This window comes from Megascapheus bottae, chromosome 2, assembly GCF_031878675.1.
Source record: "Megascapheus bottae isolate mThoBot1 chromosome 2, mThoBot2.hap1, whole genome shotgun sequence".
NCBI classification, from domain to species: domain Eukaryota; kingdom Metazoa; phylum Chordata; class Mammalia; order Rodentia; family Geomyidae; genus Megascapheus; species Megascapheus bottae.
Genome location: NC_143510.1, coordinates 71690719 through 71979076, shown reverse-complemented (window position 1 = coordinate 71979076; position 288358 = coordinate 71690719). Strand labels below are relative to the sequence as shown.

General features: G+C 34.3%; 1 protein-coding gene across 7 annotated transcripts; it reads left to right on the top strand.

Annotated features, from left to right (window-relative positions):
- The first annotated feature begins 90918 nt into the window (after window positions 1-90918).
- On the top strand, window positions 90919-277995 carry Mgat4c (MGAT4 family member C). Of its 7 annotated transcripts, XM_090357496.1 has the most exons (7): window positions 178764-178833; window positions 186771-186839; window positions 237460-237509; window positions 260878-260949; window positions 264954-265106; window positions 272318-272465; window positions 276224-277995. In XM_090357496.1, exons 2-7 carry the CDS (start codon window positions 186797-186799, stop codon window positions 277363-277365), a joined length of 1608 nt encoding a protein of 535 aa, XP_090213622.1. In that variant the 5' UTR covers window positions 178764-178833; window positions 186771-186796; the 3' UTR covers window positions 277366-277995. The 7 variants fall into 7 exon arrangements, with proteins under 7 accessions (XP_090213663.1, XP_090213673.1, XP_090213622.1 ...); XM_090357547.1 differs by lacking the exons at window positions 178764-178833; window positions 186771-186839 and adding an exon at window positions 90963-90983; XM_090357512.1 differs by lacking the exon at window positions 260878-260949.
- The last annotated feature ends 10363 nt before the right edge of the window (window positions 277996-288358 follow it).

The following is a 288358-nucleotide window of genomic DNA, read 5'->3' as shown; positions in this document are numbered from 1 at the left end:
AAAAACTGAACAAAAAGAATGAGGAGTTGAGAGCATTGATCAGATTGATCAGGAGGAGGCAGATAGATCTCACAACCATGCTTAAGCTTTTCCTTGAACATAATCTTCCTGTTTCATTTTGCACATACTTGGGATAGCAAGTACACATCAATATAGGTGGTGTTTTATAGTTAAAATGGAGTCTCGTGATGGTGCCTGGTCCAGCCACAGACTACAATCCTATTGATCTCTAGCTTTTGATAGAATTTACAGATATGTGTCCCTGTATGGATAATGGCAGTTTCATTTGAGTAATTTACATTACCAAACACAATAATTGTGCTTGTTTGATCTTATCAGCTAAGAACATATACACTTGCATTTCACCCAAAAATCTGTAGTAGAACTTCCTCTCTAATAACAGTCACGCACTTATAAAAAGTGCTTTCATATGATCATGTGCTTTTAGACTCTGTCCACATTCTTCTCGCACCCTTACAAGAGGTACAAGTATTCTGGGTTCTCTCCTTAGTACTAAATGGCTGCTTCTAAATATTACAGTTCCCTTGGTGGTTTCTCATATGTTGATATTTCTTTTTATTCTGGTGTTATTCTTCAGAGAATATCTATTTCACACTCTTCAACTACCTTTCATATCATTCAAAAGTCTTGTAAAGAGCTATTGAAAACTCAAGAATAGCTTACTCAAGCTACCCAATTTCAGAGATTTCCAGGAACAAACACATTTTGAATACTCTACATCTCAAAATGATAAAGAAGAAAATGCTTAAGTGGTTCAATATCAGTATTATATAATACTTTATGTCTTATTGAAAAATATTTTTATAACTTATTATTCATAATATTATTGTTTTTCATACTAAGTAGTTCCATGGGGATAGATAGTATGGTTGCCAGTGAGTCAGAAGAATTAAGATCAACTTTATATCTCTGCAGACCTAATATCGATCTTGCTGGCCTTAGTTCCACCCAGGAAATTCTAAGCTTCTCACTATAACTCGTTTTATTTTCCATGTGAATAAAACTTAAGATGTATAGAGTTGGACTGACGATACATGAAAGATTGTTAAGTCATTAAATTTATTTTAAATATCTTATTAGGCACAGATTCAAATTTGTGGGGGAGAGGCTAAATAACATCATTGCTATTTATGCGTAGATGTGACTTTTATTTCCATATATATATCTCATATTAAATTTCTATGCAGTTGTAATCCATAGTTTTTACAACACAATCTATTATTCATAGACAAATTATATTATTTAGAAATGTTCAAACAACCTTAACCCTTAAACACATTTGCATGTATTTATCCCCAATTAGACTATATGATACAGTAAAAGGCTAAATATTAGAACAAAGACATAAATTTAACCTCATGAAGCTTAATGTTCCTTAAATGCAGTACTCAAGAAGATATATTTTCTTAGCATTTTTAATATTAAAGAATGACATAGAAATATTCCTTACAGTAACATTCTGACATGACAGTCATGTTTTTGTAAATTACAAACCAAGAATGCTATCACAAACCATCTCAAATTGTGTAACATATCATGAAAGTCAGACGTCTGCATGTGCATGGTGGCTCTGGTAAGTTCATCTATAATAGTATCTTGGTTCTGACACTCACTTGAGTTCAGGTGGCATTGTTAGTTTTAATCTGGAGCTAAGTGAGTGTGGATGAGGACTGCAGCTTGCAACTCAGGATCAAACTGTACAATCCCTCTTTAGAGTTTTTATACATTGTAAATATGCTCTCCAAGAACCATTGAAGTCACAATAATAGGTTGGAAAGTCATTGTCTCAGCAAGGAAAAGTTTTCTTCTGCAGAAGGCTGTGTCATCAGCCAAAAATCTGACAAGCAAGCACTGGGAGGAGGCAGTCTGCTCTCCTTTTTATCCCTAACACAGCCAAGGCCCCACCTCTCTGCTCTGACTGCCTGAGCTCAGGTTTATAATCTGCTCTTGATTTGGTAGTTTGAAGATACAGAAAGTTAATGTTAATTCTTTTGACTCTCTGGCCACTATGCCATGTGTTACCCTCATGAAGGTATGAATAACAATATTATCAATAATAAGTTATTAAAATATAAAATAATATAAATAAAATAAAATAATAAATTATTAAAATATTTATTTTTCAAAAAGACAAAAGATTCAAGTTATTAGCACAACAATGTTTATTGTAGCACTATTACCACAGCTAAGATATGGAACCAACCTAGATGCCCCACAGAAGATGATTGGATCAACAAGATGTGATATTTATACACAATGGAATTCTATGCTGCTGTCAGAACGACATCACCCTATTTTTAAGGAAATGGAAAGACTTAGAAAAAATCATATTAAGTGAAGTAGGCCAGAACCAAAGGAACATAGGCTCTATAACTTCCTTCATTTGAAATAATTAGTACACATCTAGGATTCTTCTAGCAGAAGATTACAGTGGCTCAGAAGCTATGTGTACATATGGCCATACAGAATGAGACTAAATGAAATGAACTTTAGGATATGGAAACAAGAGATTTATCTTTGTGATTGTTGTCCTTAATGTACTATATGAAATTATTTCTCCACTTGTAATTGCATGTGGTTACTGTGTCTGACTTTGGTACCTGGTATATTGTATGTAAGTTTGTTTGTTTATTTGAAATAGGGAAAGGAAGGGGGAAAACAAGATGATTGGGAGGTAGGGAAAGGAAAAAGGTACAAAATCATGACGAGTATCAAAGTTGGAGAAGTAATGTACCCATTATCTGACAAATGTAACTGTAACCCCTCTATATATTATCCTGACAATAAAATATAATAAAAATTATATAAACCAAGTACTGGTTTCTTACACCTATAATTTTAGCTCCTCAGGTGGTTGAGATCTGAGGATCGAGGTTCAAAACCAATGTTGGCACTGACGTCTGTGAGACATTTATCTCCAATTAACCACCAGAAAACAAGAAGTGACTCTTTGGTTCAAGTTGTAGAGCTATAGCATTGAGCTGAAGAGCTCAGGGACAGTTCAAGCCCAGGACTAAAGTTCAAGTCCCAGAACCCACCCAAGCCCCCCCCCAAAAAAAGATTATATAATACAGATCTATTGACCCACTTATACATTTTTTTTCTTTCCCATTTTGTGATGCATGTAGAGTATTCAAGATGTGTTTCTTCTTGGAAATCTCTGAAATTACTTAGCTTACTCAAGCTATTCTTGAGTTTTCAATAGCTCTTTAAAAACTCTTGAATGATATGAAAGGTAGTTGAAGAGTATGAAATAGATATTCTCTAAAGAAACATACAAGAAAAAAAGAATAGAATAAAATGTATTTGCATAAGGTGAAGTAAGATCAACAGTCACTATAATTTCAATATATCTGCCCTCTGCTATTTCTTGACCAATCTGAGGTATGTCTTAATTCTGTTCTCAAAAGGTAACAGTTTAAGACAAAACCTTACATTTGAAAAATGCTTCCTGCCATAGCAGTTCTTTTCCTTAACAAGAGCCAAGTCATCAGGCCAAAGCAAGAACTTTTATTCAACACACCAAGAACAAAAGGCAATTTTTGTCTCTTATACTCCCAGGAGCTATTCTATGTTCTAGGTAAATCATGTTGCCACAAATAAAGATATCATGATAAGATATTCTGTACCCCAAGACAGACAAGATATGAAGTGAGAAGTGAACATTTGCTAGCAACAATTTAGTTCAGCACATAGAGTATTTATTTGTAAATAATAACTTTGGCACTCATATGTGTGGGAAAATCTTGTATTGCTAAGCATAACTGCTGAGTGCAAGGATATTATGCCTGGCAGTCTCAGTGAGATTTACCTTGTGATACACACACATACACTCATGTATATATATATATATGCATATATTTGTATGCATGCAACAAAAATATGAACTTATGGCTAGGTATAAAACAATCTGTTGTTAAGTAAGTTGTACTTATGGGATCATTATAAATAACTCTTAGTAAAGGCAATTTTTATTTTCTTTCAGTAGGCTAAATGATTTGATATGAAAGTATGAAAGGACTATTTAAAAGTTGTACCATTGCTTCAAATTACCAGTTATTGCCACCAATACATATGGAAAGAAAAAACTAACTACTAACTTTTTCCAACAGTATTTATTTTATTGACAAAAGTATATGAAAGGAAGTAATTGTTACCTATTATATATTTCAAGAGAATTTCCTTTTCTATACAGATGATAAAATAAAAAATATACAGTAGATATTGGCTTCTGTATCCATTTATATTTTCTCTCCAACATATATATTTTAAATTCAACTCAATAGAAACCCCTAAATAACCTGGTGAAAGGCTTCTGATTTTTTTCACTTCTTCTTGATAGAATAAGAACTCAAATATATTAATAATATGTTGTTATTATAGACTTCCAGCTGCATTTATAAAACTGCTTTTCAGGATCATTTAAGGTAGATAGATGACTTAAACATTTATATTACTGAAGGAGGAAGCAATTTCAGCAGCTGTGTCTGAATTAGAAACATCCATTCTGTCTTGCACATAAGTGCCTTAGCATTCACATTTTGAAACTACACTCTTACTGGATCTCATCATTCTAGCTCAAGTTTCTGCTTTGTAAACAATAGGGCACTTTTCCATGGAGTCTGTAGGATATATGCATTCATCAAATTATGATTAGCTAAGGTCAAGCTTGCAGCTACAAATAATATACACAGTATTTGACAAATAGTACAACAAAGTATCATTAACTGCTCAGTGTAATGAATGATCTATTTTCCTTCTCGTGTTGCTCAGCTAAAGGCTGCTAAAGTCACAGAACACTGCTTGTAGTAATGGGCTTCTTACTGAATCCATTAACTTGGTAGTTGCCATTTTATTGCATAGTCTAGATAAGCTAACCAATTGGAAACACTTATAAATAATGTCATTAAACATCAATTAAGTAGATTTTCATTGTGCTTTTTCAGTTTTCATTCATGTGTTAGGTATTTACTTATACATGAAGATATGAATAAGCTAAGTATGACTATTTCTCAAAAAACAAAGGAATGTTTCTTTAAATATTTTATTTATAGATTAATAATAATAGCATTGATATTATACATACAATGGATGAGGAGACATGTAGCTATATACGTGCATATATAGTTTAATGGGAAGGACAATAACTTGAACATTTATGTTTGTGAATCCAGACATCATTATCTAGTAAGAAGGAAGGCAGTAAATTTTAATTGCTGTAAGCAAAAGATCAGTTGCAAATTCATCAAGAGGCAACAACTATTTATATTTATTATCTGGAATGATTCTTAGAGGACAGAAACAGTGCTTGAAATATTGAGCTGATACATTGAATATTCATAAAAAGATGCCAATATTTAATTATATTTGTATTGAATGAGAAACAAATAAGGCAAATTATGTCCGTGCAACTTGCATTACAATTTTTTATATAAACACATATAAATTTTATATAAAATTTTTATATAAACCCTCCCCAATTGCTGATAAGAATGTAATTTAATATAGCCCATGCTGTATGCACAATAGAAAACCTGAGGAATATCTGTTCACTTTTCATCAATGGATGAATGTAAGGAAGAGGTTTCAAATGAACTAACTAAAGTGAAGTAAATGCTATGGAGAGCATACATATTATAATTCTTTAAAAAGACTAAGTCAAAATCCAACAGAGTACCAGAAAACAGAAAACAAGTACTTGCTAGAGGGCAGGATGGGATAGGAGGGGGTGGGGGAGAAAAACGGAGTAGGTAGAAATAATATTTTTATTAGATGAGTAACCTTAATTAAATTCATCAAATTTGATTTGTATTGATTGAGTTAGGTCAATCTCTTATTTCATTTTATTTTTTTGCCTTTAATCACAATACAAGCAAAGCATAATTTTTTTGCAGGGATCTTGATGAGCTGGAATTGACCAGATCAAGATGTCCCTATTGTCATCTAGGACAGTTCTTTCATCACTATGAACTTACTGTCTATTATATGGCAGTGATTAGTAGAATAGGATTTAAAGACAGGCCCTATTGCTTTAGGAGTTCAACATGTAGTAGAAACATAGGAAGCAAAAGACATCTATTCCCCATCAGAATCCCTAAAAATATTTAATAGGGGAGGGAAATGGGTACCAAGACATGTGAAAGGGTATCAATGTATGTGAATTAATGCACCTTCTATCTGGCAAATATCATGTAACCCTTTTACTAATTACAATAAAAAAATTAAAAAAAAAGATATCACAAAAAATATTTAATAGGGGTTTCATTATTGTCTTTTCTACATACATGCTCCATTTTCTCAGGTGGTTACTAACCCCAGACAATCCCTATCATTCACTATTTCACATCTAGATTACTCATGTGAGTAACGTATTGTCCTTTTCTATCTGGTTTATTGGAGTAACGTGATGATTTCCAGCTATTCTATTTTTTGTGAACAATGCAGGTTTGATTTTCTGTATAGCAGAATAATACTGAATATGTCTAGTCCATAATAGATATTCATATACAGGATCTGTGGGCATTTCATTGTTTGACTATTTTGAATATTGTTGCTGTAATTAATTCAAATAGATCAAATATTCAAATAAAACTTTGAAACTGTTAGAAGAAAATATAGGGGGAAATTTTTGAACATATACTATAGGCATAAGTAATGAGTTTCTGAATGGAACTCTTATTGCTCAGGACATAGAAAAAGAGTCTGCAAACAGGACTTAATCAAATTAAATAGCTTCTTCAGAGCAAAAAAAAAAAGTAATTACCACAATGAACAGAACCTAGAAACTAGGACCTTATTCTTTGCCAGCTATTCATCAAATAGAAGGTTAATAAAGTGCTCAAAAAACTGTACACCAAAAGAAGAGATGATCTAATTAACAAATTGTCTAAAGAGCTGAGAATTTTAAAAGAAGTAAAATGGCCAGGAAATACATGAAGACATGCTAAACAACATTAATCATAAAGAAATGTAAATCAACTAACCCTGAGGTTTCTTCTTACACCAAAAGAATGAACATCATCAAGAAAACAAATAATAAATGGAGTGAAGCTGCAAAGGGAAAGAAAACTCTCCCCAATTGCTGATAAGAATGTAATTTAATATAGCCCATGCTGTATGCACAATAGAAAACCTGAGGAATATCTGTTCATTTGTCATCAATGGATGAATGAATACAAAAATGTGGTATTTGTACTTCATTCTTTATAATGTTCAATAATGTACATGAATAAAAGAAAAAGACAGGTAAAATTTTCTGAATTATTATTAGAAATCTACATGAGTAGAATATGAGGTAGGTGGCACTTGCCTACGGTGGCGTTAGTGCAATGAGACACTGGAAAGAGACCATATGAAGAGTAGAAGCTATAAATTCCCGAAGAAGTTAGAATTTACAAATGGGGCCAGAAATGGACCAAGAACCTGATCTACATCTATCTGATTAATGTAGTTAACAACTTGATTACGCTGATACAAAGAAAGGAAAGGAGAACCTGCATGTATTTTGTTGAAATTCAACAGGAATTGCTACAAATGCATTTTTAAAAATCAGTGTTAAATTAGATTAAAACTTAAGTAAATTCTATCCTCTCAATTGAGAATATTTTCAGAATTTCAATTTCTCTTCTGGTTCTGAAACACTGTTTTATATACTTTTGTTGTTGTTGTAGTTGTTATGGGGAAAAAAATCTTAACAAAGGAAAAAGTCACTGGAAATTTTTGAGGTTTCGGTCCAAAGTGACCTGGCTCCATGACTTGGGGCCTGTTGTGGAGCATGCAGAGAAAGGAGCTGTTCACAACATGACAGCACATCATAAAGTACAAAGAGAAAGATGTAGACAGGGAACCAGCTATAATTCTAAAGGGATACTACCTCTGGTTTATTCTTCTTAGCTAAGTCCTTCTTCCCATGGTTTCCACCATGTCAAAATAGCACCACTAGTTGGAGATAGTGTTCATCATGACCCTGTTCAAAGTAACTGTGATAGCACCTACCTTAGTGTATCTCATGAGATTAAATAAAATCACATGAAAGATGTCTACTCTATATTACATATTTAGACTTAAAATAGTACTTATTTTATCCTTCAGTGTTTTAGAAAATGAAGAAATAGCTCTGGCAAAGCAAGAAAAATAAAATGATTAAAAGTGAGCAATAAAATCCCCATATCCTCCTAAATTTTAACTTCTAAAATGACCATATTTGTTAGTTTAATTTTAGGATTCATAATTTTGATCTCTGACATTTTTGTGGTATCCTCATATATGGAATGATTTTAGAGAATATACTAAATGCTAAGAGAATTATTAAGAGAGTAACTTTGAAACAAAGGGAAAATAAAACAAAGGGAGAGAGAAACTGATATAAAAGCATCTGATGAATATCTTGAACATCATTTCCTTGTTGGTTCCAAAATCAGTAAAACCTCCCATAGTAGATCTAATTATTAGAACTTTCTTTTTGCAAGAATGAGCGTTATTATGTAAATCAAGAATTATTACATGGAACATATTTAAACATTCTATTATTACAGTACACTAGTCAATATAAAGCACAAAATGTATTAGTCCTATCCATTTTAAGTCATACCATCTAGGAACCTAACACATTTAAGAGTCACTAATAAAAGGTCACAATAATACTAAGCTATACTCTTACCAGCTGTGCTTTTGAATCCCTATAAGCTTTTCTGTTATGATTTGTTAATTTGATTATACATTTTCCTTGGGAAATTACAAAAGAGCTTTTCTGGTAACTCAGAAAAACAAATGAAGTTTGCATTGGGTAAATACAGCATGGGGAAAAAGGTATATTATCAGGGATAAGATTATTGATACTTGTGATAGGAAGGGGTATGTTTCATGTCTTAATGGTTGAAAGCATAATTTAATTATTTTTCTACCTCTTTGGAACTAAAATTTTTGTTTTATATAGGAGGGCTTTACATGCTAAATTCATACATGTGCTTTCATCTACTCAGAAAATATGTGTGTATCATTAGTATGTGCCATGTAACATTTAGATAGTGGGTAGATAATCACATGTGAGTTTCACATCCTCCCTGTTCTCACCAGACCTATGTCACAATAATGCTGCAAAATGTTATGACACCGATGTTCACTATAATTAAGATAAACATTGTCAAAAAAGATAAATGTTTTCAAGGTTATTAATATGGTAAGGCAGAATTTAGGAAAAATATTTTTATGGTTTAAATGTGTAATTCCTATCTTTTTGCCATGAGTTCTACATGCTAAGAGGAAAAGAAGGCAACTGAAATCATATTTTGCTCAAGTAATACAATTCTGAAAGAAGGTTAGTATTATTACTTCATATAACTCTAAAGTTCCTTGTAACTTTATCTGCCAATCTGACTTCAGATTTCAAAAATATTAATTTATGCAGTGTTCTCAACTACAAGGTTATAGGCACATTTATTTAACTGTCAAGCAATCTATGGACTGAGTATCAGTACTATTTTCATTTTTAAAATAAAGATATAGGGGAGTATGATGTGAACCTATGTGCCTTAGACTATATATTTATAAAAATCAGAAATATTAAAAATAGGCAGGAAGATTCTAGAATCCCATTATAAATTTAAGTGTACATTTCTGTGAGGGGAAAAAAAAAAGGCGGAGTAAAAAGAACCTCTTCTAGCTTCGGGTTAACTGAATTCCATTCAGTTTCCATCTCCTCAGGGTAATTTAGAAAGAAAGGAGACTGATTTGAGTCAGCATTGTGGAAGCCTTGACCGCAGGAGCATTCCTCTGCTTTGTGGTCAGAGCTTCTTGCTGTACCACAAAGTAGTGGAGGCCTGCACAGGCAGAAACTGAGAAGCTGTGATGATTCAGTTCTCTCCTCTCATAAAGTCATTAGATCCATCACTGCAGGGAATGAGAGAGTGTAGAGGAGGCTAAGAACTCTGCTGCACTCATGGGCTCACATCTAAATATCTCTAATCTGAATTTGAGTATAAAGTTTCCAGTGTATTAAATATTCCAGGTTATCATCAAACCCTGGCACTAAATTTTGCAGGCTTCCCTAACTTAGTCTTTAGATAACTCCAGTTACTTAATTTGAGGACTAGTGACTTTTGTTGCCTAAAGTTAACTGGAATTTTATCAGTCAACATGAGTTTAGATTTCAAGTAATTTCAGGTTATTCTTACACTGTATATGTGTGTGTATGTGTCTTCATGTGTGCATATGTGCATGTTGGAGCTTGAACTGAGGGCCTAGACACTGTTCCTGAGCCTTAGGCTCAAGGCCACTGCTTTACCACTTAAAACACAGGTCCACTTCAAGCATTTTTGTGGTGAGTCTCTTAGACTTTTTTCTGGGCTGGCTTCAAACCAATATTCTCAGATCATATCCTCCTCAGTATGACAGTGTGTCTGCTATCAGAGCCCAGCTTATCCTTATATTTGTAACATAAGAGTTAAATTGTTTACCTTTTTAATCTTTTCCTTCCCGTTGTTTTCCAGAGGGGAAAAATAAAAACTCAAATTATATATAGTTAAATCTCAATCTGTGAAATTTTCCTAAGGTTGTTATTTCTGTATTTCTTTCACTAACATTAAATAGTATGGTTTATCATCATTATGCTTTGTTTCAAATATCACAACTTATACAATGATGTAGGAGTTATTCTAATTTCATTTGCATGACTCAGCTTGACTTTTAGAAATTTAAAATAAAAACATAAACAAGTATGTCCAGTTTTATAAAAATTCAACCTTAATGTCATATCTAAGAAGGGATATCCTAGTTTGTCAGAAATCTGTCACATAGCTTTCTATATTCTCACATACAAAATTCCTTTCTGCCTGAATTTTTTTGTAAATTCCACTATTATTTCGAACTACAGGCAGCTAAACTTCAAGAAGCACTGTACAACTATCACTGTTTACATTTCGATAGCTGACAATCTAAAAAAAAAAAAAGCTTCTCCATGGATCATTCATGGCACAAACAGCATTTTGAGTAGAATCTCCATGTCACCTCTTTCTTTCTCTTCTATTTTGCTTGGCAGTGAATATAAATTTTGGAGTGCACTCTTCCTTTACAGTTCTTCCTTCTGAGTCTGCCTGCAAAGCTGCTTGAAAAGAAAGCTAAAAAACAATGATTCTTTCTTTTTTCTTAAATAAGCCAACATTCACTTTCCCACTTTATTCATGAGAAATCAATCTAGAATGACAAAGGGTAACATTTAAAAGAATGTATGTAACTGTAAGAGGAAATATCCTGGCAGCATAGAGTGTTAAGCACAGAAGGGTTGCCCATGGAAGTGGCTTATCACTCTCAGCAATGAAAGCTGCATTTGTTTTCCTTAAGGATGCTGGAAATTATTTTTTCCAAACACCCAATAGACCTTCTGAAAGGCTAAGTGGTACTCTCCTAACATGGCAGACCTAAGAACCAACTAAGTTAGTATTGTTTTTAATAAATATAGTAATTGATAATTCTCATAATTGCTCTAAATCTTCAGCCAATCCACCACTGAAGAAAAAGTTCTTCAAACCTGAATCTTCTCTTTTTGATGTCTCCGTTTATGGTATCTGATGAATATTTAACAAAGTAATTTGAGTGTTATCAATATTTAATATAACCCAGATGAGGTGGCTCATCCCTGTAATCCTAGCTACTCAGGAGGCTGAGATCTGAGGATCAAGGTTCAAAGTCAGTATGGGCAATAAAAAGCCAGTTAACCTCTAGAAAAAGGAAGTAGGCCTGTGGCTCAAGGGTAGGGTGGTAACCTTGAGCTGAAGAGCTCAGGGACAGTCCCCAGGGCAGAGTTCAAGCCCATGACTCAAAAAATTAAAAAAAGAAAAGACACTGTTACATTAGCCTCAAACTACTGATACTGACACTGCACTACAGCCAAACACGTAGTTCATTTTTTACATATGAGCTTTTCCCTTTCCAGCTCTACCACAGAAAAGTTATTAGATAAGGAAAATAAGCTTTAGCTTCCTGCATCTCTTTAACTTGAAGTAAGTCCTAAAGGTATGATCCTTGACTTCTTATTTTGATATCACAGTTGATCTAACACAATGTTTACAGTCTAGTGAGCATTCACACTTGTTTGATGACTGCAATAATGGAAGTTATCACCACAATGTTCAATATAAAGACATGAATAATTAATATCAGAGTGTTAAAAGCAGGAGGGTGATGGGCAGAAGTACAAGTCTTTTATCTATTTCCCTAATTACTGTGAATTTCCCAGCTATTGAAACCTGCTCTCCAATAGTGCATTAATTTAGTAATGACAGAGATGGATCCTACATCAAACATTTTTTAATGGCTGTTTTTGTTTCACATTTAACAACCAAAATTTAGTCTGCAAGAACACACACAACTGATCTCTAAATGGTTAAAGATGGATCACTTTCATTAAACTTTAAAAGGATTCAGTATTTTTACTTGGAAATATTACAGTGACAATAAGGTTTTCTATTTTCTGTGTGGGTGTATGGTGGGGGGGTTGATCATGGGGCTTGGTGTCTGTGCCTGGGCACTGTCCCTAAACTCTTCAGCTCAAGGTTATCGCCTTACCCCTAGAGTCCCAGTGTCTTTTCCAGTTTTCTAGTGGTAAATTGGAGATAAGAGTCTCATGGTCTTTAGTGCCTGGGCTGGCTTTGAACCACGATCCTCAGATCCCAGCCTCCTGAGTAGCTAGGATTACAGGTCTGAGCCACTAGGCCTGGCAACAATAAGGTTTTCAAACACATATATTGTAAGTGCAAGAACAAAGTACTTAATATTTCTTAGCCTCTGATTTACCATTTGTGTGAGTATAATGAGCTTTGACTCTTATGGTTTCTAGAAAGCTAAATGAGCTAATGGGTAAAACTACTATTAACATGAGATGTTATAGAAATAATTGTTGCTTTGTCCTCTTATTTCTGTTATCATCTTATTTGATAATTAGTTATTCATATTTATGTAATATATGTATACATGTAATTAACTTATAATTCAGTATCATCAAGTATCAATTGCTAATACAATTGCTGTTTATTTGAACTATATTTTGTTTGAGAAACTGCAATGTCACAACTGAAATGTTTGGCAAGACACTGACAAAAGAAAAACTCAACATCAAACAGAGGGTAGAGCTATACAAAGAAATTAGCACTGAGGCAAGCTATTATGAAATCTATGGTCAGTTACTTTCTGAGTTATACTTAAAAAACACAAATTCCATTCTGTATTCATCCAGTATTGTGTATCTACCATATGAAATATTACCAGATTTAAATATACATTACTTGATACAGACATAAGATATATACAGAAGATTTATTCTTTAACAGATGGACTGTATAATTCATCATTCTACAGAAATGTTCTAGCACAAACTGCCATCATTTTCTCTTTGTGTCGTGCATGAAATATGTAAGAGTAAAATGATGTGATTTTAAAGTCTTGTTCTAGATTAATTGCTCTTTCTTCCTTTTAATAAGAAATAAGAGACATGTTATAGGATTAAGATACTCCAGGGTGTGTTTTATTGATCCACTAATACATGATTTGGGCAGTTAAAGCACTTAGCCTTTAGGTTTGCAGCTCATAATGTACCCTCGGCATGAATAAATGGAATAATAAAGTAGACCCTGGAGTGTCTTGATGTCATATTAAAAATAATAAAGCATATGAACTGATATATTCTGAATTCAAATAAAGAAAATGTTAGCTATGCAAACATTCAATACTCTTATTTGAATTAAATTGACACATTGTAAAAGCCTAGTAATATGGTTACCACATAAAATTTTATTCTACTCAGTATATTTTGTTAAATTTGTTTTTTAAACACCTTCCATTGGACTTGTGAAACCATCATGATTAGCTTTGAAGGGCCCGATGGAAATCTTGAATATTTAAGTAGAGAGGTACTACAGAAAGATTCTTAGCATTTCTCATTTCTGTAGAATATATTTTTGGTGATTTGTTTCATTATTTTGCTCCTAAATCTGTTTCTCGACTGGGTTGCATCATTATTTACTTTAAAATGTAATGCACTCTTTCAACATAATACAAACTAAGCCATGAACTGTGCTAAGCAACGAAACAAAAGTTAAATAAGTTACCGATTCCATCTTTCACAGTCTACAAGTGAAACCCGGTAGCTTTCCATAAAGAGAAATCTGCTGGAACTCAACATCTGCTTCTACTTACGGAGGGAGAAGGGAGAAAACATTTTTTAACAATTTAATTGAAGTATTAGAGGGTTTGGGAAAAGCCATGAGAGAACAGATGTGGCAGGTCACTGTCATCTGAGGAGGGGTGGTCCTTGCATGAAGAGGAGGGTTTGGGAATTCTCCCTGAAGGCAAAGGAAGATTGCTAAGTGCTTTGTTGTTTTATTTTCTTCAGCTAGAGAATCATAAGGGAAGAATTTATCTTTTAGAAAGATCCCTCTAGCAACACCACATAAGATTGATTGTCCTGGGGTGGTAAGGTAATTATAAAAGTTTACGTGAGAGATAGTAAGGGAATAAAGAGAGAAGGAAAGAAATAAGAGTTAAGGTTTGAGATAGGCCTAGAATTTGGTTGAGAGAAATGTCTCAGGTAAGGCATTTCCTTCCTTTTGTAAACACAAAACTAGATAGCAAGTCTAGGTGAGCAATTAGAAATGAGATGTTGGGGGTGATGTTATGGAAGGAAAGGTAGGGGATTTTGAGAATATTTAGGTCTCTTTAGGTAAGAGTAATAACTAATACTAATCCCCACAGGAGAAAAAAATGCTTTTTGCATTTTTTTTGGTCTTACAAGACTCAGTATAAATGGTATTTCTTGCAGGAAATATTTTCCCACCCAGTTGGACTGAGATTCCAGCCTCCAAGTTTTCATATATTTGGTACTTTGTCCATGGTTTGGGGTAATTATTTTGATATGTTGTTGAATATATTACTAACATCTGCCATACCAGGCAAGACAGTAAAGTTTTAGAAGGCAGGGACTTGTCTGTTTATCTTAATATTTCCGGGGCTCTGCATAGTATTTCATAAGATAGAGTCAATATTATTGAAAACATTTTATTCAGGGAATTATTCATGCATATTGATTCAGAGAACATTCAAGGATTAACTAGACAAGAAAAAAAAGACAAGCAGATAAACAATGTACTTGGCAAAAGAGCTACTATATTTCAGCAGGAGAATCATTCATCAATATTTTCTATCAGAACTGTGTTTTACACTCAGCTGCATCTTTTTCCTAGGGAACTAAATATTACAAATTTAGAATTTATTGATTCCAATTTTTTTTTTGGCAGTGATGGTAATTGAACTCTGACCCTGGGCACTGTGCTGAGGATACTTTTTGTTCAAAGCTAGTGCGCTACCATTTCAGCCACAGGATACTACGGGCTTTTTCTGTAATTAATTGGAGATAAGAGTCTGATGGACTTTCCTCTTTTGGGCAGCTTCAAACTTCACTCCTTACATTAGCATCCTAAGTAGCTAGGATTATAGGCATAAGCCACCAGTGTCAGGCCATTGATCACTTCTGAATGGATAAAAACTTTTTAATGTGTAAGGATAAAGTAGTTAGGTAGTCTCATATAAAGAATAATGGATGAAAATTTGAGCTTATACTTGAAAGAAAAGGAAAGGACTTATCAAATAGGATTTATAATGATGCCTTTTCTTAATATTTCCTCAGATGAGGTTGGGGAGACAATAGTAAAATCATTCTAGTGGATCTTTATATACAATTGAATTAAATAGAATAAAAGAATTAAATAGTGCATTGGTGATTAAAGAGAAATGATTCTGGATAGCAACATAGCTAGTGATATTTTGCTCGCCTAAAAAGGCACTGAGTTCAAACCCTCAGAACCACCAAAAAATTAGTTCCATATATCTGGTCAAAGATACTTGCATTCATCTTTCAATCAGCAAGAAATAAAGCAATGATTTATGTAAGATAGATAAGAGAATACAGAAAAAAATTCCAAATAGGATATTACATTTCTGATTATTATATATATATTTTGAAACATTGTGTTATTACTTGCCAGAACCTGGAATCTGTCTAAATGATAGACCTGTAGGATTTCAATTCTCTTAAACTTAAATCCATCATATTATCTAATATAGAGAGATACATCTTGAGCTATCAATCCATCTTTATATAATTAAGGATTGAGGGTACTGGGTACTGTTGTAGGTTCATTGCTAACATTATTCAGCTGTTATAAATTCTTGCTTGTTTTCAATATCCATTTTCTATTGATTAATATTCATAGCAATGTTAAAGGTATTACCCCTCTGGTAGCTCGTCTGTTTTGGACACTTTACCACATCACTGAGAAAAAATAGCCACGTGGTCCCAGTAAAACAAGGACTCCTGCTTTAAATTCCCTGATCCAGGCTCAACTTTATCAGATAACCTATGCCATCCTTGGGAAATATTTCACCATGCCAATTCTTAGTGAATGCTGGTTGATCCCGAATACCCTGCCTATCAAGTTTTGGGTTCTTCCTTTATTGGTACTTGAGAAAGCTGCTCATTGTAATAGAAGGCTTGTGACTAGTGTTTATATAAGGTTTATTATAGACTGGTTTATGACACTAGTGGAATTAGAAGCTATGTTATTACTGGTACAAATATAACACTTAATTTGCATGCCACACCCATGCCTCAACACTCCCACCTAAATTTTCCTAACTTCTTCGCTCTCTTTTTGAGCCAACTGGAAGCATTCTCCTAAGCTGCCCAAGGGTAATGCAATATTAGAACCACTCAAGGACTTTTGGTAAATAGTCTTTGTCCACTTTTGATGTTTACCATAGTTAAAATGCTCTGAGCTGGTAATAAAGAGAACAAACAGCAAAGCAGCAGATAAAGGACTGCCACCTTCAGCGCAGTAAAAACAGGAAAGCAACAGCGGTGGCAGTAGTGGTAAGGAGTTGGCTAAAGAATTCCAGTTGAGAAGTAATTCTCCCACTACCTGGCGAATGTAACTATAACCTTGATAATAAAAAACAATGTAACGTTACCTCGATAATAAAAAATAAAATAAAAAGAGAAAGTTCCAGAAAAAAATTCAGGCAGTAATAATAGGAACTTTTGAACACATTTGTGTAATCTCTAGGCAGTGTTAGAGTCAAAAAAATCTTGTTTCATATTTCTGATACACTAAAAAGAAAGTGTAGAATAAAAACAGAATTCAATTTAATTACATTGTCCAACAATATTTGGCCAAAAATGTTAAAAGTACTGTTTTACAGAAGTCAGAAGTCAGTTAATTTTCTTTCTTGCCCTCGGTGCTCTTTTATCCTTTAGATTAACAGGAATGTCATAAAGAACCAAACCTTTAGGCCCTGATATAATCAATTTTAAACAAAATATATTTTGATGGAATAGTCCCTGAAAGATTGTTGAAAGTAAGCAAAAAATACTCTTAATACTTTAGATACAGTATCTTCTTTCAATTGCATTAGAATCATTCAAACATTTCTTAAACCCTTATTTTTGACAAAGAAATACTCTTTAAATTAACATAGCAAGCCAACTACATTTTAGGTATTGGTAAATTTTCAAATCCCCAACCCTTTCTTCATTGTGGAAAGGAATTCCTTTTTTTTTTTTCTTTTTTGAACAGAGAGTAAGTTTCTCAAAATTTGTTAACAATATTTACAGAAACTGTAGCTAACACCCCATGAAACAATAAGAAGTACTTCCCAATCTTGTTCTTAGAGAAGACAATTCTTTATTCGGCTTAAAAGTAGTCATGGAAATATCAGCAAAGAGGACAGAGGAAGAAATGGCAGAAGGTCATCCCTGTGTGAATTCATTGTTGAGTGTGAAAAGAATAGCCAAATAACAGCCACTCTCCCAGACATATGTACAGAAACATAAAAACACATTCAAAAGCTAAGGAGAGAAAGAAAGAAAAAAAAAAAAAAAACAGGGCCTCCCTGATGTTTTTGGCTTCAATAGTTCTTAACATCAAAAACGGACTGAGTGAAGCTTCAGAGGCACAGCTGGAGAGCCTGGTTTGGGGAGACAGATAATATGCCAATGTATCACAGACAATTGATAAAGATGCTTTCTATAAGCATAGAGTCTAAAGCACTATTGTTTCTTTGTATGTGTGGAAACCACAAATTAAGGATTGTTTTATGCTTAATCACAAGGCATTGCCTAATTCTTCATATTTCAAACCGTAAATCCTATTGAAATAAGGATTGCCTCATTTAGTATTTTGGGATAGTAGGTTTACAAAAGAATGTTGTGGGACCAGGAGTTTGGCCTAATGGTAGAGAGCTTGCCCAGCATGCACGAAGATCCGGGTTCTATTCCTTGGCACCACATACATAGAAAAAAGCTGAAAGTGGTGCTTCTTGTTAGGGTTTCTTCATGCTAGGCAAACCCTTTATCACTAAGTAATATTCCCAGTCCGAGAGCTGTTTTTATTAAATCTATTTATCATGTATATATGTTTGCCCTAATATATTACTATTTTTAGATTTTTTAGAAACTAAAATTTCCCTGGAACTGAAAAAGGTAAATATCCTAACACTAAAGGTAGAAGCCATCAGCTAGAAACAGCAAGCCACAAATGGAACTGGTTTCTAGATGAGCATTTATCTCTTGACTCATTTTATTTATTATTGCATTGTACTTTCATGTTAGTTACCTTTGATTTCATCTCAAAAACAGTTATAAGGGAAACACAATAATTGATATATTCCATCCATGTTAACAGGTCTTTAACCATTATCTTTCATTGGCTCTTTTGTATGTATGTGAAATGATCTGTGTGAATATATAGTATACTGCCAAACTACAGATCATTTATTCATGAATATCAATTATTCCCTTGGAAACAGGACTGGAAATAATGTTATCAATAATAAAAACATCCATATAATAAGCCATAATAATCAGAACACTTTTCAGATCAGAGAGCTTCTATGCAACTTAATCCTGATTATTTGTAAATTGAATCTGTCTCTTTCAACATTCACATACTGTGAAGGTATTAAAAGATATAGCATGAGTAGGCAATTAGGATACAGGGCTCTTTCTTAAATAGGATAAAGGACCTTATAAAAGACATTTCATGCAACACATAGTTTTGTTCTCTTTAGATCTTCTGCCATGTAAAGACAGAGACAATTTATTCCCTTCAACCCCCATAGAAGCAGAGAACAATTCCTAAAGGACCATGAAACCTTCATTCTTTGAACTTGAACTTCTCAGCATCTATAATTACAAGAAAAAAATCCACTTGTCTGCTAAAACAACAAAGACCAGAACACTCACTAAAGTAAAAGGCTTTGACTAGGGAGTGTCTATGGCACACTCTTCTATTATTTTCTTACAAAACTTTTGAAGAATCTGTATCATTGGTATTATTTTTTTTAGCTTAGATTTGGTATTATTTTTTATTTTAAATGCTTTGTAGAGTACATATGAGACAGCAATGATACAGGTGGGAGTTCTTAAAGAAGTCAGTACCATTAATAAACAATTAAATGCTTCTTTAAAAATTACAACTAGCCTCCTAGACCTTATTACAAAATCAAATGGAAAGATCTAAGAGAGATCTTACAATTTGAGATTTGGGAGAAGGAAAATAGGAAAAAGAAATTGGGGAAAGACTATTTGGTGTTGAATTTACTCTGTATGTTCATAGTGCAGTATAGAATGTAATCCCAGTGGCCTATACATAGTAGCAATTTCGGATTTTGTTGTGGTGCTGGTGGTTTTCAGACACTGAGCTTGAACTCTTCAAGGCTGGCACTCTATTACTTGGAGCCACATTTCCACATCCAGATTTGTACTGATTAATTATAGATAAGAGTTGCATGGGCTTTCCTGATCTGGCTGGCTTTGAACTTTGATCTTCACATCTAAGCCTCCTGAATAGCTAGGATTACATAATCCAAGAGGACAAAGAAAATTTTATAGTGTCAACTTCTTTAAATCTATAAACAATACAGTTTAAAAATAAACTCTGTTCAACCCTGAGCCTGGATCCTTCTTAAACACCATATCCTCTTCACTAATTCTGTCCAACTGGATTTTATGCCTGTATCAATTTATGAAAGAATGTATATATCATACAAATACATGCATCATAAGTTTACTAATCTAACACTTATCTAGAGATAATATATTCATTCTTTTTATTTATTATCAGTGCATTTAGAAAATTAGTAATTTTGGTTTTATTGGGGGAATCAAGGAAAAATATGTATTATATGATTTAAATTAATGTAAATTATCTTTAGTGCTCAAGGAGGGCAATATTTTATTCATTTTTTAATCCTTTTGAAGCTACTTTGATTTTTATTCTTTTTGTACTTTTCATGTTTTAGAAATATTTTCTTTTGCTATTGCCTGTAAGTTCTTTGAGTCAACTTTTCTTCCTTTTTCCTCATTTCTTCCTTCTTTCATTCCTATCTTTTATTCTGTTTTCTTTTCAACTATCTTCTTAGGTATTAATAGCCTCTGTAAGTTTGACATATTCTACAAAATATTTTACTTTTTAACTTTTAAAACCATTTTGCATAAGAATAAAGTACATAAAGTCTAGAGCCAGGGAACCCTGTTTGAATTCATATTCTCTCATTTCTTTCATTGAACAAATTGTTAAGTTTCGGATGCTCAAATTTTCTCATCTGTGGAATAACCATAAATACTTTATAGAGTAGTTTCCCAGACTAAATGAGATAATACAAGTTAACAGAAGTGGTAACTGACAGATGTGACTGGGTAAATATTGGTCATTGTTGCTTTGAGTTGTGCAGATTAAATAAAACTCCCTTATAAAACAAAGTGACTTTCAGTTTCCTGTAACAAAATTTATCATATTTAGAGAAAGATTGCATTCTTAATAATTATACCCAGACAACAGTGAAAAGCTAGATACAGGTTTACCCAGATATTAGGCTACTCATTATAAATTTATCACTTCTTTCTATATTAACTTTAAATAGCATATCAGAATTTTAATGTCTACTATTTGTTCTCAGACCTTTATCATATAGTGGCCTAGTTACCTACACTCTCAACTTTTCAAAACATTCTTCTGTTTTGCAATTCTATTTCAAATATAGGCTTAATAATGTGTCTCCACTTCTAAAATAATTTTTTTGGCATTGATCAAAATGCATTGTATTCATAAACTTTTGTTACATGGAAACTACTTTGTACAACTACTTCAAGATAATAATTAAAAGAACAAAAATTAAAAGTGTTATATTTTTATGGCTTTAAATCAGGATACCCTGTTTGTTTGTTTTTCTTGCTAATACCTTCTATCCAGTATCCTTAAATTCAATGGGGCAATCTAGTCTATGTTAATCCTCTGATCTCTTCTGGTCATTTCCATGGGTATGACAGAGAATAGCTTTTCTCCACAGTTGTGGTTAGTGTAATTAGACCTGACCTGATGATTCTCCCAGCTTCTCCAGAATTAAAAGGACCCTACTTCATACTGTTTGGTTATGGCTGACTAAAGAGCAAAGAATGTAGAGTCAGTAAAGATAAAGTTAGTACTAATGGAATTTGATTAGTCAACACCATAAAGCTTTCCATTTTAGTTGTCTCTTATATTGCTATTGTTTTCCATCTTTTCATTACTTCTTTTCCTTCTCCTTCCTTTGTTGGTACTGGGGTTTGAACTCAGGGCCTTACATTTGCCAGGTTCTACCACTTCAGCTATACCTGCAGCTTTTTTTTTTTTGCTGTTGTTGATGGTGTTGGGTATTTTTTAATGAATTTATTGATGTTGATTTTTACATTATATTTTAAATGACAAGTTTAACAAACAAGTGTTCAAGGAGGGAATCTCTATTTACAATCACTGATACTTAGTATTTGGAACTAAATCAAATTAGGCTAAGGGTTTGTATGTCATAGAAACATATTAATTTAAGAAATAAAACATTATGTCTATAGAGTCATAGGTTTTTATGTCTATATAGTTATGTTTATATTTCCATTACCATGTTCATAGATTTGGGTATGCAATTATTGAGTCCTTGCTCTTATACTCTTTGGATTTAATAGCCACATATTAAGGATACCATGCATCTTTTGTTCCTTAGGTCTTGACTTGTCTCACTCAACATGGTTTGCTCTAGATTCATCCATTTCCCTGAGAATGCCATTATTTTATCTTGTCTGTTGGCTATGTAGAATTCCATTGTGTATATATACCATATTTTCTGTATCCATTCATCTGCAGTATGTCATCTGGCTTGTTTCCATCACCTGGCTATTGTGAATAGTGCAGAGATAAACATAGCTGAGCTGGTGTCCTTATATTATCTTGGGTCATGGTGTTTAGGATAGATGCCCAGAAGTGTCTATTTTCAGTTCTTTAAGGAACCTCCACACTGCTTTCCAGAGTCTACATTCCCACCAACAGTGTAGTAGGTTTCCTTTTTCTCCACAACCCTGCCAGCAACTGTCATTGTCTGAGTTCAAAATCTTGGCCATTCTTGTTGGGGTAAGGTGGTATCTTAGGGTTGTTTTTATTTGCATTTCCTTTATGACCATAGATGATGAACATTTTCTCATATGCTTTTCTGCCATTCTAATCTCTTCTTCTGAAAAGCTCTCTTTAGTTCCCTTGCCCATTAGGTGAATGGTTTATTGGGTTTGGGGGGGGATTAGTTTCTTGAGTTCCCTGTAGATACTGGATATTATGCATTTGTCAGATGTATTGTTGGTGACTATCTTTTCCCAGTTGGTTGGCTGTCTCTCTACTTTGGCGACTATGTTTTATCTGTACAGAATTTTTTTTTTAGGTAGTCCCATTTATCGAGACTCTCTCCATCTATTGTGACCCTGGGATTCTGTTCAGGAATCTTTTGCCTATGCCTGTGAGTTCCAGTGTCTCTCCTACTTTATCATGTAGCAGTTTCATGGTTTCTGGTCTGACGTTGAGGTCTTTGATCCACTTTGAGTTAATGCTTGTGCATGGCCAAAGGCTAGGGTCAATTTTTAGTTTTCTGCATGTGGTTGCCCAGTTTTGCCAGCACCAATAATTGAATAGGCTATGTTTGTTCCACTGTATATCTTTGGCTCCTTTGTCAAATACAAGTTAACTATAGGTATGTGATTCTATTTCTGGGTCTTCAATTCTGTTCCACTGATCTTCTGGTCTGTTTTTGTGCCAATACCAAGCAGTTTTGTTATTATGGTTCTATAGTAGAGTTTGAAATCTGGTATTGTAATACCATCATCAGCATTACTCTTTTTGCCTAGAATTGTTTTGGCTATTCTAGGTCTTTTCTTCTTCCATATGAATCTTTGGATTATATCTTCTATTTCTGTAAAGAATGTCTTTGGGATTTTGATTGCGATTGCATTGAATTTGTATATCAATTTTGGCAGTATAGCCATTTTCACTATGTTGGTTCTCCCTAGCCATGAGCAAGGGATGTCTTTCCATTTCCTAGTGTCCTCTTTCATTTCTTTCGTTAGGCTTTTATAGTTTTCATTGAATAATTCCTTTACATCTTTGGTTAAGTATATTCCTCAGTATTTTATTCTCTTGGGGGCTATTGCAAATGGGATCTTTTTCTTGATTTGGCCCTCTGTTTGTGTATTGTTGGTGTACAAAAAGGCTACTGACTTCTGAAGGTTAATTTTGTATCCTGACACTTTGCTAAAGTAGTTTATTAATTCTAGAAGTTTGGGAGTGGAGTTTGTTGGGTAACTCAAGTAGAGGATCATGTCATCTACGAATAGGGATAGTTTAATTTTTTCTTTCCCTATGTGGATCCTTTTGATGAACTTTTCTTGCCTTATTGCTCTGGCTAAGGGTTCCAGCAATATATTGAAGAGAAGTGGAGAGAGTGGACATCCCTGTCTAGTTCCTGATTTTAAGGTGAATTGTTCCAGTCTTTCACCATTTAATATAATACTGGCTGTAGGTTTTTCATATATGGCTTTCATTATTTTGAGAAATGTACCTCTTATTCCTATTTTTTTCTAGTGCTTTCAACATGAATGGATGTTGTATTTTGTCAAATGCCTTCTCCGCATCCAGAGAAATTATCATATGATTCTTATCCTTATTTGTATTGATATGATATATTACATTGATTGATTTGCGAATGTTAAACCAGCCTTGCATCTGTGGGATGAAGCCGCCTTGATCATAGTGTATGATTTTTAAAATTTGTTTCTGGATTCTGTTGACTAATATTTTTATTGAGGAGTTTTGCGTCTGTGTTCATTAGAGAGATAGGTCTGTAGTTTTCTTTTTTGTTGGGTCTTTCCCTGGTTTGGGGATGGAAGTAATATTAGCTTCATAAAATGAGTTTGGTGTTGCTCCTTCTGTTTCTATTTTTCAGAAGTTTCAAGAGTATAAGTGTTATTTCATCTGTAAATGTCTTGTAGAATTTTGCAGTGAATCTATCTGGACCTGGGCTCTTTTTGGTTGGCATTTCCCTGATTGCTTCCACAATTTCATTGTAAGAGATTGGTTTGTTCAATTTGTTTACCTCATCGTTGTTCAGTGTGGGTAGCCTATATTTATTTAAGAAATCATCCATTTCTACTAGATTTTCTTGTTTCTTTGAATATAGGTCCTGGTAGTACCTATTCATTATGGACTGAATATCTTGGGAATCAGTTGTAATTGTTCCCGTGGGATCTCTAATCTTGTTTATTTGAGTCTCTCCTTTCCTTTTTTTGATTAATCCTGGCAGGGGTCTGTCTATTTTGTTGACTCTTTCATGGAACCAACTTTTTGATTTATCAATTTTTTGTATAGTAGATCTTATTTCAATCTTTGATAGTTCTGATTTTATTTTTGTTATTTCTGTCCTTCTAGCTGTTTTAGAATTAACTTTTTCTTGCTCCTCTAGGTGTTTCAGGGTTTTTTTTAGGTTATTTACATGCTCTTCTTCTGTCTTTTTAATATGTGCTCCTAGTGCGATAAATTTGCCTCTTAGAACTGCCTTTGCTGTGTCCAGTAAGTTCCTTTGTGATGTTTCTTGATTGTCATTACATTCAAGGAAGTTTTTAATTTAATTTCTAATCTGATCTGTTACCCAGGAGTTATTCAGAAGTGTGTTGTTCAGTTTCCAAGTGATTGAATGTTTTTTGACTTTGATGCATTGTTTAGAATTAGTCTGACTCCTGTGTGGTCTGATAGTATGGATGGGATTATATCAGTCCTCTTGTATCTGCTTAATTTTTTGTATGGACTATTATATGATCTATTTTGGAGTGTGTTCCATATGCTGCTGAGAAAAATGTAAAAAGTTTTGCCGCTGGGTGGAAGACTCTGTGTATATCTGTTAAGTCCAGCTGGGCTATGGTGTCGTTTAACTCAATGGTATCTTTGCTGAACTTTTGTTGAGTTGTCCTGTCATTTGTTGAGAGTGGTGTATTGAGGTCTCCCACTATGATTGTGTTTGAGTCTATCTTGTTCTATAATTCTAAGAGAGTTTGTTTGATGAATTTGGGTGCTCCCGTGTTGGGGGAATAAATGTTTGTAACTGTAATATTATGGGCATGGATTGTACCCTTTACTAATATGTAATGGCCATCTCTATCTTTATGTACTGATTTTACTGAGAAGTTAATTTTGTCAGAGATTAAGATTGCTACTCCTGCTTTTTTGCACGGTGCACTGGAGTGGAAAATTCGTTTCCATCCTTTCACTTGGAATTTGTTTCTGTCTTTGGCAGTGAGGTGGGTCTCTTGGAGGCAACATATGGATGGGTGGTGTTTCTTAATCCAGTCTGCTGTTCTGTGTCTTTTGATTGGATTTTTCAGCCCGTTCACATTTAGGGAAATTATAGAGAAGTGATCAGTGTCCATTGTCATTAATTATTTTTACTTCTAAGTTTCTTTCTTTCTCTCTTTTTTCCCCTTGTGTGTTTAGTGAATTATAGATATTCGCTTCTTGATGGGGTTTCTTGATGTTCTACAATTTGTTCTTGATTAATTAATATTTTTTGTAACGCTGGTTTAGTGTGCACGTATTCATAAAGCATCTCTTTGGAGTGAAATATTGTTGTTTCTCAGTCAAATGTAAATGCTAGTTTTGCTGGATATATCAGTCTGGGTTGGCAGTTGTTGGTCTTCAGGACACCAATGATGTTTTTCCAAGCTTTTCTTGCATTTAGAGTTTGCGTGGAAAGATCTGCTGTGATTCAAATTTTTTTCCCATTGTAGTATAGCTCTTTCTTTGTTTTTGCAGCATTTAAGATCAATTCCTTGGTATTTGGGTCTAGTGTCTTTACTATGATATGTCTAGATGAGTTCCTTCTAGGATCTTGCTTGTTTGGAGTCCTGAAACCTTCAATAATGTGAGTATTTTCCCTTTTCAGGTTGGGGAAGTTCTCTGCTATGATTTTGGTGAATAGGGGTTGCATTCCTTTGTTCTGAAATTCTGTGCCCTCCTCAATCCCTATTATATGAAGATTAGACTTCTTTGCTGCATCTGCCAATTCCTGGAGTTCCCTCTGGTGGATTCTGACTGATTTTTCCAAGGTGGCGATTCTCTGTTCCAGCTCTTGTATTTTATCTTCCATTCCTGATGTTCTGTTTTCCATCTCAGTCAATCTGCTGCTTAATGCCTCTATTTTTGCTTGAAGTGTGGACACTGAGCTGATCATGTCTGCTGAGAGGGTACTGAACTTTTCTTCCACTTCTCTTTTGAATTTGAAGAGTTCCTTGGAAATTTCTTGCTTTTGTTTTTGGAATTCAGCCTTCATTTCCAAAATCAGTTCCTTGAATTAAGTCATATTTCATGTCTCTTCAGGTGTCATTTCTTGGGATGGTGACATCTCTCACATTCCTTCGTTCTTGTTTCCCTTTGGCCTTTGTGTGGGACTTTGATTATTTATGTATGTCGTAATTTGTCTTTGTGCTTTTCTAGGCATGTAGTTTGCTCTGTGGTCGGTAGGTGGCGGTCTTTACTTGGATTGAGACCAGTGGTTCTCAGCCAAATTGATTCCACTGCTGACTAGGTCAGTTTGCAGTTTTTGCAGGTGTTTGGCCGGTTCCCAGAGGCTGTGTGCTGCTGTACGACTAGCTCTCAGCCCAACCAGTGGCCTCACAGTGGGCCGTGGGATGGATCTGCACGATTCAGTCTCAGCGGGCTGGGCAGATGGTTGGTTTTCCTGTGCTGTTTCCAGGGGTGGGCCCCTGGCCAAGGGTGTGGAGTTTGGGAGTTTCCAGGAGCTCTCGGCTAGACAAGCTGGTGTCTGCTCTGTTCCCAGGGGCAGGGCCCAGAGGAGGACGTAGGCTCCAAGGGCTGAGCCACGCCTTTCTGGTTCTCAGAAGGCTACTGGTCTGCCCTTTAGTTCCCTGCTCTGTTTCCACCCCTTTGGCTAAGAGTCTGTGACTGTGGGGGGTCCCTTGGTGCTGTCTTACTGGGGATTCCCAGCTGGAAAGTGCCCAGCTCAAGATTTGAGTGGGACAGATGCTGGTTCCCAGACTCCCACAGACTCCACCCGCTGTTGGAAGGCAGGGTCTCAGCGCCCCCCACTCTCCGAGGTCTGGGGGAGGAGGCTGTTGGGAGAGTGGGGGCTGGGACACCTCCGTCTCTCTTGGTGGGGTGCTGAGTCTTAGCGCTTGCCCACCAGTCAGTCTCCAGTCAATAGCCTGAGGGAGGGGCTGTTGAGGGGAGGGACAGGATTCTAAATTCCTTGCCCCCCTGTTCCTGCCAGTCTTTCTCGGGCGCGGTGGAGGGGTCTGAGTTAAGTTCTATTGCTTGGCACCCACTCTGCTTTCCCGATGGGTTTGGGGACCCTCTGTGCTATTCACGCCTCTGCGTTCCATCTGTGGGTGTTCCACGGTGGTGGGGAGTTTTTCACTCCCCTCGTGTCTCCTCCGCCGCCTGTGCTCCCCGTCTGGGTTCCACTGCTTGCTGTTCTGGTCTGCGCTGGTTCCTGCATCTGGCTTCTGCCACTGGCTGCCGTGGCGGTTGGGGCTGCCCAGCCTGGTGCCCTCTGCTGACGCTGCTTTTCCCGGCTTGGAGCCAGCAGCAATGGGTGGGGGAGGGGTCTCGCGTTCTGAATTCTTTGAGAAAGTTAGATGTGAGCTTTATCTGGATTTCTTTTCCAGTTTGAGTCCTTCTCTGTTGCTTTTTGAGTTTGTTGTTGTGGATTTCTTAAGGTAGTTGGCTCGTGGGACTCCCTGGTTCTCTCTTTTTGTGGGAGAGAGCTAGGCAGCGTCCCTATTGTCTCAGCGCCATCTTCCCTCTCCCTTCTAAAATACTTTTAACAACTTCTCTCTTTTGCACATAAGTTGCCAAGACCCAAAGAATCTGAATGTAGTCTGTACTTCATCGTTAGAAACACAAGAAGTTGTGTTTTTTCGTTGTTTTTTTTTTGTTTTTTTTTTTTTTGCTTCTGATTGCCATCATTATCAGCATCACTGTGGCTCCTTTTCTTTGGGAAAAAAATTCAGAGAAACAGATTTATAAGAGGTTAAGTCTCATCTGGAAGTCTGGAAGTCAGTGTCAAGGCCTCTGAGAGCAGAGACCCCATCTAGGAAGAAGATGAAGAGAAAGACAAAGACGGAGGAGGTGGAGGGGAGGAGGAGGTGGAGGAAGAGGAGGAGGAGGAGGAGGTGGAGGAAGAGGAGGAGGAGGAGGAGGAGGAGGAGGAGGAGGAGGAGGAGGAGTTCTTCCAAGAAGATTTTCCCTATCTTCCTCCTATTAAACTTCAGCCTCATTCCCTCCACATCATGAAATACCACTATTTGAATCTGCCTTTCCTTCACACTGTAATCCTCATCTTTCCTTGAAGTCATCTACAATACAGGAACTTCTTCCTCCAGCATACTCCTCGTTGTAAGTTTGCCTTCATAATGTAGGGATGATACCTTTTATCTGGTCTTCAGTTATACTTATTCGATTATGCTTTCTCATCATTGGTTCTGCTTGAATGCAATGTCTCTTTTTTGTTCCTTGAGTAAAGGTATTGCCTATACTATATCTTAAATAGTGATTGTTTCAGTCTCTCCCTAGAGTAAAGGTACAATGAAGACAAGAATAGTACCTTTCTCATACAACACAAATGACCTTTACCTGGTAATAGAAAATAGCAATATGAAAATGTGAAAAAAAATCTATTTGGAGTTAAACAAACAGAATTGGGGAAAAGGGGGGACATATCATTAAGATTATTTAGAAGGATAGTTAATGAGTTTAACTAGTAAGGATTTCTAAGATCCCAAGTAAATTAGAGGAAATAATGAGAGGAAGTTGGTAGGGAAATTGGTCAATGTGACCAGCCCTAGCTACTTGCTAACACAATTTAACCTAGTAGTCTTATTGAAACTGAGATATGAAGATTATCTTTGTTGATTATATATATATATATATTTTTGCCAGTCCTGGGCTTGGGCTCAAGGCCAGAGCACTGTTCTTGGACTTTCTCAAGGCTAGAGCTCTACCACTTGAGCTTCAGTACCACTTCCGGCTTTTTTGTATGTATGTGGCACCAAGGAATCGAACCCGGGTCTTCATGCATGCTAGGCAAGCACTTTAACCTCTAGGCCAAACTCCTGGCCTGTTGATTATATTTTCATATATCTTAGAGACATATAAAATGTCATAGAGACATTTCTGGTCTCTATCTCTGCAAAGTGAAAGGAAATTTACACCTCAAAAGACAAGATAAACGATGTACTGTCATTCCTGTATTATACAGTGTTCTAACCCAAAAGGAGGTTAGGAGAAACCTGTCTAAGTTTATAAAGAGGAAGGGAATCTTACAGTCATTTGATCCAAATCTTATTGTTGAATATCTCCACAGATAAACAGATCATTTGGGTATTTCATCATGTATTGTCACAATCTTATGGTGCAATAATCAAGGAGCTACAAGTCCACTTTGTGTACATAATTTAAATAAGCCATTGACCAATATACCTAGTATATGTAGCTTTCTAAATATCCAAGATAATTGCCTTGATTATATTTTTTGCATTTTCTTAATTATATCTCATTACTTTTTGCATTTTTCATAAAGACAAAAATATCTGTTCTTATACTTACAAACTGATTTGTTGAATGTTGACCCCTTTATGCAATTACTTATATATAATAAAAATATAATTTTAAAAATAGAAATTTTATAGCATGGCACTTTGCAAGTTGTTTTACATGTGTGTGTGTGTGTGTGTGTGTGTTCTGGTCCTCAGGCTTGACCTCAATCCTGGGAGGTGGAGAATGTTCCTATGATATGTTTTACTCAAACTAGCACTCGGCCTTTTGAGCCATTGCTCCACTTCTGGCGTTTTAGTAGTTAATGGAGTTAAGAGTCTGACAGATTTTCCTGGGCAGAGCTGGCTTTGAAATTCCCTTCTCATATCCCCACCTCCTGAGTAGCTAAGACTGTAAGCATGAGCTACTAGCACCTGGCTCAGTTTAACATTTTAATCAAGTATCTTAGTTCTGTATTTACTTATTTTAAGAAATTATTAATGGCTTTGAAGCACATTGTAAATAACTCAATGTAAGTAGTTAGAACAGAAATACTAATTTTATGCCTGTTAACTGAAGTTCCTGCATATTTTAGATGGTGCTTAATGTTGCTTAAATGATTGTGACTACAAAGGAAATCTATCTGATCTAATTAAACTCATGTATAATTTCAGAGAAGGTAAAATTACTATCTATATTTATATTCCCCACAGTGCCATTAGACATGTATTGTTAATGTGTTCAGGGTATTTCTACTTAAGTTCTTTACATATTTAGGGTTGTATGAATCATCTCCAGTATAGGAGAATAATTAATTGAGCTAAATCTATCATAATCTGAATTTCTTTATTTATATATCTTATTCTATTTTTCTTCCCAGTGTTAGTCTCATATCCCATTGCAGGTGTCTTTCTAACTTTCATATTTGTAAAGCTTAATACTAGATCTGAACTGACCATAACATTACTTGAAATTCTACAATCATGAGTTCACTGATAAAGTTTTTGTGAAGATGTGGTCAGGAGTGGGAAGGGATAGGCACAGGTTTATCAATCAGTATTCTTTTATGTAATTTTTCCCTTTATCTATTTGGAAGTTTATTATGTACTCTTAATGGCAGTGAAAGAACTAAGCTTTTTATCTTTAATTCAATACAGACTCTCCCAGAAACATAAGCCCGATTTTGCATAACAAGGGCTACCTCCTCAGAACTTACAGAAGGTGAGTACAGATGATTTGTTATATAACTGATGTCTTGATGTGATATGGGATTTAATGAGCTATATAGATAGATAAGACTGATTAAGTAGAACTTTAGATTACTCAGAATTCATAAAGTAGGAATCTATGTCTGTTTTCTAACCATTTCTAGCTGATTCTACAGTGCATGCTTACTTCTAGAAGGACAAGGCATCAGATGATATTCAGTTATACTATGTTAACACACATAGAATCATATTGCTTTGATATTCTACTTTGTGGTTGATAAGGGATAAGGTAAGTAAATAAAGTCTGTGTTTATTTGTTTTTCTATTTCTTTCCCCATGTTTTATCTCATCTGAGATCAATCTGTGGCTCCTGAATTGTCTTGTGGGTTTGTACAGATGGAATAACTGGGCTGTTAAAGATGAAAGCTTGTTCTACCTTTCTCACTTGTGCTGTCATGGATCTGTCGCTCACTACTAACTAATGGTTTGGCATCTCCTTTCCATTTGGCCTGTGTTAAGGCGTCTTAGATAACATGTTGTTTCATTCTTGAACCTTGCCTTGGCTACAACTGAGGGATATCGGAACTGTCAAAAATAAAAGGGAAAAACCCAGAATCCCAGAACCCATAAAAGTTAGAGAAGACATGAGAACTGGTAATCGGCTGATGGATGCTCAACTGGCAGATAGCTTTCAGTTTATCTCATTTGCTGTCAAGGTACCTGAAATAATAAGAGGATATTTTTCCCTCAATAATGGATGATGAGGGCTGTTTGCTTTGTGCGAATCTGCCAAGGCAATGTGCCACATGGCTTTATCTTTGAAAGTGAGTGAAACAAGCTTGCCTGGCTACAGATAAGAGACTTAGAAAGAATCCTATTCAGATGTACCTGTCACTAATTTATCTGAAGGTTTTGTGATTCATACACACTGTTCAGTGTGTGATGGAGCATTAAATTAGTTTCCTTTAGGAGCAGGTCACATTCAGGGGTCGTCAAACCCATCCTATTGGACAGTGCATGCTTGATTCATACAACCACTGGCTCCTGAATTTTTACCTGTGAGAAGGCAGGTCACCTGAACGTTTATTAGACAATCTCTTAAATCATTAAAATGGTAAACAGACTAACAGAAAGTTAGAGATCCATTAATGTGAAAATATTTGCTACAAAAACAAAAACTCATCAGTATTTTTTCCCGTTAACTCAATCACTTTGGTAATTGAGAAGCTATGGATGAAAGTCCTTCAGGTTATAGATCTTGACAGATCTATATATGTGCCTCTGCTTTATTTAAGCCAAGGGGTATTTACCTAGTTTTGTTACTTTATACTGAGAAAAATAATGTTGCCTTGAAAGAAGTTTCACTGAAGCAAAAGGTTTAGGAAAGATTTACTCTTTTCCTGTTTTTACCATATTGTTTGCTAATGTGAAAATGTCACTGAATATTTTGAAAGCCAATAGCATACATTGTAAAATGAGATTGATACAGGCTTGCATATGAAAGAAACATAAAAGGAAGAGATGCTTCTTTTTGTGTGCTGAGGTTGTTCTGAGTGACTTTAGTAAAGCTTTAATTTTCTCAGGGTTGGAGGATGCTTAACAATACAACACCAAAAGAGCTATCTTCATTTTATTATTTCCAGAATGGAGATATGTAAAACTAAATCCTAACATCTTCCTATGGATTCCAAGCTCTCTTCATTTTGTGCAAAATTAAGCCAATAAATGGCAAAGTGGTTGTTAAGTGAAAGCAATCAGTGAAATCTTTCTCAAGTATTTTTAGCATGCTATGACAACAGTCTTTAATGTGGGTAAATGAGCAACATAAACTGATATGTTCCCTCTATTTTTTAATTTAAATTGGCTCATTATATTCTGTACTGCAATGTCTAACAAATATGATCATTCCATTATGTGGGAAAAAGGAAGACTTTTCCATCGGATAAAAATGATGACTTTATTCTGCATTTACATGGTGAAAATTCCTCTAATTCTGTCTTAATTGTAAAAAATGTGGAACGTTCAGCAGAAACCAGAAATTTCCTATTAATGAATTAAAGCATAATTAGGGCATTACTGTAGGGAACAGATTAGATCTTTCATGCATAATTCACCATATTTAAATGAGATATTTTTCACAGTCCTCTATCCTTAAATTAGACTGTGACCTAAAAACCTTGTACAGCCTCCTAAGAAACAGTGGTGTGAAATCAATATATTTAATAATATTATGGTCTGACTTAAAAGTGTTCTGGTAAGCATTTCTCTGAAGAAAAAAATCATAAAGAAGACCAGCTCATAAAATTAGAAAGAAGAAAACATTATACCATCTGCAGACCACAGATAATTAGGTATATTTCTTCCCAGTGCTTTCCATCCTAAAACTTTATTTTCTGCACAGAATGGAAAAATGTCTATTTTTTTTACCATTTCTGATATTTATAAAAATATCTTTTATGGGGCTGGGAGTTTGGCCTAGTGCTTGCGTGCTTGCCTACCATGCACGAAGACCTGGGTTCGATTCCTCGGTACCGCATACATAGAAAAAGTCCAGAAGTGGTGATGAGGCTCAAGTGGTAGAGCTCTAGCCTTGAGAAAGTCCAAGGACAGTGCTCAGGCCCTGAGCTCAAGCCCAGGGCTGGCAAAAATATATATATATATATATCTTTTATACCTCACAGCTACCATCTTAAGCCATCTTTCTTCTCTTCTTCTCTCTTTCCTTCCCTTCTTTCTTTCCTTTTCCTTTTTTCCTTTGTTCCTTCATTCCTTCTTTCCTTCCTCTTCCCTCCTTCCTTCTTTTTTCTTGTTCCTAACCTCCTTGCCTTCCTTCCTTGAAAACCATATTTCATTTTATTTATTTTTTTTTTAATTTTTTTTTTTATTTTTTTTTTTGGCCAGTCCTGGGCTTGAGCCTAGGGCCTGAGCACTGTCCTTGGACTTTCTCAAGGCTAGAGCTCTACCACTTGAACCTCAGCACCAGTTCCAGCTTTTTTTCTATGTATGTGGTACTGAGGAATCGAACCCAGGCCTTAATGCATGCTAGGCAAGCACTCTACCACTAGGCCAAACTCCCAACCCCCATATTTCATTTTATTATTTGCAAAAAAGTAAATTCCCATCACATGTAATGCATAATTAATATTGTTTAGAATAAATTCAAAAGGTGCTTGTTCAATAGTTTTAAGAAAAATGAAGTATCTATAATTTATTTAAAATATTTATTAATTTACAGGCATACAATAAAGTTATTTCAGGTTTGAGTTCAAATTACTATAAGATAAAATAGACAATTAGTCTAAATTTAGCCTATATGTAATAGTACATATATGCACATGAATATAATTTATTTATTGGTCATGGAGCTTGAATTCAGGACCTTGATGCTGTTCTTAAGGTCTTTTGCTCAAGGCTAGCACACTAACACTTTGAGCAGCAGCATCATTTCAGTTTTCTGGTGATTAACTGGAGATAAGAATCTTAAGGGACTCTCCTTTCACACTGGCTTTGAACTATGATCCTCATATCTCAGCCTTTCAAGTAGCTATGAATACATACATGAGACCAGAGTTCAGTAATATTTAATATATTATATTCTTCATAGTCTATATAGCCTAGTAACATATATTATTTTTCTTAAGTAAAGCAATATGAACTTTATTGAATTCATTGTCGTGCTCCTATAAAAGAACTCTTTTTTTATTTTTTTTTTATTGTTGGGGAAATGTGTAGAGGAGTTACAATTACATTTGCCAGGTAAGACTTCTATGTAGCGTGAAATGTTTTTCCATATCATGTTACTTACCGAAGCTCTTTCAGATACTTGTGCTGTTTTATCAGACTTATGCAGTATTTTAGAAACTTTAATTTCAGTAATGTTAATACCATCTATTCTCCCCCAATAGATTACATCTCAAGAAACCACTGTCATTGCTTGTCAATGAGAATTATCTGTTTATTTAATAACAAAAGTTATAATATTGAAGCAATTCTTTCACATCTAGAGACTCTACCTCTAATTCAACCTCTCTGGCTCTTGGTTCATCTTTAACGAGTTCATCCACTGAACTTGGCAAGTGCTTGAAAAAGGATGGGATCAATGTCATTTTTACTCTTGATTTTGCTGATATTCTGACCTGTTCCCATTAGTCACAAGTTTTCTCATGAGTTCTTAGGAATGATTAAATCTTTACCAAGGTTTTAATTTGCTCTGTCAGATGTCTTAAAGAAACCACTATCAATGGCACCCAAATCTCAATATACCCTATGGAATTTACTTAGGAAATAATAAACCTTGAAAGCTTAAGGTATTTATTGATTCATGGGCTTCATGTGATTAGTACATTAGCAATTTTATATGGCTTCATCATTCCCTTGGATGATAAGGTGTATTGTCATTGGGCCATCATATTGAAAATAACTTTTAAAATGCTTTCTAAGTATTAGGTCTCAGTGGTGTACTTAATAAAAATGTTTTTCATTTGTAGAAATGTATTCATTACCTTACTTATGCAATTATAATCCCATTGTACACCACCTTGACAATAAAATCAAATTTTTTAAAATTAAAAAATGTTTTTCATTTGTATAGCACAGGTAGCTAAAATTTTAATACAAACCCTAAGGGTCCTAGGATTTGAACTCAACTTTACATTATCAACTACATTAGCCCTTAGTATGATAATCAACAAAGATTTTTGACTAATGATTCCACCCATCTTATCTTCTTTTGGCCAAGCAGATTGTCTGTCAAATCTACTTCTTCCAGATGAGCTATTCTAATCCTCTGCTAGGAGAGTCCTAGGTGTGTACTAAGTATTACAAATGAGGGAAACCATTGAGCCTATATTCCTTTGGGTCTGGCTTACTTCACTTAATGATTTTTTCCAAGTCTTTCCATATGCTGTGATTTTCGAGAAATCTAACCATTTTGCCTGGTCCAATTTGTTGGAATATAATTGCTGGTGGTGATTTCCATTAATCTTCCTTTAAAAGTTTTCTGTGGCTTCAGTTTAATGTTTCTTTTTTCTTCTTATGTACTTGTATCTTTTCTTTCACTGTCTCCCTTTTCTTTCTTTTCATTTTTTATTTTATTGGTCGTGGGGCTTAAAATCTGGGCCTGGACATTTTCCCTGAGCTCTTCAACTCAAGGTTAGCGCTGTACCCCTGAAGCCCCAGCTCCACTTCTGGTTTTCTAGTGGTAAATTGGAAATAAGAGTCTCAGTTCTTTAGCGTCTGGGCTGCCTTTGAAAAACCGCGATCCTCAGATCTCAGGCTTCTGTGTAGGAAGGATTACACACGTGACTTTAATATTTGTTCATGATGTACTGTCTGATTAAAACATATTTGCGATTTTTTCCTTGTTTCTATTTTCTTCTGTATTGCCTTCTAGTTTCATTTTGTTTGTCGTTTAAACACCAACACTACCACCACCAACAAAAACAAAAGGATATAGCCTATAATCCTAGCTACTCAGAAGGCTGAGATTGGAGTATCGCAGTTCAACGCCCAGGCCGAATTCAAGGCCAAGAATGACCCTCCTCGCCTTTCCTCCCCCCCCCAAAAAAAAGATACTTAAAATGATTTCAGTCTTCTTGAGTAGATGTGTTCTGTGGCTTCATATGCAAACTATCACAGAAAAATTTCTATGTGCATTTGAGATGCAATTGTGTTTTACAGGAATGTTCTTTTTTTGTTGTTACCAGTCCTGGGCTTGGGCTCAGGGCATGAGCCCTGTCCTTCTGCCTTCTCAAGGCTGGAGCTCTACCACTTGAGCCACGGTGCCACTTCGAGCATTTTCTGTGAATGTGGTATGTTGGAATCAAACCGGGGTCTTTGTGCATGCTAGGCAAACACTTTACTACTAGGCCAAACTCCTGGCCTGGAATGTTCTATTTTATAAGATACAAATTTAACATAACTAATTTTTATTGTTTTTTTTTTTTTGCTAGTCCTGGGGCTTGAACTCAGGACCTGAGCATGGACCTTGGGCTTCCTCAAGACTAGGGCTCTACCACTTAAGCCACAGCACCACTTCTAGCTTTTTCTGTATATGTGGTAGCAAGGAATCGAACCCAGAACTTTGTATAAGCTAAGCAAGCACTCTACCACTAGGCCAAACTCCTGGCACACACACATAATTTTTAGAAGAAACTTTTAAGATGTCGGTAAATAACTGAAGCCAATGTATTAAAAACTGACAGATAATAAGCACACTAGTGGTCCAAATCCTATTTTATGCATGAACAAATTAATTATATAAAATACTGAAAACTTAATCCCAGACCACAAGGATATTTAAAGTCTAGACAACTGATATTTTTTAGAACTTTATACATTATTGCTATCCATGAAGAAGGCCTCTATGTTCATAAAACTACCCCAAATTTAATGATGAGTAAAAAAATGAAATTGTCAATGTCATAAAATCCTTAACCAAGTATCTTTTCAGATATAAAATGATCATAGTTTGTAATAGGAGACAAAATTATCCGTGCAGGTTTCCTAGCAGCTAGCTTGAGTACCATTTATGTTAAAATGAACACAGGGAGTCAGGAGTTTGGCCTAGTGTAGAATGCTCACCTAACACGCACAAAGACCTCGGTTTGATTTTCCTTGGGACTAACTCAGGAAGTATGCTGTGGCTCATGTGATAGAAGTCTAGTCTTGAGAAAGCCCAAGGACAGTAGGCCCTGAGTTCAAGCCCCAACACTGGCAAAAAAAGAGCAATAAACAAAAAACACTAAAGCATTCCTTTGAGAGTTCATTTATTTGAAAGTCTTTCTTTTCCAAGGGAGAAGAAAAGCAATGATTTGCCCATGCCTTTATTCTTGTACTCCAAATATAGTAAAACTTATGGTGACCATATTTCAATTTAAAGCCTATACAAATCAATACGTTTAAAATTACACATCAAAATCTCTATAATATAAATTCTTTTGATGGAACCTTTGCCTATGAATACAAAGGCAAATAAATGATGGTGACAACTGTTTTGGGGGGAAGCAATTAGTTTGACATTCTATTTTTAGTAGTTCAAAAGGAAGGTTTCACTGAGATACAGTTAAGTTCTTTATAAACATAAGTCTTATTCATTTTTAGTCTATCAGTAAGTAACTAAAACAAATCCCTTCTCACCTGGCCTTATCAATAATTTTACTACCAAGATGTTTTAGATTTTAAGCTCTGAAATATAATTATTCATTCTATTCACTGGATTCACAATGGACTGGTGCTTTGTGAATGTCTAAGTCGATATTCTGATCAATCAGTAGAGTTGTGAATTTTAAACTCTTTACATGCATCTGAACATACACATGTGTATATATTGCTCCATATGAACATTTTAGCTCCATTAAACTCTGTTCATTTAACCCTTTGAAACAGTGTGCTTTTCAATGCTAACCTTAAATCCCATTAGTTTGACATAAAAGATTTGATGTCTGATGTTAAGTAATTTATTTAAAGATATTTAAAATGTATATATTGTTCCCATTTACTTTCTTTAGTTTTTTTCATGATTTTAAACTTACTTTAAATTTAAAGCAATGAGAGAGGCTTACTGAAATTAAAAGATCATATCAGTTTATTAGAAAGCTTTGTCAAGACTGTAATCGTGATTTGAAATCAAGAATGGATTCATATTCCAAGATTGCACATAAAACAATAATACATTTTAAGATTAAATCATGAAAACATGAACCAAAGACTTCTTTGTCATTAGTATGTCAGGTTTTGTGGAAAAGTTGCATAATTTGAAGTTTCTTGCATCTACAGACATGATTCTCTTCCTAAGTAAGTTCAGACAATGGCATATTGTTTGGAAGGTTACATAGTAAACTCATATATTTAAATCAAATAAATTTATATTGCTATTGTCTAAATGTATTGGTCTTATTATGTAAAGATATTTTTAACTTAATAAAGTGAAAGAAGATGACATATCTTTTTCAGGATCTGTTGAGATAATTCCTATCCTTCATTCTCTCTCTCTCTTTTTTTTTTTTTGCCAGTCCTGGTGCTTGAACTCAGGCTTTTTCCTCAAGGCTAGTGCTCTACCACTAGAGCCACAGCACCACTTCCAGCTTTTTTCTATGTATGTGGTACCGGGGAATTGAACCGGGGTCTTCGTGCATCCTAGGCAAGCACTCTACCGCTAGGCCAAACTCCTCGCCCCTCCTTCATTCTCTCTGCATGTCTCTGTCTCTGTTTTTGTCTCCATGTCTGTCTGTCTGTCTGTCTGTCTCATTTTTATTGAGGATTTGAACTCAGCACCGACTTGCTTGCTAATCAGATGTTACAGCACTTGAGACAACCATCAACTCTCTATTCTTACCATATTTCAGAATTCTGTATAGAGTGAATTTATGTTGAAGTTATATAAATGAAACATTTTGTTTTTGTATCATTCTTACAGTTTCTAACATTTTAGATTTTCTTCATTCTAGCAGAATATATCTGACCATAACCATGCATTCCTCTTTTTGTATCCATATTTTTCTCCAAAATATTATATAAAATTTCTACTTATATGTTTAATTTCCATGAAAGTATAATTGTTCAATCCAGAACATAGTGAACAGTATGTAATAGATGGCAGTAATCATATCTTTAAAAATGTATTCTCTACATCTTGATCCTCATGGCTACAACTTTGATTTATCTTATTGCATTTTCATGTCAACAGAATTATGGGATCTTAGAAATCCATAATAGTTTCTTTCTTTCGTTTTTGTTGGTTATGGGGCTTGATCTCAAAGCTCATGCCCTTGTCCCTGAGTTCTTTTGCTCAAGGCTAGTCCTCTATCACTTTGAGATACAGCTCCAAAGGAAAAGGCATGGAAATAAACACTGTATATTTCTCAGGGAATAAAACAGACCTTTACAGTCCTCATCATTAGAGTTTACTATAAACCAAAATCACACTAAGAGATAATCAAATCATCTAGAATAGTAACAAAATAAATATGTGTTGGAATGTCTACTTGCAAGAAAACACACACAAAAATTGATCTCCAAATTAGTGTTCCTCTTGTGTGAAGAATTAGTACAAAGGCAGTATTTATATTAAAACATTTTACTGCTTCTAACCAGCTACTATATGTCACAAAATTTGACATTTATTTTTTAACAAGTATTCAAAGAATTGGAATAATGTTTTAGAACAATCACCCAGAACTGAACATGTCGTATTAATACTGCAGGGCTGAATATTAACCATTGGGAAGTGGTTCTTGGGAAAAACAAACAATCATCTGTAGATTTTTAAGACTGCCATCCAAGTGATTCTAATAAGCTACTCCTCCTGAGAATGATACAGACTAAGCAAATACCCAGACATAAATCTGGGGCAGAGAGCAAATGTTTCTGGAAAACAAATATTGATTGTTTTCCTAATTTTCTTTGCACAGGGAGAAAAAAATAAAACCTTGCTTCTCTGAGGACTAGTTGTCAAAGTATTTATTCTCTTGCCATTTTCACTGCTAATACAAAGTTAGGATATTTGAAATTGTACAATTACTGTGATTCATAGCGTATCCCTTTAGAATTCACACTGAAAAAAGTGGCAGATTTGAAATATGCTTTAATTATTTCTGCGTTCAGATTACACACTTACCAATAAAATCTCTAGCTTAAAGCAATTAAACCAAAAGAAATAAAGAAATGTTTCACAATTAGACAAGACAAAATGAATGCGAAAGTATATTTCAATCAATAATTAAGGAAATGCACAAAAGATTGAGAGAGTTCTAAGAGTTGATGACATATCATGATGAGGCCACATTTGTGGCTGCTAATAAGTTAGCAGTACCAGATTTCCATGCAGATGTGTTAGTAATGCAGCGCTACCAAACATTACAGTGTATTGCAAGCTTTGGTAGCCTGTATACATTTGTGAGACAGATAATTAAAACAGCAGGCAAATATATAATCATAGAAAAATTATCTCTATTTTGGTTTTAACTATGTAGATTTACATTGCTGGTTAAGAAAGATCAATGAGTTTGTGAAAATATCCTTCATTTACATTGTTACATTCACTTAAAAGGAAACATTTTATTTCTGAGTTTAACTCAAATAATAAAATTAAGGTTCAATTATATTTTTCCAGTCCAAGGGCTTGAACTCAGGGCCTGAGCACTGTCCTTGGACTTTCTTTAGCCAGAGCTCTACTACTAGAGCCACAGCACGACTTCCACCTTTTTCTATGTATTTCGTATCACGAAACTGAGCCCAGGGTTTCCTATATGCTAGGCATGCACTGTACCACTTGGCCAAACTCCTGGACTAATGTTCAGTTTTTACCTGCAGATTTCTATTTACTGACAAAAAATTACAGAAGGAAGTTAATGAGGTTTAAAATATGTATAATATTTTTACTTCTATTGATATTATTATTATTATTATTATTATTTTGCTAGTCCTGGGGACTTTACTCAGAGCCTGAACACTGTCCTTGAGCTTTTCCTCAGGGCTAGTGCTCTACCATTTGAGCCACACCACCACTTCCAGCTTTCCTACGCTTGTGGTACCAAGGAATTAAACCCGGGTCTCGGTACATGCTAGGCAAGCACTCTAACTACTAGGCCAAACCCCAGCCCTTCTATTAATTTTAATATCTTGAAAACCTCAAAGCCACATGACCTCTTTAGGTGAATTAAGATGTATATATTGTCCACAATATTTGATGGTTAAGTCAAGGTGCTCTAACAGGGTCTGTGGAATGCATCATCATTTTTATGAAGCTAGAAAAATATAATTTGTAAATATATGAAAGAGGATGCTTTGACTTTACGTTTGTACATGTTAACTACACCCCCACACACATTTACTATTGAAATACTCTTTTCATTGCTGTAAAACTGTTGAGTACTAACATAAAACACCAATAATAGAAATAAAGTAAGTATTATCCTTTTTCTCAAATTATAATGATATGTTAGTTTTCTTTTTTATTAATAATGAAAACTTGCAATTAATATATGATCCTAAATAACTCTTGGTTTGTTCAATTTTAACACTACATGAGCATTATTTAAGAAAATATAAATGTCTAAAACTCTTTCCAAATAAATCATTGATTAATGAAATGTAAATAGAATATTAAAATGGAGAAGATTGTGATAATTTATCCCAATTTCTGGTGTCTTTATTTACAGAGATATTATTTTAGATACAATAGATATATATGTCTTATGATTAAGTTAAAAACTTATTGTAGGACAGATACAATTTTGTGTAATCGAAATGTATTAAAACTGAGAGTATTAGTGCAATCATTGTTCTATTTATTTACCAGTATATAACTATTTGAGAAAACCTCACAAAAAACATTTTGTCAGGCTTCTATAGTTTTGAAGCTTAAAGGGCAATGACATAGAAGAGTTAATTTCACACTAGCTTAAGTACATTTTCTAAATATTTATTTTAATTTCTTAAGGATAACTTACACATTACATGTACTCACTTTAGGGTTATATTGTGATGTGGTAATAGTTTATGTTTGTGTTAATGTTTTTTGCCACAGGTGTACATGGCTAAATGACACTGTGTAGTTAACACTAAAACAATTTCCATGAAAATAATTCTGTGGCTTTCATTAGGTTTTTCAAATCCTTCTAAAATTATCCTACCCATGGTCTTGTATATTGCTGAATTTATAATAGCATTTTAAGCTCTGATGCAAAGCCAATAAAAATGAGCAATGCTTGTGATGAGTTTGTAATCTTCTTACTAATTCCTTGAACAATGAATAAACTCTGGAATTAAAGATCATCATTCCCTAGCAACAAACTGGAAAAAAAAAACAAAAATAAAAACAATATACACAGAAACTAAAGAAAGTATTGCTATAAGTTTCTTACTGTTCTTTTCAAAATCTCAGGACTTTAAGGCATATTGTTATAATTTTGTAACTCAAAAATGTATATTCCATGACTCATAGTCACAAAAGAGGCAAGTTATGATATTTAGAAAAATAAAATCAAACTGACTAAACCAAGTTAAATTAATTCAATAAGCTATTTTTTTCAGATACTCACTCCCACTAAATTTAAATAAAACTACCAGTAACAGATCTACTGAGAGTAGTTTTAAGTTTTAATCAAATAAAAACAATGTAAAAAACCCCATAAATTCCTTTTCCCAAAGCATAGTATTGATGTAAAGGTAAGTAGAAGACTATTAATAAGATTATGATATTAGGCTACATAGGCATGGTCACACATGTCTATAATACCAATTACAAAGGGAAAAAATAGTGGCAACATAGTATTATGTTTGCCCTGAAAAAAGAAAAGCAAAAAGAAAAAGGAAAAGGAAAAACAAGAGACTCTATCCAATGCAATAGCTAACATAAAATGGATGAAGCCAATGGCTCCAGTGGTAGAAAGCATGCTAGCAAAATTCAAGTGCAAAATGCATTAAATTCCAGTGCTGATAATTTTTTCAAATTAAAAAGTTTATTAATCTAAAAACTTAATTACATCCATAGTAGTTCAATATATAACAAAAAGCAGTGGCTTAGAATATGCAAACATGTGATCTAAGACCATACAAATTTTAATACATCTTTATTGTAAAGATGATGAACAAGAGAGTTACAGTCATAAATAAGTAAGGTAATAAGTACATTTCTTTTCAAACAGCTAACCCCTCCCTCATTTTCTCCCACTTTCCCCTTCCTATTCCCCCCGACACACTGTAAGTTGTATAGACGGGCATTTTTTTTTTGCCAGTCCTGGGCTTGAGTTCAGGGCTTGAGCACTATCCTTGGACTTTCTCAAGGCTAGAGCTCTACCACTTGAGCCTGAGAACTATTTCTGGCTTTTTTCTATGTATGTGATATCGAGGAATCGACCCTGGGTCTTCGTGCATGCTGGGCAAACATTCTACCACTAGGGCAAACTCTCAGCCTTAGAAGGACATTTTTAAAAAACAACAGAGTGCTACTAGAGTAATTTCTCTTTATTTAATTTTTGGTATTTTTTATTGAAAAGATGGTGAGCAGGTCATTTCCAGTTTCATAAAGGATCAGGAAAACGAATAATAACAGATGCTGGAAGGGATATGGCCAGGAGGGATCACTACTACACTGTTGGTGGGAGTGCAAACGCGTTCAACCACTATGGAAAGCAGTGTGGCAGTGCCTCAAAAGGCTAAACATAGAACTCCCCTATGACCCAGCAATTCCACTACTTGGCATTTACCCAACCATCCAGGAACAAGGGCATAATAAATCCACTAGCACAACAATGTTCATTGCAGCATTATTCACCATAGCAAAGATATGGAACCAACCTAGATGTCCCTCAGTTGATGAGTGGATCAACAAGTTGTGGTATTTGTACACAATGGAATTCTATGCTGCTGTCAGAAAGAATGACGTTGCCCCATTTGTTAGGAAATGGAAAGACTTAGAAAAAATCATATTAAGTGAAGTAAGCCAGACTCAAAGGAACTTAGGCTCAATGGTTTCCCTCATTCGTCATAATCAGTAGAAACCTTGGGCTCTACTAGTAGAGATCTGCAATAGAGCAAAATCTTGATACATAAGGCCATATAGTATGAAGCTAATTGAAAGGACCTCCAGGATATTGAAACAAAAGCCATATAATGAATGATTGTTATCCTTAATGTACTATGTTGTCTCTCATCTCCTTTGCTGTCCCTTGGTTATCTCATATTGGTATAGTATCTCACTTTGTTATCTGATATATTGAATTTATTTGTATTTGGTTATTTGAAATTTGATAGGGAAGGGGGGAAAACCAAGACAGGTGGGGGGTGTGGGGGGTGGGTAATGGGTACCAAGACATGTGAAAAGGTATCAATGTATGTGAATTAATGCACCTTCTATCTGGCAAATATCATGTAACCCTTTTACTAATTACAATTTAAAAAAAGAAAAAATTTAAAAAAAGAGATAATGAATACAGTAATTTTCAGACATTGTTACTCCTCCCTCTTTTTTCTTACATTTGCCCCTCCTCCAGCTGTTCACATCCAACTCAGTGTCAAATGAGTTCCAATGTTGCACTAGTTTCATCTTGCCCTTTGTCCTGCTCTTTCTGTGATACCCTTTTCCTTCCATACATGGAATAGTCTTATATACAAGACACAAGTGAAAACTAAGTGAAAAAAAAGTAATATCAACTAAATACAGAACATAATTATATGGTCCTGTACACTAAACAATTGGATTAATGAGATCCCCTGTTAAAAATTTCATACACATATTCTAGTTCTTAGAAATGAGGGAAACCATGCAATTTACTTTTTTGGGGATTTGATTTACGTCACTTAAAGACTGGGGAAAAAAAACTTTAAAATGACATCTCATCATGTTTTTAACATTTCTTTCAATCAAAGGATAAATAACCAAATTGAAAACTATAACAACATATAACATCATCTATCTATAACTTGCCTATAATTTAAAAATGAAATCCCATCCATGTGTTCAATGTATGCATTCTAAGCTCCCAAAATAAAACATTAAAAAGATTAGTGACCTACTTCATATTACAGTATATCTAAATTAAGAAGGAGCTACAAATAGTGGCATGTGAATGCATTAGTTTAAATGTAAGAAAGTATTATTTGCCAACAGTAATATTTAAGCATTCTCCCTGAAATTTTGGAGTTGAAATATCTGTAGTAAAATGGGATGAAATTTAAAAGGTGTGGAACACAGGATTTGTTACAAGATAAGTTCTCTAACGACTGAGAATGACTTTCTTTTTCCTTACCAGTACTGGGGTTTCAACACCAAGCCTAGTGTTTGCTCAGCTTGCTTACTCATTGCGAGCATTCTGCCACTGAGTACATCTCCAGCTAAACTATTTTTGCTGATTATTTTGCAGATGAGTCTTGGTCACTTTTCTAACCACACAGACATAAACTCCCAATCCTCTAGATCTCTAAATTCTTGGTAGCTAAGATTACAAGTATGGACAACAAGAACCCATCAAAAGGATATTATATATTTTACTCTCCTACTTTTTTCATCATCACCATCATTATCATTATCATTTTTATTAGTGGTCTTATCATTGGTTCCAGGAAAGCCTTTGAAATAAGACAATTAATAAGGAAAAAAAGGTGTCCGCTTGACAATCTGTATCATCTTTTTTTCAAGCCATTCTTTAAATGGTATAACCTGACCTGAAAAAGAAATACCATTTGCCTAATGGAAATTCTGAACAAAACTATAAATTATTTGCTCATTCCTTTGGGCTAGTGGCAGTGATCTAAAAACACGGATCTTTGAAAAAGATGAATGAAGTCATTATCAGACATCAGTACTCTTGGCCAGAGAAGACTATCTGATTAGTTTGTTTCACCAAGCTGGGATTGAGGGAAGGATCCAAAAGATTAAGTGATTTTAGAGGAGAGGCTGTAAATTCTTTCTTGGTGATTTTTTCTGAGTTTCATGTATGTTTCACATAGGTTTGTATGTGGGTTCGCAAAAAAGAATAGCAAGTAACAGCTGAAAGAAACAGTTCAATACCATCTTGCAAGAAGTGGATTAAGTGATGGTTCTATCTTGGGGAAATAAAATAGCACTTGGATGATAGAAGCTGAAATCCTAGGCAGACTGGGAAGTAAAGAGAAACCCATAGGCAGGGAAATCACAGGCTTATCGCTAATATTTTATGGCTGCAGTGCAAGACCACAGAGGTAAAGACCAGAGATAAAACTGGCAGACTTGCCTCTTGGGAGTGATAGAAAGCATTTTGACAAAAGCCATTAATAACAGGAGACTTAAATGATTCTAAATACTTCAACAGTGAAAGCATGCATCACTCATGACAAAGGGCCATCAGAAAGTGTGGGTAAATTTGAACAGGAAATATATTTTTTTCTTCATGTAAAATAACATACAATAAAATTGAATTCGTTGAATTAAATAGGGTATAAAATATTCATAAGTATCTTATTGCTGTCTTGACTTAGATCTGGAAGCTAGCTATATGGTGAACACATTGCACAAAAATACTCTAATAGTTGCTAGGAAAACTTATCTAATTCATATAGGCTGAGCTCCATAGGAAATGTGCCCAATAGTTAACATTGCCTAACTATAATGGAGTTTGCCTGTGGCTTGTAGCCAGAGAACTGCTTACTTTTAGATGGTCAGACAACATGGGGTAGTGAGGCATTATCCAGCTGTGTCTAGGTGCTTGCTCAGGCATAGATCTAATTACTTAGTACACTTGTTCCAATTCTCTAAGGAGAGCTGGAGAGTTGAGGCTAACCAGGAAATGTTAGCATTATCTTATTCTCGAAGGTATGGATTCAAGCTGAGTATAAATAAAATCCTCAAAAAATACATTATGTATTTTGTCTTACCCAAGCAATGATAAACCAAATAAATCTAATCTCATAATACAAATTTTTCCTTTATGACTCGTGTATACACTTCCAACTTCTTTTCATAGGAGGTTTTCAGCCAAATTACCTTCAAAGGAAATTTAATGTAGACCTTATTTTGCCTCGAGTTAAATTTAATTTGTTGCTTTACTTTGAGAAGCTGAAGTCACTTTTACATCAGAAGAACATGGAGGGGGATGAATTTGAAACTTCTCATTGCAAGGAGGCAGTTAAGATACTGCATATTAAAAATATATTTGGTTTGTTGACATAGTGGCAGTTCTTTGAAAATCTTCCTGCTAGTGACATACGCAACCATGGAATCTCTGATTTTGGTTGTCTTTAATATATATAAACCACCCCTTGGTTAACAAAAGTTAATATGTGTGTTTCTCAAAAACATGTTTGAAATTTCATTTGGAATATTAAAAAGTTCCTTAAATATCAATAGCTGGTACATTTTTTTCTTCTAACTCAAGCTACTCAGAAGAAAGAAAAAGAGATTAGGAGGATCAGTTCTGAGGACAGACAAGAAAAAACATTAGAGAGTACCTTAGATAATCCAGGTGTAGTTTTAGGTATCTGTAATCTCAGCTATCAGTTATGCAGGAGATATAAACAGAGGATTGTTATCTGAGTATGGCTCAAGTCAAAAGTGAGATATTACTAGAACAACAACTAAAATCCTAAGGGGCTGGGATGTGGCCCATATAGGCCACATCCTTTGAAGAGCAAGACTTTGATTTCAAATGATGTTCTGTCTCTTCTCCCAATCAACATTTGATGATATTTGATCTGTCACACTTTGTCTTTTAAGAACTTGAGAAGACAATTGCTATGATTTCTTTAAAAAAAAATTTATTGTGAGCCAGGAGTTTGGCCTAGTGGTAAAGTGCTTGCCTAGCATGCATGAAGACTCAGGTTCGATTCCTCGGTACCACATACATAGAAAAAAGCCAGGAGTGGTGCTGAGGCTCAAGTGGTAGAGCTCTAGCCTTGAGAAAGCCCAAGGACAGTGCCAGGGATTGGCAAATATATATATATATATGTATATATGGTAGTTATAATGTACAAAGGGGTTGCAGTTACATAAGTAAGATAATAGGCACATTTCTTTTTGAATAGTATTACCTCCTCCCTCATTTTCTCCCACTTTTTCACACCAACTCCCCTCCACAGTAGTTGTGAAATTCATTTCCAACTTAGTGTATAGTGAGTATTACTGTGGAAGTGGTTCACTCTTTATCCCACAGTTTCTGTGCTTCCCCTTCCCTTCCTCAATTAGATAAACTTACCAACAAAGGGAACAGAAATCCAAGACCATAGGAAATAAAGTAACAGAAGAGAAAGAGAGAGAGAGAGAGAGAGAGAGAGAGAGAGAGAGAGAGAGAGAGAGAGAGAGAGACAGAGAGACAGAGAGAGACAGAGAGACAGAGACAGAGACAGAGACAGAGAGACAGAGAGACAGAGAGAGAGAGGGAGAGGAGGGAGGGAGGGAGGGAGAAAAAATAAGATAGTAAGCAAACAAGCAAGAATTGTCTTCATTACTATAAGTAAAACCTCTTTCATCCAATTCTTGGAGTACATTTTGATAAGCATCATTTTATATGGTTGTATCCACATTTCTACTGAGCCAATGTGATCTTTGCTAAGTACATCCTAGACATAGTCTAATTTTTACCAATGAGGTATGTTTCTTTGGGTCTGGCTTATTTGGCTTCATATAATTTTTTCTGTCTTTCCATTTCTTTAGGAATGTGGATTTACCATTCTTTCTGACAGAAGCATCCAATTCCATTATGTACATATACTATATGTTCTCTTGTGAGGGGAATCTGGATTGATTTAGCTATGGTAAATAATACTGCTCTGAACATGGTTGTGCTGATGGCATTCGTGCAGGGTGGTTTACTCAAATGACAATTACTATATTTAGAAGCTTTTCTATGGAAGTAAATCTCACAACCACCCACTATTTACTTTATAATTCTCACAGATACCACATAAGGGCTGCATACACATAGCCATATTTCTGGAGGGAAAAAAGAGAAAAAAATCTCTGTTAGCTATTCCTTAATCTGTAGAATTCAGAAGGAAGGGAAATAACTGTGCTTCCATTAAATTCTGAATTCTAACGTATTTTATAATACCTTTTTGAGTTCAAACACAATACATGGTTCTTTCTTAATAGGAATCAGAGCTATTTCTTCCTGTCTCTTGTTCTTTTCTTTCTGTCTCCCATTTTTCTCAAATCCATTCTACATGCTGTTAGAACATCCTATACAGACTTTCCTTTATTGTGTTAAGTTCAGAATGAGACCAAAAGATGTGAAAAAGATGAGGAGTTCACTGCTGTCATCAAATTTAATAAGTATAGAAAACATGGGCCCATTCAACTAGATCTGGGGAGAAAAGTACTTAGCTTTAATTTGGCTCAGTTTGATACAGTGATTTCTTTAGTTGTCTCAATGGCAATTCACTTCAATTTCTACTTAATATACTACTATTTCAACAATAACTAACTTCTTTTTCTTTTTTTCTTTTTTTGTGAATTTTATTTCACCATCAAAACTCTTCTTCCATAGACAATGTAGACCATCCAAAAGAAGATTTTTAAATTATTTTTTTTTGGTTGTGGTACTGAGGAATCGAACCCAGGTCTTTGTGAATGCTAGGCAAGCACTCTTACCAGTAGGCCTAAAGGGGACCATGACATGAGAAAGGGTATCAGCATTTGTGAAGTAATGTACCTTCTATCTGGTGAATATAATGTAACCCTTCTATTAATTACAATAAAAATATAAGAAAAAAATATTTTTACCTACTACCTGGTGAATGTAATTGTAATCCTTCTCTATATTACCCTTACAATAAAAAATAAAATAAAATAATAAAAAAGAAGGCTTTATAAGCCTTAACTATTTATTTCTAGTATTGGTGAGCAAGCAAGCAATTATTTCTAATATTATGGCCAATTCAAACCACTTTATCTTTATTATCACAGCTCCTTCCCCAAGGTGTAAATATAGTTCATTTAGTCACAGCAAAATATTGAGTAAACTATAGTAAAATTATTCTTCCCAATCTTCCATGTAAGTCTGGTTCTAAGTGCATGGTTTGGTTTTAAAAGCTCTTGAGAGGAATAAAAAAGTTTTTGCTTTTTTTTTTCTCATTTGCAAGAGTGGGCTTGATTCTGTTATTAATGGATGACCTAAGCAATCTTGTTAGTTGCTAGTTAGCTACGGTTTGATCTTAAGTGAACATTCAACCTTGATACTGCTCTGCCATCTGCCTTCCATCTCCTCTCCACAGCGATAGTCAAAGGCCTCCTCTCCATCCACGGGCATCCACCTAATCAGCACCGTCTAATGACTTTTGATCTTTCCCACTAAAAGTTTACTTTCTTCCAAAAGTACTTAACTTTGTACTCATTGAAATACTAAAATAAAATCCATTATTTATATCATATGTGCATATGTTTTTCATAAGAACATTCCTATACTGTGTACCAGGCATGATGCTGAATGTCTCCATGTGACATCATTTTGTCTGAAGGACACGGCTGTGGCTTCATTACCATCAACTTAGAAAAGAGTGAGAGGAGGGGCCGGGAGTTTGGCCTAGGGCCTAGCATGCATGAAGACCCAGGTTCAATTCCTCGGTACCACATACTGAGAAAAAGCCAAAAGTGGTGCCGGTGCTCAAGAGGTACATCACTAGCCTTGAGAAAGCCCAAGGACAGTCCTCAGGCTGTGTGTTCAAGCCCCGGGAATGGCAAAAAAAAAAAAGTTTTTAAGAAAGAAAAGAGTGAGAGTAGCTGAGAGGTTAACTTGTACTAAGTCACCAACGCTCAGTCAGTCGCAGAATTGGAGGAAGGTTTCTCTGAATATATAGCACTCTATGTGTGAGAAAAGGTAAGTTAGTTCACAGGTGAACTACCAAAATGGTGTGAATTGTGACAGAGGTATTTGCTTTTCATACTTTATGGTTTAGGGTTCCGAGTAATATGTATGTGTAAATAAAATTGCATGCATTTTGCTTCCTTAAACTCTTTAAAACTCTCCTCCAGGTTTGTTTGGTTTGATACTCCATATTCTAGATGCAGACAAAGAGGTTTGTGTGGCACAAAGAGAATAGACAATAAAAAATATGGGTCATGTTCAGTGCCTAGAAAAGACGATATTCTGGAATTACTGTTACAAAGGCAGAAAGTCATCTTTTCCTTTGTGCTTTCTCTTGAACTCAGTGATTTTATTTTTGCTTTGACATACTGACTCTTTAGATATGAGGATACTTCAAGAGATGATGGGGTACCTCACAGGTTCCTGGGGGAAAGGAATCTGGCATTTGTTCCTCCCTGTGCCACCACTTCTCTCCACACCACCTGTGAGCACCTGTGCCCATTTCTGGATGGAGTGGAGAGCAACGAGCAACATGGCACATTCCTAGACAAGATCCTATTATGAGAAATGAGAAAATAGTAGGTGGCAGGAATGCCTGGATATGGACCCTAAATATGTCATGATCCAACTTCCATCAAATTGGAAAGTGCATAATACCCAACCACAAAATGCTTAGTAATTTCAAGGCTGCAGCCACAGAGCCTTCATTATACCCTAAACACAGGTCCCTTTTTGGGTTCAGAACTCCTTGTAACTATGCAATCCCATTGGCCGAAGGCTGACCTGGTGTAACTTAGTCTGTGAAATAGGCAATACTTGGCCTTGTCACTTTGTTTCACTTGCCTGGGCCTCACGGGTAGACAGCAATTGTCAACCAGAATTGTACCCTGCGGCTTTCATTGAAAATCTGATTAGACTATAGCAAAATACTAAAATCTGTGAGGTTTTTTGAAAAATCGATTTCTGATGAAAGCAGAAAACACATGAGTTACTTCTTGTAGTCTAGAAATCAAGCTCTGTGAGTTAGTTACACAGATAGGACCTATGTCAGATAAAGGGCAGAGCACATAAAGCTGCTGGGCCACACAAACAAGAAGAATACTATTTTGTTCTCTGCCCCTGATTCTTTTCCCACCCCTGTCCTGGGGCTTGAACTCAGGACCTGGGCACTGGCTTAAGGCTATCACTCTACCACTTGAGCCACAATACCATTTCCAGCTTTTAAGAGTCTCATGGGCTTTCCTGTCCCATCTGTCTTCGAACTGCAATCCTCAGACCTCAGTACCCTGAGTAGCTAGAATTACAGGTATGGGCCATGGGCACTTAGCTTGCCCCTGAGTTTTAATACTGTCTATGGACTCTGGAAAGGGTAGCCCCTAAACCCCACCCAATATTCACTGAATCAGTGGGAGGTTCTGAGAATATTTGGTTTAAAACACTTTTGAATCAGCCAGCAGAATTTAATTTCTTATGAAATCTGTATTTAAGCTTCTTTTTGAAACCCAAAATACAGTCACCATTCCCTGTTCTCCAAAGACATACAATGATATTTCTTATATCCTTGCATTTTAATTTTAAAAGAAATATTTACTTTGTTGAATGGCAAACTGCTTTGTACACTACACTCCTTAAAGATAAGTTAAAATATATGACATAAAATAAAAGCAACAAAATACTTAATTGTTTTTCTAGCTCTATAAACTATGGGGAAGTCTTATGGGGAAAATAAGCCAGATTTTTCTTGCAGTTAACCCCCAAAATAAGAAAGAAAATTTGTTTGTGAAACTCAGGTGTCCACTGAAATCAGAACTTATGCCACATTTTATTGTTCATTCATTTCTTTATGTCATACATACCTTGTCTTCTCCCTACCATTGTATTTATTTATGTATTTCTTCTTCTTCTTTTCCCCTGTCTTCCCATTTTTCTAGCACTTCCTCTTCTTTAATGATTGCTTCTGTATTTTACTTAAAAAATTCCCCACTGTTCAGGACAAATGCATGGAAGAAAATATTAATTTTTAAGTCTTTTCTGGGATAAAATCTATTGAAATCTGAGGAATTCACTGGAAAATAGTGAAATTCTTGAAGAAGACATAGGAAAGACCCAGTCATGTTTTACTAGGTTGCAACTATGCTTTATTGATTCACAAAAGTAAAATTCAAATCTGTTGCCATTGACTCGGGAAACTAATTCATCCTGTCTCTACCTCTGTCTCTCTGACTTTCTCTCATTCTCTCTTTCCCTCTCTCTGACACACACCCATACACAAACTCACAATATGCTCTCTTTCTCTCCACCCACACACAAGGATTGAGTTGTGTGGTTTGAGCTGAGTAGATTTGATTGAATCCAGATTGCTGCTTGATTGTGCATTTATTGAAGATCCACACAATTGAGAACCCTAAACATAAAGGTCAGAATACTGACTTGATTTTGATTTGAATCTCCAGGAAGATTAGAGATGACAGGATTGAGAAAATATTTAAGCAACTAACTTTTTGTTAGAGTTGTTTTTCATGGCTTTATGGAAGAATGGGTAATAGTATAAAGAACAGGCTCCATCTTTTTACTGACACTAAATAAAATTTTTGAGAAAATATTTCCTTCTGTTTAGAGAATCAGTCCAAAACTATACTCTATCAGTATAATTTTCACATAAACACCTACTTCCCATCAAGCATTATTTTTTAAATTTTGTATTAAATAAGAATAACAATCTAACCTCATAGTTGTGAAATCCAATTGAGATAATAACTTTAAAACATTTATCAAAATATCTCAGTAGTATTAGGTTTATACTAAACTTACTACAAGGAAAAGAATCTCTCATTATCCCCCTTGAGGACTCTTGTATTTGATTGAGACAGAGAAAAATGAGAGTTTCTCAGTGTTTACTACTCAGTTTTCTGTAGTTTTCTATTCTTTTTCTAATGGTCTATTTATCAGAATCACTGCCATTATGGTTGGGCTGTTATGTTACGAAGCAAGAAGCTAGCTTTTCTTAAAAAAAAAAAAAAACACCAAACAAACAAATAAAGGTCTCTTTATTTGACTTTTTTCTTTACCAAAGAAAATGTTTACTCTCTGAGACCTAGTCTAAGTAAAAGAAAATTGGGATTTCTGTTGGTCTCATAAGCATTTAGTTTTCTGTAAATACAAAGCTTTCAGAATCTAATCTTAAAGAGAAATTAGATTTGAAATCTCAGAATCACCTAACGCTATATTTGGCATTTTGTTTATGTTTTTTCTCTATCATACATGCCTGATATAAATTAGGGATTTGGTGATGTTTTCATGAGTAAAATAAAGGTTTAATTTGTAAATACGGAAGAATTTTGTCCAATAAGAAAAGTGTCAAAAGTTATCTATATTAATTCTCTATGTCTATATATGTGTTATACCTAAACATAAATGTGTTCAAATGCTTTATTCTCACACATCTTTTCACAATAGATAATACTCACAAAAGAAACTTAAAATATTTCCTTTAAAACATCTCAGAACAATGTGAACAAAGTGTCAACTTTTACACACTCACCAAAAAAATAAAAACAGATACTACCTTCATTTATCATGAAGTTATTATTGAAAGGCAGATGTTCAACCAGATAAATCTTTTCTTTGCCTCCTCTTCCTCTGGCTGGTAACTTTCACTCTTATTCATGGCTACTAAGCAAAGGCTTTGAACATCACATTGAATACAGTACATTGAATACAGTCATTAAGAATCTACTGTGTAAAAAATTGCATGTTCAATAAAGTTATAATATGATTACAAACAATGGAAAAATATAGGACTATGGCATGCAATTCATTTTAGATTTTCCTGTTAGTAACTTCAGCAACTTTGCACTGGTTTCTCATACCCAGTATGATAGACCTCTCATTATAAGTTGTTTTTCCTTTGGACTATTGAGAAAATACAATCTAGAAAGTATTTGCATATGCCTCCCCACACACCATTTTTTTATGTAAAGTATCAGGCATGATAAAAACAGAAAATACTTTACCATCCTTATATACATAGATTAACATATACCAGTAATGTTTCACTACCTTTCACTATATTTGTTTTATCATTTATTCCTCCATTATGTAGAGTTCAATTATACTAGTAGTTTCAAAACTTATTTGCAAATAGTAAAAGTCTTCCTTGTAGATTAAGTATACGAACTTAATTTGTATATAGTAATTAAACTTCATTGCTTATAATTGATTTTGTAAATAAATTCATATAATATAGAACTCTTTGGTATGTCATTTCAAGAATTTGGGCAATCGTGCACATTTCAATTCAACTTCTTTTGAAAGTGTAGCACATAACCATAACACAGAAAATCATTAAATGTTTATTTCCAACACCACATGGTATTCTCTTCACTTGTGTCTCAATCTCTTCTCTGTGTATCACAGTATTTTCATTTTCATTTTATTTGCTCTGCTAAGAACTTATGGTATCTCCTTTTCTGCAGTCCTATCATAATATACTCATTTCATCTATTCATATGAGCAATATGTAGGTCAGAGTTTTTCTGAAAGATTTAAAATGGCTTATAAAAAGTTAAATAATTGTATAATATTCTAAGAATTTTTTCTTAATAAAGACAATAGAAAATAAATAACAATAATTCAGAATATTCCATCATAATGTTTATGTATTCCTAAATAAATGATACCTTCTCTTGTTTTTATTTTTATTAGAGCAATATAGTTTCACCAAAGGAGTTTAATATGCTAAGTTACGAAAAAAGGTAAAAAAGCCAAATGCCAGTGGCTTAGCTTGTAATTCTAACTGTTCAGGAGGCTGAGATCTGAGAGTCACTGTTCAAAGCCATCACAGGCAGGAAAGTCTTTATGAGACACTTATCTCCAATTATCCTTCAAAAACTTTCAGCTGTGGCTGAAAGTTGGCATGGACTAAGCCTTGAGCAAAAGAGACCAAGGATAGTTCAAAGGCCTGTGAGTTCAAGCTCTAAAACCAAAAATAGAAAAAAAGAAAAAAAGATGATTAAGAACAATGGGAATGTATTTAAATATCTTATAGGGATGGGAAATATCTTAATACATTTAAAAATGGATGAGAAAATGGGAATACATTTCAATATCTTAAAGGAACCCCATTGTAAAACTAGTTAAAGATAATGTGTATATATTTTTTTTAAATAAAGGATTGAAGATCTGCTCCATGAGTTGGTTAGACAAATCTGGAGCCTTTATTTAGAGCAAGATTTTAGCCCTGAATTCCTCTTTCAGACTAAACACTTGCCATTGTTTCTGGCAGACTTGGTATTCCTCTTTTTTTTTTCTTCACACTATATTTGTTTCTAAACACAAACAGAGCTAGTATGTCTGCTATAGAAATCACTACTTGCCATGCCACTCCAGATTCTATAATATTTCTGAGGTAGAAGAGTAAATACTAACAACAAACAAACAAGACATTTCAGCTGCCAGCGCTATTCCCCCAAATTTCCTTCATATATCTTTATTTTTGAAAGTGCTAAAAACAGAGGGCTTGGGCCAGCAGTTTGGCCTAGTGGTAGAGTGCTTGCTTAATATGCACGAAGACCTGGGTTCGATTCCTCGGTACCACATCCATAGAAAAACGCCAGAAGTGGTGCTAAGGCTCAAGTGGCAGAGCTCTGGCCTTGAAAAAGTCCAAGGACAGTGCTCAGGCCCTGAGCCCAGGACTGGCAAAAAAAAAAAAAAAAACCCTGGGGCTTATAGTTATACAAGTCAGGCAGATGCCTTTTTGTTTTTTGTTTTTGTTGTTTTCTTACAATAAAGCAATCGGTAGTCTTAATGTTTATACTATGATTGGCATTTTTGTTTTGCTTTAAACTACTCACTCATTATTTGTGTTAAAAATTCTATTCATTTGAAGTATTTTAGAAACCCTGGACATATAAATTCAGTTTTTCTTTGACCAGAAAATTTAAATCCATATATAACCATATATTGAAGCAAAACACTTATTCAGAAGAGAATAGTTTTTGATAACTGAGTTTTAATACTGTTTGGGGATTGATATTGAGGCAGATTATATTTCAAGACAGATTCATTCCAGTATTTCAGCTATGAATATACTATATTAATAAAAAGTTATGGTAATTCAAGCGTAGTAATTTTCTTTTTTTGAGTTTCACTGAGTTGATTTTGATGTTTCATCTGTAAATATTTCTATGCATATGCCATTTTGTCTATTCTAACCTGCAATTAATCATAAAGTACATCACAAACCTTGATCACAATGTGTGAGAAAAGTGTATCAGAGCAGACTGAAATTTAAGAGAAATCTCATTTTTTCAGTCATTAAACTGAGAAAAAGTATTTTGAGAAAGAAACTTGCAGTATGTCATTTTAGAACATGTCTTATTGTCATCATGTATTAAGATAGAATCTTCGAGAGCAGGACACTACTACCATCCTGAGTTGTAATACTTTTCTCCAACTACTTAGCAAGACCAGATAAAGAGAGGGAATATTTTGCCTGGGGGAAAAAGAATAACTATTGATGTAAATACTGTGTCATGCATTTGTGCGCTATCCCACAAGTAAAATCAGAAAAGTAACTGTATTATGGCAAAACCAATCATAATATTTTTACATATGCATAAATGGAACCAGGTAAAGAGATGGATGAGGTTGAGAGATGGATAAGAGCATAATTAAAGAGTGAATAATGGAAGTAATGATATTGATCAAGATTAAGTGTGACCATAAACTGACATAATATATATAATCAATAATATATATAATCAACATATATAATCAATAATATTCTAATATACAATATATTATATAACACTAAATATATAAAAGAATGTTCCATGTCTTAGAGTAGTAATAATTTGTGCCTCATGATAATCACGATACTTTGTATCAAAATTTATTTTCTTCTTGAATAAAAACACGATTTTCCATGAGAAAAATTTTAATGTAAGGAAGAAAATAACTTATCTTACCAAGACGTGAGGGTAGGCAAACTTTTTATGGCTTAGAAATAGGACAACTAAAAGTAAATGACTTTGAGATACTGATTATCTATAATAGTACTGACAAGACTGTGTTAGATACCAAATCCTTTTCACGTTATCTATGTTGTTCAGCATTACTTTGAGGTGGTCTGTATATCAGACTAATCTCAGTTAACATCTGAATGTTATGAGTTAATAAGGGCCCCAACACATAAAATGATGTGAAGAACTGGATATTAGAATTCCATCATTTCTTTTTTTTTTTTTTTTTGCCAGTCCTGGGCTTGAGCTCAGGGCCTGAGCAATGTCCTTGGACTTTCTCAAGGCTAGAGCTCTACCACTTGAGCCTCAGCACCACTTCTGGCTTTTTTCTATGTATGTGGTACCGAGGAATCGAACCCGGGTCTTCATGCATGCTAGGCAAGCACTTTAACCACTAGGCCAAACTCCCGGCCCCTAATTCCATCATTTCTATACCCGATTAATTTAGACTCCATTCTGTTGGTCCCTACAACATACAGCAAACGGGTCATTTAGAATAAGGTGCTACCTGGTTTCAAGTGATTTGATTGTTCTTAAATGATTTTGAGATTTTGACCTTCTCTAATCTTGAACTATATGTAACATAACTCTGAATCTATTAGTATACAATGGCTACTAGAATAGTACAAATGCTTAGAAATGTTGACATAATTTGCAGTAATTTGACTTTGGGTCATGTAGGAAAACTGCATACTTCAGATAATACTCAGGTGGATTTTGGCAGGCAGAAAGGATACTTCCGTTGTGAATAGTGTTCATACTAGCTTAGTTCAGGATCCCATTAAATCGAAATTATGAAAGCAGTTAACATGGTTTGAGTAATGTTATTTCAATATCAACTTTTTAAATTTAGTTGGAAAAAATCACAGTAGTTATACATCACAAAATATATATTTTAAAGTACCACAAAAATTATTTAATACACTGATACTTTTCTCACCTAGAAAGAAAATGTTCTATTCTGTTCTAGACTTGAGAGAAAGAAGGTCTCCAACACCCTGCATTATACATGTCCATGTCTAAAATTTTTAACTTGGCTTAGGCAAATATAATTTATTTTAGAGTTTTTCTGTCATCCCAGTATTATGGAGGAAGATAATAAAATTTTTATTTGACCTGATTTGATAATTTTCAGCAATGTCACATGACTTTATAGCCAGTCCATGACATGCAAGTAAAACCTGTTCATGGAGAATCCAAGGACCAGGATGAGGTATGGAAATTGAAGTTTCATAGTGGTTGTTCTTATTTCTTACATACAGTTCAAATCAGTTTATATTTTTCCTCCTCTACTCTTCTATTACCAAAAATAACAAAACAGGTTTAGGTTAATTTTTGGTTTAACTGATGTTCTATTGTGTTATTTCATTTGAAATGTTGATAAGAGTTTCTTTTTGATAGCTTTGTTTGTTTATTTTTAATTCATTACCATGTCTTGCCAGTCAGGAACAGACACCCAGTTTCTTCTATAATTTATTTTCTACAAAAGAAAATATATTTTTCTTCCAGGATAGGTATTACTGAAGACTTATTCCTCAGTGTGAAGCTCCTGTCAATTCTTGACTAACAACAAAAGAAAAAGAATAGCGCAAACTGAGTTCATTGAAAGTAAAATGCCATTTCACACTGCGTGTTTGTATATAAGAGGCAACTCACAGAACGCCCATAGCCATCAGTTGAGATGGATCTGAGCCAAAGACAAGAAAACATCTCCAAATGGAGAAAGTTTGTTCAGCAAATTGAAATTCTACTCTAAAACTGAAGTTTGCATAAAAGTCTACCAAGAGCAAAAAAAGAACAAAGAAAGAAAAAAATGGAGGAATATGAGTTAAATTAAAAATCATGTAAATTCAACTTTAAATTCAAGTAGAAAATTTATTCTTCAGCTAGTATTATTCACCTGTAAAGTAAGAACCAGAGTCACCTTCTGAGACTTAACAAGAAGTAAAAGTTTCATAATTCTAAGGCATATAGAAAGTAAAATTTAAAAAAAATTATAAAGAATACACTTGGGGCTATATTATCATCATAGTAAAATCAGAATGCACTCCTACAGTAACTTTTACAATCAAAGATATCTATAGAATTTTTCTGTTACTGGAAGAAAGGTATGGGTAAATTTAGATTTGGTTTTCGCCCTATACTAGGCCAGATTCTTAGATTTGTTTTTTGCCTTATAATCAGCTAGATTCTCAACTACTCTTTTTTTTTTTTTTTTTTTTTTTTTTTTGGTTGGGCTTGGGGTTTGGACTCTGGGCCTGGGTGTTGTCCCTGAGCTCTTCAGCTCAAGGTTACCACCCAACCACTAGAGGCACTGCTCCAGTTCCGGTTTTCTAGTGGTTAACTGGAGATAAGAATCTCACAGACTTTAGTGCCTAGGCTGGCTTTGATCCTTGATCCTCAGATTTCAGCCTCCTGAGTAGCTGGAATTATAGGCATCAGCCATCATGCCCAGCTCAACTACTCTTAAAGCTTACAGAAATTGAAGGAGAAAACAAAAAATAATGGTATATCATTGTTAACATTGCACACTGAACTGCAACTATAACAATGCAATGTGGTTCAAATATCAAACATAAGATTTTGAGATATAAATGAATAAATATGTTTTATCAAAGAAACTGTTATATATGCATGTGCATACACATATGGATAAATATTTGTTTTTCTTAGTAAGTAAATATACATTTATAAGTATATAAATTCACATGTACTTATCATATACATGTCCTTATTGAGTAAGAAATTTACGAGAATTCAATGTTCAAATACCTTTGTGATAATAGTGAAGGAAAATGCCAAGTAAAAATCTTTGTATGCTTATTGTTAAAAGGAATGCTATACACTATGGATGCTGCCATCAGAAAGAATGGCATCGCCCAATTTGTAAGGAAATGGAAAGACTTGGAAAAAATCATATTAAGTGAAGTAAGCCAGACCCGAAGGAACAGACTCCATGGTTTCCCTCATTTGTACTAATGAGTATGTGTCTAGGATGGGCCTCGCAGAGAGTTACAAGAGCTCAGCAGCTATTTACATATGGCCCTATAAGATGATACTAATTGAAATGAACTCCAAGATATGTAAACAAGACGGCTTTCTTTGTGGTGGTTGTTCTTAATGTACTATGTGAAGTTATTTTTTTTCTTTCATTATTGTTTTGTTCCCCTCTCCATGGTTTATCCCCTGTTGTCACTATATTTGATTTTGATACTCTGTGTATTGTATATATGTTTATCTGAATTAGGGAAGGGAAGGGGAACAACAAAATGATGAGACACAGGACAAAGGGAGTGAAACAGTGATACAAGACAATATGTTGGAAATGAACTGTACAACTTGTGGTGAGGACAGGGGGAGAGAAAGTAGGTGAAAAAGGAGGTGCAGTATCTATATTTGACAAGGACTTTACTCATTACCTTACATATGTAATTGTAACATCTCTTACGTCACCTTGACAATAAAATTCAATGAAAAAAAAAACCAAAATGAAACCAAAATGAATTTTGTCTTCCTAGTGTTTAAGAAAAAAAAACATTGTGGAAAAAGAAATGGTGATTAAAGGAAAGATAGCTTTTTCTTTTTCTATTTAATAATTGTATTTTACTGTCAGGGTAATATATAGAGGGGTTACAGTTACATTTGTCAGATAGTGGATGCATTACTTCTTGAACATTGATATGCCTTCACATACTTTTCTCCCAATTTCTCTCTCCCCATTCCCTTGTTTTTCTACTTCTCACCACTTAAATAAATAAACATATATTATATACAATATATTATATGTACATATTACACATATGTATATATATGGATATATAATTTACCAAAGACAAACATAGTAACACAAGATAAACCATAAGGGGAAAAGAAAAAAAGGAGAAAAGATATATAAGATATATAAGATGAGCTATATTGCTTCAGAGCTGGACTAATATTTAGAATAGTTTTGAATGTTCTCTTCTGTATCTCAATATTTCTCTAACCTGTATTGAATTAGTTTTTCAGTTTTTTTTACATTAAACTAGATACCAACTAGCTCTCATTAATTGTGTAGGAACTTAATATAACTGCTTTAACCCCTTATGTAAATTGCAATGTAACAGTCCCAAGTTTCAGGCTAAAATAAGAAAGAACAGTCATCTTTCTTATTTTCTGTGTTCATGAATAAGAGATAACTCACAGCATTTATTTTGTTTGCTTTCTGTCATGGAGACTGCTCCTGTATGATTAAAGAGGCACTCCAAGCTCTAACAGTTATCAATTACTCCAATTAAGGTCAAATACAAAGAACCACAGTCTTTTAGGAAAGCAACTTCGTTCACTATAAACTGTTATTAACTTAAAGGCCTCATATTACCCATGACAACTTGTCCAGATGTCATCATTAATTACTTCTAGTCACTAATAACCATATCTCTAAAATCCACATGTAGTTCCCCTCCTTGAATTGTGAGTAAAAAATGGCTCATTGAAAAATCTGTCAGTCCAAGGGGATAACTTCAAAATCTCGACACTGAATTATAGATAAATTTTGTTACTCTTTAAATGATAAACTATCAATGCATATAGATGATAATGTATTTGTAAAAATTGTCAAATCTCAGCTTCTTTATAAAAGAATAATCACTATGTCTGTATATATGATCAATTTTCTTAAAAATTTCATCACATTTATTGTGTTTTATTATAATTTGCCTCTATTAGTTGGTTATTGAAACAACAAATTATTCAGTTTATCTGAATATATTTATATTCAGATAAACTGAAAATTCTATTCAGATATCTGAATGTCTGAAATATAAGTGAAGAGTATTATCCAGAAGATTTATTAATATATATTAGTTGTGTGATCTCAGAGTAGATCCAGTGGAGATGAAATGGGAGTGGAGAATCTGCTCCAGCAGTGAGTTCAGAAGGAAGAGTATATAGTTTCATAGGTACATAACAAGGTCTGTATTACAGTCTACTATCACGGATTATCCAATATTCTTTTTTTCTCACTCTCCTGTTTTCTGCACCCCAAATGAGACATTCTCAAATCTTACCCTACGTATGCATTTGATTTACGTTGTGGAAATGTTGGCTGTCACCAGTTGTCATCAAGAGACACACCTGCGGAAATATATTTATGCTTTTGAATTCTGCAGATTAAAGACACACATGTTCTCTTTCCTGATCATCCCTATATATATCCTAAGGGAGACAAAATAATTAATTGATAGCTTTCATTTGGAAAACAGGAGAAGAGAAGACACAAGAAAGGCACTGAGAGACTGCAGCTAGATGGATATCATGTTGTTTCACTTCCCCAGAAGAAATTAAAACCCTCTATTAGACTCAATTACATTTCCTGGGAGTAAATCCTCTGTGAGGAAAATCAATTAAAGTGAATGTTGTTTTCTTTTATCCTTCATGGTCATATCTAAAGGGTGCATTAAAATATGTATTTCTTGTCTATCCAGCTTACAGAACCTATCTCATATTTATGTTTTTGTCCAAGTATTCTGAGGAATTTCTGAGCCTTAAAAAATCAGGATGTTTGGTTCTTTAACAATATTATTCCTTAATGTCAAGGCAAACTATTTACCCTTAGAAATTCTCATGTTAGTAGCCAGAATCACTGGACATTGTTTCAAATATATTGCAACTCTGTGACAAATACATTGCTTTTATTTCTGATATTTTGCTTCTTTATCTCATTTTAAAGTCAGGTTAACAGGAGTCTGTCAGGTTTGAGTGGTCATGGCTTCATGTAACCTTTAGCACAAACGTGAACTACGTTTGGCTTGAAACATCTGTCTGAGTTTTGACTTTGTTCACAGCAAATAAATAAACAACTCCAGAGAAAAATGTCTTTACAAATTTTGTTCTATCATAATTATAATTTAGAAAACCTCCAGTCTACTTAGAAAACATTCCCTAACTTATGAATAGTCAATTGTAAAAGTTTTATGCTTACAAGGTTATTTGTTTTAATGCCAAATTATAAAATGGAAATACTAGTTAGAGTGAAGAATATTGGCCCCTTTATTGCATTTATTTTCCACATTCCATTTCCTATTGCTCAAACAAATACAATAACTATATCTTCCAATTTGTAACTGCATTTTCAGGGGAAGCTGCATGTGGAAATAGTGCATGGTCACTTGCTGTTAAAGATTTGAGTTTAATTAGGGTAGCACTAATGTTCCTTTTATTGCTGACATTTAATTATATATGACATCTTCAACTTTAAGCAAAAGTCATGCCAGACTATCACTTTAATGTGTACAAATCTTCATAACATCTCTCTAAATATAATATTAGTTTGTGGTGGTAGTTTAATGAACACAATTTGATGCAGGAATTAAAAATGAAAAGTCTCCCTGAATTATTTTTGTCCTAAATGTAAACAGTATGCACCCAGAAAAAAAGAGAAATAAATATGAAAACAAGCATCTCCAAAGATCTTATCACTTTAAAATAATATCTAATATGTTTGCTTTGTTTACATGTGGCCATAATTCATGAAAAAAGTGATTTTATAAATGCACAGCTCCTTTTACTGCTTTCAGTATTCTCATACTTTTAAGTTTATGAATGCTTGAAATTCCATATAATATTATATCGTATAGATACTAAATTTGTATATTTGCTGTATCCTCTATTAAATCCATAATTTGGAACTTTTAGACATAAATATAACTGCAGAAAGTATTAACATATGGATATTTACAATTATTTCAGAAGAATTGATGATATATTAACTATGTTACAACTTTTGGAAAATAGCCTAAAATAATGTCCTTGAGAATCATTGTTTCAATTTTTATTGCACATGATGTACAGATGTTTTATTATTGCTGTTTAGAGTGTTATTACTTTCTAAATATTTCCTCTTTGGATTATTTTTCTTAAATTTTGATGGCTGGATAATTATTGAAATGCTTACTTAACTTCCTTAAACTTCTTTATTTTTGCATGCAACCGGAACTGTATGTATTTTGGAGTAAAACCTTGATGCCATAGTTTCTCAGTATCTATTGTCTTATTATCCACAGTGCTACACAGTGGACATAAAGTAACATTCAGCAAAGGAGAATCTTATTACTAAAGATTTCCATATCAGCAACATAAATATTCAAGGATTATGCTGTTTTTATTGTGTTTGTTTTTGGTAAGTCGTGGGGCTTGAACAATGGGCCTGGGTGCTGTACCTGAGCTCTTCAGTTCATGGCTATTCCTCTACCCCTTGAGCCACAGTAAGTCTTCTGGTTTTCTGGTGGTTAATTGGAGGTCAGAGTTTCATGGACTTTCCTGCCCAGGCTGGCTTTGAACCATACTCCTCGGATCTCAGCCTCCTGAGCAGCTAAGATTATACGCATGAGACACCAGGTCACAGCCCAGAAGCTGTTTTAGCAGATCTCTATGTAATTGTGTCTAACTTAATATCCTTTCATTTAGATTGAACATGAAGCTCAGTTATAGATAGCACTTTTATCAAGAGGAATATTTAGTTAATCAAACAAATGGCGTGTTCAAAAAATATTCCTTTTCATAGAAAACGTAAGTGGATAATACCTACAGGAATGTAAACAATTATAGTGGAATAATGTCCACAATATAACATCTGTGCTCGTCTCACTGAAATCTCAACTAAGTTTATTCAATACTTGCTTTTCTAAATCATTCTTGATATGGTAATTTTGAATCTGCATATTTACATATTAAGAAAAGCTTGCTATGAAATACACAGCTTTTTTTGGATGAAGTTTTAGTGTAGTGTTCGGTTACTAAAATTATTATCTCATTAGGTGAGGATCAGAGAAAAAAAGGCAATGAATACTTAGGTGGACTTTGTTACTTAAGTTTTCTTTGCACTCAAAGTGAAAAGAACCTAATGTCCTATATCTAATGTCACATACATAGTGATAGTTACTCCTGGAAAAAGGCTTAGTTTTAAAATCCCAGAGTATAGTAAACAGAGTATAGTAAAAACCTTCCATGACTTGATTTGTGTCCAGATAAATTTTGCATGTCTTGAAAATCATATGGACATTTGATTTTTCATGGTTTACTGTTTATTTTCATTTTTTAAGTTATCCAAGTGCTTGATAGTATGAAGTCTTGGAATATATACAAATGCTGAAAAGCACATGAGATAAAAGGAAATTACAAAAATATTTCTGGTAGAAATATGACATACTTTTATATGTAATTTTTAGCAAGTTTTCCTATATCAACTTGAGCTTCAGTCTGAATTAGCAAAACTATCCCAGAGATATTAAAAATTGGTAAAGTCATTATTACTAGAAGTGGTACCTCTAGAGATGACTTTCAAGGATTGTGTTATTACTTATTACATTCTCAAAGTAATAAAAAGAATACATAGTTGATCCTTGAACTGTGCAGATTCATTCATATATAACTTGCTTTTGGAAACTAGCAACCATTTTAATAAGTCTGTGTACAAATCACAAAGTGTTGAAAAATTAAGAAAGAAAATGTGTCATGATGCTAGATAACGTACATAAGGGATTTTTCTCTGTAAAAACTCATGCATTGTCATAAACAGTGAGCTATTAGGATTCTTCATTTTTTCCATATATAATACAGATAACATAATAGTTCTTTAGTATTCTTCCTTTATTCCATACATAATACAGATAATATAAATAATATTCAATAGAAACATGGGTCTATATTTTTGAAGACATCTGGGCATTATTAATCAGTGTAAATGTAAAGACTTCTGGAAAATCAGTAGTGCCCTTGTTTGAATTTAGAAAGTCTCCCAAAGTTCTATGTGTTAAACATTTGGTCTTTGGTTTGGTGTTATAGAATAGTGGCAGAACCTTTGCTGTTCTTAATGTACTATGATATGTCTCTTTTTTTTTTGCCCATATAGTTAATCTCACATTGTTATTGCTTGTGACTTTATTACCTGATACATTATATATATATATATATTTACTTGTTTATTTGAAATAGGAAAGGGAAGGGGGGGGAAGCAAGATTATTGGGAGGAGTATGAGGCTGTTAGCTTGATAAATTTTATTCCAACTGCTCACTTTCAAAAAATGTTTGTTTTTTGGGCAAGATGTGTTTCTTGAAGACAGTAGAATGATGGATCTTGCATTTTGATCCAACTAAACAGTCTATGTCATCCGTTTAATTGAAGAGTTAAGTCCATTGATATTGAGAGTTATGATCGAAAACTATTTACTAGTACCTGCCATTTCTAAAAGCTTTTGTTAAGGCCTGTGGCTTGACAGTTCTTGCGGTATTTAGCGGATATGATTTTTAGGTGCCATTTCTTTGAAAGTTTGTGTTGGTTTTCAATATGTACAGTAACCCTGAGAATTTTCTGTAATGCTGGTTTGGCTTCTGTGTATTGTTGCAACCTTTCCTTGTAATGCAAGGTTTTAATTTTTCCCTCACTTATGAATGAGAGCTTAGCTGGGTACAGTAATCTTGGTTGGTAGTTATTTGTCTTAAGGGTATGACCTATATCCTTCCAATCTCTTCTTGCTTGCACGGTCTCTGTTGAAAAATCTGTGGTTATTCTGATTGGTTTTACTTTGTAAGTGATTGTTCTCTTCTCCCTGGCTGCTTTAGGATTCTTTCTTTGGTCTCTATTGATCTTGTATGGATTATAATGTGTGGTGGGATGTCCTTTTCTTGTCAGGTCTGTTTGAGGTTCTAAAAGCTTCTTGTCTTTCTTCCATTCTATTTTTTGGCTTCCTTGTCAAAGATTAGGTGGCCATAGGTCTGTGGTTTAATATCTGGGTCCTCAGTTCTATTCCATTGGTCTTCAGGCCTGTTCCTGTTCCAGTACCAAGCTGTTTTGAGAATTATAGCTCTGTAATAGAGTCTAAAGTTTGGAATTGAAATTCCTCCAGCGCTGTTTTTCTGCTAAGAAGTGTTTTTGCTATATGGGGTCTTTTATTATACCATATGAATTTTTGGATTGCCTCTTCTATTTCTTTAAAGAATGACATTGGGATGTTGATGGGTATTGCATTGAATTTGTAGATAGCTTTTGGCAAGATTGTCATTTTCACGATGTTGATTCTTCCAATCCAGGATCATGGTAGGTTTTTCCATTTCTTTAGTTCTGCTGTAATTTCCCTTTTTAGGGTTTTAAAGTTTTCGTCAAAAAGGTCCTTTACATTCTTAGTTAAGCTAATTCCTAGGTACTTTATTTTCTTTGAGGCTATTACAAAAGGAGTTGCTTTCCTGATTATTGCCTCGTTCCTCTCACTGTTGGCGTAAAGGAAGGCAGTTGATTTTTGAGGGTTGATTTTATAGCCTGCTACTCTTCCAAAGCTTTGAATCAGCTCAAGGAGCTTGGGAGTAGAGTCTATAGGACTCTTTAAATACAGAATCATGTCATTTGCAAAGAGGGATAGTTTTATTTCCTCTTTCCCTAATGGATCCCCTTTATGCTTGCTTCTTGCCTTATTGCACTGGCTAGGAATTCTAGTACTATGTTAAAGAGGAGTGGAGAGAGTGGGCATCCTTGTCTCGTTCCTGATTTTAGAGGGAATGGCTTTAGATTTTCACCATTAAGTGTAATACTAGCAGTAGGTTTCTCATACACAGCCTTTATTACATTGAGGAATGTTCCATGGATTCCTAGTTTCTTGTCAAATGCCTTTTCCGCGTCTATTGAGACAATCATGTGATTTTTGTCCTTGCTCCTGTTGATGTGTTGAATTATATTAATTGATTTGCATATGTTGAACCAGCTTTGCCTCCCTGTGATGAATCCAGTTTGATCATAGTGTATAATTTTTCAGCCTCTTCAACAAGTTGTGCTGGCAGAACTGGTTAAGCACCTGCAGAAAACTAAAGCTGGATCCTTCTTTGTCACCTTGCACTAGAATTAACTCCAAATGGATCAAAGACCTGGAGGTAAAAGCTGACATACTGAAAACTTTACAGGAAGGAATAGGAGATACACTAGGCCTCCTTGGCACAGGTCGAAACTTTCTTAATAAGGACCAAGAATCACAACAAATCAGAGAAAGGATGGATAAGTGGGACTGCATTAAACTGCAGAGCTTTTGTATGGCAAAGGACAAAGCTAGTAAATTAATTAGGAAGCCTACAGAGTGGAAGAAGATCTTCACCAACCAAACAACGGACAAAGGCCTCATATCTAAAATATATCAACAACTCAAAAAATTGAATCACTCCAAAACTAACCTCCAAAGTAACAACCATCCCATTAAAAAATGGGCCAAAGACTTAAAGAGAGTCTTCTCTGAAGAAGAAACAAAAATGGCCTATAGACACATGAAGAAATGCTCAACATCTCTGGTCATAAAAGAAATGCAAATCAAAACAACTCCAAGATTCCACCTCACTCCAGTTAGAATGGTCAGGATCAGGAAAACGAATGACAACAGATACTGGAGGGGATGTGGCCAGGAGGGATCACTACTACACTGTTGGTGGGAGTGCAAACTCGTTCAACCACTATGGAGAGCAGTGTGGCAGTGCCTCAAAAGGCTAAACATAGAACTCCCCTATGACCCAGCAATTCCACTACTTGGCATTTACCCAACCATCCAGAAACAAGGACATACTAAACCCACTAGCACAACAATGTTCATTGCAGCACTATTCACCATAGCAAAGATATGGAACCAACCTAGATGTCCCTCAGTTGATGAGTGGATCAACAAGTTGTGGTATTTGTACACAATGGAATTCTATGCTGCTGTCAGAAAGAATGACATCGCCCCATTTGTTAGGAAATGGAAAGACTTAGAAAAAATCATATTAAGTGAAGTAAGCCAGACTCAAAGGAACTTAGGCTCAATGGTTTCCCTCATTCATCATAATCAGTAGAAACCTTGGGCTCTACTAGCAGAGATCTGCAATAGAGCAAAATCTTGATACATAAGGCCATATAATGTGAAGCTAATTGAAAGGACCTCCAGGATATCGAAAAAAAAAGCCATATAATGAATGATTGTTGTCCTTAACGAACTATGATGTCTCTCATCTCCTTTGCTGTCCCTTGGTTATCTCATATTGGTATAGTATCTCACTTTGTTATCTGATATATTGAATTTATTTGTATTTGGATATTTGAAATTTGATAGGGAAGGGGGGAAAACCAAGACGGGTCGGGGGTGTGGGGGGGAGGGAAATGGGTACCAAGACATGTGAAAGGCTATCAATGTATGTGAACTAATGCACCTTCTATCTGGCAAATATCAAGTAATTACAATAAAAAAAAGTTAAAAAAAAAAGCTTCTTGTATCTGGATGGGCCTGCCCTCCTGGATATTTGGCAAGTTCTCTGAGATGATCCCAATACCATTGACCTCTTTCTCCAGGTCTTCTTCAATACCAATTAGACTTAAATTAGGTTTCTTAAGTGTATCTTGGACCTCCTGAAGCAGTCTGTCATATTTCCTATATTTGGTTCCTATATTTCTGTTCTTTCTCTATAACAACTAGGTTATCTTCAACCCTGGAGATTCTTTCTTCTTCATTATCTAACCTGCTATCAAAGCTTTCTACTTTATTCTTCATCTCCCTTGCTTCTAATTGCTCATTTTTGATGCCTTGCATCTCTTGTTTTAGATCATGTATGGATTTCTTTAACTCCTTGATTTTCATTTGAGTGGTTAGCTCAGAAGCTTTATTTACTTTGGACATTTGATGGAGTTCGGTCACCTTTTTGTTTGTGGATTCTAATCATAACATTAAAAAAAAGTTGGATGCAAAATGGCAAAAACAAAAACACAAAAATGCAAATGAAAAAAGGTAGAAAAAAGGGGGGTATTCTTCAGTTTGCTTTTTTTTGGGGGGGTAGTGGAGTATGAAACTTGTGTCTCCAATAAATTCGGGATCCAAACCCTTCAAAAAGTCTTTTTCTCTTGTGATTTGGCTTTGTGGTTTTTCTGATCAGTCTGCTTGATAGGGCAGAAAAAAATAAAAGCTGGTGAAGCTGCAAGTGGCTTTGTTTACCAGAAGTGCAGCCTGCACTAGGGGAGGAACTTCTGCTAGAGCCAGGGGTGGACATCTGGGTAAGCTGGCTCTGGGAAAACCTTTGCCCTTTTGAATGATGGAGCTGGCAGTATCACTTCTCAGGCTCCAGTTGGTTTAGCAGTCAAGATGGCGCTTCTGTCAGCTGGTGGGGGAGGGGATTCCTTCTAAATTCTGTTCCGTGCAGAAGTGGAAATATCCACAGAGGTACTCACAAAATGCTGGATTCTCTGGTTCCCGAAGCTGGCAGGTCTGTGCACGGCCAGGTGAAGGCTTTGGGCTGTGTGGTTCTGGGTGGAGCCGGCAGGTCTGTGCCTTCGCTGAGAAGCGCTATCTGCTCAGACACCAGAGGGAGGCTTTTCGCATGAAACAAATTTTACACACTTTGACCCAAATAAACTAACAAAAACTATTTTTCTTGTTATTATTTTTCTTTACCTAAAACTGCTTTAGCGACTATTACTTCCCTTTATACTCTATTTTCTTAAAATAAGACAAACTGTTGTGAAATCATATATATATATATATACATACACACATATGTATATATATACATATATATATTTATATGCTACCTTCTGTATTTGTTATTGTGTTTAGAACTTTTATTTTGTTCCACAAACCTTTGTGTTATCTTTATTACTCTGTAGCACAGATGGCACACATACCTTTATGGTTATGTCCACAAATCCTTTATCAAACATTAAGCCTGCCTTTTGTTCAGTTACATGGTGTTGAATGTACAGTGTAATGTTGGTTGCAGAAGAATCCCTTGATACAATAAGAGATGCATTGTACACATTTTGAACTGGCAGTGTCTGAGCACAAAGAATTGGAAATGCTCTGAATTCCATGTGTTGATATACTGTATCTCTCCAGAAGTGTCAGAGTGAAGAAAAAGAGTGTTTCACAGTTATAAGCATATCACATACAGACATTTATTCAGACAAATAGAGACATAGCTGGGTGTCATTTTTGAAGCTCAACTATTTATGCACTTGGCAGATAGTTGAAAACAGAATGCATTTGTGTAACTCAGAATTTTAAAAATGGAAACCCAACCAATAACAACAAAAAATACAATGTTGGGGCTGGGAGTTTGGCCTAGTGGTTAAAGTGCTTGCCTATCATGCACAAAGACCTGGGTTCGATTCCTTGGTACCACATACATACAAAAAAAAGCCAGAAGTGGTGCTGAGGCTCAAGTGGTAGAGCTCTAGCCTTGAGAAAGTCCAAGGACAGTGCTCAGGCCCTGAGCTCAAGCCCAGGACTGGCAAAAAAATATACAATGTCCATGATAAAGTGTATACAGGATAAATACTAGGTGTTCTTATTTTATTTTTAAATTAGTTGTGCAATTTTATTAATAAAATAAAATCATGACAGTGATAAAATATCCAAGCATTTTCCATTAATACAACATGCTACTTACATAAAGAAGAATGGTAAGCCAGACCTCTGATGCTTTGTAGACTAATGAAGGTAGACTAAGGCTTGTTCCAGGACAGCCTGTTTGAAAAACAGTCAGGCATAGTGGTGTATATCTATAATCCCAAATACTTGAGATGCAGATATTGGTTGGACTGAGGTTTGATGCCAGACTCAAAAAATTAGTGTGAAACCCATCTTACTATGTTATCTGCCTAGGATCCCAGTTCCTGGAAGAAGACATAGTACATAACTAAGATGCCTTAGAAATTGTTGTGTTGATGTATTAGTTTCCCATTGCTGCTACAACTATTACTTTCTTAATAGCTTAGAATTGGACAAATATTATATTTTGTGCACATTTATGTATAGATTAGAATTAAATGATAATATGTGTTTACTAAGTTCAGAATCACAGCATTGAGGATTGGATAGTGAATATTTCCCACTGGTCCATGTGACAAAGGCTAACCCTCACAACAACACTATCGGGAGGTGGTTTTTATGTTGCATCCCCAATAACTTCATGGAAATTTTGGGATCTAGTGTTTACCTGTTCTTTGTTTCCTTCTAGGCCATGGGCCAATGCAATTGCCTTTATAAATTGTTATGACAAGAAACTTTAGGTATTCACTTATAGCATTGTGATGCAGAATAACAGAAATCTACAAAGGCTCAGCAAAGTTATCTCCTGTAGAGATTTTAGGATTGGAACTTTTCCATTTTTCATCAACTAGATGTGGTGGGCAGACTTTTATTCTCTGGCAGCCATTTGGCATTTACAACATCATTCCCAGACAGATCATCAAGAATTAGTAATAGAGGCAAATGAGCCCCTATGTAAAGTAGTTGTGAATTATAGTTGTATCTCTCATCATGATCCAAATGATCTTATTGCCTCTCCCTACCCTTGCTCTAGAGATTGATAGAATTACTCAGCTAATGGTCCTGTGTCACTCCTAATTTGGCTCAAGTATTCAAACTTCCATCCTGACTTTCTTTCATGCTTCTTGTCACCTTGTCATTGTGGTGTGTCAACTTGAATATTCAGAAAAATACCTTCCTCCAGAGAGCATTGAGCAATGACATAACCACAGATTCCTAGCATAGTTGAGGGCTGGTACCAAACTAGTGCAGGTAGCCATTGCTTTGTATTCAGTCTTTTTTTTATTACTGTATAAAACTTTATAAGATAGGCACCATGCCACGGAGGAAACAAGTTCAGAGGGAAAAGGACCAGCATTTGGTAGTGGTGATATAGTGACTGGGTTGAGAAACTGGGAGTCTGAACTTAGTCTGAATGACTCCAAAAACTTACACTTAACTATTCTGCTTTGCATATGATTTATTTTAAGCATGAATCACCATGGTGACCTTTGAATTTTCAAGTGGCTGTTGACTACTTCTGATAAATGTTATTCCCAGTGTCATAGATAAACTAGAGAGATTGTTAAGTATAAATTACTTTCATTTTATTTCATAGAAAAACTTACCAATTTTAAAACTACAAACACCATCTCTCCACAAGCCCCAAATAATTACCAAACATAATACCAAAACATTTGTATTCCCTTAAACTATGCCAGAGTAACCTTTTCCCAATTGTCCTATATGAGGTCATGAAACATTGCTGTAGTAGGAGCCTTTGTTATTCTGTAAATGTTCATTTTTTTCTCACATTCTTCTTTTCTTTCTAGAAGGCTGTTAATTCTTAGACAAGAATTGATTTTCAAGCCACCTTAAATTTTCTGCCTTGGCAAGTTGAAAGGAAAACAATGACCTCAGTATTGTTTTTCATTTCAATGTTATTAGAGGACTCTGGTAAGTCTGGGTTTATAATATAGACCAAGAGTGGTAGAGTCTTCTATGTAAATACAGATCTTTCTCTCAAGTCAGTCCCTGAAAACCTGTTGTTGGTTTATTCCATCTGTAAATATTTCATGAAGTTCTTATTTTTGGTCTACTAGACAATTATTTTAACACCAATATATAAGGTAAAAATCTATCCACAGTTCAATATACTTTAAGGTATTTGGAGATTTCCTCTTACATTATTTTGATTTGTATTTCTGAATATCGTAGCATATGTGGGAATGTCATTGGAGGAATATAATTATTGACATTTTTGAGTCATAGAGATTTATGCATTATTTTGTTAGTTTAAATTATTTGTCAAGGGAGAAAAGGAATGAGAATGTGGTAGACATCTTAACTGCACTGCGTGTTTATACGGAAATATACCAATATCAAATACTGAATGTATATCCTAGTTCAAATACTGACTAAAAACAATTTGTGATTATACAGTATGAAATTCTGTTGTCTTCTATCACACTAGATAATGCCATAAATCATCTTGTTACAAATCTAAGAATTAATATGATTATATTCTAAGTATATCAATTTAACAAACATGTGTGTGGCTCTTTCAATGTAGTAGAAGCCATCCTAATTAACACTCACAGAGGAGCAAGACTGTAAATACTACCATTATTTTTGTTTTCTGAAAAAAAAGATTAATATACAGAAGGTTTAAGTAATTTGCTTATGGTCATAAAGTTTGTAAACAATCAAGTAAGGGTTTGAATCCAAGCCAGAAATCTACTTGAAAACTCTGTTCCTTTAAGTGCCATCTAAACTATAACCAGAAAACTAATCTTTCCAACTTAATTTTCACGAATATTATTTCATCCTAATTTTACTCACATATCATCTATTTCATTGTGTCCTGTTTGGATGACTAGATAAAGCATTGTAACTTACCCCTTCTTTCCCTTGTCAGAGAAACAGGAAATGACTAATTGATTCTCAGTAAGGATTTATGAAGAGCCTTTTTGCTGAGAATTATTATCCAGCTAACCTGAGAAGAGGTCTTATGGATGCCATCTGTGCCATGAATCTGGAGTTTCATATTAGATACTATTTATGAATAGGTTTTTTATTTTAAGGGTCATATAAATTCAAAGTCTAAGTGATTCTTTTTTGATATCTCTTTTTATTGTTGGGGTAATATACAGAGGGGTTACAGTTAAATTTATCAGGACGTGAACACATTACTTCTTTTTTTTTTATTTTTGCCATTCCTGAGGCTTGAACTCAGGGCCTGATCACTGTCCTTGGGCTTTCTCAAGGCTAGTGCTCAATTACTTGAGCCACAGCACCACTTCCAACTTTTGTATGTATATGATACTGAGGAATCAAACCTGGTCTTCATACATGATAGGCCAGTAATCTAACCACTGGGCAAAATCCCCGACATGAGTACATTACTTCTTGAATATTGACACCCCTTCCATGTTTTTCTCCCACTTCCCCCTGTCAACCTCCTATAAACCATGTTGTTTTCCCCCTTCCCTTCCCTATTTCAAGTAAACAGAATAATTTATATACAATATACCAGGTACCAAAGTCAAATACAGTGACAACATGAGATAAATGGTAAGGGAAAAAAAGGAGAAAAAAATAACTTCACACAATGCATTAAGAACTATGGTCCCAAAGATAAACCTCTGAATAGTATGCTGCTTCCTTAAAAGCAATTTGAATGTAGTTATGATTTAATGTAGATTTTGCTTTTGGAAATGTATCCAAAGAAATGAACTATAGACTGAAAAAGATATCAATGTTCATAACAACACTCACAACAATCAAAAGATAATGAATGGGCAAAGAATCTAAATGAAGACTTCTCAGAAGTAGTAACATAGGTAATAAACATAGAAAGAAATGGTTGACATCCAAATACATGAAGAAATAGTTGACCTGGTGCCTGCCTTGGCTTGGGCACTGTCTCTGTGCTTCTTTGACTCAAAGCTAGAACTCTACCACTCGAGTTTCACAGCTCCACTTTCTGTTTTCTTGCTGTTTATTTGGAGATAAGAGTCACATGGACTCCCATCGACATCGCCCCATTTGTAAGGAAATGGAAAGACTTAGGAAAAAAATCATATTAAGTGAACTAAGCCAGACTCAAAGGAACATAGTCCCAATAGTCTCCCTCATTTGTCATAACCAGTAGAAACCTTGGGTTCTCCTAGCAGAGATTTACAACAGAACAAAATCTAGAGACATTAGGCAAAATAGTACGACACTAAATGTAAGGAACTCCAGGCTAAGGAAACAAAAGCCATATAACGAGTGACTGTTGTCCTTACGGTACTATGTTATCTCTCATCTCTTTTGCCATCCCCTGGATATCTCATATTGTTACAATTTTCCACCTTGTTATCTGATATATTTTATATGTGCTTAATTGGTTATTTGAAATTGGATACGGAAGGGGGGAAATCAAGATAAGTTGGGGGGGGGGGAAATGCGGTCCATGTCATGAGAAAGGGTATCAATGTTTGTGAACTTATGCACCTTCTTTCTGGTGAATATAATGTAACCCTTTTATTAATCACAATAAAAAATTAAAAATTAAAAAAAGAGTCACATGGAGTTTTGTTTGTGGCTGGCTTCAAACCTTGATCCTCAGATCTCAGACTACTGAATATTTAGGATTACAGGGGTAAGCCGCTTGCACTGGCAGCTAAGCATTTTTTTTTTACCAGTCCTGGGCTTTAGCTCAGGTCCTGACCACTGTCCTTGGACTTTCTCAAGGCTAGAGCTCTACCACTTGAGCCTCAGCACCACTTCTGGCTTTTTTCTATATATGTGGTACCGAGGATTTGAACTTGGGTGATTGTGCATGCTGGGCAAGTACTCTATGTCTAGGCCAAACTCCCAGCCCTCTAAGCATTTTTTAAATACATATTTTCAAATTTAAATCAGTAGCAATCTATCAGGAAATTGTTTTTGAAATAGGCCTTTGATTATGAGATGAGATGTTACATAGAAACAGGAATTTAAGAGAAAGAGCCAGGAAGTATAACTTCCAAACAAGATTGTTATAAGTTGTAAGATATGGAGCAGTATGAGTAAAAGTCTAGAATTTTATTTTTCGTGTTTAAAAATGCATTGAGAGAGATAATGAGGTCAATTATTTCTGAAGTCCACCAGCAATCATAGGGCTTCATAAGATTTAAGAGTAATTTAAGTATTGTTCAGTACTGATTGACTTTGCTCTTTCAGTGTATCTTCTCTAATGGGATCCCTCAAACTCAACCTCCCAGAATAGCCTGGAGATGTGACTATGTCTAAAACCACCAAAGTTAAAAAAACCTTATAAGCCTAAGTGTGATTATTTTACTCATATTTTACTGAGAAATTTTACATCAGAGCTACTAAGGAATTCACTGTTATTTGCAATAGATATGTCTGTGTATACCAATTAATTCTATATCATGAGAAAAGCCTCTCAGCTGCTGCAATGCTTACATAATAATTTCTCTTCAAAAATTAATATCCCAATTTTCTCAAAATCTATAAATCTCTGCTTTGTATTTAAATAAAATTTTCTAGGATAGGCCTATGTATTAACTTAGGTTTTATTTAGAAAATGTGACTCTCAATTTTATTTTATAAATCAAGTGTTCAAGCTTCATTGAGTTATTACAATGCAATAAATATACAAAATATTTTGATACTTTTTTGTAGTACCGGGCTTTGAATTTGGGGCTTTCTAGTTGTTTTTTAAGACTGCCACCTGAGACAGCTCTACCACCCTCAGCTCCCATGGCTTTTATGTTATTTTTCCCATATAGTAAACACTACACTTCATCTTCCCCATATCTTCTGTTACTTTTCCCCACTGTCCTCAAGGTGTAATCCTCCAGTCTGATCTCCATCCCTGGTGTAGAGATAGGGTTGTAAGTCTAAACCAAAGCCACTGCTCTTGGCACAAAATAAAAGTATGAAGAAAATAGCTTTATATTACCAAGATTACTCTCAACTATTCATACTTAATAAATGGAAGCATTAATTTAAAATTTAGGGTAACATGATTCATCTTTCCCCAAAACACATAGTCTTCTACTACTGCTCTTCAATTTGGCATAATACTTTACATTGTTACTTATTAACCCCAGATTATTTCTGAAAAGAAAATTTACCGGTACATACAGAAAGTAAAAGTCATTGTTTTTATAGAAAATATATAAAACAAAATGTTGTAAATAATGTCACTTCAACAAGCAACAGAACGTTCTTAGAAAAAAAATAGGATGTGTATTCCCCATAAAAATCTAATGGGTCCAAAAGCTGAATGTTTCATTAAGTAAAACATTTTCAGCAAAATTTATTCCAATTTATTAAAACATTTATGTCAATACAATTACATACAATATGTAATTTAGAAAAGTAAACATCAAAAGCATAGAGAATGAATAAGTAATGAAAATAACAAAGGAATGAGACCTAGCAGAAAATCACAGGTCCTTATCTACTCTATTTAAAATAAGTAAAGCATTTTAGCCAATCTTATAAAATATACTACTTTTTTCTCTAATTTGAACATCAGGTAGAAATTACTTTCTAAAATGGTAAAATTAAGAAAATTGAAGGGAGAGGTCTGGTTGGGAGGGATGAGGGAGAAAAATGAAAAGGATGGCATTGATCAAGATGCAGTCTTTAAAAACTACTTTATTGAATAAACAGTTTTGTATAACCACTTAAGAAAAATAAAAGAATTTTAAAAATTAAAGATACTTCTAAATATTTCGAGCTTATATACATGTTTTATAAAGTATGCTGATCTATGTAGCCAAACATATTCATCTGTAAAATACATTGTGTCTCTAAACCCAGTGAGCCAAAGTAATCAGAATGCTTGCTGTCAAGCATATTTTGTTCAATGGGATAGTCATAGAAATATATCCAATTCAATGGTAAGTGTAAGTGAACAGTTGTGAGATTTGATTTGATAATAGGGATTCGATTTAACTGATGAGGCTAAAATGACTTACTTTAAAAAATATGGCTGAGCAAGGATGAAGATAAATAACTTGATGAAGACATGGAGCTTGTTGAAGAGTACTTTAATAGAATAAAAAACATGCAAAGGCCCTGTGGGTTAAAGATTTTAAGTGCATAATAGATCCAAGTGTTACAAACTATGAGTATATGAAATAGTATGAAAAGAACTAGTTAAGAACAATCAGATAGAAAAAGCTGTCTGGATATATTATTAAGCCTTATCACATAGGGAATTATGGCATTAAAATCTGTCATCTATGGTACAAAAAGAATAAGTGAGGTAAGAATGTTAATGTGAAGCAGTACTAGGGAACGTAGGATCATACTATAGCAGATTTCTTTGTTGTCTTCAGAGAATTCCCATCCCTCCTTTCAGAACAAGAATCCCTAATGATTTTAAATGTGGCATGGAATATGTTAAGGACTTGCCTCATTTATATTACAGGTCCTTTCCACTTACATTCTAACTCGATTCTAGCACAGAAATAAAACCCTAAAAGTGCAGCACACTTCTGGAATGCTCTCAATTAATCATGAACTCTATTACATCTAATCAATCCGAGATGATTCAGAAGGTACTTGAGTGTCTTGATATGCCTCTTGGTCCTAGTTGTGCCTATTGAAAATCAATAGAGTACTATGGAAACACAGGTTACAAAATATTGGTTGGAATCAGTCATGGCATAATTATATATCTTAAAAGTTGCTTTTCTCAGGAAATTGCTTCTAATGGCTTGCCAATTTTTTTCCTTTTTGTTAATTCATTCAGGGAACAGAGATAAAGGTCTTTTAGCACATAGATAGATAAACATGTTTATCTTAACTGACCCATAATAAAATGGTCAGATACATTTTATTTAGTATTATAAGCAAATCTTTGATTGAGAGTTTCTTGAAATCATAGTATGACTCATGTCCAAGCTTGTGGCGAAAAAATAAATGCACTATATGTCATGTACACTTATATGTCCAAATATTTGTGTATATATTATATATGTCTATATAAGCTCATCAGGATTTGTTGATTGAAGGAAGATAAAATCAATTGATTTTTAAATGTGTTTAGCTACAGATTCCCACCAACTCATAAAATGTCAAATACATTTAATGCATATTTAGAAAGCCAGTTCTCTGCATAGGAAAGCATTAGGCATTTATAATCCTCTACAGCTAGTTTTAGAAGTTACTTCTGACAAACAGTTGTATTTTATCCTTTATTTCATTGTCACTCCTAGTTGTGATACCTAAGGATAAGTGACTATCACCATTATTCAATAAAAATGCTCTCTAATTGAATAAAAAATGAATATTACTTTTTCTATTTCCAAGATCATAGTAGTATGAAGTTTTGATGAAACATCTATTTTTTCCTTCTAGTACCAATGTTTGAATGGAAGACCTCATGCTTACGAGCATTCGCATGATCATGGCACTCTACCATTTGAGCCACAGCTCTAGCACTGTTTTTGCTGGTTATTGTAGAAAGGAAGTCCTGAGAACTTTTCTGTTCTGGCTTTGTTCTGCTGGCCTCCTCAGTAGTAGCTAGGATTATAAATACGAGTCATCAGAGTTGGGTTCCATCCTTTCTTAAAGTACCTAGAAAATGTTAATGATCTAAATATTTTAAATAATTCATTGCTCTTTTTAAATCTTGTTAAGAACCCACTGAGTTAGATTTCAATTATGACTCATTCTTAGAGAAAGTTAGGCAATACTATTCATCCCAGGTAAACAACTTACTCTTCATGATGGAGTAAAAATCAGGGCTGAGAAGCTAATTGAACCCAAGGATCTCTGCTTTACACTGAATGCTGTCATCTGTTCTATTGGATATAATAGATTATGTTTGAAAGATTAATAAAGCAAACTTCTGGGTATGTCTTTAAAGACATTCCCAGAGAGAATTGATTAAAGAGGAATATTTGTGCTGAATGTCCATAACATCACCCAGACTAGGGGCCTAGAAAAATGAAAGAGGAAGCAGAAGAAACTTGTAGCACTGAATTTCTCCCTCTGGTCTCTGGATGCCCTCTCTCCACCCTGTTCACCCTGCCACAATAGGCAGAAAACTCTGAGACTGTGAATCAGGATACCTTCCTTAAAAGATGTTTTCTCAAATATTGGTCCCAACTGTGGAAATCAATGACAAATATAGATAGGTAGAAAGAAAAATAAATGATGATAGTAATTAAGTTTGCTTTATGAGGTCCAAGAAAATATTCTTTACTATAAAAATTCTTTGAACTGGAAGCCTCTGTCTATGAGTAGATTATTCAATATTTACTTTGATACAGTCCACAAAACAAAAGAAAGAAAAGAGGAGGAAGAAAACAAATAGTAGGCATCTAGCTATAATGGAATGCCAGCATTAGCATTAAATTTCAGCTAAAGAAACTACTCAAGAAGATGATCTGGGCTGTGCTCTGTATCAATTTAAAACAAAGTCCCTGAATTTCTACCATGCACGTGTATTTTGAAATAGAGTCCTGCACTTAACATTTTCTTAGTACTGTCCTGTTCTTCTGTCTCCGGAAAAAAAATCTAAAAAGGGAAAAAAATGAAGCACTCGTCATTCACTCTTCTTTGTACAAAGCTCTCTGAAGCTGTATGTGGTAGTATGTGCCAGTAATCCAAGCAGATAGGAAAAACACAGTTGACTTTGCCCCAGACAAAAAGGAGTCTTTATCTGAAAAAATAAATAAAATAGCAAAAGGACTGAGGTTTGCTTCAAAGAGTAGAGCATTTTTCTAGTAAGCCCAGGCCCTTGAGTTTTTGAAATAAGGATATTGCCATTTTGGCAACATTGTAGACAATAGGTAATTGGATTTAACTGGCACCATGCTGTGTTCTGTGTGGATGAAGTTGAAGTCTTATTCATGTCCAGGTGATGGGCTGCCTGAATTCCTGGAGGCAAGGTCAGTCACTTAGACCAGAGATTACTGGACCAGCTAGTCCTCTTCTATGAACTCCTGAGACTCTAGAGTTCCCTTGGACTGGACCCTACCCATCTGTTCAGGTCCTGATCAGTTCAGGTGCCATTGCATGCCATACCTCCTGTCTCCTGAGTTGCGTCAAGTAACCATGGAGTCTTTCTTTAGATCTCTATGAAAATTGATCTGATGTGTTGAGATTGTTTTTCTGCTCTTCCTTTTACTTCTACCCTCCTGGATCAGTTTGCTAACAGTGTTAAGTATATTTGCTGCTTCACGTTTTAGAAGAACATGTGTCTGCCTGCAGCCTCTGGCTTTCTAATAAAAACTCCAGATTCAACCTCTCCAAATGTGGCTTCTCTGTATCTATTGAATTTCCATATAACATTTTGAATTCCATTAGTATGAATAAAAAGGGAAGAATGAAAGAAAATTCTCTGGATTTTAAGTGAGTAGATTAGGCAAAATGTCTGAAAAGGACTTTATTCAGTGTGTCTATTGAATGACTTATCTCTATCATCTTGGCCTGAACTTCTTATATAACTCTGAAGATGGAATAGGGAGTCTTGAATTCCACCTTATTATCCCTGGTACATACAGACATAAGGCAAAACTCCAGGTATGCCCAGACCAGTCATGCGGACAGTGAAATCTGATCTCAGCTTCTCAGACAACATTCCACCATGGCTTAACTGAAAGTCCTTGCCTCCCTTAAACGCCCAACTCCAGCCCCACCTCCTTCCACAACCTCCACCTCAGAAGGAAGATTGCTATGTCTCAAAAAACAGACTTCTCCATCAAGATAGAGACTCTGATCCGTTCCCTTCTTTCTTCTCCATTTTCCTAACCAACATACATTATAAAACCACAGTCTGACGGTAGGCAAGTATATGTGAGCTACTCTGCAGTGGTATCAAGCATTTAGATAGTAACTAAGATAGTTATTATATTGAGCTTTTTTGTAGTTGTAGCACATCTGCATTAGCCGAAATGTATTGTTGCTTTTGAACTTTCATATAGTTGTCTTTCCAAGATGATTATCTTGACATTATTTTCTGATATAGTTCCACATAACACACTTTCTGTTTTGTAAGAAGCTTCAACATCAATTACATCTAGGAATGCTTTTCATTAGACTAGGCACTTTACTCAAATTGTAGACTTGTGTCCTTCTAACTACAGAACACATATAAGTAATATGAATGAATAAAAGCCAAATCTTGATAGTAGGAGACAGATTCCCGATCTAACTGTACAATTACAGTTTAGTTAGAACTTGCTTTAAAGAACAACAACTTTATTTTGAAAGATATGTTCAATCTTTGTGCAAATACCAATATGATTATGCTGTGTTGTAAACCAAGTATGTGCCCATATATGAATTGGTAGAGCCAATTTTTGCCTCAAGGAAAACTTAAACTAAATTTACAAGGTCCTAGCTACCCATAACCCTATAAGTATTTGTAAATAGCACACTACATTTTTACTGATAGGATCAATCCAAGAATACCTGCTGAGAGACCAAAGAGTTCATAACTTTTTTCAAGGAAAGCTTATTGTTCTTGCTTATATTTGGGAAGAAGAATGAACTTTTAACACATAGCTGCATGAGCAACTCTGACTTGCAAAAGCTTAGAGAAAGATGGAAGATAAGGTACTTGAGAGTGGAGGAAGGGGAAGGCTCAGAAGATAAATTTAAAAAACCTTAAATATTAAACAAGGGAAACCAGAAAATCAAAATCTCCTCCCAAGGCACACATTATTATTCAAGGCAGTAGCCTTCTCAGGGGTTCTATCCTCAGGCCTGCATCCTAAAGAGACCCACAAACAGTGCCACCCAACTGTAGCAACAGGAATATTCTGGGCAATCCAGTCTTAAGGAGCAATGGAAAGCTCTCCAAGACAAGGCTGAGCAGGATCTTGGAGCCTCAAGGTACTGCAACTTAGAAATGTGACAAGAAGGCCTTTCATCACAAGGATTCAGACCAGACACACAAATAAAGGCAAGAAAGATGATTCCTTCTGCCACCATCATTGCTTCCTTCTCATCTTCCATGAGTCACTTTGCTGTCACAGACAGCTGATATTGCTGCCTCTTTATCTACCTTTACCTTACCTGTCCTTTACCTCAGCTCCAGGTCCCAATGACACAGGCCTCATAAGAGACTGGTAGATGCTTCTCCTGAGCTACTATTTTGATGCTAACCTACAACCACAGGAACTGGGTTTGAGCCTGGTAACCACCCCTTTATCCCCCTTACTCAGGACAACTCCCTACCTGCAGGTAAGAGGCAAAATTCTATCTGCTATTACCTTCTACAACCAGTTTTCACTGCTCCCTGGCCTGCCATACCCTGTTTTGCCTTACCTTGGAAGGATCTGCTCAGCAATTGACTTGCAGTGTTATACCCAACCTCTCTAGTAAGCAAGACTATAGAAACCTCTGGTCTTATTTTCAGTCATGTACTCTAGGGACACATCTCTACCACTTTCTCTGTTGATGTATCCATCACCCTAACTTCACCTCATTCCACAGGTACTTGAGTTGACTGATTCAGAGCTTACACATTTTATTTTAAACTTGTCAAAAAAACCACTGTGAAATGAGGTACTCATTTAGAAATCACACTTCCTGAAAAGGGTTCACAGACACTGTAGATAGGCTGTGATCACATCCTCTGTAGGTTGAAATTCAGATTATGACCAATTTGAAAAGGAACAGGGATGCTTCAAAAGAGCAGAAGCTTCCCACAGGTCTGTGATGGTATTGGTCCATGGTTAACACCTACTAACAAAATTGACAGCAAGAGTTTAAGCATCTTTTCTGTTGAAACAATCCTTACAGCTTCAGGCTTTTGCTAATGGAGTTTTATACTCTGTACAAAGTATAGAGAAAATGAAAAATGAGAGGGGGGAAGGAGAGAGGGAGGGAGGGAGGGAAGGAGGTAAGAGAGAGAGAGAGAGAGAGAGAGAGAGAGAGAGAGAGAGAGAGAGAGACAGACAGACAGACAGACAGACAGACAGACAGACAGACAGACAGAGACAGAGACAGAGAGGGAGGGAGGGATTTCCTATTAAGCACTAGCTGTTGGGGCTGGCAAGTTGGAGACTAGATTAGATTTATTTTAGTCTCTGAGGTGACAGGTAAATTTTAACTTCAGTGGTAAACCTAGGAACTTGGAGCTGAGCAATAAAATCTGGGTGAACAACCACTATAAAGACTGAAAATCAAAAAAAAATGAAAATCGTCTCAAAATTTGATATCATTTTTTCATTTTAACCTGTCTGCAAACATATTTGTGAGATTACTAATTAAATTTTGTTTTGCTACAGTTTATCTTTCGATTAAGATTTAACTGTTATGTGCCTAGTGCAACGACCCTTTCTCCTTTCTTTCCATGTTATGTAGTGAAGCAATGTCAGTAACTGAGAAGTCTACACTGTGGTTGGTTAACTTTCTCTCACTACCTCTCACAGAATTTGTTCACTAATAGAGAGAGCAAAATAAACAAAAAAAGAACGAATTTCTGTTATGGATAAATAGGGTTTAAGATGGTTTATATAGAGAACTGCATTTGTGGGGCTATTGGGGTTATTAATCCTAAGGCTAGTTTGGGAAACCATGGAATATGTTTTGTTAAATACATGCTCTGCTACCTTAAATTTTCTCATTGATGGCTAAGTCAGATTAAAATTAAGTATGTGTTTTACAACAGCCTCGATACTAGAGGAAAACCGGTTCTTTGAAATGATAGATGCATTGCCATGAGTTACATAGTTGATGGATTTGAAAATAGATCCAAGTATGATATAAATCACAACTAACAACTACTGATCATTACTCAGTGTTAGATACTTTAAATGTGGCATACCATAGTAATGCCCTAATTCTATAAGGATAAGTATCTGTTCTCTTACAGCATAAACCTTTCTTACAAATTGAAGAGTCCTCAGGATTTCTTTGTAGTATCTATTAAATGTATAAAACATATGCAACCATCATTTGGTTCCTTAGTCTTAAAGCCTGAATATAATCATTTGGTCTTTGGGCTTTCTTTTTTTCATATATTTTTTATTGTAATTAATAGAAGGGTTACATGATATTTGCCAGGTAGATGGTGCATTAATTCCCATACATTGGTACCCTTTCACGTCTTGGTCCCCATTTCCCTCCCTCACACCCCACCCCTCATCTTGTTTTCCCCCCCTTCCCTATCCAATTTCAAATAACCAAATACAAATATATCCGATATATCAGGTAAAAAAAGTGAGATACTGTAACAATATGAGATAACCAAGGACAGCAAAAGAGATGAGAGATAACATAGTACCTTAAGAACAACAATCATTCATTATATGGCTTATGTTTCTATATCCTAGAGATCCTTTCATTTAGCATCCTACTATATGGCCTTTTGTATCAAGGTTTTGCTCTATTGCAAATCTCTGCTAGGAGAGCCCAAGGTTTCTACTGATTATGACAAATGAGGGAATCCTTCTTACATAGTTATTCTAATTCTGGGTTCCATACAATCCATATACCCCCTAATGCATCAATGAATCAATGAATGATGGAAGAAAGAAAAAGAAAGGGGGGAACAAAGACAGGAAGGAGAAAGCTAGAATGCAAAACAAGAATGCAAGTGACCAAAAAGAAAGAAAAAAGAAATATATATAAAGAGAAGAAAAGGAAAAAGAGATAAAAATGCCAATACACAGAGGCTTTAGTTACATTACTTGTTATTTGTCTTGACAAAGCTTAAACATTTTATGACCTTTAAGGAAATTGATTACTTTTGATGAATTCATGGATGAAGTTGACTCATGGGTTCTTGACAACAGTCAACCAAGATCTTGTCTCAGGTCATTTATTTGTATTAGTTTCTCCAATGTCCAAATAAAGTGTGTTAAACTTAAAACGACTTTAAATAAATGGCTAGAGGGACATCCAGTCATTTCTTAAGAGAGGGAGATTGAAATACATGATTTTACTCTGCTACTGTGTTAAATCAGGTATTTCTATCTGAATTGCGCACAGGTTTAAATGTAAGAGGAAATAAATTATATAATATTAGCTAATATAAACTGAATCAAGTACTGAGGTACATGAATTCAAAGGCAAAACAGTAACATTAACAAGAACAAATCTTTGAAAATTTGTTCTAGTTAGGATTGTTAACGAAAAGAAAGTTCTAAGAAGTACCAAATTTCAAATAGAGATTGGAAGTGTGGCTCAGTTGCTAGAATCCTAGTGTCAGGTACCATGTTTTGAGTTCTGGTTTTGGACAAAGAAAAACCTCAAGTAATACAAGATTAAAATATATAATTGAAAAAAGCTGGTATTCAAAGATAATCATGACCCAAAAAGAATATAATTTCCATATTTAATACACAATGACATTATATATAATGTATTTCATATATAATGTATATAGGTATGTACAATCGATATAATTTATGGGTATATATAGTTCCCTTTACCTCAAGTGAAAGGAGAAATAACTTGGTTATGCTAAAAGTATAGAACTCAATATGAAATATTACAGAACTAAAATAAAATATTTTAGAATATCAAGATGTTGCTCAATACTAATTACAAAATATTTAAAATATTTTTATTTAATAGATAGGATAGATAAGATAGGTATATACATAGCTATGTACAATTCACTATCAAAATCTTAATATCAAAATTAATTATCAAAACCTTTTTATCTGCAGAAATGCATTAAAATTGACTTTATTACAATGATGCTTAAAGATGAATTCTGAGACTATTAGTGCTGGTATATATTTGAGCATGTGCAATTGAGATAGAAAGTTCATAGAGATCTCAGAAATAAATGTGTGTCATGAATAAAATTTAATGAATTATAGAGTTCTATACAATAAATGGGCAGTTATTTCTATCATAGAATTTTTACAGTGTATTTTCCTCCCCCAAATACTTATTCCTTTTCATTCTGAAATCTATAGATCTCATTCTCTGAGTTACTGATGTTAAATACATTCCACATCTTGGAAAAGCATATACTCACATAGGGCATTTAGAGGGGAAGTCAGTAATGTTACAGGTCAAAACATGGAGTAACTCATGCCAGATAATTAACAGAAAGAGTCCCTATTTTCAATGCAGAGTAGATGTTTTCTTGGCTTTCTGGAGACATGGAACCCTGGCAGCTGGATCTTCCTGTCAGTGAATTCCAGGCCTGTGCTACTACTTGTAGCTCACTCCTTGAGAAGCTCTGTTGTCTTCCTCAGTTCCTACTGACATTCTACAAGACAATGCTTTACTTCATGTTCCTCTTTAAGCTAACCAGGCAGGTGGCAGTTGTCTGATTACTTATGCTGGGCAGTTGTTTTGATTTTTCTCTATTCTTTCTCCACTTACTGTGTGACTGTGCTTCCAGTACACCTTTCATTTCATAGGGTTCCCCTATGACACTCATGGGCATTTACCTAAATGTTCATTAAGCAAGGACATGCTAACACTACTACTAGCACAACCATGTTCATTGCAGCATTATTTGCCATAGATAGGATATGGAACCAATCCAGATGCCCCTCAGTAGATGAATTCAGCAAGAAGATGTGGTATACACAATAGAATTCTATGATGCCATCAGAAAAAATGACATTGCCCCATTCATAAGGAAATGGAAAGACTTGAAAAAAATCATATTAAGTAAGCCAGACCTAAAGAAACATAGCCCTATCGTTTCCCTCATTTGTAATCATTAGTACACATCTAGGCTTCTCCTAGCAGATGATCACAATGGCTCAAAGCTATGTATATATGGCCATATAGGATGAGGCTAAGTGAAATGAACTCTATAATATGAAAACAAGAGGTTTATCTTTATGATTGTTGTTCTTTATGTACTATGTGAAGTTGTTTTCCTTCTTTTTCCCCTTTATGGTTAATCTTACGTTGTTATTGTATCTGACTTTGATACCTATATATATATATATATATATATATATATATATATATAGTGTGTGTGTGTGTGTGTGTGTGTGTGTGTGTTATTGTATCTGACTTTGATACCTGGTACACTATATATATGTGTGTGTGTGTGTGTGTGTGTGTGTGTGTGTGTGTGTGTGTGTGTGTGTTAATTTATTTGCCATAGGGGAAGGAATGATGATTGGCAGGGGGAGGGAGAAGGGAAAGTGGGAGGAAACATGGGTAGGGGTATCAATGTTCAAGAAGTAATGTACCCACTTCCAGAAAATTATAACTACAGCCCCTCTGTACATGACCCTGACAAAATACAATATTTAAAAAATATTAAAAAAACAAAAAATAACTTGCTTTAATGAAATGCAATGCTGCAATGCTACATGTCAGAAAACCTTAGCTCCCAGGTAAGGAAAAACAGATGACAATATCCAGTGGCACACATCTTCTACCCTCAGTGATTCTTATGGCAGCTGCTTAGAACCCTACATTAGATTCAAATGAGCAGATACAGTTGAAAATAACTGGCTTATAGTGCAAACCTAAGAGAACTTTACAAAATCTTACCACCGACCTATCTAGCAAATAAAACAAATAATGAACATTCAGATCTGTGCTGATAATGATACTAGTGCTACTTTTCTTTATTGTTTTATCAATCCTGATCCTACTTGTGATAATTTGTACTCCTCTAAGTGAACTGAGAATCTTCCACTACAAAGGTATAGCCTGACCAATGCACATGAAGTGTTTATGTATTTGAAGCAAGCTTATTACCCTCTGTAATGTATTCAGATTTTTTTGCCAAAATATTAATGAATTTCCAAACTTTTTTTAAGACTATGTTGTCCATACTTTGTCAAGATGGAAGTAGTAAGCATTAATTTGGTCTACCATAAGTAACAAGAGACAACAACAACAAGCCCAAGGAATCAATGTAGCTGTAAAATTTTAGACCAAGTATAAAATCAAAATATATTTCTAAGAAAATAAGCTTACATCTCTAATAAACGAGCAGTATTTGAACAAAGAATGTACCTATGTTCCTAGGAAATGATTAAACCACACATCGAAGTCCTTTGACTTTGAGGAAATCTGCTAAATAAATTATCATGTATAAATTAAAGGATAGTTTAAAGGCTAAGTTAATGTTTCCCCTTTATATTTTAAGAATGGGCGGCTGACTCATTACAATACCATAAACCTCTTACCTTCACTTCTAAGAACTCATATTTCTTCAACAGAGAAGAGGGCAAACATTTCTTCACTCATATTGAATTCTTTTCTTTGCCAGGGTGAAATTTACTGGGACATAAATATAGCTAAATATCTTGGGACTACTCCTTCTCAGAGAAGAAAGGTAATATGGCATAATAATTTTATCTCTTTTCAAAAATTATCTGTACTCAAAACAGAAATAAAGAAATACACTAAAGATGTGACACAATAGATTTAGGGTACATGTTACAAAACAATAACTGAAGTTGGTGATGTACATAAAAATAATTCAGTGAAGTGAAAATATAGGTATTCTTATAGAATAGAGTTAGATTTAGAATTTAGTAAACAGAAAGTATGATTCATAAATGTCTTTGTGAATGTAAGTTACTGCATATAGTCACATTTATGTTTTAACACTTACTGAATATTTGAAAGAAAGGTGAAACAAAATTAAAACAGATGCATATGAATAAATGTTCTAAGTTCTGAAATAAGTTTAAGATGACATATTTGTGTACAAACAAAAATTCAGTGTATTGAAGTCAAATATTTTAAGATGACTTAAATCCATGTTTTCACAGAGGTTTGATTTGATATCTATTCTTCACCATCTATATTTATTATATTAAAATTGGTTCACTATGAACATTCACACATATAAGGTAACAATATGTTTTGCATACTATATTTGCTAAAAATTGATAATTTAGTATATGTAGAGCATCAGTGGTCAAATAATCAAAGCTGCCATCTTGTGGATAACTAAGTAATGGGCCAGTTTCTACTTACTGTGTCTGCTTAAAGTAACTAATCACTTTCATATCAGTTTAAAACTTTTTAAATTCCAAAGTTATTCATATAAATTATCACCTGAAGGACATGTTCATTTCTTCTGAAGTTAGTATTTATTTAAGCCTTTTAATATACACATTGGAAATAAACAGTACTTTCCAGTATAATTAGCTTCTAATGTTGATATATTTTGATAATATAAATAATTTGCTAACCACAAAATTGATGTAATTGAAATAATTGTGAGGCAATTAAACTGCAATGATTGAAGTTTCTGGGAAATATATAGTATTTAAGTATAGTGAGAAAATTGCAATAATGTACTTTCTTGAAGTGTAAAACATGTACTCAACCTGACAAAAATATTTTTATAGATTTCATGGTCTCAATGTCATAAAATATGGATTAATATTAGTTTATAATAAGTAAAGCCCACATTGATTTCTATACATGTCTCCTTCCTCACATTAAACCATTACATACCATTAGAATTAATACACGCTGTCTTCTTTTTTTTTTACATGCTGTCTTCATTAGAACTAAAAAATGCTAGCCAGCCACTAGAATCATGTTGTGACCATGTTGTCAATAGTTTCAAAATGTAGTGTCTGTTTTTCTTTGATGAAATTGTGACTTTTCTATATTCTAGTAAAATGCATCCATATTTTACTATATGCCTATTTTACTATATGCATATCGAAAAGACCAAATAGTAACTTTTTTCTTATTTTTTCTTGTCTAGTTGTTTTTAATGGTTAACTTTTGAATTGTCAGAATTTTTAATAATATTGTTATGTAGTAGTGATCATTTTTATTGTCTTACCCATTTTTTTTTTGCTAGTTGTGGGGCTTAAACTCAGGGCCTGAGCACTGTCCTTGGGCTTTTCTCAAGGCTAGAAATCTGCCACTTGAGCCACAGCACCACTTCCAGGTTTTTCTATGTATTGGTACCAAGGAATTGAACCTGGGTCTTCATGCATGCTAAGCAAGCACTCTTACCACTAGGCTAAACTCCTGGCCCCTGTCTTACCCATTTTTACATAAATTAAACATTATTTTTGGCCATATCACACACACACAAATGTGCAGACTGATGTGGAAATATTTTTAGATTTTTGAAAAGACTGTCAGCAATTACTGAAAGCCCTAACCATTAGTTTCTATGGTATTCCTCAACAAATCACTACCAAAGAATCACTAAAAGCATAACTTCCACTCATCATTAATTTCCAATGATTACTACTTACTATGAGGAAATACTATTTTGTATGTCTTTATGTGTAAAGTACTATCATTGCACGATCAACTAAATTTTGCATATTATCGATTATATTTTTCTGAAAATTCCATGAATATACACATGTAATTATTTAAAAGGATAAAATTTGTACTGATGAATTTCAGTGATTTTTATTTGCTTTATCAATATGTGGGTCAAATTCTCATTCATTCATATACCTAGAGAGAATAATATTAGTATAAGTAATGTTTGCCTTTTCCACATTTTGCAAAATTAAAATTTAAATAAAGAATTTAAATATAAAATACTCATTTATTTAATAAGTATGTGGCCAGGAGGAATCACTACTACACTGTGGGTGGGAGTGGAAAGCAGTATGGCGGTTTCTCAAAAGACTAAATATAGAGCTCCCCTATGACCCAGCAATTCCACTACTTGGCATTTACACAACCGTCCAGAAACAAGGACATACTAAATCCACTAGCACAATAATGTTCATTATGGCACTATTTACCATAGCAAAGATATGGAACCAGCCTAGATGCCCCTCAATTGTTGAGTGGATCGACAAGATGTGGTATTTATACACAATGGAATTCTATGCTGCTGTCAGAAAGAACGACATCCCCCAATTTGTAAGGAAATGGAAAGATTTAGAAAAAATCATATTAAGTGAAGTAAGTCAGACTCAAAGGAACATAGGCTCAATGGTTTCCCTCATTTGTCATAATCAGTAGGAACCTTGGGCTCTCCTAGCAGAGATTTACAATAGCGCAAAACCTAGATACTTAAGACCATATAGTATGAGGCTAAATGAAAGGACTTCCAGGATATAGAAACAAAAGCCAGGTAATGAATGATTGTTTTACTTAATGTACTGTGTTATCCCTCATCTCTTTTGCTGTCCCTTAGTTATCTCATATTGTTATAGTATTTTACCTTGCTATCTGATATACTATATATATGCTTATTTTTTTTAATTTGAAATGGATAGGGAAGGAGGGAAAACAAGATGAAGGGTGGGGATGTGGGGAGGGAAATGGGGACCAAGACATGAGGAAGAGTATCAATGTTTGTGAGGTAATGCACCTTCTATCTGGTGAATATAATGTAACCCTTCTATTAATTACAATAAAAAATATATGAAAAAACACTAATTACTGATTTTTAACATCATCATCTTATACAATACACAAGATTTGATGTCAAAATTCTTAAAACTCTATTAGCATTTAATAAAACTCATAACTTTGTACCAAGATGATTATTTATTAATACATTTTGTATAGAATTAGAGTAGTTTACACAAAATGTGGGCAGAGCATCAAGAATATTATATTTCTGTCTTTACTCTTTCCTAACATATGAGCATGCTTGTTTGGCAGCTTGAACTCAGAGCTGGAGGATATACCTGGGCTTTTTCTGTTCAAGATTAGCACTCTACTAGTTGATCCACTGTTCTACTTCCAGGTTTCTGAATAGCTAGCTGATCACAGATTCTCACAGACTTTTCTGCCCAGGCTAACATCAAAGTGCAATTCTCATAGTTCAGTCCCCTGAGTAATTAGGATTACAGGCATGTGCCATTTGCCCCCAGTGTTTCCCATTATTAAGTTCTATTGTGTATATCAGGTGGCATCAAAATGATTTTTAAGTGAAAATAATTACAATTTGTGTGAATTATAATAACCAGCATACCTTTTTATTTAGAAAATTTAACTAAATGGTACATATCAACATGTTTTATATTTGCAGGAGGACATAGCTTAATTTTAGTAGTCATCTATCTTTAATTTAAATACTTATTTTTAATTAATATTTTATAAAGCATATGAAATGAATGAACATATTTTATTTTATAGGTTATTTTCTCTATGACATATCCTCTTAGCAATGATAATTCTCTGGCTTTATCATTTGTCTACCACTATCCACATTTATCATTCTGGTCTGCAAATCAGTTTTATGTCACTTTGTTGTGTATTAATCTTTTTCTGTATGTAGTTCCTTGGAAACTCCTGTATCTTAGGCAGAAACAGGTGAACAAGAGTACATCTTCACAATTTTCTTTTTTTAAGTTATTTTGTTGTCAGGATAATGTATAGAGGGGTTACAGTTATATGTGTCAGGTAGCACTTGAAATATTTTCTAAGTGAAACATGACAATATTTCTTCTTTCAATAATTTCAGATCACTGAATTAAAATTTGTATTTTAAATGTCCAAAATATCTTTGAAATAAACATACTTAATATTTTCATATAATAAAATTAATTGTAACTCACAGCTTGTAATGCTTTTTTCATACATAATTAAATTCCATACATTGCCTCAGCTGATCCTGTTTTAATATTTGCTGTGGGTAACAGTTTTTATCTTAATATGGAGAATATTAGGTTCTCAATATTCTTACATACACAAGATGTTGGAGGTTGGCTTTTTGAATCTCATTTTGAAATTCATAGCATCTCTGTCATATTCATTTCCCATGAAAAGTAACAATTGTGATGACTGATCACAAAATTAGAACTTGAAAATCAAAGTTTCTTTGCTGTAATATCAACTTTTAAAATTCTCTCTGAAGCCATCCCATAAGCATAAGTTACTATCTTTGAGAAAAAAAGAAAATGGGAAAGGATTATAACGAGTATTTGCCCCAAATCCATTATTCAGGAGAAAATGAAGCAACTTAAAGGCATACAAGGGCATTGTTGATGTGAAAGGGATGGAGCAAATTCTTTACACTTTCCCAGGTGCTTGTACTGTTTGCATGCTGAGCTGCACAGCTTTCAAAAGGCTTGCCCTGGGATATAGCTGCACTGGATTTAGAAGGAGCTTGGGCATTGAATAGCTCTGGTAATTCTCCCATCTCCCAGGGATGCGGATGACAGCTCCTTTTGGTGGGGAGAGCTGGGGTATATTTCAAGGTGATTGTAGTTTTGTTCCTCTGGCAGCAAGCTGCTGCAACCAGCTTAGCCCATTATCCTCCTCTCCCAGTGGATATAAGCCTGGGGAGAAACCTGGGGCTTTTGTCAAGATATAAGGTGAGAGATGGATAATTATTCCCCATTTATGTTCAAAGAGAAGAGCACTATATCATAAAGTAGGTTTCGATGACTGTAATGGGATTGCCTATGTAGAATCAATGACTTGTAAAATACTCTTGTAAAAACTAATGTTTAACATGATTGTTTTACTAACACTATGTTTTTCTATCTTATATATGAAGCCTCAAAACTTTAGAGACAGTGTTTAACATTCAAAAAGTAAAATACATAACCATTTTTGTATTTTGGCTTTGGCCAAATTAATTGTGAGCTGTAATGTATACTTGTCTATATTGTATTTTTTTCTCAACTTGACTTTGTTAAATCTCTTACAGCTGGAACCCATGAAAAGGAATTAGGAAATGATAAACTCTAAATGTTGTGATCGCATAGACTTTTTTTTCCCTTGTGATATTTGTTTTTTGAAATGCCTTCATAAAGTACCATTTTTGTTTATATAATATATATTTGAGGATTAAAATTCCTCACGGATTCTAAGTGATTACTTAGGATGAATAGTTGGAAGCATACATAGGGTGTGTGGAGTAATTTCAGCTTGTGATTGTTTCAGTCGCAGAGAGTTATTCACAGAAATGAGCATTTCAATTTGTAGCTGACAGTTTAGGGTTAAGACATGATTCCAGGTAACAGAAGCCAATGAGAGTACACCCAGTTGATGCTCGTGACATCATCTTCCAGTCTGAGTACATAGAACAGCTGAGGTAGCGTTCAGTTCCAGCCCCGGTGCCAGTGTGATGGATGTTTACATCTCTTCATTGAGAGCCAATTATCTTGCTTTTGTGTGAGGCCCAAGGATCACTCTTGCTGCCAGGCTGCACAGAGCACTGTTGGATCTGCCTGAACGAATTGTTTTTTGTCTCTCTCTCTCTCTGGTAAGAGCCTGCTCCGTTTTACCTTCTCTTCCGAAATAAAGGTAGATGTGTTTAACAGAGAAAATAGTACATAAGGGTTGTGCGGGGTTACTATCTGCTAAGCTTTTAATGCTTAGCAGCATTCAATAGGAAGTGTGGATCGCATTAAATGAATTGAAGAAGCTTGCTAATGTGTACCTGACAAACTAATTCGCAGGAGAAAATGAATGAATGGCAGGTCATTCCGCTTTTTCCTAGAAAAAAAAGGGGGGGGGAAGTACATGCTTTTGTAGGATGGTTATTCTGAATTAAAAAAATATGTATGTGTGTAAATATATTGTTTAGTTTCTTTAAAATTTGGTATTGATAGAAAAGAGTGGAGGTAGAAGCAGTCAAACAGTATAATAAATGTGAAACAGAGTTTAAAGTTTCTAATTGTTAAATGGCAGTCTTTAGGACACTATTTCCAAAGTTGTGCCCCTACAGGAGAAGTGAAATTTGCCAAGTGAGTAAAAGACTTGAGTTTCTGAAATGAACTTTTACCATTTTGTATGTATACTAATCGGTTTACCTAAACAGATGAAAACAAAATCTTTTTAAACAATGTAGGGAATTTTTCTTGGTATGTCAGGGAAGTTAAAATCATTTATTACATTAACTGCTTTTGCACAGCATAATAGAACACTGCCTTTTGTGTGTCAGACTCCTAAAAATAAAGCTTTTCATGATCAAATCATTTGTCAATACTAGCTTTTGCATCTGAGGGACCTAACACTATAGCAAAACAAATATATTTACATCTTGTTAACTGCTGCAGATATAAGGTGATTGAATCTGACAAGGAGCTTGAAGAAATTTGTTACTCTCGAAAGCTCTTAATTGATTGAAAATGTTTGCATGTTACCAAAAGGCGAATTCTCCAATGACATAGAATAAAGTAGAAGGTTATTTTATTTTAAAATTAAATACAGGATTATGTAAACTTAAGATTCAGAAAAAAAATCAATTGATTTTGTTTTTTGAAAGCACCTTTGCCTTTAAGAGTAAGAAACTTTTGAATAAGGACTCCAACATAAGACTTTGCTTTGCTCACGGATTTTAGGTTTATCTTTATTCTTCTTTATTATAGACCATTTCTATCTTTGTAAATCATTATTTTAATTCTTTATGAAAAAAACTGTGGAGTTCCAGTAGTACTGAGGATAGCAGTGATATTTGAACTATGTCACACTTAAGAATTTTCTACTAGTCCAGTCCTGTCTGGCAGCTGTTGACATTATTATTGATTGATTTGCTTCTTTCAGTTAATTCTGGTCTTAAAAAAACCCTAAACTGAGAGAAAGTGTCAAGTTTTCAAATGTATATTAATGGAATCAAAAGAATTCATATATAGTTAAGAAAACACCTAAAGCTTATGAATAAAGGGTTTGAGTTTATCACATGCTTTTAGAAGTCTATCTTGCTATATTATCAAACTTTCAAAGCTTAAAAGTAGGAGCATAAAAGCTTTGGTAATGTGAACTCCTATGTATAATGATTCACTGTTTTGAGATGAAGTTTGCTTTCATTTTTTCCCTTAAATATTGTAAAGTAGAATTGAGTAACTTGGAGTTATCGACTCTGTCATTTTCCCAGGTGATCAATCTTGACCAAGGGTACAGCCTTCATTTCCTCACAATTAATTTTGTAAAAATCTATTTCTATCAACAATGAAGAAACTCTTACTCAGTCAATGATCAATCTAGACATTTAAATTGTTCCCCCCCCCGCGTTGTATGTGAATTCTTCTCTCACTATTAGCCACTGTGATCACAGAAGGACTGCTCTGGTACTGATTATGGCTTTATTTTGTTTATATTTTGAGTATTTTTAGAAAGAGCAACTTCGAATATTAAAACAGAAATATACTGATATGAGCCATCTAATGAATGGAGTTCATTGATGGGGTTTTGCATTATTATTTTGATTTAATTTTACAAAGTTCATAGCAATTTTTTTTTGCCACAACCTCCCTAAAAAGGACTCACTGAACAGGTGACATAGGTCACTCTATGCCACACGGATTGCTATGCTCCTTTGCCTTCCTTTAAATATATATGTGTCCTTTGTATGAGTTTAAATAATGACCATTATTATAATTTTTAAACTCTAAAGTGACTTTCTGTGTACTATCATGAAGTTCTTGATATTGTGTATCAATTTTAAATATTGCTCAGGGTTGATACATTTTAAGCCTTGGCAAACAATGTGGAGTGATGAAAATTATTTGTATTTCCTAAATATTCTGTGGCTTCCAACCATTGAGCATCATATGCTAGTTCTTTGAAAATTATTTCACTAGTTATTCCACTAATTGGTGGACAGTAGATAGTGGATAGTCCTATCTGCTATACTTTCATTCTGTCCTGGACAGCACTTTCACTCAATCCTGTTAACCAGCTGTCTGTCATGACTGAATTCAAGTAGCATTTACTTTTCCTACTTCTCCATTAAAGTATTGCTTTAAAAGTGATAGTTAATCCCTATCATATTTGTTTAGAAATAGTCATTAAATGACCTTGCCTTTCCAGGTGAAAAGTCTTGTTAGTATTACCAAGAAATACAGTAACTATATTGTCTTAGTTTGGTATCATACTAGTATATAAGTGTATGGATGTTTAGGTGCATATTTTGTGACTATATACTTAATATGTGATTTTTTAAGTTTAAAAGGTATTTTTAGTGTTCCTAATATCTCAATATGAATAACTGGTCTCTGGTAAAGTAACTGGGCTTGTGTAGCTCAAGAAATAGTACTAATAATGTGTAAATTATTCCCAGTGCTCACCCAGTCAATGAATCAATAATAGAGGAGGTAGGGCTTAGAAACAGATTTACAAATTTCATTGCAATCAAGTAATCAATCAATCTCTTGTTCTTTCCACATATTTAGTTATCTAACTGGGTGTTAATTTTTTTGATTGTCTGCTCTGTGCCAAGTACTCTTATAAGTGCTTAGCATTTATAATTGAACGATGTAAAAGATCTTGCTCTCTGGCATGCAATAAGTTTTTTTTCACTTAACAAGTTCTCATCTTTAGGTTAAAAACAATAGAATATTTATTTTTCAATGTAGCTGAATAAAACTTCCCAAGAAACCGAAAACATAATTTGAGAGATGAACTTATTTATATAGTATTTTATGGGTCTCAGATATGTTCAATCTAAAATAGATTTCTTCACATATTATGGTTGATTTTTATTTTAAAAAACATCGTCTAATTACCTGTAACTCTTGTTTTTAAAGTGTCCAGCAATATTACAAAAGTAAAATTTTTGTTATAGATTCCAATACATATTCAATATATATACATATTCTATCATCAAGCCTTCAAGTATTTTTGGACAAAGTCTTTTTCATATTTCAACATATCAACACAGCTATATGTTTATGCTCTGCTTTATAATGAAGTTCTTATGGTAATAGTGAATTGAGTTTATAATTGATTTTGGTTTTGATAAGATCTAGTAACATGAAAATGGAATAACATTTATTATTTCTTTTAATTAGCAATCATTTACATGATTGCTTTCACATGATACTACTTTATGTCTGAATAAGCACATGACAGATTATATGAACTTTAAGATCCCTTTTTTCCAATAGTGACAATTTAATTTTAGTACCAAAGGCAATTTTACCCAAAGTGATATTTAATACATTTAATATTGGTGTTACCCAAAGGATTAATATGAAACCATATATGTAAAATAATTTGTGCTTAGTATAGTGTATATAGGTAGATTAGAGGTGCTTCACAAAGTGTATTTATTTCTTTAGGCTCCTCAATGGCTAATTAAATGATACCATCTAAAAATGGCCTATCTTTAGCTGATAGATTTTATGTACAGATTGATTTTTCTCTGGAGAAGTTATACTTCAGGCTTTATTTTTCCTTTTCAAATCACTGAACATTTGTAAACAAATTTGAAAGGTATTAAATATCACTTTTGGTAAAATTGCCCTTGGTATTTGAAGGAGTAAAATTGAAATTAGATAATTAAAGCTGTAGAGTATGATTTTTTTTGTATGTAGTCTTAAAAGCCTTGACCTTGGAAGTTGCCCTTTTAATGGTTTAATAAATTATAAAGAATTTTTATTCTCACAGCAACAGAGATTCCCATATCAGAATTGCTAACCTGGAAATATAATACAGAGTAATTAAATGTGACTGCTATGGTGGAATGTTTTAGAAGGCATTGGGTTGAACTTAGATAATTTTCCCTGGCAATATCCCCAAATTAATTTTGGTAATGCTTATGATAAAGAAAATCTAAACAGAGTTCAGAATAATGTTAATGTTAATTTCTACCTGAAGAAAAGACTTGGTTGCTTTTCTCTGCCACTGATTTCATTGGCAAAGCATTTAGCATAAAGAAGTGTTTGTCTTGGCCACAGTGTAGAAGTATAGAACATGATTCTACTCTTGTAGCATACTGAACAACTCAGCCTGTATTGCAGCATTTGCATCCACATAGAAAACACATCATAAATAGACCTGAGTATACATACTGGTGTTGAAAAGTCTCTGATGAAGCACTTTGCTAACTGAAACTTATGGTATTGGATAGGGCAGTATAAAATCTCTTATGATTGACACAGCAAGTTGTAAAGGTAAGTTCTACAATTTTTCATCAATTTTTGGTACAGAAAAATTCTATTATCAGGTGAGCAAACAGTTCTAATCATTCAAGCAAGAAAATAGCAATTGTTTCTAAAGGTATTTTTGTTTGTTTGTTTGTGTGTATTTTTTACATGGTTTCTGGTAATAGGCTATGTGAGTATAATATCTTCTCTCCACACCTTTCATCCATGTGTATTCATATAAAGATAAGGAAAATCAATAATTATAAAAGATTTTATTTCCCAATATATGCAATAGCAGTTATGAATTGCTGTTTTCCAGAGAGTTTTTATCTCACGTGTGTGGGTGACAAAGAGGTTACAAAATTAAATGGAAGTATTTTTTTAACACAATAGTTAAGATCAAATAAGATTTTCCTTATTTTAGAAATCGGATTTTCTATGTATCTCTAAATGTGTGAAGTTGGCTTTATATGTTTTGTTTCAATTATACATCTTATATGGATCTACCATTAGGTCAGAAGAGATATAAGTTAAAAAAATGAAAAAATCTATTTCCTAGGATATTTAATGAAAGTATAAAAAATAAAAGAAAATTCCAGAACTCAACTAGATTTTTGTTCCTTAATTTTTGAAAGATTTTATTAACATTGATTTTACATCATATTTCAAATGTCATGTTTAACAAGTATTCAAGAAGGAAATCTCTGTATATAATCACTGGCATATAGAGTTTAGAATATAATTAAAATTAAGCTGAGGGTTTGTATGTCATAGATACATACTAATATATGTAATAAAACCTTATGTCTGTAGAGTATATGTCCCATCATAGATTATTATGTCTATGTAGTTATGTTTATATCTCCAAAAACATGTCCATAATTTTGGGTTCTATAAATTACTTAATATGTTGATCTATATTTGAGCATTTATGTCTTGGCAATGGCTTGCAGCAAGTACAAGATTATACATAAATAATTGTAACTCATTATGGGGCTTTATATCACACACATCCACACAAAGAATTCAGAGCAGAAGTAAATTAGTCTATTAACTAAAATTATGGAAGTCTAAGTGCTGAATTTCTAAAAATAGGTAAACAAGATTGGGTATATTCAGAATGGTATGGCCATTGAGGCCCTGTATGGCCACTGAGGCCCTGGACATGGTCTATGGACATAGGCAGAGGACAAAGCACAAACCAATGCAACAACAATGTTCACAAGGAAATATGTTGGAAATGAACTTTACTACTTGAGGGGGAATGGTTTGGAGGAAAGTGGAAGAAAAAACATGATGGCGGTAACACTGTTAGAGAAGAAATGTACTCACTACCTTAATTATGAAACTGTAACCCCTCTGTACATCACCTTGACAATAAAATTAAAAAAAACAGGTAGATAAATTTTCAGGTGTAGAGAGACTATAGATATTTCATATATAGTAATCTTTAATAAACCAGAATGATAAGGATAAGTACAATGTGTGTGGCAATGATTGAAAGGAAGAATTAAGTAGAACTGAAAATTATTGCTCAAATATCAGAGTATCTGCTGATTGTAAATAACCATTTGGGATTACTGGCTACTTGTCTACTTAAGTAGATCTTAAGCATTTTAAATGCTATTCAACAGCTGGGATGAGATAGATTACTGTGATTTTGAGTAAATAAAAAATAAAACAAGGACTGGGAGTTTGGTCTTAGGGTAGAGTGCTTGCCTAGCATGCATGAACACCTGGGTTCAATTCCTCAGTACCACATAGCTGAAAGTGGTGCTGTGGCTCAAGTGGTAGAGCACTAATCTTCAGAAAGCCCAAGGACAGAGCTCAGGCCCTGAGTTCAAGCTCCAAGATTGGCAAAATATGTCCTAAAGGAAACGGGAGCCAAGATTATCTGCAACCATTAGAATTATCCGACATATAAAAGAAGGAGGGATGTCCAAGAGAATTGACCACATTATATTTCAGCTATTGTAACTAGATTTCTTACTTAAATAATTTATTTTAAATAATGGGTGGTATTCAGTAGGGTGACCAACTACTTAAAAATACATGAATTAGTGAAATGTCAGAGTAAATGTCTCCTCATTGAATTCAATGAATTTAGTTAGGGATAGAAACTATGTGGTTCTGAATAACAAAATATCTTAATATTGAGATGGGGTCAGCTGGTTGATACAGAAGAATAAAAGCTACTTTTTAGTGAGTTATTTAATTCATTTACTTTGCTTAAAAATTAGTGAAAAACATCATAATGGCTATTATTAAATAATATAAAATACAAATCAACTGTATCATTGCTTTACAATGATCTGTGGTACATACGAGTTAATTATGGAGGAAGAGAGAGTGAGAGACACTTAGCCTAAAGATTAGAGAAGATCATTGTATCAGCTAATTTCAGGATATTTATACACTGTCACAAAAATCTTTATTCTGAATTGATTCCCTTATACAATAATTATATTTTCATAAGAACATCTAATGGGTAAAATCAGTTAGACATTGTGTGTAGTTAGACATTGTGTATAGCCTCCTTCTATATCTTCATGTTATCTGTTCTCTATTGGATGGTGGACATATAGAGGAGGAGGTCTTGAGGAACTCCTTTCTGTTTGGCTAGAATTTTACAGCGATTATTACATGAGAGGCTGCAGATGGTAGCTACGAAGTAGGGAAGAGAACAATATCCTCGAGGTGGGAAATATGAGGAAATGTCTAGTAGAATAGTCTTGAGATCTAGTAAAGTATGTGAAAAGAACTATAGCAACAAAAACAGTAAAAAGAAAAACAGTCATATTTGTTGTTGCTGATCATAGTGAATATTTATTTTGCAAAAAGCCAGACTTTTTTTTCCAAATTCTTATTTGAATAACCATAACAAAATAAAATTTAGCAGAATTTTGTTAAATTAATACCAGACCTGTCTGAGAGAGAGGATAAAAGAAATAAAGGAAGAAAAGAAGGCAAAAGGGGAACAGGGAGTTTGGCCTAGTGGTAGAATGTTTGCCTAGCATGCACCAAGACTCAGGTTTGATTCCTTCATACGACACACATAGAAAAATCCAGAAATGGTGCTGTGTCTCAAAGATAGTGCTCAAGCCCTAAGTTCAAGCCCCAGGACTGGCAAAAAAAGAAAAGAAAAGAAGGTGAAAGGGAGTGAAAGAAGGAACATAAAAGACAGTGTAAGGGGGCAGTCTTTTAGTCCTGCATGCTGGAGACTTCCATTAAAGATTAAAAACAATATATCTTTGCAGATATTGGACATAGATTGTGTAGACATGATTAGATAATATCGCCTAGAGAAGAAGCTGTATCAAATCCTACTAATTAGAAGTTGTGAACAGGAGGAAACAGAAAAAAGACTCAAAATGAAAGAGAAAATAAATCTAAATTTTTAAACTTTAGCTCAAGAAGAACATGACGGTGCCAGTCGTAGGAATTCCATTCAGTTTGCTCTTGAAAATAATGCAATTTCTTTGCATTAACCTCCACACCCTCGCTTCTTTTTTCTAGTCACCAATAACTCCTTTATGACTTTCCATTACTTATAATTAATGGCAAAATTACAAGACCCCGAAAGCCCAGCATAATGGTTTGCATTTTCTAGAAAATATAGTCTCTTTAATCACTCTTACTATCTTTTCTTCCTTTCATTATGGAGAATTAACTTTACCATGCACCCTGAAACTCTGAAACTTCATATATCTGCTTTTTTTCACTCTCCAGTGCCCAGTTAAATAAGTACTTTATGAAGTAAAAGCAACTTTGGAAGTAAATAAATGAAATGAAAAGACATCTCCTTACAACTTGGGTGGAGGAGGAAGAGGAAAAACTGGGAGAAAATGAGGGAAGGATAACACTGTTCAAAAAAGACTCAATAACCGACTTATATAAACTCTGTATATTTCCTTTACAATTGAAAAAGAGACCTCTTTTCAAATTACTGTTCACATCAGATCTCTATAATAAAAGCTCTTAAAATATCATTTAATATTTTCAAATGTTGGAGGTTTTTCATGGATGACCAATTCATTAATGCTGGTTTTCTCAGTATACTAAGGTGTCAGCAAGGTAACAACAGAATCTATTTTCAATCACACTTGACCCTCTAGCAACTAGGTGAATGTCTGGAATAAGAAGGTGAGCTCAATAAATAGTTGAACAGATTAATAGTGTAAGAAACTGGAAACTGACATATGTGTGTATGTATGTAGGTATGTATGTATATATATATATGTCTGTATATATATATATATATATATATATATATAGTTCCACCAAAGAAAAACAAAGCACTAAATTGCTAGTAAATACCAACCATCGAAAGAAAACTTGCATGGACTTTCTTGAGAGTACTAATACAATATTGCTTGTCTCTCCAGTTGCCTTCTTATTAATATGTGGAAGATTTCATCATTAATTATATTATTATGTAAGTAGACTGCACAATTATATGCAGAGTAACAAGAATACTATATATTTCTTGCAGACTGTTATAAATATACTAATGCTTGTTTGGGGTACGAAGATTGTTGAAGGATTTGGAGATGTGACAACTCAGCAGAGAAACAGAGTGGGTGGATATGACAAACCTGTACCTAAGTGTAATGGACAATAGTGAAATTACAGCATGCAATCGAGTATATAGTATCAACTGTATAAAAAAACAGCAGAAATGTTCAAACAAAAGGGACATAGGAACAAAGAAAGCTGCACTTAAATTGAAGGGAAGGTCATCACTGGCCTCAAAGAAAAGTAGTTTGAGGTGCCAGACATCAAGAAGTCCCAGAAGGAAATTGATAGTTAGGAATTGAACTTATGTTCAAGCAATTTAGAAATGAAAAGAAATAAAAATCTGTTATACAGAACTGTCAAATAATGACTCTCTGAATTGGGAAAATATTATCTAATGGGAAACTGCATGAAAAAATAGCATTAAACCTTACAAGTTGCCATCATGACATTAAACAACTAAATGTAAAGTTTTACTAATGAACGAGATTATGTATAAAAACTAATAGGAAATAATTAGGAATAAAGTATTAAATCTAACACTATGGAAATATTTTGTGGGTCATTTATTTACATAATAGTTTCTACTTTGAAAAATAACTTAATACAAAACTAGATGTGAACATTTATTAAGCAGTGTTCCTATTTTTGTTGTTGGTGGTTTTTTTTTTTTTTTTTTTTTTTTTTTTGTGGGTTCTGGGGCTTGAACTCCTGGGCAATGTCCCCGAATTGTTCAACTCAAGGCTACAGCCTTACCCTTGAGCCAAGTCCCACATCCTGTTTTCTAGAGGTTAATTAGAGATAAGAGTCTCATGGAGTTTAGTGCCTGGGATGGCTCTGAACTGATCTAAGCCTACTAAGTAGTTAGGATTACCAGTGTGAGCCACCGCCTCTAGCTACTTCCTATTTTGTATGTAAGAAAGCAAATAACCTTCTAATATTAAGGCTAGAAGGTTCCAAAAGAGCACAAGATATTAAAGATACATGATGTACCAAGAAATATATGTGGTCTCTTTTTTTGTGGTTGCCATTTTTAATGTACTATATGAAGTTGTTTCTTTACACTTTTGGGTTTATTCCCTGTTGTTGCTGTACCTGGTATATTATATATATATGTATATATATGTGTGTGTATGTGTATACATATATATTTTTTTAATATATTTTTATTGTAATTAATAGAAGGGTTACAATATATTTGCCAGATAGAAGGTGCATTAATTCACATACATTGATACCTTTTTTCATGTCTTGGTCCCCATTTCCCTCCTCCCTCCACCCCTCATCTTGTTTTCCCCCCCTTCCCTATCCAATTTCAAATAACCAAATACAAATATATTGGATATATATGTGGTCTCTTAAGTAGAAGAGTCCACATATTTAAGAGTCTGAAGAAAATAACTCCAATTTTTTAAAAGTATGTTATTCAAAAAATGCTTAAACATGCATATATGTAAATATATAGTTCTGCTCTTAAAATATGTGAAATTTTACAGGCAATAAGAAAAAAATTTATTGTAAAATTGACTTCATATTCAAATATTATTCTCATAATTTAATGATAATTATATTGTTATTCTTGGTGATTTATGATTTGCTTTAGGACTCTAATTGTTCTTACCTCAGGGAAAAATAATATCTTTGAACAATCTTGACAGAAAAGAAATTCTATCTCCTATTTTCAAAGTAGTCAGAAAAATAAAAGAGACAATTTTAATACTAATCCTGTAAACTGACATAGTTTGCTGTACACCATGGTTGCTGACAAAATGAGGTCACTTTGGGGTTTTGAGATTGGAAGATCTGACAACAGTACTACACTTAAGTAGGATAAAGTATGTTCATTTCCATTTAGCAAAGCTGTTCTCTTGGCAGTGTATAGATAAAATCCCTGAGAGTATCAAAACCCCAGATATTATACAGAGGTGAAGAGGAAACAAAAGAGCAATTTCAGGATATGCACTGGCCCAAATATGAAGTCTAGACAGAGATAGTCTGGTGTCTGAAGTCTTTTGGAATGTGTTTCTTCTCAGAGAAGGGCAGGTTAGGGGTTCCTTCTCAGAACCTCTTGGATGGGGAAGTACAATGTCCCTGTTTGTGCTGAGTATTCATACTTTCCTTATCAAAGTATTTTAATTGATCTTTTCTGTCTCCATTTCTCTCATTAAAGTCTAAACTCTACTTCTTTAGAGATATTTATCAATCATATCACTGCTTTATCAGCAGTGTTAGCATGATTAGAAGTCCATTCGTTATTAATGAAATGAGTATCCAGTGAAAGACTTCTGACATAGATACTTGTGGGGAATCATAACTTCCAGTTATAATTTCTCAATTACTGCTAATTTGGGAACTCACAATTAGAGAGCCAGCACTAGAAGTTCTGGAGTTAAGAATGAAGTATATTTCAAGAAGGGTCAGTAAAACCAATCCTCCTCTTACTCTCTACCTTCTAATCCCATGGACATTGGTATGAGAAAACTCATCTTGAGAGCATCTTACATAATCTTCTAAGCTGCCATGAGAGTTGCCATCTTTTTCCATTTGTCTGTGGTAAGTATACCTTGAGTCCCATCAACCGAGGACTACCCCCACCACCAAACAGAGCAAAGCATTCTGAATAGTATAGTATATGCATCCTTGCTTCTTTGCAGGCCAGCATGTGTTAACCTTTTGATCTATAGTTAATGTCATTATTGGGAGGTTGTGGCAACTTTCAGATGGCGGGATCTAAATGACAAAATAGATCATTGGAAGAAATGTCTTTGAAGAATATGTTGGGATCTCAGCCCTTTACTCTTTCTGTTTTCCTTCTCTCATGCATGATGTGAGCCACTACTCTAGTACTGCTTTCCTACCAGCATCTTCTGCCTCACCACTGCCCCCAGAAACAGAACCAAATGACCATAAACTAAAAGTATGAACATGGAGTGAAACAAAAGTAAATTTAACCTGTGTTTCTCAGGTATTCTGTTACAGGAAAGAAAATCTGACTAGTATAAGTACACATGGTTTAAGCAAGATGCTGCTTTTATGACTTTTGATATACTCTTATGTTTCTTTTGCCATCATTCATCTCTATTTGTGAGGAAACTTTCAAAATGGCTGGAGGGTTAAGAAGTGTAAAAATATGTATAGATCAATTTACAAGTCATGAAAACTAGCTGGATTCTAGGCACTCTTTTTCCTTCTGAATCCTCCTGCCATACAGGAAATACATCACTTTTATACTGTTGTGAAACAAATCTCCATGGACTTATGTGCTTAAAACAAAGAATATTTATTACTTTTTTATTTTAATGGGTCAAGGATACAGGTATAGTTTATATGTACTTTTTTATTTGTGGCCTTTAAGGGTAGAACAAGAGGAGTTTATAAATCAAGAAGTTTGATTGAGAATGGTGTATCAGAAACAAAATTAATGGTTATGGCCAGGATATGGCCAGAGACTGACTGCCTCTTATCATTTGTCCCCCCAAATGCACACATCCTTATTGGAGGTTTACAGAAATGAACTAGGGCTGTGTTATTCAACATCAAGTAGAAGGAGTGGAGAGAGTGGCCATCCTTGTCTCATTCCTGATTTTCGAGAGAATGGCTTTAGCTTTTGGCCATTAAGTATAATGCTTGCTGTGGGTTTGTCATACACAGCCTTTATTATACTGAGGAATATTCCATGGATTCCTAGTTTCTCCAGAGCTTTTAGCATAAAGGGGTGTTGGATCTTGTCAAATGCCTTTTCTGCTTCTATTGACACAATCATGTGATTCTTTTTTGTTCCTGTTGATGTGTTAAATTATATTAATAGATTTGAGTGTGTTGAACCAGTTTTGCATCTCTTTGATGAATCATGTTTGATCACAGTGTATAATTTTTTGATGAGTTACTGAATACGGTTGGCCAGTATTTTGTTGAGAAGTTTTGCATCAATATTCATCAAAGAAATGGGTCTATAGCTCTCTTTTTTATTAATCTCTGTCTAGTTTGGTGATGAGGGTTATAATGGCTTAGTAGAATGATTTTGACAAAAAGCCTCATTTTCAATTTCATTGAAGAGCTTGAGGAGTATTGGTGTGAGCTCTGCTTTGAAGACCTTATAGAATTCAGCTGTGACTGAAAACTCTACAAGAAGGAATAGGAGATAGACTAGGCCTCCTTGGCACAGGGCGAAACTTTCTTAATAAGGACCAAGAATCACAACAAATCAGAGAAAGGATGGATAAGTGGGACTGCATTAAACTGCAGAGCTTTTGTATGGCAAAGGACATAGCTAGTAAATTAATTAGGAAGCCTACAGAATGAGAGAAGACCTTACCAACTATACAACGGACAAAGCCCTCATATCTGAAATATATGAACAACTCAAAAAACTGAATCACTCCAAAACTAATCTCCAAAGTAACAACCATCCCATTAAAAGATGGGCCAAAGACTTAAAGAGAGTCTTCTCTGAAGAAGAAACAAAAATGGCCTATAGACACATGAAGAAATGCTCAACATCTGGTCATAAAAGAAATACAACTCAAAACAACACTAAGATTCCACCTCACTCCAGTTAGAATGGCCAGGACCAAGAAAACTAATAACAACAGATGCTGGAGGGGATGTGGCCAGGAGGGATCACTACTACACTATTGGTGGGAGTGCAAACTTGTTCAACCACTATGGAAAGCAGTTTGACAGTTCCTCAAAACACTAAACATAGAGCTCCACTATGACCCAGCAATTCCACTACTAGGCATTTACCCAATTGTCCAGAAACAAGGACATACTAAATCCACTAGCACAACAATGTTCATTGCAGCACTATTTACCATAGCAAAGATATGGAACCAACCCAGATGTCCCTCAGTTGCTGAGTGGATTAACAAGTTGTGGTATTTGTACACAATGGAATTCTATGCTGCTGTCAGAAAGAATGACATCATCCCATTTGTTAGGAAATGGAAAGACTTAGAAAAAGTCATATGAAGTGAAGTAAGCCAGACTCAAAGGAACATAGGCTCAATGGTTTCCCTCATTTGTCAGAATCAGTAGAAACCTTGGGCTCTCCTAGCAGAGATTTGCAATAGAGCAAAACCTATATACATAAGGCCATACAATATAAGGGTAAATGAAAGGACCTCTAGGATATAGAAACAAAAGCCATATAATGAGTGATTGTTGTCCTTAATGTACTATGTCATCTCTCATTTCTTTTTCTGTCCTTTGGTAATCTCATATTGTCACAGTATCTCACTTTGTTATCTGATATATTGGATATATTTGTATTTGGTTATTTGAAATTGGATAGGGAAGGGGGGAAAACAAGATGAGTGATGGGGTGTGGGGGAGGGAATTGGGGACATAGACATGAGAAAGGGTATCAATGTATGTGAATTGCCTCCTATCTGGTAAATATAATTTAACCCTTCTATTAATTACAATAAAAATATATGAAAAAACGAATTCAGCTGTGAACCGTCTGCCCCTGTGCTTTTCTCATTGCCATTTCTATTTCAGTGCTTGAAACAGGTGTGTTTAGTTGGATTAAGTCTCCTTGGTTCAGTGTGGGTATGTTAATATTGGCTAGAAATTCATCCATTTCAGCTATATTTTCAAATTTGTTGGCATAAATGTTTGAAAAGTATTTCCTCATGATGCTCTGGATCTTCGTAATTTCCGTTGTGATATTACCTTTCTGTCAGTGATTTTGTTTAATTAGGTGTGCTCTCTTCTTTTTTTTGGTAAGATTTGCTAAGGGTTGTCTATTTTGTTAATTTTTTCAAAGAACCAACTCCTTCTTTTATTGATTCTTTCTATAGTTTTTTTGGACTCTAATTCATTTAGTTCTCATTTGATTTTAATAATTTGATTCTTTCTACTGTGATTAGGTTTAGTTTGTTGCTCTTTTTCCAAGAGCTTAAGGTGCAACATTAAATTGTTGGATTACAATTTTTTAATTTGCTAATGTAAGCACTCAGAGCTATAAATTTTTCTCTGAGGACTGCCTTTGTGGTGTCTCACAGGAGCTGATATTTTGTGTGCTCCTTTAAAAATATATATCTTAAGGCATTTAAAATGAGCCACATCTTGAAACTTGTAGTCCAAAGTCAACCTTTCCTCATAAGAGCAGAAACTTCAGAATAAAAATGGAAATCATGTGCACATATGAAAGTCGGTGGAAGATATAGGGGAAATAGTGTGTGATGTGGACTTGCACTGCTGTCATCAAGGCAGAAAGAAAATTGGAATATAGGAATTTGCAATGACCCTCCACACTTCACTGATCCTTTAAATAAGAAAAAAATAACAAAACAAACAATAACAACAAAAGAAGGAAGCAGATCCAGTGTAAGACAGTGGGAACCTGAAGCTGTGTCTGTGTTTGCTGTTCCAGCCTTTCAGTCAGAGGACTAAAGGAATGTTGGCTCCCACAGCCAGAGTTTGCGTCACAAGTTATCAGTGTGTCCATATTGCTAAGATGAACCTGCTCTCTTCATAGTCTATAAAAGGATTTGGCTGTGTTATTCAACTTTCTATCACTGTGGCAAACAATCTGATTAAGTCACTGTAAAAGGAGGGAAAGATGATTTGGGCTACTAGCCTCAATGATTTCAATCCATAGAAAGTTGGCTCTAATGTCTCTGGGCCTGTGGAGAAGCTGAACATCATGTGAGAGAAAATGTGGATGATGATATCTACTCTCATCATGGTGGCAGGAAGGAAAATAGAGGAGGGTTAGGGAGGGTGGAGAGGAGAGAAAGGGAAAGACACACACACACACACACACACACACACACACACACACACACACACACACAGGCACAGAGAGATCAGGGTCCTATTATTCCCATTAACATATTCTCAGAAACCTTTCTTTTAGTAGTCTCTCTTACTGGTTGTATCATCTGTCAGTACTGTTATAGACTAACAACCAAATTTGTAGTACAGGTTGCTTTGGAAGACATGTAGGATACACCCATAATTTTAGTCTACTTGTTGCTAAGTTTCATGGGAGAAGACTGAACACTATAACCTATCTATAAAAAAGGCACACAGGCTATATCATATTTAAAAGCTTGCTATGGGAGGCAAGTTGGAGATAATTTATGAGACACTGGAAATCTCTTCAACTCTGCCTTATCCCCAGTCTTGGATCCTGTGAGCACTGGTACAGTAAGGATGGTTCAGGGAGAAGGGCTCTGTGCACCAGTGACACTGTTGGGTCAGACTGCAGCAGAACGTTGTGAGTGCAGTCAGTCTAGGCACTACTGACATAAGACTGAGCACCTGTGAGTGAGGCTGGGATAGGTTTACTTGGCATTTAGATGGCAAGCCATAACCTGCTTTCTACCACAAAGCTGATAACCAGATCTGGGATGGGAGGCAGACTTGAAGTGTTGTGGGGCTGAATTCAAGTGGCTTTTCATACTGGGTAGGGTAATTTTGCCCTGAGACCTGTTTAGTCTTCCTACATTTTCAAAAATTACCCAAAATTTAAAAAAAATGTTAGAGGAAAAAAACCCATTAACTATTGTTGTAAGTCCTTAAAACAATTAATGAGCTCATAGAAATAATTGTTAGACAAATGGAAGAAAGAGATGACTCTTTCGTACATTTGTCTACCACAAACTAAAGGTAAATGTGGAGAGACAAAGGAACTGGGAGGTTTTCTTTTCATCCCAGAAAGATAAACTTAGAATAGACAAGAATCACTGGGGGTGCTAAATTCAGGGAGCGATTTTGTTGTACAGTATATCTGTAAGGGTGTAAAGTGACTTCCTAGGGACTTATTAGTTGCAGGAAGGAACAGAAGTAATCATTACAGTGGAAAATCGATCAATAACTAATTGCATTTTCAAAATTATCATCACTACTTATGGACAGATGGATTATATTTGCCCCCAGATTTAATTCCCAGAGGATAGAATTGCCTGTGTAGAATGGTTAATCAAAAACTAATCATGATGAATCATCAGATAAACTCAAGATGAGTACCACTCTACTAAAATGGGAGCAGAGGAAATTCAATTTTTCAAAGCTGTCAATGACATAAAAATGGAAAAATTATGAGTGACATTCAATAACATTTCTCATGTGACTCAGGTTAAAAGAGGCTAATGAGATATACAACAAAAGTCAAGTCAAGGGTTGATTTTATAGCCTGCTACTCTTCCAAAGCTTTGAATCAGCTCAAGGAGCTTGGGAGTAGAGTCTATAGGATTCTTTAAATACAGAATCATGTCATCTGCAAAGAGGGATAGTTTTATTTCCTCTTTCCCTACTTGGATCACCTTTATGCTTGCTTCTTGCCTTATTGCACTGGCTAGGAATTCTAGTACTATGTTAAAGAGTAGTGGAGAGAGTGGGCATCCTTGTCTCGTTCCTGAATTTAGAGGGAATGGCTTTAGATTTTCACCATTAAGTGTAATGCTAGCAATAGGTTTCTCATACACAGCCTTTATTACATTGAGGAATGTTCCATGGATTCCTAGTTTCTCCAGAGCTTTTAACATAAAGGGGTGTTGGATCTTGTCAAATGCCTTTTCCGCGTCTATTGAGACAATCATGTGATTTTTGTCCTTGCTCCTGTTGATGTGTTGAATTATATTAATTGATTTGCGTATGTTGAACCAGCTTTGCCTCCCTGTGATGAATCCAGTTTGATCATAGTGTATAATTTTTTTGATGAGTTGTTGTAGACGGTTGGCCAGTATTTTGTTGAGAAGTTTTGCATCGATGTTCATCAAAGATATAGGTCTATAGTTCTCTTTCTTTGATGAATCTCTGTCTGGTTTGGGGATGAGGGTTATACTGGCTTCATAGAATGAGTTTGGTAAGGAACCTTCATTTTCAATTTCATTGAAGAGCTTGAGGAGTATTGGTGTGAGCTCTGCTTTGAAGACCTTATAGAATTCAGCTGTGAATCCATCTGGCCCTGGGCTTTTCTTAGGTGGAAGTTCTCTAATTGCCAGTTCTATTTCAGAGCTTGAAATAGGCCTGTTGAGTTGGCTTAGTTCTTCTTGGTTCAGTGTGGGTATGTTAATATTGGCTAGGAATTCATCCATTTCATCTAGATTCTCAAATTTGTTGGCATAAAGGTTTGAGAAGTATTCCCTCATGATATTCTGGATCTTGGTAATTTCTGTCATGATATTACCATTTTTGTCTGTGATTTTGTTTATTTCAATACACTCTCTTCTTTTTTTGGTAAGATTTGCCAAGGGCATGTCAATTTTGTTAATTCTTTCAAAGAACCAACTCCTTGTTTTGTTGATTCTTTCTATAGTTTTTTTGGATTCCAAATCATTTAATTCTGCTTTGATTTTAATTATTTGCTTTCTTCTACTGGGATTAGGGTTGGTTTGTTGCTCTTTTTCCAGGAGCTTAAGGTGAGACATTAACTTGTTGGTTTGCAATTTTTCCAACTTGTTGTTGTAGGCACTCAGCACTATAAATTTTCCTCTGAGTACTGCCTTTGCTGTGTACCAAAGGAGTTGGTATTTTGTGTGCTCCTTACTGTTAAATTTCATAAACTGTTGGATTTCTGTTCTGATGACCCATTGGTGATTCAACAATGTGTTGTTCAGTCTCCATGAGTTACAGGGTTTTCGTTGGTGGAGATGTGTGTTCAGTTCCAGTTTGATGCCTTTGTGGTCTGAGAGTGTGCATAGAATAATTTCAGTGTTTCTGAATCTGTCCAGGTTTGTTTTATGGCCTAAGATGTGATCTATTTTGGAAAATGTTCCATGTGCTGTTGAGAAAAATGTATATTGTGTTGTTGCTGGGTGGAATATTCTGCAGATGTCTGTTAGATCTAGTTGGTCTATATAGTTGTTCAGTTCTAAGGTTTCTCTGTTGAGTTTTTGCCTTGTTAATCTGTCCATAGGTGAGAGTGGTGTGTTAAAGTCACCGACAATCACTGTATTTCGATCTATGTATGGTTTCAGTGTAAGTAAAGAGAAACCTACTGCTAGTATTACAGTTAATGCTGAAAATCTAAAGCCATTCCCTCACAATAGCCTCAAAGAAAATAAAGTACCTAGGAATTAGCTTAACTAAGAATGTAAAGGACCTTTTTGACGAAAACATTAAAACCCTAAAAAAGGAAATTAAAGCAGAACTAAGGAAATGGAAAAACCTCCCATGCTCCTGGATTGGAAGAATCAACATTGTGAAAATGACAATCTTGCCAAGAGCTATCTACAAATTCAATGCAATACCCATCAACATCCCAATGTCATTCTTTAAAGAAATAGAAGAGGCAATCCAAAATTTCATATGGAATAATAAAAGACCCCGTATAGCAAAAACACTTCTTAGCAGAAAGAACAGCGCTGGAGGAATTTCAATTCCAAACTTTAGACTCTATTACAGAGCTATAATTTTCAAAACAGCTTGGTACTGGCACAGGAACAGGCCTGAAGACCAATGGAATAGAACTGAGGACCCAGATATTAAACCACAGACCTATGGCCACCTAATCTTTGACAAGGGAGCCAAAAACATAGAAAGGAAGAAAGACAGCCTCTTCAACAAGTTGTGCTGGCAGAACTGGTTAAGCACTTGCAGAAAACTAAAGCTGGATCCTTCTTTGTCGCCTTGCACTAGAATTAACTCCAAATGGATCAAAGACCTGGAGGTAAAAGCTGACACACTGAAAACTCTACAGGAAGGAATAGGAGATACACTAGGCCTCCTTGGCACAGGTCGAAACTTTCTTAATAAGGACCAAGAATCACAACAAATCAGAGAAAGGCTGGATAAGGGGGACTGCATTAAAATGCAGAGCTTTTGTAAGGCAAAGGACATAGCTAGTAAACTAATCAGGAAGCCTACAGAGTGGGAGAAGATCTTCACCAACCAAACAACGGACAAAGGCCTCATATCTAAAATATATCAACAACTCAAAAAATTGAATCACTCCAAAACTAACCTCCAAAGTAACAACCATCCCATTAAAAAATGGGCCAAAGGCTTAAAGAGAGTCTTCTCTGAAGAAGAAACAAAAATGGCCGATAGACACATGAAGAAATGCTCAACATCTCTGGTCATAAAAGAAATGCAAATCAAAACAACTCTAAGATTCCACCTCACTCCAGCTAGAATGGCCAGGATCAGGAAAACGAATGACAACAGATGCTGGAGGGGATGTGGCCAGGAGGGATCACTACTACACTGTTGGTGGGAGTGCAAACTCGTTCAACCACTATGGAAAGCAGTGTGGCAGTGCCTCAAAAGGCTAAACATAGAACTTCCCTATGACCCAGCAATTCCACTACTTGGCATTTAACCAACCACCCAGAAACAAGACTTACTAATCCCACTAGCACAACAATGTTCATTGCAGCACTATTCACCATAGCAAAGATATGGAACCAACCTAGATGTCCCTCAGTTGATGAGTGGATCAACAAGTTGTGGTATTTGTACACAATGGAATTCTATGCTGCTGTCAGAAATAATGACATCGCCCCATTTGTTAGGAAATGGAAAGACAGAAAAAAATCATATTAAGTGAAGTAAGCCAGACTCAAAGGATCTTAGGCTCAATGGTTTCCCTCATTTGTCATAATCAGTAGAAACCTTGGGCTCTACTAGCAAAGATTTGCAATAGAGCAAAATCTTGATATATAAGGACATATAATGTGAAGCTAATTGAAAGGACCTCCAGGATAGTGAAACAAAAGCCATATAATGATTGTTGTCCTTAATGTACTATGTTGTCTCTCATCTCCTTTGCTGTCCCTTGGTTATCTCATATTGGTATAGTATCTCACTTTGTTATCTGATATATTGAATTTATTTGTATTTGGATATTTGAAATTTGATAGGGAAGGGGGGAAAACCAAGACGGGTGTGGGGTGTGGGGGGGGGAGGGAAACGGGTACCAAGACATGTGAAAGGGTATGAATGTATGTGAATTAATGCACCTTCTATCTGGCAAATATCATGTAACCCTTTTACTAATTACAATAAAAAAAATAAAGCAAAAAAAAAAGTCAAGTCAATGCTCAATTTGATCCTACACTGCAGTGGTATAATTTTTTCTAAAAACTATAGTCTAGACATATACTGTTATCTGTATATATTATAATATAAAATATATTATATATAATTTTCCCATTGTTCCCTAAATTTAAAGCATTTAAATTCCATCTTAAATATATGAAAATATTTAAAAGCACCAGGCTTACCCTAGATTTGAATGTAACTCTCTCGATTACCATTTATTTTAGTGCATTACCATTTCTTTAATCAGTGCCTCACTTCTGAATGTTTATAATTCAATTTTTATTTTCATTGCTTCTTAATAAATTCATAATTATTTATAAATGAGTAGCTTATAAAAGATTATTCTATAAATATTATTAAGGAAACAAAATTAAAATCATATGTAATTTATACCCAGTTAGCATGAGATATATATATATATATGTCACACACACATCATATGATGAGTATGAACTTGTCTGTGTCTGGAAAGGCTCATATAAAAGGAAGAGCTACAGGTGTCTGTATTTGGAACTGTATATTGAATGAGGGCAGTTATACATCATGCTGTGTAACTCTTCTAAGTTTGAAGTAAAAAATAAATCACCAAAGGTATGTAGTCATAAAATGGAAAGAATCATAGCATTTAATTCAGTTAATTAAATATTAACTGATTTCTATGCTCTAGAGGGATTAGAAATTGGCATTGAAATTTTTGGTTTTCCAAGCGCTAATGTTTTTCTTGGAGAAAAATGGTTAATCCTTTTTAGTCAATGAAAAAAGCTAAAATAGCTGAGATGCCATTAATAGAATGAAGATATATATTTAAATATATACTTATATATTTAATTACACCTCTATTAAACCTTCTATTTTGCCTACTGTGTTCATGTAGGAACATTTTTTTACATTATCGAACCCAAATTGTTTTATTCATCTGAAATTAATGAGTTTTGGACAGTTGTTACTTTTCACTCGTGATATTGCATCAAAGTTTGACATGGTCTCTGATGACTCTTCTGGAACATGTCCAGCTTAAATAATGCAGTTGCTGTAGAACATTTCCTAAAGGAACACTACTTTCCTAATACAGAATACTACTGTATTAAAAATAAGCAATGTTAAAATATTATGTGCAAAGAGATATTAAGGGTCAAACTTCCAAGATCACAGAAGCAATATGTCTCATCGAAGGATAAAACACACGTCTAAACATTTCCTACAACACCATAAATTATCTTATTATTGAACAAGAAATTTATGATGTGCAATCTAAATGAAACCTTAGCTTTTGAATATTATTGCTATGAGTGTGACAAATACTTTACCTTTCTTCAAAAGCTTTCACGTTCATTATCTCATTTGAAAACCTCCACTCCTGGTTCAATGGCTTTTGCATCAAATCACATTAGCTCTTGAGTAATTTTTTATTCTTCTTGTGACTGAAAAGAACACCTTAATTATAACCATAAATAATTCCATGGTTTATGGTGTCCTGGATGAAATATTGATTAGTAAGTAACAGGCTTATCAGCTTGAAGATAGCACATCATACAAATTTGGATCTGCTACAGAGTTATATATGTGCTTTTTATATCTTCTGGCACATTAGTACTGTCCCTTAGTAACCATACTGTCTTGTGTCACCATCGGTGATTGGCTTAATTTCTCTGGTATTTACTGAAAATTAAATTATTTTGTAGTGTCCTTAACAGTTTGAATTGCATGTAATACATGTTACTGGTTGTCTTTATTAGAGTACTGGCCAACATTTGTCCAATGTTCATGTGGTGGTCTAGATTATTCTAATTTTAGGTATACTACATCATTTTTAAAGTCCCTGTGGAGACATCATTTCTGAACCCCTTCTCTGGGACTTCAGAATGTGATTGTACTGTGCCACAATTTGACAAAGGACAGTCAAGAGCTTTTCATTGATGTATCAGTTATCAGGAATTCTATGTAGTCAAGAATGGTCCAGTGCAAGCTGGGAATTATGTTTCCCTACATTGTTTACCAGACACAGATTTATCCTATTTTTTATTTAGAATGATACACAAACTGCAGCAGCAAGCAGACTCAGCAGAGTGACTTTAATTTGATAGAGAGTTTCAAGTGTGCATACGAAGGATAGTGTTCATCTTAAAGTCAAAATCATCCACAAATATCCACACCACACAATTAAAGGGCTTACCTAATGTTTTTATGAAATTAAATCAAATAGTGAGTTTACTTTGCTTATAAGTTCTTCCCCAAATGCTCTTTTTTTCAGCACTGTAGAATAATGTATCACTTTCTGTTTGAAACAAAATTACCTTAACTATATTTTTTCAGATGTTCTTTAACTCATCTTGAGAGAAACAAACAGATAAAAATAGATGACTTTTCAAAGTGAACTGGATATACTAAACAAAAAACTGACATTCTCTAATCCTTTTTACTGTCACATTGTTAGCAACATATTATTCTGCACATATAGAATAGATCACTATTACCTATAATCAACTGAGAATAGCATACTCAGTTTCAGAAAAGGACACAAATGAGCCTAATACCAATTTTACATCATGCAGTTGTATCTTACAAAACATGTAAACTTTTGAAATCAGAATTTAAATATAGCAGCTTGGCCATCTGTAACTTTTTATTGCATTTTATTGTCAGGGTAATGTATAGAGGGGTTACAGTTACATTTATCAGGTAGTAGGTGCATTACTTCTTCTCACACATTGATACCCCTTCTCATATTTTTGTCTCCTTTTTCCTCTTCCCACCCCCTCCCAATCATCTTGTTTCCCCCTTCCCTTCCCTATTTCAAATAAACAAATATATACAATATACCAGGTAATAAAGTCAGATACAGTAATCACATGATGTAACCTATTTTTGTATGAAGAATGTTATGAGATTTAAAGATAAATCTATTGGAGTTTTATTTCTTAGGAAACTCATAAAAAGTGTTCATTTCAAAGAGAAAAATAAGATTATCCTAAAAGTATATAAAACAAACTTAGTAGGAAGGAAATTCCTTATGATGCTTACACAAATAGACTACAAAATTAAACAAGGTACATTGCTTTGCTCTGCTGTTACCATGTATTCTTATTTCATTATTCTACTTAATCATAATAGAAGAAAAGGCTCTAGAATTTACCAATAAATCATCAAGGCAAAGGTGGAACAACTGTAAAACCATAGTGGTTTTGAAGAGGATTCAACTTGCCATTCCTTCAAACTCAACAAGATTGTTATCAAAGTCCTCACCTCTGGAGTTCTAGTAATAAAGCACTCAAGGACTTCCAATAGGCCATTAGCATCAAAGTGTCTGTCAGTTTTCAATATTGGTTTTCCTTTAAACATATTGAGTACTTGCCTTGCATGCAGATTCTTAGTTGTGTACAAGGCGAGCACTGAAATTTTATCACAGAAATGTAGGTCTTTGAAAACAGATTTGCCTATAAGCTGCCTATCAAGAAAAGGATTCCTATAAAACACCATTTTCTTCTCTAAAACATGTTCAATTTATATGGAGAAGCAGAGATATTAGTCCCACAAAATTCACATTAAATTACATGAGGTACACTAAAACTGCATCAAAAAATCTAAAACAGCATAACCTAGTGTCTTCAGCCATTACCTCTACCATTGAGTCCTAATAACTGAGCAGATTACAGCAATTTATTCTACAATTTATTAAAAATTGGATTTATCATGCAACAATGTTATAGGTATTGCTGGTCACAGGTTGCTGTATTGGACTGGAGTGTAACACATCAATACCAGGATGTAGGATCTATCACATTTCTTCAGTATTAGTAGACAATGACATTTCATCAAAAATCCCTGCCTTTTCACTTGTGAAATTCCTTTTCTCTTCTAATATATTTCGTATTTTCTTTAACTCACAGGAACGTATACGCACATATTCACTGATCAATATAAGATGATCAGGGTTATTTATTTTGCTAGCATCACTTTTTTACTAGATTTAGGTATGAAAGATTATAAATTGGCTAGAGGTGTAACTCAGTAGTAGAATGCCTGGTTAAGTGAGTGAGGTCCCAACTTCAAACCACAATAATATATGCTTATATATTATTTATATATACTATGCATATATTATATCATATCTATCATAATATATGTGTAGGATATATGCTATATACCATGCTATATACATATATTTAAATATAATATATATATGTACAATTGCTGTGCTATTCTTCCATCTTTTCCTTTTCCCTCCCCTGTTTTCCTTGTTCCTCTTTTGTAATTTTCTATTTTAATGTTGCTGCTGCTTATGCTTTTCTACCCTCTCGACTCTAAATTCTGCAAACATGAAAACATGTGATACTTGTCTTTGTGGGACTGGCTTATTTTATTTAACATTTGTTTTACATCAGTTAATGATCCCCAGTTCTATCTTTTTCAGCAAATGATACCTGACATTTTTTCTTAATAGCAGAGGAAAACACCATTGTGTGTTAATAGAGGTTGCATTATAATAATTTTTTCATGTTCAATTTCAAATCAACCACAGACTAATTATTGGTGGTAGGTGTAATTTTGCCATTGCAATATATATATATATATATATCACCTCCCCAAATCTGCCTAACAATACATATTTAAGTATTGATGGTAGTACTTGAGACATATTGAGCTCAGATTCTTTCAAAGCTGCCCAGAGTTGAAGTGGTATCATGGATAACTTTATTTGGGAAGTTATTTTTGGATCTTATAATGAATGCTGGTTTTTTAAATAAACATATGTAAGTTTTCAATTGAAATTTTTCCTAGAGGAAAATATTCAGAGAAATGAGACCACCTGTGTCCAACTTTAGCCATCAACTACTTTATTCTTTTATTTTCTAATTTCTAATAAAATTAATCTCTATTAAAGACCATAAATAATACAATTAATAAACACATCCACTTTCAACTACAAAGTCTTTTTTTATATATTTTTATTGTAATTAATAGAAGGGTTACATGATATTTGCCAAATAGATGATGCATTAATTCCCATACATTGATACCCTTTCACATGTCCTGGTCCCCATTTCCCTCCCCCCCACCACCACCCCTCACAAATTCTTACACAATGCACTAGATTATTATTGTAATGTGACCTAAGTAAAAATCAGAATTCTGTAGTGCAATGAGTTAGACCAGTATAATAAAATTTCAAATGAGGCAATATCATTCTTTCTGACAGCAGCATAGAATTCCATTGTGTATAAATACCACATCTTGTTGATTCAATCATCTACTGAGGGGCATCTGGGTTGCTTTCATATCTTAGATATGGTAAATAGTGCTGCAATGAACATCTCATTGCTAGGGGCTTTAATATGTTCTTGTTTCTGGACCTTTAGGTAAACACCAAGTAGTGGAATTGCTGGGTCATAGGGGAGCTCTATGTTTAGTCTTTTGAGGAACCACAATTCTGCATTCCATAGTGGTTGAAAGAGTTTACACTCCCACCAACAGTGTAGCATTGATCCTTACTGGCCATATCCCCACCAGCATCTGTTGTTATTGGACTTCTTGATAATGACCATTCTAACTGGAGTGAGGTAGAATCTCAAAGTTGTTTTGATGTACAGTTCTTGTATGGCCAGAGATGTTGAGCAGTTCTTCATGTGTCTATATGTCATTCTTATGAAGTCTCCCTTTAAGTCTTTGGCCCATCATTTAATGGGATGGCTATTTCTTTGAAGATTAGTTTTGGAGTGATTCAATTTTTTTAGCTCTTGATATGTTTTAGATAGGAGGCCTTTGACTGTTGTATGGTTAGTGAAGATCTTCTCCCATTCTGTGGGCTATTTAGCTTGGTAGCTTTGGTCTTTGCTATACAGAAGCTCTACAGTTTAATACAGTCCAATTTATCCAAACTTTCTTAGATTTGTTGTGTTTCTGGGTCTTTATGAAGAAATTGTCAACCTGTGCCAAGAAGATCGAGTGTATCTCCTATCCCTTCTTGTAAAGTTTTCAGGGTATCTGCTTTTACCTCGAGGACTTTGATCCATTATAGAAAGAATGCCATTGCCCCACTTGTAAAGAAATAAAAAGACTTGGAAAAAATCATATTAAGTGGAGTAAGCCAGACCCAAAGGAATATAGGCTCAATAGTTTTCCTCATTTGTAATAATCAGTACAAACCTTGGACTCTCCTAGCAGAGGTTTACAATAGCTCAAAACCTAGATACATACAGCCATATAGGATGAGATTAAATGAAAGAACCTCCAAGATATAGAAACAAGAGTTGTAATGTGTGATTGTTGTTCTTAATGTACTATGTTATTTCTCATCTCTTTGTTGACTCTTGGTTATTCTCATATTGTTACAGTATCTTACCTTGTTATCTGGTATATTGAATTGTTTATTTGAAATATGAAAGGGAAGAGGGAGAATAAGATGAAGGGAAAGGGTAGGGAAAGGGAAGTCATAGGGCTTAAACTCTGGGCCTGGGTATGGACCCTGAGCTATTCAGCTCAAGACTACAGCCCTACCACTTGAGCCTCAGCCCCATTTCCCATTTTATACTGATTAATTGTAGATAGGAGTTTCACATTCTTCAGTGTCTGGGTTGAACTTATATACACATATTTGGATATACACATATAGAATTTTACACATAGGAATATACGTATATGAATATAAATACATAAATGTATGTATATAGGCAGTAAATCTACTATATCCCATTGTAAGTATTTACAAAAGAAATCAAAATATTTTAAAAGGATTTTGCCTAAGGATAAGTTACCTCCTTTAGCTTAAAAATTGCTCTGTGCTGGCCAGGAGTTTGGCCTAGTGGTAGAATGCTTACCTAGCATGTATGAACACCCGGGTTCGATTCCTCATTACCACATACATAAAAAAAGCCAGAAGTGGTGTTGTGGATCAAGTGGTGGAGCTTTAGCCTTGAGAAAAAGGACAGTGCTTAGGCCCTGAGCCCAGGCCCAGGACTGGCAAAAAAATTTGCTCTGTGCCAGAAAATACTGTCTTTTCAAATGTGTGTAGAAAAATTAATCTCTGCCAATTCTTAGACAATTTTTTTGCTAAAGGTATGTTTTAGAAAACTTCTTTTAGTGGGAAAATCTGATTTATAGCCTCCAAATATTTTCAATCCATTATCCCTGATTACCAAATCTTACCCGACATTAAAACTTTAAGCATGCATTTTCAATTTAGTTGTGATTTCAATTTGATCAGGCTTTTGCACCAACCAAACTACAGCAGACATCAATTTCTGATTGTGCTTTTGAATTACCTTGAAATAGGCAGTTAGGAAAGGGTTGAGATCTCTTTATCGTGTAATGGGAATTATTTGTGTCATCTGACGCAAAAATCGGGAATGAAATAAAAACAAAAAAGAGGGGATATATTTGAAGAAGATTGTCACCAGTTTAATGTCAAATCTACAGAGAAAGCTTTGTTACACATCTGAGAAAAGAAATTATCCCAAATCCTTTGCTTATCCTACAAATGGCAGAAGTGAATGCCTTTTGTGCTGCTCAGTGTTTTCTTTTCAGAGTGTTCCCATATAATCACAGGGAAGCACAATTCATTGTTTTGTTTTCAGTCCTTTTCCTGATCAGAATAACAAACAATATGTTGGTATCATCGGCTTCTCCTTTGTGATTTCCTGCTACATAATTAGATCCATTTACAATGGACATACTTTGTTTTCTTCAAAAGATGGCATATTGAACTGAAGTTCATCCATACAAGCATTATAATTTAACTGTTAATAATGCCTTTGAGTTTAAGGATGAATGAAAAGGTCAAGCCTATTTGACTTTCTTGAAGCCTTTGATAGGTTATTTACTTAAATTTATTTTATTAGAAATGCCAAGACTTTTGCCCTTTTCATGAAGATTGTAGGGCTCTTCATTACTATTTTTCCTGTCATCATTTCATTCAGAAAGATTAAACATTTCCCAGTATGTCTATGTGTTTATAATAGCTGATAAAGAGATGATGTCTAACTTCACATCATACGATATGATAGATGCAAACAACCACCTAGCTCTAAGCAATAGTCCCTTTTTTTTAAAGCATTCCATTGATTGTACACGTATTGTATCTTATATACCAGTTGCTCCTCTAGCACATACGAACACACAAAGAACTAGCTTCCATAAACGGCATTCTTCCTAATATGAATCCATTACTATGTTTTAGATTTTGAAGGAAATGTGTTAATTTTGCCGAGGAAACTCAACCTTAAAAAAATTCATGATATCCATTTTGTTTTGTACTTACATAATTATGTGTTCCTTATACCATTTCAAGATTAAATGTTGTCTATTTATAAGCATGATAATAGTCACATGGCTCATTGTGTGTGAGACCTAACACAGGCCACTTAAATATACTTTAATATTGTTCCAGCACATTAGATGCAGAACTCTACGTTTTGATTTCTCTGACTGAACTTTCTCCACAAGAACAAAAGAAAAGTATAAAACTAAATAGTAATCATAGGTATTCAGGAGGCTGAAATCTGAGAATTGCAGTTCAAAACCAGTCCAGGCAATGAAATGCATAAGAACCATATCTCCATTTAAACCTCTGAAAACGGGAAGTGTCACTGTGGCTCAAAGTGGTGGAGCTCTAGCTTTGAGCCTAAAAACTTGTAAACAACACACAGGTCCTGAGTTGACACTTCATTACAGACCAAAAAATAAAGTAAAATAAAATTTATTTAGCATACTAGATATAATTCAGAGCTTAGGAAATATGAATTTCTAAAAGTTTTAACTTTGTTATGTTTTTGTGAATACATCTGTGTATCATATGATTCAAATGAACTATAACAGTATTTCATTATTTATAACTTTACTATTTCCTTTCAACTTTTATGACTTAATATTCAGGTTGCTTATTGCCTTATAGATTAGATCACTTACAATATAGAAGGAAACATTAAGAAGTCAAGCTAATCATTGCCTCTCTCTAAATTTGCATGCATTTCAATATCCCTCAGAACATAAGAAGACACAAGTTCACATTTTTCTGACAATAGTTTTGATAATCCCAGATAACATTCAGTATACAGTAGATATTAATCCCCTGAGGAATTAGGCTGAGTTTGCTTGGTATGACATTGTTGATTTTTTTTTTTTGCCAGTCCTGGGCTTGAGCTCAGCACCTGAGCACTGTCCTTGGACTTTTTCAAGGCTAGAGCTATACCATTTGAGCCTCAGCCCCACTTCTGGCTTTTTTCTATGTATGTGGTACCAACAAATCAAACCCAAGTCTTCGTGCATGCAAGGCAAGCAAGAATTAATTCTGATAGCTCTCATGGATACATAAGTATCATCATGATATACATCTAACTGTCCCTTGTTGACTACAATTTTAGTTCTAAAATTGGCATTCTAAATGTATGTCCTAAATTTGTATACATGAAGAGAAAAACTAGGATTTATTGGCTCAACAAATTTACTTCAAAGTGTAAATTATTAGTATTTCTTCTGTTGTATTATATTAATCCACTATTCACTGAAATAAAATACTCAACATTTTTCAACTAGTTCCCCTAACAGAAGAAAGCTCTTGAATCTCTGTTTATATGTTCAAAGTTTCTTTTTTTAATTCTTCTTATCTGCAAGGAAATATATCTGTTCCTTTGGTATTAATAAATACTTGAATGGAAAGCATTTACTGTGTGATTTTATATTTGATTACAGAATATATAAAAATGTGCCTTAAATTAATATATTCGGGGCAGTGTACTCTGAACTATCATGAGTACTGATATAATTTTAGATTCCTGTCTGCTTTGTTTTCAAGTCATACTGCTGTTTCTACTCACTAAGGAATACTTAATTGATTCCTTTTGGTTTAATCCTCTTTTTCTATTAGATTTCTTATTCTTTGTGCCCAGGAAAGTCAATAGATAGACGTGATGGATGGGAATGTGTAGTTTCCAGAAAAAATTGGAGCCACGAGGCTCAGAGCAGAAACCATGTCTTATTCATTTTACCCCTAATATATAATATGATGCTTGATGCACAGTGTAGTTCAATAAATGTTTGCTGGAGTGAACAAGCTGTACACCAAGATCATGGGCAAAATCTACTGAAACAGCAAACAATTGTACTTGAAGAGAAGGGCATGCAAGGAATACTAAAGAGTCATGATTCAAAAATATCACATGAAATGTTAGTCAAATATTAAGAGAAATATTGTGCTTTTATTTCTTGCTAGATCACTGTCTGACTTAATCTCTTTGGGGAATAGTAATACCAAAATATCTATCATTCATATCTTCCAGTTATATATAAAATTATGCTTCTATATCACAAAGAATTTCCAATAGTGTATTCCCCTAGTTTTATATGGGATACATTTCAAATACATATTCTGAAATATGAGAATTATGACCTTTACATAAAAATGTAGACTCATGGAAATGAGTGTATATGTTCACTCTATTTAGTAAGTTACCATATTTGAAAATTTATTCTGTATGTGAAAACACTGAAATCTGAAATAGAATAGCAAGCTGCTATATCAAGAATTCATTTATGAGTGGGGCACGGTGGTTCATACCTCTAATCCTAGCTATACAGCAAGCTTAGTTCAGAGAACCATGGTTCAAAACTAGCCAAGGTACTAAAGAACTTGAGATGCTTATCTCCAGTTAATCACTGGAAAACAGGAAGTGGGGCTGTGGCTCCAGGAGCAGGGCAGTAGTCTTGATCTGAAGAGTTCAGGGACAGCACGTAGGCCCAGATTTAAAAAACAAACAAACAAAAAAAAGAATTCACTTCTGTATGGAGCTAAGGAATTCACTTATGTATGGGGCTGAGAAATTTGGAATAATATTTTGTTATCAAGGATCTCATGCTTGAGCCCTAATAGGTTTATTAGTACTATTATAAATCAGGAGCAAAGGTATACTTCATGAGTCATTGGAAGTACATATTAATATTTAGGTGAATGGGGCTGCCAGTGGTTATGATCCAGACAGGATTTACTCCACACGGTAATATTACTAGTAGTGATCATTTGGGCATGCAATAGATTTTCCTAAGTTGTGGGAGGAGCTATTTCTAGGAATACTTGTTCAGGATGCATCACAGGAGCATCTCAGGTGTATTAATGCCTGTGCAATGTTTCAAAAGCTGAGGGAACAGAAAGATAATTGGCATAGACAGTCTCAGAAGGCAATAATATAGCATAGGAGAAGGAGGGAAAGAAAGTAGTAGATTCACATAGTATTAAAGGAAACATTCAGGTAGAAGTATTTCAATGCAACAAAGAGTATTTGTCCTTTCTGAACACCTTCAAGGCATTCTTTGGGCAAAGCAGAGCAATGGGAGAAAGCACTCAAAAGACTAGAAATCCCAAAATGAGTAAATAGCAATATCCAGAAGTCATTTTTATGTATTACTCATATAGTGAGTAATAAATTATGTTATATGAGCTCAAAAATTCATATATTTGACATGATTTAAAATTAATTATCTTAGCTAATAATAATGCTTATGTTATATTGATGAAATTACATGATTTTTTTTTCTATTTTCCCTCTTTCCCTTTATAACTATGGTTACACTGATTTTCCTTTGGTTCAAAGTGCATATGCCTACTTACATTTTAAAAGAAAATATTCATCATAACCAAAACTATATCAATCCACTTCTGCACCTAACTTTTATTTATTTGTCTTTCCCTCCCATTATCTCCGGTTTTAAAGATGATTGCAGAGCTCAAAATGACTTTGAAATTTTAAGTATAATTATTTGGAACAGATTCCCAAATGTAAAGTATCATTTTATACATTTGATTGGAGGGCAGGAAGTGACAATTCAGATAGTCATACTTCTTTTCTACAATAATTGATACAGTAAGCTCCATAAGAACTCCGATCTTTCCTTCAACTCACCCCGGCTCTGCACAGTAACATGGATATCCTTTTGTGTTCCAGAAAAATGGTATTGATGCTGAATTTGCTTATTCCTATGTTAAATAGAAGTTAAATAGTACACGATTCCTTATGATATAAAGACCTTCCTATATGAAGAAGTTTATAATGTACAATATTTAATAGGAGTCTTGTCTCAAGGATTTCAAAACCTTCCCAGCCATGGATACTGGCTATATATATATATATATATATATATATATATATATATATATATATATTGTGATTGTATGAAAAGTATTAGGGAAAATGTAAAAATAATATCAAGAGTCTGTTTAGTTCCACAAACAGAAATATCTCCTCTGCCATTCCTGCTACAAATGATACAATAATGATTTTAGTTTAAAAAAAAGAAAAAGGAAAATAGGTAAGTCCAACATGTTTCTAGGGATGAACTGTTAAATTCCGAATGCTTCATGAGAGTTCTGACACAATAAATTCACTGAGTTGTTTACAGTTTATTTCTCTTTTCTTTCTGCAGCCTTTTGGAAGTGCCAAACTATCTCCTCCATAAGAACCTATTTTGTGAGCCTTAGATCATGACAGGTTTAATAAAATCTTTTGAGAAACAACTATGCTAGCCAAGGTTCTAATCTCTGCACATGTAGCAGAAAATGAAAACAGAAACAACAAAATCTGTTTTATATAACATTATAATGAATCTCTATAGCAAAAAAATCCCTAAAATTTTTCATAAGGTCATTGGAATGCTGAGAAGAAAATAAATCAGGAAAATGAGAGAAAAGTATTAAGCTAAAATGTCTCTGCTATGGTGACTTTGATCACCTAAATGAAGGAAATATATACAAATATACAGAGGCACAGAATGTGAAAGCTTTGAATTAAACTGTCAGCCAGCTTTCTGATACGTTAATTCCTGAGCTACTTTTAATGTTTACTTTGAGTCATACTTATGGAGGTTTCAGACCAGGGTAGGTGTTACAAGGAAGAACATCTCAGGAGGAATATGTTGCAGAAGCAACAGTGTTCATTATGGCAGCCAGAAAGTAGAAATAAAGACATGTGGAAGGCTCCCTTTGAGGTTACACACCCAAGGACCAAACTCTAGCAACCAAAGTTTGAATAGGAAAAGATCTTTTTGACATGTATGAATGTATGTCTCAAACTAATGTATAGGCACATGTTAAAATTAAGTAGGAGGAATAAATGGGAATATTGTATTTTAGATTAGAGATTATGGTGACCTGGGCTTCAAGTAATGAAAGGAATGTGAAGTGACAGAATTCTAGATGTGGTTAATATGTACAAATTCTAGTTGTGTGTTCCAGTTGAGTATTAAGCAACTCAAAAATGAGGAACTGGGAAAAATTAAGTATTTACTGAGCATGGAAATGAAGAGACATCTTTGGTGTTAAATTTACCAAAAATTGGGGAGGGAATGTGGAAGAAGGAAGTTAACAAATATGCCATGAATTGAGAAACTAATTTGGATTATTACTTAGGAGGGATCCTGATTTGCATTTAGCTGCCTGGAGGCAAGTAATAATTTTCTCAAGGGGTTTTTCTCTGGAATAACTCCTTACTGAAGGAGTTTTAAGAGTTAAAAAAATCATCATAGGAAACAGTCTATATAAACCATGTTGAAGATAATGTGTAGCCTTCTATAGATGGGAGCAGAGAAAAATAGCACTGGTGGACTGAGATGTAGAATGTTTGCAGGAACTTTTTTCAAAATGGGATGTACTATTTAATGTGTATATATTCACATGTGAACACAGCAGAGAGCAAAATAAAAACAAAAGCAATGCTCTACCTGTTAAAGACAAAAGAAGACAGTTGAAAAACATCTGTGTGGTTAAATGCCAAATGGTAAAATTCAGCATTTGTTTTGTTCTGTTTTGTTTTGTTTTTGTTTTATCTGTCCATTATGGGGCTTGAACCCTGGGCATGGCACTGACCCTGAGCTCTTCCACACAAGGCTAGTAGTGCTCTACCACTTGAGCCACAGCATCACATCTAAAGCATTGGTTTGGAGTGAATGATGCCTCCACCACAGTAGTCTAACAGTGGGAAAAATGGAGGACAATTATAGGTTACTGGATTTAATGCCTTGGGTGGAAAAGGAGCAGTAATCTCTCATTTCTTTATTCTCAGGAACTCAAGGAGAAAGAAATAGTGTGAGAATGAAAGGAAAAACGGCAATGATAGTTTAGAAGAGTTAGGAAGAAAGAGAAAAGGACTGAAAGTGTTGCTATAGCTTTCCACACCAATAAACAAAACCCAATTGCAGCCATACAGATTGCTGCCTTTAGTATTCAAATATAAGGTAACATTGAGTCCTGTTTTGTTCTTCTGATAACACATGAAATAGCCAATTCAAAATTGAAAATCTCACTGTACAAAACGAAACTCATTCATTACCTGACTCATGTAACTGTAATCCCTCAGGACACCATCTTTAAAATAACAATAAAGTAAATTTAAAAAAAAATCGCAAATCTCTACATGGTACAGGTAAATTTTTGGAAGAAAAACCACAAAATAACAACTATAAATCATAAGGTAATAATTACAATAAAGCTCTAAAATCTTCAAAGTTCATTTTTAGTTTAATCATTTCTGAAGAGGTTAAAATCAAGGACAATTCATCTTCCAGGTAGTGGAGATTTTCTAATGGTATTCCATAATTAACTCAAACATGTTATTCAAACTTTAATTTCCATACAAATACAAAGGTATAATTTAGAATGATAGAAAGACCTTGCAATACAACAATGTGACAATAAGAGACTTTGTAAAAATTTCATTCAGTGTGAAGAAAATATAATAGAAAAAGCTGTCACTTTTGATGGAGAACAGAGTATAATTAAATTTAATTTAGTCTTACTTGAGACCTCTGTTACAATTTGATTTTCAGCTAACTAAAGCTCATTGTTTAGTTTAAAAGCTTGTAAATTTGGTTTTCTTATCTACACAAAGGAACACATTTAAAGTACCACACCTGATTTTTAAATGCACTGCCAGTTATATGTGATCCGCATTATAGATTTTCATCATTTAGACCTAATTCTGTTTTAAAAGAAGCACATGAATGTCTGACTTCATGTTTATCCTTTCTCAGAGTAGGAGTGAAAAAACAAAGACACACAAAGGGTGACAGGGAGCAAAAAATAGAGACAAAAAATTAAGAAAAAGAATTATTGTGTTTGTGTTTATTGTTCTATTTATTTTTCCCATATGATGTATAACAGTCTCTCTAAACATTCTTATCTCTTGTTTATTATAACAGCAATGAACATTCAGAATCCTGAATACTTTAGCTTATCTTTTAATATAATTATACTTTATGTATATATTGCCTGTACATGTAGATGCATATATGATTAAGCAAGTGGAGAATGAAAAGATATTCTAGTTGTTATTGAAAGAACTTTTCTCACACCAAAACACAAGGAGAAAAAGGTGCCAGAAACTGATAAAATGTTTGAAATGCATTGATTTTAGGAAATAAAAAATATACAGATAAGATCCATCCTTCTAAATATCACTTTAAATTTTAATGTATTTATACTTTTTTCTTATCCTAAAATACATGTAGATGGATCATATAACATTCTCATGGAATACTGTACTCCCTACAAGTCAAAATATAGTTTATGCCTATCCTGTACAAAGAAACAGAGGTAAGTCATAAAGTATTTTGTATGTCATGGAAGCTGAGAATATGACTTACAGACAATGGATAAGATATTATTTAACTTTACTCTAAAAACAGAATACTGAACCCAATTGAAAGGAATAGCTCTTTCATCATTCATTACATGTTCATTCCCTCTAGATTACTCTTCAAGGATTTATCCAGACACTGGGAATAAAGCAGTGAACTGTACTATGGATTAAATGTTTGCATCTTCAGAACTTTTAAAATGAAAATTGAGCCCTCAGTGTAATAGTACTTAGAGAAGTTAATTAAGTCAGGATTGTAAAATCAGTCAGAATGGTGCTAGTTTGCTTATGGCAAGAGACTGTAGAGAGATTATCTCTTCATATCTGTGAGGCCACAATGAAAAGGTAGCCACCTATACACTAGAAGAAGGAGCTTTGCATTCAAAATCCAAAGGTATTTTGATCTTGAAATATTCAGCTTATGGAAGAGTTTTATGCATATATATACCTACTATATATTTGTGTTTTAGTCATTTAGTTTATAGTGTTTTTGTTTAAATATCATTACTCTAACAATAAAACCGATTCACTAAAGAGACTGAGGGTGTGGCCTAGTGAGTCCTTGGTACCACATATTCAGAAAAAGCCGGAAGTGGTGCTGTGGTTCAAGTAGCGATCCCTAGCCTTGAGCCTTGAGCAAAAAGTGTCCAAGGACAGTACCCAATCCCTGAGTTCAAGCCCTAGGACTGGCAAAAAAACAAAAAAACAAAAAAAAAAACCCAAAAACAAAAAACCAGATCCACAACCTCCATATCCTCTCAAAACTTGCTTGTTAATGTTGAAATACACTACGATTAAAATATAGGTAATGACAGCTATAATAACAATTGATTTTACAGAAATTGATTTGCATACATAGCTGACATGATGGGAGGCTTTCTTAGTGACTGAGTTCACGCAAGTATCTCAAGCACAATCTGGTTAGGAGTATCTGTATATAAGATGAAGAACCTGAAAAGACAGAAATGAAAGTATGGAGAGTTAAATTAGCACAAATTCGAGTTAAATTAGCACACATTCAGTATATATATCAACTTGTAGAGACTAATCTGAAACATATTTGAAAGAGATCAATTGATGATGTGGAGTCCGAGGAAGACTGGCCGATCATATGAAATTCAATGAGAAGCAAGGAGGGATACAACATGACATTCTTTATTTTTACAAAGGTCATTCAGACAGACCTTTGGGTGAGGAATGAATTATATGGTAACAAGGTAGAAAGTGATCAACTACTTAGAATAAAGTAAAATAGTGAAGTTAATATGCAGTAATGCAAAGCTGAGGGAAACATTTGCTTGTTGAAAAAGTTTTCTTTATTTGCACAATTGAGATTCCTTTCAAATTCCTCCTTCAGGTCTCCCTCCTTAACTTTAACTTTGGTTTGGGCAAGTAAAAATTCTTGTCCACACACACCAAGCAGGCTAGTAGACTATATGTGTGGACTATATGTCTTGGTGCACATAACTTTTAATTGCTTTTTATCATTTATGCCAAAAGTATGATGTTAGTTTGATGTATCACAGTCTTTGGTTAATTTGCATTAGAAAACCATTATACATAAACACGGTGATAATCGTTCTTTTCAATTTGGAGGATAATGAAATAACTACTACTGCAGATAAGAATATAAAACTGTATTATCCACTACTCCTGTTTACTATGAGAACGAAAAAGCATTTTCCATGAGCTCCAAAAACATTTTATTTCCTTAGGCTACATTTGGTACCACCATGATATTACCACTGTACAGTCGCTTTGTCCTGTAGCTGTGAATGGGTCAATGTGTAGCAATGGATCTCTGTAGGAGTGTACAGAGCTCTGAGGTCCATGGGAAGCAGTATTAGGCTTCTGATTCTTTTTCTTTTCTTTTTTTTTTCTTTTTTTCTTTTTTGGAAAGAACTTGACAATTGTTTGTTTCTGTCTTCAATTTTTTTTGTCAGTTTGGATCACGGAGGCCCAAAACTAGAAAGGCAAAGTTATCAAGAAATCTTGAGTAAATTAGAACGCTATCCTCTAACCTCAAATTCGCTTATCCTTCTGCCCAGGAAGATAATGCTCCAAGAATTTAGCTATTGAGCTCGCAATGAAGTTGTCACAGCCCAAATTCCGGGGGGAATCGACCAAGCACCGCTCAACACTTGTTTTAAAAGACGCTGTCGATGCTGACTTACTAAAGTAGAAATTGCCTTGTCAAAGAAATGTTTTTTTTGTGTGTTTTTTATTTATTTTTCATCGCTACTTAAAGTCTTCATATAACTATCTACAATAAAAATGCAAACTGAAATCTCATTTTAGATAATGAACATTAAATTCAATGAATAAAAGTTATTAAATTTTCTGCCATCTCTACTTGTTTGTTTTATATAACATTTTCTCAATTCTCTCCTCTTGTGGAGAAAGGCTATTTTTAAGTTTTACTTTTTATCAAGGATTTATATAATCTTTGTCCAAACTCTATAGTAAGAAAGGGTATTTTATAAGAAAAAATATATAATACAATATCCTCTATGTTTTGGTTAAGCAATTTAGAATGTTAGTAGCATGTTTTTATAAGTAGTTTTGTAGACTATTATTCTAAAAGAAGACTTCCACTAATTTGAGAAAGATGATTTGGCAAGGCTATTAATCTATTAATTTTTTGGGGTGTTTTTTATTTCTATACTGACATTAAGAAAATTAGGAGTTCAGGGCTTTATTCTTTCCATTTAAAGAAATAATCTGCATTTGTTTCAGATGGAAATGTTAGGAAGTAGTACACACATTTTTCCTCTTCTGAGATCAAAGCTCTACACTGTGACCTGGACTGTTGACTTTCTAACAACTCCAAAATTCAGAGATTAAACATGGATTTAGGTAAAGATAATCTTGGAAATAAGTCTAGTTTGGTAAAACAACAAAAAAGACTGGTCACTTACAACACACGCGAAGAGAAATTGCATCCAGTCTAGGTCTTCAGGGTCAAGTATAACAATACCAAAAAAACCCAGAAGATGGTTCTTGGAATGGCATCAGTAGAGACAAAAACGTTATGATTAAGAGAAGTTGAAATTGGAAACAGCTATAAAACATTTTCTTTTCTTCATAAAGATAATTGTAGAAACATATGACATTATGTCATCTCTTGTCTCATTCTGAATGAGGTTTCTGTCTGCTATGTGTGTTTATCTTTCTCTCTAGTCAGATTGTAATAAGCAGATCGAGAGAACAATGAGTTTCCTTATACCCAGTGCTTAGCACAAATCTGGAATTTGTTAATTTGTTTATGACTGTCAAAACTAGGTTTAGCACTATTTTCTAGATTAACTTTTCAACTAAACATTCAAAACCAAGATAGTGTAATACACTGAAGAATAACATGTGAAGTAATGTGATCATAAATGGGAGGTAATATAATTCCAAAAACATTTAATACATTCCAATAGTCTGGAGGTAAGTGATCATTGTATATTAGATATTTTTAAAAATTCAGAATTGCTTGTGGATGTTTCGAGCATACTCCATTGATTACTAATCGGAAGCTGTTGCCCAATATCTCAAGAAATCACTGGAGAATAAGATCTAGAGTATTCTGATCTGGATTAAAATTGAGATTATGGAGAGTATCACATGACTCTCATCTCAGGGTATAAAACTGTCAACAATTAGAAACAAGTCAAAGCTTACCATCTCACATAAAAATCTTTTATAATAAGCTAAGCTATTCTGCACATGCTTGTTTGCTATGAATATATATGTTATCATCAGAGGGCGTCCTGTTCCTACTAGGCAAGATCTGCACTAAAATTAATCCCACATTTTAAATGATTTTATGTATAAGACAAAAATGAACCCTGTAACTTCATTAAGGTCATAATGTCATACTTTCCTTTGGAGTATACTTACTTTTTGGAATATACTAACTTTCAATTATACTTACTTTTTGGAGTATACTATCATACTTGCTTTTTTTTTTTTTGCCAGTCCTGGGCCTTGAACTCAGGGCCTGAGAACTGTCCTTGGGTTTTCTCAAGGCTAGAGTGCGACCAGTTGAGCCACAGCACCACTTCTGGCTTTTTTTCTATGTATACGGTACCGAGGAATCGAACATGCTAGGCAAGCACTCTACCACTCTGGCCCATACTTGCTTTTGAGTATACTTTGTATAAAATTATTGAGTCAAAAGACAGGCTCTGAAGTTGATACTTTATAATCACTAATAAGTTTAGTAGATATGTTGGAAAGCAAAACAATTATTTCACCCTGTGCCAAAGTAAATTCCTTCTTCTCTTACTTCATTCTTTTTCCAAAGCCTGTATTTGAATTCTCTGTCCTCAGAAAATATAGACTGATTTTTATTTAAATCATGTTGAGATACATGGATGACTGTTCTTTTGCTAAGCTAAGCATGAAGGCAGCAAGTTGTCATGGATTGGAAAACTTGATACTGATGCTAAGCATTTGAAGAATAGTAAAAATTGCTGTTATTATGATTATAATTTGTAATTATGAGGATATTGAAATCTATGTTAAGTGTCACAAACTTTACATTGTCTTTGAAAGAAAATAATTACTGAGGCTAATATAATACTGATAAGATGAAGACAAAAGCCATATAATGAGTGATTGTTGTCCTCGATTTACTATGTTATCTCTCATCTCTTTTATTTTTCCTTGGTTATCACATATTGTTACAATATTTCACCTTGTTATCTGATATATTTTATATATGCTCAATTAATTGTTTGAAATAGGAGAGGGAAGGGGGAAATCAAGTTGTGAGGGGGGAGTGGAGGAGGGAAATGGGAAACAGGACATGAGAAAGGGTATCAATATTTGTGAAGTAATGAACATTCTATCTGATGAATATAATGCAACCCTTCTATTAATTACAATAAAAATATATGAAAAAATAAATAAATTCCATGACAAAAATCAAAAATAAATTAATTGATTAACCATCGCAGAAGAGAAAAAAATTACATAAAGCTCACAATTTCCATTAAGTACTATCTATATTCAGAGAAAAATTAAGGGAAAGATCTTAAAATTATATGATATTAGTGGTTGTGAAATATAACTTCTAACAATTATTTATACAAAATGTCTTCAGCTTATGCTAAGCCATATTTCATTCATTTGTAGAAAGGATCTAAGTACAATCTGTTAAAGCAATGTTATCATGCATACTGGTAGTAATACTCTCACTGGGAAAATGAAAATGTTGACAGTTTTAATGCCAGGTTTATATTAATAAAATCCACACAAAAAATTGAGATTAACCTTGAAACTAAAGTTGTTAAGAGAAGCAGGTTATAAATTTATAATTCCTTGCTATGTTTTTCTTTTACTTTAAATATAGTTTCTTATTAGTTACTGAAACAGATGGAATTTGGAGGTAATAGATACTCTATGTAAAACTCTTAAATACAGGGTTGCGCTTTGGAATTAAATCAAAATTGGATATGTGTTCTTCAAACTGTAACTGTCATCATATTTTGGAGGCTTTTAAATATTTCAAGTCAAAATTGCATGAAGAAAAATAAAATAGGCAAGGAAAAAGATTACATTAATTCACTAGGACAGAAAAGTGATGATTTAGTTTGAAGAAAAAACTGCTCACCATTTCTTAAGAAAGACTCCCAGCTCCTTGATAATGACATTCCTAGGTTACAAACCTGGCAAGGGGCTTTTTAAAAAGATTGACACCTTAAACCAGCAGGGAATTCACCCATTACCCAAATGCAGTGCTCCAGGAAAGTAGAGCATTGGTGATCAGACCACATGATTCCTCTAAATTCTGGGGTGAGAGGGAGGTCAGATGCCTAGAGAAAGGGGAAAAAAATAGTCTTGAATTCAACTAAGCTCAGGGAATTGTTAAGGTCATCTTTATAGATTATAAAATTTCTGGATAAAACTTATAAAGTACCGTACTCTCAATTTGATTTATGTGTTGTTAATATTTCAAATTGTATTTTAATTAATTTTAAATATTTTTATTAATTTGAATAATGTGATTCTTGCTATTCTTTGGTCGTCTTGTAATATTTGCAGATATTTCCGTAAAAATTTTCTAGTGATAAAACTTCATTCTATTGTATTTAAGTCCCTCTGGAACCTAGAGTATAATTGAACACCTACATATACAGTATTGCTCAACAGCAATCAAGTGTAGATCCATGTATTATAAGGTTTGAAAGATGAACAGAGGACCAGAGATAGAAAAATAGTATGAGAGAGAACAGGGGAGGTACAATATTTGTATTTGGTTATTTGAAATTGGATAGGGAAGGGGGAAAACCAAGATGGGGGGGGTGCGGGGGCAGGGTAATGGGGACCAAGACATGTGAAAGGGTATCAATTTATGTGAATTAATGCACCTTCTATCTGGCAAATATCATGTAACCCTTTTATTAATTACAATAAAAATATTAAGAAAAACTTCATTCTAGTGTAAAATTTCATTAGTTTTCATTCTCAGGTAGGGGAATCAAAGATTTTAGAATTACTTTTCCAAAACTAGAAATATACTATTATATCCTTTCTTAAATCATTAAACATTTATTATGTAAGATTTTTGCAAAATTAGGAGAATTAAATTATTTATAATATTCTGAGTACTTACATGGAGCCGATAGTATGGTCTATTTAAGTGTTAGCCAATGTCTCTCTCATTCAAGTTGATGTTTTCATTATTATTATTACCACTGTTATTGTAATTTTGTGTGTGTGTGTGTGTGTGTGTGTGTGTGTGTGTGTGCTTCTCAAAAATATATATTGTATGTAGTTAGTGGTTGGCTTTAATCTTTGTAAAGTTTCACTGAAAAGGTCACTGATTAGAGCATCTCATTTTTTTACATCTAAAATGTCCATAATTTGTCATAATCAGTAGAAACCTTGGGCTCTACTAGAAGAGATTTGCAATAGTGCAAAACCTTGATACATAAGGCCATATAGTATGAAGCTAATTGAAAGGACCTCCAGGATATTGAAACAAAAGCCATATAACGAATGATTGTTGTCCTTAATGTACTATGTTATCTCATCTCCTTTGCTGTCCCTTGGGTATCTCATATTGTTACGGTACCTCACTTTGTTATCTGATGTATTGAATTTATTTGTATGTGGATATTTGAAATTTGATAGGGAAGGGGGGAACACCAAGATGGGGGGGAGGGTAAAGGGTACCAAGACATGTGAAAGGATATCAACGTGTGTGAATTAATGCATCTTCTATATGGAAAATATCATGTAACCCTTTTATTAATTACAATAAAAAATATAAAAAAATAAAATGTCCATAATCATGGTCATTGTGTAGAGGCATTAGGATTAAATGAGCTAATAAAAGGAGGAACCCAACAGCATGTTCCTCTCCTTCCCAGCCTCCCCCCCTTTTTTTCAATACAAAATTTTTCTACAGCCCCACATGACATTTTGGTCCTCTGACTAAATACAATGCCAATTAGATTGTAGCAAAATTACATCCTGATAAACTCATTGTTGGTTGAAAATATCCTAAATAAAACTGCACTAAATGTTCTTAATATTTGATGCATCATAATTTAAAAAATTACACTTGACAGTGAGTTGTCTCGCTTACCTCCACTCATCGTCATGTGACTGAATGGAGGCTGCAGAAAAATTAAAATGGGAACAATCATGATTCAGGAATGGTTTGCATTTACAATGGTTTGCATATTCATTCTTTTAAAATTTACTGAGATGTTACTAGAGGATAACAGGCATTTAATATAACTTTCTTGAAAAGGAAGCAAAAGAAATTGAGGTAAATGATTAATAATTTTGTCTTATTGAGAAGGTCTCTATTACAGAAATGCCAATATGGAAGCTAAAATATAAAATAAATATAAAAATAGAGTGCTCACCTACAAACTCTGTTCCATTAGTATAACATGTCTTCAGTAAAGATGAAGGAAAGGAAGGGGGGAAGAACTGTGGGGAAGAAATGGCTAGGTGAGTAAAATTTTATATCATTTTAAAATTAACAAAATCATAAATCAAAGCTTTTTAAAATCAGGAAGCACCTATGTAGGATTTTTGACCAGTCTAGAGTAAAAAAATATCTGAGTGGTTTTTTTTAATAATCTTATAACAATGTCATGAAAAGTTAAACATATTATACATGTCCAATGACTGAGTTATACCTGTTATTTTTTCAAAAAGGGTAAACCATATTGAAATTATATATTTGGTATAAACCATGTTTCATTGTAGAAATCAATAATGATGTTGTTTCTTTTAGAACTCAAATTGATGATGATAATATATTGCTTAGATTAAAATAGAGAGGAGTCATGACATGTGCAAAATAAACAGATCCTAGAAAAAATATTGAATTGTTTTTCAAAGTACATTTCAAGATTTAGTAAATATTTATCCTAAGGTTGTTATTAATATTTTATGAAGCAGTACTTATAATGGATCATTGTAAAATGAATATTTTCAGATGATACTTTGGATTTAGTGAAGAGAAAACAAAGTAAAAAAAATCTGTGTCTATATTCAAAAACAAACTAAATATTTTGGAAATGGATATTAGGAATTATAGGCACTTCAATGATAATATTCAATTATTATTTTCTTTCCTCATATTTTAAAGCCAGCACTAAGTAAAAACTAATTTAAGAATTCTATAACTATAGTTGGCCAGTTCATTTTACCTTGTTTTATTTTTTATATGGTAGTATTGGGCTATATTTGGATATCTTTCATGGCCCTAAAAGATATCTTCCATAGTGGCTTACAAACCCGTTAATATTTTCTTAAGTGAAAAGGTAGTAATTGTTTAAATATGTTTTCTAGAATTACTAACAGAACTAAAACATACATTTAATAAAACTAGAGTTTAAAATTTTTATATACAAATGACAGTACCTAAAATAACTCAAAAGAGCTCAAGGCTCTAATCCTAGCTCCTCAGGAAACTGAGATGTGAGGATTAAGGTTCAAAGCCAGCCTGTTCATGAAAGGACCTGAGACTTTTATCTCTAATTAATCACTAGAAAAGGGGATATGGGGTTTTGTTCAAGGATAAGGTGGTAACCTTGAGCTGAAGAGCTCTGAGCCAGCGCCCAAGCAGAGTTCAAGGCCCTCAGTGACTGACAACAAACAAAGAAACAAGCAAACAAATAAAATAACTCAAACATGAAAGTCTCAAAATATTACTCTTAAGGATATCAAATTAATTTCAGCACCAAAGTAAACAGCTTTTCATTTAAAATGAAATTTGGATTGATATTTTGGAAAAGGAATGTTCTGATTTACAATTTATTGCAAATTACATAGAGCAGAAATTTAGAGGTTGTTTTAAATACTTCTAATAGTTGAGTAGTTTAATAATCAATTATAAAATTAATATTGCTGATTGAACACCAATATAAATTGTATGATATTGAATATAATGTAACCCTTCTTTTAATTACAATAAAAATATATGAAAAAATCTGTTAACATGATGGACTATCTAGTTTTATTTGAAATTGAATTCTTTGTTTTTCTTTTTTTATTTACCAGTCCTGGAGCTTGAAGTCAGGGGGTGAGTACTATCCTTGGGCTTTCTCAAGGCTAGAGCTCTAACACTTGAGCCACAGGTTCATTTCCAGCTTTTTTTCTATGTATATTGTACCAAGGAATTGAACCTAGGTCTTTGTGCATGCTAGGCAAGCACTGTACCACTAGACCAAACTCCCGGCCCTGAATTATTACTTTTGAAAGAATCAAGTACAAGCTAGTTAGTAAGTAAATATTGATGGTTATATTTTATGACCAATAGAATAATTATTACTTTTCATTCTCCATATTCCAGTATTCCAATATTCAATATTCAAATATTTCATATGCAAAGACTCATTCTAAATTCATTCATTCTCTGTATTCAAATATACATATTCAGTTTCTTTATGCTATATATTTTAATACTGTACATTAAATATTCAAGTATTGCAGGTAGAATTAAAAATTTTAAATACAATTTTATTATTATTGGGTTTTGTTTATGTAGTACTGAGGAATCAAACCCAGGACCTCATTCGTGTTAGGCAAGAATTCTACCAATAAGCCACGTTCCCAGCCTAAGATATAACTTTTACTATAATAAAATTACTAAATGAGCTTTGCCTCCCTGTGATGAATCCAGTTTGATCATAGTGTATAATTTTTTTGAAGAGTTGCTGTAGACGGTTGGCCAGTATTTTGTTAAGAAGTTTTGCGTCTATGTTCATCAAAGAAATAGGTCTATAGTTCTCTTTCTTTGATGAATCTCTGTCTGGTTTGGGGATGAGGGTTATACTGGCTTCATAGGATGAGTTTGGTAAAGAACCTTCATTTTCAATTTCGTTGAAGAGCTTGAGGAGTATTGGTGTGAGCTCTGCTTTGAAGACCTTATAGAATTCAGCTGTGAATCCATCTGGCCCTGGGCTTTTCTTAGGTGGAAGTTCTCTAATTGCCATTTCTATTTCAGAGCTTGAAATAGGCCTGTTGAGTTGGCTTAGTTCTTCTTGGCTCAGTGTGGGTATGTTAATATTGGCTAGGAATTCATCCATTTCTTCTAGATTCTCAAATTTGTTGGTTTAAAGGTTTGAGAAGTATTCCCTCATGATATTCTGGATCTTGGTAATTTCTGTCGTGATATTACCATTTTTGTCTGTGATTTTGTTTATTTCAATACACTCTCTTCTTTTTTTGGTAAGATTTGCTAAGGGCTTGTCAATTTTGTTAATTCTTTCAAAGAACCAACTCCTTGTTTTGTTGATTCTTTCTATAGTTTTTTTGGATTCCAAATCATTTAATTCTGCTTTGATTTTAATTATTTGCTTTCTTCTACTGGGATTAGGGTTGGTTTGTTGCTCTTTTTCCAGGAGCTTAAGGTGAGACATTAACTTGTTGGTTTGCAATTTTTCCAACTTGTTGTTGTAGGCACTCAGCGCTATAAATTTTCCTCTGAGTACTGCCTTTGCTGTGTCCCAAAGGAGTTGGTATTTTGTGTACTCCTTACTGTTAAATTTCATAAACTGTTGGATTTCTGTTCTGATCTCTTCGATGACCCATTGGTGATTCAACAATGTGTTGTTCAGTCTCCATGAGTTACAGGGTTTTCGTTGGTGGAGATGTGTGTTCAGTTCCAATTTGATGCCTTTGTGGTCTGAGAGTGTGCATGGAATAATTTCAGTGTTTCTGAATCTGTCCAGGTTTGTTTTATGGCCTAAGATGTGGTCTATTTTGGAAAATGTTCCATATGCTGCTGAGAAAAACGTATATTGTGTTGTTGCTGGGTGGAATATTCTGCAGATGTCTGTTAGATCTAGTTGGTCTATATAGTTGTTCAGTTCTAAGGTTTCTCTGTTGAGTTTTTGCCTTGTTGATCTGTCCATAGGTGAGAGTGGTGTTAAAGTCACCGACAATCACTGTGTTTCGATCTATGAATGGTTTCAGTGTAAGTAAAGTTTGCTTGATGAAGTTCGGAGCTCCGGGATTGGGTGTGTAAATATTTAGGATCGTTATGTCTTCCTGGAGGAAAGATCCCTTTAGTAGTAGGTAGTAACCTTCTTTGTCTTTTCTTACTAATTTTGGTTTGAAGTCTATTTTATCTGATATGAGGATGGCAACTCCAGCCTGTTTATGGGGGCCATTAGCTTGATAGAGTTTATTCCAATCTTTCACTTTCAAAAGATGATTGTTTTTTGGGTAAGATGTGTCTCTTGAAGACAGCAGAACGATGGCTCTTGCTTTTTGATCCAACTAGACAGCCTATGCCGTTTAATTGGAGAGTTAAGTCCATTGATACTGAGAGTTAGGATTGAGAGATATTTATTAGGTCCTACCATTTTTAAAAGCTTTTATTAGGGCCCGTGTCTTGACAGTTCTTTTGGTCCTTAGATGGTATGCTGTTTAGGTGCCATTTCTTTCCCTATATTGCATTTATTTTGGCTTTCTATGTATAGAACATCTTTCAGAATTCTCTGTAGTGTTGGTTTTGTTGCGACATATTGTTGCAGCTTTTCCTTGGAATGGAATGTTTTTATTGTTCCCTCAGTTATGAATGAGAGCTTAGCTGGGTACAGGATTCTTGGTTGGTAGTTATTTGACTTAAGGGCATGACATATATGCTTCCAGTCACTTCTTGCTTGCATGGTCTCTGCTGAGAAATCTGGGGTTATTCTGATTGATTTGCCTTTATAGGTTACTGAACCCTTTTCCCTGGCTGCCTTTAGGATCTTTTCTTTGGTTTCTATTGATCTGATATATTGAATTTATTTGTATTTGATTATCTGAAACTTGATAGGGAAGGGGGGAAAACCAATACGGGGAGTGGGTGGTGGGTGGGGGGAGGGTAATGGGTACCAAGACATGTAAAAGGGTATTAATGTATGTGAATTAATGCACCTTCTATCTGGCAAATATCATGTAACCCTTTTATTAATTACAATAAAAATATATTAAAAAATAAAATAAAATTACTAAAATAAATTAATTTTAAATAGCATTAATAATAACATTTAAGAATAAAGCCTGAATAAATTTTCAGAGTTTAATGCTTATATGAATATGAATATTGCATTTGCCAAGTTGGTATTCATATTTAATTATGGCAGCTCAAGCTTTTATTTTAAAATACTACTATTGGACTGGGAGTTTGGCCTAGTGGTAGAGTGCTTGCGTAGCATGCACGATGACACAGGTTCGATTCCTCAGTACCACAAACATAGAAAGAGTAGCTGGAAGTGGTGCTGAGGTTCAAGGGATAGAGCTCTATCCTTGAGAAAGTCCAAGAACAGTGCTCAGGCCATGAGCTCAAGCCCAGGCCTGGCAAAATAAATAAATAAATAAATAAAATACTACTATATAGCTAAAATTATACAATAGATTACAAAGGATATGATTTTTATACTACACTTGATATTGAAGCAACCTGATATTGCAATAATTATTCTATAAGCCTATTCTAAATTACATTTGGTTTATTTGGACAAAATGTGTATCTCCATGCACTTAATTTTTTAAATTTTAGTTAGCGGGAAAATAATGCTGTGGTTTCTTTTAAATACTTTTTTATTGTTGTAGTAATGTATAGAGGGGTTACAGTTATATTTGCCAGGTAGTAGGTGCATTACTTCTCACACATTGATAACTCTTCTCATGTCTTTGTCCCCATTTTCTCCCGTTGCCCCCTCCCAATCATCTTTTCCCCCCTCCCATTTCCTATTTCAAATAAATAAATAAATAAGCATATATACAATATACCAGGTTACAAAGTCAGATACAGTAACAATATTAGATTAACGGACAACAAAGGAGAAGAGAAATAACAGTATATTAAGAACAATAATCACTATCACTCAAGATAAAATTCTTGTTTCCATATCCTAGAGATACTTTCATTTAGTCTCATCCTATATGACCTTATGCACCTAGGTTTTGAGCTATTGTGATCCTTTACTAGGAGAGTCGTAGATGTGTACTAATTATTACAAATGAAGGAAACAATTGAGCCGATGTTCCTTTGGGTCTGGCTTACGTCAGTTAATATGATTTTTTTCTAAGTCTTTCCATTTCCTTTTGAATGGCACAATGTCATTCTTTCTTTGTCTTTTATGGGTTAAGATCTCAGAGCATTTTAAAATTCTTTATTCCCTTCCGTGAAGGAGTTAAGGTATTTTGTATTCATTTTATTTCATTTCTTATTTTTCTCTTCTTTGACTCTCATAAATCTATTATGTGCTTTATCATGTTGTTAATTTTTTAAATTCATTCACATAACTCTACTATTTCATTAAGTTATTTCTTTTAATGAAGCTATCATTTTCTGCTTGTGGGAAAAAATAACTTAATTTGGTGGTCTAAGTAGTTTGTATTTAACTCTGCTTCTTGATAAATACACATTTGTTAGAATGATACTAACATCTGCTTCTTCTTTTCTTCTCTGTGGTTTTGCTTCTAATTTTCCAGACTTTATACTTGTAAATTTACAAGTTATCTATGGTGCATTAAGGACTGTGTTTATATGTATTTCTACTGCTTTAAATAATATTTTTAAAAGAAAGAAACTAGATAAAATGCAAGCTCAATTTTCCACTTGGCTTTCAGCCTGGAGATATTTCATTATCTTGACTGCAATGATTGGAAGGCAGAAATGAGAGTTAATAGCAATTTTTTTTAAAAAAAATCTAGATTTAGATTGGAGCAGAGAAGGGACATAGCTCTCTAAAAAGGCAAGATTTCCTTCCAGTTCTTCCTGGAGGTGATTAAGACACTTGCTGAGATTGAGACTTCCCACAGACTTGGCAATGGCAACAGTACTTGTGACCTTGAAGTCCATGGTTCCTGGTTAGGTTAGAATTACAAGGAAAATTCCAAAAATTTTAGAGGTATTCACTCGCTGGGCAATCACTTACTTCACAAAGGCAGTTCTATAGGGGTAAACACACCTCCATTAATTAGAACATAGGACTTGAATTCAGGAAACCACAACAACCTTATTATTACTAACCATAAGTATAGATTAATAAAAAATGAAAACATGTTCATTTTAACACCTACTAGACCAAAATCAGTATCATTTAAGAAAAAAAAATTGTATTATTTCTACCAAAAATAATCCTGACTGTAATAGGTCCTCTTGTTTTCACCCATGGCTGTTCCCCAATTCAATCTACATTCTTTCCCTTTCATACAGATGTCATGATAAACATGTGACAACGCTACACTTGGTTTGTTGACTGAAATAGATCTCTTTCATGGACATATGAGGAAGTAGTTGATAAAACTGCAATGGGGAAGTGAAGGGCAACAACAAAATGTGGAGACAAAGGAGGAACCAATGCAATAGTGATACTCATAAAACAATGTTAGAAATAAGCTTTACAAATTGGCTGGGTAGGGGTTAAAAGGCTTGAGAGGGGAGGAAGAGTGGGACAAAAACAAGGGAGGGAATAAAAATGTTCGACAAGAAAATCACTCATTTTCTTTGATATGTAACTGCAACCCTTCTATACAACTCTTAGACAAAAAAATGAAATTAAATAATTATTTTAGGCATAAAAGAGACTTCAATGATAAAGAAAAATAAGTAATAGTATAAAATTTGAAAGAAATTTTATTAAAAATGCTAAAGAAGCATATTCAACATTGGAGCAAAAGGAATAAATCAAATTAATAGAAAAATCAAGAGAAACATTTAAACAAGTGTGCATCATCAAAGAAAATAAAAATAAGGCAGAAATTAAGAAAGCAACTCCTTTTGCAATAGCCTTAAAATATTTAGGAATTAACTTAACTAAGGATGTAAAGGACATCAAAGATGAAAACCCGAAAAAGAAAATTAAAGCAGAACTAAGGAAAGAAAAACCTTCCAAGCTCCTGGATTGGAAGAATTAACATCATAAAAATGACAATCCTGCCAAGCATTATCAACAAATTCAATGCAATACCCATTAATATTCCAATGTCATTCTTTAATAAAATAAAGGACCCAGTCCAAAAATTCATATGGAATAATGAAAAACCCCATATGGCAAAAACAATCCTTAGCAGTAAGAATATTACTGTTAAGAATATTACACAGCTAGAGTGACCAAAACAGCTTGGTACTGACACAAGAACAGACCTGAGGACCAGTAGAACAGAAGTGAAGACACAGAAATCAACCCACAGAACTATGGCCACCAAATCTTCCTAATGAAACCAAAAAATTAGAATGGAAGAAAGACAGCCTCTTCAACAAATGGTGCTGGCAGAATTGTCTCAGCACCTGTAGAATAAAGTTGGATCCACATATGTCACCTTGTACCAGAATTAATTCCAAATGAATCAAAGACTTTGTAGTCAAAACTTTACAAGAAGGAAGAGGAGATATACTAGGACTCCTTGGAACTGGACAAAACTTTAATAATAAAGACTCAGAAACACAAAAAATCATAAAAGGTTTGAACAAACGGGACAGCATTAAACTGCAGAGCTTCTGTATAGCAAAGGACAAAGCTAGCAAGTTAAATAGGAAGCCTACTGAGTGGGAGAAGATCTTCACTAGCCATACAACAGAGAAAGGCCTCATATCTAAAATATACCTACAGCTAAGAAAACTGAATCTCTCAAAAACAAATTCTGAAAGAAACAATCATCCTATTAAAAGATGGGCCAAAGTCTTAAAGAGAGACTCAACTGAAGAGTAAATAAGAATGGCCTATAGACACATGAAGAAATGCTCAACATCTCTAGCCATACAAGTAATGCAAATCAAAACAACTTTGAGAATCCACCTCACTCCAGTTAGAATGGCCATTATCCAGAACTCTAATAACAACAGATGCTGGCAGGGATGTGGCCAAGAGGGATTGCTACTGCACTGTTAGTGGGAGTATAAACTTATTCAACTACTCTGGAAAGCAGTATGGCTAATCCTCAAAAGACTAAACATAGTGCTCCCCTATTACCCAGCAATCCTATTCCTTGGCATTGACCCAAATGTCCAGAAACAAGGCCATACTAAGGCTAATAGCACGATAATGTTATTGCACCATTATTCACTATAGCTAAGATATGGAACCAACCCAGATGTCCCTCAATAGATGAATGGATCAAGAAGGTGTGGTACTTGTACACAATGGAATTCTATGCTGCTATCAGAAAGAATGACATCACACCATTTACAAGGAAATAAAAAGACTTGGAAAAGATCATATTAAGTGAAGTAAGCCAGACCAGTAAATCATAGCATGCATGGTTCACCTCATTTATAATAATTAATACACATCTAGGATTCCCTAGCGGAGGATCACAATAGCTCTGAAGCTATGTGGATATGACCATATAGGATGAGCTAAGCAAAATGAACTCTAATATATAGAAACAGCAGGTTTAATTTTGTGACTGTTGTTTTTAATTCACTATATGTAGTTATTTCCTTTCTCTTTTTTCCCCTTACGATTTGTCTCATATTGTTAATGTTTCTGACTTTGTTAGCTGGTATATTGTATATCCATTAATCTGTTTATTTGAAATAGGGAAAGAAGGGAGATAGAAAAACAAAATGATTGGGGGGAGAGGGAAAGTGGGAGAAAACAGCAGAAGGAAAAAAATAAAATAAATAAGAACATAAAGACATCTTAGAAAATGTTCAGTAACATAACAATGAGAAAATGTGATTCCAGAGAGAAAAGTAGAGAAGCAAGCATTAGTAATTACAACCTAAAGTTTGTCAAATTGCTGCAAATAGCAACCAATATATGTAGAAATTCAGTGAAACATAAGACGAAAAAGAGAATCTTCAAGAAGACATTAGCACACTGGTAATCACAAAGACCACGTGTAATTTTTCATAGACTCCAAGGTCAATCTAAAATTTAAAAAGCAATTGATCTAAATCTTAACATTAATAAAGACAAACATTACAAATAAACAATATAATCTCTACCATTGGAGGCACTGGTCTACTTATGGTTGTTTAAGTGGAGCTAAGAATTTCTCTGACTTTCCTCCCTTGGATGACTTCAACCCACAATACTCAGATCCTATATTCCTACGTACCTAGGATTACAGGTGTGGGAACCTTAAGTGATATATTATTGAATACTCAATCACTTTATTAACTACCATGAAATTACAGAACATATGGAAATGTGAGATCTTCCTACTCTGAGATGCTGGAAGCCTTGACTGTTATTCAGGAAAGGATAAAAGGTATTCAGGAATAGGATAAAATTAAGGGTAAAAATATAGGATAATGACTAGAAAAGGGTCATTTTTAAACTAACACAATAGCTACAAAATAACAAACTAACTAACTAAAATACTGATAAAGATACAAATTCTTGGGCAGGATCAGGACATATCCAACTATCTATTAACATTTAAGATCCAAACCTTATCAACAGGTACTGTTTGACTTCCTTGTGTCTACCTGCCTCCCACTTCTCTGTTACTGACTGATAATGGCTCTTACCAGGATATCAAGAGTATTAGCTACCTGAAGAGAACTCTGGAGGCAGCAGCAGACATCTATTAGATTGTTTTAATTCTGCATAAAATTTTGGAACAAATTGGCTCAGCATGATCATTAAGGTAGCCATTATGAGTAAGGATCTTAAATCCTTCAAGGGAGTTTTATTCCACACAGATGTCATTTGAAAGTTGTGAGGATTCCAAATGAACAAATCCACGCCTGATTTGAACAATTTCCTAAAAGTGCTCTCTCTCTAGTGATGGGTTATGTATAGTGCTCAAGTTTACAATGTATACTTGTCTTTTGTCATATATATAATATATTTATGTATTTGTGGAGCATTTGTACCTTGGGATGAGGGTTTCTTATCGTGTGTGACAGAAGTTGTAGGGGGTAGAACCCAGGGCATCACAAATACTAGGTGAATACTCAATCACTGAACTACATACAAAGCCTGCAAAATGGAATTTTCCACCAAGAAATGAAGACCTGCTGGTGCATTGGGCATGGCAGGGATAAAAAAATTGGAGGTGCAGTTCAACTAACACTTGGGAAAATGTTCTCAAATCACAAATATGTCTTGAGAGCATCGATCCATAGTGAAGCTCCATTCCTAACCAAAGCATAAATTCTACTCACAAAGGTGTCACAACTGATAAAAAGAAAAGTTTGTACAGTAGCACTTGAGCTAATCCTAAAATGCTACCTGCAAGCTGGGAAGAATCAGTGCAATAGGAAACCTTTCTGTGAACATGAACAATGAAAAGGTGAATGTGAGAGATACACATCCTATATATATAACAAGGTGCTTTTTACAATAGGCTCATCTTAAATGCTTGGATTCTCTGTGTTTATAGAAACAGATATAAGAAAACTTCAAACAGGAGATGGCAATGAAGTCAATACCTACCCTTGCAATATGTATAGTCTAACACTCTGTTAATTAAATATTAGTTTGTGGAGATATTCATCTTTGGTTTATATGTTGTTTTTATGCCAGGATGAAAGTGACTAAATGGTCTTTATATCCTACTTTAATTGCATTTGCAGAAATTTATGATACATTCTAAGTGTACTCCCATAAACTGTATGATTCAGTTCTCTGTTGTGTCAAATATAACACAGTGACATTTTTAGAGCTTCATATTTAAGATTCTAAGTCTCATTCTATCAGTGATTTGAAACCACCTAATTAATTAATTTATTTATTTTTATTTTTTTCTTTGTCAGTCATGGGGATTGGACGCTGGGCCTGAGCTCTGTCCCTGAGCTCTTCAGCTCAAGGCTACTACCATACCCCTTGAGGCACAGTGCCACTTCCAGTTTCCTAGTGGTTAACTGGGGATGTCTCACATTCTGTAGTGCCTTGGCAAGATTTGAACCACAATTTTCAGATCTCAGCCTCCTGAACAGCTAGGATTTCAGGCGTGAGCCTCCACGTCCCGCTTGAAGCCACATAATTTCAAATGAAGTTTACTAGATAGTTGTTACATGTTTAAAAATATAATTCTTATTCCCTGAATTTTTATTACAATAGTACTACTCTTTGTTAATTTTAAATTAGTCAAGGTTATATTTAACATAAAACTATTTTTCACAGTTAATCCTATTTACTCATAGTCTGTGGCTGAGGTTCAGATGAGAGAGGCAGTCAGGTTTTGGGGGTTTTTATTGTGTTTTTTTTTTGTCTAAACTACATCAGCTTTGCTTACTTAGAATATGCATAACTGACAAGTTCCATAATTTAAATAATTATTTGTATTTACAAAATCTAATGAAACTAATCACTGGACATTCTGTATGCATAATTTAAACAAACAAGTACTTTATTAGTTTTCTTTTTACTCAGGTTTTATAAGTCCAAGTTTTAATATTTGGGCATTACAAGACAATTATGCTAAAATCCACTGAAATGTTCAATTAATTGAAGCAATTAAAAAAAGTTGCATATGTAAAGTAATTAAGTTATTGGAAACTTGCCTATACTATGTCAGAAAACAATCGGTAAAATCTGTCATTGTGTCTGTCATTGTGTATAATTTACTGGCTTCACCATTTCCTAATGTTCTTGTAATTCTTTCAGTTTTAAGTACACCTGTGATTTATAAAGATGCATGATCAGATTTTTATGGTTGAAACCATTAATCTAAATATTGAAACTTAAAATATTTTAAAAATATTTCTTCTTTAATGCCATGTTTGAAAATTATATGCAGTTTTATATAATGTTATCTGCATTCTGTTTTATCTTTTGGCTGTCCTAACATTATGAGGAATTTTAGATCATAAGAACAGAATTGACAGTGGAATCACTTAAACCATTTGGAATTAAGGTGCTTGTTCATGTTGGCAATGATACTAAACAACATCTGGACTCAAATGATAAGAATCTGGAATCAGCTGCGCTCAGTGGCTCATGTCTGTAATCCTAGCTACTCAGGAAGCTGAGATCTGAGGATGCAGGTTCAAAGCCTGCCTGGGCACAAAAGGACCTGAGATTCTTATCTCCAGATAACTACTAGAAAATGGGAAGTGGGGCTTGGCTCAAGGGTTGAGCCCTAGCCAGGAGCTGAAGAGCTCAGGGATAAAGCCCAAGCCCAGGGATAGAGCCATAGTCTTAAGCTGAACAGCTCAGGGACAGCACCCAGGCCTAGTTGAAGCCCCAAAGCCCAAAACAAACAAACACACAAGGACAAAAAAAAGAATCTGGAATCAGGCATTACAATGAAACTCCCTGCAACAATGTTGGTGGTTTGAAATGAAAAAACTGAAATAATGATGGACTGTATTGGTTTAACATACCATTACAAAAATGTCCCTTTTTCAGATTAAATTTTGTTGCAAACAATTATGTGTTTGTGCTTCATATATTTTTTATTGTGTATTTGTGTTCATATGTATATACACTTATATTTTATGGCATCTATACTTATGTAACAGGATGTCATATATACTTGCCCATAAGTGTTTATACAAACAAATGGTGTCAGTCAAAATTTGTATTGAAATTCCACAAGTCATTCTTTTTGGAGACAAGGTCTTTACGGAGGGAATACAGTTAAATGCTGTAAAGACTGTACCTAATCTGGTCCTTTTGTGTGTATAATCCAGTGAGTCTTAAGAAATGTACACAATGGTATACCCACCCCCTATACGAAAGTACGAGTGTTCCCATTTTCCCATTATCTTTTTCAGTCTTCCCTTTCCTTCATTCCAAACCCCAAATTCAAACAACTAGTATACAATCAGTAGTTTCTCATCTTTCCTTGAATGCCATATATTTATTCTTTTCCATTCATAGGAATGAATTTATTTTACTTAGAGAAGGCCTAAAATGTAAGAGGGTTGAATTACAAGACAGTAAAAATGGAACGTGGGAGTGTTATTCTAATTAGACAGAATAAAACCATTTTGCCTCAAGATATTGTCTTTCTGTCTACCGATGGCAAAGAAAACCTCATTTTTATTCTGACTGTAGATAGGAAAATATTAAAAAAGTGTTACTTTTCTGAGATGTGCCTTAAGACTATTTCATAGAACTTGAGGATGGGCGATCTAGACAAATCTCAACATGTGTTCTTGAATTAGGGGGAAATTACATTGGCAAATCAAATATCCATCAAATGGAAATTTTATCTGATGGCTCTCAAATGAGATAAGCAAAGCATTCACATCCAGAGTGTGCTGAGATTGAGGATGAGGCATGTGCATGCTGAGATAACAACCGGCTGGGCCTTTGCCTGCCTTCAATTATGTTCCTGGGAATTGAGATTAGATTTCTCTTTTCCACTGCAACTGTTCTTCTCAAGTTATGCCAGCAAACTAAACAGAATGAGGATGAAAACTGATCATGAAATCCAGTGATTTCAGGAGAATGGAGTTTTTATGCCATTCACTCAAACACAGTGATGTTCAAGCAGGGGAAAAAATGAAGACTAAAATTTGCATATGTTCTGATAGTTTGGTAGAAGAATACCAAAGAAATTCTTTCAAAGAGTACTAAACATTCTCTCAAGAATGTAAAAGTCTGTCCTCATTGCCTGTGGTCAGCAGGACACAGCATATGGTGCATACATAGATTATAAGAGGAAACTATCTCACAGAAGTGGTCTGGCCACCTCTCTCAGTGGTCCCAATTTGATTAAATTGTTTTGTTTTCATATGTGTAGTAGTTCAACACTACCATTATTTATCTCTGGTAAAATTTATGTTTAGCTAGTGAATGTACTTAGGATTCTATAGGTATTTGTAGTATAAAACCTTGCACAAAATAGTCACTACAGTAGCTATAAGCAATGCCTCACATATTCTAGGAGATGTTTAGTGTTCTAATTGACTACTTATATTTGGGGTTCTGTCCAAGTTTTGACAGAATTTAAGTCATGTCTCCTCCAGATCTTAGGCTGACAATGGGATTGGGGAGCCACTTTTGATAAGGCCAGGAACATTTTAGCTACTATCATAACTGCTTCTAATCCAAAGAAAAGTATAACCTGGGACAAGATGGGTCTTGGGTCTAATTGTGAATTCCTGGGGTCGAGGTGGTGGGGAACAAAGATCAGAATCACACCAAAGACTAAATCACAAAAGTCTGCACAAAATTCTGGCACATCAGTCAAGAGAACAGAGGAATTTATGAGCCACAGAGGTGAGAAAAGGTTAAGAGGCATCTTGGTTTAAGAAAATAATTTTTCAAGAAAGTTTAAAACATGACTACTACTCACAAAAATTGATATACATGTGTCTAAATACTAATGTAACTACTTTAATATTATTTCAGAGACTTCAAATTAAGCAAATTAAATCTTGAAGAACAAATCCAGAGACAAGGCAGTAATGGTTTATCCAGGCATGGCAGGAGGATGAATGGTATGTCAGTGAAATACAGAAAGAGAGAGAGAGAGACAGAGAGATAAGAGGAAGGGAGGGTAGTACAGCAGGGAGGGAGTGCAGGAGGGAGGGAGGACATCTTTATTTTTTATTTTTAGTTTAGTTTTTATTGTCGGGGTCGTGTATAGAGGGGTTACAGTTACATTTGTCAAGTAGTAGGTACATTACTTCTCACACATTGATAACCCTTCTCATGTTTTTTCCCCATTTCCTCCCCCACCCCCCAATTATTTTGTTTCCCCCCTTCCCTTTCCTATTTCAGATAAACAAATAAACATATATACAGTATACTAGGTAACAAAGTCAGAGACAGTAACAATATGAGATTAGCCAAAGGGCAACAAAGGATAAGAGAAATAACTTAGCACATTAAGAACAACAATCATACAATATAAAGCTCTTGTTTCCATTTCCTAGAGACCCTTTCATTTAGCCTCATCCTATATGGCCTTATGTTCCTAGGTTTTGAGCTATTGTAATCCTCTACTAGGAGAGTCCTAGATGTGTACAAATGAGGAAAACCAGGGATCCTATGTTCCTTTGGGATTGTCTGGCTTACTTCACTTAATATGACTTTTCCAAGTCTTTCCATTTCCTAACAAACGGGGTTATGTCATTCTTTCTGATGGCTGCATAGAATTCCATTGTGTATAAGTACCACATCTTCTTTTCTTTTCATATATTTTTATTGTAATTAATAGAAGAGTTAGATTATATTCACCAGATAGAAGGTGCATTATTTCACAAACATTGATACCCTGTCTCATGTTTTGAAGTACCACATCTTCTTGATCCAATCATCTACTGAGGGGCATCTGGATTGGTTCCATATCTTTGCTGTGGCAAATAGTGCTGCAGTGAACATGGTTGTTCTAGTGGCTTTTGTATGGCCTTGTTTCTGACCATTTGAGTAAATGCTAAAGAGTGGAACTGGACAGAGAACATCTTTGGAAAGAAATTTCTGCTCAAGTTGTTTAGCTATAAACAAAAAAGGTAAGTTCCTCTAAGAATAGGATAAATAAACAAAAATAGATGAGGGCAGGAAATGTCGCATTCTTCTGAGAAGTGTAAAAGCAAGAAGGAAAAAATACTCAACATGGGACTCTTAATTAAGTCTAAGTGTAACTGTGAACACCCACGTCCTTAACTAAAGCATAGAAGGGTAGCAAATTGTCCACTCAGACAATATGCTCTGTGCAAACTGTGAAATATATCCTCCATTCATCAGTATATGAACTTGACTGCTGTTTTGTCTTCATATTAAAGCACTATAAATATGAAATTCAAAGACATAAGCAAATCGACTTCCATAGTAAAAAAGCAGCTGAACACATTTTAAGTGGCTATTTCTAATAATCATGAATAATTACATTGTAAATCTTAACCTAGCAGGCTAATTATACTATAACTACCTGCCCTTGTGAATGAAAATATAACAAGATTTAGATAAAAGTGATTAATAGGAAAAAATATAACCCCAATATTTATCAATTTATATCAGGAGTTTTGGAAATTCTTTTATCCTTACTTTATGACTAGTAGATTATTATAATAAAGAAGTGAGTTTGCCTATGAATTATGTTTATAGATGTTGATAATACAGAGAATAATTATTCTTTAGTAAGAAGTTATTAAATACATAAACAATGTAGGTCCCATTTCTATTCTTAGATATGAGAGGAAATTTAATAATGTTTAAGAGAATTCTGGTTTGTAGGTATAGTTGACTAAATTTGAGTATTTAAAAAATTTCCTTCATAAGAGTGCAGGCATTATTGATTGTTTTCATATGATTAAGGACTTTCTACTTCAAATTTGGCTGAACACTTGGAAGGAAAATTTGTCTGTTTATAGAAACATCATAGGTTCATCCTAAGGAATGTAATCACATAATATCATCATACTGAATACGGATTTTGCTTTCTTAATCAGCTGCCCAACTGTCTCTTCCATCTCCATCTTCTGCAAAATTTCTGTACGTTTTCTAGCTAATAGTTACACTTGATATCACACTGTCTTGGGAAAGCTGTAGATAAATATTTTGGACTAGAAAACTGGCATTATTCTAACACAATTTGTACCAACCATACTACATGGGAATAAAGGAAAGGGGTGCAGTGGTACAGGTGTCAATGACATAAAACCTCTGGAAAAAAATATCAACCACAAAATAAGCTACATAATAAACTTTCTGTACACTGTTTTCAATGCATGGAAGGATGAAATATCATACACATAACAAAAATTATCTCTCTTAATCATTGTGTTATCTACAAGATAAGAAAAATAAAAAATATGTGTATTTCATTCCTTTAAAAAGAAAAAAGGATCATATAGACAACAGAACAGGTATAAAATACTTTTCCATCAGTATTTGTCTTTAAGTTCACAGCACTCAAGAAGTGATCCTTAATTATAAAATATATGAATATAGTATTTCTTTATTTGTTACAGTTCTAGGGTTTGAAATTAGTATCTAGAATTCTCTACTTAGAGAAGTAGAGATGAAAAAAATCATACATATAAAATAATTTAATTCAATTTTTGTCCCTGTCCCAGGATAAGAATATATTTCATATAAGAACATATTTAATTTAATAATATATTTATCCCAGTGCACAAAACCCATAGACACTATATGCTATAAATTTATGCATACAAAATGTTGTTAATTTGCATGCAAACATTGAGTAGCACATATCCTACATTTTAGAAAAAATATTCCGGAATAATTATACCAATAAATATTGTCATTATTATTCTGAGCCAAAGTGTATTTCTGGAAAATGAAAATACTTCATAACTATTTATTATACTGTGGCTCATTGTGAAAAGTTTTTTCAGATCTGTTACATATTATGTTTTATAAAAGAAAACACTAACATTTTGAATACATATAAATAAGGAAATTGCCATAGCTTTAAATAATTGTTTTATCATAAGCATTGCTGCTTGAGGTATAAAAATAATTATGAAAACCATACCAGTATTTCAAAAAATATCTATATTAAACTCCTAAGAAAGTCATACTATGTTAATGATTCTCAGAATGTAAAATGTTCACATATAATAAATGTAGTTGCCAACGTGAAAATTGCTGATACAGAGTTAAAGTAAGTGTTCTCAGTAATAAAAATCACTATTAGGTGAGGGGTAAGAGGAAGCTCTTCTAGGCAATATATGAATTCCTGTTTAGGTTATTCTTTTTCTTGTACCATGCGATTTAAGACTATGCTCACAATTTATCCCATCCTGAATGGAAAGCTTCCTGCAGAACATTAATGCTTGCATTAATGTAAATTTTGCTAGCCAACATTTTTCTTTGTGACAGTTTCATATTCAGGATTGTATATGCATGATCCTCTACTCATATAATTTTATGATTATATTTTAAAATATAATGCCTTCATAATTTTACACCTAAAAGTCATCAATAGCTTTAAGAACTTTAATGTATTTAATCATTAATATTAATTATTAAAATAAATGTGGAATACTTAGGTTTGGGATTATGTGAGCATCATTAGATGTGATCTCATTTATACATTTTTATCATCATTAATCTAAGAGAAAGTCAGTTGTGTTGCAGCCATGGAATAATGTGGCAATCTTTAGTATATACAGAAAATGTGAGATATACTCTCAGAAAAAACATAGGGAGTAAAAACAACTTTAGCATATGCTATGTAAATGGGAAGGGAGTGATAAGTGGCAGACATTAGGTATTTTGGAATGTCATGACTGAGTATAAATTTCTCTGTGCAATCATTTTTTAAAATAGAATATTATGCCTGAATTACACATTAACATAAAATGACAATTTTATCTATCCTCTCTATTTTTTGATAGTGCTGTGTTCTGAACTATGAGTTTCAAGATTTCTAGGCAAAGCCTCCCATTTGTGCCATTCTCCAAGCCCAGTGGTCTATAGTTTCCTTTTAGTCTTATTTCAGATAAGGTCTCATGCTTTTTGCTAGGGCTGGCTTCCAACCAAGACTTCCTTACCTCCATCCTTGAAGTAGTTGAGATTATAGGCATGCACTATACAAGATGCTTTTTCTTTTCATTTCTTCTCTTCTCTTTTCTTTTCCTGAAATAGAATCCTGATAACTTTTGCAGAGGTTATTCTCAGCCCATGAGTCTCTCCACCTACTAAGTAACTGAGATTAAAGGTATAAAACCTCATTTCTGACCCAATTGTAATATTTTAAATATATTTTATCTTCAATAACTAACAAATGGCATGATACATATTAGGTACACTTACTTTTTGAATAATAATGGAGATTGCTACATGCATCCACTCCACATCATTATGGGACTCAGGGGGAAAAAAAAGTCCCTTCCAGGGTTGAGAATTACCAGGAGATCTAGACTAATTCATATTGATGAAGCTTTAAGACCATGATAGGAATAGGCTTTACAAACCCAAAAATCACTGAAATTCCTTAGCCAACAGTGAATTTCCATAATGTAAGTTCTTCTTGGTAATGGTATTTGAAGAAGGACGGTAAAGTAAAATGAAGATTAGCTTATGAGAACAGTCTTTGGTTTCATCTATGATGTATACAGTCTCATAGGCATCCAATGAGTTGATATGAACCTCAAACAGATGATGTATTAAATAAATGGATGCACTCTTATTATGCCTATTTTAATGAACTATTAGAATGTTCAAAAAGAGGTTATCTATACCAAAGTGCTATGCAGATTTTCACTGATTAATTATATATTCATATATTTAAACCCATGGTGGATAACAGATCTCTTTTGAAATGTACATCATTCATCTGGGGAAGTTCTAGAATATCCAGGAAGATGCCTCAACCTTATACTAGCCATTAGTGAACTGAATAGTAAAACATCTAGAGTTCTAAAATAGTATAATTAAATCATTTGACCATGATTAAGCATGGCTAAACCATTAATTAGCTATTTAAGCTTGGGCAAAAGACTTGCTTTCTTTTTTTATCTTCATAATTTTTTTCATATATTTTTATTGTAATTAATAGAAGGGTTACATTATATTCTCCAGATAGAAGGTGCATTAATTCACATACATTGATACCCTTTCTCATGTCTTGGTCCCCATTTCCCTCCCCCTACCCCCACTCCTCATCTTGTTAAGACTTGCTTTCTTTAAATTACTTATATAAAAGTAATAATATCACTGACCATCAAATTTTTAAATGAGACATTGAACTAATGTTTACAAAGCTGCTACCATCTAATACACAGTGAACACTATATGCACATGGGGGGAAATTGCTATTAATGAAGAGATTCATTTATTATAAATTTATCAGTGGCATTAAAACATAGGCATTCAGGGGCCGGGAGTTTGGCCAAGTGGCAGAGTGCTTGTCTAGTATGCACAAGACCCAGGTTCAATTCATCGGTACCACATACATGATGGAAAAAAGCCAGAAGTGGTGCTGAGGCTCAAGTGGTAGAGCTCTAGCCTTGAGAAAGTCCAAGGACAGTGCTCAGGCCCTGAGCTCAAGCCCAGGACTGGCAAAAAAAAAAATAGGCATTCAAAGGACATGCACAATATAACATGAGACAGAAACTACCACAGAGGACTTTCTAAAGTCAAGACTAAGTGTTATGTTGTAGTGATAGGTGGACATTTTTTGTATCTTTACATACGTGAAGTATTTAGAAAATTAACCTTTTTTTGTTAGGGTTTTTGTTTGTTCATGACTATACAGATCCTCACATTGAAAATTTTTTATCCTGGGAATGCTCTCAATCCCATATAAATCTGATCATGAATGGGTTCAGAAAATCTTTGGACAAAAAATCACAAACAATACCAGCTCTTTTGATTTACATAGCCTTCCTACTAAACCATGTATTAGTTGCTGGAAGAAATATAAAGCCCCAGGCTTTTATGTGGACTACCTGTGGCCTGGTAAACAGATCTTAGTGATCTCTGATCTCTGATCTTAGTGAAGTTTGAAAGGGAAAGTATATAGTTTTACAAGGAATAATTAGATACACATTTTGGTTTTTTATCATGTAATATATTCATTGCATGAACATTTTCTTTATTCTAGTTTCTGTATATATGTTTTATTTCTAGATGGTGTTAAAGCACAACAGATCAGAAAATGATGTCTTGAGTTGCTTAGATGCACATTATTTCTTTTCTCAATGTGCCCTGTACCTCTCAGGATCATGTATTCAATCATTCATGGAACATCTGCTATAGGAAGACTATTAGTTTTAGGAAGGATACAGACGAGCTATCATTGGAAACTTACCAATGGGAATATTAAAAGGCAATCAGAACTATAAAATGCTTTGGTGAGTACAAGTATGCTTGTAAAGGAGAAAAGAATATGAAATAGTTTATATGGAGGCAAAGCTGTAACGAGTAGAAATATCTATTATTATTTAATTGAGTAATTATTATACTTTAATAATTATAATTATTATTCAATTGAACAAGGTTCGAAAGGTAGAGATATTCATCCCTGAAGAATCAGGTGGAAACTATAATATTCTCTAATTTGTTTGAATTTGTTTTATAATCTTATGACAAAATGCCAGAGTATATAATTTATAAAGTAAAAATATTTTGGTTTTTTTTTTTTTTCCTTTTAGCTTCTGATTCTTGTGGCTGAGTTCTCCAAACAGCTTGGCACTTACATTCTAGCAAGGATCTCTGACAGCATAGCCTGATATAGAAACAGAAAGACAAGTGACTGAGTACAGAAAGGACTAATTGAATGGCCTTCCATTGGATGAGATGTAATCCAGTTGCATGAGATCTTAATCCTCCTCAAGACAAGCTTTCCCACAAGGACCCACCTCCTAAAGCTTCTACCAACTAACCCTGTTATAATAGATACTAAAATTTCAGTGCATAAATCTTTAGAGATCAAACCCAATCCAAACCATCCCATGTATTTCAGGATAGATAAGGTATACGAAAAGATAAAACCTAAGACTAAATTAGGCAAGAAGTTAGGTAGAAGTGAGTTCAAGAGCTCACACTCATAGATACCTTTGTTCTCCTCTTTGTTTTCATCATTTCACCATGCATCTGCTCATTGTTGCAGTCTCCAGTGAGAATATTATAAGTCAAACCACAAAAGAAGGCAGTGTATTCTCTCTCCTATCATCAGTACTTATCCGTAAGTAAAATTCTCTGATAACTAAAAAGACATCAAAAACAGGGAGCTGAATATATCATGAGTCTGACTCATGCATATTTTATATTTCCCCTTCATCACTTTATATAGTTTTTTACCTATTGTAAAACTCACTTAAAATGCAAAACACAGCACCACAAGCCAGCTAACAAATGACTGCTGCTAAAGGCTTTTTAGTTGACAGGTTCTCGATGCAGCTTAGATTATGTAAGTTTGCATTCAACAACAACAAAAAAAAATGAAATGAAGACTGGCCTATAGGCAAGTGAAGGATCCTGTGGTGAGAATGTTGCCTCAACTATTCCACTGCACTCCAGGTGGTCTGTGCCTGCTAAGTACTCACATGTGATCCCAACCTTTCTCATTGTGCAAGCAGCAGAGGCACCAGAGAACACAAAATCACCACGCATCTATTAAAACACACAAATAGAAATGAACACTTTTATGAAAGTGATCAAATTTACATAATTTATTAAAATTTCCACTTGCTTTATGAATGTCCTAATTAAATAAGTATCTCTAAAAATTTTGCAGGGCACAGTGATTCATGCCTGTAACCCTATCTACTCAGGAGGCTGAGATGTGAGGTTTGCAGTTCAAAGCCAGCCAGGGCACTAAAGTCTGTGTGACTCTTATCTCCAGTTAATCACCAGAAAACCAGAAGTGGAGCTGTGGCTTACGGGGTACGGTGGTAGCCTGAGCTGAAGAGCTCAGGGATAGTGCCCAGGCCCATAGTTCAAGTCCCTCAACTGACAAAAAAATGTTGTATGAGTTTCCATGATATGAAGGACTATATAAACACAATTGATCAATATTGCCTTTCAACAAATAAGAAAATCTTGAGTCACATTGCATTCTCTCTTCCTGTGTCCAGTCTTTCCCTCTGACATACTACCTGAGACTTTTTCTTCCACATATGGAGGTTAGGTGTTATTCCTTAGGGGATGTCCTAGCTCCTGTGAATACCTTCACAGCATTTAAGCTACTTGGAGTAAACTCTTTGAGAGTAGAAAATATATCTATGCTGCTAGATATATTCAAGACCAACTCACAGACATTTCTAATTTAGTGTTACAGAAGGACTTGGTCACATCTTTAAAGAAGACATGTTTTTCCATTCAAAATGTTCAACAGGCTGAGTGTTTGGCCTAGGAGTAGAGTGCTTACCTAGCATGTATGAAGACCTAGGTTTGATTCTTCCATGCCACATACATAGAAAAAAATCCTGATGTGGTACTGTGGCTCAAGATGTAGAGCACTAGCATTGAGAAGGACCAAGGAGAGTGTCCAGGCCCTGAGATAAAGGCCCAGGACTGGCCAAAAAAATGTTCAAGAATTCTGATTCAACTTTCCATAGCCAATTATAATGAGTATTCATTGTAATGCCTAATTCACCAAATAATAATCAGCATCTTCCTTAGTGTTTCCTTAATACTCTTGTGATAAACATTTATCAAGAAAGAATGTTTAATCCCTAATCTTAAAAATGTACTGTTTTTCAAAAGTTAGAGCCATTGTGGTCATTTTTTGCTGCATGCTTCTTGTCATATTACCTAACAAGTTTAATATTATGTATTCGAAATTAGTATTTCAACAGCAAATTTGGCAGAGTAGTCTAGGACAGTGTAAACTTTGGTGATAGAATTGGAAGTATAGGATGAGGTAGTGAACGTGTGTTTTATAGAAACAACAGTTCCATCAGATCACATAAATTTTACAAGCCATGGACTCTTCATAAACAAGATAGTAGTGAGAGCTAACATTAATAAGGTAGTGTACCAAAAGATAAGGTATATAATTTTAATTCAAAATTGGGTGATGAAGTTTAATGGACTATTTCATAATTATATACAGTTGGCAAATATAAGTGTAAATCTCTGGTTGACTGGCTTTATTTTATAGTTTTAATTAATATGAGCATTGGTCACCTTTCCCTGAATCATGTTTTGGAACATTTGAGTGACTTTGCTTTGCCGAGTTTAAGCAACTGCTGTGTATTATTTAATATGCTGCTGCGCTTGCACATATAATGAGGGAAGGTAAAGTATAATGCCCTGCTATGTTTATTAAGGAAATCCTAAGGGTAGTTTATTTAATAGTCACATTTTGTTACCAGCACGGAGTACAATGTTGGTTTTTTTTTTCTTCAAAAGTAAAATTTATCCTTGAAAATGTTGTATGTTGTATCAAGTCGGTGACAGTCTAGGATTTAAAATGTATTTTTATTACTTCAGCAATTTTGTAAATGGTTTGCAAATTACCAAACACTCTCTTATCCATACGAAGTTGTCTGTACTGCCTCTGTGCCCTTGGTCCACAGCATTTAAAACAGGTAGATAGTTATGGCTCTCTGGCAAAAAGAGTTAAAGTAGATAGCAAAGCTGTGGACAGCAAAAGCAGCATAGATATTCTTAAAGTATATTTTTATAGGTGCCACACACTGTCAATGTGCATATTTTGACTTGCATGTTTTTCTAGTTGTTGCTGTTGTTGCTCATGGGGCTAGCACTCAGGTCCTGTGCATTATCCATGAGCTCGTTTGCTCCAGGGTAGTGCTCTACCACTTTTGTGACACAACTCAACTTTTTGGTGGTCAACTGGAAGAGTATCAAGGACTTTCCTGCCTGGGCTGGTTTTGTTCTACAATTCTTTGATCTCAGCTTCCAGAGTTTGTAGAAGTACAGGCACCCTGCTTGTGCTCATTTCTAAATCTAATAATGTTAACCTTTAAAATGTAATCTTAAAGCATCAATTTGATCAAGCCTAGGTTTCAGTGGCCACCTGTTACCATGAGTAGTCTATATTTCACTGATTTCCAGCTTTGCTCATCTTTGTTCATTTTACCACTACAGAAGTTAATTTGTAGTCTTCACAAAAGATAAATCCAATTATGTTAAGAAACATGAGTTAAAACACCTATCAGATTCTATTTGATGCATCAGATAATAGAAAAATATCAAAACTTGTCAGAGGGGCTGGGAGTTTGGCCTAGTGGTAGAATGCTTGTCTAGCATGCACGAAGACCCAGGTTCAATTCCTCGGTACTCCACATACATAGCAAAAAGCCGGAAGTGGTGCTGAGGCTCAAGTGGTAGAGTGCTAGCCTTGAGAAAGTCCAAGGACAATGCTCAAGCCCTGAGCCCAAGCCCAGGACTGGCAAAAAAAAAAAAAAAAACTTGTGAGATAGCTATATAAATGTGCTTGTATATGTACATAAAACATGAACATACACACAAGTATATAACTCATCTATATCTATCTATCAAAGTATCTATTGTATGTATGTCTATATGTATTCATCTATCTGTATGTCTGTCTATCCATCAAACTATGGCCCTAATTTCTATGAAACCGGTCAACTAAGTCTTGGTAACCAAGATTTTTTAGATTCATGAAGTGAATCACTCATATCTAGAGAACTGTGCTCATTTTCCCCATCATCTTTTTTGATAAGAGTTCACAGCTTACTAAATATTCAGCACTATGCAGACACTTATTCATGGTGGTAAATTCATTTTGTCTAAAAATGAATTCTTACAATCTGCCTTGTTTTTTTATTTTCAGCATGTATTGAGTGATAATGTATTATAACATGAAAATATTACCATCTCAAATGAGAGAATCTAGTTTGGGATGTAAAACTATGTGCTCTAGAATAGGAACAATGTTAACATAGAACAGGACACTTTCTGTCCCTTTACTAATGAAATTACAGATAATTGTTTTAGTGACCTTGCAACCAAATGATTGAGCTGCAAAGTAAGAGTCTTCAGGAGACTCAATGGCTGGAATATATTACAGTTTTTAGGATTACATTATGATGCTTTACTCTAGGAACAATTGATACAATATTTGAATTTTCAGATTATGACAAATGAGGGAAACCATTGAGCCTAAGTTCCTTTGAGTCTGGCTTACTTCACTTAATATGATTTTTTCGAAGTCTTTCCAATTCCTAACAAATGAGGCTATGTCATTTTTTCTGACAGCAACATAGAATTCCATTGTGTACAAATACCACATCTTGTTGATCCACCCATCAACTGAGGGATATCTAGGTTGGTTCCATATCTTTGCTACGGTGAATAATGCTGTAATGAACATTGTTGCGCTAGCGGATTTAGAATGCCCTAGTTTCTGGATGGTTGGGTAAATGCCAAGTAGTGGAATTGCTGGGTCATAGGGGAGTTCTATGTTTAGCCTTTTGAGGCACTGCCACACTGCTTTCCATAGTGGTTGAACGAGTTTGCACTCCCACCAACAGTGTAGTAGTGATCCCTCCTGGCCACATCCCCTCCAGCATCTGTTGTCATTCGTTTTCCTGATCCTGGCCATTCTAACTGGAGTGAGGTGGAATCTTAGAGTTGTTTTGATTTGCATTTCTTTTATGACCAGAGATGTTGAGCATTTCTTCATGTGTCTATAGGCCATTTTTGTTTCTTCTTCAGAGAAGACTCTCTTTAAGTCTTTGGCCCATCTTTTAATGGGATGGTTGTTACTTTGGAGATTAGTTTTGGAGTGATTCAATTTTTTGAGCTGTTGATATATTTTAGATATGAGGCCTTTGTCCGTTGTTTGGTTGGTGAAGATCTTCTCCCACTCTGTAGGCTTCCTGATTAGTTTACTAGCTATGTCCTTTGCCATACAAAAGCCCTGCAGTTTAATGCAGTCCCACTTATCCAGCCTTTCTCTGATTTGTTGTGATTCTTGGTCCTTATTAAGAAAGTTTCGACCTGTGCCAAGGAGGCCTAGTGTATCTCCTATTCCTTCTTGTAAAGTTTTCAGTGTGTCAGCTTTTACCTCCAGGTCTTTGATCCATTTGGAGTTAATTCTAGTGCAGGGTGACAAAGAATGATCCAACTTTAGTTTTCTGCAGGTGCTTAAACAGTTCTGCCAGCACAACTTGTTGAAGAGGCTATCTTTCTTCCATTCTAGTTTTTTGGCTCCCTTGTCAAAGATTAGGTGGCCATAGCACCTTGGGCTCTACTAGCAGAGATTTGCAATAGAGCAAAACCTTGATACATAAGGCCATATAGGATGAAGCTAATTGAAAGGACCTCCAGGATATTGAAACAAAAGCCATATAATGAATGATTGTTGTCCTTAATGTACTATGTTATCTCTCATCTCTTTTGCTGTCCCTTGGTTATATCATATTGTTTCAGTATCTCACTTTGTTATCTGATATATTGGATATATTTGTATTTGGTTATTTGAAATTGGATAGGGAAGGAGGGAAAACAAGATGAGAGGTGGGGGTGGGGGTAGGGTAATGGGGACCAAGACATGTGAAAGGATATCAATGTATGTGAATTAATGCACCTTCTATCTGGCAAATATCATGTAACCCTTTAATTAATTACAATAAAAAATATAAAAAATAGTATTTGAATTTTCCTGTGTTTGCATATAGTGTTCTGATACATTAAGAAATGTTCCCTGACCCAGTGGCCTAAACATCAGTATATTCAAGAGGTTTCTTTCATGCATAGAAGTACAGTCTGCATAGTTTCTGGATTTACATCAGTTTTTATCAAGAAAGGGCAATTCGTTTTGTGATTCTTTATTTTAATGGGAGGAAAGCTGCATCCCTCCATCAATCTCCACCACATTTAAAGACAGACAGGGACAAAGGGCAATCATTGTACAATCAGTGGTTTAGGTAGGGATCTGTGAGGTGGAAAATATAACAGATTGTACTTGCAATAGTTCAGTGTTGTTTTCTTACTAGAATTGACAAGTGATTTTTTTCTGGGTTGGACCACAAGCAAAACTGGATCAGTAAAAAGAAAGACTAAGAGTATAATTTGGCATTTCTACATGCCATAGCTTTTGTGTATACTAAGGAACAGAGTGGAACTTTAGTGTGTATAAGTTTCTGCAAATGCATATTTGCCATCATAGACATTCAAGGCCAGAATTGCAGTGCCTGGTATTTAATCGTCTTTGGAAAAATCCCTAAGTACTTGTTGAATGCATGTCATGTGAATGAAAGATAAATATCTCTCAGAATATACAGACATTTTTAGATCTTTACTGTGAAAGAAAAGAATTTATATAAGAAACTGGGTATGTTGCAAAGGTTAACTACTGTTTAAATATATTCTCTAAATTGCTATGTAAGAGTATAACCACCAGAACAATAATATTAAGAAGAATATGAAGAAGCCAAAGAGTCAAAAGCCAAGTTCTCACAGCTGAGCCTTGGGCTCTTATGAAAGAACCTGGGAGAACACCCTTGCGTATCTAGTATGTGAAGGCTCAGTCACACCACACTATCCTAAAAACAGAGACAAGGCTTTATCTTACACAGAGACATTGCTTTATCTTACATGTCTAGCCTGCTGACACTGACAAATAACATTTTGGTTCTTTGCCAAGTGCTGATGACTCACTTCTTGTAATCATATCTCTTCAGAGGGCTGAGATATAAAAGCCAGCCAGGGCAGAAAATTCCCTGTGAGACTCCTATTTCCAATTATACCTCACAAAATAAGCAAAAACAAACAACAACAACAAAATACAGAATTGGCACAGTGGCTCAAGTGGTAGAGAATTAGCCTTGAGCACAAACAGTCTCAGGGACAGAGCACAGGCTCTGAGTTCAAGCCCCACAACTGACCAGCCTGAAGCTTGAAATTACTTTGCAATAGCAACTCATGGATAAAGAAAACAAATTGACTTACGATGGTAGGGTTAATGCTTAAGAGAAAATATAGGTGAAATACAGAACCCCATCTGTCAGGTAAGATAACAGATGCTTGAGAGCTAAGGTGGGGATCTGATGAAGACAAATCCAAGAGCAATGAATGTGACAGGCAAGTCCAGGGTTAGTGGCAGAGCTAGGAAACTAGACTGGAGCATTTGTCAGGGTACAGAGCTAAAAAGTATGGTTTCAGCATTAAAGGTTTCCTGCAGGAATGAGATTAAAGATTCTAAAATAGTCTGAGCAATGTGACAGCGTTAAAGGATCAAGATGGTGGAGAACAGAAAGGCATAAGAAGACCAGCCTTGGTTAATTTTGAAGAGATAGATGCATTATGGAAATTATTCAGCTAGTTAGAAAGGTAAATTAAAAGTTGATATTACAAAAAATTTAATTGCTTTTCCTTATAAGTGGTATAACACATTTATCCCTAATATTCACATCAGATAGTGATGTAATGTTTTTTATTTCCTGTTTCTGGTGAGAGCAGAAATGTGAAACCTGGGGCCGGGAGTTTGGCCTAGTGGTTAAAGTGCTTGCCTAGCATGCATGAAGACCCGGGTTCGATTCCTCGGTACCACATACATAGAAAAAAGCCGGAAGTGGTGCTGAGGCTCTAGTGGTAGAGCTCTAGCCTTGAGAAAGTCCAAGGACAGTGCTCAGGCCCTGAGCTCAAGCCCAGGACTGGCAAAAAAAAAAAAAAAAAAAAAAAAAGAAATGTGAAACCTATCTGTTTTTGGGGGAGGGACTTGGGGTACTGTTTAGGAGCCTCTAGAATGTTTTGCCTGCTAAAAATATTTTATTGACTTGAACTATTGGTCACGTTGGAAGTGTGTTCAACAAAGTTTATATTAACACAAAGATTGATGGAAACCACCCTGAGAAAGATTAAGTCTGAGTACCAACATTCCATTGTATGGGCTTTTCATGATTGAATTACTGATAGCCAATAAAAAAAAAACTCTGGAAAGAGAAGGCATTTGACAAAATACAACGTCCATTCATATTGAAAGCATTAGAACAAATAGGAATAAGGTGTACATTCTTTAAAATAATTAAAGCCATATATGAAAACCTAAAGCCAGTATTATACTAAATGGTGAAAGACAGGAACCATTTACCTTAAAATCAGGAACTAAACAGGGATGCCCACTCTCTCCACTTCTCTTCAATATAGTGCTGGAACCCTTAGCCAGAGCAACAAGGCACGAGAAGGACATCAAAGAACTCCATACAGGGAAAGAAGAAATTAAACTATCCCTATTCGCAGATGACATAATCCTCTACCTGAGTGACCCAATAAGCTCCACTCCCAAACTCCTAGAATTAATAAGCCACTTTAGCAAAGTGGCAGGATACAAAATTAACCTGCAAAAATCAGTAGCCGGGGCCGGGAGTTTGGCCTAGTGGTTAAAGTGCTTGCCTAGCATGCACGAAGACCCGGGTTCGATTCCTCGGTACCACATACATAGAAAAAAGCCGGAAGTGGTGCTGAGGCTCAAGTGGTAGATCTCTAGCCTTGAGAAAGTCCAAGGACAGTGCTCAGGCCCTGAGCTCAAGCCCAGGACTGGCAAAAAAAAAAAAAAACAGTAGCCTTCTTGCATGCCAACAATACGCAAACAGAAGGCCAAATCAAGAAAATGATCCCATTCACAATAGCCCCCAAAAGAATAAAATACTTAGGAATTAACTTAACCAAAGATATAAAGGAATTATTTAATGAAAACTATAAAAGCCTAACGAAAGAAATTAAAGACGACACTAGGAAATGGAAAGACATCACTATATTGGAGAACCAATATAGTGAAAATGGCCATACTGCCAAAATTGATATACAAATTCAATGCAATCCCCATCAAAATCCCAAAGACATTCTTCACTGAAATAGGAGATACAATCCAAAGGTTCATATGGAACAAGAAAAGACCTAGAATAGCCAAAACAATTCTTGGCAAAAAGAGCAATGCTGGTGGTATTACAATACCAGACTTCAAATTCTACTATACAGCCATAATAACAAAACAACATAGTATTGGCACAAAAATAGACCAGAAGATCAATGGAACAGAATAGAAGATCCAGAAACAGAACCACATATCTATAGTCAGCTTGCATTTGACAAAGGAGCCAATGATATACAGTGGAACAAACCAAGTCTATTCAATTATTGGTGCTGGCAAAACTGGGCAGCCACATGCAGAAAACTAAAAATTGACCCTATCTAGCCTTTCATCAGGCACAAGCATTAACTCAAAGTGGATCAAAGACCTCAATGTCAGACCGGAAACCTTGAAACTGCTACGCGATAGAGTTGGGGAGACACTGGAACTCATAGGCATGGGCTCTCTGGAGAGAGACTCGATAAATGGGACTACCTAAAAATAAAAAGTTTCTGCACAGATAAAAGCATAGTCGCAAAAGTAGAGAGACAGCCAACCAACTGGGAAAAGATATTTACCAATAATACATCTGACAAATGCTTAATATCCAGTATCTACAGGGAACTCAAGAAACTAATCCTCCCCAAACCCAACAAACCATTCACTAAATGGTCAAGGAAACTAAAGAAAGACTTATCAGAAGAAGAGATTAAAATGGCAGAAAAACATATGAGAAAATGCTCATCATCCATGGTCATAAAGGAAATGCAAATAAAAACAACCCTAAGATACACCTTACCCCAACAAAAATGGCCAAGGTTTTGAACTCAGACAATGAAAGGTGCTGACAGGGTTGTGGAGAAAAAAAATCTTACTGCATTGCTGGAGGGATTATAAACTAGTTCAGCCACTCTGGAAAGCAGTGTGGAGGTTTCTTAAAGAACTGAAAATTGACCTTCCCTACGATCCCACCATACCACTACTGGGCAGCTACCCTGAACATCATAACCTAAGATATGATAAGGACATCTGCTCAGCTATGTTCATCTCTGCACTATTCACAATAGCCAGGTGATGGAAATAACCCAGATGCCCTACTGCAGATGAATGGATACAGAAAATGTGGGATATATATACAATGGAATTCTACATAGCCAACAGACAAGATAAAATAATGGCATTTGCAGGGAAATGGATGAATCCTGAGTGAATCATGTTGAGTGAGACAAGTCAAGACCAAAGGAACAAAAGGTGCATGGTATCCCTAATATGTGGCTATTAGATCCAAACAGTACAAGAGCGAGGACTCAACATTTGCGTTCCCAATGCTATGGACATGGTACTGGAAATATAAACACAACTACATAGACATAAAAATTTATGACTCTTTAGACATAATATTTTATTACATAGATTAATATGTATATATATGACATACAAAGCCTCAGCCTAATTTTAATTATGTTCCAAAATCTAAGTGCCAATCATTGTATATAGAGATTCCCTTCTTGAATACTTGTTTGTTAAATACGTCATTTGAAATATGGTGTAAAAATCAATGTTAATAAATTCTTTAATAAAAAAAAATCTCTGGAAATTAAGGTCTGGGAGAATTCTTCTGCATGGCTGCATTGTGTTCACATCGTCACACATTCTTACTGAAAGTCCTGGAGTGCATCTCCAGGAGATTGTACTTGAAGAGGTTCCTGTCTGGATTCTCCAGACATCATTTCATGCTACTTTCTGTAACTAATTCTAGGAACTTTCTATGTCTTGTGAATGCTTAAAGTAAATGACAAACTTGAAGGTCATCTTGTAGACTCTCAACACAATTTTTTTATACAGAGCACAAACATAATGCACCAATGATGTTTGCTTTCTTCTGCTTCTTTGAAGAATGAACACTTAATAGTGCTTAGAGTATAAATACAAACACATTTATTTTAAATTTTGCAGTTTTTTCCCAAAGAGAAGTTTACATCAAAGATTAACATAGATTAGCCAAACATAATTGATTCTTAGTAAGCATGCCAGTGAGTAAAGTTGGCAGACAACACAAAGAATCAGATTTCAGACATGCTGCTTGATGCCACTTCTTGAAGATATGTGTCAGAACTTACTAAAGGCACTTTGTAGTTCTTCACTATCACTTAATTGTCAATTATGGCATTGAGAGTATATTCGTAGAGACACACTGAAGTGGATATTTAGAGTAATTCAAGAAGTTAATTGGAGGGCCAGGAGTTTGGCCTAGTGGTAGAGTACTTGACTCGTATGCAGGAAAACCTGGGTTCAATTCCTCTGTACCACATCCATAGAACAAAGCTGGAAGTGGTGCTGAGACTCAAGTGGTAGAGTTTTAGCCTTGAGAAAGTCCAAGGACAGTGCTCAGGTCCTGATCTTAAGCCACAGAACTGGCAAAAAAAAAAAAAGTAATTGAAGTTTTCAATTTAACTCATGAGAGTCTTGAATATTTTCATTATCTTTAAGTAGTTGTACAAAGGAGTTGACATTCTTCAAAGTTGTTATTAATGCATTGCTTCTTGACCAATGTCACCCGTTCAACATCCTCAGTCACCCCTACCAAATCTACCCTTTCCCTCACTGTTCTTAATTTTAAAAATACATTTTTTGGCCAGTAAATACAACAGCTTATATATATTTATATTACATATATATATATACACATTATACTGTATCTTGACCTGTGCTATCCCTTTCCCTTTCATATTTTCAGCCACTTCCACTCACTTCTTCCCTTATCTTTTCCTCCATTCTATGGTACATAAAATGAATTCTTGACTATATTCTTCACAATCCCCCTTCATTCTTCTAATCCTTTTACCATGGACCCATCCTCTTGTAACTACTCATTGTCTGGTTCTTATTTTCTTGGGCTTTGACTTAGGCTTTCTGATGAATTATTTACACAATTACATTTACATTTTCCATAGAGCCTTTTACACTTCAGCTAACTCATTTTAACCACCTTGCTGACCAGCCAGTATGTGTACTTACAGATTTGTAGGCACATTCTAATCCCCATATAGGAGGGAAACCATGCAACCTATATTTCCCTAGGTCAGGTTACTTCATTTTCCAAGTTTCTCCATTTCCTTACAAACGGTACAATGTTATTCTTTCTGATGGAGAAGGAGGATTCCATTGTGTGTGTGTGTGTGTGTGTGTGTGTGTGTGTGTGTGTGTGTGTGTGTATCATGATTTCTTGGTCCATTTGTCTTCTGAGTGGCATCTGGCCTGATTCCCTATCCTGGCTATGGTAAACAATGTAGCAATGAACTTGGTTATGCTGTTTGCTTTAGTGCAACCTTGTCTGTGATCTACTAGATACCTGCCTATGAGTGGTCACAGGATAGTTCTGTGTTTAGTGTTTTGAGGGAACTCCATATGACTCTCCAAGGGGATTAAAGCCTGTGTTCCCACCAAGAGTGTAATAGAGTTCTTTTTTGGATATCTTCTTGCAACTATTTGTTGTTAGTTTTTTTCCTGTTTCTTGTTTTTTTGGTTTTTGTTTGTTTGTTTGTTTTTGTGAGACATGGGGCTTCAACTGGGCATTGCTCCTGAGCTCTTCAGCTCAATGCTACCACCCTATTCTTGGGCCTGGGTTCTGTCCCTGAGCTCTTCAGCTCATGGCTACTTCCTTACCCTTGAGCTAAGCCCAACTTCCTGTTTTCTACAGGTTAATTGGAGATAAGAGTCTCAGGTCCTTTTGTGCCTGGGATGGCTTTGAACCTTCATCCTCAGATCTCAGCCTCTTGAGTAGCTAGGATAACAGGTGTGAGCCACTGCACACTTCACTCTTCGGTTTTGGTGTGGTGGTTTGTTTTGTTTTTGCCTTTTTTTTTTAAGTTAAGCAGACTTCTTTCTTTCTTTCTTTCTTTCTTTTTTTCGTACACAGTTAAACTTCATTGTGTTTAACTTTGCAACAAATGTCCCACCTGGAATGTCACTTTTGTCACATTTACTTGTCAAAAAGAACTTCTACCAGAGCCCTGCAGGGAAGGAATCTGGAGCACTGAGAGCTCGGGGAACTCCACCTACTGAGTGACTTAGCTGCCCCTAAATTCAAAATCTCCCACCTCAAAGTTGTTCACATGTACTGCTTCATTTCCTTTGTCCCAACTTCACAGAAGAGGATCCCTTTGACCTGGGGCATTTCTTAGAGGGCTCCAGATGATTACAGAAGTATAGACTAGGTGGTTGTTGTGCCCACAGCATTTTCCTTTATCTTACTTATAAAGGTAGCACCTGCTGAAGGCCACCAGTAAGGTAGAGGAGAAGGCAGGGCTGAGTGAATAGAGCAGAACAGTAAAAGGCTGATAATGTTAGATCCTGTCTCCTGCAGGCCCTCATGGACCAACTGGAAATTGCCTACATTCTAGGAAATGAGTGTAACAAACTCGGGTGGGTGTGGCTGCTTGAATAGACACTTTGTTACATGCTGGCTTTGGAATTGCCTCCTCTGTGAGGGGCAGCAGTCCCTTCCAGAAGAACCAGGTACTTTGAGTTCCTTTCTCCCACCTTTAATTTTCCAGTCTTTCCTGGGTTTGTATACTTTCTCTCTCCAGGCTTTTATCCGTTTGCCCACATCTGCTACTTAGGTGGCCTTTACACATCTTTATATCCCAGTCCATACTTGTCACTATCTGCCTTTGTGCTTGGAAACCCCACACTTAAGTCACTCAGGATTTCCAAGCTTGGCAGAACTGTGTGGGACCTTCTTCCACTGTGAGTTAAGATCGTATTCTTAGGATTCTGTCTTTCTATACACCCCCAGGAGAGGGGGAATCCAGCTAGATGGAATCCTTAGGGTCTTCTTTTTTCTCTTTTTTGAATTTTTTATTGTTTGGATAATGTATAGAGGGGTTACAGTTACATTCGCCAGGTAGTAGGTATTTCTCACACATTCATATCCCTTCCTGTGGTTTTTGGCCCAATATCCCTCCCCCATTCCTTCCCAATCAGTTGTTTTCCCTCCTCCACTTTCCTATTTCAAATAAACAAATAAACAGATATACAATGTACCAGGTAACAACGTCAGATATAGTAACAATATGAGATTAACTAAAGGGCAAAAAAATAGAAGAGAAATAACATAGTACATTAAGAACAACAATCATACAAGATAAAGGCCTTTTTTTCCATATCCTAGAGATCCTTTCATTTAATCTCATCCTATATGACTTATTTAATAGTCTCTTTAAGGATGGTTTAATTTTCTATTTTGTGGAAACTATGATATTTCTTTATAATTTGTCTCAGGAGATAAAATCTGATGCTGATGTATTTACTTTGAACTTGCTATTCACTGATTATCTTCTAAAATGCCCTCCCCCAAGGGATTGATATATTATTTCATTGGGACTTTATTTTACAGTAGAAATTTGCAATAGGAATTTAGATTCTGTGCTTTTTATTTTTGATAGTTATCAAATACTAAATGCTACCAGAACTTTTATGAGATGTGCAAGGAAGAAGCCAGTATAACTTTGTGAGATGTTTGTAATTTCCTTTAAGTAAAACTTTTAGCAATGAGAAAGACATAAAGAAAAGCTTGAGAATTTAAAATCTTGGAAGTGAGTTTGGTAACACAGGTTTAATGTTGAAAGGGGTGACATTAATCAAGACATAATGTATTCAAAAAATGCTTCATTAAATGGAAACTTATTTGTCAAATTATAAAAAAAAGAAATTTTAATTGATGTTCAAAGGAAACATGCATGACATATGTAATTTCTTTAACATAATTAAAAATAAGATTTGGAAAATTTTCATTTTTATTGTAAATAGAGATACAATTAAATCTACAATATAAATATAAATATAAAGTACTTCAACATCAAATATTACCATGTTTTTTGTAAAATATGTAAATATCTCTTAAAACTGTTTCTCAGATGCAGTATTATGATTTCACATCAGGAATCCATTTCCATTTTTTTTGTCAGTCTTGGGCTTGAGCGCAGGGCCTGAGAACTTCCCTTGGACTTTCTCGAGGCTAGAGCTCTACCACTTGAGCCACAGCACCACTTCCAGCTTTTTTTTTTAATGTATGTGGTACCTTGGAATCAAACCCTGGTCTTCATGCGTGCCAGGCAAGCACTCTACCACTAGGCCAAACTCCCGGCCATTTCCATTTTTTTTTTTTTTGAACCTGTAAGAAAGTTTATATTCATTGTGAGAATTCAGAAGACAAAATGTCATATTTTGAAGGCCTTCCGACTAACACATCAGGACTAAACTTTTATTTTCTTCTCTATAATTGTTCATAGAATGTAAAAGTGGTCTCAATAGTGCTCGAGGAGAGATATAAAAATCAAACATTAATTTTATTCAGATGAGATGATTTGTATGCAAGCTGATCAGCTCTGAGCTTATCTCATTACAAACTCAAGGCTGGGAGTGTTTCATCATTTTCAGATGCCATTAAGTTCAATAATAAGCCTGCCTGTATTGTGCATTAAAATTGTCTGTCTGCTCTGCAATTCCATATAATGGTGAAGTGTTTGTGAATATTTATTACTCCATCTTAGTGCTCTTAACTTTATACTAAATAGCAGAGTTAATTGACTCTACCACTCTAATTGCATTGTTTAGACTACATCTTTTCCTCTTCCTCCTCAGTTGCAGAGATATTAGGTATATGAAGACTTTTTGAAATACAATAATTGGCCTGTGGACACTTGCACAGGTATGTATTGCATCCCAAATTAAAACACAGTAGGGATATGTGATCTCTGATAAGGTCAATGAGCCCTATGTTGTTCTCTCTGGGAGAGCCAATACCAGGACTGCTGATCTGATACCTTTACAGAGGCATTTGTTTACATATGCAAGTGATTTCAAGAAATTGTTGTTAGACCCTCATTTTTAAAGTAAAAGGCACGCTGCAAGAAGTCTTTTAAAATGAACACTTTATTTAGTCATCCCCTTTATTATCCTTTGTGACATTTAGTAATTCCATGCAAAATTCCTTCTAGTGGATTTGGTAGTCATTGTTTATAGATTTCTGCTAGGGTGTTTTAAAGCTTTCTCCCTCGTTTGTTTCCATGACAATGGAACCCATTAGGTATTTTGTTTGTAAATAAAGCTCTGACAGCTAGGACCCAGTGACTGACTAAAGTAATCCTACCTACTTTAGGAGGCTGAGATCTGAGGATCATGAATCAAAGTCAGTCTAGGCATGAAAGTCTGTGAGACTCTTATCTCCAAGTAACCACCAGAAAACCAGAAGTGGCACTGTGACTCAATTGGTATAGTGCCCAGAAACTTGAAGACCCCCCCCCCCCCCCGCTTGATAGCCAGAGACCAAAGATCAATGCAAATTGCAATGAGTCATTTATTGAGGAGCTTGAGCACGGGTCTCTGCGCACTGATAGTCGAGTGCAAACCAGAGGCCCCGAGCACAAGATTACAATACTTTTTATTCATTTTTTGGTAGGGGGAAGGTTCCAGCAACCAATCAATACACCATGCGGGAGATTTTATACTATATTCCATTAAATGATTGGTGCAACACAAAGCAGGAAATGGGTCGTGACTAATCATTGGTCAGTCTAGCTGGCTGTCATTTTAGAAGGATGGTTTTAGGTCAGATATGAGTCTAGGGGGATCTCCATGGTAATGGGCTTGTGATTGTTTGACATCTGCCCTAGTTTGCTGGCCCTCACAAATCTGACCTTGCAGGTACCAGATGGCTACTATCTCTAGCTCCCGGCTTGGAATGTGTATACTCCTTACTACAGTGTAGCTCAGTCTGGGAACCAAGGACAAATGGATGGTTGTAGATTAGCCACAAGGACAGCAGTTGTATTTCTCAGGGCATTAGCAAGCAGATATACAGAAGCAGAAAGGCAAGTTAAAGAAACACAATTACAAAAAAGTTCATATAGAAAAATACAATATAAGAATACAAATGATGGTTAACATAGGTTTATAAAAATATATGTGTAAAAAACTATATGTGTAAATATTTTCTATGCTCCTCATTGGTAGAGTGCTATGCTTGAGCTTAAGAGCACAAGCCTAGAATTCAAGCTCTAAGACTGACAAAAAAGTAATAAACAAATGAATAAATACATAAAGCTTTGAAATCAAAACACTTATCATTTAACATTAATTTTGCCTTTCAAATGGTTCCTTAAAGAGACTATTTAACTCTTTTTTAATAGCTTCTATACCTTCCAAACGATGGAGACATTCTATGGTACCCATATCATTATCATTATATAGTGTCCATAGTATATATCGTATATGATATATCTTCTTCCTAAATTGCTACTATTACAGAAATCATGTAATTGTATTGTTTTCTGCCCTAAAATATAAAAAAATTAGCGATTATACCTGACAGCATTTCCACTTTTCTTTTTTTTCATATATTTTTATTGTAATTAATAGAAGGGTTACATTATATTCACCAGATAGAGGGTGCATTACTTCTCCTACATTGATACCCTTTCTCATGTCTTGGTCCCCATTTCCCTCCCACCACCTCTACCCCGCATCTTGTTTTCCCCCCTTCCCTATCCAATTTCAAATAACCAAATAAGCATATATACAATATATTAGAAAACCAGGTGAAATACTGTAACAATATGAGATAGCCAAGGGACAGCAAAAAGAGATGAGAGATAACATAGTACATTAAGGACAACAATCACTCATTATATGGCTTTTGTTTCTATATCCTGGAGGTCCTTACATTTAGCATCATACTGTATGGCCTTATGTATCTAGCTTTTGTTCTATTGTAAATCTCTGCTAGGAGAGCCCAAGGTTTCTACTGATTATGACAAATGAGGGAAACCATAGAGCCTATGTTCCTTTGAGTCTGGCTAACTTCACTTAATATGATTTTTTTTCTGAGGCAATGTCTTTCTTTCTGACAGCAGCATAAAATTCCATTGTGTATCTTGTTGATCCACTCATTAACTGAGTTGGTTCCATATCTTTGCTATGGTAAATAGTGCTGCAATGAACATCCTGTTTTAGTGGATTTAGTATGTCCTTGTTTCTGGATGATTGGGTAAATGCCAGGTAGTAGAATTGCTGGGTCATAGGGGAGTTCTATGTTTAGTCTTTTGAGGAACTGCCATACTGCTTTCCATAGTGGTTTGCACTCCCACCAACAGTGTAGTGCTGTTCCCTCCTGTCCATATTCCCTCCAGCATCTGTTGTTATTAGATTACTTGATCCTGGCCATTCTAACTGGAGTGAGGTGGAATCTTAGCGCTGTTTTGATTTGCATTTCTTTTATGACCAGAGATGTCAAGCATTTCTTCATGTATTCATAGGCCATTCTTATTTGTTCTTCAGAGAAGACTCTCTTTAAGTCTTTGGCCCATCTTTTAATGGGATGGTTGTTTCTTTGGAGATTAGTTTTGGGATGATTCAATTTTTTGAGCTGTTGATATATTTTAACTATGAGGCCTTTGTCTGTTGTATGGTTAGTGAAGATTTTCTCCCACTCTGTAGGCTTTCTAGTTAATTTGCTAGCTATGTCCTTTCCTTATTAAGAAAGTTTCGACCTGTTCCAAGGAGACCGCATGTATTTCTTATTCCTTCTTGTTAAGTTTTCGGTCTATCTGCTTTTAGCTCCATGTCTTTGATCCATTTGGAGTTAATCCTGGTGCAGAGTGACAAAAAAGGATTCAACTTTAGTTTTCTGCATGTGCTTAACCAGTTCTGCCAGCACCACTTGTTGAAAAGAATGTCTTTCTTCTATTCTATTTTTTGGCTCCCTTATCAAAGATTAGGTGGTCATAGGTCTGTGGGTTAATATCTGGGTCCTCAGTTCTATTCCATTGGTCTTCAGGCCCGTTCTTGTGCCAGTGCCAAGCTGTTTTGGTCACTATAGATCTGTAATAGAGCCTAAAGTTTGTTATTGAAATTCCTCCTGCGCTGTTCTTTCTATGAAGAATTGTTTTCGCTATATGGGGTGTTTTATTATTCCATATGAAATTTTGGATTGCCTCTTCTATTTCTGTAAAGAATGACATTGGGATAGTTATTTAATAGCTTGAGCAAAGTCTACAGCTTGAAAGAGAGACCAATTTTCTCCTTCTGTAGTAACCTCAATGCTCCACTCAAATAAGACCTTGTCTAGCTTTATTTTACTTGAGAAAAAAGCAGTGCCACAAATGCTATAAACTCTTAAAATACTTTAAAACCATTAAGGAATTATTCCTATTTTGTCTCTTTAAGGCCTCTTATACCTTAATATATGATATCTATGATTGGATACAAAAAATTCTTCAAGTTGAAAGCATACAAAATGAACACACATATATTTTATCTTTTTACATATGATATATTTTGGTAGACATTAAAATATACATCCATTTTCCATGGCTTATGCTATCTTTTGTATAATATGTCATGGAAAAGACTTTGCCATTTTACAAGATAAATCAAATTTGGGATGAGTGACTGGCAAGTATAGGAAGATTCATTGCCTAGTAAGTCACCTGATAAAATAAGAAGATCAATGTTGACCAAACTGATACAAATCCCATTTATATTTTTATGATAATTAGATCATTCTCAAATATAAATATATTCAATATCCAGACATGGTAATCCACAGTGAAACACAGGATCTACCGAAAACACCTCCTGAACACCGGATTGTGTTAGAAACATGGATGTTTTCACATTAAAATATAATTAGGTCTAGCTTTAGCCAAATGCAACAGAAGGCTTGGAGTTCTGCTACCAATAATTAATGTCTAATTGTTGGTACTTATGTTTAGTTTTGTGCACAACCTTTTTTTTTCCCATATCTCAGTCCATGCCAATTATATACTGGCCACAACTGTCAAGGCTATCAACAAATTAAGCACTGATTGGTAGGGCTGCATGATAATGATCTCCTGACAATTTACATAAAGCAAGTAGGTTTTTTTTGCCAGAAAAAGCAAGTCTGTGTTAAACAGTCTATCTCTCATGCCATGTCTAATTATCCACTAATGACTAGTCATGCCTGAACTTCACAAGGATGTTGGAAGTTGATAGCCTTCTAAGCACTAGAGATCTATTGCTCATTATGGTATAAAAAGCTAGGAACCATTTAAAATTTGTATGGCCTGAGAGAAAATTAACAAAAAGGTTTTGCCCTTGCACGGGTTTTCTGTCTGCAGGTGCTTCTATTAGCTTCAGTGAGACAGAATTGAATCTTTCATATTTTTTCTCATTGCTTTGTTTTCCTGCAAACTAAATTCTTGGATCTCACTGAAGATATGTGAAATGAGGAGAAAGCATTAAAACTTCTTATTGTCTCACTGAATTATTTCTCTCATAAAAGACCTCTTAAAACTGATGATAACTTAAAAATTCCAAGTACTGAGTTTAAAGTTTAACTTATGCATGTTTTTAACTTTCTTGTTGAAGAGATAACGCTAATACTGTGATCATAGAAATTAAAACATCAGCTCTCACGTACAACCTTACTATAATGATAATTAAGCCGCTTTAGCTGAAAGCATGCAATAAAGATTTGTCACTGAAAATAGGTTCCATGTTATGCTGGCAATCTATAATGCTGAGATTTCTGATAATGTGAATCTTCAGAGTGAAAGTATTTTGGAGTTATAATTCACTGAAACAAAGCTTTTAGAGCTCTACAGTAAATCACAAGACTGACAATTTTGTGATGAAATATAATACATAAACCCCTCAGTCACACATTCCAATTTTTTCTAACCTCAAAAACATTTTCTGTCCATTCTAATCATAGTGCCATGATTTCCTTAACAGCACATATTCTGTAGATCGAAGTGTTGTTCTTGAGGTTCTAACCAGCAATGTAGTTTCAGTTAGGAGAAGCTATCCAGATTTTCACTGTATAGAGCTTTCCGGATAAAAGGAGAATTTCATTTGCTGAAATAGAAAGAACATTCATTAGTATGATTTGCACAGTGACTTTTCATTGAAACTAAAAGGAAATATATGAGTTCTTAGGCAAGCTATGGGTCAGGACACCAAAGCTTACATAAAATTTCTAAAATTCACACTAAGCCATTCTGATCACTCATTGTGTTCACCTTCCTGGTGTCTGTCCTGGCTGAACAGTGAAACCTAGTGGCTCCTCAAAGTGAAGCTTCAGCCTACTCATCTACTTTAACGAACACAGATTCCGTGCTAGACAGTGTGAAAGGATTGAGAATGGACAAGTCCATTTGTTTTTCAAGATGGAAAGACTGGTAAAAGTGTACAAGATGAAATCACTTAGTACCATAGTGAGATATAGGTCTCTTGAAATTTTCTCCGCTCTGTCCTCATGTGCTTTCATGTGCTAGACTCTGCAGCACTCTAAATCTGTTAGTAAAGAATGTTTAGTATTTATGGTTTTTGTGTTTTTCTAAGTCTCTGCTTCCTTTTATACTTACCTCCATTTTCTCCTTCCCAGGATTTCAAGTGAAAGTTACTTTCTTTTAAAAATACTTAATTTACTTACTTATGGACTTAGTTATTGAGTGGTAGTGAGGTTTGAATTCAGTTAGATACTTGCTATGTAGCATGTGCCTGACTACATGAGCTGTCAGTACCCCTAGATTAAATTTTAAAAGTGTCGTATAATTAGGTCACATTTTAAAACAAATACTGTCTAATTAGGAACTGGACATCAGTGAGAAATCACTAATGTCTTTAAGAATGTACTTGAGAAGTTCATACAAACTCATATTTTAATGAAGTCAGTCTAAACATCAGTTAAGGACATTTGAAATACAGAGCATTAACTCCAAACCAGAAAAGTCTATACTATGCTCAAAGCTTCAGACTGCAAGCATAGGAATCCGATGTTGGTTCCTCCTATTTGAGAAACATTCAAAAAGCCAATTAAATGGAAGGCTATGACTTCCCGAAGGAAAAGAAGTTAGAAAGTAATCAAGAAAGGCTGAGGGTTTCTATACATAGAATAACAGGAGCAGATTAATGGCTTAAAAGCGTAACGCAGGAAGGAAGGTGAAAATAATCCATTTAAACTAGGAAAGGATGCAGAGCAGATCCCTGTGGGACACAACTGTGGAGATATCTATCAGAGTTGAATATCAGTCTCCTTCTGGAAGGGAAATCTGGATACAAAATATGAATTCACACATCATTATCTTTATTATCATAGTTGAAAATACATGTGGAAAAGAAGACTGAGGAAAAAGATTTTATAGTTAAAGAAATCATTAAATTGATGGGATTCTGGGTAATATAACATAGTAAAAATAACAGAGCTCATTTTAGGTGATATCCAGCTGTCTGAGACTGTATAATATCTGTGTGATAGAACTGCTCGACTAGATGTGTGATTGCCACTCTATTCAAGTAACACTCAGAGCCCACCCAACAGAAACTGCTGTCACTACCCCACCTGCACCATTTCTCCTCCACACTTCTCTTTCACAGTGCACACAATTGATGAACATATTGATGAGTATACTCAATTTTGTATCTAACAAATGTAAAATCCTAGGTTATTTGGGGGAACCTAAATATAGAATTACCCTGTGTACCAGTTATAACACTCTTGGACATTTAGGTAAGTATACAAAATACAGTAGCACTCACAATCCCATATTTTATTATTATTATTATTATTATTACTTCTATTAATAATAGACAAGCTATAGAAACCATCTGAATAGGAGGGATCACTACTACACTGTTGGTGGGAGTGCAAACTCATTCAACCACTATGGAAACCAGTATGGCAGTTCCTCAAAAGATTAAACATAGAGCTCCCCTATGACCCAGCAATTCCATTACTTGGAATTTACCCAATTGTCCAGAAACAAGGCCATACTAAATCCACAAGCACAACAATGTTCATTGCACCACTATTTACCATAGCAAAGATATGGAACAAACCCAGATGCATCTCAGTTGATGAATGGATCAACAAGATGTGGTATTTATACACAATGGAATTTTATGCTGCTGTCAGAAAGAATGACATTACTCCATTTGTAAGGAAATGGAGACTTAGAAAAAATCATATTAAGTGATGTTAGCCAGACTCAAAGGAACATAGGCTCAATGCTTTCCCTCATTTGTCCTAATCAGTAGAAACCTTGGGCTCTCCTAGCAGAGATTTGCAATAGAACAAAACCTAAATATATAAGGCCATATAATATGACACTAAATGAACAGACCTCCAGGATATAGAAACAAAGCCATATAATGAGTGATTATTGTCCTTAACGTACTATATTATCTCTCATCCTTTTTGCTGTCCCTTGGTTATCTCATATTGTTATAGTATTTTACCTTGTTATCTAATATATTGTATATATGTTTATTTGGTTATTTGAAATAGGATAGGGAAGGTGGGAAAACAAGATGAGGGGTGGGGGTGGGGGGAGGGCAATGGGGTCCAGACATGAGAAAGGGTACCAGTTTTTGTGAAGTAATACACCTATGAATATATCCATAGATTATATTATAATTACCTTCTGGTGAATATAATCTAACCCTTCTATTAATTGCAATAAAAATATATGAAAAAGAAACCATCTGGATAACCTGTAAGCAATCAAGAACACATAGAATATACATATATATAATAAATGTATATGTATGCATATATGTACATATACATATTTATCTATACATAACTATTTTTTCATAAAATAGAATGAAGTTATACAATTTTCAGAGAAATGGATGAGCTGGAAAACATCACATTAAGCAAAGTAAGCCTAGGTAAGAAGGACATAGGTAATTTATTCTGTTTCTTATGGTGATGTTAGTTTTAAGCAAAGATTATATATGTAAACATAAGTAAGATAACTAACAAAAATGAGACTAGCTAAAACACTGTATTCCAGTAGTGACATAGCATGATGGAAAGACTTTGAAAAATTAACAGGTCATGTAACAGAAGAAAAACTAAGAACTCTAAGAATGCCTGGCCTAGGATGTGGGTTGTAGTAGAATTAGGGATAATCAGTAGAGGGTGGAAAGCTTATAAATGCTGTTGTAATAATCTAAGTACATGTATGAATATAGAATGAGGAAGTTCAATGTGACTGGCAGGGAAGGAGGGTGAAATATCTGGAGGAAATAACTCTGATCAAGGTGTATACTATCAATAAATGGCCATGTTAAAATAGAGCACCCAATGGTGATACTGAAAATGATAAGAATGAAATGCCCATAATGGCAGAATTTAGTTTATCTTTGTGTCATTTATAAAAAATTATAGCCATTGTTTCTACAATGCCACTTGGAACAAATCAAAGATTTAGTAATCTTTGAAATGAATGGATACATGACTGCCACATTCAACAGAGTTACAACAAGAGTATTTTATAGACTCTACTAATCAACATTTTAAAGAACACTGCTGAATCAAGAATCAAGTTCTCTAAGAATGTCAGTCTCTGAGAATGCAAAGCCAGTAACAATTCTGTTATCATGACATAAATCTCTGTACCACTTTAAAGAGGCCAGAACTACACTTCTTCTGTATTCTTCTTCTACATTCTTGTATAGTCTAGTGAAGTGGGTTACATCAAAGAGTTGGCATTTATTTTGTAATAAATGCATTTCCTAATCCTCTAGATGTCCAAACCTGAAGTTAGTCATCACGTTTGTACCTTCTATGCTCACTTAGACATTTTAAGGCACTAAACTTTCTTTACTGGCAAGGTAAGGCATTTGCCCTCTGGTACAATCTATGTAGACAGTATAATTTTGTGATTATTGGACAAAAAGAAGTCATTATGAAGGATCTTCAAAGCCTCATTTTAACTCATGACTTTTCTCTTCTGAACATTGTTTTTGTCTCTCTTATTATATATGTGTATAATATTGCTTCAAGATCCCCTTGGGTAATTACATACATCGGCCTTTGCCTGAAACTTACAGAAAGGCTAATGCAAATGGTTTTCTCTCTCCAGAACTTCCATTTTTTTTTTTTTTGCCAGTCCTGGGCTTGAGCTCAGGGCCTGAGCACTGTCCTTGGACTTTCTCAAGGCTAGAGCTCTACCACTTGAGCCTCAGCACCACTTCTGGCTTTTTATTTTCTATGTATGTGGTACTGAGGCATTGAACCTGAGTCTTCATGCATGCTAGGCAAGCACTCTACCACTAGGCCAAACTCCCAGTCCCCAGAACTTCCATTTTTAACTCAGAGAGATTTCAAAGAATACATTGGGATGTGGTTCCTACTGAGAACAACATTTGTTCTATGACTCCTGATAAACCTATAGTAACTTCACTTAATGTCTCACTTTTGTCCTTTCTTTCTTTGAACTGGGCCTGGGCCCTCTCCCTAAGCTCTTCAGCTCAAGGCTACTGCCCTACAATTGAGCTAAGCCTCACTTCCTGTTTTCTAGAGGTTCATTGGAGATAAGAGTTTCAGGTCCTTTTGTGCCCTGGCTGGCTTTGATCTCAGATCTCAGCCTCCTGAAAAGCTAGGATTACAGGTGTGAGTTACTACACCCCAGCTTCAATTATGTCTTTCTTAACAATGAGATTCTGCGATTCTGAACCTAGCCAATATTCATTTAATAATCTTCTCAAAACAAAGAAAAACTCTACATTTTTCTATTGCTTGCCAAAGAACAACAAATAGAGAGACCCTATATAGAATGTATTTTAAATTTATTGCTTGCAACTTGAGTAAAATATATATGATGTGGTGAATGAAGTATAGTTAGATATTACATTTGATGTCATTACTTTCTCCAAATTTGGACAGTTTATAGGCTAGAAAATCTACTCTTATAAAAGTGTCATTTGCTACTGCCATGACACACAATGACAACACATCCCAGAAAAGTTTATTCCATTAAGTTCAGCAGAATTTTGTCATTGTGGTCTAGCCACAAGACCTTCGTCTATGACAAGATGCATTCTCTCAGCCAGTGAATCTCCACTTTCCATCACTCCAGCCTTGGATATTAGCATTAGTGTTTGAAAGTATTAGTCATTTTTGAATAATGATATAAAAGCTTAACAAATCTCCAGAAAAAGAGCCATTCATTACACTTTTGTAACAACCATTAATATCTACAACACTCAGCAGTTTTCTAATTTTCTTTTGTAGTTGAGAAGCTGTAACTACATGAAAAAATGCCATGAGGTCCAAAACTATTACCAGTTTCATTAGTGAAAATGAGACAGAGAGATAGAGAGAGAAAGAGAGAGAGAGAGGGAGGGAGGGAAAGAGGGAGGGAGGGAGAAAGAAGAGAGAGAGAGAGAGGCAGACAGACAGACAGACATGGGGTACACTAATATCAGGCACAAAAGATTGGGATTATAAAGGGAAATCCTGGGGAAGTGGAGGTTTATCATTGAGTGCATAAATGTTTATTGCAGAAAAATACATACTATATTAGAATAGGGTTTCTTTTTTTATATTCTTATTGTAATTAATAGAAGGGTTACAGATAGAAGGTGCATTACCTCACAAACATTAATACCCTTTCTCATGTCTTGGTCCCCATTTCCCTCTCCCCACCCCGCCCTTCATCTTGCTTTGCCCCCTTCCCCATCCTATTTCAAATATCCAAATAAGCATATATACAATATATCAGATAACAAGGTAAAATACTGTAACAATATCAGATAGCCAAGGGACAGCAAAAAGAGATGAGAGCTAACATAGTACATTAAGGATAATAATCACTCATTATATGGCTTTGTTTCTATATTCTGGAGGTTCTTTCATTTAGTATCAAACTATAGGGCCTTATGTATCTATGTTTTGCTCTGTTGTAAATCTCTGCTAGGAGAGCCCAAGGTTTCTACTGATTAGGACAAATGAGAGAAAGCATTGAGCCTATGTTCCTTTGAGTCTGGCTAACTTTACTTAATATGATTTTCTTTCTAAGTCGTTCCATTTCCTTACAAATGGGTGATGTTGTTCTTTCTGACAGCAGCATAAAATTCCATTGTGTATAAATACCACATCTTGTTGATCCACTCATCAACTGAGGGGCACCTGGGTTGGTTCCATATTTTGCTATGGTAAATAGTGCTGTAATGCAGAATAAGGTTTCTAACAAAATCATTCAGTAATTTGGCAAAGCACAAAACCTTTAAACTTTTGTTGGCTAACATTTTAGAAACTGAGAGAGATAATGGCTATGTTATATAGTCTCATGATATTTGTCAAAATACTAAGTAAAATGTTAAGTTTCAATTATATATATGAACAATTTCAGCAATATCATTGAAAAATAGTATTATTTTAATCTCTTGGAAGCTATAATATGTGAAAAGAAAATAGTTATCATTTGCGAATTTTGGACTCTATGTATTTTAATTGGAATTCATTTTACCAATGATATTAGGCTTTCTCTTCTCAAAATTGAGAGAAATGGAAATTGAAATGTCTAACATAACATATGTTTATATATACAAAGTGAACAAGAAAATCTATTAGGCTTATAAATTGTTTACCTTACCTTCTTTCCACAAAAAAATACATTTTAGTTGTTTTTATATATACCACACAAAAATATTAGTGAATTTCTGCTAATAATTGTTCTTGCTCTTTAGTAAGACATAGCATTTTGAATTACCTAAAAATTCTCAAAAGTTGCCAAGGATTTAAACTTTGTTTTCTTATGAAGCACATTCATAAATATTTCCTCAGTGTTTTAAATAACATTATAAAATGAGTTCATTAAGAATATCCTGCCTTGTAAATTGTGTAATAAGCCATTGCAATGACAATTGATTTAACTCTTTGGTATTCTCCTCAAGTAATTCTGGTAAAATTTATAAGGAATTTCTGTAAAATAACTTTTCTTAGCCTTCCCATGCATGTAGATAGGGAAAATCGTAAAACGGATCTCATTTTTTGCAGTATGCTTCCAATAAATTTCCAAATGCCTTCAAAGCATTAGAGCACTAGGCAAGTGGCAATTTGCTTATAAATAAGGAGACCAGAAATTTAAGAAATACCCTGATTTAGAAAGTTGCTAATTTTTTAAAATGTTGTGGTATTTATCCCTTTGTTCTTATGCCCTTAAAACTTTCCTAGACAACAATACAAAGAATTTTAGTCAAATGGAAATGAGTGAATTACTCAATCTGTTTAGTACATATTAACTACTTTTTTAACAGATAATAATTGAAAAAAGAGATAGTTTTATTGGATCAGAGCATATCAGAGACATGCCCTTTTTAGTAGCAAAACTGCATACATAGGCCATAAGAAAAAATAAAGGAATAGACTTAAAGTCTCTATTTTTCTTCACAAAGTTTATACTAATTATCAGAGCATCTTTGAGGTTATTTACTTACAAGGTAAGGAAATTTAATACATTTTGCTAAAAAGTTTATATGTATTTTTTATAATAGTACAATTTTCAGAAACAGTGGAAACAGCTTTACTATGAAAGTGATTTTTTGAGATGGAATTAGCTGTGTATTCTGCATTCATATTCTCTTACCTCATCTATAAGACACATTTCCAAGTTACAGAACCTAACTTTCTTTCTTGCTTTCCTGGCCAAGGCCAGAAGCATGGCAAATTGGGTTCTGAAAAATCTTCTTGTAATATTTTTATGATATCTAGGTTTCAGTCTAACATTTTTTGTGTGTTTGTGTGTGGGGATCATAGAGCTTGAACTCGGCCTGGGCGCAGTCTCTGAGCTCTTCAACCACCCTAAACTTGAGCCAAGCCCTGCTTACTGTTTTCTAGAGAGGTTAATTAAAGATACAAGTCACAAGTCCTTTTGTGCCAGGCTGGCTTTGAGCTTTGATCCTCAGATCTCAGCCTACTGAGTAGCTAGGATTACAGGTGTGAGCCTCTGAGCATGGCTCTAACACTATTTTTGACCCTTGCTATATTTTCATCTCCTTAGTAACCCAGCTCAATGCTGGTCTTGCTAAGGTTCTTCATTATTAGTACATACTAGGCTTGTTTTCTTATATACATACTATTTTATTGGGCCTTACTCTAATTTCTTATTTACTTTCTCATAAAGAAATAAAAGCTCACTAATGTCATTAGTAAATATGTGAGGATTTTATTAGTATTTGAAAATCAAAGTGTACGTTTGGAAAAAAAGATAGTAGCAATATAATAATATCATTTCCTACCTTCTTTATTCTGAATTTAATCACCCTAATTAAAATGTGCAAATCTCAAAGTAATCTATTCTTATTGCACACTTTAATTAAATTTAGCATACATGCAGTTGAAGAACCTTCACCATAATCTAAATGTAGAACATCATTTTCAATGCAAAAATGTAACTTGTTGAATTACTTTCCCATATCTACTACCAAGTTTAGTAACCACTGATCGAATTTCTATTTCTATATAGTTTAATTGAAGGGAATTTTTATTATAAATTAGCTGTGCATTGCATTCATTTTGTTACTGATATGTGTGTGCATTTAGCATATTTCTTATACACAGACACCTGGACTATATCCAATGTATCCACCTCAAACCATGGGCCAAATCCTAAATTTATCTGAAACATACATTAAAGCTCTTTTGATTATGAAGTGTAAATGTACTTATGTTAAACAGAAATCATGGTATTTTCTACGAAAAGATTCATTGCCAATATCAATGCTATTCCAAATATTACTGAACATTCGTACCATTGCATTTTTGAACCTTTGGTGATTTAATCATGTTAATTACAAGATTTTCTTGTTTTTACTACTTACATAGTGAATATACTTTGTATGCATATTAGCCATTCAAGTTTCTCATTCTGTGAGTTTTAAGTTCCCAGTTTCCGCCACTTTGCTATGGTAATTTTTCTTCTTTTATTCCATTTCCCCTCCCAATCTGTCTTTCTGTCTGTCTCCCTTTTTTTGCTTTCTTTTCTGAAACTAGGATTTGAAATTAAGATCTTGCTTTTGCTAAGTTACTATGCTGCTCTTTGAGCCACAACCCCAGCCACAACCTATTAGTGTTAGATGCAGTTTCATTATTGCTAATTTGCAAGAGTTCTTTGTGTATTCTAGTTTTAATTAATGTTTTTACAGAAAGTTTACAAAAAGTTTTACAAAATTTTCCTTTTTCAAGTAGAATGTCATAGCTGGAATTAAGCAGAAATGAATTAGCATCTATGTTTTTCTCTTCTTTTTTTAATTTGCTTTTCTTTTTGTCATATATTTTTAATGTGATTTATATAAGGGTTACATAGTATTCACCAGATAGAAGATGCATTACTTCACAAACACTGATACCCTTTCTCATGTCTTGGTCCCCATTTCCCTCCCACCATCCCTGCTCCTCATTTTGTTTTTCCCTCATCCCTATCCTATTTCAAATAACCAAATAAGCATATATACAGTATATCAGATAAAAAGGTAAAATACTGTAACAATATGAGATAACCAAGGGACAGCAAAAGAGATGAGAGATAACAGTGTATTAAGGACAACAATCACTCATTATATGGATTTGGTTTCTCTATCCTGGAGGTCTTTTCATTTACCAACATTCTATATGGCCTTATGTATCTAGGTTTTGCTCTACTGTAAATCTCTGCTAGGAGAGCTCAAAGTTTCTACTGATTATGAAAAATGATGGAAACCATTGAGCCTATGTTCTTTTGGGTGTGGTTTACTTCACCTAATATGATTTTTTCTAACTCTTTCCATTTCCGTACAAATGGGGCAATGTCATTCTTTCTGACAGCAGCATAAAATTCCATTGTGTATAAATACCACATCTTATTGATCCACTCATCATCTTAAGGGCATCTGGGTTGGTTCCATATCTTTGCTATGGTAAATAGTGCTGCAATGAACATCCTGTTTTAGTGGATTTAGTATGTCCTTGTTTCTGGATGATTGGGGAAATTCTAAGTAATGGAGTTGCTGGGTTATAGGGGAGCTCTATGTTTAGTCTTTTGAGGAACTGCCATACTGCTTTCCATAGTGGTTGAATGAGTTTGCACTCCCACCAAGAGTATAGAAATGATCCCTCCTGGCCACATCCCCTCCCGCATCTGTTGTTATTAGATTTCTTGATCCTGGCCATTCTAACTGGAGTGAGGTGGAATCTCAGAGTTGTTTTGATTTGCATTTCTTTTATGGCCAGAAATTTTGAGCAATTCTTTGTGTGACTATAGGCCATTGGTAATTCTTCAGAGAAGACTCTTTTTATGTCTTTGGCCCATCTTTAATGGGATGGTTGTTTCTTTGGAGATTACTTTTGGTGTGATTCAATTTTTTGAGCTGTTGATATATTTTAGATATGAGGCCTTTGTCTGTTGTATGGTTGGTGAAGATCTTCTCCCACTTTGTAGGCTTTCTAGTTAATTTGCTATATATGTCCTTTGTCATATAGAAGCTCTGCAGTTTAATACAGTCCCAGTTATCAAGATTTTCTCTGATATGTTATGTTTCTGAGTCCTTATTAAGAAAGTTTCAACCTGTGCCAAGGAGACCTCATGTATCTCTTATTCCTTCTTGTAAGTTTTTCAGTGTATCAGCTTTTACCTCAAGGTCTTTGATCCATTTGGAGTTCATCCTGGTGCAGGGTGACAAAGAAGGATCCAAGTTTAGTTTTCTGCAGGTCCATTTCTGCCAGCACCACTTGTTGAATAGGCTGTCTTTCTTCTATTTTATTTTTTTGACTCCTTTATCAAAGAATAGGTGGCCATAGGTCTGTGGGTTAATATCTGCATCCTCAGTTCTATTCCACTGGTCTTCAGGCCTGTTCTTGTGCCAGTACCAAGCTGTTTTCGTCACTAGAGTTCTGTAATAGAGTCTAAGGTTTGGTATTAAAATTCCTCCTGCATTGTTCTTCTGCTACCATTTTTTTTGCTCTACGGGGTCTTTTATTATTCCATATGAAATTTTGGATTGCCTCTTCTATTTCTTTAAAGAATGGCATTGGGATATTGATGGGTATTGTGTTCAATCTGTAGACAGCCCTTGGCAAGATTGCCATTTTTCCAATAAAGGAGCATGTGAAATTTTTCCATTTCTTCACTTCTACTTTGATTTCCTTTTTCAGGGTTTTAATGTTTTAATCAAAAAGGTCTTTTATATTCTTAGTTAAGTTAATTCCTATGTACTTTAGTTTCTTTGAAGCTATTGCAAAAGGAGTTGCTTTCCTGATTGTTGCCTCATTACTCTCATTGTTGGCATAGAGGAAGGCAGTTGATATTTGAGGGTTAATTTTATACCCTGCTACCTTCCAAAAGTTTTGAAACAGCTCAAGCAGCTTGGGAGTGGAGTATATAGGGTTTTTAAAAAAGTACAGAATCATGTCATCTGCAAAGAAGGAAAGTTTCACTTTCTCTTTCCCTATTTGGATCCCCTTTATACTTACTTCTTGCCTTATTGCTCTGGCTAGGAACTATAATACTATGCTAAAGAGGAGTGTAGAGAGTGAGAATCCTGTCTCATTCCTGATTTTAGAGGAAATGACTTTAGCTTTTCACCATTAGGTATAATACCAGCTGTAGGTTTGTCATACACAGCGTTTATTATATTGAGGAAAGTTCCTTGGATTCCTAGTTTCTCCAGAGCCTTTAGCATAAAGGGGTGTTGGATTTTGTCAAATGCCTTTTCTGCATCTATTGAGGCTATCATGTGATTCTTGTCCTTGCTCCTGTTGATGTGTTGAATTATATTGACTTGTGTATGTTGAACCAGGTTTGTATCCCTATAATGAATCCTGTTCGATCATAGTGTATAATTTTTTGATGAGTTGCTGAAGACGGTTGGCTAGTATTTTGTTGAGAAGTTTTGCATCAATATTCAGCAAAGAAATGTCTATAGTTCTCTTTCTTTGATGAATCTCTGTCTGGTTTGAGGATGAGGGTTATAGTGGCTTCATAGAATGAGTTTGGCAAAGGGCCTTCATTTTCAATTTGTTGAAGAGCTTGAGGAGTATTGGTGGGCTCTGCTTTGAAGACCTCATAGAATTCAGCTGTGAATCCATCTGGCCCTGGGCTTTTTTTGGAGGTCTCTTATTGCCATTCCTATTTCAGTGCTTGAAATAGGTCTGTTTAGTTGGATTAGGTCTCCTTGGTTCAAGGTGGGTATGTTAATATTGGCTAGAAATTCATTTCTGTTAGATTTTCAAATTGCTTGTCATAAAGTTTTGAAAAGTATTCCCTTATGATGTTCTGGATCTTGGTAATTTCTGTCGTGATAGTACCATTTTCATCTGTGATTTTGTTTATTTCGGTATGCTCCCTTCTTTTTTGGTAAGATTTGGTAAAGGTCTGTCAATTTTGTTAATTTTTTCAAAGAGGAAATCCTTGTTTTGTTGATTCTTTCTATAGTTTTTTGAACTCTAATTCTGCTTTGATTTTTAATAATTTGCTTCCTTCTACTCGGATTAGGTTTGGTTTGTTATTCTTTTTCCAAGAGCTTAAGGTGCAACATTTTCCAATTTGTTAATGGGAGCTGGCAGAGCTATAAATTTTCCTCTGATTACTGCCTTTGCTGTGTCCCAAAGGAACTGGTATTTTTGTGCTTCTTTTTGATAAATATCATAAACTGTAGAATTTCTGTTCTGATTTCCTCAATGACCCATTGGTGATTCAAGAAGATGTTGTTCAATTTCCAGGAATTACAGGGTTTTCATTGGTGGAGATTGATGTTCAGTTCCAATTTGATGCCCCTGTAGTCTGAGAGAATGCAGGGAATAATTTCAGTGTTTCTGAATCTGCACTGGTTTGTTTTATTCCCTAGAATGTGGTCTGCTGAAAAAAACATATATTGTGATGTTCTGGGTGAAATAATCTGCAGATGTCTGTTAGATAGAGTTGGTCTATACAGTTGTTCAATTCTGAGGTTTCTCTGTTGAGTTTTTCCCTGGTTAATCTGTCCATCGGTGAGAGTGGTGTGTTCAAGTCACTAACAATCGCTGTGTTTTGATCTGTGCGTGGTTTTAGTGAAAGTACAGTTTGCTTGATGAAGTTCGGTGCACCAGGATTAGATGTGTTGATATTTAGGAGGGTTATGTCCTCCTAGATGAGTATGTAATAACCTTCTTTGTCTTTTCTCACTAATTTTAGTTTCAAGTCTACTTTATCTGATATGAGAATGACAACACCATGCTGTTTATGTGGGCTCTTAGCTGGATAAACTTTATTCCCACCTCTCACTTTCAAAAAACGTTTGTTTTGGGGGCAAGATGTGTCTCTTGAAGACAGCAGAATGATGGATCTTGCTTTTTGATCCAACTAGATGGTCTAGGCTGTTCAATTGGAGAGTTAAGTCCATTGATATTGAGGGTTAGGATAGAAAAGTATTTACTAGTTCCTGCCATTTTAAAATCTTTCATTAGGACCTGTGGTTTGACAGTTCTTGCCGTACTTAGCTGCTATGATTTTTAGGTGCTATTTCTTTGAAAGTACCAAGTTCGTGTTGGTTTTCAATGTGTAGAACAATTCTGAAAATTTTCTGTAATGCCGGTTTGGTTACTACATATTGGTGCAACTTTTCCTTGGAATGGAACGTTTTTATTGTTCCCCCAGTTATGAATGAGAGCTTAGCTAGGTACAGTATTCTTGGTTGGTAGTTATTTGTCTTAAGAGCATGACATATATGCTTCCAATCTCTTCTTGCTTTCATGGTCTCAGCTGAGAAATCTGGGTTATTCTGATTGGTTTTCCTTTGTAAGTGATTGTTCTCTTCTCCCTGGCTGCTCTGAGGATCCTTTCTTTGGTCTCTATTGATCCTGTATGGTTTATAATGTGGTGGTGGTATGTCTTTTTCTGGTCAGGTCTGTTAGGGGTTCTAAAAGCTTCTTGTATCTGGATGGGCCTGTCCTTCTGGATATTTTGGTAGTTCTCTGAGATGATTCACTGGAGTATATTTCCAATACCATTGACCTCTTTCTCCAGGCCCTTCTCAATACCAATTAGCCTTAAATTAGACTTCTTAATCATATCTTGAACCCCTGAAGCATTCTCTCATATTTCCTAGATTTGGTGTGACTCATTTACTGTTCTTTCTCTATACCAACTAGATTATCTACAAGCCAGGAGATTCCCTCTTCTGCCTTGTCTAACCTGCTATCATTACTTTCTACTTTATTCTTCTTCTCCCTTCCTTCCAATTGCTCATTTTTGATGCCTTGCATCTCTTGTTTAGATCATGTATGGACTTCTTTAACTCCTTGATTTCAATTTGAGTGGTTAGCTCAGCAGCTTTACTCTCATTGGATATTTTTTGGAGTTCAGTTGCCTTTTTGTTTGTGGATTCTATGAATTGGTCCATTTTTCTCTGTTTAGCTTCCTCATATTCAAGAAAATCCTTTATTATGACCTCCTTTATGGCTTCCTCATGTTCATATATCACTTTCTTTATGGTTTCATCTCATGTAGATATGGCTTCCTCACCTATCTCTTTCTGTATTTTTTCAAACTTGTCATTAATCATGTTTATCAATTGCATTTGTGTAGCACTTATAGGACTCTCCTCTAGTTTTGTCATTGACTGCTCCATTGCCTGTTTATATTGGGTGGCATATGCTATTCCTTGATTTGACATTTTTCTTGAGTTTCTTGTTCTGCCAATTTGGAAATGGGAGCAAGATTAATACTGCACAAGATTACAGTTTTTAAGATATAATCAACCTAGAGCTCTTTAGCTGGCCAGACAATAGATGTTCATAGTTTTATATTAGTACTATCACTTTCTCCCTCTCTCTCTCTCTCTCTCTCTCTCTCTCTCTCTCTCTCTCTCTCTCTCTCTCTCTCTCTCTCTCTCTCTCCACTTACAGACAAATCTAGTACCACCACTGGTCACCATTTTATGACCAAACCACCCCCCCCTGAATCCAATCTCTTTTGCAGTTAAGTCCCTCTGGACCTATAGTATAATTGAACTCCTAGATATACAGTATTGCTCAAAAACCATCAACTGTAGAATCATGCATTTTAAAAGTTGAAGGATGAACAGAGTGCCAGAGATAGAAAAATGGTATGAAAGACAAGAGGGGAGGTAAGCAAAGAGTAATGTAGGAGTGTAAGATTAATGTAGTAATGAAGAAAAGGGTTAGCCTAAGGATAACTGCCCTAATGTGATAGAAAGGTAAAGTAGTTGAGTACAAAATTTAGAAAAAAAAGATAAAACTTATGAAAATAAGAAGAGAAATAAGAATATATAAAGAAAAGAGGAAGGTATGTATAGGAGAGATTAATGATGGAAAAAATTTTAAAGTATAAGTCAAAAAAAATTTTAAAAAGAAAAAGAATAAAAAAGGTGGGGGGAGATCCCACATAATTGTGAGTTCTGAGACAAGAAATACTAGGGTTAAGTATCCACAGATTAAAAAGCAGGTGACTGAATCAATAAAAATATAATTTGTATCCAGTCTGTACCCAGTGCTGTCACTATGTTTCTAGGAATGACCACAATGACAGAAGGAAAGTGGGGAAAAAAAGGAAAGAATCATAACATTAAACAAAAAGGATGGAGGTAAAATGGTGAAAATAAAACACATAAAAATGGAATTGAAAAAAGTTAGAAAAAAAAGTGGGGGTATTCTTCAGCTTTTTGGGGGAATGAGGGGCATGAAACTTGTGTCTCCACCAAATTCAGGATCCAAACACTTTAAAAGAGCTCAAGCCCAGGACTGGCAAAAAAAAAAAAAAAAATCATATTCTCCTGCGATTTGGCTTTGCAGTTGCGGTTTTTCTGATCAGTTTGCTTGATTGGGCAGAAGAAAAAAAAACAGTGGATCTCTGAGAGGCTTTGTTTACCAGGAGTGTGGCCCCACCCAAGAGGAGGAACTTCTGCTAGCACTGGGGGCAGATGTCCAGCTAAGCTGCCTCTGGGAAAACCTTTGCCCTTTTGAATGATGGTGCTGGCAGCAGCACTTCTCAGGCTCCAGTTGGTTTGGCAGGGTCTTTGCCAGCAGTCAAGATGTCACTGCTGTGGGCTGGTGGGGAAAGGGCTTCCTTCCCAATGCCATTCCACGAGCAGAAGTGGAAACGTGCACAGAGGTACTCACAAATTGCTGGATTTTCTGGTTCTGTGAAGCTGGCAGGTCCGAGCCATGGCTGGGTGATGGCTGTGGGCTCACGCAGGCTATGTCTAGCTCTGTCTGGAGCCGGCAGGTCTGAGCTGCTGAGAAGCGCCGTCTGCTCAGGTGCAGGAGGGAGGCTTTGTCTTCGCAGCAGCTCCTAGCAGTTGGTGCAACTCCACACTGTCTTCTTGCACCAGTTTTCTGCCTTTTTCCTCTCTGACTAAGATCTCTGTGGTGCTACAGCTTACTTAGGATGGATCTTTGGGTATAAGCTTTCCCCTACAATGCTAGAACTAGTATCTTGGCCAGAGCTCAGAAAGACTCACACTGAACTGCCGCCATCTTCTGCCGATCTCTTAATCTGTCTTTCTCTTCTTTGAAATAAAATTATACATTTTCAATGAGGCATACCACCAAGAAAGCCACTCATTTTCAGATTTGAGACACTGAGTCACAAAAAAATCAGAGAAGAACTTACTTTTCAGTGAAGCAGGGCATACTTAAATTCAACAGAGAAACTGAGTCTATCTATATAAAAATAACAAAAGATGCCACAATAAAAGTAAATATATATATATTGTCACTTTAGTATGGTTTACCAATTCAGGTTCTATTTGTGTGTAGCTATAATTGAATTGAATATTCTCTGTTTTTCATTTGTATCTTAGTTATAAGGAAGTGAGTAGAAATTATATAATTATTTTATAATATAACATCGTGGGAAAGCTGGTCAGGGTAATAGTCGAGGTCTTTAAATTCACTGGGAAAATTTAGATCAGGAGAGAGAGAGAGAGAGAGAGAGAGAGAGAGAGAGAGAGAGAGAGAGAGAGAGAGAGAGAGAGAGAGAGAGAGCACACAAATAAGCCAGGACTAAATGTTATTGAATTTTGCAATCAATTTATATTGATCAAATGGAAGTTCCTACTCTTCTGGGCACGAAGCTGCTCATTGCACCCCATTAAAAGTTACATGTTACATCTACCACAAAATAAAGTCAGAAAGTATTCATTGAACTATTCATTGGCAACATTGCTGTCAATTGCAGAATACAGCTCCTTTCTTTCTTTCTTTCAATTTTTATTTTAAATTCAGAATCAGGATTAAAATCTCATGAACCTACACACATGTGAAAGGCCTAAAAAACCGTAGTTGAAAACTATTCTTAGGTAAGTAGGTTTTCAGCATCCAACAAAATTTTGAAATTATTCTCATTTTAACCATTTTTGTCATTTACAATTTTTAGTGCGTTTAATGTTGCCTACTCTGATTCAAAAAATGCACTCAGTAGACAGATTTATTCCTCTAATTCAATTCAACATACTCCAGAGTACTTGGTACAGATGAATATTAGTTATTTCTGATATAAGCTGTGTCTCAAACCTTGAATATATAATATATAGTCTAAACTTTTTACTTCTACACATTAAGTTAAAGATAGTCTTAACAGTTAATTATAGTTTAATCAGAAATCATAATCAAAACTATCTGCTCTTGCAAATCACTCATTTAGTACAACTTTCTCAAGTGTGATCAAGAATTAAGAGTCTGTTAAGATAAATATCAAGATCTAAACAATGACACAAAAAGTAAAATTCATTGAAAATATTGTGGGAAGAATAAACATTGCCCTGAATACATGCAGACCTTTTTCTCGCTAATATTATCTAAGCATATGTGTAATACCTTTATGCAGCTTGTATACCATATTAGAAATCATTAGTAAATCTAGAGATTCTTTAAAATATGATGAAAAGTGTGTAGGTTGGTTTCAGGCAAATGTTATTGACTTTAATCTAAAGAATTTGATTACCTTTGAAATCATTACACACTTTGAGTACAAAAACATACATAATAAAGGAATAAATACTAAATGTGTCATTAATTTAAATTATTACAGAAATTCCATGAAAGACTACATATCATATAAGGTATTAGTCAGATACTTGTGCTTTGAAATACATATCTATGTTAAAATATATTGGACTGAAGAATGTTCAAATGTACATATACTCAATTATGAAACAAATGAAGCATTTATTATATCAAGAATATTTTTAAATGAGGACTGGAAGATGAGGATCAACTGCCTGAGCAGCTAATTAGTTAAAATAACTGAGACCAAAATATATTATATGTATTATTAGCTCTAAGATCCAGTTATCCTATACATGTTATCCTATCTTTCTCTAATCTAAAAGATTTGTTAGATATTGTGAAAAATAAAGTGAAGCTCTGAGAGAAATATTCTGGAAGACTATACTTAGGTATATTTTCTAAGATGTAAAGGTGATATAGGGGGTTACAGTTACATAGGTCAGGTAGTGAGTATATTTCCTTTTGAACAGTGTCACTTCTTCCTTTGTTTTCTCCCAGTTAAATATAAATATATATATATATGTATATATATATATTATTTATTTTGCCAGTCCTGGGCTTGAGCTCAGGGCATGAACACTGTCCTTGGGCTTTCTTAGGCTAGAGCTCTACCACTTGAGCCTCAGCACCACTTCCAGCTTTGTATATGGTACCGAGGAATCGAACTTGTGTCTTCGTGCATGCTAGGCAAGCACTCTACCACTAAGCCAAACTCCCAGGCCACAGTTAAATATATTTTTAATAAAAGGTATTAGCAAACCCAAAAGGCCAGTGACATATAGATGTTTCTCAGCACTCTAGAGACTAAAGTTTGAACTTGGGATTCTCTGAGGCTTTAGCTGCCTTAGCTGAAGAAGGCTTTGATACCTGCTTAATAGTATATACTTTTAGTTTAGGTTACACTTGATTTGTGCAATAGAGGAGTATGATAGTCACTTCCTAGTTGTATTAGGGCAGTAAGGTGAGTTTCTGAGAAAGTAACACACCCAGAGGATAGCAGTATACCTTACTATTTGAAACTTCTCACAGGGGACTCAAGCAGAAAGTTAAACTTACTGACAGTGTTGAATGTCAGAGTAGTATGGTAAGGTCCCTGAGGAACAGTGCAAACAAATATTGCTGATTTAATTATTTCAGCTGTAACTTCTGCAAGACCACAGTGCCTTGCAGAGTGCTATGATCTTACAGAAGCTGGAGTAGTGATTGTCCTCACCATAGCACAAGGATGTGTACCTTTCCATCAGCTCCAGAAAGGAGGATCTCAAAGGCTGGCTACGTAAGCAATTACATCATTGATTTGGTAGATTGCTTTATTTTTGTGTGACTGTCATTGCTAATAAGAACTGACCTACCTCATGTTCAGGGGACAAGTTCTTTCCTAGGTAACATTAGGTATAATGTAGCCCTCAAGATAGCCCTCGAAAATCTTTTGATTCTTTTTATTGCCCCTTCACCTGGCAAAAGATAATGGGGGATGGAAGCAAGCATTTCAGGGCCATGTTATTTAATGTCCTCTTTTTTCTCAATGATCATACATGCATGCTACCCTTCACCATAAAGGACAGCCATTTGGGTTAAGTAAAACATCTTGATGCACTAATACCCCAGAAATAAACTCCCCTTGCTCAGAGAAAATGATATTCAACTACAATGTAGAGTTTATTGACTTGAATTTTATTCATAATTTTAGATTATTGATTCCAGCATGTGTTGATCCTTGCATAATTTTATGTAGTTTTGCTTGGGTCATCTTTAGGATGTATGAAGGTGAGAAATGAACATTCCAAATGCATACTTACCAAAATTGCTGAAGACTTTCAGAATACTATTGAGCAGTTAGGTCAGGAGAGTTGCTCTATTATGGTCATTTTCCAGAAACGCACATTTCTTTTATTATGGATATGCAAGTTAAGAGCTGATGATGGTGCCAATATGATTGAAGTACTTTGTAAGTATACAAATAGAGAAACTCCTTTATAATTGTGGGGAAAATGGGGGAGCTACAGAAAGCAAGGGCTGAGTTTGATCAAAGCACATAAAAATATCACAGCAAAACTCTATGCATATCAGTATATATTAATTTCAGAAGAATGCAAAATTTTGCATCCAGATGAGGAAGAGCCAATCAAGTGGAGGAAAACAATGCTTGGTTTAAGGGCCAGGCCTGGATGCTGTCATTCATTCCTTGCTTGTTGTTGTACTGGGTAGAATTCAATCATATAGTCACACAGAACAAGAAAGTCTGAGAAAGAACAGCTATGGAGTCTCTCTACAAATAACGTGAAAATGTACTTCAATAGTGAGCTGATTCCCTATTCAGAAGACAAAGAACCCACCAGTGATCCACAGCAGTGGCTCAGTGCTTCTAGATAATCATTGCAGTCATCCATTAACCTAGCAAGAGAGGAAACATTTGACTAGTTGTTAAATTTAATGCCTAGAACTTCCTTTCCCTCGACCCGGTGACTCTAAACTCCATTGTTTGTGAAGTTATTCATCTTCTACAGGGATATCTGGCCTGAGGGGAAAAACATAGACAAAGCCCCATCTCAAACAATAGATGACTACTGTGGAAGTGCCCCTTCCATTCCAGCTATGTGTGAGGTTGATTTCGATATTTGAATTTCCAAGACAAAATGTTTCTGGCAAAATAATCAAGCATGGAAAAAGCCTAACTTATAGTTGAGCTTTGTTGAGCAAGCAGAGATCCCTGAGTCCCTAATTCAAGTTCCAGTAAGGACAGAAGAAAGAGACAGAGATAGATGCAGACAGACCAACAGAAAGAGAGAGAGGGGGGGGGTAAAGAGAAAGTTGGGAAAGTTTATCAAGAGTATTTCTAAATCCAAGTTGATATTTTGTTGATATTTTTTCTTCTACCACTTCAGAGCATTTCCTCCCAGATTAATTAGGAGCTTAATGCAATTGCTTCCTTCAGACTAGATCATCTTGCAATGTTGATATTTCTGTAGCATAATGTTTACTTTCTTCATTGGTCTAATTAAGTTAGATGAAATGCTTGCACATTGCTGTAGAGATGTTATGGATTAATTACTTATTTAACAGACAAGATGAAAAGTGTCATGTAAATTTTAAACACTCCAATTATATCTTAACTATAATTTTACTAAAATGTATAGAGAGATCTTATGAAGATGTCACATTAAAAACACTACACAGTATTGAAGACAATAACAATGACAAAATTGCATTCAACTTTTTTTTTATCAAAATGAAGGGAAGAAATGGACAACACCTATCCTTCTGTTCTGCCTGATCAAGCTATATTTTTAATTATGCAAAAATCAATGGAGTATTAGGTTTTTAAAATTAATATAAAGTGCATTCTTGCCAGTCCTGGCTTGGATTCAGGCCCTGAGCACTGTCTTTGGGTTTTCTCAAGACTAGAGCTCTACCACTTGAGCCACACCACCACTTCTGGCTTTTTACTATGTATGTGGAACCAAGGAATCAAACCTAGGTCTTCGTGCATGCTAGGCAAGCATTCTACCACAAGGACAAAATCTTTGCTATATAAAATGTATTTTTAAAATAGATGCATTTGATTCATATGTTCATATCTTCACAAATTTGAATTTCAGAACTGTGAAACAATCATAATGCTCTTAAGAAACATGCTGTTAGCCTAGTTGTCTGTAATCCTAGCTATTGAGGAGGTCAAGATCTGAAGATTGTAGCTCAAGTCAATACAGGCAGGAAATTTGACACCAAAAAAGCAGTAGTGTGGCACAAATTGTAGAGCACTAGACAAGCAGAAAACTCAGGAAGAATACCCACACAGTCTTGAATTCAAGCCCAAACACACACACACACACACACACACACACACACACACACACACACACACACACACACACACACAGAGGAAAGAAACATGGTATTGATTTTCTAGCAACAAGGTGGTATGTCATGACTTATAATAGCAAGTTTCATTGGGAAACTGTGTCTTTATCAAATTTTTATGCACTTTCAAAATTCCTCCTGAATAAAGAATAAGAAGAGAAACCATTATTTTGTTGCTTAGAGTTCAATTATTATTTTTTGTAACAGGATGTCTATGATCAAAACTATGCAATGTTGAAATTAATCATATGTATAACCATTGTGAAAAAGTTATCTTCCAAAACTCTGAAGGCTTCATTAAATATGAACAATAAACTATGTATTCATATGATGAAATATTGTATTTTGTTAAATGTTTCCCTATGTAATAAAATATTTCCATGGCACACATTTATTCCTTCACTTAAATATGTGTTACAAAATATATATTTAATTGTAAGATGAAAGCTTTTGCTTTCATAATTAGAGTGGCAACATACAATGGTGTCGTGATTTTTCTCTAAATCCTAGTTTTTATTACTCTAATATTTTATTTTTATGCAATAAAATGAGTTTGAAAATGAGAGTTCATGAAAATGAAAGTCTGTCCATCATTCCAGAATACAGATTTAGAACAAATCGTGCATAAGATAATTTGCCAATATATTCTGTTAAATAAAATACAACTTCAATGTTTTGCTCTTATCAACCTTGCCTGGAAGTAGACTTTTTTTCTCCATAGGCCTAGGTCAAATCTCTTGCTAGTGTATAAGCATCACAGATGTAGACTCTAGGGAAAATAATTTTATACTGTTTTTTTCTGAAAATAATTATTCATTTGATACAGCTTTCATTTAATGTTTTATGTCTTCTTTGATCTCAAATTTCATCCATACCACTTAAAGACAAAAAAAAACTATTTAATAGTATCTTTCATTGTGTAAATTTACTTTTCCTGAGTCCCACTATTAATGTGCTTTCTTATTTCATAATTACCACATTTTATAGTCAATTTATAGTACATGATGATTCTATATTATCACTGAAAATGGTTCTTCTATTAATATCATACTTCCTTTTTAGACTAAAAATATGATTTCAGATTATAAAATGTTTGGGAAAATATAGAAATATTCTGCCCCCAAGTCTTGTAACACAATTATATTCATTTCTAGTCTGCAGCTCTCTTAGTAATTTTACCAAAATAGAGAGAATGCATTTTATTTAGCATAATTTTACATTTATTGCCTACAATCGTTCAGAATAATCTTTGTTAATCCTCAAAATATGTATAAACCATCCGTTCTCCAACATATTATAGAAGCATACAATTTAATGTTACAGGCCTTTGGTTTATGAATTTATATTTCCCATAATTGTCTAAAAAACAAACTTTTGACATTCAGCATTACCAATAGCTTAGAAATCATGGTATGAGGTCATGTCACCTTTCTATTGTCACTGTCTCTGAGGGGCACTTTTTCATGTCTGTGTAGGCAAAGATAAAGACTGACATTCATGAGATGTTTGACCTTATTCACTTGATTGCTGAATAACTCCTCTGAGAAAGATGCTTCTCAATGGGCTCAGTGTTATCAAACTCTTCTCAGACTTGGTTATCATCTGTGAAATTCAAGTCTTGTTTTTGTAAGATCCTGAACAACTACACAAGCTATTTTTAATTTCCCACAAGTTATGTACACCATTCTTCAGTCTCCCTCTCTCCCAAATACCTTAAGCAGTGAACATTTATTCTCTTGTCCCAGCCCATAGCTATACTAGGAAAGAAGACTGGATTACTATGAGAAATCTGAAGCTAGAACTATTGCTAATATATTCCCAGGATGGTTTTGAAGACATCTATTCAAACCACAGTTCTTTGAACATTCTTAGACGTAGAAACTTGATGAAGTATTGCAATTTTCTATTTTGGTGACTGACACCTGTCTGTAATGTTGCTTTGTTCTGTTTTCCATGTCTAATCCACTTTAATACTCTTGTCTAAGAACAACATGGCATATATATTGGTAACACTTGTTTTTCAAGGCACTTTGACTCTAATATTACACTAGAGATTACACACATTAGAGTCCCTTATCCTGATAGGTTATTACATAGCCAAAGCTGTTTTGAGTCTCAATAGTCTCAATAATATTAAGGAAATTGCAGTATCTCTTAAATTAAATTCTGGTCTCTAACCATTAACTGCCTTGATGTTCTACAATAATTTTCTTATTATTAGTCAAAAAGTTTCTTGCATGCACTTTAGAGAATTTGGATATAGATGGTTCTCCATTGATATAATAATTTCTTTTAACATTTCCCTATCTCTATGCATTCTCACAATACCTTCAAACAGTCACAATATCATTAATGTAGCCTAAATAATTTTACAAACTTAATCATGGTGTATACAGGTCAACAAAACATTGCAGTGGCATATAATATCCAATTCCAAATGTTAAGACATAAAAGAACATATTTTTCAAAAATAGATTGTTTATAATTAGCACATATTAAATGTATATAGTCATGCAATACAGCATGATATTGATATATATATATATATATATATATATATAATAAACCCTTCATGATCAGACCAGGGTAGATGTTTCTATCATCTCTGACAAATGTCATCTTTGACTTAGGAGAATGTTTTTGAATGATTGTTCTTCTTTTGCAGGAATATTTTATTTGAATGATTGTTCTTAACATTGTTGCCACTAACTTGTAACATTTCTTTTATTTCTGTTACTTATAAGCTGGAACAATTAGAAATCAGCTAATTTACACTTCTTAGTTTCACCTTGTTAGTAGAACAGACAGAAATGGTTTCTAGTTTGGTAGCTCAGTTCTGTTTGTGCCTTTTTCACTTCCTTTATAATCTCACAAGGCCCACCTCTTCCAGATTTCAGTGCAAACTGAAACCCTAATCTTGTTCCCAATTCTAGAGTTGTAATTGTATACCTTGTCATAAATGAACCAGGCAATCATTAGCTAGTGTTTCCTTCATTTTATTCCTTTGCAAGGATGAAATAGAATGTATATAGTGGAAACCATATAAGAAAACAATTTTTCTTTGTTTTAACCTCAGTGATTGGCACACCAGTAGGTATACGGTACCTGTTTAGTAAATGATTCCAGCCGCTTGACCATAATCATGATTCTCTGATAACACGTGAATAAAGAAAGGGATAATTTATTTCTTGATCTCTCCTAAGATGCTTAGTTTCTGAAGAAAAAGATGAGACTTTCAAGGATATTAAGTACATATTTAGGTTTAAGGAAAACTTACAAGAATACTAGAAGTAAAAGCAAGAGAAAAGACTGCACAGTACCATTTAGGGAATATTGAGATGTCATACATCCACTTGAAGTGATAGATATTTTAATTAGCTATAGATAGTTCAATGTTGTCATAAGCCCAGAGCTCATTTCAATAACTATTATCCCTGACTACAACATTTTCAATGTATCAATAATACACAGATAACACATGCTTTGGTATTCTTTTCCAGAGCACTTAGTTAATATTTATGATTTTTTTCCATTTCAGAGTTGGATTTTACTTATGCACAAATATAGTTGCAGAGATATATATACACATATATATATACATGCATATACATCTAGCATTTTATGCTAATAGTATTTCCTAATAGTTATACTTTTTAAGTAATTGCAATATTGAATGATTGGTGATAGAATTTCAGCCTAGGTGGCACTCTTTACCACTCAGAAGTGATTAGAGCAAGATTGAGGAGACATTTTCCATTCCATTTGTGATCGTCTTTTATTGAACTTGGTTAGTATAACATGCTTCTGTGATTTTAGGTTTTAAAGTACAGGCCCCTTTGAAGTGTTTCTATATAAGCATGAGCAGAAAGCATATAGCTACTCTAGTTAAGCTTTAAAAATGTGCTTTTAGGGAAGATTTGAATCGATGCTTAGATTGTAGACTTTCCATAATGTACACACAAAACTCCTACTAATCTTTAAAAGTACACACACACAGACACACTCACACGCATACACACATATTACTGTATGTATTACTGTTAGATGTATTTGCCAAGACTCCTGAGACTATATAAACTTGATTTTACTCTATGTAACCTTAAATGTAAAGAGATTAACCCTTATTCCATAATCTTGTATTACATACACATAGAGAACATTGGTAGCATTTTGCAAATCTATAAGAAGTGCAAAATGTGATTTCATTTGCAGTCACAAATATTCCTGTCTTATCTGTTTAAACAAGCCAGAAAAACACTGATAGGCTCTGTAAAATGTTCCCTATGCTATTAAATTTCTAGGAGTCTACTAAAGCATTTGTGATTTTATACCTGTGTGATAAAGTTTCCTGTGAATGTGGCAACAACATTGTTTGGAATTCATAAATAAAGAAAATTGGTCTCTTTAAATTGCCAGAACTTTCTGTGACCTAAAAACAATATAAATTACTTTGACAATTTTTTTAAATCCAGAGGAAAAGATTTATTTGTTAAACTGTTTGGTTGAGTACAAGAGAGATAACTATCAATCGTATTTTTAGATTTTGCAAAAGACTGGTTAACAAAAACAATGTCATTGTCATTAGCATATCCCATATTCATGTATACTAATAAATATAATTGGTTCTATTTTTCTCAATGGAGCTCTATAACTCCTATAAATGAAGCTCTGACTCCAGGTTTGTCTATTTATTTCAAAACTTATATGAGCATATCTTCCACTATCAATATTACTCTGGTATAAAATGTTTACTTTTCTACAACAAACTCTTCTTAACATCTAAAGAAATAGGTAGAATTCTAAGATGTTATGTTACAGAAAATTTCACTTTCTAGAAATTTTCATAAAATTTGATATCCTAAAAATAAAGTTAAAAAAATAAACCACTTACTATATGACAGATAAAGTGGTAAGAATAAAATTGACAACAGATCATAGTATGCTTGCCTCAATTTTCATCCTTACATTCCTTGATAATTTCATTTTCAACTTCTTGATCATTTTATTTGTTCACATATATATGAAATATGTACTTCCTGCTGAAATTTTAGAATACATTCTTCTTGACAGTTTTAACTTAACCATATTGTTACAACATAAGTTATCTCTTCTTTGTTCATATATTTTTATTGTAATTAATAGAAGGGTTACATTATATTCACCAGATAGAAGATGCATTACTTCACATACATTGATATCCTTTCTCATGTCTTGGCCCCCATTTTCCTCTCCCCACCCCCACCATTCATCTTGTTTTCCCCCCTTCCCTATCCAATTTCAAATAATCAAATACACATATATACAATATATCAGATAACAAGGTGAAATACTGTAACAATATGAAATAGCCAGGGACAACAAAGAGATGAGAGATAACACAGTACATTAAGGACAACAATCACTCCTTATGTGGCTTTTGTTTCTATATCCTGGAGGTCCTTCCATTTAGCGTCATACTATATGGCCTTATGTATCTAGGTTTTGTTCTATTGTAAGTCTCCTAGGAAAGCCCAAGGTTTCTACTGATTACGACAAATGAGGGAAAGCATTGAGCCTATGTTCCTTTGAGTCTGGCTTACTTCACTCAATATGATTTTCTCTAAGTCTTTCCATTTCCTTACAAATGGGGCAATGTTGTTCTTTCTGACAGCACCTTAGAATTCCATTGTGTATAAATACCACATCTTGTGGAACCACTCATCAACTGAAGGGCATTTGGGTTGGTTCTATATCTTTCCTGTGGTAAATAGTGCTGCAATGAATATCATTGTCCTAGTGGCTTTAGTATGTCCTTGTTTTTTGACGATTGGGTAAATGCCAAGTAATGGAATTGCTGGGCCATAGGGAAGATCTATGTTTAGTCTTTTGAGGAACCACCATACTGCTTTCCATAGTGGTTGAACGAGTTTGCACCCCACCAACGGTGTAGTAGTGATCCCTCCTGGCCACATCCCCTCCAGCATCTGTTGTTATTGGATTTCTTGATATGATCTCTTCTTTTAGCTTATAAAACAATATTCATTGATTGTATGGCTTAGAACATGTGTGGTCATCATTCAGCCTACCACAGAATAGATTTTATAGACTTGTGTTACCTAGAGCAATTGAGATATTAGTTATGTCACATAAAACAGAATATGGAACCAATTCAGATAACATACATTGCTTCAAGTTGCTAAACTTATGGAAATCCATCTCTTCTCTTAAGAGTAAAACAGGTTGGGCCGGGAGTTTGGCCTAGTGGTAGAGTGCTTGCCTAGGATGCATGAAGACCCAGATTCAATTCCTCGGTACCACATACATAGAAAAACCTGGAAGTGGTGTTGAGGCTCAAGTGGTAGAGTGCTAAGCCTTGAGAAAGTCCAAGGACAGTGCTCAGGCCCTGAGCCCAAGCCCAGGACTGGCAAAAAAAAAAAAAAAGTAAAACAGGTTATGTTATGATCTTAAGATCCTGTATTCATTTCTGTTTGTAAAAATTTACATTTGCATTCTTTAGAGATGTATCATTGCTTAGCCAAAAAAAATAAATACACAGTATACCTTCCATTTGTGGTACATTTCACGCTTCTCTGTGGAATGCTATAGGTGAAATACTGGTATTCAATTTAAATTATGAAACATAAGACAGAATCAACCCTATAAACTTTCACAAATATTAAAATGGCTAACATTGTGTATTTTAATGGACTCTTCAAATTGAAAGCAAATAAAGAACTTGAAAATATAGTTAATGTCAGATTTGTTGTAGATCTTTGGCCCTTTAATTTCTCTTAAACTTTCAAGTTCTAGTTTGGTGTTACCGAAAGGAGTACATTTTACCCATTTCAATATTAATAAGGATAATCTTGGTATATCTAGTTATTCAACTTTACATCAGCACAAGGTTTCTGTTCCCCTAATTATTTTGAACTAATAAAGTATAAGATTTGATTATTTTAAGCAATATAAAAGCACTAAACAGTAATAATTCTTTTACATATATATTCTCAGCCATTTGTGGTAAATGAGGCCAGCTGGAAACAAATATTTGAGTAAGGTGTATTATTCTTTACATAGATAAGATTTCATTGGAATAAGTGTCTGGGCAAGCATTATGTAGTATATGGAATTCAGTGGGCTTTCATCTTAGGGACTGAAGGCATAAATTCCATTAATTTCACGCATACTAGCTAAAATTCATAATATGCATTCTTTGAAACTCTGAGCACACACATACACATTCATACTAAACACACAGCCAGTTGGTAGTGCGGAGGGGTCCATTTACTTTTGTAGAATGTAGGCTAAATTGTCTCTCAAAGGCATCCCCATAAACTCAATGCAGCTTTTATTGTGTCACAATTTTGGCTATTAAAATACATGCTTTTGAAGTTTTCGCTGTGGTTTAGCATGACTGGACTAGTCAATTTGTCACAGTATGAAAAAAGAAGAATAAGTATCAACATCTCAAAATTAGTAACAGTTAATTTTATTTGATTAAATTGAAGAATCTCCTCTACCTTCTGATTTTAAGGACTCAAAGAATACACGTTTACTTGAGGCCATTTAAGTTATAGATCAACATTCACATTACAAGAAGAAGGATATTCAGGAAGCAATAAGATAAACACACATAGGCACTCATCTTGTCATCTGATGAAGACAATCGCTGTGGACTCAAAAATACTTGGTCTTTACTCTGACACAAGATAAAGCTATCCCACAACCAGCAGTTTTCCACTGCCCGCTGGTATTTTTCATAAATATCATCTTCCCACAATTGCCATACTCAGCCATAGCTTCCACAAGAATCTAGACTTCCCATAATGTTTAGTATTATGCCTGTATTTATCAACATCCCTTTCTTCCTTCATCTGCTCCAAACCCTTTTAGACAAAATATGTTTCATCTTCTGGTATTCATTTTATTAAACGGTTAAATTTTCCAAGAATTTACAGCATGTGAAGAAACCCAGTCATGATGCCATTCATTAATCAGTGTGATTTTGTAACTAAGTCCACACATACAGACACACACACACACACACACACACACACACACACACACACACACGCCCCCCCCCCACATGATCTTGAAAAAACACAGCTGTAGAAGTTTGTGAAGAGGCATATAACTTTTTAAGAAGTCTGAGCTCTCATATTGGTTCAGAACAGGAAACAATAAGAGATAAAAATGGATGGATACAGTAAAAGGAAAAATGGGTCTGGAGGAGCATGTATTCTACATGCCAGTATGGACTTTTACAAGTATGTAGGAAACAGCAGAATCAGAAACATTTAAGACAGCATTAGCACTGTTGTGTATTTGACAGTTGCATTTTTCTAGATAACAACAATGCACTGTACATTTCATAAAGCCATAAGAAAGTATTTTGAAGTTATGTAAAAAAAATGACAAATACTTGAGTCGATAGTTCAATCTAATTAAACCATTACACATTGAATCAAAACATCACATCACTTCACTCATTTGTGTCATAAATGATACATAAATTTAATTTATAAACATACTATTGAGAGAAAGAATTTCATAAGAGAAATGCATGAAATCAATTATAAAGGTATTCTAAACATAAATTTAAAAACACGCCTTGATAACATTTTGACACTTAGATTGTCAGAGATCAAGAGGGATGAGGACATGAGGAAATGAAATATGAATAGGATTTTAAACTGGAAAAAATGTCTAGAGAGTAGTATTTGACATTAAAATTGTGCTTATAAGTATAGTTTGATCTATCAAATCTACACCTCAGATTATCATATTGATATAATTGCAAACATCAAGTATGAAAGGTTATTTACCATTTTATAAGTGCAAAGATGTTAGCCAATTATCCATTAATGTGTTGTTAAGTTAAACTTGGTACATCCATGTAATGGAATCAAGGTCACCTTAGTTAAGTCACTCTGCAAAGGGATTTTAATTCAAGTTGCCTGTTTGTGAGTAAAATGTCACCAGTTTCAAAGCATCATTCCCCCCATATCTCCCAGTCGTACACATCCCTTCAAGCTGTCTAGCTTCATTTTCATGTATGAATATTATTCATCCACTCATCCTCTCTCCTTTCATCTGCATATCTCCACTTAGCCTTACCCTCACACCTGTCAATACATGAAGTTGTTTCAGGATAGAAAAAAATGTACTCTAGATGTATTGGGTAAAAGAATAATTCCAGAATGATATCCATAATATGACATTACAGAATTAAAATGTAAAAGCAAGGCAAAGGCTGAGAGTGTAGGTTGGTGGTAGGGTCATTTCTTCACATGAATGGATTCCTCCATACCACATACATAGAAAAAGTTGGAAGTGGTGCTGCAGCTCAAATGATAGAATGCTAGCCTTGAGAAAGCCCAAAGACTAAGCTCAGACTCTGACTTTAAGCCTCAGGACTGGCAAAAATAAAATAGAACTGAGTACAATAATCCGATATTCACTTTTGAACGTCAATGTGTAACTTAAAAGATGTTGCTGTTTTGTGTCATTACTTATTTTTATTTATGCATGTAGTGTATCTCTAGTTATCTGAGAACTAGTGATGTACAGTGTAAATAAAAACTTAAAATTCCTTCACATTTCTAAGGGCCTTTTAATCCTGTCATATACCAGAGAGGAAGGAAAAGCCAAGGATTACCTTAAAGTGCGACGAGAAAGCTGTACTTGCTTCAGGGGATAGAATTTCAAAAGCAGAGGAAAGACAGTATCTAATTCTTCCTGTGATAGAAGTCACCATACCTTAGTGCCTTTGAGTTTCTCTCTGGAGAACCATTATTAGATAGAGAGAAGGCCAGCCCCTCTCTCATAATATCTTTATGTGTCTAGTGGATGCCAGGGGCAGGCACTTGCAGGTAATGGGAGGCTTCGTGGAACATTGAGTTGTTATGATATACGTCAAGGGCTCTCCACTGAGTTAAGATATATAGAAACATTCCATTCTGTCAAGGAGCATCTTTTTATTTGCTTCTGCAATTTCAGGTTTATGTCACTTTTCAGTGAAATAGCATAAAATAAAAAGGATGTTTTAAAGCTGCAAGTTTCTATTTCAACATTTCTGTGAGTTTGCTATTTCTTATTTGCCTAAGACATTCAGCCACTTCAGGGCAAGGTTTAATATTCTCTAGATATTATCTTTTGTATTTGAATTCCTCCTGCCTGATTACTGAGTTTATACCCTAGATATTGTCTTTGTCCTTAAATGCTTCTTGCTTGGTTAGGCATTTTATGTCATATTTTCTTCTACAGTTGATAAATGATAGCATAATACATGAAAGATTATATACCAAAAGAATCCAGGTTTCCTATGGAAATTTTAATAGTTGGAGTCAATGGGAAGAAAAGGGTAACAAACCATCCTAACATTCTTGTGAAGAAATTTTGATGCCATATTTCCATAAATGATAATTCATAAGAATAAATAAATGTATAAGGTATTTTTCCTTTATAAAAGAGAAAGAAATGTTGACACATGAACATTTTTTGTTTGTTTCTGCCTTATTATTTCATTCCTGGGAAGTAATTGTTATTCAAGGCTATTGCTTTTGTTCTTTCTTTCCTAATATGTTTTTAAGGAGATAATTCTTTTTCTCATGAAAGACATTTTTTTTTTGCTAAAAGACCAGAAATTTGAGTGTTCCTAACACTTCAATTTGTATTAAATTCTTGCCTTTTGTTTTTGATATATGTGTTTCCTGTTTGCTCATAATTCCAATGTTCTTTTACAGAAAAGAGAAGACAGGTATATTTCGTATATATAAATCACTATGACGTCAATTGTATTTTTATTCTTCTATGGCTGTGGTGAATAAACAGTCATTTGTGGTGATTAGATACACTTTAAGAAAATCAAGAAAAGTAGCCCAAAACTATGCTCATTATTTTTTCTCTTGACCACCTTTCTTGTATGTACACAAACACACACACACACACACACACATATACACACACATATACACACACATATCTGTAGCTTGTTGTATTCATGAGAGGATCAGTTCGTTGTTATGGTTAAGAGTTCTATAAAACCCAGTGCAAGGTAGCATCCTAATAATCTTGGTATCATGTAAAAATTAAAAGAATTGCAGGTAGAAAAAACAGAAAATGAGTAAATCTAAATCTCCTTTCACGTGATAAAGGATGAAAAATACTATTCATATGATTTAGCAACTAATATGAAAGTGCTGAAGTTACCAAGTTCTCTTCATAAAATGAAGGATGCAGTGATTCACTTTCTGTAATATTGTTATGGATTTCCAGCTTTAAATAACACAAAAAAGAAAGTAGTGTAATTTGTCTTTATTTATTGATCTTATACTTGTAATTGTATAACTTAATCAAATTGGAGTAATCATATAAGTGCTAGACTATATTAAACGAAAGGTAAATAAAGTCTTTAAATTAAACTGAACTGGAAAAGTTAAAAAGACTCAATTTAAACAGAATTAGTAAATAACTGTAAAATGTTATGATGTATGATTTTATTAAAATGTGCAACATGACCTAAAAAACTACAATTAATTCCCGAGCACTAGGAAATTGAGTATAAATGGGGAAATAGAATTATAAAATACATGACATATTTCCCAATTAATAGACGGTGAACACAATTCTAAGCAATTGCTACTTATGATTTATGCAATTGTCTTGTCTTTTTTGCACATATTCTAAAATCCATACTAAATAATAAATGAGACAATGTGTAGCTATTTCAAAGGAGAAACTGAGAAAGCAATGTGGCTTATCAGGCATTAAACATTTATCTCTATCACCTTTGAAATTTACCTTGTCAATATAAGCAGGATAAATAAGTTTAATTCCAGTTATGCTTTGCTTAACTATTTCTTACATCTCAGTTACACTTAAGAGAAATATGCAGAATCTTACTAACTTCTGTCTATCTGACTCAATAGTACGTGGCTTCTGGCTATATTACCTATCATTTACTTTTTTGGATTGGAACTTACCAAGGTTGTCACCCTAGCCTTACAGGTGAGATTCACACACTCCAAGACTCCAAGTAATACCTACTTGCTTTCATGCTGAGCAGAATCAGTCTAACCTTGATATTCTCCTATTACTTCCTCACTTTCTTTAGGGATCTATTCCTACCTCATTCACTCAGTATAGTGTTTCTTTGCCTCCTCATCAAAAATAAAATGCCATGTTCTTATCCCTTGTCCTACATTAATTATCAACCTAATGTTTATTCTTATTTGTCTTTAGACAGATAGTATTAGCTTATTTTTATCTTGTCTCCCTCAATAAAATATAAACACTTTCAAAGATGGTCCTTGCCTGAGTTGGTACTAAGAACAATATTTCCTCCAAAGCTGATGAGCAAAACCATCTACTCAGTGAAGAATCATCCCATTTATAAACTTCTTCAGCACATCACTTGCTTGAGATCTTTCCCATCACTCTTGTTTGTGGCCAGGCTTCCACCTCTGCTCAAGATGAGCAGAATTCCCTCTAAAGATAAGCAATATCCCTTCCCTCAGCTGTTCTGAGAAAACATTGATCATAGGCAGGTTTGGGATCACTAATTCTTTCTTAGAGGCTTGATAACCTTAGACTCAAGAGATCCCTTATTTTTCATAATCTGGTAGAGAAAGAGTTCTACATGTAAAAGTAATCAAAGAATCAGACAAAGGAGACAGTGTGAAGCAGAGCAGAAGCATTGGCAAAGAGCATTCTACTCAGGTGTAGATGAACAATCCAGGTGTTTATCTGTATGTGAATGACTTTTTCTTCTCATTCTTAGTGATTCTTTCTGGTTGATAGACGGTTTGCCATTTTCTTTAAAAAAATAGACAGGATTCTTTCATGTTAACTTTGATGGCTTCTTTTGTCAGACTCCAGAGTAGACTGCACCTGGCTTTGTCCTCCTTCCTTCCTTTCCTCTCTCCCAGCCTCCCTCCCTCCCACCCTCCCTCCCTCCCTGCCTCCCTCCCTCTCTCTCTCTCCCTCCCTTCCTTCCTTTCTTCCTTTCTCCATCCCTTCTTTAATTTCTTTCCTTCTCACATTCTTTCTTATATTTTCTAACTGATGTGGTCAGGATTCCTAAGTTAGTATGGGCAAAGTTTAAGCTCCTGTGAAAAGTAAGATATGTGAGAAAGTAAGAAATGACCACTGGCACATTCAGGAATGCATATAACTATGAAGAACCTTGTGCAGAATATCACAAAAATGAGTCTTATTTTGGCAGGGATCAAGACAAAGTGTGATATGACCATTTCAGAAAAAAAATATGACACTAGTGTTAAAAATGAAAGGTTTAAGTCTGGAAGAGTCCTCAAAAAACTGAAAATAGACCTTCCCTAGGATCCGGTCATACCACTAAGGCATCTACCCTGAGCATAATAACCAAGAATATGATGAGGAAACCAGCATAGCCATCTTCATCACTGCACTATTCACAATAGCCCATCAATGGAAAGAACCCAGATGCACCAGTGGAGATGAATGGATACAAAACTTGTGGTACATATATACAATGGAATTCTACATAGCTACCGGACAAGATAAAATAATGGGAAGTGGATGGAACTAGAGCAAATCATGTTGAGTGAGATAAGCCAAGACCAAAGATATCCTTAAATTGTGGATCACAGATCCAAGCAATACAAGAACGATGACTCGATACTCAGGTACTCAGGGTCATTACAAGAATTTATATATTTATATATTCTATAAACATTGATATATTAAATAGATTATTATGTATCTTTGACATACAAAGACTCAGCTTAATTTTAAGTATGTTTATAAATTTCTGTGCTAGTGATTGCATAGTTTTCCTTCTTGAATAGTTGTTTGTTAAATGCAACATCTGAAATATGATGCAAAAATCAGTGTTAATAAAATCCTTTAATTAAAAAATGAAAGGATTGAGTCCAGTGACAGAGAGACCAGCTAGGTAAAGACAATGTAATGTTTCAATTAACTCAGATAAGAAAGCATCAAAGTCTGGATGGCACTGCCCTTATAAATGAAGGATCAAAGATATATTCAAGAGAAGTCAGGATTTGTTGCTCCAGTTTGTAATCCTACTCCACTGGGAAAAGAAATAAGAGTTTTGGATTAAGGTCAACACAGAAACAAAGATTCTTCCTAAAAATGTCCATAGTGGGAAAAAAGAAGTGCTGGAGGCACAGTTCAATTAGTAGTGCAATCACCTAGTAAGTTTAGATCTTAGTTCAAACCACACTACCAACAAATTTATAGAAGGTATTACATAAGTAGACAGATAGATCATAAAAGAGAACACCAGTTAGAATCATTGTATTATAATAGATCCAAATGAAAATCCTAGATACTCGGGAGGATAAAGTCTGAAGATCACTATTCAAAACCAGCACAGGTAAGAAAGCCCATGAGAATCGAATCTCCAATTAAACACCAGGAAGCCTGATGGAGAGCTAGGGTTCAAGTCGTAGAGCACCAGCTTTGACCAAAAAAAGTTTCAGGACAGGTCCTGAGTTTAAGTCTGAGGTCTGGAAAATATTTTTGAATTAAGAATACAAACTAACTTTGAGTTTGTAAAAATCCAACACTCTTTCTCACTTTTCCCCACATTATTATTTTTTATGATGCACAAAATCTAAAAAATGATGGGAAGCAGTTTTAAATATATTACATTGTTTAGATGATTAAACTGCCATAGTTCTAAAGAATTTAAAATCAAGACTTTCTGCTTCATAATTTTGAACTGAATCTTAGGGCATACTATTTTCCATTTACACTGAGCCAAGTTTATTCTCTCTTTCCCCAAAGATTTTTAAACAGTGTTTGAAATGTGTTAGCACTACAGCTCTTTTAAGGAAATCTCACGTTTGACAAAAGATATACTTCAATTTGTCTCTGAAGAAATATAGCAAGACAAATGAGTTGTTGCCTACCAATTTCTTTTTCAGTATAAACTTTTACTTATTTCCAGTTAGTCAAAGCAATCACCCCTCTGGGAAAACTAAAACTTACAGCAGTGCCGAAAAGAATAATAGGCTTTTTTTCAAGGTGAAAATACCTTAGAAGTTATTTAATACAAATCTTTGATTTTACAAGTAAAGAAAGCCAAGCCAACCAATTTAATGGACATTTCTGGAATTTGAAATAATGTTTTCTGCATCTTAATCGTGTGTGTGTGTGTGTGTGTGTGTGTGTGTGTTTGTATTGTTCACTTGGGAAACCTCTAAAAATGGGTTCTCATAGTGTGTATGCAAGGAACACAGTGTTTACAACTGAAATATTGTCTTAGAGAAGAAAGCTTGACAAATATTCTTCCACTAAAAGCTGCTACTGGGCAAGAAGTCCCTAGATAATACACAGCAAAATGTAAGAACAACACAATGTCTCCATTCTCTAGTGACATGAAGACTTCAGAATGCATGAGTTTTTTGTTTGTTTGTTTCTGTTGTTCCTATTGTCTTTAAATGAAGACTTTAAGTCAGCATTTCAGCCACCCACCCTGTGTACCAGATTCCATGCCAAGGGACATACACACTGTCAGTCATCATTGTAGTGCTTTACGACAACCAGGCAGTGCTGAAAGAGACTGCCTTGTTTGTTTAGGTCACATTTTTTTTCTCATTCCCTTAGAAATCAGCATGATTGCTCTCTCTTTTTTGTAACTGAGCAACTGAACAATGTATTAGCATGCAGGATGTACTCGAGAATTGAACAAAATGTCAGAGAATGTCACCCCTAGCCATCATTCAGGGCTTTCTCACATTGTCTGAATTCTATAGGACCAAAGCTGTACTAGATATTGCACCCCAGTTGTGTTACTAAAGATTGCATCTTGAATATCTGAGCATAAATTCATGGTGAATTTGTTCATCTCTGTGGACAGAAACCAATACTATTAATATGTATATTATTGAAAAAATGCAGAATTTGTATGGCATTAAAATGACTGCTCTAATTTCCAACCAATAAACATTTGTCTTCGCTTTGGGCCGCAGATTCTATAATTAAAATCATTTTGGTTATACTGACTTCTGTCATCCCCAAAATTAACCATAGCAACAAATCAGTGGCAGGGAAAATGAATTCATTATTGTTCCAGAAAATCTATAGGTTGCTGAAATGCAGTTCTGAACACAATTCAAAATTGTTTGAAATATCTTTTGACAGTATTTTACAAGTATTGCTTTCCAATAATAATCATATATATTTTTTTCTTATGTAGAATGTTAAATCTGTAATACATCGAAGCATGTATCCCTTCTGTATATATTTCCTTTAATCATAAATGACAAATTCTATTCATATAATAAGAATTTCAATTATTTTTTTATATTTCCTCTTAATCTTAAATTGAATGCTTTGCAAACATGAGTTATTTAGAAATGTTGATATTTGGATGCAGAGGACATGAGTTTATTCTAAATAGAAATACTTCAGTTTACTCCAAATTTTTTATAGTAATGGAAAATGAAAAGCATTTTTATCTTCCAGTATGAAACGAACTTTATGACAAACATATTTATTTGTGTCTTCCCCCATAAATAAATATTTGCCTCCTTATATTTTAATATATACCTACCAATTTTTGAGTAAAATATGTAACTCTCTCCATATGATGTAGCAGTAGGAATAGGTATAAAACTTGTTGCAATGTCTTAATGCCAATAAGACATTGTATAGTAATGTACGTATATATGGATGTGTGTGTGTGCATGGGTGTGTGTATGTGTAACAGAGTAGAGGAAGGAAAAAAAAAGGAAAGAGAAGAGAGGGAGGAGGGAGAGATTTCTTTGTCATATTTTCACAATCCTTTAAGCTCTTTCTGCAGCTATATTAACACTACAGACAATCCCAAGCATTTTTGTTCTCTCTCTGGTCTTTGTCATAGATACTGCCTATTTTCTATTGTAATAAAATCAAATAGGAGGGGCCGGGAGTTTGGCCTAGTGGTAGAGTGCTTGCCTAGCATGCACAAAGACCCGGGTTCAATTCCTTGGTAACACATACTTGGAAAAAGCCGGAAGTGGTGCTGAGCTCAAGTGGTTGAGTTCTAGCCTTGAGAAAAATCCAAGGACAGTGCTCAGGCCTTGAGCTTAAGCCCAGGACTGGCAAAAAAAAAATCAAATAGGAAAGTTAATACTATAAAAGAAAGTAACAAATCTAAGTTTGTGATGAAAACAGAATTGATTATTGGTGTTAAAGTAATACACATAAATCATCCAGAACACTAAAGAAAATGAGTCCATTTAATTGATTCAGACAAAACAACCACTTTAATCCAAGTGCTTCAACGTAGCAGGTGACTAAATATATATGTTTAAATTCCCTCTATACATACAGACTGTGTATGTTTATATATAATTAAATTCAAAATAATATATAATTTCATATATACACATATATTCCCATATACACATCAGTTTACATATGCTATATATTAACATAATATATAAACTTTTTGCACTATATAGTTTTTGAGAAAACAGCAATGTTTTTAATAAAATTCCCATTTTTATTGCTAAAAGAGAATCTTTATTATCATTACAGCTCTGTCCTACATATAATGAGGTTTAATAATGATCATTAGATTCCTTGGATACTTTAAACAGCAGATTTTTCTAATGAGTCATTCTTTACTCTCATAGTACAACATCAGAGCCTTCTGCCTGGACTATTAGAGAATAAACTAGATTTTTTTCCGGTGTGTCTCGGTATCATCTCTTTAAGTCTCTGAAATGGAATTATATGGATAATAATCCCTTGGGTCCTTTAGGACAATAAGAGACACTAGAGTTACTTTCTGTGCTCTTTCATTAAACTAAATAAAATTCATCCTTGAGTTCCAACTCATATGAAATTAAAAACAGGAGAACCACCCTTATTCAATTTAATAGCTAAGTATTCAATACACAACTATGACTCACATTACCAAAAGTGTTTCGACTATTCATACCACTATGCCAACAATTCCTCTTCCAAAGAATGAAGGGGGTGAGTTAGGGAGGATATGTGGGAGGGAGGGAGGGAAGGAGAGAGGGAGGGAGGGAGGAAGGAAGGAAGGAAGGAAGGAAGGAAGGAAGGAAGGAAGGAAGGAAGGAAAGAAAGAAAGAAAGAAAAACAAATTGTGTTATTCTGATCCATATTTTCCTAATTAAACCTTTTCTATCTCAAGAGATTTTTCTTTTGAGATCTGTTATAGAGAAGAAAATTCAAATAGAACAGCAACTAAGTGAATACAAGTTCTTTCTTTCATTTAAAAACTTACTTCTAAGGCCATAATAACAAAAAACACATGGTACTGCACAAAAATAGACCAGAAGATCAATGGAACAGAATAGAAGATCCAGAAATACAAGCACATACCTATAGTCAAATTGTGTTTGACAAAGGAACCAAAGATATACAGTGGAACAAACACAGTCTATTCAAATATTGGTGCTGGCAAAACTGGGCAGCCACATGAAGAAAACTAAAAATTGACCCTAGCCTTTCACCATGCACAAGCATTAACTCAAAGTGGATCAAAGACCTCAGTGTCAGACTGGAAACCTTGCAATTGCTACATGATAGAGTAAGAGAGATACTGGAACTCATAGGCACAGGCAAAAGATTCCTGAACAGAATCCCAAGGACACAACAGATTGGAGAGAGACTCAATAAATGGGACCATCTAAAAAAAAGTTTCTGCATAGATAAAAGCATAGCCACAAAAGTTGAGAGACAGCCAACCAACTGGGAAAAGATATTTACCAATAAGACATCTGATAAATGCTTAATATCCAGTATCTACAGGGAACTCAAAAAACCAATTCCCCCCCCCCCCCAAACTCACCAAATCATTCACTAAATGGGCAAGAACTAAAGAGAGACTTATCAAAAGAAGAGATTAAAATGGCAGAAAAGCTTGTGAGAAAATGCTCATCATCCATGGTCATAAAGGAAACGCAAATAAAAACAACCCTAAAATACCACCTTACCCCAACAAAAATGGCCAAGATTTTGAACTCAGACAATTATAGGTGCTGGCGGGGTTGTGGCGAAAAAGGAACCCTACTGCACTGCTGGTGGGATTATAAACTAGTTCAGCCACTCTGGAAAGCAGTGTGGAGGTTTCCTAAAAAACTGAAAATTGACCTTCCCTACGATCCTGTCATACCACTTCTAGGCATCCACCCTGAACATCATAACCCAAGATATGATAAGGACACCTGCTGAGCTATGTTTATCTCTGCACTATTCACAATAGCCAGGTGATGGAAACAATCCAGATGCCTTACTGCAGATGAATGGATACAGAAAATGTGATATATATATATATATATATATATATACACACACACAATGGAATTCTACATAGCCAACAGACAAGATAAAATAATGGCATTTGCAGAGAAGTGGATGAATCTAGAGTAAATCATGTTGAGTGAGACAAGTCAAGACCAAAGGAACAAAAGGTGCATGGTATCCCTAATATGTGGCTATTAGATCCAAACAGTACAAGAGCGAGGAATCAATATTTGCATACCCAATGCTATGGACATGGTATTGGACATATAAACACAACTAATAGACATAAAAACCTATGAATCTATGACATAATGTTTTATTACATAGATTAATATGTATCTATGATATACAAACCTTTAGCCTAATTTTGTTTATGTTGTAAAAACTAAGTGCCAGTGACTATATATAGATTCCCTTCTTGAATACTTGTTTGTTAAACATGTCATTTGAAATATGATGTTAAAATAAATGTTAATAAATCTTTAATAAACTCTAGTGGTAGAGTGCTTGCCTACCCTGCAAAAAGACCCGGGTTTGATTCCTCAGTACCCCATACAGAAATGGTGCTGTGGCTCAAGTAGTAGAGCTCTAGCCTTGAGAAAGTCCAAGGACAATGTTGAGGTCCTGAGTTCAAGGCCCAGGACTGGCAAAAAAAACACCTTACTTTTATATTCAAATGATGACCAACTAAAGACACCATATATGCTATATTTTTTACAAAATTTTCTAAGCTCACCTTTCAGGTTTTCTTCATTTAGAAAATCCTTGCTGTGCCATTATTTCTAAGAGAATCACAACTTTTCTTTCAGATATATTTGGGGTAGAATAAAGTTTGGGAACTAGATTCCAAAAGTAGGTCACTTTGATTTCTTGATGTCAGTTAGAAAAAAATTAATTTAATTTTTTGTTTTAAAGACAGCTTTTGGAAGAATAGTCTTGCTACAGGCAAGGTTGGTAGAGATAGGGACAGCACGATTCTCAAGGAAAGGTTGCTGGTGATAACCGTCTTCCAGTTCTTCTGGGGCTCACCATTTGGCATAATAAAAATAAAGAGACATTGCTCCTTTATTGGAAATATTCCTCATTAAAATAAGATAAATTATATTTTGAACAAACATGCTAAGTTACACTTTATACTCAAAATAACTAATTTATCACTGAAAAATTTCATATTCTGCTAAACTGAACAATATTTCAAACAGAATTCATGCTGAATTCTAGTCTGGAGAGTGACTTGGAAATTTTATTTTTATTTGCAGAAACTGGAGCAAGTAAATGATTATTTACAATTACAGAGACATATGGCAACTTAATTAAGAATCCTGAGGTGCTTCTTAAATCTAATAAAAATCTTTACAATGATGCACATTTTAAGTAAAACAATACACCAAAGTCTATTTCTAGAAAAATATTTCCTTCTCCTCCTCTCCTTCTCCTCTTTCTTCTCTTTCTTTCTTTTTTGGTGGTGAGATACTGGAGCCCTGAGCACTTTCCCTGAGCTCTTTTACACAAGGCTAGCCCTCTACCACTTGAACTACAGAGCCACTTCTGGTTTTCTAGTTGTTAACTTGAGATAAGAGTCTCATGGACTTTACTGTCTAGGCTGGCTTTGAGCCATGATCCTCAGATATCAGCCTCCTGATTAGCTAAAATTCCAGCTGTGAGCCACCAGCCTCTGGCTTAGAATAATATTTTTATATCAACTGCAATCACCTTTGTTAATCAGAGATTGCATCAACCAAAATTCCTCTGGAAGTACTTATTCTCCATCTCCTCCACTGAATAATGTCATAATGAATAAGTACTTGCACTTTATGTGTGTAGGATTATCTATATTTCATAGCAGAACTTGTTATGATAGTATGATTATATGGAAGTATGCAAGTCTCCTCTATGTCTTTTTGGTTCTGCAGAGATGTCACAAATGAATTATTCACTGAATTTTTACCTTTCATATCTCTTTGTTTTGAAATGAACATTGCATCAGGAAATGGAAGTGGAACTCCTGATCCACTAATAGGTTACAAAAATCATAATACTCTTAATGAAAGGATATACCAGATAGAAATTTAAGAGCCTCAGATTATTTTCTTCTGTAAAGTAAATTATCTGAATAAAAATCTAATTTTCATAAACACATTATAGCAAAAATCAGAATGTGGATAAATACTGACAGAGTTTCTTTTTAATTCTCTTCAATATACCTTTCATTTGATTTGAAAGCCTCTTGCTGCTAACTAGGTATCTATCTATTTACCTGCCTCCCTGTTAACCTTCCTATTTATGTACCCAGCTATTCACATACATACAAATATATATATGCATACATACACAACTATTCAAGTTATCATTCTTTCTTTCCAGCCAGCTGTCCTTCAAATTTCCTTTGTTTTTTTGTAAGGGGATAAAATAGAATATAGCTTATTTTTTCACATCTACAAGAAGATAAATTTATACTCACAGACATTTGACAATTACTTATTAACAATTACAGTGTTTTACTCTTTTTGTGGACTTTGGATTTTCGTGGGGAAATTACCAATTCTCTTGAGATTTCACTTTTCTAACAAAAAATGAAATAAATATCAAAATTATAGTGTTTGCTTCACAATAATACTGTAAAAATTATGGCAATAATAAATTTAAATAGATTTAAATAAATTTAAATATTTTCAGACTTAAATAGCTAAGTTTTAGAGCATAACTTATTGCAAGCCTTATTGGCTATTATATGGAACACTAGGGAAATATTTCTTACTGTTAGTATACAATTGAGTTTGTTTTTCTTGCTATAAGAGGTCATAAGTGAAGTCTGAATGTGTTATTTGGCAAACTGTGAAATAGTTCTATGGATTGTTGGAAGTACTCAAAGAAATAGGAAGAAAGAAAGCTATCATATATCTTAAGAAGCTTTTTAACTAGTTTATCTCTTTTTATCATATTGATTACAGCATATATATACATATATCAAATTGTATGAAAAATATTATAATTTTTCTTGATAAAATAGACCCTAATATCCTGTTCAATATAAAGCACCTTCAAAAAATATCATTGTATGTATTAAATATAAATTTTCCCACTTAGCCTCATTTTCCTTGCAAAAGTCTGAGTAAAGCTGTATTTAATGTCTAAACAAAGAAATGAGACACTGGGAGTTAAATATATGGTCTTAAAACCATTTACACTTATGTAAATCTGAATGCTATATAATTTGATAGAAAGACCTGACAAACCAAAATTACTTTCTCAACAATATAAAAAATTCAAAATTATATCACAGTAATATAGTTGATTCCTTCCTCTAAAAAAGTTCAAATAGTGAAAATAGGCTTTATTGATTCATCTTACCAATTATTAACAATTACTAAATAGTACAATTCAATAGTAAGATGGCAAATTGTGATTTCTGATCTTTGGTTTACAACCTTGGGAAGCTCGTGTCATTCATACACAAAGTAGAGGAAAATGTACTTAGAACTGGAATCTCAGTACCAAGCAGAGACCCAAATTTTGAACAACAGGTCAGAGATATTTTTAGAAATATGACAGTGGATTGGGGTTTTATAACAGAAAATATAATGTATGTTCAAAGACATGATCACATTAAATGTGTTGTTGAAAAAAAGAAAACAGTATACCAGAAAAAACATGTTCATTGCAGCATTATTCACCGTAGCTAAGATATGAAACCTATATATAAATCTGGTAGAGGGAAACAAGAGGTTTATCCTTGTAGTTATTATTTTGAATGTACTATATGAACTTATTTCTTTATTATTTTTGTTTTACTTTTTTCTTTTTTCTCCCCTTAAACATTCTTTGTGTATGATTTTATTGATTTCTCATTGAAACAGGTATTATTATCATTCTAAATTTAGGCAGATTAGAGAAGGGCAAATAATTTGTCCAAGGCCACATTCAGAATAGTCTCCATATCAGTAAATGAAAAGTTGTTAATAGCACAGATAGCAAAGTGTTGTTAAATGACTATATCAGCCAAAGCAAATTAATTACTGCAAACTGGTACATGGGAAGTATTCAGGAAATATTGATTGTAATTACTTTTTGTCACCATTACAGGGTAAGAATAATTGTGCATATTATTTAGATCAAGAGGCTTCATCTGAGTTTAAAATATAAAACAAAGAATAATATTGAAAAGTATGAGTGATATATATACTAATATTCTAAAATAGAAATCATTAGATTCATCAGAGAAAAAGTTTACAAATTCTTTTTAGATGAAGTAAGATCATTAATTCTTGAACATTGTTACCCTTTTCCTTATAATAACAAGGTTTTAAGTGACGATCATTTTAGTTCTTTTTTCTCTTGTTTTCCCTATGGTTTATCATCTATTGTTGCTCTATCCGACTTTGGTACCTGTTACATTGTATAAACATTTCTTTATTTGAATCAGAAAAAGGAAGATGAAAAACACTTTACTTCGACGTTAAATGCTTAAGGTAAAAGCTATAATATTCAAAAGTTATGGTGAAGAAAATGTAATGATTTCCTCTGCTTTTAATCTTTCCTAATGTGATAATTACATAGTATATGTTAACAAAAGAGTAATTTTCAGATGTTCCTTTTTTGACCTGAGCCTGAGATTCACTAGATAAAAGATTATTTTTCTGATCTTGACTGTACTTTTTTTCTTGAAATTTGTATGTTCACTATTTCTGTTTTCAACCATGAATGAAAATACAGTAAGATATTATATAGTAATTTAAACATGAATTTAGAGGTTTTAAAACCAAGAACAAAAATGAGTCCTCATCCAAAGAATATATTCACCAAATCCCTAGCTTCCTTCCCTCAAATTAACTCTAAGAGAAAATTATTCAGAACTTTATGTAAGTTGCAAGTATTAGAGATTGATTTCAAATTAGAGAAAAAAATGGAATCAATAAGCAAGCAGCCATCCAAATACCCTATCTTTTGTTAACAGACTATGGTATTTCTGGGGGCAAAAAGAGTGACAAAAGTGAAGACAAATATTAGTGAAAAGCAGCTAAAATAAGACAATTGATTATTTTCAAAAGTAGAATATTGTGGAAATTATAGTGTGTAACAAAGTTCAAAAAAAAATCCTGTCATCAAAATGCTAAAAGTTAATGAGTTTACATAATTTTAGAAATTAATCTGATATCCAAGCATGGTGGCTCATATCTGTTATCCTAGCTACTCAGGAGGCTGAGATCTGAAGATCAATGTTCAAAGCCACCCCTGACACTAAAGGATCTGTGACTATTACTCCAATTCATCACTAGAAAATTAGAAGTGGAGTTTGGCTAAAGGGTAGGGTGGTAGCCTTGAGCTGAAGAGATCAGGGACAGCACCAAGGCCAAATTAAAGCCCCATGACTCAAAAAATAAATTAAAAATAATCAATATGATATCTGCAAATGTTAGAAAAATTTTGAGATCAAAGACAATAATATTTGCATATTTTTAAGTAATTTGACAGTAGTTTCAGAAAAACTAACTTGAATTAGAATTTAAGGAAATAGGCAGAGGTTTCAGAATCTTAGCATATTATACTTGCATGTACCTTTTACTTTTATTGCTTTAAATGCATTGTTTCATATACTAAAAGCTTTTTTAAGCTAAAACAATATTGTGTTCTGAAATTGTAAAAAGTAACTTAGAATATAGCTTAAAATGTAAGAAGTTATTGGAAAAATAAAACTTTATTGAGTTCTGAGCCAATTCAATTTTCCAGACATATGTGAACAATAATTTTTTACACATCAGATTTACCTATTTCAACTGAGAGTTGACCTAAAGCCTTCATGGATAGCAGCTAGCAATTAATTTACCTAGCCAAAGAGTACTAATGAGTGGCTAATTACATTGAGGTCTGTCCACTCCATTTGTGTATCTTGGATGAAAAGTCTGAAGTTTTGGCAAAACAAAACAAGAATCAGGGGTATGGAAAAAGGTCTGCTCTTTAGAGAAGAAAGGAAACATTTCAAAAGATACATCACAGATAAATACTAAAAGAAAACATATTAGCCTTCTCCTTGTGTCCACTCATTTTAACTTTACAAAGATTTAAAAATTCTGAAGCATCAGCTTCTAGCTAGAATATGACAAATACATTATTCTCATATGCTTCTGGGAATGCTATTTAGTGTGAATATTAAATGCTGATCGTTTCCTCTCAGGAGAATCATGTGAATTTCCGTGACACATATTAAGCAGATAAGTATTTGAGAAGCAATATTTAGATGGTCTTAACTGAGGTGTAACATTTTATCAGTCTTTCTGAGCAACATTCTGCCCAACATCGGCAGAATGATGTGCTATATATATTATTGATTGCAATGCATCTATTCAAATGATTCTCTTTATTATCTGACATTTATCTATGTCTTGAAACTAGTCCGTTATGTTACTTAATAAAATACCATTGCATTATACTGTAGTTACACTTTATTCCCCCAAATGGCTGGTTAACTGAGTTCTAAAATGTAAGCTTAAAGGCATCAAACAATTTCTAACATAATGCTTGTGTAAATGACAGAAGAGTATCTATATTTGTATAAAGAATCAATTTACCCCCAAACATTACTGAAATTTAATTTTAGACCATATTGGTATAAAAGAGTAAAATAGGCAAGTTTTAACAAAATCTTACTGAAAACTAATTTTTTGCTAATAGTGTATGAGACTATGACTATACAATTATGCTCCAAAATAAACAGGATCTTAGATAGAAAAGTATTGAATATAATTCATTATAATATAATTAAAATTTGAGGAAATTATAATTTGAGATATGGGTGCTAAAGAAAAATATTTGTTTCTTGTAGCTTTGAATGTCAGATTCTTTATTGAAGGAAAATATTCCTTTGAAACAAAGATATTTTTTCTGATTGTGCACTAAATACCATTCTCCAAAAAATAATATTTTCATTCATGTCAAAGAACCTCACATACCTTCCCAAGAGAACAGGTGAAAAGTGAAATAGTTAGATCTAATAATAGAAAACCAATGCTAATCTACCTTTCTTGTGTCTTATTGTTTCTATGACTTTATTTCATTTATACTCCTTCACATATTTAGTATTTTAAAGTGGTAAATAAAAATTATATGTATTTGTTACATACCACATATTTTAACTATGTTTATTGACAAATTGCAAAACATCGACAAAAATTTTCATTTTTTACTATCAGCCATGATCACTAAAAAACTATTATTAACTATAATCACAATATTGTCCAAGAGAACTCTCAATGAAAATCATTTATTTCCTCTCTCTGCTGCTTTGTATTTTTCATGAATATTTACTCAGTCTTTTAACCCTACTCCATCCAGACTCTATAAACTTTATTTGATTAGATATTTCTATGAGTTGGATACTTTTAGATACTTCATCTAAGTGAGATCATAGCATGTTTCTGTCTTTTTCTGGTTGATTTAAATTAGCATAATGCTTTCCAGATTTATCGATGTTGTCACAAGTGACAGTTGTTTTTTTTCCTTTTCAAGCCCAAATATTTTGTCTCTGTGTGTGTGTATTTGTGTGTGAAATTATATTTTTTCTCCTCCACAAATGATGGGCTATTGTGAACAGTATTAGTGTGAACATGAAATGTAGATGTCTGTCAAAAATATTTCAGATTTCATTTACTTGGGGTAGTTATCCAGTAGTGAGATTAATATACCTAATATTGGTAATCCTATAGTTAATATTTCAAAAACCTCTCATTTTTCAAAGTGACATTAATAATTCACATATCCAGCAGAGAATATGTAAGGATTCCCTTTTCTTCAGGTCTCTCATTATCTTTCATCTTTTAATATTAGCTTTATGAAAGGTATGAGGTAATTTATCAATGGAGTTTTAATTTGCATTTCTCTAGTAATTAGTATTTTAAGTATGTTCATTTATAACTATTGGCCATTTATAAGTGATTTTTCAAGAGAAATATCTATTTAGGTCTTTTTAAAAATATTTTTATTGTAATTAATAAAAGGGTTACATGATGTTTGCCAGATAGAAGGTGCATTAATTCACATACATTGATACCCTTTCACATGTCTTGGTCATCATTACCCTCCCCTCACCCCCCCCATCTTGGTTTTTATCTCTTTTGCTGTCCCTTGGTTATCTCATATTGTTACAGTATCTCACTTTGTTATCTGATATATTGGATATATTTGTATTTGGCTATTTGAAATTGGATAGGGAAGGGGGGAAAACTAGATCTTTTACCTATTCTTAATCTAGTCTATTTGTTTCCTTGCTTCTAAATTTCAAATATCTTTAGGCTATTTTTCTTTAGTATTAGATTATTTGAGTGAGTTATTTGAAAAGAATGATGGCTTTTTTGCATTTTTTTTTTTTTTGCCAGTCCTGGGTTTGAGCTCAGGGCCTCAGCACTGTCCTTGGACTTTCTCAAGGCTAGAGCTCTACCACTTGAGCCTCAGCACCACTTCCGGCTTTTTCCTATGTATGTGGTACCGAGGGTCTTCATGCATGCTAGGCAAGCACTTTAACCACTAGGCCAAACTCCCGGCCCCGCTTTTTTGCATTTTATTTACTCTATTTTGTTGCTTTCAAAATGTTTTATAGTCTGTAGAAATGAATAGTATTTTTAGACTACCTGTCCACGTGGAATATTTGCTTAATTAATTTTATTTTTCAGCAAATATAGGTTGTTTGGTTTTTTCACTTTTGTGATTTCACCTTTTAGTTTGATGCAATCCTGTTTGTTTCTGCTTTGAGGATCTGATACAAGAAATCATTGCCGAGATCAATGTCATGGAACTTTTCCCTGCTCTGGCTATAAAAGAGATTTTAGAGTGCAATTTCCAGTTTTGTTTTTCTGTGGATTAATACTGCCAAGGGAATAATAAAATCCTAACTAGAGCTTATATACGTGGAATCCTTAGTTCAGGTAAGGTGAGACATTCTGTGTTCATCCAGTGGGAAAATGTCTTGCTTTTTCCACTTGAAGTGTTTGAAGATCATTAGCTTTTTAGTCATTCCATCTACAATGTAAAGAATTCCCAAGATTGAGTCAATACTTAGAGTTGCCAAGGTAATAAGGTGATGTTCTAGATACCAAAGCTCCTTATAAATGTCTAAGTAAAAAAATCATTCTAGCTAATCATCTCCCTTAAAAATCAGTTAAACAATGTGGGCATTCATGTGTGATGGCCGAAGTAAGTTGGCAAGCAACTGTCACTTCATAGTTCCCGAGAGATCTCTCACTATGCTTGGCTGACTTGCAACTCCAGTAAAAGGCAGACAGACTCCAGTAAAAAGAATTAAAGTGAGCACTTTACTTCCCTGTACTCTGGCTGCAACTTGAATTTCACTACCCAGCTTATAGAGATGAAATCTATTACGGGGCAGGTACTGCTTGCACAAATGAAAGATAAATTTTTCTTCTTGATGGGACAGATCAGTGAGAGTCATAAAATATTAACGATGAAAGCTTTGGGAATTGGATATAACCCTGACCAGAGAAGCACAGTCAGTTTAACCCATTTTTATTTGGTAAAGTTAACATCAAGATGGATAGGAATGGGAAAGAATACATGATTTAAGATTCAGATGAGCATAGATTTTTGTGAGAGGTAATTTTTCTGTCTTTCACTTTCTCTCATGTTTTGGGTTCCTTATCAGATATGAATATTTCTTAGTCATACTCTGTGGTTGATTTGATTCTTGAAGCCATTCATGTGCAGTGCTTACTGGCTAATTTAAAATATAGTACAGCATTTTTGACATTCTTAGGATTGAAGCGATGTGTATACCCCCAATTTAGAGAACCTATGAAGTGTGCATTTAAGTACATACATACACTTTGTTACTTGCTTTCTAGATTTCTATATCTGTAGAAAGTTTGGTCAATTTTCATTACTCTGAAGACTCCTCCATACTTTTTAATGATTTTATAGCAAAAACAAATGCATATTTCTAAAACCTAATAATAATAGGGATTTAGGATTATTTAATGATGACACCATTCCTAAATTTTACTATGCATTTATAAACATATGTTCTATAGGTAAAAATCAACATGAATCTGAATATTGGAAATTGATTGAAAATAACCAATAATTTAATTAACATTATTGTAGTGTTGGAGTTCAAACTCAAGACTTTTCCCATGTAGGCAAGTCTAGATAAAACATATCTCCAAATGCTTTCAACATTCTTGCATGTAGTTTTGCTAATGTATATACATTATAGTTTAGGAAGCCAAACTGAGTTTATTTGTCCTTCCCATGGAAAAGGAACACAATAAAGAATAAACAACTCTCAGCTTACTTGAGTGATTGAAAAAGTACTGTGAGAATAGCAGGGAAATTACAAGATTATCTGTGGAGTGCAAAGACTACAGAAAAATGCCACACAAAGGAGTTTGTGATTTCTAACCATTTACATGTTCTTGCTTCTATTGATGTCTGCATAAAGTCAAATCATACTTTTGGAGGTAGGTAATGTGGCAACATCTGCAAAAGTTCCCATTGACACTGCCTACAATTACCCAGAGGCTCCTAATGAACTTAGAGTATTGAAAGTAGCTCAAAAAATCGTGTGGATTCATTTGTCTGCCCTGGCAAAGAGTAAGAATCTGCTTTACACCATTTCACCCCTGTGACTTAAGCTGTTATGTTTCAGAGAAACACTGGAACTTCCACACACTGTTAGAGATCAACCCACTATGGGGGAATAGGAAGGGAGTAGTTACAGTGTTTCCATTCTCAAGGGCACAGACTCTGCTTTTATTCCACAGTACCCATGCGGGTGATTGAAACACCAAAACCACAGTTTCACAGATCCTATGGTAAGTACATAGTATAAAATGCTAGCCTTTTAAATTATGCAGTGCCCTATCTCCAGTGCCAATACATGGACTCGTATACAAGATATACAGCAGGGAGCACATGTGTACTCATATCTCAATCCAGATATTAGACACATGATTACAGAGTTTACTGTGCAGCCTGTGTATATCAATGGTATCCCTGCTCACTGAAAAACTTACCCCATAGCTTTAGGACACAATTATACCATACCAGGCTTGCACCCCATATCCACACACAGTAAAACTTCTCTCCCATAAAAAATTTCTAGAAACACCAACAAACATAATTATTGCAATAAAATTGCACAAGTAGTCATGCACACACACAAACACACACACATGTACACACAGCAAAAATGTGAAGGGAAATAAGTATGACATACTCAGGGAATGTAACTCACAGTAAACCAGACATGTGAAATGATTGAAAAGTAATTCAAATTTCTTTATTTCTTAATGGCCATCCTCAGTAATACAATCAACAACAGATACTGGCATAGATGTGAGAGAAAGGAGCCCCAACACACTGTGGAAATGTAAACGTGGTCAACTACTCTGGAAAGAAGTTTGGGGAGAAAAATTAAGCAAAGAAATTCTCTATGATCAAGTAATAAAATGCTTGGGTATTTATCCAAAAGATTATAAATCAGGTTCATGGAAAACACTTTCATAACCATGGTTATTGCTAACTTGTTCACCTAACATGATGCAAAGCAGCTCAGATGCCCTAAAATGGACAAATAATTCAATAAAACTGTGTTTACAAATCGTAACCTCCAATGAACAACCTTACTTGTCCTCTTCAGATATATCTAATAACACTGAATTATTGTTTATAGACAAAATTCTAATTTTATGTACAAGGGGAAATGATAATACAAAGTGACAGGCTTATTCCCCCAAGGACCTTTATGTAGGGAAAAGGGAAGTGCATTTAGAGACATGTTATCTTTACATAATATTTCACACATTGATTATATTATAGCTTCATGGGTTTCTTCTGAATACCCTTGTTAACTGTCTGGCAGACACATTCACACTATGTTCTAGGCAATGAATTTATAAAGATGTAGCAGAAGCAATCTCTTGAATGTTGTAAGCCTTTAGATATGACAGAAAATCAATAACATGGATAAGTGTATATGAAACTACACTATGAACATTTGAGGTCAAATGAGTCTCATTAATATGGACTAAAGTTACATTTTGGAAATGAGAAAATTCTGTGCTTAAGTAAAACATTATAAAAGATAGGCAATTTACTAGCTCATACAGAAAAATCAGTGATAATGTTAACAGATAATTTTGTGTCAAGGCCTGTATATAATATTCTAAAAGGCATCATTCATATATTCAATTTGAAGTTTTTCAGAATATAATTTAAGAGTACAAAGTAATATTTCATACTTACGTGCACAAAAATAAATTGTCTGTCCTATATTTTTTTCAATTTACAAAATTAACAAATATGAGGAAAATACAGTATAATGAAAATATCTTAGAAATTGGGTTTGTTTTAGGATATTGAACCAATGGGTTTTGTTAGTAATACTATGCTTTCTTTTATCAGGGTATCAAGAATTTCTGTACGGGACAGATTATGACAACTTCTTTATCAAGGTGAGATTTATTGCTATTCATAACAATCTTTTGAGAGAATATACTTCCCATATATTATCAAAGCTTTTCCATGAATAAAGTTGCCTTGGAGTTGTTGCCTATGATCAAAATTGAAGCAGCTGTCAGATTTTTGTTTGTAATTCGGTTTGTTTAACAATTCTACATTCACAATAAATTCTAGAAGATTATTTTTATAATTCCAAAGAACCAACATTTTTCCTTTGGAAACATCCAAACTCATGCTAATATTATATCTTTTTATTATTCTAATAATTTGAAATCATAATTGTATTTTAAGTTTCTCATACCATACTTAATTACCTGTGAACATTTCTAATCAGTTCTCAATTTATCTACTTAGTAGAAGTACATCCCTTATTTTCAGCTGGTATTAAGATTTGAACCCAGGACCTTGATAGTTTAGCTGGCATTTTACCACTGAATCATACCCCCAGCTTAGATCTTTGCTGGTTATTTTGGAAATGGAATCCTGAAGACTTTTATGCCCAGGTTGGCTTCTAATTGTGAGCCATTGTTTTTCTTTTCTTTTTATACTTTTTTAAAATTTTATTTTATTGTCAGTGTGATGTATAGAGGGGTTACAGTTACATTCTTAAGGTAGTGAGTACATTACTTATTGAACATTGTTACTCCTTCCCATGCATTTCTTCCACTCCCCTTCTCTCCCCCCTTTCACAAGTTGTAAAGTTCATTTCCCACATATTGTCTTGTGAATGTCACAGTTACATGGGTTCATCCTTTGTCTTTTTTCTCATCATCAGGCACTGGATTTCTATAGTATATTTTCTCTTAGACCTGCATTCCCCATGAGGTTTCTTTTATTAAAGAAATAAAAAGCAGTTAAAGACTCTTCTATGAAATTCCTCATTATGAGTGGATAGACCTTGTCTTCAGCACTTCAGCTCTTTCTTCTTTGTGGAAAATAAAATCTTCAAATGTTCTCATGCTTGGTTCTTTGCTGAATCTATAGTTGATTCTACCCTGAATCTGCATACACTGAATTTGTAATTTTCATGGTTCCTATTTTACTTTGATATGAGATTTTTCTTGGTTTTATTCTACCATAACTGATCTGAGATTGTTACAATTTTTTTAAAGATACATATATTGGATTTTATTCATTTCAGCAGGAGATTTTTCTTTGGAGATAGAGTCAATATACTGACTAAAATCAAAGAATCAAATGTCAGGTTTATGAAGTTGGTAATGCCGTGCTACATATTCTACAGAGAGTATGAATAGCAATGTTTTTCCCATTTTTGGGACTCAAATTTAATAAGTAACCACTGCTAAATCCATTTCAAAGTAATTTACAGCATCTCTAAGGCCTCAGTCTTTCCTTTCCTCTTGCTTTTACGACTTCCCTCTCTTCCCTGAAATTTAGCCTTTATCACATTAATCTTACTAAATCAGTATGCCTTGTCAACAGAGAAAATTAATACGGTCTTAGCTTGACTCTGCCTTTGAAGAAAATATAAAACTTTCATTGTGTCCCTTTCTGATCTTTTAGATTTCTCAAACATACAAAATTAATTATTTTTTCTTGCTTTTGAGATTCATATCATTGTCAATAATACATATTATTTAACTAAGAGATAATTCACAAAGTACCATTCAGGATCTTTAATGATTTGATCCATACTGTAGTTGGAAAATGGGGATAAAATTGAATGAGACAATTCACAGTCTTTTCTTACACTTTCTAGATATTTTGATTCTATATTCTGCTGAATTTATGGCTTTGTATGACATAGGCAACTTTACTTAACAACTGAACACATGAGAATGAGTCAGTATTTCTTTTCCTGTATTGGAAATAAAATGAGCCCAATTTTTTAGTTATAAAACAATAAGTCTGAAAAGACTTAACATGGTTTGTGGCTTATGGGTTGCAAAGCTTTTGAACTTCACAGTATGCTGGAGAAGTTGTCACAAGGGACAAAGCTGAGTGATTTTTCTTTAGAAACAATTTTGATTCTCAGAATGGAGAAATGGTGCAAAAATCAAAAGTTCAGGAGTTGTCAACATTTTTTTAACCTTTGTCAAACCTTATACTTTCTTAGGAAATATAGTAGATTCTAAATAGCTTTATTTATGTGAGTTTTATTCATACAGTATGTAATACAGCATTAGCATTTAAGATAGAAATTGTGATGCATTTGTCATTTCTTTTAACATTAACAAAACATATGAACAGTGTATTTTGTGAAAAACAATCATATTTTCAGAAAAAATATTTAGAAGGGTAATATCACTTGTCATTTTTTTGTTAAACCCTTAAAACAATTGAGTTATTAGAAGACTATTTCCTCTCATGTTTACTTCTATATTCATTTTGTATTAATATCAACCATTATTCCACCATAAGAAAACATCCACCATTCTTTTGGAATAAGAAATAAATGATAGTATTTTGTTACCATTATAAAAATATAATTTATATTGCAGCACATCTTATGAAGATGTTCAGGACTCCTTGATATCACAAAGCATAGAATGAAATCCAATGTTTTAATGGTTTAACTCAACATCCCTTCCATACTTCCCTGTCTGAATCAACATGTAGCATATAGGCCAATCTGGTTTGGGCTTAAATGAAAACACTTGGATATTGAGTTGTGTCGAGACTGATATTTCTAGGATATCCTTAATTAAGATGACTTAGGCTGTCCTTTTGTGAGAAAGCATTGTTTCTGTCAATGCCTTGTTCTATTAATCATGAGAAAATTATTTTTCTGAACTGTTCTTGCTTTGTCCAGATGGGTTGGCCCTTGTTAATTCCATTTCAGTTACATAAAACCTTTTCCCGAGCACTTTCATTAACAGTAAAAAGCTCCTTGAATTTACTTGCATCCCATTATTGAAGCCATCTTATTTTGCACATTGTGAAACTGAACTCAGCCAATCTGAGCCAGAGGAGTAGGCCTTGCTAGGTGAGGGAGCAACCTGCCTGCACCTGTGTGCTTACCAAATGGCCGACCTTCTATGGAAGTAAACTTTGCCTTGTGGATTTCCCTTTAAGTTGATGTCCTTATTCCTACATGAGATCCCACCACCCTGAGCTATTTCTAACACTATGAACCACTAGAAACCTAGCCAAGATCTGATCCCAGGATAGTGCAGGCATGGTCCAAGAAAGAGAACTGCAATAGGAAAGGCTGAGTTCCAGGGTTATAACAGACCACTCACATTTCTACTGCATGCTTTGGAACAAAATGCAATAAAAGGGCCACACTATATTTACCTGAAAAAACAAAACAAATTCCATTTCTTTGTAAGGTAATCCAAAAGATTGTTTATATTTTCCATACAATGACAAAGTTAAATATCATTTTTATTGTTTAAATTGATTTTATTAAATAGGTGATAGTAATCTGTTAGGGTTTGTTTGGAAATATGGTGCTGTTACATATAATGTGTTAGTTTTGAACTTATTCAGTTAATATCTATTTGTAGCCAGAGCTTCAGATATGACTAACCCAGAGAAAAAGGTACACATTACATGAAAGGTACAGGGCTTTGTAATTTATAAACGTTTTGTCATTTAACATGAATTACAATGAGAGATAATATTTTCTTTCTGGTTTTAGGATCTTCCTTCAGATGAATGAAACCTATATAATTTGAACATTGTAGATGCTGTGAATAAACATTTCAATTTTAGGACTTTTCCCATTAGTATACCACTTTGTTATTGCTGTTAATATGTTTATCTATTTTTCATAAACTATTCTGTCTATCTTTCTCTAACCCTCTTTCTCTTTCCATTGCCTAGATCTTCAACTCTCCTTTGTTCCATCTGGAAATGCTTTTGCATTATTGGTATCATGAATTTGTGTAGAAATATTTTAACAAAATTTAGTTCAAATAAATGCCACTATAAAAATCACCAAAACCGCAGAAATAATTGTAGATGGATGGATGGATGCCACTATTTCTATAAATTTACAGGCCATTAATTTCTGTGTTGTTTCATATCCTACTTTGACCCCAAAAATGAAATAGGTATAAATAATTTATTCTTTCTATTATTAATGTAGCTAATGGTAAATATATGAGTCACAATATTGTACATCATACCTTTCATAAATGATGTTGAAACCTAAACCAATTATCTTATGTCCTCGATATAGTGATTTACAAGGTAAGAATTTCTGACTAAGGTAAACTCAATATCATCAGACAGACTACCAATCTTAATCATAACATGGAAGATATAATTTTTCCATATTTGATTATAAATGGTTTATGCTTTGGTTGGTGACCAAATTACATAACTACATTCAACATTGACAGTGTACTCTAAGTACAGTTTTAAGTATGTATTGTTACACTGAAAGTCAAGCAGCCTTACATTATTTTTTCTCTGTCAATAAAAAGTTGAATAAGCCAGTTGGACTTTCTAGTATTGATTTTTTTCCCCTGTAGCATCAGCTATAGCAAAATTGTCCATCTTTTTCTTCCTCGCTTGAATATTCTGGTAATATCATTTTGATTTGGGGTTATATTTAAACTCATTGTTGGCATTTTACCACTATGGCCATGTCTTTAGTTTATTTAGATTTTTCTAGCTAATAAGAATTAAAGACTCATGGATTTTTCTGCCTCCGCTAGCTTTCAATAGAAATCCTCAGATGTTGGCCTTTGCACAGCAAGAATTATAAGTGTTTAGCTTAGATATACATTTCCATTTGTTGCATTATAACTAATATTTATATTTGGAAGAAATATATAAAACTTATTACAAATATCAGTTTTTATTCTTGCCTTTAAAATGTTGATTTTTGTCCTATTTTTATTAATTAATTAATTTAATAGTGCAAAGAATTGTTGCAATGCTGTCTGAATTCTGTGTACTCCAGCATTAAGCTAAAATATCAATTTATCATCAACTGATGATACACTGGTTTTTTATTATTTCTTTTTGCTACCATTGAACCTTTCCATGTAATGCTATTTACTTTTTATAATAAAACCTGGAAAGATATTCACTCCTTCTGATAGTAACATATGTTACAAACATGTCTTATATTTGAGAAGTAAAGTGAACATTTCTAGAATCCACTGACATTATACCCATACCAGAATCATATTCAAGTTCAACACTATTCTATAGACATAAGCATTATGCAAAGGGTTCACAACCAATTTTTCCTTTCACCACGAAGAAACTTTGAAGTAAACAGCAATCAATAGACATTATTATCATGTTGTTAGTAGATAATCACATGAAGTTGGGGAATAACTGAAATCTCTGAGAATCCTGTCATTTCTCTGAAATGGTGCCTGTCTACAGCCATCTATTTCTTGCCATGTTCCATTATAAATCATTGCCAGGCAAGATATATCCAACACAGGAAAAATGGATTTGATGTATTTACTTACTCAATTTCCAATGCATCTTCTTAAAAAAGAAAACCAAAGCCTCTGACCATAGCTACTTAGGAAACTGAGATGTGAAGACTGAGATTCAAAGAGATGGGGACAAGTCCATGTAACTCTTATCTCTAAATAAGCACCAAAAAAGCTGGTGGTGCTGTAGGTCAAGTGGCAGAGAGCTAACTAACTAGCTTTGAGCACAAAAAGCTCAAAAACAGTTTTCCAAGCCTCAGAACCTGCACACACACACACACACACACACACACACACACACACACACACACACGGATATTTGCCCACCAACTCTTGTTCCTTGTAATTTCAAAATCTGATGATAATCACTAAATGAGTAATTCTATAATGCCTACCCAAATATAATTATGTGCATATAATTATAAACTTGATACAATATCTATTCTATATCACCACACATTCACAGTTTTTTTCACTTTATTTTTTATTGTAATTAATAAAAGGGTTACATGATATTTGCCAGATAGAAGGTGCATTAATTCACATATATTGATACTGTTTCACATGTCTTGGTCCCCATTATCCTCCCTCCACCCCCTCCCATCTTGGTTTTCCTCCCTTCCCTATCCAATTTCAAAGAACCAAATACAAATAAATTCAAGTCTTTCCATTTCCTAACAAATGGGGCGATGTCATTCTTTCTGACAACAGCATAGAATTCCATTGTGTACAAATACCACAACATGTTGATCCAAGAAAAAATCATATTAAGTGACGTAAGTCAGACTCAAAGGAACTTAGGCTCAATGGTTTCCCTTATTCGTCATAATCAGTAGAAACCTTGGGCTCTACTAGCAGAGATCTGCAATAGAGCAAAATCTTGATACATAAGGCCATATAGTATGAAGCTAATTGAAAGGACCTCCAGGATATTGAAACAAAAGCCATATAACGAAATGATTGTTGTCCGTAATGTACTATGTTGTCTCTCATCTCCTTTGCTGTCCCTTGATTATCTCATATTGTTATACTATCTCACTTTGTTATCTGATATATTGAATTTATTTGTATTTGGTTATTTGAAATTTGATAGGGAAGGGGGGGAAACCAAGAAGGGTGGGGGGCGTAGGGGGGAGGGTAATGGGTACCAAGACATGTGAAAGGGTATCAATGTATGTGAACTAATGCACCTTCTACCTGGCAAATATCATGTAACCCTTTTACTAATTACAATAAAAATAAGTATGTCGTTATAAGTTTCACATTTCTATAAAGGAATTAAGATATGATGAGTTAAACCATAAAAAAATAAACTCAATATATCAGATAACAAAGTGAGATACTGTAACAATATGAGATAACCAAGGGACAGCAAAAGAGATGAGAGATAACATAGTACATTAAGGACAACAATCATTCATTGTATGGCTTTTGTTTCAATATCCTGGAGGTCTTCTCAATTACCTTCATGCTATATAGCCTTATATATCGAGGTTTTGCTCAATTGCAGATCTCTGCTAGTAGAGCCCAAGGTTTCTACTGATTATGAAAAATTAGGGGAACCATTGAGCCTAATTTCCTTTGAGTCTGGCTTACTTCACTTAATATGATTTTTTCTAAATCTTTCCATTTCCTTACAAATTGGGGGATGTCGTTCTTTCTGACAGCAGCATAGAATTCCATTGTGTATAAATACCACATCTTGTCGATCCACTCAACAATTGAGGGGCATCTAGGCTGGGCATCTTTGCTATGGTAAATAGTGCCGCAATGAACATTATTTTGCTAGTGGATTTAGTATGTCCTTGTTTCTGGACGGTTGTGTAAACGCCAAGTAGTGGAATTGCTGGGTCATAGGGGAGCTCTATGTTTAGCTTTTGAGGCACTGCCATATTGCTTTCCGTGTACGACAAACCCACAGCTAGTATTATACTTAATGGTGAAAAGCTAAAGCCATTCCCTGTAAAATCAGGAATGAGACAAGGAAGCCCACTCTCTCCACAGCTCTTTAACATAGTATTAGAATTCCTAGCCAGTGCAAAAAGGCAAGAAAATAGCATAAAGGGGATCCAAATAGGGAAAGAGGAAGTAAAACTATCCCTCTTTGCAGACGACATGATTCTGTATTTAAAGAATCCTATAAACTCTACTCCCAAGCTCCTTGAGCAGATTCAAAACTTTGGAAGGGTAGCAGGCTATAAAATTAACCCTCAAAAATCAACTGCCTTCCTCTATGCCAACAGTGAGAGAAACGAGGCAATAATCAGGAAAGCAACTCCTTTTGCAATAGCCTCAAAGAAAACAAAGTACCTAGGAATTAGCTTAACTAAGAATGTAAAGGACCTTTTTGATGAAAACTTTCAAACACTAAAAAAGGAAATTAAAGCAGAACTAAGGAAATGTAAAACCCTCCATGCTCCTGGATTGGAAGAATCAACATTGTGAAAATGACAATCTTGCCAAGGGCTATCTACAAATTCAATGCAAAACCCATCAACATCCTAATGGCATTCTTTAAAGAAATAGAACAGGCAATCCAAAATTTCATATGGAATAATAAAAGACCCCATATAGCAAAAAGACTTCTTAGCAGAAAGAACAGCGCTGGAGGAATTTCAATTCCAAACTTTAGACTCTATTACAGAGCTATAATTATCAAACAGCTTGGTACTGGCACAAGAACAGCCTGAAGACCAATGGAACAGAACTGAGGACCCAGATATTAAACCACAGACCTATAGCCACCTAATCTTTGACAAGGGAGCCAAAAAAATAGAATGGAAGAAAGACAGCCTCTTCAACAAGTTGTGCTGGCAGAACTGTTTAAGCACCTGCAGAAAACTAAAATTGGGTCCTTCTTTGTCACCCTGCACTAGAATTAACTCCAAATGGATCAAAGACCTGGAGGTAAAAGCTGACACACTGAAAACTTTACAAGAAGGAATAGGAGATACATTAGGCCTCCTTGGCACAGGTTGAAACTTTCATAAGACCAAGAATCACAGCAAATAAGAGAAAGGCTGGATAAGTGGGACTGCATTAAACTGCAGAGCTTTTGTATGGCAAAGGACATAGCTAGTAAATTAATTAGGAAGCCTACAGAGTGGGAGAAGATCTTCACCAACCATACAATGGACAAAGGCCTCATATCTAAAATATATCAACAGCTCAAAAAATTGAATCACTCCAAAACTAAACCCCAAAGTAACAACCATCCCATTAAAAAATGGGCCAAAGACTTAAAGAGTGTCTTCTCTGAAGAAGAAACAAAAATGGCCTATAGACACATGAAGAAATGCTCAACATCTCTGGTCATAAAAGAAATGCAAATCAAAACAACTCTAAGATTCCACCTCACTCCAGTTAGAATGGCCAGGATCAGGAAAATGAATAACAACAGATGCTGGAGGGGATGTGGCCAGGAGGGATCCCTACTACACTGTTGGTGGGAGTGCAAACACATTCAGTTTGTTTTTGTTGTTTTTTTTATTGTCAAGATAATGCATAGAGGGGTTACAGTTACATTCGTCAGATAGTAGGTGCATTACTTCTCACACATTGATACGCCTTCTCATTGTTTTGTCCCTATTTCACTCCCCCCAACCTTCCCAATCATCTTGTTTTCCCCCTTCCATATATCCAATAAACAAGTGAACATATATATACATATTTATATAATATATACCAGGTAACAAAATCAAATACAGTAACATGAGATTAACCATAAGATAAAAAAAGAGAAGAGAAATAACATAGTACTATAAGAAAAACAATTACACAATATAAACCTCTTGTTTCCATATCCTTAGTGCCTTTCCTTTAGTCTCATCCTATATGATCTTATGTACATAGGTTTTCTGTACATAGGACCTTATGTACATAGGATTCTCATCTGCTTGAAGAGTCCTAGTTGTGTACCCAATTATTACAAATGAGGGAAACCATTGAGCCTATGTTCCTTTGGGTCTAGCTTACTTCACTTAATATGATTTTTTCCAAGAATTTCCATTTTCTTATGAATACGACAATTTCATTCTTTCTGACGGCAGCATAGAATTCCATTTTGTATAAGTAGACATCTTCTTGATCCATTCTTCTATTGAGTTACAGTTCTTTTAATGTTAATAAGGGCTACACACATTTTTCAAGATATAAAGTGACAATTCTAAGCAAGAAACTAATTACAACACATCTGTCTGTAAAGGTCCTTATTAGCTGTGCAGAATGTGTCATCACTAATATCTTGAACTACCATATTAAATTATACAAGTTACTGTCCTCATTCTAATAAATTAATCTTGAAAAAATAATCACTTATAATCTTAAAGAAATATTTAATGAGCTCCTTTCCTTTGCTTTGTTATTTGGTATCCTGTCTTTTAATACAAGGAATCATGTCTGCCAAAAGCAGAGAAAACACTATATGTTTTCACACTATGGCATGGTCTCACTAGTTTTTTTTTTTTAAACCAGGCCAGTTCTCAGCCTAAGTAGTTCAAAAGCAATGTGTATGTAGCAAAATAGGTACTTGAAAAGCATATAAAATCAGCAGTGGGTATAAAACCTACCCATTATTTGACAGCATATACAGTGCCACATAGAATGAGTTGTCCATTGACTTTCTTATCTAAAACTCAAACTAAGCTTCAATCCTATCTTTCTGGAACAACAATTGACATAAATATTTTCCTTCAACTAGGGAAAAATCTAGCAAGGCTGAGAAACTTCTCATCTATTGAGTACTTCTTCTTAATTCTTTGATTCTACTTGACTTGTAGACTAGTGGTACTATTCAAATAAAAGAAACTAAAAACATATATAATCACAGAGTCATTTGCCTTTGTGACTGTGCATTTAAAAAAATCAGAAATAACCAGGCAGAAGCATATTGACTTGAATCCAAGGTAGCCTGGGAGATAAAGAGACTAACCTTGGAATAGTTAGGGTAATGGTATTTCAAAAAAAAATGCAGACAAATTGACTAATACATAGTTCAAGTGGTGTAATTATACCTTGCAAGCTCATGGGCCTGAATTCTATCCCCAGTACTATTTGTTACAGAAGTACCAAAAATATTCCACAGCAATTAGAACTAGGCTGAAAATGATATTGTATTTAGGTGAATTTTATCAATCTCATTAACAGTTATTTGTCAACATTCTACTTTGCTAGCATTTGGCTAGGTTTAGCAGTTTTTAAAAATGTGTCCTGTTTTTTGTTTTATTTTTTTAATTCTGAAATATATTCTTAAGTCAATGTACCTTAGTAAGCAAAAGCAGCTATTTTTCTGTCCACAAGCTCTAGATATGATCTCATCAATCCAAGTCAGGTGTTAGTAAGCTAACTTAAAATTTAGGAATCTGAGGCTTAAGTCTATGTCTGTGTGGCTTTTACATGTCTGTATAAAGCAGATACAGAAATGAGATGAAATTTAGACTTGACTCTTCAAATGTAGGTAACAGGTCAATTTAACAGTCTAGAATGAAGACAATTCAGTTATATATAAATAAACCTGCATATATATATATATATGCATGGGTGTGTGTATCTATTTATCTATCTATATACATATACCTATATATATATATATATATACTGGATATATATACCTGGAATATGTGTGTATGTGTGTGTGTGTGAACAATAAAAAGGCACATAAAAAAGTAAATGACATCATTCAGGACGTTAATACTAATTCTTGAAATGAAATATTTGCCAACCCTATTTCTCAAAATCTTACTACAAATTCTCAGGTGAATCTAATTTGGATAAATCGGAATTTTACAAAGACAATATGGACTATTATTAGCAGCATGAATGAGCATTCTAAGTGGGTAGTATGGTTGTAATGATGCAAAGCCAAGGGCAAATATAATTTTATTTTGAGAGGAAGTATATGATTTATCACCTTTTGGCTACGATCACATGGAAAATGTGTACAGTAGACCTGTTTCATGACTAACCTGAAATAAAATGACAACAAATTTCCTTTAGATTTCCATTCTTACTGTGATATGACTATACCTTCTCTAGACAGATAGGAGTTACAAAACTTGTATTGTTTAACTAACATGTTTGTCTTGCCACCTCCCTGGAGTAGGAGAAATATTAATTGTTCTTCCTGCCTAATTATGGCTATGGTAAACATAATTATTATGTGCAGTAAGAATTTATGTTTAATTAGAAATGAAAAAAAAACTCAAAGAAGAGATAGTATGCTTCTTTGGAGGAAAATATTAAATTCATACCTATATTCTCATGGTTTAGCCAAGGAAGAGACACAGAAACTTTGCCAAAGGAACTAATGAAGGAAGAAAACACATGATAAAATACACAGGCAAGGGGCCAAAGCATAGCCTAGTAGTAGAGTGCTCATCTAGCATGCATGAAGGCCTGGGTTTGATTCCTCAGTACCACAAACTCAGAAAAAGCCAGAATTGGCATGGGGCTCAAGTAGTAGAGCAAAAAGTGTCCAAAGACAGTGCCCAGTCCCTGAGTTCAAGCCCCAGACTGGCAAAAGAAAAAAAAAATACACAGGCAAATGAACACACCAAAGCCAAATTCACTTGCAATCCTAAATTTTGACTGATTTGAAAACAAATGAATTTATCATGTGATAATCATATCTTTTAACATATATATAGACATAGGTTTAATATACATATATAAATATATACATGTGTGTATGTATATTAAAATATATCAATGAATATTTGAAATCAAACTACAAAGCTGGAAAGCTGCCAGCAGTGATATAAAAGTGATCATGCCATATGGTAGCATGCTTTTCCATTTAAAAGATATATCCCGGGGCTGGGAGTTTGGCCTAGTGGTTAAAGTGCTTGCCTAGCATGCATGAAGACCCCAGTTCGATTCCTCAGTACCACATACATAGAAAAAAGCCGGAAGTGGTGCTGAGGCTCAAGTGGTAGAGCTCTAGCCTTGAGAAAGTCCAAGGACAGTGCTCAGGCCCTGAGCTCAAGCCCAGGACTGGCACAAAAAAAAAAAAAGATATATCCCAGAAGACTAACATTATATTTTAAATTTTGCTTGTTAAACTGGATTCAACAATATTTTCAGTAGTTTTTGAAAAATTGCTGTCAAAACCTTAAATTTTTGTTCAATTGTGTTTACAAATGTATTATAGACTCACAACTATTCAAATAAAAACATATTTAATATTTTCCATCTTTTAACAATTTTATTATTTATGTTATTTGTTTCCAAAAATATATTTACATGTAAAGTCATATCTCCATTTTTAATTCTTCTCCAAAATTCATCTTAGAGAAGTTTTTCAATGTCTACTTAAGAATATTAATAGTTTCATCAAGTTCAGAAAATGGTACAGATTTTCTTTTCTCTGAATAAGAATTCTGGCCTTATAACAAGCTTTCTGGCTTGAATCCTAGCTCTACTACTTAGCATTTGTATACCTTCAAAGAAATAGTTTAATTTCAATAACCTTGACATGTAAAATGGCTATGGTCCTTATAATTCCTATTAACAAGTTTGCTATGAGATTTCAGTTTATGATACAAGAAATTATTTTAATATCTATTTTAATAGCATATATTAATTATATAATGGGCATTTAATGTGATATTTTCATTCATGAAATTATGCATTTCAGTAAGTTCATCCCCATAATTAGTCTTCCTATTCTTCCCTTCCCTTTTCCTTCCAATTTAAGTGGGTTTCATTATTCTACTTCTATATATGCATATAAAGCACTTCAATTACATTCACTGCTCCATGACTTTTATCTTTTAGTCTTTAATGCTGGTTCCTTCCATAATTTCCTATTCACCTTTAGGTCATATTCATATGCACATGTTTGCATATGAGGAAAATGATGATATACATTTCTTGCTGATTCTGGCTTATTTCAATTTATATATGATCTCCAATTTGTTTTTTTACCTAACATCTGACCTTCATCTATTTTCCTGTAAAAAAATGTATGAGTCTTTATAACTCAAATACTGCTCTGTTAAGTATATACATATTTATTTTCTTTATTTGTTCTTCTATGGATGGGCAACTAAATTTTTGCTACATTTTGGATGTTGTGAAGAGTGGCCACAATTTTTAAAGTATCTCTGTTCTGTGATGATTTACATTCCTCTGGACATATGGTACAGTGGGATTACATGGTACTCCTATTTTTATTCTTTAAGAAATCTGCATACTGATTTTCAGAGTGATTGAACTAATGTACATTCTCACCAACAATGATTGAGTGCACTTTTTCCACGAGAGAATTGGTTTATACCTATAAGCCTACTTCGTCAGAAGGCTAAGATATAGGTTATTACAATTTTCTTAAAGCTCATTACACTCCATCTTTAACTAGCAAAATGAGTTCTGTAGGCATGCCTCAACTGGAAGAACACCAGCGTAGAAAATGATAGAACTTAACTTCCAAAATAATTTACTTTCCCCACAATCCTGCTAGCATTTTTTGTTTATTTACATCATGATACCATTCTGACTCAGGTGGATGAAATCTCAGTGTTGCCTTCATTTGCAGTTCTGTTAACCCATAGATAGGCATAGAGCTAAAAGCTCTGTGTGGTATCTATATATGATAATGGAAATTGTCTAGATTTAATACTTATAGATGTGTACATTTAAAAATATCACTTGGTGAACTTTTAAGTCCTTTCATAATTGTGAGTCATATGATCAACACAATAATAAATACTTCAGAAAAACAGTGCAAAATATCATGCATGGAACACAACTTTGAGTGAACAAACAAGTTAAAATGTTTCCATAATCATGACAGGGTGAAACTATATCTAAATGAGAACATAAAATTAGGGATTATAAAGCATTGCCAGTTATAACACAGAATTTTCTCCTCCTTTACTTCAAAAAAAAACCCCCCTTTTTGAGGCTACTGACGATAAAATTCACAGCCTTAGGGCTGGGAATATGGCTCAATGGTAGAGCATGAATGAAACCCTAGGTCTGATTCCTCAGTACCACATAAATAGAGAAAGCTTGCCTAGCATGAATGAAACCCTAGGTTCAATTCCTCAGTACCACATAAATAGAAAAGGCTGGAAGTGGAACTGAGGTCAAGTAGAGGAGTGTTAGCCTTGAGCAAAAGAAGCTCAGGGACAGTGCCATAACACTGAGTTCAAGCCACAGGACTGGCAATAATAATAATAATAATAATAATAATAATAATAATAAATCCATTCAGAGCCTCACTTTTGCTCAAACTACTTAATTAACTGATGCTCGAATATCAACATCCTGAGTTTCTGGGCACACAGGCATGAGCTACCTGTTTCCTACCACGTTTGGAATATGTGGCCAGATATTCAGTATGGTGATGGGTGCGGGGTACTTATATGTAGCAGGGCAAAAAATAAGTGACAATTAATTCACTATATTTTACTGTGAAATCAGCAGATACAATTATCGAACGTCTCAGGATTTCAAGTGACACAGAACATCATAAAACAGTTTAACAGATGAATTTGAGAGTTGCAGGCTTAACAGGATGTGATTGACACTTTCTTGTTATAAAGGCACCACAGGTCTAGAGAGAATCGATATTCCATTGATTGCAAGCCGTTATTGTCTATAATACTTTATATTGGTGAATGAGAGGTATTTAGTGCTTCTTCTAGGAACACTAAGATCATGATAATCTATCATGAGATAGTTATCAAAAGATAACTTCACAAAGTGAAGTGAATTTTAGAATTCATAGTGAGAGTCACGTAATTAAAGATATTGTGAGTTCTTTTGTGAATGACAATAAATACAAATATAAAGAAGCAAATAAAATACACTTAACATAGACACATTATTTCCTGCTTCACAGTTAGATATTCCCTTTTTTGTGACATTTTTAATTCTTACAGAAGCAAATTCATAAGTCTCAGCGATAGGTAATATGAATATCACAGTTACAAAATGTAGCTGTGGCACTATAAGCAGCATTCTTCCTAACACAATTATGTTGGGGATATAACCAACAATTTGGCAGACTTTGTAATGTATGTGTGTATGGATGTGTTCTGACTTCCCTCTGTGGGTATATTTATACATATATACATGACATTTATGCATATATTCTACATATATAAAATAAAGAATTTTTTTTTGCTATTGGAAGAGAAACAATATAGCATAATGCCTAGGATCACATTCTTCTGGATAGATATATTCTTGATTTGAGTATATCTCTGGCAAATCATAATAACCTTTCGTTAATATCTGCTTTTTCTTAACAATACATATGCATGTACATAAGTATATATGTGTGTGTGTGTGTGTGTGTGTGTGTGTGTGTGATATCATCCCTTGTCGTGGTTTTTAGCGCTTTTTACCTCCTGACCCAAAGGAGGGGCAAGGAGAACACTCCCCAACTAAGACGAGACCAAGAAAGGTTAGGGCCAACCGGGCGCCTTCACCCAGCCCTCCCTCTCCAGAGGGAGACTGTCACAGCAGAACTCGTTTATTGGGAAAGTACAAGGAGCTAAAGTAAGATGCAGGAGTCTATCAGCATACAGGTGGGAAGGGCAAGGGGAGGTAAGTGCCATCAGAGAGGGCGGTGGGGCCAATCCATGGGTTCTAGGTAGCCTTATTTTACATCACAAACCACAGCCAAACCTCCCAAGGAGGTGACAGGCAGGTTGGATTTCCAAAACCAGGAAGTGAGCACTGGACCACAAGGTAGGCCTTTTACAGCATTTCATTTCCTTGATGTGACGTGCCCCACAATCCCTTATTTGAGTCTTAAGAACATTAAAAGGATAATAAAGAGCCACTAGTTAAAAGAGTCAGGCTCTGGTTTCTCATATCTGTAATCCTAGTTACTCAAGAGACTGAGATCAAAGGATCATGGTTCAAAGCCAACCTGGCAAAAAAAAAACCCATCATACTTCTATCCTCAGTTAATTACCAAAACAGCTGGAAATAGAACTGAGGCTCCAGTAGTAGAGCACTAGCCTTAAACAGAAGTTCAAATTCAGTGCCCAGGCCCTCTGCTCAATATCCAGGACCAAAATAAAATTAAACTAATTACCCTCAAAAAAACAGTTGGAAGAGAATGTAAAACAATCATCCCACAACCAGCTTTCTGCAGTGACTCAAGCCTATGTGACTAGCTACAAAGGAAGAAATCAGATAGTCATGTGTGCTTCCATCCTGAGCATTATTATTTTTTTCTAAGACCTCATGTGATTCAATGGCTGAGAATGGTGGCAATTGTTTCTTATCCCAGCCATGGGCAAAGTACAGTACCTGAGTACACCACTAGTGACACCAAGAACCTGGTGTCACTTCCTCAAACAGGAAGACTGTAGACCAGGATGGCCTGGGGAAAAAGTTTAGTCTGAATTTAAAAATAACCAAGGCAAAAAGTGATGGGAAGTGTTTCAAACTCAGTGTTTAAATCTAAGAATTATAAAAATGTTGTTGTTAATGTTTTCTTTATTCCCCCCTGGTCCAGGGACTCTGGGCCTGGGCATTACCCCTGAGCTATTCAGCTCAAGGCTACCACCCTACCCCTTGAGCCACAGTACTACTTCTGGTTTTCTAGTGGTTAATTGGAAATAAGAGTCTCATTAAAACAAAATGAGGGAGGGAGTGGGGGAGGGAAATGGGGACAAAAACATGAGAAGGGGTAGCAATGATTGTTAAGAAATGTACTTTCTATCTGATGAATATAACCCTTCTGTTAATCACAATTAAAAAAAAAAAAGAAAAAAAGAGTCTCATTAACTATTTAGTGCATGGGCTGACTTTGAACAGCGATTCTCACATCTGAGTATCCTGAGTAGCTAGGATTATAGGTGTGAGCCACTGTACCTGGCTATAAAAGTATTTTACAACAATGCTTTCATAATACGCTTCCAAAACTTATCTCATGAGTACCTTAGCTTCTATTGAGAACTAATCTATGGAAACCTTGAGTGGGCTTTCAACACTAAAAATATTGATTCCTACTTTAATTCTTCAATGATATATCTAGATATTGGATAGAGAAATATAAGTATGTTAGTACAGAACCACTGGGTGTTACCCATAGGGAAGAAATTTATATAATTTTTTGAGTTAATTGATTATCTGAATGATGTCATGAATCAGTGATGTTTGGATACTCATGGGAAATAATGCAAACTATTTTACAAGATGAGCATAGGAAAATTGTTTTACACTGTTGAAAATATTAATTTATTTCTAAAATGAGCTTTCCAGTATAGGTTTTTATTATGTAGTTAGACCATAACTCCCTAATCAATAAAGTAATTCTTTCCCCAAGGACATGAAAGAGGAGAGGTAGAAAAGTTGATGTGAAAATTATAGTTAAGGAGCTTATAATAAGTCCAGATTAATAAATCTTTCTAAAATATATTTTACTAAAAATCACTAGATAATCTATTTATGGAAACTATGAGGAAAGATAAAGTTTTGACTCTGCTTTTACCTGAAGAATGAGCTAAGTGACACAAGACTGCCAAAAAGCTCTTAGCATAGCTCAGGTGTTAATGTAACTTCATCCTAAACCCAAGTCTGGAAATTGAAAAATAAAAATTAGCAAATAAATTAAGATTAGGCGTGGCAGCTCACATTGGTAATAAATACTAGGTACTCTGGAGGCTGAAATCTGAGGATTAAGGTTCAAAGCCAGCCCAGGCTCAAAAGGACTTGAGACTCTTATCTCTAATTAACCTCTAGAAAACAGGAAGTGGGGCTTGATCAAGGGTAGGCAAGCATAAGGTGGTAGCCTCCTGCTGAAATGCTCAGAAACAGTGCTCAGACCAAGTTCAAGCCCCATTTCACAAAAATAAACAAACAAGTAAATAAATAAAATAAAAATTAAAAATTCATGTGTGAATTTTTAAAGACTTAATAAATAAAGGAAATAGTGACTTTAAAACATAATTATATGTATTTAATTAAAACTATTTCATATCCTTTATTCAACAAATTTATTTTGTCCACTAAGTGGCTTAAAAGATGTAACTTCCCTCTAAAGGAGCACAGAAAATTACACACTCAGTCCATTATGATATCATATCCTGGGAAGGCCTCACTAAAGACCAAATAAAGAGGAATGCTATAATCAGTGTGTTTATGGAGCTAAATAGATCTTTTAAATAGACAGATATTTAGATAGATAGATAATATAGGTCATATATACTGCATATTTAACCTACTACCTTAGATATTTCAATACAGCAACAGAAAAAAGACTAGAAAATACATGCCAAATAAAAAGGGATGCTGTAATTAGTATGTTTATTGAGTTAAGTAGACTTTTTAAATAAGTAGATAGATAGATAGAGAGATAGACCCTACTACCTTAGATATTTTGGTACAGCAACAGAAAATAGATTAGCAGATGCTAGAGCTCTATCACTTGAGCCAAGCACCACTTCTGGTTTTTGTGTTGTTAATTTTAGATAAGAATCTCATGGGGACATTTCTCTCCAGGCTGGCTTCACATCGGGATGCTCAGATCTCAGCCTACTGAGTAGCTGGGATGACAGGTCTGAGGCATTGGCACCTGGCTATGCTGGTTATTTTTAAAATTGGTCTTGCTTTCTACCAAGGCACATTCCTGGCCCATTATGGCCCTCCCAGACCCTTAGATGGCAGTTGTATACCACCATACCACTTCTTCCACTGAGATGAGATCTGGTGGACTTTTCTGCCCAGGCTGGCCTAGAACCATAATCCTGATCTCAACCACTTAGAGTTACAGGGTTGTGCTGCTAGGACTCAGCTATATTTTTACTATTTTATTGTCAGTGGTATGGAAATGCACAATCTATTCAGACTAACATTTTTATCTGTGTTGAATCTGAAAATGAGCCAGAAAATAAATCTTGCTAGGCACTGCTCTAAACCCTATGGAATAGACTAGCTTTCATCATTTTTCACTTCACTACCACTTATTGCTAGAAATAGACAATACAACCTGGGACTGTAAAAAAAAGTAACAGAAAAAAAATCAACAATTCCATTGGATCTTGTCAATATAGCAGACTTTTGTATAAAATATAATGATAATCATGTTTTGTAAAACCTTACTGAAGCTTTTGTGGTGTCAGCAACATTCTGTCTATTCATCAGGAAGTATTGAATGCTGCCTGGAGGGCATGTTTAGCCTTCCACAGAACAAAGTAGAAAAACAAATTGGGCAAGCATTTAAAAAAGCAAGCCAAGCAAGTCAGACACACATAGTGGCACATGTTGGACAATGAACTGATGGATGGCAATTCTTCATGTTTCTTTGATGTGGGGTTAATTGTTGAATATAGAGAGGCTTGTGTGATTTACCAGATGGAATTTGCTTTTGCATTCTGTTCATGTTAAGACAGACTACTGAATAAAGTATAACTTACAACTTTGCGCCTTGGGGTTAACGAATGAAGCCACATTTCTTTATATAAGCAGGAATTTGGTTTTCATTTTAAAAACCTTGTAAGACCATAGAAAAGTTTTGCGTTGCAGACATGGGATTTTTTACTTAGAAATGCTTCCTGAGAAGGGAGTGCTTGGCTCACTAATATTCAGCAATTTGTTGCAAGTAGTCAAATAATATCCCAGAAATATGAGGATTTTTGTGGTCACAAGCACAGTGCATGCATTCTAAGAAACCAGACCTATGGTTTTGGCATTTTATAGCAGTATCCACTCTGTAATAAATTAATACTTTTCTTGAGCTGGTGCAAACAAATTTCCACATTGGTCTTCCCAAGAAGAAACAGAATAATTTTCAAAAACAAATACTTTAAATGCTTCCAAGAACAATGACTTGAAATAAATGATATACATTTGTAATGTTCAAATGGCAAAGTATATTTCTGTACATGTTTGCATATTACGCAGTGAAGACAAGTAGATGGCTCAATAGATGAAACATGTCCCCGAATTGTATACCTTTTATAATATCAAATCATATTTGCATTCTATTACAAATATCAGATTATATATCAGATACTCCCCTAAAATTCCTTGATACAAATAAACTGCAGTATCCTTCAACAGGAGGTGACAGACCACCAGTCTTTCATTCAGCCAAGTAAGGAAATTTGAAATCACAGCATTTTCCCTGCCTATTCCTTAGACCCTCCTCAGAATTCTGCTTACAGACGTGGTCCACAGTACCCACAGTTATAATAAGAGTGACAAAGAGGGAGAGAGTGTCTTGAACTCTGGCCAGTCTTTTTATTATTTATCTCAGTTCTAATATAATGATTAATATTAATAATGTAAATAAATATCAAGCATTTTTAATATTTTCAGACTTTTGTTATTTGCTGCTACCTGATTCTCTTCTCATTTTTGTCTTGTTATCAAATATGAAACAATTTTATGCATTTCAATGAAGATCAGGTTTTGGTTATTCACCTAATGGGAAACGTTAGTAGATAGGGGATGAAGAAACAGTAAATTTCATTAAAAACAACAGCAACAACAATAAAACTTAACTGTGGAGTCCCTCTGAGTCTCCTACCTGTACAAGTACTCCCAACTTCTGCCAGGTATCAGTTTCTCCTAAGAGTATCACTGCATGCTGACCTAAGGAGTACAAGCAAAGCTATTTTCAGATACATACATATATATGCATATATTTTCTGGGGCTTGAACTTAAAACTGAAACTGTGCCTTTCTCTGTCTCTGTCTCTGTCTCTGTCTCTCTGTGTGTCTCTCTGTGTCTCTGTCTCTGTCTTCTCTCTCTCTCTCTTCCTCTCTCTCTCTCCCTCCCTCCCTCCCCCCCTCTCTCTCTGTTAGTAATCTACCACTTGAACCACAGATCCACTTCCAATTTTTTGGAGGTTAATCAGAGATAAAAGTCTCATGGACTTTCCTGCTTGGGCTAGCCTAGAACCTAATCCTCAGATTTCAGCACCCTAGTGACCAAGGTTCACAGAGCCACAAGTATGCTGCTAAATATTTTTTGAAGAGTTTTAGGATTTATGCTCTTCTAGGTGCAAAGAATGAGGATAAAAAGGATTCACTAGGTTACTCTCACTGCCCACGTCTTAGATCCAGATGGTCAGATGGTCAGTGGTGCCCCAGTGTGAAAGTCTTTCCTTAATCCACACTGTTGCCTGAAGGGCCAGTTGAGCTGCTCTCTTAAACTGCTGCAGTGCTGCCATGTTGGTTCACCATCATGAGCTGAGATCATCTGCAGATACATTCAGACACATTGAGTCAAGCCTTGAGTCACAATTGATTATGTGATCCCCGTGCATATGACCAGACAACCATCGACAAAAGGCCTCTAGGCAGATGCACATCCTGAGCTCTTCTGGGTTGCATTCCTCTCTTCTGCCTCCTCTCCTGGGGTTTAGGGGTGGAGCTTCCAAAATCAGCTTCCTTTCCCACTCCCCTCCCCCCCGGGTTAGCCTACCAACCTCTAGGAAGGAAAGGATGAAGAATACTACTAATAGGGAGGCTGTACCATCCATATTGATTGCCAAAGTTAAGGGAATCATTCACATGAAGTTTCTGGAAGGCACTTTGAACAGAAGAAGCAAGGCAACAGACAATTTTTAAGAAAATAAAAGTTTGGCAAAGAATCTAGTAACAAGCTCCTGCTGACTAGAGGTCAGAATCTTATTCTGTTGAAGACTTCTGAAAGCTAGCAAACAGAGAATCCATGCTCTGGGTCAGTAAACTCAGAGATCCTCTGAATCACACACAAAAAAAACAGGTATATGTTTTAGAAGACACAGATCGGATCGCCTGGAGCTCTGATGTAAAAGCTAAGAAAAGATGGAGTCTCAGCTACAAAACCAAGAGATTATTAATGGACCTTCTTTGCTTCCTTTGTTTTATCTGGGACAGTGGTAAAAATTGGTGTTCACTCACCATCCACTGATTCTTCAACTATCAACTTGGATGCTAATCTCCACCAGACATACTATCACAGACACATCAAAATACAACTTTCCTAGTGATCTAGGTGTTCTTCAGAAAAACCCAACTTGACCTATAAACCTGTTCAGCACAGAAAGGATCTTTGTCAGTCTTGCCTCTTAAACTTAGAAGAATTATTCTATTTTTCCTTAAACAACCTAGCTGGATTTCTTGTTGGAATTGTGTATGATAAAATCTCCACTGAATAATCTTGAGATTTTTTTGTTAGTTGGAAGTGTTTGCTGTTGATTTTTTTAGACTGACTAGATGAAATAAGGATGGGCAGTGACTGTGGCAATATGAAAAATGAATTTCAGTTGATTGACTTTGGGACTTAGATGGCTATTGCCTAGAATTTGTAGATTTCCTGTGGTAATATGGCCATTTTCACCATTTTGATTCTGTCAATCCATGAGCAGAGCAAAATTTTCCATCTTCTAATGCCTTCTTCAATTACTTTATGGTATTGAGTTTTTCATTACAAGCTTTCTTGTTACACGTCCTTATTTAACTCCTAAATATGTTTTATTGTTTCTGACACCATTGTAAATAGAATTATTTCCCTGATTTCTTTCCTGAAGTTAGTGTATAAGAACTTTTTTTTGAGGGGGTGAGCATTCTTTTATATCCTACTAAGTTCCTAATGATGTTTTATCCAATCTAGAAGCTTTTTCATTGAATTTCTAGAGTCTGTTAAGTATAAAATCAAACCATCTGCAAATATGAAGAATTTGACAAGAAGAAAGATATACTACTTTGGCTGAGCAGGTGTTTTAGAAAACTACAATTGATTGAGAAATCCTAAGAGCAAGAGGATCAAATAGAAAACAGAGGCCAAGCCCATAAAGGGCTTCAGAGTTTTCTAGCCTCTGGAATGCACAAGTAAATTCACAATGGGGACTGAAAAAGCCAGAAAAAAAATGGTCCTCTACCACAAAAGATAATTTTCAAACCTTTCCTAGTCTAACCCATCTTTTTTTACTAATAGGAACCTAGGACTTCAAATTCAGTTTCAGTTGGGCTGCATTGTAGCTTATATGCTGTGCAATTAAAACTTTAACAATCAAGATCTCTTCTTTCCATGCTTCAACAGATTATCATTTTCAGCCCTGACTCAGAAGTCGAAATCACCAATGTGTTTACCATCAACCAGTCAGCAGTGAAGGTAAAGCATGTAATGGCTTGTATTTGTGGGGCCGGTAGAAATCCAGTGATGAACGTAATTGTATCCAAACCACCACAATACTGTTAGGGAAAAACTTACTTGTGACACTAGTCTAGAATGGACTTCATTCCATGTTTTTCTAGGAGGGTATTCCTTAGTAAAGAAAGAATCTGAGCTCAACTCTGAATATAACAAAGGAAACCACATTCATAGCTAACAATCAGGATATGACTAATGGAAGCATATGAAGAACTTAATCAAGTTTCTGACGGATATACGGAGAAACAGAGACAGGAGTAGCTGGAATCTGAATAAACTCACTAGAATTAGCAAGAAAATTGCTAGATCAAGTCTAGATCAAGACGAGCTTGATGGAGCCTGACCAAAATTTGGTTAAGGATAAGAATTTTGTCAATGCGGAACAAAATAGCAGCACTATAAAAGACCGATACAATGTCAACTCGTAATATCGTAAAAATATCACAGATTAATCAAGTGAATAATAAATGCCTAAGGAAAAGTAGGAAATGTTAAATTTTTACTCACAGCATCATTGAACATGAAGGTTTCATCTCACAGTATATGACAAGAACTCAACTTCTTCCCAAGTTGACTAAAGTATATAAAGCAGTATTCATTCATCTCTTAAGATGTTCATGAAAAGAAAAAGGATATTTCATATGATGGTTAGCACTTAATCTCCAGATGTTTATATAAAGAAGTTTAAATAAATTATATGAAAATGAGCTTAGCATAATTTATCTAGAAATTAAAATATATGCCAATAATGAAGCAAATAAGAAGCTTATTGTCCCTTCAGCAAAATTATGAGACCCAAATTCCTAGAGGATTGTATTTTGATAATTCAAGTATAAAAGCAGCCCAAATTAATGATAAGGGAGAGCCTTTTTGGAAGATATATGTAATATCCAGTCAGAATTTACAACATGTCTCAGCTACAGTGACAATTGCTGAAGAGTAGTTGAGTCATTGTGTGTGTGTGTGTGTGTGTGTGCACTATTACTAGAATTTGAACTCAAGTCCTGCACATTCTCATTTAGACTTCATCCTCATGGCTAACACTCTACCATATGAGTCACAGCTTGATTTCAGCTTTTTGATGTTAATTGAAGGTAAAGAATCTCACAGTATTTCCTCTCCATTGTGGGTTTGAACTGCAGTCTTCAAACCCAGACTCCTGAGTAGCTAGGATTGGTGTTTGAGCCACCAGCACTCAGATCACATTTTATTCTTGATGTTAATAACTGTGTCTCTTTTTTTGTTGATTTCCAATCATCTTACAAAAGACATTTGACTGAGCTTTTCTAAGAACTAGCATTCCATTTAGTTTTATTCTTCTTTCTTTTAGTCTTTGATTATTTCACTTATTTTTTTTTTTTTTTGCCAGTCGTGGACTTGAGCTCAGGGCCTAAGCACTGTCCTTGGACTTTCTCAAGGTTAGAGCTCTACCACTTGAGCCTCAGCACCATTTCTGTTTTTTTTTTTTCTATGTACGTGGTACCGAGGAATCGAACCCGGGTCTTCGTGCATGCTAGGCAAGCACTCTACCACTAGGCCAAACTTCCGGCCCCTATTTCACTTATTTTATTTTTACTTTTTATCTTTGGTGGTGTCTGGAATTAAATTCAGGTCCTTATGAATACTAAGCAGTACTACCATTGATTTTCATCCCTAGCTTATGATATAGTGGAATAGGTTCTTGCCATTTAGCTCATGCTGATTTTGAACTTTCTGTATAGCACAGACAGGACTCAAGTTCAGAGTTCTCTTGCTCTTGACTGTTAAATAGAAGAGGTAGAATACCTATCAGATTGGGCTATTTTTTTCTGTTTTCTTGAGCCCACATGGTTTATAATAGGCATTTCTTGTTTTAAACATAAACAACTAATATTGTAAATTTCTGTTATTTAAGTATTGCACTGCTTGCATCAAATTCCATGTTTGTGTATTGTAGGTTTCAGTTTCATTCCTTTCAAACTATTTCCCTAGTAGTATCCTTGCATACTTGAACCCATGGTAGATCAGTAGAGTATTTAACTTCCAAATAGTTGAGAGTTTTTAGGGTCTTTCTAATGTATTATTGTTATCATCAACGTATATGCTTTGCATAATTTCAGTATTTTTATATTCAAGAGACTTACCTTATGACCCAAAATATTCTGTCTTGGTAAATATCCTGCATGCACTTAAAAGAAAAAAACTGTTCCCAAAGTAGTTGAGTGGGGTATTCCCAAACCACCAGAATTTCGGTGGCAGACTTGTAAATATCTTCTTTATTCACTGATGTTCAGTTTATATATTCCATCGCACACTGATGGATGAATATTAAAATCTTTAAGAAAGATTTTGTTCTAGTTCATCAATTTTTCCTTCATTTATCTGAAATGTATTTGGCGTAAGCATATTTAGGATAGTTATTCTCCCTTTGACAAACTGACACTACATCAATTATTTAGATGTCATTTAACATATTACTCTAAGGACTGTTGATTAATTTTTCTATAGTTTAGATTTCATTTTCCTTCCACCTTTATATTTAAAATGAACTTCATGTTGACAGCTACATTGTTATCTATGTTGCCTAAGATGTTACTTTGAAACTTAATGGCTTATTTATTAAGTCACTGAAGTTTGGGTCATGACTTAGGGAGCAGTTTAATAAAATAACTGTACTACCTTCTTTCTGCTCTTTCACTATATCTATCGTCAGATCTTGAGTTATCTTTTCTGTTTCCTATCATTCTTTATTTGTGCATATTAGCAGAAAGTATATTAGCATTTCAGATGTGTTATATTTTTCATCTCAATTTTTTGATATCTGCGTTTTTCATGTGATTTCTAAGTTCCTCTGTTTTCAATCTGTGGGTCATAATGGTAGGTGTTTTAATATGAGTAACTGTTAATTCTATCATTTGATGACTTCTTGATTTTATTCATTTCAAAATATATTGTTCTGGTTAAAGACCATCTTATTCTACATAAGAATGACAGATCTTGTTTAGTGACTACTAACTAGTTTGAATTTAGTCTCTTGTACTTGAGTCTATCTTCTGAATGAAGAAATTATATGTGGGAAGGATTTCAGGAAGTGAAAAAATGTGGAACCTAAGCCTTTAGGCAGATGCCTAGTGATGCTTGGAAGTAATATAATGAATCAATAAAAGAAAGAATTCATGGATGCCTATGAAGAAAATAATATTAGAAATAATATTACAGAATAATTATAAAACAAGAACGATTCTAGAAATTACTATTCTTTTTCTTCAGCGATCTGCAGTTATTCTGATAGGCTTTCCCCATACTTTTTTTGCAGCTTTCAATATTCTTTCTTTGGCTCCAATGCATACTATTCTAATTTTAATTTGTCATAAAGACATTTTAGTCTGGTATGTTGGGTCTGTTCTAAGGGACGCTAGTACTTAAATAAGCTTCTTTCAAGAATAGGCGTGTTTAGTTGAATGTTTCCTGTCTCCTTTTCCAGTGCACTCTGAGCTTACAAATTCAGTCTTTTAATGGAGTCCTGAAGTTCTGGTAAATTCCTTTTTTGTGTGTTTCTTTGGTCTCTTCTTTTCTTACTCTTTCTACTAGGTCAATCTAATCAATCTCTAAATCCTGAAATTCTATCCTCTGTGTTATGTACTCTACAGCAGAGGCTTTCTACTTTGTCTTTTATTCTCTGGATTTTAATTTGACTTGCTTTTCATTCCAATTTTTCTACATCTGTAAGCATCAGTACTCTGAAACGGCTGTGTCAAATTATTTTTAGAATGACCATGAAACATATTGCATGATGAAGCAAATAATACCTGTACCCTCACATACTATACTTGAAACCGAACTCTAGCTAAAATATTTGAAAGGTTATATTCCTTGTTACATATGTCATCTATCATATTACAATATATTAAAGATATCATATACATGCATGATGAACTTTGGAGTCCAAAATTAACTAGTAGTAATTCGGTGACTCTTTTCTACAGGCGAGAATGTTTAAATTTCACCAAATAAAACATACTTTTCAAATATTGGATAAAATGAGATGCTTGAGAAAACGTTCTACAGTTTCATTCTTGGGAATTCTTGTCATATTCCTCCTATTTCTGAACTTGTACATTGAAGATAGTTATGTCCTGGTAAGTTTTGAGATTTCTTTTTTTTCCATTACAAATAAGGCTGAATGGCTGAGAGTTTGGCCTAGCATGCAAAAGATCTGGGTTTGATTCCTCAGTACCACATACATAGAAAAAAAAAGCTAGAAATGTTGCTGAGGCTCAAGTGGTAGAGCTCTAGCCTTGAAAAAGTCCAAGGACAGTGCTCAGGCTCCTAAGCCTCAAGCCCAGGACTGGCAAAACAGAAATAAGGCTGAAGTCCACCTACTTTTGTGTTGTCAACTTAACTTTAATTACAGGCTTCTGTTGTAGTCTTTGCTTGGGAAAATAGTTCTATATATTTTTTTGTGCACTGACATTTTTTTCTTAGAAGATTGAATTACTCTATCTTAGGTTAGCCTGGAATCAATGACTATCCTGCTACAGGCATATAATATGCCTTCTGGTTTTATCTTTATTTATTGTGTTTGCATGGATTATCAACATTATGCAGATTTTATATTCCAATATATATTGTATACAATGTCTCAAATATGTACATATAATTACAAAGATTAGCCATTCTTATGCTGAGTAGTTTGAATTTGCTTAAGAAATGTTACACTTTTCTCTGTTTTCCTATATTATCAAAATTTTCAAAATTGTATTTTCCTAACTAATCATATTATTTCACTTTGTTATTTCATGTAATCAATATTTTTACAAGCTGTGATTCTTCCTTGTGATTCTGAATTTTAATATATATATATACTCATTATAATTTAAAATATTTCCAAAAGTAGATTTTGACATGGAGACTGTCCTATAGTTAAAAATAGATAAGAAAATTAATACATACTGTCATATGGATTTATATCTTATATGAAATATGGAAATCCACCAAAGGAATTCCCTGGATGATTCAGAGAAACAAAAACATTCCTTGCTGTTATTTTTGTTATTACTGTTATAGGGATTACATCATTATATGCCTACAGTTAATATGATATTATTGGTGTTTTCAATTTTTTTTAAAAAACAATTGTAATCATCACTTTACTTATGTAACTGTAACCCCTTGCTCATCACCTTTGCAATAAAGATTATGTTTTTTTATTTTATATTTTTTATTGTAATTAATAAAAGGGTTACATGATGTTTGCCAAATGGAAGAAATGGTGTTTTCAATTTTTAAAATGTAACTTGAGCCTGTATGTCTTCCTAATCTGTAGGTCATTATGATAATTCATTGATTTCAAAAAGTCAAAAAAATCAGAAAGAATATTTCCTAATAAAATGTTTAGTTTATTAAGCATGCCATAATTTAAGAATTGGCCTACCCAGACACTGGTGGCTCACTCCTCACTACTCAGTAGTTTGAGATCTGAGGACCATAGATGGAAGCCAGCCAAGTTAAGCTAGAAGAACAAATAGATACCTGGCACAGTGGCCCACATCTGTAATCCTAACTACTCAAGAGGCTGAGATCTGAGGATCATGGTTCAAAGACAGCCTGGGTACAAAAGAACCTGAGACTGTTATTCCAATTAACCTCTTGAAAATGGGAAGTGGAGCTTGGCTCAAGGGTAGGGTGGCAGCATTGAACTGAAGAGCTCAGGGCAGTGCCCAGGCCGAGTTCAAGCTCCATGAGATACATACATACATACATACATACATACATACATACATACATACATACATACATACACACAAATATATATATATATATAGAGAGAGAGAGAGAGAAAGAGAGAGAGAGAGAGAGAGAGAGAGAGAGAGAGAGAGAGAGAGAGAGAGAGAGAGAGAGAGAGAGAGAGAATAGTTGATAATAAGCCAGCCAAGCTGGATTCCAATAAAAGTCCATGAGACTTACCTTCTGGAAATCACCAAAAAGCTGGAAGTGGAGCTGTGGCTCAAGTGGTAGAGTGCTACCTTTGAACACAAATGCACAAGGACAGTTTCCAGACTCTATATTAAAGCCCAAAGACTGGTCAAAAATAGTTATTCATACAATTTTACCTCATAGCACATCCCCTTATAAGTCTTCCATAAAATCTTGCTTTCAAATGCTCCATCCTTAGATGGTGAAATTATTCAGAATCCTGGAATTTAACATTGCACATACTTTTTAGCACCTCATTTTAGATACTTCTCTATTCTTCCATGTACAATCAACTCACCATAGTTAAGTTTCCATAGAGTGAATTTGATTTAAGGGACTGTGATATGTATTTTGGGATAATTTATAACCTAGCCTTTAGGTTTAGGAAACAGGATTATAGAACAATTGGCCAAAATAATCTAGTTATTTTTTCTTAATGAATTTAGATTTATTAACTTTTATATTAATTCAATTGCTTAATGCACATTTATTCCTTGCATTTTGTCTAAATCAAGTCCTGTAAATCAAGCAAATGCTACATGTTGAATGCTAATTTTACTCTATGATTTCAAGTAAAATTGACCTGAAACTATTAATGTTTCATGTGAGCAGAACCAAGAAACTGCTTTAATGAAACAAGTACTCATAAGGTCTTTTGTAAATGGACTTACTTAAATTCAAGGTGAAATAGTAAAAGAAATAGTGTATATAAGTAAGACAAGCTCACATTATTTCTCTATTTTGTAACTATTTTCATTCTTACGTACTGAGCCTAGATGGCTAATGTAAAAAAGATGTAAAGAAAGATACTTTCTATGGAAGACTAGTTTCTTATTGAAATTTTTATTGTTTTATTTTTTTATACCTGATCATCATTTATTTCCTCCTGTTTTTTATTGTATTTTTTGTCAAGGTAATGTATATTTGTCAGGTTGGGGTTACATTACTTCTTACCATTGATAACTCTTCTCATATTTTTCTCTCAATTTCCCTCCCCCCACCCTCTCCCAAATATCTTGTTTCCCCCTTCCCTTCACTATTTCAAATAAACAAGTTGACATACATATATATATATATATATTATATATATATATGTATATACCAGGCATCAAAGTGAGATACAGTAACAATATGAGCTAAACCATTAGGAGAAAATAAAAGAGAAAAGGACTTCACATAGTACATCAACAAAAACAAAGATGAACCTCTTGTTTCCATATTCTGGAGTTCATTTAACTTAGCCCCATACTATATGGCCACATGCACTTACCTTTTGAGTATTGTGATCCTCTGCTAGGAGAATCCTGGATATGTACTAATTATTAGGAATGAGGGAAGCCAAGATTGGCCAATAGACACATGAAGAAAGCTCAACATCTCTGATCATAAAAGAAATGCAAATCAGAACAACTTTGAGATTCCACCTTATTTCAGTTAAAATGGCTATTATCAAGAAATCTAATAACAACAGATGCTGGCCAGCAGGGAAACTACTGCACTGTTGGTGGGAATGTAAACTTATACAACCACTCTGGAAAGCAGTATAGCAATTCCTCAAGAGACTAAATATAGAGCTCCTTTTTTTTATTGTAATTAGTAAAGGGGTTACATGATATTTGCCAGATAGAAGGTGCATTAATTCACATACATTGATACCCTTTCACATGTCTTGGTACCCATTTCCCTCCCCCCCCCCACACCCCCTACCCGTCTTGGTTTTCCCCCCTTCCCTATCAAATTTCAAACAACCAAATACAAATAAATTCAATATATCAGATAACAAAGTGAGATACTATAACAATATGAGATAACCAAAGGACAGCAAAGGAGATGAGAGACAACATAGTACATTAAGTACAACAATCATTTGTTATATGGCTTTTGTTTCAATATCCTGGAGGTAGAGCTCCTTTTTAATTGAAATTTCTCTGAATATGTTTTCAATATATATTTACTAGAAAATTCTGTCTAAAGTTCACTGTAAGCTGAGTTTTATCCAAAATTCCCTACAAATAAAGATTAGAAGCATTGTTAATTGTTAATATTACATTTCATAAAAATATTCTCCTAATTATATACTGTTTGAGAAATAAAAACTGTAATATAATGAGGTTATTTTTAACAGTTGAGACTCATTTGTGTTTATTTTTGATAAATTTATGTTATGAGTTTCTGTCTTTCCTCCATAATGCACAGTGAATACAAATTTTAAACATAAAATTCAGTAGGTTATTATTTTTCCATTGCCCTGATATTACTCAGTAATAATAACTACATTTCAAAGAAATCAGATAAACAGAACTAGTGAGGACCCTGGATTTCTTTAGAATATTCTGTTCTATTATTGGTGCTAGAGAATCATGGCCTGAAATCACAGATACATTAACAGTATAGCGTATTTGTCATGTATTAAAGAGATATATAACTTTAAATGAGAAGTCAAGCTGAGTGGAAGAGACAAGTACTATTACATGGCATATTTAGTGGCATAAACATTCCATGCCCAATAAATTCATCCTTTTAGATGTGAGTATCTTCAAAAAACCACTGTGTATAGATTCACACCACCCCTAGTCCATTGAATCGCATTCCCATCCTAAAAAGCGATTGCCATAAAGCATTTTCTTCTTACTGAGAAATCTACTACACTGTAGTAGAAAAAGACAATGTTTAGGGAGACCATGGATGTTCAACCAACCTGGCTGACTCCAATGTCAGCTGAGTTACCTGGGTACACTGGAAGTGAAAAGAAGCTTGTTCTTGAAAATTTAATCAGCTACTTACCAGTTCCATTGTATCCAGGTGTTCTTCTGTGGTCTTGTCATAGAAAAAGCCTCATGATCAATACACTATTCTGAAACAGATTGTCAGTATCCAGTAACTTCTTCATAATATAACTTCACATAAAATGAATTCAGTATTGTAAATATTGTGCTTTTTATAAAAATTTCTGCTAAACTTTATTGTATATACTATTACATTATTATTACAGTAGCTGATACTACATTGCATGTCAAGTTACATTTGGACAATTCTAAATTTTTATTGTAAAACTTTAATCATTTTCTTACATTTGCTGACAGAAATAGATAAAATTATTTCTTTAAAAAAATGAAAGTGGGGGAGTTTGTCTTAGTAGTAGAGTGCTTGCCAAGCATACACAAAGACTTGGGTTTGATTCCTCAGTACCATTTACATAGAAAAATAAAGCCAGAAGTGGTGCTGAGGCTCAAGTGGTAGACTGCTAGTTTGAGAAAGCCTAAGTACAATCCTCATGCCCTGACCCAAGCTCAGGACTGGCAAAAAAAAAAAAAAACACATTAAAAAAATAAAAGCAGGGCTGGGAGTTTTGCCTAGTGGTAGAGCGCTTGCCTAGCATTCATGAAGACACGGGTTCAATTCCTCGGTACCACATATGTAGAAAAAAGCCAGAAGTGGTACTGTGGCTCAAGGTGAAGCTCTAGCCTTGAGAATGCTCAAGGAGAGTGTTCAGACCCTGAGTACAAGCCCGACAACTGCTAATAAATAAATACATAATAAGAAAATGAAAGCAATAAGTCAGTGAACATTACATTGATTTGTGTATATTAAACTTAATATCCAAATTTTAATTGTCAGGTATTTTGAAAGACCAGTTTTTCCAAATGATGTAAATGCTGAAAAGAATAATATAGTAATACAGTAAATAATATTAAACATAAAATTATTCTTAAATAGGAAATAGTTATAAATATATACATGTAAAAGAAAATCAGAATAAATTTTGATTTAATAAGGTTAACACTTTAAAAATCTTTTATGTTTCTAGTCACATTTTCTATTTTTATTTTGAAAATTTTTCAGTTTCATTATGATATGTGTTATATTAATAATCATTCGCATATCCAAGTCAGACATAAATATTTGAATGCATCAATCAAGGTGAAATTTGTATTTGAGTCTTACCCAGTATATTATAACAGAGTTTCATTTAAAGTTTTTTTTAAATTTCTGAATAATGTATAGAGGGGTTACAGTTATAATCACCCAGTAGTAGGTACATCTCACACATTGATAAGCCCTTCTCATGATTTTGTCCCCATTTCCCTCCTAATTATCTTGTCATTGAAAGTTTAAATGACAAAAGATTAATAAGACTAACAAAAATAAATAAATAAATAACTAAAGAGTTTAATTTAGTGGAAAGAGTGGAATAGAAAGGTGCTGGTGGCTCATACCTGTTATCCTCGCTACTCAGGGGGCTAGTATCTGAAAACTGTGGTTCAAAGCCAGTATAGGCAAGAAAATCCATTTAACCACCAGAATACAAGTGGCCCTCTGGCTCAAAGTGCTAGAGTACTTGCCTTGAACAAACAAATTCCTGGAGAGTGCCAACCCTGAGTTTAAGCACCATGACTGATTAAAAAAAAAAAGCAATAGAAAACCAAGAATGGGACAGGGAAGGGGGGAAAACACGATGAGGGGTGAGGATGGGGAAGGGAAATGGGTACCAAAACATGAGAAAGGGTATCAATGTTTATGAAGTAATGCACCTTCTATCTGGTGAGTATAATGTAACCCTTCTATTAATTACAGTAAAATTATATGAAAAAAAGAAAACCAAGAATGGAAAAGAGGAGAGGATAACACATACTACTGTAGGAATGCAGGTGAATGCTTATGCTTTTCACCTCATGATGTGAATAACTGAGGTTTATATAAATGTCCACATTGAAACTAAGACTCATAATCTCTTCATGTAATGAGTAACTTTGTTTAATCTACATACCTATTAATTATATTTTTACTCTAAGTAATTGTACAAAGGCACTATCATGTTACAAATTTGTTTATAAAAACAATGTGTTTTGACCAGTGGCTCTTTATTCTCCCTATTCCTCCTAACCCATTTATTTTCCTTAATTTTCTTAATTTCATAAAATATGTACTGAATACTACGACTGACTTCTTCCTCCCCCCTTCTTTTCTTTATTGGTAAACCCTTCTTTTTGATACCTTTCCCATCTTTCGAGTTCCATTTTCCTGGCACTCATCTTATTAGACCATTAGTTTTTCTAAGGAATTACGCCATTTGCAGGGCGAAGTACAGTTCAGCAAAGTATTTACAATATCTTGGGTTCCAGCCCCACTGCCAGAAGAAGAACACACACACACACACACACACACACACACACACACACACACACACACACTTGAATTCACCATTATTAAAAAAGAAAATAAAAAAGAATTCTCCCCTGTAAATACTATACTTTGGTTAATACATTTACATACACTTGTATTGTTCCCATATGTATTTACTTGTAGAATTATAGATTTGTTTTTGTTCTAGCTTCCATATTTTTATTTTATTTGTCTATTTCTTGGCACTTAGGAAGGTGACAAGCAACTAATAAGGGAAACATCCACACATCAACTGAATTCAGAACGTTATGTTCACACATTCAAGGATTTATCTAATTTCTCAGGAGCCATAAATGTCACCTATCGCTACCTAGCTGCAACACCTTTACAAAGAAAGCGTAAGTATCCTTATACTTTTAAATGAATAATGTATAAAGTATTTTGTTTGAAAAAATAGCTTCATTTCTGTAGCAATAAAAGTTTTATGAAATTTAATAACATAATATACACTTCCAAAAGAACTACAATATTGCTTTACCAGTTACAAATATTCTAATGAGGAAAAAATCAAATTTTAATAAATTTTCAACATTTGGTTGAAGTGTTTAGGAGATAAGAAAAATAAAAATTACTTTAAATTAAAAGTAAAACTTTAAGAATGATCATTTCTATGTTTTTAACTGTTATTTGGTTTTATTGTTGTTGACAGTTTAAACTAGTAGTGGTCAGAGTATTCTTTTACAGGACTATTAAAACCTCTATAAACCAGATAGATTAAAGACAACATTTTTCCCCCTATCTCATAGTTTTGGAATCCAGAAATTAAAAATAACTAGCAGGTTCACATTTACTTTCACTATTCTAAGTTAGAATCTGCTAACCTAATGGGCCATTTGAATCACTCCAGGTAGTAGATAAAGAATATTAGGTTGAGCATTAAGCATTGAGCTAATATATGGACAATCACCTACAGGTGGAAGGGACAAATTGCGAGTACCTAATATCAATCTTCTCTCAGATGATGTCAAGAAACCGGGGTTAAATAGATGAATAAGAAAATAGGAGTACATAGCAAACAGGTTGTTGTGATTGTCTCAGTTGAGAAAAGTAATACAATTCAGGTTAAGAACTGCGAAAAGGTTAGGTTTTCACTTGAGCTATTTTCTGTCTCCAAGGTGTCGCAGAAAGGTCAGCATGACCTCAGTGACTGCATGAGTGACTATGGCTTCCTGTTTCCCTGGTCTAAAGAATATTATGATCTTTTCAAGTGTGTGTGTATATATATTTGTGTGTCTGAGGGGGGGGGGCAGGGAGAGAGGGAGGGAAAGGAAGAAGGCAGCAGAAGTAGAGACAGAGAACACAGAGTTAGAACATTTTCAAGTTCTTTTACAAGCCTATCCTTCACTCTTCCATCATCCCATCTCCTGGCATTCTTTGCTTAATGGTAGTATATATCAAGACTATATGTCCATCACAAATGGCTTTGCTTTCTTTGTCTTATCCTTTCCCATTCTTTTTTTTTTTGTCAGTCATGGGGCTTGAACTCTGGACCTAGGTGCTCTACCTGAACAAATCAGCTCAAATCTACTGCCCTACCTCTTGAGCCACAGCTCCACTTCCCATTTTCTAGTGGTTAATTCGAAATCAGTGTCTCAAGTTCTTTAGTGACCAGGCTAGCTTTGAACCTCAGTTCTCAGATCTGAGCCTCCTGAATAGCTAGGATCATAGACGTGAGCCACTGTGCCCAGCTCAACTCCTCTCCTATTCTTGTAATGACACTGATAATTAATTGAAAAGCCCACACTGAAATCGAAAGAGTAATATATTTTAAGACTTGCTTTTTTTTTTACTAATTATATTGGCATATCTTCCTTCCTAATAAAATATCATTCTTTGAGTCCATTCTAATAAAGGATGGAATTCTTTCTGGTGCTCATGAAGATTTTCAAATTCTTTCATGTAGACATGAAACAGCCATCAATTTGGAATAAAAAATAAATTGGAGCCAAGGTGGAGCCTAATATATTGCAGATTTCCAGACTCCCTTACTTATAAAAAAATACAAATAATTTATGGAGCACTGAGAAAATAAGCTCATTTCTCCATTTTCCTTTTAAGCTATCAGTTATAATATACAGCCAATTTTTTTTTTGCCGTACTGAGCTTGAGCTCAGGGTCTGAGCACTCTCCTTGGACTTTCTCATGGCTAGAAGAAGCTCTGACCACTTGAGCCTCAGCACCACTTCCATCTTTTTTCTCTGTATGTGGTACCAAGGAATCAAACCTGGGTCTTCATGCATGCTAGGCAAGAACTCTACCATTGGGCCAAACTCCCGGCCCTTCACCCAAACTTTTAATGTTTCCACATGATAAATATGAATCTTATAATCAATAAAATGACAATGACATCATTTAAGTAGAACTCTTAAAGAGAACTTTTAAATAGATTATTTGGAGTGCATAAAAACTTTGTTTTGTAAAGAGTGTTTATCCAGAAGAGTTCCTAATTCTCAATTGAGGAGAATAATGTCAATTTGGATTTCTTTAGTTGCCTTTTACTTTTTTATTTCAAATATCTAGGTTTCTCTTGTTGAAACACTCATTTCTCTTTTCCATGATGCATTTATTAATATGTGTTGGCCGAAATACACCTACTTTATCCTAAAAAGCAATATTACACAAAGGGTAAGAGCACCACAACTTCAGTCTTGGTCCCATTCCACTTAGGCCCAGCTCATCTTCTTTTCCTGATCTGTAATCAGTGTCCTCTCTCAAAGATTTTACAGTATTCAAAATGCTCTGACAGATAAATTTTATAGACTCCAATTCTTACGTAGACTGCCTTTTATGAGTGAACTTTGTTATTAAAATGAAATGTAGCAGTCTACATTTTAACCATGCTACTAAGTAACATATTCATGTTCAATGGAAGTCAGAGTGGTAAGCCAAGCTATTTTAACCATGTGCAGAGACTGGATTTCTCTGATCACATAGTTAGAATAATTGTACATAGAAGGGCTTTATCAGTATTATAGAAATCATCATACCATGGAATTGTCCTTGTTAAATTAACAATCTTTGTGGACATACATGTTTACTCAATTTACTAATGTTGATTCAGGAAATTTTATGCAATTCTAAGTCACATGAGAATAAGATCTTTAGAAGAATAAAATATTACTATATAAAATATCAGTCACTTCTCAGATGAACTGGCTTTACTGAGACATTTTATTCACTAAATTCATGTCATTTAACTTTCAGATTTTTAAATGTCTGCATAAAACTTTCTCTAGACAAAACTAATTATGAGATATCTTCCAAAATAAATAAAACCATAATTATATGTTTTAAGACCATGGAATACATATTTATGTAGTGATGAAGTTTTTAAATATCTTTATTTCCTAATTAATATACAAGATAAAGTTCAGGATATAATTGTGAACTCTAATTATGAATTTTGTAGTACAAGTTCATGACATTAATCAAAGAAAAAGAAATGCATTATATGGAAAGGTTAAACATTTCTAAAATGTGTTAGTTTCCCTTTTCAACATTCAAAATTAAATTTCTATCTTCCTCAAAATTTCCTTCTACTTTTGCTGGTTAAAATCTCTAATGTTGGGGCCGGGAATTTGGCCTAGTGGTAGAGTGCTTGCCTAGCATGCACAAAGACCCGTGTTCGATTCCTCAGTTCCACATAAATAGGAAAGAAAAAAAGCCAGAAGTGGTGCTGAGGCTCAAGGCTCAAGTGGTAGAGCTCTAGCCTTGAGAAAGCCCAAGGACAGGGCTCAATCCCTGAGCTAAAGCCCAGGACTGGCCAAAAAAAAAAAAGAGTAAAAAAAAATCTCTAATGTTACCAAAACAATGTTACATAAACATTTGTGTTACTTAATCATATATGTTACCTAAATATACATTCTACTTAAACATGAGTATCACCTCTCCAATTAGTATGTGTAAGAAGAGCAATCTCAAATCATGACTCTTGTATCTCATAAGCAAATATTCACAGAAATATGACTACGTGTATGTGTGCATTCAGTACTATATATATTTACCTAGAAAATATCAGTAATGTTAAGTCCTTTGTACTTCTAACTTTTTCAAACCTTATTTCACATCTGTTTTCCCTTTGAATTCTTTTGTTTAGGATATCTAACAATTGGACTGTCATCAGTGAAACGAAAAAAAGGAAATTATTTACTTGAGACAATCAAATCCATTTTTGAGCAGTCCAGCTATGAAGAACTGAAGGAAATGTCAGTAGTGGTTCACCTAGCAGACTTTAATTCATCTTGGCGTGATATTATGGTCCAGGATATTACACAGAAATTTGCTCATCATATTATTTCAGGAAGATTAATAGTTATACAGGCTCCTGAGGAATATTACCCCGTTCTGGATGGTCTTAAAAGAAACTACAATGATCCAGAAGATAGAGTGAAGTTTCGCTCCAAGCAAAATGTAGACTATGCTTTTCTACTTAACTTTTGTGCCAATACATCAGACTATTACGTGATGCTTGAAGATGATGTCCGATGTTCCAAAAATTTCTTAACTGCAATCAAGAAAGTGATTACATCTTTAGAAGGAACTTACTGGGTAACCCTTGAGTTTTCTAAGCTTGGCTATATTGGTAAACTCTATCATTCTCATGATCTCCCACGCTTGGCACATTTTTTACTAATGTTTTATCAAGAAATGCCATGTGACTGGCTATTGACTCATTTCCGGGGACTACTTGCTCAGAAAAATGTGATCCGATTTAAGCCATCTCTCTTTCAGCACATGGGTTATTATTCTTCCTTCAAAGGAACTGAGAACAAGTTGAAGGATGATGACTTCGAAGAGGAATCTTTTGACATCCCTGACAATCCCCCTGCAAGTCTATACACCAATATGAATGTGTTTGAGAATTATGAAGCAAGCAAGGCCTACAGCAGCGTTGATGAGTACTTCTGGGGCAAGCCACCTTCAGTAGGAGACACCTTTGTTATTGTGTTTCAACACCCCATTGTAATAAAAAAAATCAAAGTGAGTACTGGAAGCGAGGATCGACAAAATGACATTTTGCATCACGGAGCACTAGATGTTGGGGGAAGAATGATGGCTGGAAAACACCAAAGCCAATGTGATTCATATGTAAGACTAGGGGAGTTCAAGAATGGGAACTTTGAAATGTCAGACGTAAATCAAAAAATCCCATTTGATATACAGTGTATGAGGATATTTGTTACCAAAACACAGAAGGAATGGCTGATTATTAGAAGTATTAGCATCTGGACTCCCTAACTGATTAAATCAGTATGTGCTGCTGAGGCAGGTCTTCCTGTTTCGTGTTTTGCTTATTTCCTTTTTCGTTATATTTGTATTTTGGTGGGAAAACAATGGATGACCTATTTTGCAAGTAAATAGTCCTGGAAATTTTGGTTTATAATAGTCAATACAATTCAATTCTAACATACAAAAGATTATTATCACTGATGAAGATAAAATATCATTCCATGGTGAATGTCAATTTTGCTTACATTTTTAAATGTTCCTTGCTTCCTAGTTTCAATTGATTATCCAAACAGTGACATAAAATATTCAAAAGGAGGAATTAATTACTTGATGCTGATCCTTGCAAAAAGTTTCAACTGTGTACACTCACTCAAAAAATTACAATTCATTGTATATTTGGATAGGATTGTACTAAGTACATGTGAATAGAAAGTTGGTTAGAATTCTAATCTTTTTTAATTTTTGTAAACTTAGTTTTCATTGACTTCTGTACATCTGCAATGAATAGTAGGACCTCAAAGGTGGGGTGTCTTTACAAAAGATTTTCTTGTGTTGTTATGGCTATGGAAAAAGAAAAGAACAGATTTAAAAATAACTTTCCCCTGATTTTAAGAAAGGAAATGTTGTTCATTGTTTAAAAACCTTTAATTGAACACTGTTAATAAATTTTTTGTGGGAAGAAGTCTTTTTCTAGTTTCCCTTTTGCAGAAAAAAAGGTAACATCAATATTTTCAGATTGCATTGGCTACCTTCTATTTAATACAAAATTATATATTAAAAAAGTCCTATAATTCATTCAGACACTTTGGTATATGCAGAGTTTTTTTGAAATTGATTTTATATTTTTTGTATTAAAATTTATGTGATTGAAATGATTGCAATTGATCATATAATTTTGGGGGGAGTCAGACGATGAGCTGTGCCACCTTGAAATAGCTAATATAATTATTCCATAAAGCATATTATCATATGGAATACTCTTATGGTATAGTACCTAAATATCAAGCACACTAAACTAAATTTTTATTAGAGCCTGGGCAATTGCTTTTCTACAACTTCATTCTAAGAGGACACATAAAGAACAGTAAGGGATGTAAAATAGTCCAAATAGTAGGATAAATTTATGATATTCATGTCTGATGAGTTTTTCTTCAGGATGTCCTGACTTTGTGTGCACTTATTCAACAATTAAGAATAAATTGTATCTTCAGATAACAAGTAATTAATCACATGTGAATATGGAATATGCAGTTGAGAGTCATATCTTTATTTCAAGGTGAGCAAAGAAAAATGGACTCATCATGAGGAGAAATATATTTGAAGATGAATTAGAATGCACACTTGTATAGTCATGTACATTTGTAATACATATCACATGTAGTGTTCATGTACATAGACACATCTAATACAAATGTGAGAAAAAGAATCATTTCTTCACTTCCATCCTGAAATTCAACCTTTGTGCTCAAAATGTTAGTATAATTTTATTTCCCTTATTCTCTTTCCAAAACCAGTAAACTTGAAACTTGAGGAGAATCATATTTTTGTAATTTTACTTATGTAATAGCTATTGTATTTTTTGTATCCAGTACTCTAGTTGTTAGAGAAAATATTAACCTTTAATAAGAAAGTAAATACTTACAGTCTGTGCCACATCCGGCCTTTAATGTCATCACTTAATACAGATACTGCCATGAAGCTTACAATTATCTGGAGGAAATTTGTCAAGAACTTAAAAGCTTGCTTTCTTGATTTTTCTATCCTGTCTTTTAAACTTGTGAATTGCACAGTTTTACACACACACACACACACACACATATATATATATATGTATAATATATATATATAAAACCTGTACATAATATGCTTATTTTCTTGCAAGGATACATGGAGCACAGTTATAGTACAAGCTTAGAAAGACACCGTCACATGTGATATCAACTCTCACATATTCTACTGAGAATGTATTTCCACAACTATGCTACTGGTGTATAACAACTTATTTGAATGCAGTGGGGAAGATGATTGAGGATCAACAATAAGTTGTATGTTTACCCAAAAATCATAAACACAATAGGATTCCACAAAGTCACTTTCATCTTCAGACCTTTTCATTACTAAGATAGACATTGTTGGTAGGTCATCCAAGGAGATATATCCATAGTAATATATATTTCCACATTATTAACTTCATTAAAATATATATATTTCAGAGTTACAAAATGAGACATGGCTAATTTCATGACTTATTTTTTTATTTTTTAGCTGTCCACTTACTCTTATTTAGTTTTATTGTAAAGGTAATATACAGAAGGGTTACAGTTATATAAATCAAAGAATGAGTACATTTCTTTTTGAACAGTGTCACTTTTTCCCTCATTTTTCCCAGTTTTTTTCCTCCCCCTCCCAGCTGACTCCCATACATCCAGATGCTGTCCCTAGGTGCTGTCCTGTAGCTTCTTTGCTCAAAGCTAATGCTCTACCATCTGAGCCACAGCACCACTTCCAGATTTTTTGAATAGGTTATTGGAGTTAACAGATCCCTGAGCTAGCTTGGAACCATAATCCTCAGATCTCAGCCTCTTGAGTAGCTAAGATTACAATCATGACCCATGGAAACTGGCCTCTTGAAATATTTCACTTCTTAACTTTTAAACAGGCCACATTTCAGATAATTTTGGATCTGAGTATCTTCTGAAGAATGAGCATATTTGAGAACAAGTATATTTGAATTATTACTCCAGCTTCCCTTTTAACAATGTCAGGATATTTTTCTGGCATTTTTACTAGAGAATAATGTTTATTGTAGAAGAATATAGTTAAAATAATCATAAGAGACTTTGTGACTCAACTTCATTATGATTAAAATAATTGCCTTAGGGCCAGGAGTTGGGCCTAGTTGTAGAGTGCTTGCCTAGCACGCACCAAAAGCCTGGTTCAATTCCTCAGTATCACATACATAGAAAAAAAAAAAGCAAGAACTGGCACTGAGGCCCAAGTGTTAGAGCTCTACCCTTGAGAAAGTCCAATGACTGCTCAGACCTTGAGTTCAAGCCTAGGACTGGTCAAAAAAATTGTAATATAATTCTAATTGATGTATTGACAAACAAAAGAATAGACTTTTCCTGATTATTTCAATTGTAGGGATGAGATAAAGTTTTTAGTTCTAAGGCTTGGTGTCTTGTTCTAAGGCAAAAGTTAGTTAATTGGGAAGCACTGAATGAAGAACCTTCCAGAATATGTTGTCTAGTTTTAGAGAAAAAGGTATTTGATATGCTAACCCAGAAATCATATATAACAAATACCCTAAAATGACAAAAGTACTCAATTTTATGGTCAATACCTAACAAAATGCTTAACAATAATTATGAGACAGTACAAGGAAACTCCAAACCCATTACATTATCTCACCTAGGTTGGATAATTACAAGATATTCAGAATTATTACCAGATTAAACTCTATTTTATCAGGAATTTTCTGGCACTGTGCCTATCACTAAAAGAAAAAAAATATTGCCAAACATTAAAAAACATATAAAGAAAGTAGACTTTTAGTAACTTTTCCATAGCCACATATCCAGTAAGTGACAAAGAAGAGATACTATTTCCAGTAAGCATATTTAAAAATCTCTGTCCCTACCCAATGTTATATATCACCTCCTAAATATAAGACTTTATTGAAAATCCATACAGCTATGATGTAATTTTCTGAAAGATATGACTATATTAAAGTAACATAAAGAGCTAAAAATGAATTTAATTAGTTCATTTATAGGAAACATTTTTCTAATTTTAAAAGAAAAATTTGTACATCTAATATACTTGCTTCTATCACTTACTCTACCACAGTCAATCATATCTTAATTTCAGTTAAAGAAACTCAGGCACTCTGATTAAAATAAGTACTCTAAAAGTTCACAATTCAGATTAATAATTAATTGTGTCCTAACACCTGGCCCAAAACTTAATAATTGTTAGTTTGTCAGTACATGAATATTTTGGTTAGTTAACTAAATTTTTCTTTAAATTATAGATATTAAATGGGAGAGGTTAATAAACATCAATACTCAAATTTACAGTTCTCCATTTTTGATACAATTGATATATACTTAATATTCTTCTAACGGAGACTTTAAACATTCAAATTACTTTAATTATTTAGCTTTTAAAATGAATACTTATGACAAGTCATCATGTCAAAAGTCAAGATTTACTTCATCATTTAATAAAATTATCAGTCTTCTGGAGAAAAAATGCATGCATAGTTTATTAAAAACATATATTCTTGACTATAGAACTATCACCAATAGATCTGAGATGGCGATAGTAATTGAATTTTTGGTATGTTTTAGATAACATTGGTTTAAATGTTGCATGAACTCCTTTCTGAACCCCTACATTGACCACTTGCCACTCTATATGAGAAATGGAAGTCACCATTTGTTTATAGATTCATAATCTCAGGGCCAGAGATAAGTAACTTTTTAAAAGAGTATTTTATTCTAGGGGTGATGTGTAGAGGGGTTACGGTTACATTTATTAGGTAGTGGGTACATTACTTCATAAACATTGACACCCTTTCCCATATTTTTCTCCCACTTTCCCTCCTCCCACCCCCCCAATCACTTCGTTTCTACTCTTTCCTTCCCTATTTCAAATGAACAAATTAACATATATACAATATACCAGGTACCAAAGTTAGATACAGGAACAATATGAGATAAACAGTAAGGGGGGAAAAAGGAGAAAATTAATGACTGTACATAGTACATTAAGAACAGCAGTCACAAATGTCAACCTCTCATTTGGCGTGTAAGCTTGTTCAACCACTCTGAAAAGCACTGTCAAAAAGCTAAACAATAGAGCTCCTTTATGACTCAGTAATCCAACTCCTGAGCATTTACACAAATGTCCAGAAACAAGGGCATACTAAAGCTACTACCACAGTCATGTTCACTGCAGCATTATTTACCATAACTAAGATATGGAATCGATACAGATGAATGGATCAAGAAGATGCGGTATCTATACACAATAGAATTCTTTGCTGCCATCAGAAAGAATGACATTACCCCATTCATAAGGAAATGGAAAAACTTGCAAAAAAAATCATATTAAGTGAAGTAAGCCAGACCCAAAGAAGCATAGGCTCCATAATTTCCCTCATTTGTAATTAGTACACATCTAGAATTCTCCTAGCAGAGTATAAGTAACTTTTTCCAGCCATACAGTAAAGATTCAGCAAAATTCAAACTATGTTAATTGAATTCCAGGTTTCTTGTATTCTATTTTTCTCTATTGATTCTCTAAATTATTGCTTCAAAATTCTGGTTGCTCATTGTGTCACCAAAAAAGCAATTTACAGCCACCTGCAAGAAAGCCATTTATTCATTTCTGAGTTATTATTAAAATCTTAAAATTGTTCAAAATTTCAACATATCAGTGTTTGTTTAATCCCTCCCAAGTTATCCTAATATGCAGCCAGAATTGAGCAAGGATTCTAACATCCCTTGTTTATCCAGGTTGTAAAGGTGGGAAGATCTCCACACAAACTTTTGTACTGAACCTGAGTCTTGTTTTAGAGAAGTAGGTAAGCAATGTTCTTTGAGACAGGGTCTTGCTTACCCATGCAGTTCAAGTTGGCCTATAACTTTCAGCCCTCCTGGCCTCAGCTTTCTAAATGATGGGATTACAGTCATATGTAACCACACAGTTTATTCCTTTTTATATGTAAACTTTGTTGCTGATTTCCTTTTTTTATATGTTGATAAAGATATATCTTTATCAATATATAACCACTGTACAGAATAATGAATTTCATTGAAACATTTTTCATACAGTCATTGGTATGAGTGCTGGCATATGTCTTTTTAATGATAAATTTTAAAAATCCTTATTTGAACTCATTAACTCTAACAGTGCCCTGTTTTCAATTAAAATACAAGACAATAAATGGGAAATGTTTCTACTAAACTGCTGCTAATAAAGTAAATACTTTCTTCTCATCAAATACATGGACACAAAACAGAAAGAGAAAGACAAACATTTATTTCAATAATGCATATTTTGTCATAAAATATAAAATAGTTGGATTGTTCTCACAAATATATATACATATTCAATTACTCATAGCCAGCATAATCCATAAACCTTAGTTTATGTTTTTTTCTTATAGAAACTAAGAACTTACAAATATATGTGTGTATATATATATATATATATCAAGTTTTCAGTTTTTTTTTTTTTTTGCCAGTCCTGGGGCCTGAGCACTATCCCTGGATTTTTCTCAAGGCTAGGGCTCTACCACTTGAGCCACAGCACCAGTTCTGGCTTTTTGCTACATATGTGGTACTGTGGAATCGAACCCAGGTCTTCGTGCATGCTAGGCAAGCACTCTACCACTAGGCCAAACTCCCAGCCCCATCAAGTTTTCAGTTTTAAGTTAACAGAGCACAAGCACAAAGGCTCGCTCTAGGAATATAAAATGTTAAAGTTCATTAATATGGATTTATATTCCTATTATGGAAATACAGTGTTTATCAACATATAAAAAGTGCATGAATCTTACAAAGGGCTAGTTAAATCTAAATGTACAAGGATAATAATGATAAGTAAAGTATACATACATAAATATATCACATACACACATTCATGCATAGGTCCATATTATTTCTAGCTCATATATTCTCCTTATTACATGATTAAAGAGAAAAAGTTCCATTTAAATTCACCTAAAAAAGTATAAACATTTATTTATTCTGAGATAACCAAATGCATTAGGTGATGTTTTCTCTTACTCAAATTTTTTTCACAATGTCTAGAGCTAAATTGCAGTATATTTTTCATGTAATTGGATAATTTTCTGTATTAGAATTATGGATCAAATCAGAGGATGGTACCTGCAAGAAGTTTCTCCTGTATCTACCCAAAATAACCATTGACTTGAAGTTAATTTTCATTCTGTACTCAAATGTATTTTCAAAACTTGATCTATATAAAATTAGAGTTTGACAGTATTCATTTGTGTCACATTTTTCTCTGTGCACATACTACTTGAAATAGCAAATATTAAGCTTGAATTTATACTTAAAAGATAAAACATACAGACTTCTTTTTTGCCAGTCGTGAGGCTTGAACTGAGGGCCTAGAACTCTACCACTTGAGTCACAGAACCACTTCCAGCATTTTTTTTATATATGTGGTACTGAGGAATCAAATCCGGGTCTTGGTGCATGCTAGGCAAGCACTCTCCCACTAGGACAAACTCCCAGCTCCCATACAGATTTCTTATAATTTTATAATACTAAGACAACCAATTTCCAACTTCTTTTTTTAATTTTATTTTATTGTCAGGATGATGTAAAGGGTTCACAATTAATTTACAAGAGAGTGAGTACATTACCTATTCAACTTGTCACCTCTTCTCATATTTTTCTCCCACTTTCCTTCCCTCATCTCAAGTTATAAAGTGCATTTCCAAAATATTATGAATCATGTGAATATTATTATTACATTGGTTCCCCCTTTGTCCTTTGTCTCATCATCTTGTTTTTCCCTTTCCCTTCCCCAATTTCCAACTTTATTAAACTAATGTAAAACTAAGTCATTTTGCCCTACTAAGAAATATATCATGATCTTAGGAAAATATCCTTTAAATCTCAGATGTTATACATGCACATACATGATTTACAGACAATAAATATACACAATTGACAACCACGAATGTCTCACAAACTTGTTCAGTGACTTAGTGTTAAATAATACTGATAATTGAAATATAAATTGATGTTTTAAAATTCCTAATGTTTACTTACTCATATTTGTGGATTCAAAGAATGACATTCGAAAGACTAAGAATGCTTTTGTATATATATGTAGCATATATAATCAAATAATATAGTCATGTTAGGTTGTCTCATTAAATAATATTAAGGATAATAATAATAAGCCACTTGGGCACTTTGGGTCAATATTCATTTTTTGTGGAATCCTAAAATTTATGGCAAATGAGTAAGGAGATAGGCAGATAGATAGGCAGACAGATACATACATGAATAGATACATACAGGGATAATACATAGAGATATGAGACAAGTTTAATGAAATGAATAAATGAAATTCTACTTCTTAGTAGAAACATCTCTAATATCAACTCTCTCTTCTAGCAAGATAAGCAAAAAGCCCACAGATTGGGAAAAGAGGTTCACTTGCTATACAACAGAAAAGGGCCTCATATCTAAAATACTAGTGGGTACTACACTGTTGATGGGATTGTAAACTTGTTCAACCACACAGTTTTACAGATTAAAGTACCTATTCATTCATCACATTATCAAAAGTTATTCACTATTCAATAGGTGAGTATTAGGAGGATTTCCAGGAAATCTAGGGTATTATTGAAAAGGAGAGATGAGAGAGAGAGAGAGAGAGAGAGAGAGAGAGAGAGAGAGAGAGAGAGAGAGAGAGAGAGAGAGAGAGAGAGAGAGAGGAGAGATAGCAAGAGAGGGAGGAAGAAGGGAGGAAGGGAGAGAAAATGAAGGAAGGAAGGAAGGAAGGAAGAACACAAGGTAGGAAGAAAGAAAAAAGGGGGAGCAGGGAGAAAAGAAGAAAGGAAAAATAAAGGAAATAAAATAAAAGAAAGTAAAAAATTAAGAGATTTTTTCATATATATTTATTGTAAGTAAGAGAAGGGTTACATTATATTCGCCAGATAGAAGGTGCTTTAATTCACATACATTGATAACTTTTCTCATGTCTTGGTCCCCATTTCCCTCTCCCCACTCCCACCCTCATCTTGTTTTCCCCCCTTCCCTATCCAATTTCAAATAACCAAGTACAAATATATCCAATATATCAAATAACAAAGTGAGATACTGTAAAAATATGAGATAACCAAGGGACAGCAAAAGAGATGAGAGATAACATTACACATTAAGGACAACAATCATTCGTTATATGGCTTTTGTTTCTATAACTTAGAGGTCCTATCATTTAGCATCATACTGTATGGCTTATGTATCTAGATTTTGCTCTATTGCAAATCTCTGCTAGGAGAGCCCAAGGTTTCTACTGATTATGACAAATAAGGGAAAGCATTGAGCCTATGTTCCTTTGAGTCTGGCTTACTTCACTTAATATGATTTTTTCTAAGTCTTTCCATTTCCTAACAAATAGGGTGATGTCATTCTTTCTGAGAGCAGTGAACAATTCCATTGTGTACAAATACCACATCTTGTTGATCCACTCATCAACTGAGGGACATTTGGGTTGGTTCCATATCTTTGCTATAGTAAGTAGTGCTGCAATGAACATCATTGTGCTAGTGGATTTATTATGTCCTTGTTTCTGGATGGTTGGGTAAATGCCAAGTAGTGGAATTGCTGGATCATAGGGGAGCTCCATGTGTAGTCTTTTGGGAACTGCCATACTGCTTTCCATAGTGGTTGAATGAGTTTGCATTCCCACCAACAGTGTAGTAGTGATCCCTCCTGGCCACATTCCCTCCAGCATCTGCTGTTATTAGTTTTCTTGAACCTGGACATTCTAACTGGAGTGAGGTGGAACCTTAGAGTTGTTTTGACTTACATTTATTTTATGACCAGAGATGTTGAGCATTTCTTCATGTGTCTATAGGCCATTCTTATTTCTTCTTCAGAGAAGACTCTCTTTAAGTCTTTGGCCCATCTTTTAATGGGATGGTTGTTACTTCGGAGATTAGTTTTGGTGTGATTCAATTTTGTGAGCTGTTGATATATTTTAGATATGAGGCCTTTATCCATTGTATGGTTGGTGAAGATCTTCTCCCATTCTGTAGGTTTCCTAATTAATTTACTAGGTATGTCCTTTGCCATGCAAAAGCTCGGCAGTTTAATGCAGTCCCACTTATCCAGACCTTCTCAGATTTTTTGACATATTTACTTCATCTGACCTTAGTGTATCTGACATAGTTAGAAAATTCCTCAGGATAATGTGCAAATAATGGCATGCAAATGAATTATCTTAGAGTTATTTGGACATAAAAAAGGAAGTTGATGTTGGTAGAGGATAAATACAGGGAAAAATTAAATCATATATAAAGATCAAACTGTCTTATTACTACATCCAAAACATCTTACCTTTCTTTTCTTAATTTTCCTCACATTCTGAAATAAGCATAAGAAAAAGGAGATGTCTACGTGTTCATATTAGGCTTTCATTTGAGCCCATAAAATCTGATTTGATCATTTAATTTCTTTTTGGTAATAAGATTATAAAAAGTTCAGTGTTTCGGCCTCCTAAACAATGCTCATGCCATTGAGAAGCTCAAGAATTGATTGTAAAACAATGGAGTTAAGATCCCATAGTTCACGCTTTGTAAATCTGACAGAAACAGAACTGAATGCTAATGAAAGTCAACAACCATTTCCCTACCTGCTCCCAATTTGTAACTCATGCCCTAATGTCATACATATTGCAGGAAAAATATTGTTTTCTAATATGTAGTCAGAAAGTCATTGGAGTGAGTATGGCTTGTTCTTTAAATTTGTAGTAAGTTGACTGTCTGATTCATAAATAAATACTGGGAAAAGTGCATAAATATAGTATTTTTTAAGTTGTGTAGTTTCATTAAATGAAGTGTCACGTAGTATATCAAGCCTGTTCTTAGTCACATCTTATGCAGGAACGCTAGGACCTCACAGGGTGTGCCTCATCATCCGATAACCCTCTCATTTGATGATACATGACTTCTGAAAATGAGGAAGAATTTTGTCAGTGGGTGTCTTTCACTTAACATCAAGATACTATTAATTTTGTTTTTGTTTTTATCGCAGCTTAATATGAAGTAAATGATGGAGCCATTCATATTATACCCAAATAATCAAAAATTGTTCATCCTACCCAATCCTATTGAACACTTTAAAGATACTTCCAAATTATGTGGCTGAATTTACCTAACAGTGTCAGGCTCAGGGATGAAGAATAATCATTCTTCAAAGTCTTTGAAAATTAAAGATAGAGAGAA

Coding starts and splice junctions, on each gene's coding strand:
- Mgat4c (XM_090357496.1), top strand. CDS start 186,797: ATGGATGAGCTGGAAAACATCACATTAAGCAAAGTAAGCCTAG. Junction 237,510..260,877: donor ATGACAACTTCTTTATCAAG/GTGAGATTTATT, acceptor ATGCTTCAACAG/ATTATCATTTTCAGCCCTGA. Junction 272,466..276,223: donor AACACCTTTACAAAGAAAGC/GTAAGTATCCTT, acceptor TCTTTTGTTTAG/GATATCTAACAATTGGACTG.